This window comes from Ambystoma mexicanum, chromosome 7q (genome assembly GCF_040938575.1).
Source record: "Ambystoma mexicanum isolate Mex_15411 chromosome 7q, UKY_AmexF1_1, whole genome shotgun sequence".
NCBI classification, from domain to species: Eukaryota; Metazoa; Chordata; class Amphibia; order Caudata; family Ambystomatidae; genus Ambystoma; species Ambystoma mexicanum.
In genome coordinates, this window is record NC_090941.1 from 520,002,167 (window position 1) to 520,290,524 (window position 288,358).

General features: G+C 46.7%; 1 protein-coding gene across 2 annotated transcripts; it reads left to right on the forward strand.

Moving 5' to 3' along the window:
* Window positions 1-5,356: 5,356 nt before the first annotated feature.
* On the forward strand, window positions 5,357-149,909 carry LOC138527836 (purine nucleoside phosphorylase LACC1-like). Of its 2 annotated transcripts, none has more exons than XM_069639138.1 (6): window positions 5,357-5,548; window positions 37,684-38,285; window positions 98,770-98,951; window positions 99,869-100,034; window positions 133,192-133,417; window positions 148,980-149,909. In XM_069639138.1, exons 2-6 carry the CDS (start codon window positions 37,715-37,717, stop codon window positions 149,128-149,130), a joined length of 1,296 nt encoding a protein of 431 aa, XP_069495239.1. In that variant the 5' UTR covers window positions 5,357-5,548; window positions 37,684-37,714; the 3' UTR covers window positions 149,131-149,909. The 2 variants fall into 2 exon arrangements, with proteins under 2 accessions (XP_069495239.1, XP_069495240.1); XM_069639139.1 differs by lacking the exon at window positions 5,357-5,548 and adding an exon at window positions 5,806-5,955.
* The last annotated feature ends 138,449 nt before the right edge of the window (window positions 149,910-288,358 follow it).

The following is a 288,358-nucleotide window of genomic DNA, read 5'->3' on the forward strand; positions in this document are numbered from 1 at the left end:
TCGCTCCTTCTGTTCTGCGGACATCTTCGGCAGTGTCATTCCCATTCCGGCACACCGCTTCCTAAGGAAAAGGGAAAAGAACAGAAAAAAGGCATTAGTAAGCATTCAGCAAATCTTCGCTTATTTTTAAAGACTGTACGAGCTTCAAACGCTTACCTGAATCCCAGCCCCTCTGGGGGAACTCTATCTCCGGAACTTCTCATCCATCTGCAAGAGGGAAAAGACACTCCAGGTTAGCGTGGAAACATCTAGAGGCGCTGCATACAGCGCTAACTCACCGCATTTCTTCTTCATAACCGGCATCCATGCTGAAAACGTCGCGGCACCTAAAAGACACAGAAAAATAACTCAGTTCAATACAGATACGAAAGGGTCGCATCGCGCATCGCGCTCTCACTCACCTTCAACGCTACTCATCTCAGCAACACATGGCCATCCCCGGACGCCGGACATCATCTAAGGAAGGAAGGGAACGAAGTTAGAGAACTGTTCAAAAGACACATTATACTTACCTGTCGGACTCTTGCCAGTGGAGTAACTAGGCAGCAACGAGCTTGCATCAATCAACGCGCCCCTGCGCTGAAAGCAGGACGGAGAGCACACTTTCCAAGAAAACAAGGTGAGTTGTGGATCAAAGGGAAGGGTTGGACCCCAGGGAAGAAGGTGTTCAAGCACACAGAGACAATAGGGAGTTAAACTCTACCAATCCTGTGTTTCAGGCCCAGTCTCCAGTCGAGTAGATTCCAGGGAAGGATTTGAGGTCGTAAGAGGTCCGAACAGGCTGAGTGACGTCCCCGTGGATACCAGGTGAGCGTTACAATAACCTTATGGGTTCCGGTTCTACTTTCTGGAACGGCTACCGCCAGAAATCTAACTTGAAGCCTCAGACCGTTTGTCCGACCCATGTATCTCCTGACATTTCTGCCCATTTCTCTAAGTACTGAGCTGTTCTCCCCCCTACTAGTGGGGTCTCATCTGCTCGCTCGTGCGCGTGTGTCTCTGCCTTTTTGATCACCTGTGTCAGCTTGTTGCCCTCTGTTGTTTCATCTCTAGCCTCAACCCCTGCCCCTTTCTCTTGCTTGAAAGAAGGGGTTTGGTCGGCGTTCCTGTTGGTTTTTCCACTCTCCTCTATTGCTGGTGTAGGGCTTGAAGGATGAGAAACGGCTGGCAGAGCGGCCACTACCTCTGTCAGTCCTGGCAAAAACCTTGCTGCCGAACACCTGCCTGAGCGAGGCCTGCGCCTTGTCTATAGCTGCATAGGTGCTGGCGAATTTCGCCATCTCCTTAATAAAGGTGTCTCCAAATAACTTCCTTGTTGTTGGAGGTCGACTCCGCTGTGGCCAACTCCCCCATCTTTGGGTCAATCTTTACCAGGGTGGACTACCTTTGCTCTGTTGTAACTGCGTTGTTGGCATTGCCAAGCAGGCATATAGCCCTCTGAGCCAATCCTGCCAATATTTCTGGGTCCACCCTCTGTTCAGGCTGTTTGACCTCCCGCGCCATCTGTCAGATCTTGGTCACTGGCCCCAGAACATCCAGCAGCTTGTCCTGGCAGAATCTCCAGGACCTATCAATTCCTTTCCTGATGTTCCTGCCATAACGCACCATAAAGGACATGATTTTTCCGTCAATCTCAGGCGTCTCAGCCATGTTATCTGGGCCTGGGACATTCCGCCCTTACCTTGCTTCTGGCTTCCTTGAATAGGGCGCACCTTATCATCTTCTTTATGTGATTGCCAATCTTGGCTGGTGGCTCCCATTCTGCTGACCTGGGGTGAATAAGCGAGTCGGGGTCGAACACTTCCCCCATCTCCTCGTCACCCTTTCTTTTCCTTTTCTTTGCAGCCTTACGCCTTTCAGGAGGGCTTGAAGAGGCTGTGTCTGCTCCTTGTGAGCTATCTTCAGACGAGTCTGTGATGGAGTTTGCACCATGGTCCCTTCCTCCCCTACTAACACACTCTCCTCACCTGAGCTGCTGGAGTTGTCGGTATCTTGTAGGCGCCGCCGGGCAAGGTGGTCTCTCCCCTTCTTCAGATGGACATGCTTGTCACGGAGAGAAGCCACACGGACCGCTGGTAAACAGCTGTCCCGTGACTCCCCTTCCGGAATCAAGCCAGAATAAGGGAAAAACCCAAATCGGGAAAAACCCTTGGCGGAGTGTTGACTCTTTTCCAATCTGGATGACAAGACGGACCGCTGGCTGGAGGGCTATGTTGGAGATGCAATCAAAAAGGCAGGTAGCCAAGTAGAATATTCAAAAGAGCGGATGCGAAGGAGCCGCAGTCTTTGTAGGAAGTCGAACAGCCTTGCAAGTGGAGACGAGGCAATACATAGGCGGGTGTTGAATCCAAGGCGGGCTGACCAGGAGGAGGCAGAAGGAAAGTGGGGCGCATGGTCCCGGAGGATACAGAGGGAAAAATATGAGGAGGAAAATGAGAGAGAGAGAGAAAAGAGAGAAGTGGTGTCCGAAGGAACGAAACCGCCAAGAGAGCGGAAACAGAAGCGAACGGCTCAGGGCAGCGGTCGGGGAAAATAAGGAAAAAAAGGTGGGCTTCATATGAGATACGAACACAGGAGCACAAGGAACCTCTGACAGATCCGAAGAGGGAAGGCAGAGGTCAGGAGCGAGGAAACCCGGAACAGGAAACATCCAAGAGGGGTTGTAACGCAACGTCTAGCCGGGGGGAGGAGGATTAAATACTCCCAGCAGCGCTGCGCTACGTCAATGGAGCCGCATGCAAGAACACAGAGAAGGGACTAAAGCACCATACCTCTGCGTCGCCAACTCCAACGCGGAAGTATCCGCCAATCTCGGCTACTGCCGTGGCGGCGGATGACAGAATCATCCCATTCCTCCTCCATCTCTGTGTCCTCTGAAAAGGACTTGTCTTCCGTATATACGGTACCCCTCCTCTCCCAAGACCTCACTCTCTTTCTGCCACCCTTGATCCTGCGTGGCAAGTCCGGGGGGTTAGGTTGCTGCAGACCTTTTGGGTCTTTTTTCTTCCCCTATGCCCCTCGGGCAACACCTCTCAGAGCTTCCATCCCCTGTGAGAATGAAATGAGATCCTCCATCAAGCTCCCGCCCCCATACCTGTCCCCAGCATGCATTGCACTGCTCTGGCCTTATTGGCCGCAGACCACTCTCTGCTGGTGTGGGGTTCCTCGGCTTCACTGGAGCTATGCATCCTATTACTAGGTGGGTTATGTGCAGAAGTCCTGGGCCTACTCCCGTCTATTGATGCAGCTTAGTGGGTCTGGGTTTTTAATTATCAGGTTTTCTTGGGTCTGCGCCTGTTATGAGGGGTTCAGCACTCACAGTTTTCAGGCTGCTGCTCCTGTACCTGCTCCTAGCAGGTTCTTTACACAAGCTGTCTTCTGGTCACAATTTCCAATAGCCACCAGATGGCAGTATAGAGCAACGCTCTGTTGCTTATCTGTCAGCTTCACTCCAACAGCCGTAACGGCGATGCCGCGTTGCTGCAAGTCTAACGCTTTCCTAATGCCCAACCATTCAACACGACCTTCAACACTAACTACCACGATCACAGAGCGCTGCAACCCCTCCGGTCCCGTCGCGCTTCTGTGTCGTAGCTCTACACAGTGGGCCTCATCATGAGTTTGGCGGTAACCCTTAAATCTGGCGGTAGCGCTGTTACCGCCGGATTTAAGGGTCTGGCAAATCAGGGCTTTGGCGGATTTCTCCCCAGCTCTGAGCTGGGGGGAAATCCGCCAAAAATTTGCGCTCATACCGCCGGCGGGAAATCCGCCGGCGGTATAAGCGCGAAATTTCCCCATTGAGCCCAATGGGGAATGGGGCATTCCCGAATGGGCTCAATGGGGAATGGGGATTTCCAAATCTGCCAAACCAGTGATCCGGCACTAATAGCACCGGTGGGTTTGGCGGTAGGGCAGATAGCGCCAGCGCTAATAGCAGCGGCGTTACCGCCCAACTCGTGATAAGGCCCAGTGCCTCCTCTGTCTCTCCAACAGGGTTGTGCCGGCGGAGCTACGAAGCCCCGTCGCAGTCGCACCCCTAAATGCTTAACAATGCGGATATGCTCCGCCAAACTCTGCTTCACGCTGCGCGCATGCGTGTTGAGACAAATTGCTGTACACTAATTAGCAATACTATAATAACAAGACAATCACACTATTTGAAATTGAAACAAATTGCTGTACACTAATTAGCACTACTATAATAACAAGACATTCACACTATACCAACACTCATTATATGTAGAGTGAAAAGGCACTTACCTGGCTGCCCGAGCAGGTAGGACATGCAAGGCTAAAGGACTGTGTTGGATGGGATTGGTTAATGAGGACATGTGACTTGGAAGTTCATGGACCTAAAGAGACAAACTACACCCATGGAGTTATTTGTGAGAAATGTAGTTTTGATTGTGTGTTTATCTTTTATGTGTTACTTTGGTGAATAATTTTGTTATGCTGCTCGAGATTTCAGTAAAGGAAGAAAGCATAATCCGAGTCTCCTGTCTTGACATAGAATCTAAGGATGTTTGATCTTAAAATGCAGGTCTGTGACATAGGTCCGAACTCCTGGAGGGAGAGAGGGAGAGAGGGAGAGGGAGAGGGAGAGGGAGAGGGAGAGGGAGAGGGAGAGGGAGAGGGAGAGAGAGAGACAGACATAGCTCTCAACCATTTGTGTCGAGGCCCATTGAAATGAATGGGCATGCAGGAGGCTTGGCGGGTGAGTCAGCTGTTTAGAAGGCGGTGACACCCGCCAAAAGCGTGTGAGTTGAGAGCTATGGAGAGAGAGAGAGAGAGAGAGAGAGAGAGAGAGAGACAGAGAGAGAGAGAGAGAGAGAGAGAGATTACACATACATGCGAACATTCAGATGCACCTGGCAGGGAGATTTCCACAGGGAAATCGGGACCCATACATTTCCCCATAGAAATGCATTGGGGGTACAGTTACAGTTTTCCAAGATGTCCGCCCTAAAAAAATGCATCTCGTGGTCATATGGAAACGTAAGAACGGAGACTGTCGCTTTTTGATGATGACATTAAAGAACGCGAATGTATGAAAACAATAAGACTTGTTCAACAGCCTCATTTCGCATTACAATTAAAAGCGCAATGCACCTCTAAGTACGCTGCAGCTCGAGCACTCTTTAAGGACCAGTTTGGAGTAACATGTTGTGGTGGATGAGCCCATATTTTCCGAAAAATCAAAATGTGCAAATAATACATTGCACATTTGATAACCAACTATATATAATAATATGAGAACGCAGACAATTCAGACTTCTTTCTTTTTAGGCGACTTTATGTAGTCATGTGAAACAGGTTTACTGAACAATTGAATTTCCATGGCAACTCCATGATGGCTACCGCGGTTCTGTGCGGTATTAGGTGTTCGTCCGTCTTCGATGTCCATAGGACTATGTACTATGGGATTGTTTTCAGACTGGCTGGCCTGGCACTCTCTTGTCTTCTCCTTTCACGGTTCAGTGTTTGGTCCAGGCTGTACTTCACCGTGCTTTCGAATCGCTTCTGGTATTCTAGTGTCTCCTCGATAAAGGTAACGTCTGTGTCTATCTTCCCTCTGATTACAATGTAGTGCAATGAGTGCATGGTAATTGTTGAGTGGAGATAGTTAATAGACCAGCAGAGCATGATACGAGGTGTTTGATTTTTTTGAACGGGCATGGTGCATTGATTGGTTCACACAGACAAGAGCTCTTATGGAGGTGGAGTATGTTTGCGCTGTTGATTACGGCTCACATGGCTTTGAAGGCGGGGCGTGCCTTTAATTTTCAAATGTGAAACATTTGCAGCGTTTTTTTACATTTTTTATGAAGGAAAAATACCGAACGTGGCTTTGTGCTTGCACCAGCATATCTTCGCTGCTTGTGAGCTGAACAGGCGATGAAATCGCTTCTCTGGCGCAGAGCGCTCGTTTTGTGACCCGCATCCCAGTCTGTTCAGGTTCTTTGCAGAATGTGTGTCCAGTGCAGTACGGTTTAGAACTTTGATAGTGGAGGGGCAGGCACTAGGTGTACGTGTGTATGTCGTTGTGCAAGCCATCGCGCATTTACCAAACCAATAGCTTTGGCTTTTGCGTAGGCATTTTCCAGGTTCAATCGGGCATAAGATGGCAACAACTGGAAGCAGTGAGTGTGCCTTGGCACATGAATACCAGTGTCTGACAAATGCCCCTCCGATGCCTATACAGAAGCTACAAATGTTGGCTTTGTCATTGCTTGTTTTTAGCAGGACTTCAGTTCAAGGAACATGTACAAATTAACCATTGGCCCATTTTCAGTTGCAATTAACCTTTAACTCAGAAGACTGCTTATATAGCAGTCTCATAAAATCGAAGCCTTCACCGGAGTATGGAAAGTTATTGATGCTACATAGAAAAAATAATTGTAAAATGTTTTGTGTAATTTGTGACCACGGGCAGGCACTGTTTAGATATACAAAAGGAAGGCTGCACCCATCCTTTAGGCTTCCAGAACACCTCAGTATACCCACCAATCCTAAAAACACTGCAAAATGATGTGACCGTGTCTGTGCACCTTCCGTTTTGTTGGTTATAAAATAAAAATCAATGCTATATGACCTGCAACATCTCTGCCTACCCTGTACAAGGGTTCTTCTGGAATGTGCAACATGGTTAAAGATGTTTTTTCCTTTTGTCACATTGGCCTATTTGAAACTCATTTTGGTTATTGGGATTCAGCACAAACTCATTACTAGTGTCGAAGTATATTTGTTGGGCTTTCAGTTTAGCACACATAGGTTTATCCTGTTTCAGTCTGTCGTAGGCAGTACAGATAGGATATGGCTAGTAGCTCTATTTATGCCCCCCCCCTTATCTCTTAGATTAGGACAAGAATAAGCGGTTTGGTTCCATAAGGGGGTGTACAATTAGGAGCTAAAAAGTAAGCTATTCTTGTGTATCCATTTTAAAATGACTGCATATTTGAATTATGTTGTCATCACAGATTGTTTTTTTTCATTTTATTCTTTTTTTTCTAGTTTCATTTGTGATTCTAATACATTTTATTTATTCAATGAATGTGGTATATAAATTAATTTAATCAAGTCTGTAAGTGGACCAGCAGAGTTCCATTAAATAGTTAGGTAAACTGTTTTCCTTTATAGAATTATATGGTTTTTGAATTAACCTGTAGGGAACATTTGCTTGTGTTTGTAGGCAATGCTCTGATTACTTACTGGTAATCTTCATTACTCCTAGTCCTACTCTTCCTCGTCACATTACTTGCCTCATGATGCCCCTACCTCTGACACAGGACCTTTTTTTATTTCTTTGAATTCCTGTAACTCCTCCCCCACACCCACGTCACTCAGTTTCATATTACCAAGCCGTAGCATGGCACCTTCCCCGCAGGGAGGGTGAGGAGGGTCGTCAGTACTGTGATGAGGAAGAGTAGGACTATTAGTAATTCTGATTACCAGTAAGTAATCAGAGCATTAACTCCACGTCCACTCTTCTTAGTCCCAGTACTTACCTCATGAGGTATACCAAAGCAGCAACGGGGAAAAGGTCCCAATGAGACACAGAGCCAAAAACAGTGCAGAAAAACACACACCTTTTTTAATAACTCCAAATTCACATCCCCACAGACTAAACTCCAACCCCAAAGGAACCAAACCCTGAGTGAGAGACATTCAACCTATAGTGTAGCGGTTTCTTTGTGTGGGATCGCTATTGGATTGTGTAGTATTGTAGTTATCTATCTGCACTGTGTGCATACAGTGCTGCTAGCAGAATACAGCTATGTCACATAGAATGTTATGGGACCTAAGAGTTCCAAGAGCTTCAGTTGGGGACACAGGATGGGAGTACCTTACTGAAAGGATGTCATCTATGTATCTCCCTGCCTTTCTAACTAACTAGCCCTGTAACTAAGTAATAAACTTACTATTTATATATATATACTGGTCTCCTGGCTTTACCTGTATTCAGATGTCTTCTTATCATCCACGATATTACAAATGGCGACGAGGATGGGATTGACGGGTGTTTGCTGGTTCCAGTTGATGGATATATATTTGCCTGTTGATCCCAAGATAAAAGGACCCACTGAAGAGATCATGTTGTATCCTGACATTATGGAAATGCTAATGGGAGAGGTCTTTGATGAGCCCAGCAGTGATACAGCTCAGCGCCAGCTTCCATGTGAGATGACTTCATAAATCATCTGCTTCAAGGTATAAATCCTGCAAATATGTTAGCTAAGCAGCCAGCACGCAGTGTCTACCGAGGAAATGCTGATATCCGGTCAATAAGGTACTGTGAATGGTCGCTGTTTAAAGTGCGGTGCGCTAGCCAGTAATAAGCCTTTCAAATTACTGTGACCGAACTGGATCAATATATATATATATATATATATATATATATATATATATATCAGGTCAAGGCAATGCAGCGTTTTTGTGCAGCTGGTTAATTTCCTTTATGCGCGCGCTGCCCATGGATTGTACATTTTGGCCGTTCGTTGCCTGTTTGCTGTGTGCAGCGTTGTCCTATCTGTACTGATGTATTTGTGCCGGTATCCGCACAGCGTCGTGGATTCAAGTAAAATGATGACGTGGTCGAATCTCAGGGCTAGTTGGCAGAGCCAGGAACGTTACTGCGAAAGTGTTCCAAGCGCGGCGTTGTTCGCGGCATCACTATGAAAAAAAAAAAATGAAAACAATAGAGGAGAGGCCTTAGCTACGTGACCTGGCGTGATGACGTTTACAGGAAGCACCGTGTATGGCCACCGTTGTTTAAGCTTAAGAAACGTGAAGCTGGAGGTCTGTAGTATGAGGAAGCATTGTGGTCTTATATTAAATAACTGCATCAGCGGCGAATGGATGAAATCAACGTTAGAGAATGCATTTCATGGATGGGAAGTTTGAAGTTGGTTCCTACCGGCAGCAATATGAATCTTATGGATTAAAGCGCCCATCTGAGGAAATGGAATACTGTTCAAAACGTTCATCTATCATCCTGGCTAAGGAATGTTCGCTTACGTGCCTGACGATTGGATTTCGGGTACTGTTGTGTGTTTTCTGCAATGAGAACAGCGATTTGTCCGGATGTGGCGTGGAAAAAAAAAAAAAAAAAAAAAAAGGAAAATAAAAGTTCATTCATCACGTAGTTGCGGTGGATGCTACCGACGAGTGAATATGAGGTACTGTATTTTTGGGCTGCCGGCAGAGTCAACGAGCAATTTATGGACTTTCACTGCGCAATTGTGTTTAAATGAGCTTGCAAATTAGTGACTTAAGTGCTGGGTCTGGTTCTGTTTGAATGTTTGATATAAAGCAATTGAAATGTCGTTGGGCTAAGGAAATATTGTTTACTGGTGAAGCATTGTGCATTCATGTTTATAAGCAACTGTTTATTAAATTACTACTGTTTAGTGTCAATGCAAGCTGAAGTTGAAGCACTGCCATTAGGAGACGTTTTCTGCGCTGATTTGTTGAGTGCTGTGCCTAGCTGGGAAGGTGCAGAAATATTGGAGTGAGATTGAGATTAGTGTGTGCAACAATTTTAGAATGCAATGTTATTGAAATGCAAAATGTAGTATGGGAGTTTAAAACTGTGCAAGGTTAACATTTTCTGAGGATTTCCAGGATGGTGATGTTTGGCATCACCATGGACTTATAGGTACATATGGATTTTTAGGAAACTGCCATTGATGATTTTATGGAATTATATGTACCACTGATGGGAAATGATATTTGAAATGAGTTATTATGATAGTATGAAATGAGTTCTTTAGTGTAGAAAATGTAATTAAATGTATTTATGATATTTTGTTTTAGTTAAATGAAATGAGGTGTCATGAAGTGAAATGTCATGATATTATATTGTGTAAAGGGCATATATTAGGAGTTATGTAGTGGAGCCCGGATGTGGATTTTAGCATGCAATGGATGCTGGTTGGTGTCAGTTTATGAAATGGTGGCTGGACAGGGTAGTAGCGCACCCGTGTTTAGCTCTCGGTACGTTTAAGAGTAAGTGTGGTTAAATGTGTGTGTGTGTGTGTATATATATATATATATATATATATATATGAATATTAGCTGGTGCAGTGATTACTCATTGTATGATGGATGTATGAAGTACTTGGCCTATTAATCTGCGCATATTTTCTTTTGTGGATGCATTCTTATGGTGAAATAGACGCATGTGTGTGTGATGTATGAAGTGGAAGTTTTTTCCCAGGAATATTATATGTCAAGAAATATTTGGTTGCACATTAGGTTTGTGTTTGCAGATTTATAGATGGAAATATATATGTGCTGGTTTAATGAAATGTGCGTTGCACTAATGAGTTCTGTAGGATGTACTTTTATTAATGCAGACCTATTTATGCTGCTACATATTACTACGGACAATTTTATGTTGGCACGATTTGTCAGATGAAATGTGTTTGGCAATTTGCTAACTGATTGTGTATTTCTCAAATATGGGATTTTAATATAAACATACGAAGGTGTTGATAACAATTTTTGAGGATTTGCAGGGAAGCAGCTCTTAAGAAGCTTAAGCTGCTGGTAGGTTTGATCAAGTTGTGAAATGAAATGTTTGGAATAGTGAAACCCGTTTTGATTTATTAAGCCATGATGTCTAGAGTATGGGCTAATATATATATATATTTATTAATGACATAATGCAATATAATGCAATGTATTATGACACTGTATGTTCATAGGAGAGATAATGAAATGCGAGGTGTCATAATGGAATGTTAAGATATGATAGTGTGCATGGTTTAATGCGTATATATGATTTGAATGCAATGTAATATCACACTGTATGTTCATCAGGAGGTGTACTGATATACGACGTGTAATATTATTATGGTTTGGGCACAGTTTATTAGCTATGAATTAGAGCACAATGTTGTGAAATGCCCTATGACATGAATTTATGAAATGAAACATATTCAGGTGAAAGTACATGTGTGATGCCCAGATGAATTGATGACAGGGTGAAAGTACCTGTGTGATGTCCGGATGAATTTTATGATGGGAATTTCAGGGTTTCAAATTCTGGATTATATATATATTGTTATAACATATACCGATATTATTGTGAGTAATCCTAAAGGTAATCATGTATAAATTTAAATGCACAGTGGCACAGCATTGTTCTGGTGCCATGAAAAAATGTAATGCATTAAATTAATAGCACAGTGGCACAGCATCGTTCTGATGCCATGTAAAAGTGCAACATTAGTGGCACAGCATCGTTCTGTACCATGGAATTCATGATAGTGTAGTGGCACAGCATTGTTCTGGTGCCATGTAAAAGTGCAATAATAGTGGCACAGCATCGTTCTGTACCATGGAATACATGATATTATAAAGGCACAGTGGCACAGCATCGTTCTTATACCATGTAATAGTGCAACATTAGTGGCACAGCATCGTTCTGTACCATGGAATACATGATATTGTAAAGGCACAGTGGCACAGCATCGTTCTGGTGCCATGTAAAAGTGCAATAATAGTGGCACAGCATCGTTCTGTACCATGGAATACATGATATTATAAAGGCACAGTGGCACAGCATCGTTCTGATGCCATGTAAAAGTGCAACATTAGTGGCACAGCATCGTCTGGAATACATGATATTGAAATGGCACAGTGGCACAACATCGTTCTAGTGCCATGTAAAAGTGCAATAATAGTGGCACAGCATCGTTCTGTTGCCATGGAATACATAATTTGTGTCCGGTTGGAATTTGGAAGGTGTTTAAATGGACATGAATGTTGCGTATACGCATGCAACTTTTTGAAAATATACATTTGAAAGATCTATTTGCTCCTGGATTCAGATCTGACCGGGCTCTGTCAGTGTTCATTTTCTTCACGCGCTGTTCTTTCCCAGGTGCGTTGTGTTAATGTGATCTTTGTTTTGTGAGTTTTCTTTTCTGTCCTTTCCTACTTTTCAGTGTTTCTATGGCAGGGTGTGTATGTGAAATAACACTGGATGGCGCAAATGACAGGTGTTTCTGAGATGGATGGTGGTGATTGGTGTACTTGTTGGTTTGATTGTTAGTTACGTGAATGTGGATACGCTTCCTTGGTTGAGAATGTTGTATAGGTTTTACAGATGTGCAGGAGTGCGTAATTTTGATTGTCTCTGAATGCCTGGGTTGTGATATCTTGTTTGTATGTTCAATTGAAGAGAGGGAGATGTGTAGTATTGTAGTTATCTATCTGCACTGTGTGCATACAGTGCTGCTAGCAGAATACAGCTATGTCACATAGAATGTTATGGGACCTAAGAGTTCCAAGAGCTTCAGTTGGGGAAACAGGATGGGAGTACCTTACTGAAAGGATGTCATCTATGTATCTCCCTGCCTTTCTAACTAACTAGCCCTGTAACTAAGTAATAAACTTACTATTTATATATATACTGGTCTCCTGGCTTTACCTGTATTCAGATGTCTTCTTATCATCCACGATATTACAGATTGTGTGCGCTATTTACCACTCTTAAAACCTAAAAGAAAGGTCGGCAGCAAGTAATAATCTTCCCACAGGGCTTGTAGCATGTAAACAGAAAAGATTGTAGTTCAGGAGGATATCTTGCGCTCACACCATACACTTGATCTAAGTTTTACATTTTTACAAGTCCAACATCATTATTCATAAAGACACTCCAAGTTTTCCTTCAATATGAATGTTTTTTATTCTTCTAGAGAAAAACACAGCCGACACGTGTTTCGACCACCGGTCGTTCTCAAGGCTGTACAAAATTACACATTCATTCAATATATACATTTTTCAAAAACCATATCATATTGTGTCACATTTCAGGTCAGGATGATGGAAAATTCACGGCATAATCAAGAATTTCAAGCGGTGTTTAAATAAAAAAACATAAATTTAGGACCACAAATTAGTGTCTCAATCAAAATATCTCCGTTTGATCAACAAAAATAGACAGTTATTATCGGTATTCCACAATTAGATCCACTAATGTATTCATTATCAAATTAAATGAAACTAAGTCAGCATAAAAACAATTGGACTGCAATATATAAACTTCATGCATGGTTAGTAACTCCAAAATAAGAAACTTGTACTCAAACACCTTGTGAAGCCATTCCAACATGACCAAAATGTGAGCTGCCAAAATAAAGGTATAAGTGTCTTAAATCTTATTAGTGCTTTGTTAAACAGTGGTACTATAATCAGTGCTTACCCCATGTACACTCCCTATATCTCTTAAATTTGAGATCTCAAATGATCACACTTGATCTTATGTTGAAAATTCAGAGTTCCAATCCTATATAGAGAACACCTTGAATTATTATACTTCAGTATGTAGAACTGCAATGCCATAAACTATATTCATAAATGATTGGAAATGCTCACCCACCTGTACGGATGAGTCTATTGAGTCAAATGAGTATTGGAAATTCCCGTAGTCTTATAATTGTGAATTCTAGGCTCCAAAATTCAAAAATCGCCTACAAAAAACACAATGGGCTCAACTTAGTACAAGTATCTATGAGTCCGATCTCTTTTACTTCATTCACTTGCTCTGGTAATCTCAGTAATAGGCTCCAATCTGTACCATTATATCAAAAACATCACCTCCCTCAAACTATCTTTTTCCTTTATCAGTCAAAAAATATATATATGTAATGAGTTCATCTTGATCCTAGTATCAAAAAACATCACTTTCTTTAAACCACTTGTTGACACTATCACAATCGATCACTTTCCCCACAACAGTTAAATTGAGACACAATTAACAGACCCTTTCCCTCTCAAAATTGGCATTGGCTTATACATACCATTTACTGGGCTTGATCCCAATCTATGTTCATCTAGCTTCACAAAAGGGTGGGGTCCCACGCATTACTGCCTCCTTTTTAAATGCTAAATGCGAGCGAAAAAGCAGGCAACATCGGGTGGATGCCCCTTATAAATACAAGGACGGGAAGAACACCACCCCCTGAGCAACTTCCCCGCCAACACCTCCCTATCCAGGTGCCCAATAGAGTCCCGGCCCACTGAGAGCGAAGCATGGAAACCGCCAGGCCCTTGTCAAACCCATCCCGGAGGAATTGAAGGATAGCAGGGAGGTCAGAACGTAGGGGAGCGATCCCACAACAGTCCTGGAAACAGCTCCAATGCCTGCCGTAAGCCTTCAGAGTGGAGGGCCTAAGTGCATTCATTATGGACTCTACCACAGGACCAGAGAACCCCTGAGATATCAGCGTAGCCCACACAATAGCCACACTGCCCATTGCATCTGGCGGACCCCCAACCGCAGATCCCCTAGAAGGGGACAAGGCCACTTCGGAACCAGCCAAGGTTCCTGGGACCGAAGCTCCAACAGAGAGGGGAATCCACTCCGGCGGGGCCAGAACGGAGGCAAGAATAATACAGTCACCCTGGATACTCTGATGCGCTGAAACACCTGGTGCAGAAGGGAAATAGGTGGAAACGCATAGAGGAGACACTGAGACCACTGCACAGAGCGGGCGTCCACCACCCCACCCCCCGAACTCCCTTGGCCTGAAAACGAGAGCAGAAGAGGGGAACTTTCGCTGAGGCTGGAGATGCAAACCGGTCCAGAACAGGGGTCCCAAACCTGACACAGATCTCTGCAAAGACCTGGGGCGACGGGACCAGTTCCACAGAGGGGGGAAGCCGGCGGCTGAGAAGATCCTCTCGAACATTGTCCACCCCCCTGATATGTGAGGCCACCAGGGACACCAGATGTGATTTTTAAAAAAAAAAAAAAATTTATTTTATTTTTTTCTCATGCGCCTATCTGAGCTGCCAGGGCATTCGAGAAGCAGCTGGAACCTCCTTGATGGTTGACGTATGCCAAAGCTGTCGTATTGTCCGTCTGGACCAAAACTGCCCTGCCTACCACCAACCTCCTGAAGTGCACCAGTGCCCGGAGAATGGCACACAACTCTCGCCAATTGGATGTTCGATGGCTCTCCTCCGGATCCCACACCCCTGAGCAGAGAGGACCCCCAACATAGCCCCCCAACCCCTTCCGCTGGCGTCGGTAGTAAGTGTGGTCACAGGAGGAATGATCAGGGACACCCAGCCCGTAGATTTGGAACCCCCCAACCACCACTGCAGGGAGACCCGCAGCACTGGGGACACCGGAAACAAAGTCTCGAATGCTTGATACTTCGTGAGCCAGTGGGAGAGAAGGTAAGACACCAGGGGGCGTAAATGAAGATGGGCCCAGGGAACTAGAAACGCACAAGAAGCCATGTGCCCCTGCAACTTCAGCAACAGGCAAGCCGGGACATACTGCCTTCTGAAAACTCTGCCCAGAACAGCCAGCAAGGGATGGCCTCCAGGGACAGGAACACCCTCCCCATCCTGGTGCAAACCTGTGCACCAATGAAAACTAGATCCTGAGAAGCCTCCAGTTGAGACTTCTGCCACTTCACCAGGAAACCCCAGTCCTGCAATGCCTGGCAGACCAATCGGAGATGAGTCATGACAGTCTGCCGGCAGGACGCTTTGATCAACCAATTGTCGAGGTAGGGAAAATCTGAATGCTCCGCAGATGTAAATGCACCACCAGGGGAGCCACCAGCTTGGTGAACACTATGGGGGCTGATCGCAGTCCGAACGGGAGCTCTCTGAACTGAAAATGTTGGGATCCCACCGCAAAACGGAAGAACTTCATATGCCAGGGACGGAGAGCCACGTGGTAATCGGCATCCTGGAGATCCAGAGATGTCATCCAATTTCCCCCTTGAATAACATTGGAAGAATGTTCTGTAAAGTCTCTTTCTGGACGAAGAAGTTTAGGGCTTTGAGGTCCAGAATTAGACGATACTTCCCCAAAGGTTTGGGGACCAGGAACACCTTCGAGTAGAAACCGTGACCCTGAACAGGGAGAGGAATGGCCATGATTGCAGCCTTTAACACTAATTCGGAGAGAGCGGCGTCCATGGCCAACCTCTTGAACCGAGACTTGGGAACCACCGTCCGAACCATGCAATGCTGGACAAGAGGAGACAGGAAATGCACTTGATAACCCGTTTGCACTGTGTCCAGAACCCAGAAGTCGGACCACCACCTTTCCCATACTGGAAAAAACTGCCGGAGCCGCCCGCCCACCGGCAATTCCAAACCGCCAGGACTTAGTTGCTGGCCCAGGACGCGAAGAGCATGGAGGACCCCCCCATTACCTCCCCTCGCCATGCTTTCCTCTTGTATCTTGCCATCACCACCTTCACTGTTATTACTCCCCACCATCCCTGTTACATCAACATCTTCCTCCATGCACACATAAAAGTTCTTAACCTTGCGAACGCCCAAATCCACTCTTCCACCATTCTACTTATTTTCACTGGATCTGAAAACTTAGAACTGCTTTTACCAGGAGGCACAGCCTTCTTTATCCTACATGGTCGCCTGACTTGAACATCCTCTTGCTAAAATTCATCATGCCCAAGTTACTTTGAACTCTGCGTTCTTTATGTACCCACTTTTTCAGGTTGACCCTTGCAGAATTGAGCATAGACTGCCTGCCTCTCATGAACACAAATGGCGGCTTCTCTGAATCCTTACACAATGATGTCCTCGCACACCACAACTTCTCCTCAATCGCCGACCTTGCATCCCCATTGTTTCTCACTGCTTGCTCAACCACCTCCATCATGACCGTTTTACCTCTCCACCTTAACATATGTTTGTGTGTGGTAAAGCGCTGAAAACATTCATTCAATATCAACTTTGCGCGCATACCTCTTTGTTTCCACACTCCTGAACTGCACCACATTGGCACTCGCAATCCTCTTGGGGTAACCCTATCTTCTAAAAACCTGCATCTGAAACATTATCTCCTCACTTATGCTAACACCTCCGACCCACTTAGCCTCAACCCATCCAGAACAGGGGTCTACCATCACTATCGAAAATCTCTTCTTTCTATCCCCCCAATCTATTGTACGGTTCTACAATGTCAATGCCCAACTGTTCCCATGCTTCATCTGGTTTAGGCATTTCACTCCACTCAGCATTCTGAATCTTGCAACTCTTGTCCGTGTTCTGGCAAGGCCAACAATTTCACACAAATCTCTCCACCATTAGGTCCATGCCTAGCCATCAATATTTTGCTCTCAAGTTAGGCTTTTTCGTAGAGCCAGGATGAGGATGGCCTTGATGGGCCTTCTCCATCAAGTCCATCCTCAACTTCTCCGGCGGCACCAACTTGTCACCTCACTAGTACACCACACTCCATGAAATACTCCTCTCTATCCTCCCAATATCGCTTAACCTTCTCTTCCAGCGCACCTTTAGCTGGCCATGCTTTACTTGTAAATTCCTGCACTTTACTAAGTACTTGGTCTTAAACTCCTCCAACCACTCGTCTTTGTTAATCACTTCACCGACCACTGCTACTACTTCCTCTTTCAAGTGCTCTTTATCAACAACTTTATCTTTTATTTTTATTTTTTTAAAAAAAGATTTCTATTTTATAACACTCCAAACATTACAAACAATTAGGACTTCCGTGTTTGTTTCACAATGTTACATTACAAAACACTCTTCTGTCTCCCCCCCCCTTTAACTTGAGCCCCTGTGTCCATGTCATCAGCCTGTTCATCTTCAGGCGTGTCTGCTGCCATTATCTCTTCTGTGTCATCATCACTATGGTCGGCCTGGGAGGAACCCGCCATCGAGGCCACCAATTGTCTCCATGCTATTAGGGGTCCCACCTCCCGCCAGCCCCCCCCCCCCCCCGGCCCTGCTGACCGCTTCGTACCAGGCAGCCCTTTCTGCCTCTGCCCACTTCATGAGGTCCGTCCACCACATCTCTATTCTAGACCTATAGGCTGCTTTCCAGCACTTTGCAATCCTCCTTTTGGCCAGGATGTAGGCCAGGTCCTTCATTTTACTAATGTGCCTCAGGTTGTGTGGTCTGGGAAAGCCCCCAAGCATGCATGCCCAAGCTGACTCCACCTCCAGCCTGATCTCTCTTCCTGCCCAGCCTAATCTCTCTTCCTGCCAAGCGTATCTTCAGTTCTGTCCAAAACCTTCCCACCTCCGGGCAAACCCAAAACAAATGTAGCATCCCAGCCTACTCCTCCCCGCACCTAGGGCATTTCTGTATTGCCAGGCCACCAAACCTGGCAATTTTACTGGGGGTCAAATATGCTCTGAGTGACATATAATTTAATCTGCTGGAGCCTCGCATTTTGGGACACCTTATGATACCTTTGGGCTCTATCCCATTGCCCATCCGACATGGGTTCTCCCACCTCTTCTTCCCAATCTCGCCTCAGTTGGAGCAACTCCTTCCCCACCCTGGTCCCCAGTAGCTCATATATGCAGGGTATTTCATGCCCACCCTCCGAGATATCATACATCGTCTCGATGGTAGCATCAGGTTGTTCCGCAAGCACTACCGCAGGCCACCTTTCTCGCAATCGTTTGATTCTGGAATAGGTAATGTGTTGGCCCTTGTGCATTCCGGTGTCCTCCATTAGCCTCTGAAAGTCCAATGCCTCTCCCTCCTGCCATATGTCTCCAAGGGTAGCCAGGCCCATCGGTTCCCAGTATCAATGGACCCCTTTTATCATTAGGGAGTCCTCTCCGCATAGCGCCACTAGCGGCACCTGCATAGAGAATAGGGGTGTCATGGTATTAGTTTTATGACGGTACAATAACCTTCTTGCCAAATGACGGTATATCATGGTTATCGCGGTATAGCAGGTGGAGTTAGCTAATCTTAACAAATATTTTCTAAAAGGTCATACATTGTCAGATTTATCATCACAAACAAAACCAGGCACCCAGGGCCAGAATTGGGCTTTTCAACATACTTTCCACTGAAATGCCAACCCTTGCTTCCACCAAACTCAAACACACGTGTGGAGAGGAGGAGGGGCGGGAATAGCCCTGCTGCGACTGGCAAAGCAAACTGAATGGCTTTTGTTAAGTGGTCATTTAGGCTTTTAGCCCCCCCACTGGCTACTGGTGAAGATGAACATGTTGCCATTTTGATAACCTGCATACCACAGATCAATTGAGTCTGATGGTAGTATACGCTTGTGCGCATACACACGAACACGCACTCTCTCTTTATGTTACAGCCTTTAGTTTACTTGCGGGCCAAAAGGTGTTCAGTAATCACGGACATGTTACACCTTGGTATGGCAGCAGGGAATACCCACAGAGATGAGTAAATTTCGCAGTATGACTTATTATATTTAAATTCAACGATGGAACCAGGGAAATACCCCATTGTCATATGTTTAGAAAACTTTATCCATAATAAATATATAAACCTCAAAGCCGCCAACCCAAAGTAAACCCTTTTCCTTCTTGGCACTGTATTTATTCTTCCTATTGCTAACATATTGATTTTGTGTCAGGCACGTGTGGTTTATGGAATGGCATTTAAAAACTGCTCCAACTGAAACTACTTGGCAGACGGCACATCCAACAGTGCAAGACCAAGACTGCGCAGCACTTGCTTACTGCAGCCTTTCCAAATCAGATTGAAAAGCACACTTAACGGTATGAACGGTATAAACAATGTGACGGTTATTATTGTTCAATTAAGTGGTTCACGGTATCTTTAACAGTATACCGTAATACCGTTACATCCCTAATAGAGAACGGGGCTGGGTATCCCACAGTCTGCCATGCTCTATGCCACACTTCCCAGCCAAGCACCAGCAGCCTCGCCATTCCTAGTACCTTCGCTTTAGGTAACCACACTGTCTCTTTAAGGAAGTAGGGAGCAGGATCCTTGCATAAAAGCCTAGCTTCAGCCGTTTCTTCAGACAACCACCTGGCCACATATAGCAGCTGTCCCGCCAAGTAATACAACTCAAAATTCGGCAGGCTAATACCACCCCTGTCACACGAGTTTTGTAATTTCCAGAGGGCCACCCTATTCCTGGAGTTATGCCATATAAACCCGTGGAGCCTGGCAAAGAAGCTCTTGGGGATCACATACGGGATGTTTACAAAAAAGTCTAACAGTCTGGGCAGGACTACCATCTTGATCAGAGCCCCTCCCCATCATGGCTAGGGGTAGTCTGGACCAAAATCCCATGCTGTTTTTAATGCCTTCAACTGCCTTTTCCTTGTTGTGTTTGTGTTCTTCTCCTATCGTGTGGTAAATGTCAATGCCCAGGTATCGGAATGTCTCGGTTCGCCAGGGTATTGGCAGTACCGGTAGGCTCCTCGGTAGGGCACATTTATATCTCCCCAGGGGGAACATGCTGGATTTCTTGGGGTTCACTGCTATGCCCAAGAGGGTAGCGTATCGTTCCATCATCTCCAGGACATATTGTTGGTTCTCCTCTGGGAAGCGCAGATATAAAAGTATATCATCGGCATACAATAATATAAGATGCGAGCTTCCCGCAGTATGGATGCCTATCTCCCCATATTGTTGTCTGAGACATACTGCCAGTGGCTCCAACACAAGGATATATAGCATAGGCGACCAAGGGCAGCCCTGTCTAGTACCCCAGCTGAGTTGCCATTTATCTGAGATAGTAGCGCCTGTTTTGACCCTTGCGATTGGGGAACTATGTAACATTTTAACCCACCTTAGATGCCCCGGCCCCATTCCATATTCTCTGTCGCTAGCAACCAAGGCCATCTCACTGAGTCGAAGGCCTTAACCGCATCCAGCGAGACGATTGCCAATTCGCCCAGGGTCCCTCTGTTTGGTCAATAATGTGGTGAAGTCTCCTATGGTTGTCAGTTATATTCCTACCAGGGACGTAGCCTGTTTGGACGGGGTGTATCAGTCTGCCGATGACTCGCTTAAGCCTGTTTGCCAGCACTGCCGTGAGGATTTTGCTGTCCTGATTAAGCATTGATAGGGGTCTATATGACCCACAGTCTGTGCTTGGCTTACCTGGTTTTAACAGCGGGATGATCACCGCCTCCCGTAGGGACTCCGGCAGCCTACCGCGCTCAAACGCCTCATTAAGCATGGCCAGCAGCGGGGGGAGCAGCTCTTGTTTGTATGTTTTGTAGAATTTGCTGGGGAGCCCGTCCGACCCCAGAGCTTTGCATGTGGGCAGGTGCTGGATCACGGTCTCTAGTTCTTCTGAGGTGACTGGAGCGTCCAGGTCTGCCCGTTCCAGATCGTCTAAAGTGGGCAAGCCTATGTCTTCTAGTGTGTCCTGGATCTCTTGGTCCCTTTCTTCCCCTGTGTCCTCATAAAGACGTTTATAGTATCTAAGGAACTCTTCGTTTACTCCCTCTTGGGTATCCCAGATCTGGCCTCCGCCCCCCCCCTAATTTCCCTGATCACTGGTTGTGATGTTTCATTTTTATATAACCAGGCCAGCAATCTGCCCGGCTTGTCTCCCCCCCCACGCATGCTGCCTTTCGACTTATTTCTTATAATTCAACTTGCATAATATATCCCAATGCTCACTGCTGGCTTGATGTAGCAGTCTCATCCTTACCCCATCCTTTCGAGAGGTGCCCCCCTTACGTATTATGTCTTCCAACTCCCTCTCAGTTTCTTGCAACTCCCGTTCTATACCCCCCTGGAGCCCACTGGATTTTGATATGGCTACGCCCCGCACTACAACTTTGAATGCCTCCCATACGGTTCCCACAGATAGGACGCTTCCCGTGTTAATATCGAAGTACTCAGTGATCACCTCCCTCAGGTCCTCCTGAGTCCTGCAGGGCCTCAGCTCTGAGCTTCCACGTCGGGATTTGCGCTCTAGGGGGTTGGTGTCGCCACTCCAGGACCAAGGGGGAGTGGTCCGAAAGCACTCTGGCCTTATATTCCGCGCCCGTCATTTCTCCTACTAACTCAGCAGCAGCAAACACATAATCCAGCATTGTGTGCAGGTCATGTAGTGTGAGTACTGCCTGTCCACTGGGTGCAGCTGCCTCCAGACGTCTTCGAGTCCAAAATCTCTCATCAGGGCCTGTAACGCCTTTGCGGCCGGGGTGGGTTTGTCTAGTTGTCCATCTTAGGATTCAGTGTACAGTTAAAGTCCCCTCCCCACAGGATCGTGCCACCCAGTAGGGGGCTAATTTTGCCGTATAGAGTCCTAAAATAGACCGATGTATCTTGGTTAGGGGCGTATAAGTTTATAATGCTCACTTCTCGGTTTTCCAGCATCCCCCGCACTATCATTCTGCCTTCCGGGTCCTTCTGGATTGAATCAGTTGAAATGGTACATGCAGTGCCACCTATATGATAACTCCCCTTGTGTAAGCTGAGTATGTGGCTCCCGTAATGCTCCCTTTCCACTTTCTCTTGACCACCTCCAGTTTCTCCCTAGTAAGGTGGGTTTCCTGTAATAGTGCTATGTCAATCCTCATCCTTCTTGGGTACATCATTACTTTGTTACGCTTCAGGTAGCTATTGAGGCCCCTCACATTCCAGGTGACCACTCTAAGGCTACCCGACGCCATTTATGAAGTATCCCGCCTCCCCTCCCAGTTTCCCCTCCCGCCTGATATAACACACAATTTGGCTTGTTCCCTTCCCACTTCAACAAACTCCCCCTACCCCCCCTTTCCCAACTTTAAACCACTACACACAACCCCTTCCCTCCCCAACAAGTGCCCAGCTCCATCCCTGGATCTCGGGCTTCCCCGCGTTTGGTCCTGCCTCGGAATGCCGAGGCCAGGAACCCGGCAGGGTGTCACCGGACTAGCGGTGACCTAACCAAACTTCTCGTAGTGGGGATATGAGGGCAGGCTCTGTAAGGCTCCTGCGCTATTATCAAAGTTTCTCGATGCCAACGGATCATGCATACTTGTATGGCCCTAGCAACACCCGCCCATAGGCTATGTCTTATACTATATTCAAGTCCCATTGTCTTAGGCTGTGACACCCTAGGTGCCACAGACATCTGTTACTTATCTACTTCTTCTCCTGTCTGGATACCCGATTCTTGGGGGCAGCTCTGAATGTCCAGCCACCCCATAGCATCCTCCAGGGTTTCGAAAAACAAGGTTCTGTTCTTGTGGAACACCTTCAGTTTTGCCGGGTAGATCAGCATATACTTGTGGCCTGCTTCACGCAATCTTCTCTTCACTGCCCCAAAGTTCATGCGTCTGCGCTGCACCTGCAAGGTGTAATCCGGGTATGCGGTTATGTTTGCCGGCCCCCTTTGTATTGTTCCGCCCTTCCGAAAGTGTTCAAGAATGTTTTCGCAATCCCGATAGTTCAGGATCTTAGCGATCACCGGCTTAGGGGGGGGGGGGTCCCCGGCGGCAGCCTCCTCATCTGGGCCCTTTGCGCCCTTTCCACATCAAACCCCTGGGTTAACACTCAACACTCCACCGGTTATCTCCTGCAGCAGCATAGATTCAATGTACTCCGTGGGGTTGGGTCCCTCAGCTCCTTCCGGCAATCCAACGACACGGATATTATTCCTTCGGGCGCGTCCTTCTGCCGCCTCCGCCCTACTTTCCAGGTTCCCCACGTGTTGTACGAGGGCGTGAAGTTCCGATTTATAGGTTGCGCAGTCCGCTGTGTTCGGGGCCACCTCTTTTTTTCTAGGTTCCCCGTGCGTTCCGCCAGTGACCTGACATCTTGCCGGAGAATATTCACCTCCTCCTGCACCGCCCCGACTTTGAGCTCTAGTGCCGCTTTCAATTGGGTCATGGCTAGTCCCAGTTTGGTCTCCCAGGCCACTTTCAGATCGGCAATCGCAGCAAGGATCTCCTGGTTCATGCCCATAGTGGATGTGCCCCCTGTGGGGGTTTTGTCTTTGCTCCTGGTTCCTTCTCCACTCGGCGATCTGGCGTATTCGTCGAGCGTGGGTTTGCTTGCCCTTTGTTCTTAAACGTTTATTGGTCCTGTTGTGGCAGAGCAGTGCGGGCAAGCCACACCACTTGTGGCCCCCGGACTTAGTATAGTTTAGGCTGCTATTGGTGTTAGGGCGCAGCCGGGCCGGGCCGTGTCAGGGGCTTCCATAAGCTGCCTGTTTCGCCCCTTTAGTGGGCTGTGTACAGTGCCGCCTGCAACCTCACACCGCACCTCCACGCTCCGTGGGCCCTGGCGCCGACATCCCGACTTGGCAGGGTCTCATCCCATCCGCAAAGGTCCTCCTTTGCTGGCACACACGCCGGGCTCCACCTGTCCCGCCAGGACACGACGGGCTCGGTCTCTGCTGTGCCTTGCCTGCCACCTCTCCCTGCAACGCAGCGGTCAGTTTATATGGCCCTTTGTTCACCATCTGCCATTTTGTTCAGCCCCGACATTCGGGCTCCCCAAATCTTCCAGCATCCATTCCACGCCGCAGATCGGTCCCTCATTGCGCTGCATCCGTGCCCCTGATGTTCATGCTTCCGTAGGTGTGCAGCAGGCACATGTGGCAAAGGTGAAGCACGTTCATATCCAAGGATCAATGTTGGATCCGTGGGAGCCGTCCAAGAACGTGTCCACTCACTAACAACAACTTTATCTTTAATCGGTAACCAGAAAGAAAATCGGCACTTTATTCTTTACACCGGGTAGGTACCTCAGCACAAAATCGTACCCCCTGTAATCCTACACCCAGTCTTGCTAATCTTGTGGTAGCTTTGCATAATCCTTTCACTGTCAATAATTCCCCTAAGGGTTTGTGGTCTTTGCACACTGTATATCTGCTTTCCCCAAATATATTTGCAGAAATAATGTATGCCCCACGCACAAGCCAACAGCTCCCTTTCTATGACCATCTACTCTCCACCTCAGTAACGGCTCTTGAAGCATAACAAATCACCTTCCCATGTTTTTCTACAACTTGGGGAAAAACTGCTCCCAGTCCTACTCCACTGGCGTCGTCCTCTGTGAGTTTTGTTTCCCTACCAACAGCAAAACCACCTAGCTCTACAGAACCGCAGATTGTCTTTTATGACATTAAACGCTTGCACACATTTCTCATCCCACACAAAGCTACTGTTTTTCTTTAACAGTTTTTGACTCGGGTCTGTGATGCACACACATCTCACGCAAATTTGGTTTAGTACTCTCAAAAGTAAGGAAGGACCCAAGTTGGAGCTGGGAGAGTCGATCAAAGAGGAGAGGTCAGCTTGGCCAGGGCCTGATTGGTGATACCCAGGTTATCACAGAGTATATTGAGCAGAATTGCGTGGTTCATTGTGTCAAAGGCAGAAGAGAGATTGAGTAAGATGAGGACAGAGGGGAGATTAGAATCAAGGTGAGAGCAGTTCTTCACGGATGTTCAGGAGAGCCGTTTCCGTGCTTCTGGCAGCTATGAAGCCAGACTGATGGTCATGGAGACAGCCAACAGATTCAGAGTAAAGATTAAGCTGGGCTTTTCCAGAAGTTTGACCAAGAAAGGAGTGATGGAGATTGGACGGTAGTTAGCAGGGCAGGAACGGTCGGCAGAGGGTTTCTTAAGAAGAGGGTGCACAAGGAAGTGCTTCAGGGGGAGGGGGAAGACTCCAGTGGCGAAGGAATGGTTGCAGAAGTCAGCTAGAGCAGGAGCCTAGGTGTCAATGTGGTCCTTGATGATTTTGGAGGAACAGGGGTGAACCTGTTTCGACGAGACTTTCATAGATCGGACTTGTCTAGAAATCTTGTTTGAGGAGAAAAGGGAGGAGGATTAGGAGGAGGAGGAGGAGGATGATGATTATTATTATTCTCAGCAAATCGTCCTTGCTGTAGCAGCAGAAGTTATCTTTTGGCGTACGGATTCCTCTCTCTGTCTGCAGGATGGTCTTCTCGATACAGGATTAGCATCAATATTGTTAATCCCTTGGCGGTTCTCCAACTGGAATTGGTAAACTGAAAAAGCTGCTAGCCAGCGATGACCTGTGGCATCTAATTTGGCAGATTTGAGAATGTAAGTCCATGGATTGTCTGTTCGTACTGTGAAATGCGCTCTGTAAAGATAATCATGGAGTTTTTCAGTCCCCGCCCACTTAAGGGCCAGGACTTCCAACTTGTGTGTGGGATAGTGCATTTCAGAGGGACTAAGTTGACGACTGGCAAATGCCACAGGCCGAGTAATGCCATGATGTTCTTGATACAGCACTACAACCAATCTCTCACGGCTGGCCTTCACATGTGGTATAGTTTAGCATTATAAATGAACAATTAAAATAATTTCTTTGGGGAGGAAGGATAGCTCAGGGGCAATGCGTTTGTCTTGGAAGCATGACAACTTGGAGCAACACAGGTTTGAATCCTGATCCTGTGCTTAGGAACTACTTGCTGGTATGTGTTATAAATGAACAATATATAAATGGGGCAGCTGAGGATCGGCAAAGGCCAGGATGGGCGCTTCTGATAGTGTCTTTGGGCACACTCGGCACTCCACCGCTGCCCAAAAGTCTCTTTTGATAAAGGGATTCATCATTGGTTTTACTGCTGGGCTTTTTCTTCTGCGGTGCTGGATGGTCCTTGGTCAGGTCAGTCAGCGGCCAGGCTATATTCGCGTACCCTGGCACAAACCTTCTATAGTTGTTGCAGAACCCCAGGAAGCTCTGGATCTCTTGCAGGTTTTGTGGCTTTGGCCTTGTTCTGAGCACTTTCATTTTGGCAGGGTCCACGCTAACCCTTCCTGCCGATACCACATGGCCGATCTACTTTCACCCTGCTTCTACAAAATTGACATTTCTCCAAGGACACCTTCAACCCTTGCTGGCGAAGTCTATCTAAGACTTTTAAAAACTTTTGGTGCTTTTCATAAACGATGTTGTTGAGGTAAACCAGTACTTCTAGTAAGTTCTTATCACCCATAGTGCGTTCCATTAATCTCAGTAAAGTGGTTGGAGCTTCTAATATCCCTTGAGGCATCCGACTAAATTGATAAAAACCCAAGCGTGCAAATGAACGCAGTCTTCTTTTTGTCTTCTGGCAGCATTGGAATTTGGTAGTAGCCACTTCTCGGATCCAGCACAGAGGACCACTTGCTCCAGCCAAGGGCCTCATCTACTCTGGGCATGGTGTATTGGTCAGGGACCGTTCTACTGTTTAGTATACACAGCTGCACATCATGGTTCTTCTTCCGGGCTACCACTATAGGCATTGCATACGGACTTCTGGACTCTTGAATGATCCCTGCATGTAATAGTTCCTCGAGATACCGTTGTCTATGCTCCATGTCAGCAGGAGCCAATCTCCTCAACCTCTCTCGGAATGGAGTGTTCTCATTCAGTCTGATGTGGTGCTACACTCCATGTGCTTCACCCAGGTCCCAATCCATGGTGGAGAATACTTCGGCGCACAAAAGTAGCTGACTCCACAGATTATCTTTTTCCCGCTCGGACAATGTTGAGTCCCCAAGTTGACCTTCTGAGCATCAAAGGGTGGATTGACATTCTGGGAAACCTGCGCCTGAGCCACCGAGTCAGTGAGATTGAATTGTGCAATCTGCAGGCCCTCTGGAACATGTATGACTTTGTCTGTTTTGTTAGTGATAGGGACCTTGATGTTCTTCAGTCCTTGTCCATTGTCTGTTACTAGCATGCATTGCACCAACCTTCGCTCTCGGGAGCCTCCATCACCAACCTTCTGTAACTGTTGGAGGTTTACGTAGCCAGGCACCTTCCCAGTCTTTTCAGGTGGTATTTCTGATTGACCATGATAGGCAGTGGTCACGTCTCCCACTGTCCATTCAGGTCGACCACGCTTCTCCGTGCCCCTCGAGGTAGGCCTGTTGGAATGCTGGGTGCATCTTCAGTGTTCTGGCAAACGGTGGGCCTCCCATCTCCGCACATAGCTTGGCTAACATGCCAAACAATGCAGAGTTAGTGCCCATGACCAGCAGCAAATCAAATGCGGAACCTACCTGAGCCTTAGTTTGATTACCGATGGGTTTGAGTCCAGGATTCGGCATTGCTGTAGAGTTGTCAGTGCTGGTTGTGGTGGAGCTTACTCCTGCTATCGAGTTTCTAGCTGCTCCTCCTCTAGAGCGCCGAAACCTGACACCCTTAAACTGAGACTTTGAACCAAGCCACTGGTGTGGAAAGAAACAAACGAACCGAGAGAGATCTGCTGGGGCAAATCACAGGTTATGTCTGATTACTGCACAACCGTACACCATCAGTCATGCTCGTTAACTGCGTACTTGCAGCGCTGTATGAGGCGACCAAAAGAAGAAATACAGTGTGGCTCCCAAACTGATTACCATCACCCTAACACCATCTACTTGTAAAGGGGCCTGGTGGAGTTGTTTTTTTCTTTTTTCTTTTTTCTTTCACACTTTACATTCACCCTTATACTAGCTGTAATATGAATATAAACAGGTGGATCACTGTGCTCATGTGAAATAATGTAAAATACTTAAACGGACACCCCGCTGAGACTTTCCCCTTTACTACCTCTTCTTCCCACAAACACAGCGAACAAACACAAACCCGCTCTGGGTATCGTCGGCAGGACCATCAAACGACAGGCAGCAAAATCGCCCGCCTCTCTTCAGTTCTATACATGCTGCAACTCTGAGTGAGCTCAGTCCAGGCAGGCCTGAAAGACATGAGGGCCAACCTGCTGCCCCCCTCTCTCACGTCTCTTGCTCCTTCAAAACCGCAGGCTTTTTTTTTTCTTTTTCAAATTCAATTTAACATCAGAAGTGAACCAGGGGGTAGATGCATAGTTGAGCATACATGGTTACTTCATAAGAATATTGCATCCCGCCCAAGCAACATTTGAACAGCAAAATACAATGAAATACGCGTCCCCTTCTGACGGGTGAGCAGTGTAACTCCCATTCCCTCCCTCCCCAAGTCCTTGCTCGTAGCACTTCCAGGGCATGGTGATTGTTGCAATAAACTAAAATGGACGATGCGACGGTTATCTATGGTCGTTGTTGTTGTCCTGTGTTACAGGCTAGGTTTGTGACAGGCACGGGTATTAGGAGACGTAGTCTTTGGTTTTCATTCTTTGCTAGGGCCGGGTAGTCAAGGCTTTCAGTGACTAGGTGATGTCTGTAGCCGGCCCCGAGATGTAATGGCCTGTGAAGTCACTCCAGGTTTCCTCGTGTCTTGCGGCCTTGCCTTGGAGGGCCGCCGTTATTTTCTCCATTGTGTAAATATTCATGGCAATATTCAGCCAGTCCTTCTCATTTGGCAGTCGTGGGGATTTCCATTTGATAACTAGGCCTGCTCTAGCTGCCAGTAGCAGGGGGGGACACTAATCCTTTCGCCCGCACCAGTTCGTCATCTTCAAGACAAAAGAGCATCAGGAGGGGGGATGGTTCTCTTTCTATACCATCTAATTGCTTAATCCATCCTAGGACCTCTTGCCAATAAATGCGCACTTTGGGGCACTTCCACCACATGTGCCAATAGTCAGCGTCCATACCGCATTGTCGCCAGCATCTTGGGCTGGAGGTTTGAAACATTTTGGACAGTCTGTGCGGATCATACTGCCACCGGTGGAGTAGTTTCACGGCATGCAGTTTGTATTGGGTGGCAATTGATACCTTGGCCGGCGTTTCACAGATTCTGTCCCAGGCATGTTGATCGAATTCTCTGTCGAAATCTTTTTCCCATTTTCCTTTGAGGTGAAAGCTTGGAGGTTGGTCTTTGGCGATTAAGGCCTTGTACATGCGGGATATTAATCCCTTGGTCGTGTTGGTTGTGTCAAGGATTGTTTCGAAGGGTGTCAGTTCTCTGCGTGTGGTGGCCTTCCATTGTTCTCTCGATAACACCCTTTTCAATCGTAGGTATAGGAAGATCGGAATCTGGTGGATTTGGAGGGCTTCCTCTAATTCCGAGATTGGTATAAATTTCTCTTTTCTCCACAGTTGGCCAACTCTCTCTAATCCAGCATCAAACCAGGTTTGATATCTGGCATGTTTGGGGATTTTCTCGCGGATCCCGGGAGACCAGAGGTGGCTCAGGGGGGAGGGCCATGTTGTGACTCCAGTCATGCCCTTTCCCTTCCTCCAGATGTTCCACATAGTGCCCAATATCGGGTGGTCACGCAGGCGTCTTGTAAGCTTCGATCTAGGGACCCATAACCATTCTGCGAGGGTCACGTGGACCAGGTTATCATTGTCTAGCTGGACCCATTGAAGGTCCTTCCTGTCCCGTAGGTGTGGGACCAGGATTCTCAGTTGTTGCCTGATGGTACTTTTCTATATCGGGAAGGCCAACTCCTCCCAGTTCCTTTGGAAGTATCAGGATATCGTGCGGTATTCGGGGGTTTCTTTCCATCCCAGAGGAATGCCAGTATGGCTTTCTTGACCGACCTGTCTAAAGAAGTGTTCCGGGATTGTGATGCGGAGGACCTGGAATGGGTATAGGAAACGTGGAAGGGTCACCATCTTGATCGCGTTTAGGCGTCCCCTCCAGGAGATTGTAAGCGGCTTTGAGGGCGATGAGAAGTTGGGGGAAGTTTGCCTCGTAGAGCTGTGCCAGGTCTCTTGTTATGTTAATCCCAAGGTAGCGCAGTGTGGAGTACTCCATGGTCGGGCCCAGGTGTTCGAGCTCTATCTGTTGCTCTGGGGAGGACTCATGGAGTGGAAAGAGGATGGATTTGGTTCTATTGATTTTAAAGCCAGAGAGTGTTCCGTATTACTCTATGAAGTGGATCGCCCGTGGGATTGATGAGAGCGGGTTTAGTACATGGAGCAGGATGTCGTCAGCGTACAGGGCCAATTTATATTCTCTACCATTTACTCAGATTCCTTTCACGGCGGTGTCCGCTCGGGCGAGTGGTTCCAGGGACAGCGCAAAAAGTATCGCCGAAAGGGGGCAACCTTGTTTCGTTCCTCTAGTGAGCGGGAACCAGCGAGAAAACTGGGAGTTCACCATTACAGAAGCTTTCGGGGTCGTGTAGACAGCTTTAATTGCTCGTTGAAGGGTGGGGCCCAGGCCGATTTGCTTCACCGTGGCCTCTAGGAAGTGCCATTCGACTTATCAAACGCCTTCTCGGCATCAATTGATAACAATGCTGGCATATCCGGGGATGTTTCCGTCTCGTGTATTAGGTGGAGGGTCTTGCGTGTGGAGTCTGCACCTTGTCTACCAAGGATAAATCCAACCTGGTCATTATGGATTATCGAGGGCATGTGTGACTCTAGGCGTGCAGTGAGAATCCTTGTGTAAGTTTTGGCGTCAATGTCCAAAAGGGATATCGGTTGATATGAGGCACAGTGCTTAGGGTCCTTTCCTTCTTTGGGGGTGACTGTTATTAGTGCTTCTGAAAATGATTTGGGGGCCACACCGGAGTGAAGAATGTTGTTGAAGAGGTGAACCATGAATGGGAGTAAGGCGTTCTGAAAAGTCTTGCAGAATCCTGCTGTGTATCCATCGTTCCCGGGAGCTTTCCCGGCTGGGAGTCTTTTAATTGCGTCCTCTACTTCTTCCGCCGTGATGGGAGCGTCCATGGCTTGTGCGATGTCCGACGGGAGGGACGGCATGGATACTTTAGACAAATAGTCTGTGATCGCTTCTCCGTGTGGTGCAGCCTGCGAGGTGTAGTTTCTCGTAAAAATTTGCGAAAGTTTAGGGGATATTGGGCGGGCGATGGTCATGGGACGTTTCTTCATCGTATATAGTAGGCACCCAACGCTCGCGGTGCTGGCCGCGGAGTCTTGCAGCGAGTAGGGCCCCGGGCCTTATTTCCGTGTTCATAATGTTTCTGTTTCAGGCATTGGAGTTCGTGCACAATGTCCCCTGTTTCCAGTTACCGTAGTTCTTCTCTTTTGGCAGAGGCTTGTTCAATCTTATGTAATCTATCGGAAGTCACAGATTGGGCCATGCGGTCTAGTTGGGTGATTTCACTTCTGAGTTTACTTTCTATGAGTTGGCGTTCTCTTTTCTTCGCTGCTCCCTCCCTGATGAGAACTCCTCTCCAGGTGGCTTTGCCTGCCTCCCAAACTGTGTTTGTGGAGATGTCACCCGTGTTGTTTTGTTGGAAGTAATGGGTGATGTCTTGCTCCAGTTGTTCCCGGAAGATTGGATCCTTAAAGAGCGATTCATTACAACGCCATTTGGAGCTCTTCCGAGGGAGAGCCATTTGGTCAAGAATGACTGTTACCATATTATGGTCCGACCACGTAACCGGGGATATGCTGGATTCTATCATTGCTGTGGTGAGAGTATACATAATCGATCCTGGAGTACGTAGCGTGCGGTGTCAAATAAAAGGTGAAGCCTGTTCGAGTCGGGTTCATATGTCTCCATGCGTCTGTAAGATTGTAGACGTCCATCAGGTCTGCAACCCGCGAGCGGGCACCGCCAGATGGGAAGGTCGCGGAAGGATTGCCTGCTTGCCTATCCACCTCTGGATCCATCCAGGTGTTGAGGTCACCTCCTAGGATCACTTCACCCTCCGCTTCGGTCATAACCTTGGGGGTCGTTTGTTGGAGAAACTGGGATTGGCCAGTGTTGGGTGCATACACGGATGCAAGTGTGATAATGGTGTCTTGTATCTTGCCAACCAACACGATTGCTCTGCCGCTCACGTCTGACCAGGATCTCAAGAGATCAAATTGTATTGCCTTGTTGATCAAGATGCCCACTCCAGCTTTCTTCAGCGGGCCGGAGCCCCAATTCTCTGTGCATAGTTTGGGGTATAGGACCCTCAGTTCCTCCCCTTTGCAGTATCGGGTTTCTTGTAAGAAAAGTTCATCTAAGCTTGCTCTCTTGAATTCTCGGGATACCAGCGATCTCTTGGTGGGGGAGTTGAGACCCTTGACATTGAGTGTGCCAATTTTAAGAGTGCCGTGCCTGTCACATGATTCGTTACGACCGTTGACCATTGCTGAGTTCTGTAGGTTCGATATGCACGTCGCATCGTCTTTTGCGATTAGTTGCCGCAGTGGAAGTATATTGATGAGTGTTTCGAGCCATACAGGGCCTCGAAATTTCGTTCGTCCCACCCCACTCCCTCCCTTTTAGAGTATGTGTAATACCCATTGTTCTCAGTTCTAAGGTGTAGTTCTTTTCCGTGAAGAACTGAGTTCTGGTGTCGATGGCGTCCGTGTGGGACCAGGTGCACGCAGCCGGCCCACCCGCGAGGGTTGTAGCCACGCGACCCCCCCATCTTTCGTGTTACCAAACTAACATTTTGAGCCCCCTTTCCCCCCCCCCCATTTAAAGAAATCAACATCAACATCAATTACAATTTAACAAGCAACAACAACTGTTATGAAAAGGAAACTGTTAGGATACGTGCAGTTTCTCGGTTCATCGTCCACCAGCCAGTCATTCGTTATGGATCGAGTGGTGAGCTCATTGTGGGCAGGGTCTGGCTGCTATGAAGTATTGCACTATCGCAAGTTGCGGAATCTCTGACCCGTAGGTCCTGGATGGACCTCTCCAGGACGAGAGTTCAGTGCGTATTATCTAATTTATTGCTGTCCGGGGTATCATTAGGACGTTTGTATTTTCTGGATCCCTTGACTTTTTTCCTTTTCGGGCCCCGAGGCCCCATTTTCGCTCTGTCCTGTGATGATTCGTCATGTGATTCCTCTCGTGGGTCAGTGCCAAGGAGGTCTGAAATACAATCTCTAATTTCGTCCTCGGAACGGAGCGTTATCCGCCTGCTTCCATGCTCGAAGGTGAGGGAGAAAGGGTATCCCCACCTGTATCTCGTGCCTTGATCCTTGAGCCATTTTGTTAGGGGGCTGCAGAGGCGTCGTAAGGCTAGGGTAAGCGATGAGAGGTCCTGGAAGATGGTTATTTGAGCTCCTCCAAGAGTGAGGGTGTCACCTGACCTGGCCTTTGTAAGAATTCTTGCTCTGTCTTGATATCTATGAAATCTGGCCAGTACAGATCTCGGCCTCCTGACGGGCCGCCAGCTCTATGTATCCGTTCTATTGTGGGTTCATCAACATTCTCTTCAGTGACTAGGATCCTGATAATGTCGTGTATGGTTTGTTTGAGGTCTTCTGTTTCGCCCTCACGTTCCGGAATCCCAAAAAATCGCAGGTTGTTACGCCTTTCCCTGTTTTCCAAATCGTCAATTTTCAGTCGAATGTCCTCTCTCTTCTCTATGTTGAGCATTCCGAGATCCAGTTGGGTCTCCAACGCATCGATCGAAGCTTGATTATTTTCGACGCCTTCTAGTCTCTGCTCGATGCTATCAACCCTTTGGGTCATTTTGTCGATCTTGCCTCCTAGATTAGCCCCCATATTTCTGATTTCACTTAGGAGGGCGGCTATGTCTCCCTTAGTGGCGGCCGCTCCCGCCTCCGGGGTCTCCACCGACATTTTACAGTTGGTATCTGGGTCCGGATGTGGAGGAATGTAGGCGGATCTGGCAAGTCTGCTTTTGGTGCTCATATGATGTGTGGGTGCGAGGAGGCACACGCCCCTGGAGTGGGGGCCCTACCCTCTGCACCGAGGTTTCAAATCATTGCTGGCGTGGATTATAGGGGAATGTCTCGGGTGTCCCGTGAAGCCGAGGTATTCCGTTGGGAGGAGGCACACGCCCTGGGTTCAGGGGCCCTACCCTCTGGTCGTGTCACTCTCTCTTCGCGTTGGCTCTTGATCTTGGTTCTCTTGCGATGTCTGAGGCGTCGCAGCAGTTATATGGTTCAGCGGCTAGGTCCCGGCGAGGCTATGTCGGGGGAGGTTCAGGGGTGAACAGCCTGGGTCCCAGCGGGGGTTCGGAGGGAGCGTATACAGGAGGGCACACGCCCCAGGAGTGGGGGCCCAACCTTCTATATTGGCCTCAGTGCGGGGGGCGAGTTCTTTGCCAGAGTCGCTGGAGACCTGGTAGGGTGGTTCAGCCAGGTTGGTGGAGCCGTGCCCCAGGCACGACTATGCATCCAGAGGCGCCTGGTGTGGAGCACTTGGTTGGGGGGGGGGGGTAGACTCTGTATCCTATCCTTCAGGTGCAGCAAGGGCTTATGGCACCGTGCGTTGTCCTGGGGGGAGGGTCAGTATGTCCCCTGCGTTGCGGCGCGGGCTGCCCTCGTGGATTAATGGGTGGTATTGGGTCAGGTGGGCCATCCTGAGTCTGTGGCTGGTACACGTATGGGGACGTGGGGCTCAGTGGTGCCTGGGGGTGGGCCCAATTTGCCACAAATGACTCTTCCGTGGCGTGTCTTGGCGGCCGCCACACAGTGGTGGGCCGGTTCAACGGACCGTGGGGTCGTGACCATGGTGGATTACTGAGGTCCTCTAGTGGAGGGAGACGGTGGGGGCTAAGCTGCCCAAGCGACACCCGTGAATTCCACGTGGGGGGTGCGGCTGGCGACAGGGAGTCGGGCACGCTCCAAGTGAACAAGTTAGTCAGCAGGGGGAGGAGGAAGTCTCATCCCTGCGGGCTGCGTAACACTGCCCGCGGATGGTGTCAGGGCCGGGAGCGCCTCCACAGGGACGTGTCGCAGGGGCTGTGGGGAGGCCACACGGATTGCGGGGAGAGGGCACTCACCCAGATGGTCTTTCGCTTCGGTGCGTGCAGGGTCCGGGGCTGCACATATGCCTCGGTGCAGGGGATAGGAGTGCCCGCCTCGCGTTCAGGGCGCTCCCAGTCCACGGAGGCTTCAGGGCAAGGCGGGGAGGGAACAGCCGGTAAGGGGAGCCGCAGCACGGCTCGGCAACTCTACCGGAGAGTGATGGGCGGGGCCGGCCTTCCTGGGTCTCCCGCGGATGCAGTGCTCGTCCAGGACGCTGCGTCGAAGGCCCGGAGAGGGAGGCTCGGATCGGGGCGGTTTTCAGGGAAAGACCGCACCGATTCTCCCCGGGTTTTCGCTCAGTGGGTGTGGGCCGGGTTCATGAAACTTTGGCCGTCATTGTTGTGCGGGTTGGGGGGCCAAAAGTGGGGCCTCAAGGCACTTTTGGGGGTCTGAGAGACGGAGCTCACACGGAAGGGATCCGCGTCCGTGCGCCCGCTGGCGGCCGTTCCCGCAGGCTTTTTTTATCCGTCCCATGGGACCTTCGACCACTGTTGCCCTGCAGGGGAGGGCTCATAACTCCTGAGGTAAATACACCTCAGAAACATACTTGCTCCTCCATTTTGCAGGCCAGAAACAAAACCTGCAAGCAGAATTTGTTCAGCCTTTGTCAGCTTTTATTCCTCTCCTAGGGCGAATCTTTGGTGCTGTTTTTAGTTTTGGTTCCAGGATCTGCACTTCGAATGTCTATATTGTGGCTGAAACAATATGAAGCCTATATTATTATTCCTATGTTTGGAACTCCTATACGCTACGATCCCCAGAATAAATTTCAGTCAATTTTCCAATATAATATGGTTTCTTTATTTTGTATATTTCTTCATGTATTCATTTCATACATTTATACATCTGAACTATCCACATTGCATAATTCCATTGTGCACAGTTTTGTGCTTTATGGTTTACCATGTATTTGATTATAATATATTCGTTCCATAGTTTGTAATATCTTTTTGCACACAGCTTTTGTACTTTTTTCTTCTATTTTTAATATGAGAGTCTACTAATCTCCCAACAAGTGTTTCCCCACAGCTTTGGCTGTGGTTCCTCAGGGCAGCAAGGCAATTACCTTGTTGTAGGTGACAACCTTTGGAAAAGCAAGAAGATTCAACATTACCAAAATGCACCTCTAAAAGTGAATGACTAGCACAACATAAATACCTACAAAACCAAGAAACTGAAACAAGGAATCTCTCCTGACGAACCACAACCAAAGCTGTGGGGAAACACGTGTTGGATTAGTAGACTCTCATATTAAAAATGGAAGAAAAAATTACAAAAGCTGTGTGCAAAAAGATATACAAACTATGGAACTATATATATATGTGTATGAAATCAAATAAAATACAGGAAAACCATAAAGCACAAAACTGTGCACAATGGAATTATACAATGTGGATAGTACATATGTATGAAATGAATACATGAAGAAATATACATATACAAAATAAAGAAACCATGTTATATTGGAAAATTGACTGAAATGTATTCCGGGGATCGCACCGTATGAGTTCCAAACATAGGAATAATAAATACAGAAACAAAACCTGTTTGTGTACAAAATGGATGAACGGGTAATTTAATATTCTGTTCCGGTTTATATTTCTTTTCACATAAAGGGGGAATTAAAAATATAGAACATGTTTAGACCCACGCACACGGACTAATAACAGTGTTTCCTAGAGACCGGAAAGAACAAACGCACATTGTTTCTTCCACACAAAATATAAAGGCAGGAACATTTGAAAAGGAATATGCATAATGCTTTGGACTGTGTGCAGTCCACGCAAACTTTGGAATCGACACTGAGGCAACCTTGTGCATCCCATCTACGGGAGCCCAAAATTAAGGTGGCAAACTGAAAATGTATGGCGGGTTACACGTAAGAACTGATGTATGTAGGGTTCTTAGAACAGCCCAGCACCTGGTGACACTTGCCACATATGCCGCAAAGACAGACCCGAACTGCTGTTTGTGTCGCCCATTGACGGACTAGTGAATATTTGCCACAATGAGCACTGTTGTGGGAATCGTGCCAACACAGAAGCCTGCTTAAAGGCAACTCCACCCATGCCTGTAGGCCCGACCTTGTTCCTATCTTCCAGTGGAAAGATGCCAGTTAATTGTGTGTCCTTTGAGTTGATTGCAAGGGAAGAAGGCTCATTGGGATTGCTGCTATTGCCACTGTTGCTGACTAACTCGGGCAAAGTGCAAGAAAGCTGTTGAAGCCTCAGAGTGGGGGGGTAACGTGTTTGTTTCCAAATGTGTGTTTATAGTTGCCACCTGATGTTGGTTCTGTTTGGCGGGGGAGTTGTAATTTGAAGCATGTTTATGAACTAACACACACTTTCATTTGTACTTCCAGGTTTCCTTGTAGCTGCTACTGTTTCATAAACATGACCGAGGCGGTGTTGATTGATATGTTCAGCACCGAGAACAATGGGAGAAAGCACTCTATTGAGCCCCTTTTGCGCCGAGCAATGACCATTGTTGGAGAACAGTGCGCAGTTGAAGACCTTTCTGTTTACATTATGTACTGCCAGACTTTTGGGTGTGATACAAATGATGCCAGAGACAGTTTCCTGCATGCCCTCCGTTGCTTCCAGGGTCTGAAAAGAAGAATAGAGCTGGTCAGCAATGCGAGCGTTGCGGCCACTCTGTACACAATTAAACAGAAGCTTGACCAGAAAAACGCCAGCGTGGTAAAAATCATCTTACCATTGCAAAGAAAGGCTGCAATGCAGGTGTACGTAAACTCTCTGTTTACCGAGGTCTACACGATTGGGTTTGAGATCCTGTCGATGGACAGCGGGGATAATAATCTGCAGCCGTCTGTAGGGCAGCATTGTGAGTCGGACTCTCTCACGGGCCAGCAGCTGGACCTCATCAAGAGTGATATTCACATGCACCTGGGGAGTCTGCGTGCTAATGGGGAATTTACAATCCTGAAGTCTTCCTTAATACCGGGTAAGTCTGAGTGGTCTGGATACCTTTGCTCAACTTATTTTGCGCACCTACATTTTTGTTAATTAATCCATTGAGGTGTGGGGTGTACATGTTTGGCCCAATCTTCACCATTGCACCTGCTTACAAGGGAGAAGCCCTTCTTCTCAAGCACTACCCTTCTCCCCCCAAAAAGGTTCTGGCGGGAGATCTGAGTTTTCACCTAATGAAATTCAGTATACTGATGAGTTGTGTTTTTTGTCCTGGTTTTGTATCTTACTACCCAGAAGAACGGAATGCTGTTCTTCATGCTCGCTTTGTCATTTTTCTCAGTTCATTCTATCGACCTCCTGGTCAGATCACCTCTTTCTTCTCTGAGTTTGTAGACCTCTCCTCCTCCCTCTTGACCTCAATCACTCAACTCCTCCTTCTTGGTTACTTCAACATCTTTTTCCCTGTTCCTCGTCTGTACTCTTTCGTGAACTTTGCGATTCCCTCTCCCTTTCTACCCTCCCCTCTGGCCCGACTCACATTGCAGGGCACACGCTTGATGCTTTGATCTCCTCTGACCTCCCCCTCGCCATCCCTCTGACCACTCCTCTCTTCTGGAGCGATCGTTCCCTCCTCTCCTCCCATCTCACCCTCTCTACGCCCCAGGCCAAGCCAATCCCAACACTGCCACCTACCTTCCCGGACATCTGGCCCATGAAACGTGTCAGTTGAGGCTTTCGCAGCCACCTTCTCTTCTCCTCCTCCGGCTGACTCGCATCCTGACGCAGCCCTTTCCATGCTCTACTCTTCTATCTCTGATACTCTTGGTACTCTTTCCCCTGTCATGAGGATCTGCTTGAAGCCCAAAGCCAAGTGCAATTTTTGGTATGACTCTGACCTAGCTACCCATAAACGTAAGTGCAGGGCCACTGAGAGGAAATGCAGGGCTTCTTGGTCATCCTCTGACAAACTGGCTTGCCGTCTGCTCCAAAGGCAATACCGACACTCTGTCCATACTAAGAAGAGAGCCCACATCCAAGCCCGTGTCTCTGCAGCATCTAACAACTCAGGCGAACTCTTCAAAATCTGCAAGGAGCTGGCCAACCCTGCTGCAGTCTCTACCTCTCCTTTCGCCTCGCAGGCACTTTGCTTGGCCCTTGCCTCTCACTTCATTGCTAAAACCCAGGACATCCTGTCCACCCTCTCATCCCCTCCCCCTCTTCTTCTCACTTCTCCTTCTGCGAACTCTGGCCCTCCTGCAGTCCCCCACCGCCCAACCCTCTTTCTCTTACATTCCTCTTCCCCCCCCCCCAACAAGGTTTCTAGCCAAGTTTGATCTGTGAAAGCGTTTTCAAAACAGGTTCTCCCATGCTCTTTCAAAACCATCAAGGACCACATTGACACCCTTGCTCCCTCACCTTAGAAGCACTCTTTTGTGCACCCTCTTCTCAAGAAACCCAATGCTGACCCTTCTTGCCCAGTAAACTATCGCCTGATCTCCATCGCACCTTTTCTGGGCAAACTCCTGGAAAAGCTAGCCATCTCACATCTTAACCTCCACTCTGATTCTGTTGGTTGTCTCCATGACCATCAATCTGCCTTTAGAGCTGCTAGAAGCACGGAAACTGCTCTCCTAAACATCCGTGAAGACCTACTCTCCAACCTTGACTCTAACATCCCTTCTGTCCTCATCCTACTCGATCTCTCTTCTGCCTTCGACATGGGCAACCATACCATTCTGCTCAACCGTCTCTGTGACAACCTGGGTATCACTAATTGGGCTCTAGTCTGGCTGACTTCCTTCCTCTCTGATCGACCCTCCCAGGTCCAACTTGGGTCCCTCCTTTCCTCGATTTCCCTCTCTACCTGCGGTGTTCCCCAGGGGTCTAACCTCTCTCCCTGGCTTTTCAACCAATACCTGGCAACTCTTGGCCATCGTATTGCCTCTCTCTGCTCCAACTTTAAGTGCTATGCAGATGACACTCGACTCCTTTTTTAGGCTTCCCTCTGCCACCTCTTCTCCTTCTCTCATCTCTGACTGCCTGTCTGCTATTCAGGAGTGGTGCGCCTTAATGCCAGTAAGATGAAGATCCTCCTCATCGGCACACCTTCACCCTCCTTTCCTGTCACTCTCTGGCCGGCCTCCCTTGGCCGCCCTCCTACCCCACCTGCGGGGCTAAGAACCTTGGGGTCATTTTCGACTCAATGCTTTCCTTTTCTGCTCACTTATCTGATGCAGTGGCGTAGCACAAACTGCCCCCCCCCCCCGTGAGCCATGCTGAGGGCCCCCACACCCCCAACTCCACAACAAATCATGGGTTGTGCCACACTCTGGGCTGGCCTAGATTATCACGCTTGCACGATATGCATGAACGTACTGCTCAAGGGGTATGCCACACACTGTACTAGGAGATAGATATAAATGTGTTTTAATGCCATATACAGCACACTTTCTGAGAAAATTTGGCTAAAAAGCCAGCGTGTTTACAAATGTTTTGTAGGGTAACACTGATCCAATATATGGAAGTCACCAACTGTGCACAGGTACATGAATGCTTTGCTATTAGAAATGCCATGCCACATTGAAAACCTGTCCCACTGGCTGTACAATGTAGACCAGTGTAGACACGTAATAACATTACAGTAAAGCATGCCAGGCCAGGCCACATTAGGCATAACTAGACTGGTTGCACCAAAATGCCAGCTGAAACAATAACACTCATCAAGAAGAGAGCACACATTCAAGCCTGGGTCTCTGCGACCGATAACAACACAGCCAAACTCTTTAAAATCAGCAAGGAACTAGTCAATCCTGTTACCGTCTCTCCCTCTCCTGTTCCCTCCCAGGCCCTCTGTATGGCTCTGGCCTCTCACTTCTCATTAAAACTCAGGACATCCTTTCCCTCCTCTTCCTTTCCCTCTTCCTCTCTCGACCCCCTTTTGGCCATTTCTACCTCTCCTCCTTCTTTCTCCTCATTCTCAAGGACCATATTGACACTCTTGCTCCAACCTTGGCCGATTTCTGTAATCACTCCTTCGCCACTGGAATGTTCCCCTCTCCACTTAAGCACTCTCCTTGTGCACCCACTCCTCAAGAAGTCATCTGCCGATCCTACCTGCCCGGCAAACTATCGCCCAATCTCCATCACCACTTTCCTGGGCAAACTCTTGAAAAAGCTGGCCATCTCCCAGCTTGCTCTCCACACTGAATCTGTGGGTTGTGTCCATGACCATCAGAGGCACAGAAACTGCTCTCCTGAACACCTGTGAAGATCTGCTATCTAACCTTGATTCCAGCATTCCTTCTGTCCTAATCCTCCCTAATCTTTCCTCTACTTTCAACACAGTCAACCACGCCATCCTGATCAATCGACTACGTGAAAACCTATCACGGATCAGGCCCTGGAGTGGCTGACCTCCTTCCTCTTGGACTGCCCCTCCCAGGTCCAACTTGGTCCCTTTCTCTCCGCCACCTCTCTCTCTACTTGTGGCGTTCCCCAGGGCTCCATCCTCTCACCCTGGTTTTTCAACCTCTACTTGGCCCCTTTGGCCCACCTGAACTCTGCCTTCTGCTCTAACTTTCAGTGTTATGCAGATGACACTTGGCTTTCCTTCAGGCTCCTCTCTCGCTCATTCCTGACTGTCTATTTTCGATTCATGATTGGTGCGCCTCCAACAATCTCTACCATAATGCCAGCAAGACGGAGATCCTTCCCAATGGAACCCCTGTCCCTGCTTTCCCTCTCGTCGCCTACCTTGGGCCCTCTTCGTTTGCCTTCCTGCGAGGCAAAAAACCTTGGTGTCATCTTCAACTCCACTCATTCTCTTCTCACATCTCGAACGTCACCAAGAAGTCCCACTACCAGCAGCTCCTACTCAAAGGGACTCTTCCCTTTCTCGAATTTCCCCAGAAGCTCACTGTATCCAGAGCCCTGTTTCCTCTCTAGGCTGGGCTACCGCAACAACCTCTTTCTCAATCTGCCTTCCTCTGCCCTCTGCAACTAATCCAGAACAATACTGTGAGACGTATCCTTGGCCTCAAGCCCAGGGATCGTATCTCTCCAGCCATGAAATATCTCCACTGGCTCCCGGTGGCTGCAAGGATCAAGTTCAAGACCCTTTGCATTGTCCTCAAGGCTTTCTGGGATTCAAAATAGCTTCCTTCTCGAGCCCTTGCCCCCGCTGCCTCCAAATCGCTTCTCCAGGCAGAGAGTGGGAGGTAGATCTCTCTACTCTGCAGGTGTCTCCCTCTGGAATGGCCTCCCTGCCCCGCTCAAACTTGAGCGGACCACCTGATGCTCCGTAAGCAGGTCAAAACTTTCCTCTTCTCCTTTGCTTTCTCTCTCTCCCCTACTGACCTACCTGTCTGCTGTACTGACTGGTTGCTTGACTACCCTCGGAGTCTCACTGAGTCCAGGCTCTTTCTTGATCAGTCACCCTTGCACTGCCTCCGGGCCTTCCACACGCTTAGGGGCTGTAACTGTAACCATACAGTCCCTTGTTCTCCCTGCACTACCCAGAGCCGCGCTGCTCGTACTCAGAGCATTACTGCCCTGTTTTCCCCGCCCCTCTTCCTTGCACTCCCCACCACCCCTCCTCCCTTACCCATTGCATTTGTCATTCTCGCACTTAACTGAATGAGACAAGGCCTAGTAAGATAGCTTGTCTTGTCCTCGCTCTATCTTCCCTCCCTTGTCTTGTCATGCCTAGAAACACTTGTGTACAGGTGTGTTATAAATGACTTGTATCATATCATCATATTTTTATCACAGATGCCCAGAAAAATGTACCATGCCGCAGTAAGAAATGGCTAGACTGGCAGCTCCCAAAGGCCAGTCTGGCCATGCATTACACTTAGCAGGACTGCTTTATCAGAAATGCGCATTTAATAAAAAGTCATACTAAACTCAGGAATGACTAGACTGGCTGCACCAAAATGCTTCTCTGGTCACTAATACAACATTTCATGCCTGCTTAGCCTAGACATGGACAACCATTATGATTTATCGCACAATACCGCCCCCCACACATCCCCCTACCCCAACCTCCAAAATCAGCTCCTTGGCCGGCCAAGAATTACCTTCACGTCCCTCTCCCTTGTCCCAGAGCTTAGGTAAGTATTGGGACAAGGAAGAGTGGGACTATGAGTAATGACGATTACAGGTAGCTAAGTCAGTCATTACCTCCCATGTACCTCATCCCAGTACTTGTGTATGAGGCGGAACAGGAGACCACTCATTCTCACAGCTGTCCATAAGTGGGTGCTCATAACTTCAGAAATAATGTATTTCTTTTTGAAGTCACTCCGACTTCATAAATAAATTATTTCCGTTAAGGACTGAGTCATAACGGAAATAATTTCTTTATGAAGGCAGATTGACTTCAAAAATAAACTATATTTTTTTGAAGCAATAGGGCTCCTCCCACCCCATGGAGACCTGATGTCTCTAAAAAGTCTTTAACTTCCAACAGCACCTCCGCAGAGGTATTCTGCCTTTCCTCTCCTTCCCTGCCAGAAGCTCACTGTATCTCGAGCCCTGGTTCTCTCTAGGCTGGATTACTGCCACAGCCTCTTTCAAAATCTACCTGCTTCTACTCTCCGCCCTTTGCAACTCATCCAGAACAGGACTGCGAGACTTGTCCTGGGCCTCGAGCCTTGGGATCGTATCTCTCCAGCTTGAAATCTCTTAATTGGCTCCAGTGGCTACAAGGATTAAATTCAAGACCCTTTGCATTGTCCACAAGGCTTTCTGGGGCCTGGGTCCAAAATACCTTCAACTCTGCCTCCGCATTTACCTTCCCTTTCAAGCTCTTCGCTCCTGCTCCTCCAACTCCCTCAGGGTCAGTTGTTTTTCAAAGAAACGTGCTGGGGGGGGGGTAGATCTGTCTTCGGCCGGGCCTCTCTATGGAACAGCCTCCTTGCTCCTCTGAAACTTGAGGAGAACCGTCTTTGGTTCTGGAAGCACCCGAAGACCTTCCTCTTTGCTTCTGCTTTCTCTCCTCCTCTCCCCTGTTGATCTGTTCTGCTTGGGCATCGTGCACCTGGTTACCTTCTGATTTCGGGCACTTGCCCACCCTGCTACTCACCCGCATTTACACTTGTCAACCCTCGCACTTTGGGTCTGTATCTGTAACCCTACAGTACCCCCACCCCATCCCCCTTTTTCCTGCAATTTGGGTCTGTATCTGTTGCCCTACAGTCCCCCCCCCCCTTTTCCCTGCACTTATCAGACACCCCTTGCCTGTGCATTAAACCTAGCACTTGCAACTTGCTGGCTGCACTACCATTTGTTGTTGTTTTTCATTCCTATGGTCGCACTTTCCCCTCTCCCCTGCACATTCTCATTGTCAATGGGCCTAGTAAGATCATTGTTTTTGTTCTCCCTTGTTCCCCTCCCTAGCCTATTCGTGCTCTGAAACACCTGTATGAGCACGATACAAATACAATATGTATTTCACCCCTTTTTCTCAACTCATTCCCCTTTCTCCTTTTTGCCCTTATTTCCATTTTCTGCCCTCCTTTTCTCATGTCTTTTTCCAAGCATACCTCTGAAATCCCAAGTTTTTCTTTTAGTTTTTAAAATTTCTTTCCTACCAATCGTTTTTATCCTGTTCGCTGAACATATGGTATGGAACATTGTTATTCATAAAGTGCACACAATATGAAAAACAAACCGTCCCATGGCACTCCACCTGCCACCTTGACACAGAGCACAAAGTGGACAAAATGGCCCTTTTTAGTACTGTAATTTGACGCATCGTTGAATAAACCGCAAACCTGTTTCGGGGTGGGGAGGGGGGTAGTTTGTTTAAGATTGTGCAGCAAAAGTGGTATGTACACTTGCACCCAGAACTTGTTGGTCCTAGGGGTTGTAGGGGGGGTGGCTGAAGTAGGTGCCTGGTTTGGGTTTGGCTAGACTGGTACCGACCTCTGGTCTGGGGCTGTTCTAGAGAGACTTGCATCAGGACAGGGCAGATTACCCGATGGAACAGCCACGTGACTCCCCTCAGAAGTATGGACACCCTCCTAAGGCATATCGGGGGAACCCCCCCCCCCTCCAATCAGGGGTAGTCTTTCTCCGATGTGCGCTGTCACAAAGAACAGGCTCCAAGCAGGCACCTTTTCATAGTAGGAGCAACAAACAGTGCTACAGATAAGACTTGGAAGTGGGAGTATTTTACTCCCTGCTTTGTTAAAGTTGGGAGTAAATGGTTTTTAGGGAGTAAAAATGTATGTCCGATTTCCAGTAAAGGTATTTTATAAGCAAGTAAAAATTATGTTTTAACTGGAAAACTGAAATGTTTTGCAATCATTTTTTTCTTTGCATCTAGTTATTCATGTACATTAAAAGATGCATGTTTACTTCTTCTGATCAGGCAGTTATAACAATTTCTTCCTCTGGTACTACATGCACTACTGGTCCAAGCCTATCCATGAAGCTGTGTGGGTGAAGTCGGAGGGTGGGGGGGCACAGGTTTGTACGTGTCTGTTACCAGTTTTTTGCAAGTAGTTTCCTTTTTTTTTTTTAGGGGGTAAAAGTGTTCGATACTTTTTCGGCTGGCAACAAATGTAGGTGATAATTGTTCGGGCCACAAGTTGTGGGTCTGCAGAGCCCCAAGCTCCAATTCCCTACAGTATCTATCTCAGCTGTGAGGCCTGTCAGTGAATGGTCCGTGCATAGGCGTTTCAAGGGACACTGCTAAACTCTAGATGCTGGTACAGGACTCGTTAATCTCCCTCGGGCCAGGGGAGGAAGGCGCCATTGAGGATATTCCCTGATCACAGGAGAGGATTACCGGAAGATTGCTTGGGCAATACTGGTTTGTGTCAACGGCAGTCCTGCTGGTCTTCAATGCAGTCGTGAAGACTTGATCTCTAATCTTGACTCTTATCTTCCTTCTGTCCTCAATTTCCTCGTTCTATCCTCTGCTTTTGACACGGTCAAACATGCCACACTGCTCAATCGCCTCTGTGACAACCTGGGTATCACCGGTCAGGCTCTGGCCTGGTTGATCTCCTTTCTCACCGACCGACTGACCCTCCCAGGTCCAACTTAGGTCTTTCCTCTTATCTCTCTCTACTTGTGGTGTTCCCCAGGGGTCTAACCTTTCTCCCTGGCTTTTCAACCACTACCTGGCACCTCTTGCCCACCGCATTGCTCTAACTTTCAGTGTTATGCAGAGGACACCCAGCTCTCCTTCTGGCTCCCCTCAGCCACCTCTGCTCCTTCTCTCGTATCAGACTGTCTGGCCGCAATTCGGGAATGGTGTGCCGCCAATGATCGCTGCCTTAATGCCAGTAAGACTGAGAGCCTCCTCATCTAGACTCCTGCTCCCCTCTTTCCTTCCTCTCTCTTGCCGCCCACCCTCTCTTCCTGTTCCTTCCTGTGAGGTTAACAACATTGGTGTCATCCAGGCACATCTCGTCACATTCTGGCTTGCAGGCCAGTTTTGTACACTTGTGACGTCACTTTGCAGGCTCCTTCCCCAAAGCCTAACAGGGTTCATGATTGGCCCCTGAGTAGTAATTCCAGTATAGGTACCGTTTTTTGTTTGTTGTTGTTATAGAGGACAATATTAGTGGATGCTACTGGGTCAGGTGGTAGGCTTGGACCATCCCCGAAAGTTGCTACTTCGAAACTGTTACATTAGATGAGCCCTGTGATTGGTCAATAGCCCCCGCAGCCCAATGTCTGTTCCCAGCCTGCAAGGCACCTGTTCTCATTACATGTTTACTATGTGTCAGCAAGGTGCAACTATGTGTCTGTGGTTATATAATAGTGTGCAATACACTAATGCCATGAGAGCGTTCCATTCCCATCGTACACAGCAGCCTGAGAGTAGCAAGTACTGTCGCAAAGTAGCCGCTGTGGAATGGATGCTTTTTCCCAGCCTCTGAGCCTTGGCCCAATACCAATTTGTCCGAGTCACGTGGTAGGAGACCATCTCTTCGGCCCCAATTACTTCGAATTAGCTTGTATTTTGCAAGGAATATTCTTTGCAGCAGCCGGTGTCACCTTTTGTTCTTGTGTCTGGAATGTCACTCGCAACATTGTGGCCTTGGCTGCCGTTGCTCTTACCGTGGCTATTCTGCTTGTACAGCATCTTGCGGTTTGAGATTTCCTTGAGACGATCAAGGCCTACTGTTCCTAAGGCCTGCACGGCCCTCTAGCAAGTGTTCTCCATAGTGTCCATAGGTCAGTGTATGTCGTGGTTGACCAGGTCCCACGGGTGTTCCTGTTGTTCCCTAGTGTTAGTTGCATGTAAACATCTGCAAGCAGGCGCACACATTCTTCTTGCTTCTTGTGTTTTCTGCATTCCTGTAGCGAGCCCAAGTGGCAAAATAATAAATGTGTAGACAATATGTATATGTCGCTGTCCTCTAACTCGTAGGGCTGTACACGTGTGTTCTTCGTGTAGGTTGGTGTTTGTGTCCCGAATGTGCGGATTGCATGTGTGCTTCCTGTCTATCGCAGCTATGTTGTCGTGATGTCTCTAACGACTAGAGACATTGCTTTATGGTGCTTTTAGTCCAGTCTATTTATGCAGTTGTTCCAACTCTCTCTTGGGTCTCTTTATCCACTCTTGGCAGATTCCATCTGGCTGCTGGGTTGTATGGGTGGCTGTTGGGGTACCTTTCATGGTGGTGATCCATGGTGAGAGCAGTGGGGATTGGTGTAATCTCATACGACCGGCGGCCATGGTGGTGTTGGTACTTTGTCCAGTGGGGTGGTTTTTCGGGAGTGAAGGCAGTTCCGGATTTTCCCTCTTCACTATCAGCTGCACCTTCTCAGAGATATTCTGCCTTTTCTCACTTCCCCCCAGAAACACACTGTCTCCAGAGCGCTGGTCCTCTCTAGCTGGATTATAACAGCCTATTTCTAAATCTTCCTGTCTCAACTCTTCAATATTTACAACTTATCCAAAACAGGGCTGCAAGATTTGTCCTTGGCCTCAAGCCCAGGGATAGTATCTCTCCAGCTCAGCTCTGAAATCTCTTCACTGGCTCCTGTAGCTGCAAAGATCAAGTTAAAGACCCTTTGCATCGTCCACAAGCCTTTCTGGGGCCTTGGATCGCACTACCTCAAACTTTCTCTTCCTACATCTTCCTTCTCGAACTCTCCGCTCATCCACCTCCAACTCTCTGAGGGTCAGACTCCTCTGCAAGCAGATAGTGGGGGGCAGATCTCTTTCCTCTGCTGAGGCCTTCCCCTGGAACAGGTTCCCTGCTCTCTCAAACTTGAGCAGAACCACCTCCGGTTCCGGAAGCAACTCAAGACCTTCCTTTTCGCTTCTGCTTTCTTTCTTCCTCTCCCCTGCTGATGTCTCTGACTGCTCTGCACACTGGTCACCTGGCCACCCACTGAACTTTGGCCAAGACTCCTGCATGTCCAGTTGCCCTTGCACTGCCTCCAGGCTCCTCCATCACTTACGGTCTGTATCTGTAACCCTATAGTCCGAGCCACCCTCAGGCAGCACTTATTGAGTTACCTGCACTTCTCCCCTCCCCCCTGCACTTCTCCCCTCCCTCTTCCCTGCACTTGCGCAATATGAATGACACAAGGCCTACTAAGGTCGTTGTTTTGTCCTCCTGTTCCCCCTCCTTGTCTTGTCGCGCCTAGAAACACTTGTGTACAGGCGCGTTATAAATGACTTATCATATCACTACAATCTTCTTATTTTCCCTTTTGTCATATATTCTATTACCTTGTACCGCGTTTCCTCTTTTTCCATCGTTTTTTATTAAATTTCACAAAATCGTCTTTATATACCTGCTCTGCTTCATCCAAACATTGAACTATTACGTTTTTACCTTCAAATAAACTTCTAGTTTTGCATAGGGACAAGTGCATTAGGCATCCTGCTACCTCATAAGAAAACCTTGGGCGCTCCCACTACGTGTGGTTTGAGAGAGCAGACATAGCATGTGCCATTTACTCTCTCATCCCCTACGCATAATTTCATCGGACCACACATTTTCAGTTAATGAATTATGCTCTTCTTCAGTGGCATGCTGGAAGCCCTCCCCATTCATACTACATTTTCTCCTGTTGTTTTTTTCATTTATTTGTGTGCCACTTTTTTCTTTAAAAATCAAATAACATAAAAGTATTGATGCTACACTAAAAAATATTAACATGACGCTCCACAAAAACTGGAGTCTTTTTCTATGCTACACATTTTCCATCAATACATTCTTTTACTGTTTTTTTTTTTGTTGTAAATTCTAATGGCTATAAAACAAAGTGAAAGAAAGTTCAGAGATACTCCCCATTATGTTGTGCTTTGGGAGATGGTGCTCTTGTCTTTGCGAATGTCAGTCATATGGACCCATCCTCGCCGGCCTTCCAGCTTTACTGCAGTTGGTATTGAATATCTGTTTCAAAGCACTCGAGGAGGGTGGGAACAAGGGGAAAAACAGTCGCTCAGAGCCCTTGAATTTCTGAGATGTTGTCTGCACAGGCAGAATAAGTGCCTAAAAATACATTTAAGTTTGAATACAGTAAATGGGCTTGACGGTGAGTCTGCGGTGTTAGTAGTGCAGTTAAGGGGACTCGAAAAGGGGGAACAAACACGATCTTCAGGTGCGGTGCGTGCAAGTGCACAGACGGTCACGGGGAGGGGGGAGATAAGTGCACCAGGTTGGTCGAGACTGGGGTAGTGCAGAGCAAGCCTTTAGTTTAGTTTATTATTTGGAATGCGCTCCAGACCCGAGGGTATTCGGGCGCAAGGCACAAGGATATTCAAAGCTTGGTTACAACATGTAAAATACATTTGTGTGCAGGTGCCGATTGGTTACATGTGGGCACAATAAGGTTACGATATATACAGGCAGGTACATTGAGGCATACATAATTTTACAAAGCAGTTGATGTGGTTGGTGCATGCAGTGTAGAGCGAGGTGCCGGGCAAACTCGGCAAGGTATGTGCCTTGATGTCGTTATCTTTGAGCCAACTAGTGATGCTCTGGCGGAACTTGTGATAGGTTTGATCGATTCTTAGAGGGGATGGTAGCGAGTTCCATAGGAGTGCTGCCTTGACCTGGAAGCTGCTGCCTCCGATTTTGGCACGTTTGTATCTGGGGACCCAGAGGTAGTTGGTGTTGGCGAGTCTGGGGATTCTTGTGGTAGGCTTCAAAGTGAATCTGTCGGATAGGTAGCGGGGTGCTGCATTGTTTAAGCATTTGTGGGTGAGGGAGGCAGTTTTTAGTTTTATTTTATCGAGTGGAGAGCCAATTGTTGGCTCTTCTGGTGTTAGAGATATGTTCTCTCTTCGGGATTCCTAGGGCTGCTCTCAGCGCATTATTTAGTAGGAGTTGGATTTTTTTGATGGTTTGTTTATTGGCTCCTATGTATAGAGCGTTGAAGTAGTCCAGCCTGGATAAGATGAGGGCTCTGGCTATGGTGATGCAACTGTCCTGTGACAGGAAGGCGGAAGGCCTTGTCAGCTCTAATCAACTTGCATGTATATGCCGTGGCTGAGGCCAAGGCATTGACCTGCTTGCAGAAGGAGAGAGTGGAGTCCAGATAGAAACCCAGATTTTTAACCTCCTTGGCGACAGTAATGATATTGTCTGTTGAATGCTAAGTATTCGGGGCTGAGTTTTTTTTGAGAGTTCAGAGAGTGCCCAGGATGATGATCTCTGTTTTGTCATCATTCAGGCATAGACCGTGGGTGGCCATCCATGCCTGGATGATGAGATATATCCTGTTCACCAAGGCTAAATCCTTGTCGTAATCGCCTGAAAGCGGTAGGAGAATCTGTGCGTCATCTGCATAGTTAGTGTAAGTGACACCCAGTAGGTCCAGATTATTGAATAGGGGCTTGGTAAAGATATTGTAGATGGTGGGTGAGACGCAAGATCCCTGGGGCACTCCACAAGTTATGGGGATGGGGTTGGCTGCTGCCATGGGGGAGAAGACTCTTAGTCCTGTTGGTTAGGAATGATTGTAACCATGCTATGGCTTCTTTGGAGAAGTGAGCTGCCGAGTCCAGGTGGCTGCGTAGGGCCCTGTGGTTGACCAGGTCGAATGCAGCTGATAAGTCCAGGAAAAGGAGAGCTGATTTTCCTTCATCCCGGAGTTAATCTATCTGTGACTTGAGGTCTGAGGGCTGTTTCTGTCCCATGTTGGGGCCGGAAGCCCGATTGCCTAGTTCCTAGTAGAGAGTTGGTTTCCAAGTATTTTTGTATCTGGGAGTATGCCATTTTATCTAAGATCTTTAAGAGAAAAGGCACTGTAGTAATCACATGTAATTCACATGGTCATAACTAAAGCGCAGTGTGGGTTGGGTGTAGGGCCCTGAGGCAAGTGCGAAAGAGGACTGGCGGGGGTGCCGGGACCTGTGAGACTGAGGTACACCAGGCGGCCAGTCAGCAAGCTGAAGGAGTAGGTGGGAGAGCAGGAAAGAACAGAGAAAAGAACAGGGAGCTATTCCAGAAGGAGGCACCTGATGCGATCAGGATCTCCCTCCAAATGTCTGCTTGGAGAACCGGCTCACTCGCAGAAGGTTGGAGGTAGATGAGCGAAGGGCTCGTGAGGGACAGTATTTGCAGGGAGGTGGGTACCAGGAAGCCTTGTGAGCAATGCACAGGGTCTTGAATTTGATCCTTGCAGCCACAGGGAGCCAGTGAAGGAATTTCAGAACCGGAGATGCGGTCCCTGGGCTTGTGGCCACGGATAAGTCTTGCGGTTCAGTTTGGGATGAGTGGCAGAGCGCGCAGGACAGAAGGAAGGTTAAGGAAGGGGCTGTTGCAATAGTCCAACCTAACGAGAGCCAGGGCTCTGGAGACAGTGAGCCGCTGGAGGAAGTGAGAAACCTCGGAGGAGGTGTAGTTGACAGCTGATGTTTATGCTTTATCCCCAGGAGTGTTGTTAATCTCCTTTTTATTAAATCATTATCAAAGTGCTTCCCGTTATCAGAACGAATTTCATCTGGAATCCCCAACTCGGGAATACCTCTCACGAAATTTAGCTGCAGAGCAGACATCATTATGAACACAGGGACAGCCCCAAGCCAATGTGAGAATGGACACACAAATAAAAGCAGGTACTTGTAAGAAGTATCTCTCTTGCATATCAACATAGTAGATATGCAAGTGCCGGAAGGGGCCTTCCGGTCGCAGCAATGTTCCCTGTGCAACTCTCAATGTGTGACCTGGCAGAAATTTCTGGCAGGTGATGCAGTTATTTACGAACTCTGCAACATACTCATACAGATTTGTCCCAAACCAGTCTTTACCTATCGCTGCAGCCACATGCTCTTTTGATACGTGAGCAGGGTAGTGAAGGTGTTCCAGTGCCAATTGTAACAGTTTTCTCGGCATAACAACCTTTCCTGTGCTATCATGTCGCCATACCATGTCAGTTGGGGACAAACAACATCCTTGCCTCTTCCATAGATCTTTTTCAGTATCTGATGCTTTTCCCTGCAACTCGATTATCTGCAATTTTGGGGTTGCATAAAGCTTTCCTGCAATGCATCTTTTTCTTTGCTCACTTTTAATACTGCTATTAGAGGTATTTTTTCTTTTTTGCCAGGTAACAGCACACATGACCCCTCTGGCAGATATGCTGATCAAGGCATAAATTAGTTTTAAAAAATTGATTAGCAGAGTTTGCTAATTAAATCTTGTTTGATTAGCAATTTTGTACAAATATTTTTAATGTCACCAGAAGTTATTTGTACCCAAGACATGAAATGAGCAAAAATACAGCAGTTTTGCATACCACTGAAATAAGACATTAGTGAGCGGAGTCGGGCCTTGCAAAATCTTCAGCTAGACCTGCAGGTCAGGTAACTTAGTTTACCTATTCAACCTAAGAGAAATGCACTCTACCCAAAGGAAGGACAACAAATTTAAAATGTGATTTCTGTAAAACGGTGCATGTCACTACAAACCCACTTTATGTTCAGAACACTGCTGCCACCCAGAGGCCGCCATGCACAGTGAAACCTTTGACATTTTATTTGACATTTACTGCAAACAAAGTAAAAGTTAAATAGAAGTTTCAAACATCTCTTGCAAATGCTATTCGCCCTTCATAAAATCCACATGACTATGCGAGTGGGCGAAAAAGACTTTCCGAGCCTTGGATGAGTGTCTGTAAAATGTAGAAGGTTAGCTGCATGAAGGGACACACATACATAAGATAAAAAGGCTCTGAAAACAGTTTGGCCAGCTGTCTCCTGCAGGTTGCAATATATAATACAATCATCATAAAGCAAAGCGAGCTCAGGAGTCCAACTGCAGTGTTTGGTATTGCAGTAGATCGATGTACAGACTGGATGGAACTATTTATCACTACTTTGCATAAGCATCTAGTTTGCATAGTGTATTCGTTATGTAAGAGGCAAGAAAGACTTGGCAGATTGGATTGCATAGCAGGCAAAGAATTGAGCAAACTAGGTGGAATATTGTAGTTTGTGGTCATCTCACTTTCAGGCTACCTGGTATAAAGCAACAGGGTGATTAGATAGAATGTCAAGGAGTATGGGTTCGCTCATGGGAGCACCAGTTGCAAGATGTATTCAACCTGCAGTTTACAGAACTGGGTTTGCCATCAAAAGCATTTGATCATGTACCTTTTCAAATTCACTTGTCAATATGATGCATCGTCCCCAAAAAAATGAATTGTAGTTGACACTGACATTTAGAACACTAACCTAAACTTTACTGGAGATGATGCAGTGTTTTACAGTATCAATACTGTAATTGTGCATTATGTAACAACTTACATTTTAGGAATGGAATTGCAATATATAAAGTTGACACATAGTGGTCTTTGCCAGACAGGATATTGAAAGCTCAGTAAAAGTATCATCACGATTATTTCTGGTTTGCAATTATTTGAAAAAGAAATTCTTACCTAGCACTCCCACACATGCCTTTGGCACTAGTGGAGGAGATGATTTCTGCTGCACATTCTCTCCATTAGCACTTGTGAACAGGGAAAAAAAGATTGAAGAGAGCACCAAGGACAAGAGAGGAATGCAGGGCGAACTGTGATTTAATAGAGGGCAACTTCAATAGCTAACTTTGCTACACAAGTGCCCATTTCATTAGCAAACCTACAGAATTGCATAGCAAATTGCTATGCGACACTGCTTATTTTATGCCTTGGCTGCTTATTTTGGTGCTCTGTCTGCTCTTTTATTTCCTAGTGAGAAAATCTTGCTCTCCTGTATGGGCTTTGCACTTTATTAATGCTGACTCTACTGGGAGCGGTAACATTTCTAATAGTTTATTCAGTAATTCTGCATGCTGAATGGGATTGCCATCACTTCTTTTAAACCCTCTCCTTTCCCATCTTACTAACCCTGAGTGCACTGTGGAAGTGTCATAGTCCGAATCGGAGAAGATGTTCACTGCCTGGGCTTCTGACCGGTTTAGTGCTTCAATCAAGGCCACCAGCTCTGCTGTGCTGCTTGTACAGAGTAATGGTTTGGCAGTCTCGTCTGTGAGTACGCTATCAACTCCTCCCCTATGTGTACTCCTAGTCTATGCCCCACTACTGCGCAACCTGAATGCCTTGGCCCTGTGGACTGGTCAATGCTTGAACTTCTGTCAGTGAAAATCATGTGTGTCAGCCCTCCACCACCCCCTTCCAATCGCTTCCTCCTTAACCAGAGGGGTTACCTTCACTTCTGTCTATGCATGCTATGCAGTCATGTACATAATCCCCTTCCTCTGTTTTCTCTGCAATGAACTCTGCTGGGTTTATGGTCCTACATCTCACCACTTCTATGTCTGGGTATGTTAGTATTACCTCATACCCTGAAGATCTCTGCGTTGTCAATGTTGATTTTGTTTTCTCCAGTATTGCAAATAATGCATGTTCCATGTACAAAATTACTGGGCATCCCATAGTTCTTGTGTAAGCCTCATCAATTACAAATGCAGCAGCAAGTGCCTGCTCACATGGAAAATGTCACCGTATCACTGCATCCAGTGACCCACACTAATAAGCAAGTAGCTTGTGTCCCTGTCTCTTTTTCTGTGTCAATACTGCTGTCATTACTTTTCCGTCTGAATGTGGGAACAGGTGATACAAAAAAAAAGTACCTCCCATTTCAGCTGTCCATTATGTGTTTTTCTGTGCTTCTTTTAGTGCTTGCAAACATGGCCTGGTGTATGTGGAATAATCAAAAACCTATGCTCTCCAGTAAAAGCCCAAGTACTGCTGCATCTCTAACTGTTTTTGCTTGTGGGGTTTTGTGTATGGCCTCTACTCTTTCTGCTGTTATTTGTCTCCTGTCTGCTGACACAATCTGACCCAAGTACACAACCTCTTTTTGACAGCATTGTAATTTCTCTATCCACGTTGTATCCTTTGCCTGCTAGCAAAGTCAGCAGTGTCACCAAGTTCCTTCTGCACTCCTCTTCTGTTGGACTGCACACCGATAAGTCATCAACGTACTGTATTACTGTCCTTGCAACCTGCAAATTGCTCAAGTCCATTTGTATTACTCTGTTGAAGATGCTAGGCCCTTTGCAGTACCCCTGAGGCATTCTAGTATGTTCAAATTGGGCCTGCGATACATAAAAGCGGTGAGATACCTGGAGTCTGGATGTAGTGCAATGGAGAAAATGGCATTTTTTTAAGTCCAGTACTGTGAAATAGTGTTCCTCTGCGGTAATGTTGCAAAATATTGTTGCAGGGTTTGGGACCAATGGATATTCTGCCTCAATAATATTGTTCAGAGGGTGTATGTCCTGTGTAAAGCACCATGACCCTCCCTTTGCTTAATTGATCGGATAGGTAGCTGTGTTGCAAGGTTATAGGGCATGCAGTGTCTCGTACATGCCCTCATCTGCATCTAGAGAAAGTGGGTATTGCTTTACTCGTGACAATAGTGCTCCTTCCTTTAGCTTGATAAGTGCTGCCCTTTAAGTATTCCTACATCATGGGGTCCTGTTGTCCACAAGCTTCTGGGCACCTTTTCCAAATCTTCCTGCAAATACTGAGCCACCTTTTTGATCTGGGGCACTGTCCTTTCTTTATGTGTACTGGACAAGGTATGCTCAGTTCGTACACTACCTCTCCTTCATTCTTTTGTTGCAAGCAACTGCGTCGCTTACTCCTGTCGGTGTCAGTGTGGGATCAATACATAAAACTGAACGTCATTTCATCATGTTCTCATCCCATTAGTAGCAACCAGTATAATCGTGGCTTTCCTTACCACTACTTCTGCAGGTACAGTAGAGTGTATTGCTGAGCTAACGGAGGAACACTGGGGCTTGAACAAAAATGTCTTGGACAGCCGAAACACCCTTCAGTCCCTGGCAACCATCCCAACAAGACGTGCACCTCGTACAGAAACACCCCCATGTGTGTGGGTATCCCTCTCATTGTGCTATATGCAAAGTATGCCTGAATCGGTATTAACATCCGAGCTGGATACATTCCAGGTGTGGTGCACACCATCCCTTTCTCTGAAAATGAAATTGTGGTGTTTAATTTGCTGGGTAGGTCCCGCCCCAGAATGTTGATACAGGTAGTCTTTTGAATACAGTAATGGTGCTACAGTATGTTGTGTCCCTATTGTCAAGGGTAAATCTTTTGTCGGAGGAACTTTCAGAATTGTCTCGGAAAAGCCTTGTGTGTCCAAACCTTTGTTAGATAATGGAAATCTTTCTTCCTTTAAAAAAAAAGTTTGATTTTACAACATAATCCAAGCTTTTGCCACATATCTTCAAGATTTCACATTTATGTATTAAGACACATTCCCTTTCTTCTCTCCCAGGTCCCTCCCTAACCCCAACACAAAACCAGAACTCTAAACACAGCTCATATTTCTTTGGCACACTGTCCCACTGGTAATCAAAATCTTCCGGTGAAGTCTTCTTAATCACCCCTTTTTTTGAATGTTTACTTCAGCATCCATGTCTGATAAGCCTATCTTATCAAGGGGGTCTATCGTCAGTCGAGGTGAAACGCGCTTGCACTGGGCATTCCAGGTCATTCTATCATCTGAGCTTTCCCTTCTTCCCAGTTGGGGTTCATAACCCACTACAGCTTCCGCCATGGACCATCCTTTCAGGTCCTCCCACCACCTCTCTGTGTGGTGCTTCTTGACTTCCATGCCATTCATATTCTCCTATTTGCTAGTACCCAGGCCAGATCTATCAGATTATTCTCTGGCTTTACTTGTTTTTGGGCATGAGTACATCCCTAGGAGACATGTTTCTGGCAATCCATTTGTATCCTGTAATAGCCCCCTTCAAACTTGCTTTCATTTCCAGCCAGAACCCTCTGATCACTGGGCAGGACCAGAACATGTGCCCCATACCTGCATTTTCTGCTCCACGTCTGGCACCTTTTTTACTTCCACATCTGGAAAGCACAATACCAACTGCGGGGTCATGTATGCTCTATGGAGTGTGTAGTGTTGGGTTAGTTTTAGTCTGGCATTTATTTTACCTTTTTGGGGTATAGGATCACTTTGAACCACTCTCCTTCCTCAAGCTCCCTACTTATCTGATTCCCATGCTATTTTCCCTTTGAGTAGATCTTTGAGTAATGCCTCTGGCAATCCCCGGTACAGTCTAGATACCGCATGCCCACCCTCTGACACCTCATACAGCAATCCAAAAATCGAATCCTCTTCCCCCCCGACCCCCGGTCTGGGAAGTCTGGCCACCTTCTTTTAAAAAAATGTTTTTTTTAAATGCATGTAGTGATTTAGCATATGTTATGAACTGGCCCTTGTGTTTCTCGAATGTTTCCCTCAAATCATGAAATGTTAGTAGCTTGTTGATGGTGAAAAGATCTCCAACTGTTAAAACACCCTTGACTTCCCAGTACAGTATACTATGTTCTAAATGTTCTCCAATATCTCTGTATATGGCTGCCAGAGGAATCTGAGGTGGGTAGGGTTCTTTGTTTCAATACTGCCTTGGTTCTGGACCATATCTGTTTGCCTAACAGCAGGAGACGCAGAGGGTCCTCAATCCTTCTTTCTCTAAGCAGCAACAACTCCTTAAGGAGGAATGGTGCTGTACCTGGACCCATCAAGGTATGTTCGCTTGTTTGAGTCTGCTAACCACCCTGCCAAATGTTGAAACTGTCCTGCTAGATGGTAGAGTTCAAAGTGCGGGAGGCACAGCCCTCCCTCTGCGTATTCCCTACATAAGACGTTCAGAGCTACCCTTCTTCTACCCCCCCATATGCAGCTGCCTATCAACGAGGTAAGGTCCTGAAAGAAGGCCCTGGGTATGAGGTATGGGATGTTAACAAAGTGGTACAGCAGGTGAGGGAGGGACACCATTTTTAAAAGTGCTATTCTGCCCATCACTGAGACGGGCAGTGTTCCGCAGAATTGTATAGAGGCTTCTAACCCAGATTTCGCTCTTCAGTGTATTATATTTCTGTGGCTCTTGTGTCGTGGTAAATATCCACTCCTTGGTATTTGAAGGTGCGCACCTGCCATTGTAACCCCAGGCATGGGAGTCCCTTCTCCTCCACCGCCATCCATCCCACTAGTGGGAATGGGCAGGATGTTGTCTTGCTGATCTTGATCCCCCACAGTGCTGCAAAATTCTCCAACACCTTTAGATATAACTCAAGGTTTTCCTCTGGGTGTTTTTAAGTATAATAGCATATCATCTGCGTATAGGGATATCACATGTGGTACCCCATCTACATAGAGCCCAGTATCTTTGAATGTTTTCCTCATAAATATTGCTAGGGGTTCTAATGCCGGAATATACAGCAAGGGTGATAAGGGACAACCCTGTTTGGTGCCTATGTGTATTGGGAACTGTTCAGATATATATCTGCCAGTGCATACTCTCGCAGTAGTAACACACAAAGGGGAGTCCCCCAGATGAACCATTGACCAAATAGTTCCAAGACCCAGTCATTTCTACAACTGGGTCCTATTCCTTGGGTTATTAAATTACCTCAAAGAACAGTACACACAGAGAATGGTATTTTTGTTATAGTAAAAATTCCATCATTATTACGTAGGCCATAGGTCCTACGGTTTCAAAAAACCTTTTTTTTAAAAACAATTCGATCCGTTTGTAATTCTGTAGATTAATCAAAACATGAACCAGTATGAAAAATGCATGCATACACCAACATTTTTTTGAATTAATCAGTTGAAACTTAAGTGACGCAGTATACTACAAACTTGCTAACCCTATCTGTCAAGTGAATCACAGACATCTTCAATTAAACAGTGCCACTTGATTTGCATTCGAAGAATTGTTATTCATGACCAAAAACACATCGCTGGGTTGTGGGTTAGCAAGATAGTTTTTACCTGCGTTTCCTCGAATTGGACTAGTATACTGTGTCACTTAAGTTTCAACTGATTAATTCAAAAAAATGTTGCTGTGTATGCATTCATTTTTCATACTGGTTCATGTATTTGTTTTGATCTACATAATTACAAACGATCTAATTTTTTTTATTTTTTAAAAAAAGGTTTTTTTGTTACCGTAGGACCTATGGCCTACGTAATTATGGAATTTTTAATATAACAAACATACCATTCTCTGTGTGTACTGTTCTTTGAGGTAATTTAATAACCCAAGGAATAGAACCCAGTTGTAGAAATGACTGGGTCTTGGAACTATTTGGTCAATGGTTCATCTGGGGGACTCCCCTTTGTGTTAGTTTTGCTACTCATTTGTCCCCACGATGCCTTCTGAGTGCTTATCCCTTATGTGGCAATACTCTCGCAGTAGGCCAAGAGTAGAGTATTTAAACGCACCTCATAAGTTGTCCCCATGCCGAAGCTTCGTAGGGATGCAAACAGCCATTAAGTATTCTTCTATATGCCAACCTAGATCTTCTCTGAAGGGGCTGTCTCTTAGGGTTTCTGATCTCAATTTCCACGTGGGTATTGGGGCGGGGCGGTTGCTGAGTACCCACTTACTAGAGGTGAGCGACTAGGGGTGAGTGATCTGAGAGTTTTTTCTTCATAGTGTAAGTGACTTCAATCCAGCAATCCAACTTAGTCAATGCTTAGGATGGGATGCCCAATAGAAGCCCTTATTTATATATTTATGTCAAAGTTCGTTAAATCTGAATGATGAGCCATTATATAACACCCCTCTCTTTGAATCCCCCTGACCTCACTGAGCCAAGAAGTAGGTTTGTTTTGCAAATTAAAAGGTTTATTTGAATAATTAAACAATATATATACATATCGCACCTTTATGAATAAAATAATATTTGAATAGCACACTTAGGAATATGGACGGTAATCAACAATGGGTAATATTACAAAATTGACAATCTCTTTAATCACTTAGGAATATGAAGGATACTGTAGCAGAGAATACCTTATATGATTCAAGGAAATGCACTGATGGGAAAGAATGCAAAACAGAAATAACTTGATATGATTTCAATCAAAAGATAATGTGATCACTTTTTCCCCTGTGACTACTCCCTCCCCCCTATGCAATATGAAGAGATGCAAATGAGGGAACACAGGTTTCAGGAATACAATCAAGAATGCAGTTCAATTCCAGTTCCCCCCCCCCAGCAAGCTTGGAGAGACACAGGAATGATTGTAAAACACAGGTCAAAACGCTTTGGAATGTGATTGCAATGGATGGAAAAATATGCTAAATTGATTTTAATTCAATAAAGAAATTCAGGATGAGTGATGGTTACTTTAGATTGCTGGTTTTGACCTGAACCAATGATTCATGAATGATTATCAGATTGAAACGAAATTCAGCAGTGGAAAGCAAGAAGCAGCTATTGTTACAAGTGGTGAAATGGAGCTAAATTGCAATTCGCTGCATTTTTTCCACATGTGTAAATCGCGATTACGGAAAAACTATAATTAATTGGAATGTCTTAGCTTTAAAATGACAGTTAAATTTCGCTTCTAGGACGTGCGATTCAAAAGATACAGATGTTTTTGTGAAGGTGGATTTTCAGAAATAAAGTCAAGATTTCAGAATGACAGATGGCGCTTTACGAATCAACAGGATGAACACAGGATTCTATCATGCAGTTCTGGATAGGTTGAAATGAATGGAAGAGGATTACTTTAAACTAAGATTGGTTCTGTACAGTTCTAGACTAGATACTCCTAGTTTTGGAATAGAAATGGGCCTCGTCACCGATTTGGTCAGGTTTGGACTTCAGTCGCCACCAGACGGTCTTGGGCACTAGTTCTGCTCACAGCACGGCCTCTGGTCTGGGTCTGACGGTTCTGGATACAGCACTGCTCTCTCTGGGTCTGGATCTGGGTTCTAGCACAGAGTTCTTATCTAGAACAGCAAAACAGCTCAGCCAGGCTGTTGGATTGTGAGTTGCCTCTTGGAAGTTTAGGGGTTAGAATCAGGTTGCTACAGTTCCGAGGACTGGTGAGAAGGATGCAGCTTGTGAATTAGGCCTTTGCTTCAAAGTTCTGGATTCTGGAGCTTGGTTCTAGAGCCTGGTCTCTGAATCTATCTGGATTCTGAAGTCTTCCGGCAGAGTGCTTCGCAAGGAATCGGTTGAAGTGGAAAAGTGAGTGTGTCCTATCTGTCCTAAGCAGTCTCTTTTTATGTGTTTTCAAAGTGGGTGTGGAGGCTGATTCTACATTCCCAACCTTCTAAGGATTTGATAGGTTGGAGAATTTCCTGTCGCCGACTGGAGAAGGGAGTAGTGTCATCCTGTGTCATGTTTATGGCTTAAGGAAAGAACACTCCCCTTTGCTTTTAGTTAGAAAATCAATTTTTCCCAAAAACATATTTCCCAGATACACAGGTTGTTCATAATACATACACACATCACAAATTATTTAAGGTACATCTCTGTTCAAGTCCCATGTTCCTACGATCTTTGGTTCAGAAATGACAACTTATTCGCGATTTTGGTGGGTTTGCCAAGATTGGTTCTGCACCCAATTTTACACAGACATACACACCCTCTCTGAGCATATTACTGTACGTTTTTTACGTTTCTAGCATAAAGACTATCTACAATATTAATAAATCCCAGGGTTTGGTCTCAGAACATCACCCGGCGTCCAGCTTAGTCTTAAAGTGTGAGGGAATTTTTCATTGTCACAATCTCAAAGTTCTACATTTTTGTCAGCTTGTTAAAATATTTTAGACCCATTTTCCTTAAACATATATTTGGTGCAATGTTAAATCCACCTCCCAGTCTGGTCCGCCCCCAGAGCTGGGGGAGTCAGATGGTCACATGGCCTGCCTCTCCAAGAGCAGTTGTTGACAAGGCACACCCAAATTAGCATTTTCTATTCAGTTGAAAGACTTGATTGTCTCTTTCCTCTTGCCAGCAGGGGAAATCTCCTCCTCTCAACAGTTCTATTTAATATGTCCATGCGATATCCTCTCCTGTTGGTAGGAAGGCCAGGTGTGAAGGGTTCCCATGGACAGAAGGAAGCTTCTTTTGTCCAGGGGGGAGGTGTGGAATCTGTTTGATCCCAGTGTGGGAACACTTTTTAACTCTGCAACCAATGTCTACAAATTGTGTCTTCTTCCAATATAACCCACATTTTTAATACATACATTAAACAATTGCTTCCTTCAAGTCATTTCAGAATATAGTTTTACATCGTCTCTACCCCTTAGGCTTCTGATAGCCAGTATTTATTTGGCATAGTTTGGGTTCAGTTGTTCATTTTTACAAAGAATTGTTTTAAAACTTTGGCTTCTGGTAGTGGTGAGTACCGGTATTGCACCCATTTTTGACAGCTGTCTATCTTTAAAAGGGGATTTAGCTTGATAGCATGTGATTCTTGCTGACATTGTATTGATGTGGATTCTTGCAGTAGAATAATGTGTAACACCCAACAAGAAGGTTGGATCGTTTTGGCGATTTGTGAGCCAGGATTTTAGCAATTTTTGACAATCAAGAAACTGATTCCCACACAGCTCTGTGTTGCTTTTGGCAATCGGCATTGCTTTTTCCAAGTGGTTTCACGCTGCTTTGTGGATGGCCCAATGGTGGTTTTAGGCATTGATCTCCTGTGCTCACTAATATAGGCAAAAGTGGACGGCAGCCTATCTTTCAGATTTTTACTGCACATTTTTTTTGGATGGTTTTGAGCGAGCAGCATGCTTTCCAGTGGTCATTCTGATGTTTCTGCTGCCAGCAATGCACAGTACTGTTGCAGGGCTTGGATGAGTGTGTTAATACATCCCACAATAGGAGGTGTCCAAAAAGTCCTCCAGCTGTTCTGCCCCTGAGAGAATGTAATCTATTCTCGTATATTTTATGCACCCTCGAATAGAATGAGAATTCTTTTTTCGGTCCATGTACCCCTCTCCAGATCTCCTACAGCTCTAGGTCTTCTATCAGCGTTCTCAGGGCTCTGCTCGGGGGGGACGGTTGTTAAGGTTGTAAAGGCTCACTTCCCCGTAGTACCAAAAAACGTATAATAACTGACACATCCCAGTAGGGAATGAGACCAAGAGAACAGGTTGCAAGGTTAGCAAGTTTATATAGAATTGGCATCAAGAGAACTCTGATGCCTCGAGAGCGCTCTGGCAAACAATACACATACATGGGATTATAGCATCAATGAGGTCATTTACATAGGGTATAACACTAGTACATGATTGGCTGGGGAGCGATGTTGCATACTGTCCTGTAGGCGTTGCTTCTTCCTGATAGGCTGCCCAGTTGGCGGGCGGGTGAGCGTCACAAGGTCCAACTGCCTGTGTCCGGGTGGGGTGAGGGTTTGAATGATTTGGGTTGGGTTGGGTTGGGGTGAGGGTTGGGTTGTGGCGAGAGAGAGTTGACGCTAACTAAGCTGGCATGACAAACTACCACTAGACATATAATAAACAATAGTTTATTATACCTTTTGAGTAAATCTTGTAAACTCTAAATTTCCGACACGTGATTACATCATCTTTCATTGGGACTTTTATGAGGTACAGGACTGGGGGCAGGGGGTTCTTATCCTTCGTGATAACCTGGGTGGCTCTCGGCACATCAAGGCAAGTGGGGAGTATAATGACACATGTTAGTTTTAGGACACAATATACTGTGACAGGTCTGGATTTAATTTAGTGGGGGCACTTTGGGGTGTGCTGCACAGCAGGGTCACACTTCTGCTACATCAGGAGAATACCTTAAGAGGGCACAGGGTTGGTTTGGCAGTAATTTTCCAACAGCTGGGGTGAGAGGACAGGAGCAGGTTTGTGGAGAGGGATGAGCTACAAGTCATGGCTCAGGCCGGTTCACACACAGGACAGTGATCTCAGAGGAAGAGTGAGAAGGTACATTAAGTTGTTTGTTTCAATGATCCCTGGCGCATTCGTGAGAAAGGGTTTTGGGAATCTTCACACAGTAGAAGAAAAGGGGGGGGCCATGAGCGCGCTGTGCGCGATGCTGCAGAAAGGAGAGAAGCTTTTCGCAGTATCGGAGTGTAGCCTAGTCTAAAGATGGAGTTGAGGGCACACAAAATGGAAGCCAGGTGTATCCCGGCATAGCCCCACCTATGCTAATGTTAGCATAAAGGCAATGGAGGCATCCCCCGCTATTGCGCGAGCAAGTGGTCCATTTCATATAGAATGTACAGGGGGAGCCCAAACGGCCCTTCATTTCCCCCCTTTCGTTACATCTAAAGTAACGAAATAATCCTTACGATTATTTTCATTCTGATAGTACTCTGCTTCCTGCACTGCTTCATCCCATGCTGGGGTCCCTTTCATTGGCATCCAAGCCCTGCAGACACTTTGTAAACTCTGACCCCTTCTAGCATATTCATCAGGTGTGCATGTCGTGTATATTCCCCCATCTCCATCCAGGTCCACCCAGACCACTCTATACCATTGTAGGTCACGTGGCTCTTTGATTTTGGTATGATATACATTGTCCACCCTATCCCCAGGATAGCGATATATTGCTGTCATGCGATACTTAGGGGGACCAGACTCCCCAGTTTGGACCTGTGCATCTTTCATATTTTGTACCCTTGTCGATTTGCCCATTGTTACCACCATCATTGTTGAACTAGGCATTGATTCTGTACAACATCGACTTCCCACCTGGCACACACAGAAATAGCAGCAGGAAAACGATGAGTGGGACAAAAATGTTCAACACGCTGAACCACAATGGTATCCAGTTAAAGAGGTCATCAAACCAGTTGCTTGGCTCTATTCCTCCTTCCTTCCGCATTCTTTCCTCCAGGTTATGCACCGCCGAGATGACGTGGGAGAGGGTACCATTGTCCGCGTCTTCAGAATGTACGAATGTACAGCAGGCACTCCCGATTTTTCGGCAAACACTGCCATCCATTGCTATGAGGAGATCTAGGATGTACTGGTTCTGCATGGACATCAACCAGAGGGCACAGAGTTCCACCTTGATCACGTTAAATCTCTCTTCAGTGTCATTGGCCAATTGGATCAGCTCCCAGTGGACGATCTGTAGCCATTTGGTGTTTGTTTGTGCCTGAAGTCCTGGCACCAGAAGGGAGGCAAAGAATGTCTCGGAAAGAGTTTGTATTTATCCAGAATTTCAGCCAGGAGTTCTGATCATTTTTTGGAGATGTAATTGGATGACCTTCTTTTGCTGGACACGTCTTGCAGTTCATTTTCAGATAGAATGTCGTATGTGGAGGGTTCCTGCATTGTTGGACCAGTGCTGCCGATATGTCGGCCACATTTTCCCCCCTTGGATGTGGCTTTCTGGAATTACCATCAATGCCGAATGCAGTGAGTGTGGCCAGGGCGCACGTACCCCCTCCACGATAGCAGTAGATGCAGGTATGCTTGATTGCCACATACCCAGTAAGTGTCCATTAGTGCTGCTGTCCCTTTTTTTCGTATCTGGAATGATTGTTGTGTTGCATTGTTTGTTAGAACCCATCTGCACTTTCCCTTTGCCGTGAAAACAAAGTTCATGTGCAATTTCTTTCTGTGTTTTGATGGGTTTTTCAAGAGCTGTAACCCATGTGAGTTTTGTGATGTGTTGAAACCAGACCGGAGTGCATCTCTCTTTGACCCATTGAAAGTTCTCCTCAGTTTGGCCATGCAGTGCCTCTGCTCTACACGTGATTGTCTCGTCGTGCCATTTGTTTTCTGTGAACCGTGTCCCTTTGATAACAAAAAATGGTTCCTTGATGCAGATCACTACTTGCGGCTTAATCGTGCAGGTTTTTTCATTCTGCAGCATCTCTATTGTAACTGTGTGTGACTGGAAGGTGCTTTGAATCCTACACAATACTAGCTGAACCAAACAATGGGCGTCTGACATGGGTACCTCTTGGGGTATGAGGACTTTGGGTGTGCCTGAGGAATGAGGGAGCAAACGTAACAGCTCTCATTCGTTGCCTGTTTAGATGTTGCGCTCATGTCTGAGTACCATTTGTTAGACTGATCCGGGTGGCGGGGGTCTTCGATCTCGTCTAATCCCAGGCCATGTTATGCATCATAACCCTTCTGTCCCTCCCCCCTTTTTCGCCTCCTGCTCCCTCCTTGATCATTATGTAACATTTTTACTCTCTGGTACCCTTACAGGAAAAATGTTTCCCATGTTTCATCGTACTGTTTATTCGTATTTTGCCAGGACTGTTATACTAAAGCATTTTGGGTGGTTGGGGCATTGGGATTAAAGTGCATATCAGTGCCATGTGAGGTAGGTTCTTTGTTTGCGTATGTGCTTGTATATGGCAAGTCAGGTGTACCAAACAGGGAATAATAACCATCATACTCATTGGTTTCATTGTCGGTATCGTACCCCATAGCAGCATATGTAAAAACGGGGGTTTTGACAGTTCGGTTTTTATACAACGTTGTAAGGTTAGCAATCAGAGGTATCATGTGACCAAATGGTCTTAACTTCTGGCCCATATGAGGCTTGATCCTTCCTGTATCAGGTGTACCCCACTCCCCCCTCTTTCGTATACCCCACTATGAAAGTCGCACTCCAGTAGATACCAAGCAAAATAACATTACAGAAAACACTATTGCTACAAAGCACAAGCCACAGTCGTAATTGTAATACCTATTTACTCTATTATCTACTCTATCACTATCTAAAGTGGAGTCCTTGGTTGTGAGGGCCCTCCTCTCTGTCATATTCTTACTTGAAGGGGCGATCTAAAAGTGTTAAGTACACAAAACAGTATCTACACTTTTTCTTTTTCCATTAAATCACACATCAATCTTACATATTTTTGCACCCATAATTTTTTAGCAGTTGTGAAAAAATCTTTTAATAAACATCAATTCTTCTGACATTTTTTCCCTTTCTCATTGTTGTCCAAACATTTTTTTTCTATATTGGGGGATAGCAGCGTTTTTGCTCTGTTGCTGTTCACTCTGGGGTGTCGTACTGTTGTGCGCCCTTCTTGCATCAGAAAGGTGCACCCAGTATTTTAACCCCTTAACTTTCACAGCAGTGGGCGTTGAGTAAATTACTTTGTACGGACCATGGAATCGTGGGGAGTTCCATCTCCGAACGAAACTGCGTACGTTTACATTTTCTTCTGGCATTAGCTGTCCTATGGGACTGTCTTGTGCTGGTGGTGTTGTATCTGTCTCACTGTCTTTTGTAAAAGGGGGTGCTATCTGCCTTGCTGTACTTCGCACTGCACGTGTCAATTCTGTGAGGTATTCCTTAAATTCGTCCCATAGCACTGTGGCAGCCCTGTGAGCGTCTGAAGCTCTTCTCACTGGGGATAGTGGCGTGTGTATGCGCTGCCCCGTCACTATTTCATGCAGGCTCAAATGGTGGGTCTTACTTGGCTGTGTCCTGAGTTGGAACAGTGCTGGGGCAAGCAATACACCCAGTTATTCTTAAGCATGTGGCATAGTTTGGATAATTTACTCTTTAGTAGGCTGTTGATTTGTTTTTTTTTGTTCTACCACCCCGTTAGCTTGCAGGTGATAAATCGACCATAACGTATGTTTTACCCTAACAGAGTGGTCACTTCTTTGAAGAGGTCATTTACAAAATGCGTGCCGTGATCAGATCAGATCACATCACATATGCCCCATCTAGAGAATACTTCCCTTACCAAAAACTTTGCTGCGCACTTTGCATCCGGCTCGGCACAGGGTCCAGCTTCCACCCACTGTGAAAAGGGGCATACTATTACAATGAGGTATTTCGCTCTGTTATATCTTTCTCCCATATCGGTATAGCCTATGTGGAGTTCCCTGAAGAGCCCTACAGGGCGTAGCAGTGTTACTCGTAATGTTCTGAGTGTCATACCTGAACTGTCACACCTGAAAATGTGCATTCTATTAATTTCGACAAGTGCTCCTGTAAATTGGGGACAAACCACTCTTGTATATCTGCTGCAATATGTTGTTTTGTTACATGCGTTGGAAAATTTCATTGCTGAAACAGAATCTGTAACAATTCTAGGGGCATCACTACCTTTCCTGTCATTTATTGTCGCCATATTAAATCTGTGAGTGATTGTTTACGTCTTTTTTTCCATCATTCATGCTCTTCAGGGGGTGCACGTTTTTGTAACTCAATTATCTACAGTATGGGCGTGCAGTTGTACCCTTCATTTTACGTTTCTTGGGCGGGTGTTTTCACAATGCATTCTAGCAGTTGAGGGACATTAAAATATGCTGCTGCTTTCGCGTTTCCGAGCGAGATCACGTCCGTGTTGGTGGTGTGTGCCTGGCACTTTACCAGCGCCACTACTGATGGTTCTGCTAGTGCTTCAATCAACTCATTCAACAGAGCTGCGTGTTCTACAGGCGAGCCATCTGCTCTCCTGAACTCTCGTCTTCGCCATCCTGACAACCCGGAGTGTACTTTTGTTGTCACAAATGCTGAGTCCGAGTAAATTGTTACTGCGCATCCTTTGGCTGTATGCAATGCCTCAATTAAGGCTATTGGTTCTGCTGCTTGTGCTGAGTAGTGTGAAGGGAAGCATTTCTGCACTATTAATTCGTACTCTTCACCTTCTATTCTTACCACTGCTGCGCCATGTTTTTCTCCCGTTTTGAAATCAATTGATGCTGACCCATCCACGAAGTATATTTCCCCCCACACCACTTCGAGGGCTTTTTCCCCTTGCTTTTGGTATGTCATCTTCTTCCCCTTCATATGTGGCGCAATCATGTGTTTGCATTTCTTCTACTGTGGCAGGATTCACAGTTTTACATCCAACTACATGGACGTTTGGGCTGGATATTATGATCTTGTATGCTGTTGCTTTGTGTTGTGAGTGTCGATTTAGATCTTTCCAAAATGGCAAACAGTGAGTGTTCCGCATACAATGTCACAAAACAACCCATCAATATGGTGGCGCTTTTCTCCATGTCAAAGGCCGCTTCTGCTAGAGCTTGTTCATACGCAAAGTGGCCCTGCATCAATGAGTCTAATGTGCTGCTGTAGTAGGCCAATGGCTTGTGGCCTAACAATGTTTTTTTTTGTGTTAAAACTGCTGTCATCAATATTCCAAGAGGTAAAACTCCCGTTCATAGTCTGGGTTCACTAGAACTGGTGCGTGTGTGATGAGGTCTTTCCGTTTAAAATATTGTCATCATTTTTTAGTCCTTGCAGTAACGGGCGTGTGTAAGCTGCATAATCCAGTATCCATGCACGGCAATATTTACATATGCCAAGACATTTTTGCATGTCCTTTACTGTTTTGGGTATTACTGTGACGTATTGCTGCTGTTCTGGCTAGTATAATTCTTTTGCCTTCTTTTGAAATCAATTGTCCTAGATAGAACACTTCCGCTAGGCAGTATTGGAGTTTGCCTTTATCTACCTTGTACCCTTTTGTAGCTCTCAACAATGGGCAATGCTTTACTCTGGGTGGAATTGCACCTGGTTTTAATTTTATTTTTACGGGCCTGACCTCTTACAAGAAACCTACATTGTGTGGGCCTGTTGTCCATAATTCTGGCAACACCTTTTCCATATCCTCGTCGAATATAGTGGGTGGTGTACTGATGCTGGCCATGAGGGGGGCAATGGGGGGGGTTGTGTATTTCTCTGTGCTGAATCATTGTCACATGGTACACTTATTTCCATTATACTTTCCCCATCAGTATCATTGTCAATAAACAGCTCTTAATCAGTCACATCACGCAAAGCTATATTTGGGTCTATGCACAACACTGTTCTCCATTCGCATCCATGTGTGTCCAGTCCTATTAATGCGATACGTTTGCTTGAAACATGTACCCCTTCCAAATCAATAGAACATATTGTGCCGGGTACAACATCTGAGTTTACGATGGCGCGGAACACAAAATCAGATGGCACTCTCCATTCCTTCCGTGTTATCTCAGGTACCACTCTAGCAAGTACCCATATCCCATAAATGAACATGTCAATGTCTATGGGTACTCCTCTCACTGCAATTTCGTTTGTCATAGTGCTGATCATTAACATAGCTCTTACTGGACATACCCCTGGAGTGGAAGATACTATCCCTCTGACTGTAAAGGAGATGGTCATATTTAATTTACTTGGGAGATCCCTTCCGAGCAAATTTATGGGCGAGTCTTCATGATATAATAGCGGTGCTCGCTCTGTTCCCCCCCCGCCCCCAACCATTATGTCTAGATCTTTGGGTAAGGAACTTTCAAAATAGCCCCAGAAAACCCCAACGTTTCCACATTTTTTCCTGAAAGCAGGAACCGGCCTTCCATGAGGCACGATATTTCAGCTCCCGAATCCACCATGACAATGAACTGTGTGTTGCCTATCTCCGCGTCCACCAGTGGTTCCTCTTCTGCATGTAGGGTAGTTGGTAGGACGGGACACGCAAGTACTTTCTGTCGGCTGTCCTGATCTGGGTATGTCTCTGTTCCGGTTGTCCCCAACTACAGCTGTGCCTCGAAAAGGTGGCGGCGCGTCATTTGCAGTTGTTGCTAAGATATTAGTTTGTGCATTTCCCATGGTATTCAGACACGCTATTTGTGGTTGCATACTTTGCTGCTGGGGCTGCTACCTAGGTGGCATTTGTTGTGTTCTCTGCGGATATTCATTATAACATTGTTCGTGTTGCCCACTTCCACCCATTGGTAATCCATAGGGACTGCCTGGGTGGGTGTGGCCAAATTGCTGCTCATTTCCCATGGGAGGGGGCCCTTGGTGATATCCCATCGGTCTCATTCGACATTCTCTAGAATAATGTCCCCACCTCCCACAATTCCTACATGACCCTTGCGGTCCTCCCCCTCATTCCTTGTCCTCCAAACCCTCTATTTGCCATCCCCCAAATCCTCCTCTTTGCCCTCGGTACCCACCTCATCCTCTTGCGGGTCTGCCCTGCCATTGGGGTCCTTCGTACTGCTCCTCTCCTGCCCATTGCTCTTGTCCATTTGCGAACCAAGTTGCTGCCATCCTTGCTGTTGCATTTCCTGACGCATCCTCCCTGTCTTTCTGCGGGTAGGGATGAATTAAATGCCGCGGCCTTCACTAATTTATTCTGAACGAACTTTGCTTCGTCTGCCAACCTCCTGTGTGCTATCTCCTTTTCCCCCTCCCTTTGATCCTTCTACAATGATGTACTATTATGGTTTGGATTTCTGGCCAGCCTTTGGCTTCTATCCCAGCTATATTATCCAAGGCCTTCTGTACCTCTTTTGGGAGCACCGCTTAATTATAAAGTAGAACAGGGCGGTGGATTGTTCCCACGCCGTGCCTGTTTCTGATCGCAAGTCCTGCACCCGAAGGATGAACTGCACAGCCTCTTCCTCCTCTCCCATAGTGCATTGCATTACTAAATGTAAGTCTGGGATGTCTGGGAAGGTTCTCTGCAATGCATCCCACACTTGCGCCCTCACGTTGTTGAATGACGACCCATCATGGCAGTCAGTTTGTTACTCCCGGGAAACCGGCCTTCACCCACACCCTCTCTGCTTGATCTCCAACTGCGGACACTAATGAACTTTGTACATCCCCCTATAGCCAAGGGCACCCTTGCCGTGTTTTTAAAAAGCGTGTATCCACTTTCCCGCCCGAAAGTGGGGGTAGCCCGTTTCAACAAGTTATTTTTATCCATCTGTGCCCATGGTATATAGTGGGGCCTCCCTGCCCCCTTATGTATCAGAGGCATCTGTAGTTTGGCTTTGCTTCCTTTTTTACTTATCGTTACCTTTTTTGCTTTACTTAAGGACATGTTTCCCAACCTCTGCCTCAGTCTCCCTTGCCATCTCTGGAGCCCTCCCCATCCTCTGGGTCCTCCAGTAATGGAAGCGCTAAGCCTGCCGCTGCCGCTCCTCCTTCATATTCATCTAGATCACTCCAAACTTCATCTATCTCTCTATCTGACTCTCCACCTACTTGTCCCTCTCCTGCCTGGTCGTCTGTGGGTTCTGCTTGCACAATTCTTATTGGCTTGTCATTTAAATGGGAGAAACAATCTCCTGATTGCCGCTCATTCTCTGGCCCTTTAGGTATATTTCTTTGTGGCGGCGGGGAAGGTGTAGACCTTCCCGCTACTCTGGTTGGGGGCATTAGGTCGCCGGCTACACTGGGTGGTGCCTCCCCTCCCCCGGGCAACATCTGTCCTCTATCACACAGAGCCCTTAATTGTGTTAACTCCATCTGTGTACTGGCGAGTTGTCTTTCTAAATCCCCAGTAAGCCATGCTATATTTACCGGAGGGGCGCTGGTGGGCCCATATAGGCCTCTTGGGTCATAAGGTGGCATGGCTGTAGCAGCGGGGGTTGTCGGGGCGCATGGCGCAGGAACGTACATGGGATCACTGTATCCTGCAGCGGGCCTAGTTAATAATGGGTAAAGCCTGGTGAGGTCATTTTCCCCTGTTTTACTGTACTCTACTGCTGTACCTCCCCCTCCCCCGTCGGGGCGGTTGGCCCTTCTGAGGATGCGTCCTGGTTCGCGTCACTGCTCGGGGATATCCCTTCAGACATTCTCCATAAATCATTTCACGCCTGTTTTGCAGTTGTTTACCTCGATACTTTGCTAACAAGTGGGTTGTGACAAGGTCTAACACTCTTTTCTCAAAGGACCCTCCGTCCGGCCAAATTTGGGACGATCCCTCTCACTTATCTCTGTAAGCCACTGTTAATGGTACTTCTGTATTTTATCACTGTACAAGGGGAGGTGTTGACAAATATGAGCTAGCAGAGCATTTCCTCCCATGGCTCCCTGTCCCATTGTTTGGGCTTTCACTCCTCTACTTATCACACAATACAATTGAGAAGACACTTTTAGTTACTCTTATCAACACTTTTTGGCCCGCACCGGGCTAAGTCTCAAATCTTTTTTACTTTTTTCAGGAACCACAATACACGCTTTTCATCAAAACTTATTCCAAACACAACATAAATGCACACATGCTTTATCGACAGACCAACCCAATTAACTTCATCAACATTAAACATTTAACATGTACTACCTTCTGGTGTGAATTGCCCCTTTTAATTTTTTTTTTCATCCTAGTCTTTTTATTTCATAGTGTTATTTTTTCATTCACTCCCCGCTTCTGTGCCCCCTCAGGCTGCCCTCTAGAAGAATTCTGCTTGCATGGAAAAAGAATATTCTAAATACTACTACTCCAAACCTACTAAATGGGAGACTCCTACGTTTTTTCTTTATCTCCACTTATACCCATCTCTGGTTAAGACAATGCTACGTGGCGCCGCTTTCTACCCCCCCCCCCCCTTCGGAACTAGGATCCCGTATTCCTTTTATCTCTTCGTCCGCAATAACCAAATGGCCATATAAAGGATAGATAAGAAAAGCCTACACAGTCCCTAGGGTCACAATTTTAGTTCCCACTATTGTCACTATCTTTACACCAACTAGTTCACAATTTTTCCCCTCACTTGAGAATCTCGCAACCAGTACTCACGTGTCCGGGGTGGTCTGAGAGCCTCCGTTCACGGTCTATCCACAATCTGGGCCGTGGCCCGCCTCGGCGAGCAGTTGGGTATTTGCAAAGATGACAGGGACACTTGAAACCTTTCCTTTTTGTGCGCACACTGGTCGACCGAGGAGGCGATGGTTTTGCTGGGGCGTCCCGGATCTCGCCGCACGGCACAGGGGCCTCTCTCTCGGCACACCCTTCTCGATCACGTCGGGGGTCACCAGATGTAAAGGCTCACTCCCCGTAGTACCAAAAAACATATAACTGACACATCGCAGTAGGGAATGAGACCAAGAGAACAGGTTGCAAGGTTAGCAAGTTTATATAGAATTGGCATCCAGAGAACTCTGCTGCCTCGAGAGGGCTCTGGCAAACAATACACATACATGGGATTATAAAGTAAAATAGCGTAATCAATGAGGTAATTTACATAGGGTATAACACTAGTACATGATTGTCTGGGAGCAATGTTGCATACTGTCCTGTAGGCGCTGCTGCTTCCTGATGGGCTGCCCAGTTGGCGGGAGGGTGAGCGTCATGAGGTCCAGCTGCTGGGTCCAGGTGGGGTGAGGGTTAGGTCGTGGCGAGATAGAGTTGACACTAACTAAGCTGGCATGAAAAACTACCACTAGACATATAATAAACAACAATCGTTATTATACCTTTGAGTAAATCTTGTAAACCTATAAATTGCGTACATGTGATTACATCATCTTTCATTTGGACTTTTATGAGGTACACGGTTTAGGGGCCTTGTCCTTCGTGATAACCTGGGTGGCTCTCAGCACATCAAGGCAAGTGGGGAGTATAATGACACGTTAGTTTTAGGACACCATCTACTGTGACGGAGGTCTGGATTTAGTGGGGGCACTTTGGAGTGGGCTGCACAGCAGGGTCACACTTCTGGTACATCAAGAGAATACCTTAAGAGGGCACAGGGTTGGGTTGGCAGTAATTTTCCAACAGCAGGAGTGAGAGGGCAGGAGCAGGTTTGTGGAGATGGATGAGCTACAAGTCATGGCTCAGGCCGGTTCACACACAGGACATTGATCTCAGAGGAAGAGTGAGAAGATACATTAAGTTTGTTTCAGTTATCCCGGGCGCATTAGTGAGAAAGGGTTTTGGGAAACTTCAGACAGTGGAAGAAAAGGTGAGGGCCATGAGCGCGCCTCATTTTGGCAGATTTTCCTTCCTACGAAGATGCACTCGCCATTTTGCTGGCGGCTGTCTCCGTGTTGATTTCTACTGATCCCTCCTCTTCCCGATGGCCAATTCCACGGAAAAAAATTACGGTGAGCGCCGCTGCTGCTGCTAATATCATTGTGCAATTTTAGCGTTTCTGGAGTATTTGGCGCACAAACGTATCTAGTTTGGTAGGATCAGGTAGAGCGCTCACACACAAACGCGTCTAGCTCACATTGCAGCAAGCCACGCTCCGAAAATCCTTCTTCCTTAATGCATGATCTGGTTGCTCCAGTATCTATCTATAAGAAAGAAAATCCCCTCTGTCCTACCTGAACTGCTACCTCGTGGGTCTCGGTTACTACTAGAGCACGGCACACTCGCACTCCCGTGGAAACCCCTATTGGTGAAAGATGTTTACGGATGATGTAAAAGGATACCGTCCACCAGTGTATATTGGGGCATGGTATTCTGTCCCATTATTTTTACCACTTCTGGTATTTGTGTCTGCACTGATGCCTGAAGAATGCCCACTGTACCTTGAGTTCCTGCCATTTCTCCACCTTGTACCTGCACTTGTCCTTGGGTAGAAGTACCTTGTGTTTGTGTGGGCTGCACCTATAGTTGCTGTGGCATTACCTGCACCTGTTGAGGAGTCTGCTGCATGTACTGTTGTTGCCCTGCCTGTGCAATAAGTGGGCATGTCCATGCAAAGTGTCAGAAATTCCCACATGCGGAGCACTACTCCGAAACGTGGTGTCATTCCCCTGTATCCCATTTCCCCTTCCACGTGCAGAATATACGCTCCTAGTCCTGTATCCCATTCCCCTTCCACATGCATAATCTCCTCCCCCAGTCTGATGCTGTCCCATGTACCCATTTCCTCCGCCTGCCTGCATGACCCCTGGCTACTGCACATTTATGCATGCGGGGTTGTTGCTGCATCTGTGCCGTTCCCCACAGTTGGTTGGGTGGCACCTGAGCGTAACATGTTGACTGCATTACTGTGGCCACTGGAAACCCTCCTTGCTGAGGTTGTGGAACGACAACTGGCCCTGTGTGTACTGCTCCCTCCATATGTATTTTTGACAGTTTTTTTCTGAACTAATTTGTTTTCTGATTTTGTTGCATTATCGACTGTCTCCTTATCCTTCTTCTCCTTTCTTTTGCAATAGTGTACAGTTGGTTCTTGAATCTCACGCCACCCTTTTGTGTCAATTCCCACTATCTTTTCTGAGGAAGTCTGCACATCTGCGGGAAGCCGCTTCAGTAAGATGTGCTAAAAAAAAGGCTATTTTTTCATCCCATGACGGTTTATTTTCCAGTGTCCACATTTCTTGTATGGATTGTATGTATCCCGCAGGGTCCTCATCGGGCTTCATTTTACGGGCCATTGTGGAACCTATGTCTGCCGTATCTGGATACAGCTCAATTTGAGCAATCCAAACATCCTCAATGGTTATTAAAAGGTGCTCCATCATGTATATTGGAGCTTAGTTTTACCTGGCATATCCAGCCTGTTCCCATATTTTGTCACTTCTCTCCCCGACCAATACTGCCAATAAACGTTTTAGATTTCCTATGGTAATGGGATTCCTGCTGTCTCCTTTTCAAAAACATAATTCCACTTGCTTTACCCCGCCATTAATGAAGGTAAACTGAAATAAATTGTCCCTGTCCATGGTCTGCCATGGCATGTAATGAACCTCGACCCTCGCTTTCTGTAAAAGGGGCATCTGTGTGCAAGCTGTGCGTTTGTTGCCCTGATGTGGTCTCTTGGCTACCGCTATCCTCGTTTTCCTACTCCAAAGCCCATTTCCCCAGTCACCCAGTGACTTTTCTCTTTTCTCCTCTTCTCTCTCATTTCTTCTCCTTTCCCGTCTCCTGTCTGTCAAATTGTGCTTGTCTATTTCGTCATCCCCATGATCGCCGTCACCACTGTCTTCCAAGTCTGATCTGGTGTGCCGTGCCCTTCTTCTGCTGTATCAGTTTCACTGCTGTCAGAGTCCTGTCCCCAATTGTCTATTTTAAACTGTATGCGTCCTGCTGTCCACCCCTGTTTGCTTGTGTTCTTTTTCCTTTCTCCTCTATCTCCCTTTCCATTGCTTATTCTGCTTCCTTGAACACTCGTTTTGGATTAGTATACCCTGCATCTGGTTTCAATAATGGGTATATATCGTATATAGAGAGGGGGTGGTGCACTTCCCTGCTCCTCCTCCGCCTTCTCCCCTTTTTCCCCTCGTTTTCCTTTTCTTCGTACAATTTCCAAAGCTTTAGAAAATCCGGTCTCTTTCAGCTTTGCTCCTTTGTATGTAGCTGTCAAGTACGTTCCCTTCCGGGGCCATTCTTTATAACACTTTACCACTGTGTCATGTACCCGCTCAAAATGGTACTTTACTATTTTGTCACGATATTGGGGCAATTTTCTGCAAATGTGATTTAAATGGGGCATCTATGCAATAGGATGTCATTGTCCCCGCCTTAATCCTTTTTATTGAAATATTCTTCTCTCCCTTTTCCCTCCTTCCCCTTATTATTTTAAACTTACTCCTTCAAGCAGTCCCACTCACTCAATTTTTATACTTGCCACTACACCTGATCACCCTATTTTAATTTGCTCTGGACCTTTCCACAGGCCCCACCCTTTCACACATCGCACTCAATGCTTGCACACAATGGCCTTCTCCACAGACCTGCCTTGTTATATTGTACTAATACAGAAGTGGCCTTCTCCCCAGGCCCACCACCTTAACAATGATACCCTATGTTAGTACGTTAGAAAAAGCGGTTACTCCTCCTCTCCATCGACTGCATCATTTACTCGCACTACTCAACTCTGCAAATATTTACAAGTTGTTTTGGCTCTGGCTCTTCTGTTTTTTCCAAGCCTTATAAGACAAATAATAAAATAACGTTTCACAACACAAATCCAGACCGTTGCTACTTACAAAACATGTGCGCGCATGTCTCTCAAAATAATTATTTCCCCAAAGAAAATTCTGCAACTATACCAATTGCCTGTACTACGCGCAACATTCCGCCACTTACTATGCAACCCTCTGCCCTATTACAGATGTGCCACTGTCCACCTGCTCCCTATCGCAACGGCAGACCTAACATCTGACTACTACGGTCAATCGCCTTCCACCACTAATGAGGGTGTGTCCTATATACCATAAAAATAATCCCTCCCGCCCCTTGCGCGTTCGTGCGCAGGGACACTTGTGTATCGTTTTAGGAGATTCTTCACTTCTCGGAACTGCAGAGTCTCCCTTTAAAGGCCAGCACTTCGTCAGCGGGGAGGCAGGACCGGACCAGGTGGACCTTTAGGAACTCGGTGTCCACGGACCTCCTCGTACTAGAGGTCTTCATACTGGCCAACGGATACTGTCCCGCACTCTGCCGGAGCACAGCTGGATTTCCCACGCCTGGTTGATAGGCTGAGACCTTGTTGGGACCTCCAAAAATGGGGCTGGGGTGGAGTTGGGCGGGTGGGGGGGTTTGGGGCTGTCAAACGCCTCTAAATCTAGAAATTGTATGAAAAGTAATTAGTATTTGTGATTGACCGACATGAAAAAAATGTCCCTACACAAAGCTGATTGGTGTTCGCACTTTGAACCCTTATAGAAAAGCATACATTGTGTTCAATAATTGGGTCCACAAACCTTCTCGCACCGCCCTCAATTACACATGTGACGTCACAATCACCCCCATTTCCCACAGCACAAAGTTAATTCATTGAAACATTTGAGACGACCAGCGGAACTTTAATCAACTGCTCCATTAGAAAATTGTATTTTACAAGTGGTCTAGAATTAGAAGATGGTCATGCATTCATTGCTCGTTGACAGAACCTGCATAATCTAATCTATGACCTCGAAGAATAACAACCACTGTGTACTTCTGTTAGGTAAGATTTTCATGGCACTGATGCATCTTTCTGACCTGTGTAACCCCAGAACCTTTTGCTTTTACTGGTGGATTACTTTTCCTGATACCACTGTGTGGGAACCTTTTTCCACACTCACAGAATCTTTTACTCTTTTTATGGGTGTCATTTTTAAGACTCTACATAGTGTCTTTTAAAAGTTATCCTCTTTGACACCTCTTTGGCAAGAAGTGCCTATTGTTGCTGGGTTGCCCTAGGAGCTTCCCCTTTTAACTTTATCTGGTTAATCTTGTGAGAACTACAGTTCCCAAGTGTAGAAAGTATCTCTGTATCCCTTTTACATTTTATCAGGGGAGACCAGCAATCCCCACCTTATGTGGAGTGCTTGGGAGATACCACATACCCCATTCTCATTTTAAATATAACTTTTATGGTACAAGGGCAAACTTTAAGGAGTCCAAAACTCTGCAGTCCCCTGTCTCCCAGCCTGCGTGTGAGAATCCAGTTCAAACTGGGAGGCTGGGTGTTCTGAAAGGATTGCCAACCCCCTAAGTTTGAATGTTGCAGGGCTGTTTGATAGGCTGGGTTCCTGCATAAGTCTGATCCTGGAAGCTGAACAGGTAGTCGACCACAGGAACGGAAGAGGATGATGGAAAAGCAGCTGAGATAATTTCCAGCGACCGGAGAGCCTGCTGTGTAAAGGGAGCCTGCTTGTAGCTCTATCTTCCAATCGACCTTAAGACTCTGAAAACGACGACCCCGACTCAGAGCCTAGCGAAACCCACTAGACTCGAAGACCTGCATTTTGAGCCATCCGATTTCATGCTGCAACCTTGCGGGCCTGCAATACCCCAATACCCTGGGACCTCGAGCCGTTGTGTGGTGCAGTGTCTTCCGAATCTTGCTGAAACTTTGTGGGCATCCTGCTGGACCTCCAGAGATGTGAATCGAGTCCGATAAGTCCCATCACCAGAGTGCTGGACCTTGCAAATGACGAGAATACGACCAGTGATATTCTGTCTTCTGTGCTCCTGAAAAGGCACCAAATCCATACATCCGCGAAGAAACGCTTGCCTTCTGCGTCAATCCCTGATGAAAAAGCCCATCCAGGGCCTTGTCTTCAGCTCTCCTGACAAAGAATGCAGTGCCTTGGTTTTTGGATACAGTTCCTGATGATGTCCTGCTGCAAAATCGTCTTCTGTGCTGGTTTGGGTATTTACTTACCTAAGTCTCTTGCGATTCCTCTTGTGATTCCTGTGTAGTTTTGGGGGGTTTTCTGTGATTGTGAGGTCTCTCGTCCAGTTGACTCAGGCCCACCGCTGCAATACTCCTAGGGTGTCTTCTCTGAAGTCATTGGACCCTCAACTAACTCTAAAGTAAAATACTAACGTGAACAGTCTTCCTCTGGAACTTTGCCTGCAACTGAGCCCTATCTGACCCTGCCTACAGCTGGTTCCTAGACCAGTAGGGTCCCTCTTCTGCGAGAACTTGTGCACTAGAATTGGAAAGGGCTGGATACTTTAAGGGATCTGCCTTGAAAATTAAAATAAGTGTTGAAAAGTGTACTTACTTGTGAATGAGTTAGTGACTTTAAACTCTCAGAGTAAATCGATACAAAATATTATTATTACTTGTGTTCTGCCATTCTGAAATGTGTGTATATATAGGATTTACTTACCTTGAATAAGCTGTGTGCCGCCTTAAATAAGGATTCTCAATGTTTTACTTTCCTTAGAAACTGTCTCGCCATTCTAACAAAGTAGATACTCGCCTGTGAATTGGGTTCACCCTTCCCAAAAGTAATGCTGTTTTTTCACTTAATATTCCTGTTAGTATATTGTATGAGTCCCCCCAATTGGATCTTGCTTCCCCTGACTTGCTGTTAGCCTGTCCAGAAAAACTATAAGTCATACTTTCCTTTTAGGTTGCTGGTAGCTGTTTACAAAAGTGTAAAGAGGCTTAACTTTGCTTGCATAGCTGTGTGCCATCCAAAATGAAGTTAACAAATGATTGCTTCCCTTAGTCTGTGAACTGAAAAGCAACTGTAATTGAATTACACCCCAAGGTTCAACTCCCGTAGAATAACTGTTATCCTGAATCAGAGTTATAGGTTTTTACTGTTCCTAGAATAAGTGATCCACTATTCAGAAAAGTATATTGTTCAGGTAATTTACTATGTGATTTCTTGCTCATCGTCATGGTACAACTGTTAGGGTCTACTACCCTTGTATTACTGTAAGTAATCCAAAAGTATCTATTGGTTTTGACTTCCTTAGAACTACTGTTAGGTGTTTCAAATAAGGTTGTGTACTTTGGTCTGTGCACCTTCAAGCATAGTGTTGTGCTTTTAAAGTGTTATATATAATGTGATGGTACTTATTTCCCCCCAAGATTTATCTGGGCATACTTGTATTTAAATAAACAATGTATTTTTACAATACATAGTGTTTCTTTGGACCATTTGTATTACAATTTCTTTGTACTGATTCTACAGCCCTCTCCTAAGATACGCCTGGCTGCTCTGTCTACGCTACTGTGAACTCGGGTGGTACAGCCTTGTATTAAGAGTGGAGTCTTGTACTGTCTCGGTTGAATGTTTTACTAAGCCCTTAATTGGACTTCAGAAAAACTGTCCTAACAATTTCTTTCAGTACTGGCCTGGGATCACAGGGACTACATAATCGGCCACAGCTGCCTTTTCTGCACAAAAAAGCTAACATTTTCTGCAAAAGCAAGCTTTTAAGACCTATTTACCGCATTTTGTCCTAACACTAAATTTGATTATACTTTTTATACTTACCTGTGCTCCTGTATTTATGAATTAGTTTTATTATGGGTTTTATTACAGTAGCATCAGAACAGGGCCCCTCCCCTTTTACAGTGCTACACTCGTAGCTGATGTGTGCGTTCCTTCATACCGTGTTGAACTTGCATCTTTATTACACCTCTATGCCGAAAGGCTTACAGTTGGGAGAGCGGGAGGTGGGGGTTGTTAACATTTGAGCATTACATGTTAGACAGCTTTGAATGCTTTCCTATTTTTTTCTATAGGAGAAATGGACCCTAGCACAATATAGCCCCCTTTAAAGGCATTTAAGAGAATAACTCCACCATTGGTTAATCTGCTTTTCACTAAAGCAGTCAACCCCCAAGGTTGTGAAAACACTTACCCCCAGTGGCCCCTTGTACGTTCAGGGTTCTTTAACGCCAGATTAATTGCCATTATTAAAACTCAACAAAGAGGTGGAGCACCTTTTTATCTACTCGGGACTATCCCCAAAGCAAGAAGAGCAATACATTGTACGCTCTCAGGTGGAAGGTGGCCATCTCATCTGCCTACTGGGTGAAACAGCCAGCTGACTGATAGCAGAAGGCACAGTCCTTTAAAAAGGCAGGCGTGATTACGAGGCTCAGGTTTCAGGTCCGAAATGCAAGCAAAGCTGTTAGACATGCCCTTAGAAGATTCACAGCTTTGTGGGAAAGAAGTGTATGATGACTTGAAAAAGGAACACAGACATTAAAAGTCTTGGTTAACTTTCAAGCACACCACACACCAGCAAAGAGCAACATCAACAAACAGTAGGACTTTTGTCCTCAACATTTCAGAGTCAACATCTCAAGCCACGCACCCTCCTACTTCAGACAATTTGTATTCTGGCCAGTGTTCACAGCCAGTCACTTCAAGGGTTGAACACCAATAAAGACGTGGCAAAGAGCATAGTAGAGAGGAGCAGCCTCAGCCACAAAGCAATTTATTTTCAATATGGGTTCCCTCCCGTGTCTCCCCATGCATAGGAGGCAATAAGATCAGAAAAGTGGGGGGGTGTCCACAGTTTAAAAAAAAAAAACGATATTGCACAGTTCTTTCAGACACTGCGCGATCCTCCGCCAAAATGCAGAACACAACGTTCGATCATCTCCTGCTACTGCAAAAGGAAATTCAAAACTTGTTGAGAGGAGCCATCAAGGAGCTTCCTCGTCTCCAGATAAACAGGACTTTTTTGGTACATTTTCCAGTTCCCAAAAAAAGACCAGAAGAAAAGGACAGTTCTAGACTTCACAAGATAACAAATTGCTCAAATTGCAAGCATTCGGGATGACCATGCTCCAGGGGGTAATTCCACTACTAAAAAAAGGTGGTATTTTATGGTGACATTGGATATGAAAGATGCATTCAAGAAACCACACTTATTCACATACCTCAATACACAAAAAACTATTGGAGGATATCGACTCATGAAGGACCATGTAAAACTATACACGTAGGCTAGGGTTACAGGAATTCCCATGCAATGTCCTTTTATCAAGTGAGAAAACAAAGCCAAATGTAATGCCCTACACCAGCCACTGGATGCCCGTCAATGTATGGCGGTTGTTTCTAAACAGTTACAAGCCACAGGTAGATTATTATTGGGTAGGAAATGTCTTGTATATAATTAATTTATTTCCACCCTGCTAATTGAAGTTTCCTGTTGGCCCAAGGCCAGCTGCTTGCTCAAGTTTGGTGTAAATCCGTGAAGGTTTTTGATGTTTGAGAGCAACAATCCATAGGGGAGTTTAAAGTGAAAACCCCTCTGTGGCCACTCTGTCTCATGTGGATAACTTTTGTTTTTTTTTAAATCTCCTTCAACATCACCCCACAATTTAGCTACGTGGTGCAAGAAAATGGTTTGTTCAGAAAGGAATGTTTTCTAACATGATTGAGAATATAAGCGTGCTACCTAGCTTGGGAAAGCTTGACTGTCATGCTGCATATTAAAAAAGCACAACTTAAAAATGTACTCCACATTTGGCTGATATATCTCCATATCCAGTGAGTGTAACCATTTAGAATTAGCCGATCTTTGGATATAATGAAAAATAAAAATGATTATTTTTTCAAGTAAGCATATGTGGTATCACCGATATACTGTCCAGTACAGTTTTTCGCATCCAAGTGTCGCCAAGTGTGCTGTTTGGCTGTTAGGCTGAGAGGATGTGCAGGTGTGCCCAGGGTCTTATAATGCAATGAAGGAGGTCAAAAAGTCCTCTCAGGTAACAGGCCTATGGTCTCTATTGGAATGGGGAGTGATATGTGATAATAGTGTAACTGCTTCCCTGTTATTACTTCGGTTTTGCTGTTTGCAGTAATGAAAAGGAAAAATATAGACAGCAAACGCAATAGTGTAATGCTGAATAATAGTGTAAAAACTAGAAGAATGAGTATTGCGTATGCTGCTGCTCTTCCTCTCCCAGATTCCCCGTACACGGATGATGAGCTGGTGGAATGTGCACAAAATACCACCAAGTTCCCCTTTGATGATGAATGTGTAAATGATCTGCCGGTGTCCTCTCAATCACTTTTCAATGAGGAAAGAGGGCAGGGGGAGATACCCGGCGCTTGCAATAAGGCAAACCTAGGCTTATCCTTTATGGATACACCACCCATTTTTCTATCGGGAGAAATAACAATGTTAGGTCTATCAGAGCATTTAGATACCTCAACCCAGACCGCGACAAGCATGGGCGTAAACAAGTTGGCCACAGTAAGCACCGAAGCAAATTATAAGCCTTGCTTGGGTGACACTAATGAAAGGGGCATAGATAACTCTCAGTTGTATAAAGAAGTAAAAGCACAGACCAGAATCTTAAATGAAATTCTGCTTGCGCTAACTGCGTGGCCTGAGATGTTTGCTGAAAAGATGTCCAAATTTGGGTTACCTGTTGTAGGGGCGGTTGATAATACACAGAACCAATCCTCGACTAGGAACATAAAGGAAAAACAGAGGGAGGGTAATGAGACTGTACCAAATGGAAGCCTTAGTGAAAAACCTGATACGCAAAAGGAGACTAAGAAAGAGAGTAATCCATGGAGTACCAGGATTGGTTCAAGGGTGAAGGGCCGTTGTGATGTAGGTGCAGCTGATGGTACTGGTCCAGAGAGTCTATCTGAGGAGCTCTCTGTGCCGACTATACCTAATCCCCCCATTATAATTGATGTCGATCTCTCTTTACCTACTGCAGCGAATCCTGCCACCAAAGTTGCTGAGATATTTAATGTAAATATCTCTATAAAAAAAAAACTGAAAAAAATTAAGAGGAAGCAAGTGCAGGCACAGAAGGCTCTGAATGTATCATCACGTAAGTTCCTGCGTGAGCCCAATTCAAGAGAAGCGGAACCCTGCCCCAAAGAGGGCGATAATGCAATTATGGTTACTGAGTCCCCTATAAAGCAGCAAGCCGGCAATAACCACACTAAATATAATCTGACGAGTGAAAAAGAGCTTACCAGAAATGTTGACAAGCGGTCTAGTTACTACGATGCAGAAAATGATTTAGCGGAAGCTATGAAACATAAGGTAGTAACTGATAGAATTGACACTAATTTAAAGAATTTGGAAATGGGGATGCTGGACATATTCGATTTGTTTAAGAATCCCGACGCCCCTTTACGCATAAAGATTCCACAAAGAGAAGAAATAGGACAAGGTATGGATATATCTGTGGGAGCAGGGGACCGCATACAAGAAAGAGCAAAGGGGAAGGCAATAGTCCTAAATCGGGAGGACCCACCAAACATGGCAGAAAAGATAATTCCCAAGAGCAATGGTGATTTAAAGGAGTCATATGGCATGCCTGGGAGTACAAATATAAATACAGGGTGCGAGCTGGAAAACTCAAAGCACAGAATGCCACGCCAAAGCTGTTCTGACACTACGGGTTTGAAGTCTGATAAAAGCAATGAATCTGATTCTGCCGCATCAGGAAATTATTTAACTGAGGATTCTGTGCGGAAGATCATAAAGGATTTATTGAAAGAGAAGGATTTAGGGTTAATTAAACAGGCAAGTGTACTTTATGAAAAATCAAGGATTATATCAGAGAAGGACTTGCTGCAGAACGATATGGGATGTGTAGGAGGTGCACAGGCTGTAACTCTCAGACAAGGAGACTGGGAAAAAGCAAGACGCAGGGGGAAAGAGGGAGTGGTGGGCCCCGGTAAATGTCACTGATGTTAGGAGTGCTAAAGACAATAGGGAGGAAAAGAGCAACTACACAGGTGTTGGGAGGGATTACAATGATGTACTCCGACGCCCGCATTTTCCTGAGGTTCCCAGTCTTATTCTGTACTATGTCTTTGACGATCATTATTCGCCAAACCTCAAAAGACCTTATATATTAAGTCTGTTCAGTGACATCCCAGAATTGTCACTAATATCTTCTTCTGACATACAACTGGTGGACTATATCCATCCACAAAGGTATGACTTTGTGCGCTTGGTGATTCAATCGCCTCTGGTGCGTGAGCTGATTTTGAAGGAAGCGGGTTCACTGCAAAAGAGGGGATTTGACGCATATCATTTCCTAAAACAAGTGGTTGCGGAACCAGTAAATAGAAATGGACATGTGACACATAACATCTATTCAATGGATAAAAAGGATGACAATGATTATGGTTACAAGGACTCTATGTCCCTAGCAGAAATGAAGGAAATAAGAACCTTGGCAGTGTCTCTTAAAGACTCCCTTGAACAGCTGAAAAATATAGGGAAGCCACTATAGCGACGGAGACCCATATAAGCTGGTGTCGTGGAACTCCAGAGGGCACTCTCACTTAGCCCAGAATAAAAAAGTATGCCAAGCACTAGAAAACTTTGATTTTGTACTCATACAAGAATCTTGGGCATGTGGGCAATTGATATGGAATGGTTATGCCTAATACTGGCTTATCGTAACTCACAAGATATAGAAATACGATCAGTTAAACTTCTGTACACTTCTTGCATGGTGGCAACTTTTTATCTAAAAACATTAAATGGTAGGGTGGGTCTAATGGTAATAAATGTGTATTGGAACTGTGGGGAATATGAAGACCAAATGCTAGAGAAGATGCTAGAAGAAGTAAATGAGTTAATTGCGGAATGGCTTGTATGTGCCCCAGGCGGTTTTGTCATAATAGCAGGTGACATGAATGCAGATTGCAACTTATCTGGCATAGAAATGGCATGGCTTCTAGGAGAGAAGGGCTCCACCTCCTCACAAAAAGGAGACAAACGATATAGAGGAGCGCTTTGGCTTGATTCCATAAGAGCATGTGGATTGGAAATGGTGTTTAATGATAAGTGTACATGGCATGCACGGGGAGAGTCTTCCATTATTGACTATATTTTTGTGAGTGATAAATTGGTAAAGGACTCAGAAAATATGTTGGTACAGTTGAGGCCTGAAAGTGATCATGCAATGTTATCAATTAACCTGAACCTTGAGAAAAAAGATAAACAGAAATGCCTTTTGTGTCCCAATATATGTCAATGTGAGAGGAAATAGGATCAAATGGAACAACTGTAAGGTAAATAAATTCAATAATATGATGTGGCATGATTATGAGACAAGATCCATGGAACAAAAAATAGAAACATATTCCATTGAGGCGTTTGACGAGTTACTGGTCACAAATCTAGCTCTGATACAGAAACCAAACACAGGGCAAGTTATCAGTAAAAGGATTAGCAAGCATGTCTTCGATCTAGAGGTTAAGGAACATAGAGCTGTGTTATATAAGCAATTACGTGTTATCAAAAAACTAAACATGCCTCCCGTAATGAGAAAAGACCAAGAAAGAGTATGCCAACAAGCTTATAAGAACTGGAGGATATACCATCGCGCCCACATAGAGCAGAAAGATGCAGAAGCCATGATAAGCGCGATGAAGGAGACCAATTCTAGGAACTACTGGGCTCTTATCAATGGCACCGAAGTATCACAAGCACAACTAACTACGAATCCTATCAGTGAGTTAATATGGTGTAAATTTTTTGAGAAATTGTATGCTCCCTTGACTGAAAGTATAGTAGAAATTGAATGGAAGGAAGGCACTTGGGAATTAGATGTTTCAGTGGACAAAATAATGATAATGATTCAAAAATTAAAACCATCGGCCACGCCTGGTCCCAATAACCTAACAGGTAATATACTTAAACAGAGTTGCCAGCTTTGGGCCAGAATATTGCACTTTATATTTAGCTATGTTATCCAGTCCCAAACAATGCCTGCTTCGTGGAATCTTTCGTATGTTATACTTATATTCAAAAAAGGAAATAGGCAGTGTCTGAAGAATTACAGGCCAATATCCTTAATCAATATAGAGGCAAAGATATTTGCTGCCCTGATATTGGAAAATCTCCTAAAATGGATGGAGGAGAAAGAAATTCTAGACGCGAGGCAGTTTGGATTTAGGAAGAATTTAGGGACGGATGCTGGGGGTCTGCTAGTAGCATTGTTGCAAAGTTCATGGACCTAACGGCCGCATTTGACATGGTTGACAGACCGATACTATGGCAAAGGCTTATTGCCTTAGGAATTGAAAGCGGTCTGTTAGCCATGATCATTCACCTCTACACAAATACAGTCTTAAACGTTAGGCTAAATAATGAAGGACTGATGTCTAGAGAAATAAGTGCTAGAAATGGCTTGAAGCAAGGATGCTCTTTGGCGGCGATTTTGTTTAATCTCTATGTCTCAGGAGCCAATGCTAAACTAGAAGTTGTTGGGATGTTACCACCCAGGATCGGGGGGATTGTGGTGAATTGTGTTTCATATGCTGACGACTTCTTGTTAATGGATCGCTCAAAGATAGGGTTACAGAGGTTAATGGATGCTTTTTCGGCTTTCATTAAAGACTTAAAACTGAAAATTAATCCTACAAAAACTGTTGTAATAAATTTGGGGAAATGTAACAGTGTAAGCTCAAAGCCAGTGTGGTGTGTGGAAGGAACTAAGTTAAGATTGCAGAAAGCCGTAAAATATTTAGGATATACCTTTGCAAGTAACATGACGGCAGGCTTTGCAAAAAAATGCTTAGAATCTAAGGCGAAAGAGGCTGGAAATCAACTAAAAGCCATTGAAAGGAAGTTTGGTAAATTTACAATGAAGGGATGCAGAGATTTCTATATGTTAAAGGTTATACCGAGGTTAACACATGGCTTGGAATTCTATCCGATGAAACTGACTCCTATACTAAAAACTATAGAAGCATCAATTTGGAAAAAAGTATTATTCTTCATCCCAAAGTGTACACCACTAGAAGTCATAAGATATGAGTTCGGTCTCTGTTCACTAAAATGCATAATGGAATGTAAAAGAGTGATGTTGTACAGAAAATGCATTTTGGCTGGGCCTAATTCACTATATAAAATAATAAATGATGATGCAACGGAGAAATATATGACGGATTTAGAACTAGAAGTGAAGAATATTTTATTTAATCTTGGTGTCTCAATTAAGTGTCTCTTAGAGAAACCTACAAAGATCAAAACATTGATGAAAGCTTTTGATTGGGTGAATAACAACGTAGTGATTATGAATTCAAAGCTATACAATCAAGTAGTATCCATTTGGAAATGGCTACCTGAACTCGAACCATATTTAACAAAGTATCCGTCTAGGAAACTCCGAAACAGTGTAATGAGATTTAGGTTCAATGTTCTAAATACAAATGAAATCTGTCGCGCTAGAAAATTAAGCACTGTGTATAGGAATTCATGTAGATTCTGTGAAAACTCAGAGGCGGTTGAAACATTAGGTCACTTGCTGTTAGTATGCCCTATGTTGGCGAATGAAAGATTTGTTCACTTCTCCGAATTTGTATCTGATACATCACATGTATTTAGGGAACAACTGTGGTTTGAAATGCTGCATGGGACAAACACAGCACTGAAGTGCAAAGTGATAGATTTTTTAACAATAATCTGTAAAGTGACGTGACAAACCATCCGGCAAGTGCAAAGTTGGAGTTGGAATGGGGTGATGAAGTGCAAAACTGCTTGCTTTAAAGATTGTCAGAATATAAAGGTTGTAAGTGTCTTCTAAGTACGCCTAGTGAGGACCAAGGTTATATAGATGAATATGTTCTTAAACAAGGATATGAGATATATGATTTTAACTACGAAAATTATGTAATGTACTAGTTATTTAATGAGTTGCAAATTGCTGTTATACTGATTTGAAAGTCTGTTTTTACGAGTTTTATGAGTTTTGTATATTCATTGATTTGTAAAGGTTTGAATAAACCAAATACAATAAAAAAAAAAGATTTTTCTTTTCCCTTCCCTCCAACATAGAAATGGTGAACAATTGTTGAATGGCAAGTAACGCTTTAATAGATTTAATTTGTTCTCGCTCTCATTTTTCTTGCTTTCATTTTTTCACTCTCAATTCTGTTTCCGGCTATTTAGGTGCGTAGTTCTTTTATCTTTCTCTGTCTTTTCAATGTATTGATACATTGAATTTTTAAAGACAAACCCGTTTTATTCACACCATACCCTTTGGCGTGGTGTTCTAAAAAAAAAAAATGGAATTTAATTAAAACAAATGCTTTCTAACATGAGCATGTGATAAAGGGCTACCAAACGTGGGGAAGAATATTGTTGAAAATTGATTGGGTAAATGCATATTAAGAAACCATTTGCAATAGACTTACATTTTGTCTGCGAGAGTCTTGCATTCAGTGAGTGTGACCATGAAATTGTAACAAAACCAGTCTTTGTTTATTATGGAATATAAATAATAAATAATAAAAAGTAACAAACAGTGGTAGTGCAGCCAGCAAGTGGCAAGTGCTAGGTTTAAGGCAACAGACAGTGTGTCTGATAAGTACAGGAACAAAAAGGGATTGCCAAGGAGGCAGTGTGGTTGGGTGGTAGGGTGAGCAGGTACCTGGGCCCGAAAGACAGAGGGTAGCCAGGTGCACGATGCCGAGCCAGAACAGATCAGCAGGGGAGAAGAGGAGCGAAGGCAAAAGCAAAGAGGAAGGTCTTGAGATGCTTCTGGAACCAGAGATGGTTCTCCTCAAGTTTGAGTGGCAGGGAGGCTGTTCCAGAGGGAGGCCCCAGCCGAAAGACGAGGGATCTACGTCCAGCTCGTTTCTTTGAAAAACGACTGAATCTGAGGGAGTTAAAGGTGGGGGGGCGAAGAGCTCGGGAGGGAAGGTATTTGCAGAGGGACAGCTGAAGGTATTTTGGACCTTACCCCAGAAAGCCTTTTGGACAATGCAAAGGGTTTTCCCATCCCTCTAATGTCGAAAAATGTTTGACAAATGATGAATTGTAAATAACTCTTTAGAGTTTGGATAAAAAAGTGTATCAAATTGAATAATATGGCTACCGGTTTTGATTCTTTCATGGCTCAAAATTTGCCACTAGCCATTGACTAGTGATAATTTATTCTTGGTGAGTAAGAAACTGTGTGCTGTTTGTATATATAGAATTGAGGTGATGAGTGAATATTTATGGCTTGCTTGTAAATTGCCACTGGACATTTTGTCTCCTGCTTCTTTTACTTGAAATATGTATGGGAGGAAGACCTTTATTATCCAGTTCCTGATTGAATTTAGGTGGACGTATGTGCAGTGTATATATAACGAACACATGGGCGGAACGGAAACTTCTATGAGTGAAAATATTAATGTACCACTAGAAACGACACCATGTAAAATAAAGGTAAAACTACATGCCAAACACCCTTTTGTATGTGGACAATCTAGCCCACTTTGATCTGACTATATTTGTAAAGCATGAAAGTGCCATTTCTGGTCTCTTTGTGCTAGTTACCCGTGGTGAGCTGGTGAAAGAAGTTCACGCCAACTGTGTAGTTTCTATGAATGAGTACTTTTTTCTTTTCCTAAAGAAAACAGCTTTGCGTTTGTTATGATGCAGCTTAAGCTCATGCACAGTCTTTAGTAAATACTTTGGGGGACACGGAATGCATGAACTTTGGTCTTTCTCTACTTCAAATACAATTCAGAGAATTCTGTTTTCAAGCTTTCGTTCGCTGTCTTCATTTTACACTACTCTGCAGATTAGTCATGTGTTTCCATCCCTCAAAGGAGCTCTGGAGGATCTCCTGGGACAGTCACTGGTGACATATTACTCAGCTGATGCTCTCAACTGGATTCTCTGCTGTCTTACCTTTTGTAGGTTCCTGATCTCATACTTCCTCCGGCAACACAGATTCTGTGGTACAGTCTGCCATCTGGGTCCAGCCCAACCAAAGGTGGAGCATCACCTGAATAAGGGCGCACTCTGGGCCATTTCTCCTCCAGGCTTTTGCAATGAACACTTTCGTGCCACCTCTTCCATAGCTTGATTGGCCTGTGACAGGGTCAGATTAATGTCCCGGTCTCAGAATTATGTGCACTCCTTCTGACTTTGGGCAGGAGACTGAGAAACCAGAGGGTGTCTCACCCGCTAGTCCCTGGGGGGCGGGAGAGAGATCTTTCTCTCTTTCTCTCTTTCTCTCTTTCTCTCTTTCTCTCTTTCTCTCTTTCTCTCTTTCTCTCTTTCTCCGGTGGCCAGTGCACAGCCATTGCCTTTGGATCTAGACCCTGGGAGTAGACCAGTGCAGGAGAATCACCTGGAGGAGTCGGGGTGGGATAGTCAGATGGTGAGATGTGGTATTCCCCCCCACCTTTTTTTGTTAATCTATCCCTTCCTATTTTTTATGATTTTCTAAAGACCCTAATACCAGTTAGCTTTCCTCACACGAATAAAAGGCAACACCTAAAGACACTCTCTGAGCAAGGCAGAACACTAGTACAAGCGGAACTTTTGGGGCAAAGGCACACCTACTGGAGCAGAGCAGTGGGCCAAGGGACGAGAGCAGCGTGCCAAAAAGCCCAAGGCTTCCCTACTGGAGGTCGTTGCCTCTGACAGACCGGGAAAGACACGCAGAGAAGGCCAGATCCCACAAGTGAAGATTGCATTGTGTTTCTTGTGGGTGAACGGCAGAGTTGGCGTGGCGAGGCCAAGCCTGTGGTACTAACTTGACTTGGAAAATTGGACATCGCAAAACAAGATAGGAGAACACGCTGCCGTTGTGTTGGCAAGCGATCTGAGAGACCACTGTGTTTTAAAGTGAATGAAGTAGCAACATCGTATCACAAGTGAAGGCTGCACACGTGTGGATGAGACCTGTGAATGAACTTTAAAGTAAAATGCAGCTGCGAGATCAGCAATACCAAGTAACAGTGTTCCAGTGAAAGGAAGTAGCCCATTCGAAAGTCTCCGTGAAAGGTACATTGTTTGAAGCTAAAAGGCAAACAAACAGCACGAGTGGAAGTAAAATACTAAGGTTGAGTCAGTGTTCCTATGGTGGTCTCTAAAGAAAGCCACACAAATTCGAAAGACTTCGACATCCGAAGGTGGTCCAAGCCCGGCTGACGGAGACTCAAAGTATAATAAGCTTGAGGAAAGGAGCCTCCTTGCAACTTTGTGTTTAACTTAATCGTGAGAGGTCTGAGCCTGGCAGAGGGGGACCTACGAGAACTGTATGGTGAAAGATCTGAGCCCGGCAGAGTATGATTTTTGAACATTTTGGTTGAAACATTATTTTGGAAGTCGGAGAAAAAGACTTCACGTGGAAGGCCAGGTGGTCCTCAGCCCACGTATTATAACTTTGTATTGTTGTAAACCGAGCCAGTGTGTGTCATCCTGCCTACAAAGATTGCCCTTGGTCGTGAGGGTAGCCTAACGTGGGGAGGAGAGCTGGTTCAGCCACATTATCATTTGAGCACTGATTTTTCCTTTAGCATACATTTCTCCTTTTCAAACTTTTTGTACAAGAGATAGGGCAGGCATTGGGTTTTGTTAGGCCATTTGTCATTTGACTGACTCCACTAGGACTGTTTAATTAATCGTTTGATGGTCGAGACTACGTCCATCTTGGGTATAGGGCAAAATAGGAGTTTCTCTAACTCCAACATTTTCAATAAAGGTTTTACAAATTGTATCTATTGTGTCGGTGTCAATACTTGTGATACCATGCCTACCTTACAAGACCTACCAGGCCTTATGCTAAAGCCAATTTTGTCCTAGTGGTAGGATCAGGGTATTTGGGGAAGACTGTGGTGGTGGGCAGCAGGACCTGACACCCTCGAGTGCGTTTTATATAAGACTGCTGGTACAGCTGACACTTCTCCAATGCCCATCAGCTGCTCTTCTGGCAAGAGTTCTCTTTTTGTCTTTTTCAGAACTGCAACTAACAAAGTGCATCTGGGCGATAACCAAGAAAACCCGGAATGGAATCTAGCAAAAATTGAATATGCTAAGATAATTCCTTCCAAAATGATAGACACCGAACATCCAACCTAACAACCCCAGACAGACCCAAGGGAGTGGTGGGGCAGAAGAAAATGACAGAGTGAGAATGGACTGCAGGGGAGACACAGGAATCCTCCCAAACACAATTAGAAATGCTCTCCAGTTAATTAAGAATGTTGCAAGGAAAGCAATCGGCGTGAACATGTGGATGCCCCCTTGCAAATGGAGTTTTAAAAGGGAAAGGGGCTTGAAATATTCTTAAAGCCTTCCAGGGGGAAGTCCCAACCCGCAGAGGGATAACTTAGCTTGAGATTGGCTACAGGGATCATGTGGCCAGGGAGATCCTTGGGAGCTGGGCGGAGTGTTGAAAGGGGTTGAATGGCCAAACCCCTTGTGCAGCCCCGGTAAGCTACCCTAGCGAACCACGATACTGCCCTTGCCCCATCCAACACCCACAGACTACATGACCTCTCATGTTTCAGTGCTCACTCAGTCTCTCACGCTGCAGAAATCGCTGACCTCATCGCATACAACAACCTTGATGCCCTGTTCACTGCGCATACAACAACCTTGATGCCCTGTTCACTGAAACGTGGTTTACCCGATACCCTACACTTCCCCCGCTGTTGTCGACATCTTCCTACCCCCAAGGATACTTCATCCAGCATGCTGAGTTGCAAGGAAAGGCAGGCGGCAGAGTGGCAAACGTCCACAGGAGCGATTGGTTATGCTGCATTGTCACTCTTAAAGCTCATTTGAATCACTCGCCTGCCGGTTTGGTTCCCTTTATCGTACCAGGAATCAATCTCCTTCCACCTCATCTGCAGACCACTTCACATGAGTGACTCTTTCATTGCTGAAATCTCCAACTTACTCTCCTCTACCAACACATTCTAATGTCTTTCTCTGAGATTTTAATGTCCCTGAGTCAGAGGCCAAAAACCACGCTCGAAGCACACGTTTCAAACAGACCCGTTTCATGGACCTTATTCAATTGTGCTCTTCCCCCATGCACAACAAAGGCAAGACCCTAGACCTAATCTTCACTTTGTTCCCTCTTCATCGTCTGCGCAGATCCTATCCCACTTGACTAGCCTAACCACGCCGCCATCCCACTATCTGTCGCCCCCTCTACTACGGTCCACAAAGGTCAGGTAAACGTCCCCTTTCGCCACGCCACTCATTGATATGATATAATATTTATAACTCGCTTTCTAAGTGCGGACCCGGGATCGAACCTGTTGCTCTGTGTCGTCTTGTTTCCAAGGCGAGCGTGTTGCTGCTGAGCTTTCCTCCCGAGACATTCAAAACCTTCCCAGTCAATGAGTTAGAAGCAAACTTGCAGTTTTCCACCCCAACAGGGAAGGCCTCCGACCTCCTAGAATTATTAGACAACTTATAGCAGGAGCAAAGCCCTCTTTTAGGTAGTAAAGCATTTTATCAAACACTTACCCGAAACTGAGGCACCAGAAACTCAGGAAAAATGCTATGGAATCAACAAATTTGTATGGAAAAAATAAACCACATCCGAGAGACCATCGAATCAACCTCCCAGTGCCCTCTGCCCCCCTGGATCTAATTCTCTCTTCTCTTTGCTCCGGATCGCCTAAAAATGATCATCTCCCTCAAACCTACTTCTTACTCTGATGATAGCATCCCGGCCTCCTGCATTAAACAATTCACTTGCCCGGCACGCAGCGTTCTCATCAGCATCATTTAATGCTTCCCTCACAGAAGGGTTATTCCTGGACACCCTTAAAACTGGTCTCATGCAACCTCTTTTGAAAAAGAAACCACCCTAGATCTAGATGGCCTGGCCAACTATTGGCCCATTACGAACCACCCGTTAACTGGCAAAATCTTGAAAAAATGTCCCTATACAGCTACTCTCCAAAATCAAATAACTTCACCTCCTAAATGACTGTCGGACAGGGTTCTGCACCAAGTGTAGCATCGAGACCGGATGATGACCCCAAATCACAGAAAAGGGCAACTCGTGGCACCTTTTTTTTTTTCTCTTTGACCTCTTGGTTGCATTCAACACTGTCGACCACTGCATCCTCCTCTACCTCTTCGCCGAGAGGATGAGATCCTTTGACACTGTCCTGAACTGGTTTTCCTCCTACCTCTCGGGCAGACACTAGGCCATACAGATTAATTTGTTGCCTTCTAAGTGATTCCAGGTCTTCTGTGGAGTCCCCCATTCTCTCACCAAGATGTGTAACCTTTACATGGCGCCTCTGATCACTTGTGTAGCCACCCACCAATATGCGCACAATACATGGCAGTAAATGGCGCGCAGGACATCACTCTTCTCCACACTTACCTAGCCATCCCGTCCTGGATGTTGACTGCCTCATCCTCCGATTTGTCCTCATCGGTCTACTTGCTAAACAACAACTTGTCCAACAATGGTTCAATGGTATGTGCCTAGAATGATTTGTTCCACAACTCTCAAACTCTGGAAAATCCTTAGGCTTCACCTTTGACGGCAGCCTGTCCTTCCAGAAACACATAGCCAAGAAGGCCCAAAAAGCATGGCTCGGAATCTTCACCCTTTGCAAAATCAAACCCTTTACCTTGTTGCAGGGCTTCAGGACCATAGTGCATGCCCCTGCGATCTCGCACATTGATAGAAGAAATGTCCTCCTGAAGGGGCTTCCAGCTGCTCACTTGGCTCCCCTAAAAGCAGGCCACCGCGCTGCAGTTTGTCTTATTGCGGGTGCACGTAAATGCGGCCAAATCACCCCCATCCTATGCAAACTACATTGTCTTCCGCTCTAGGCCAGGATACTGTTCAAGACTGTGTGTATCCTCTACAAAGCAGTTACGAGTAGCACACTAGCGTACCTAGCAGCTAAGCTCCTGTGTCGCACTCCTCGCACAGCAAATCGACCAACCAGTTGGATCACAACTCGACCACAAAGAGACCCACAATCCTTTTCTTGTCATAGCACCCACCACTTAATTCCAGTGTGCGGCTCTGAATACCCCCACAATTCTCCCATTTCGCAAATCTCTCAAAACATGGCATTTTCAACAGCTGACCCAGGACTAATTCCAATGGATATATACCTAAGCACAGACATCAACTCGCAGTACTGCGCTACTGTTAAATCATACCAGCCCAAACGTTGGATACCCACACGCTGTACAGCACTCTGCTACTCTCGAGCTAGGTCTGTGCTTTAAACAATAAAATAATAAATGACCAAGGCGGTAGTGGGAGTAGTGGTGAGGGCGGAGTGAAGCAAGAGAAAAGAGGTAATTGTCATTACCTGTGCCAGGCGACACAGCTGCTCTTTCTGCTGGCTGAGTAGGACACTATCTATTTCGTACAAGCCCTCCTGTCCTATCTTTGACAGTGGAAACCTCTTGGTACTCCTAGTCACATAATGATGGCCACTTCTCTTCAACTACCCTTAAACTCCCCTCTTTTTACATTTTAGGAGGGGGGCATGGATGGTTGCTGCCACAGGGAATGGGGAGTGTATGGCTGCCTGTTGATGGATCTATGTCTATAGAATTGTGTTTCTTGTATAGGTGGGCATTTTGAGTTTATATGGGCGACTTTGCCCGGTTCTCTTTTTGTGCCTATTCTGTTGACTTGGTGGTTGGTGGGGAGGGGGGGTGCCTGGGAGAGGGGTGTGACAACAGTATGTAGGGGTCTGTGTACATGGAGATGTGATGGGAGTACCCAGGGCACGGATTGGAGGTTTGACCTTAAGATTTTTAAGGGTATAACTAAGGTTGACTCGCATTGACACTACTATGGTGGAGAGCTTGAGCAGTATAAAACATACTAATGTACCAATACATGACCTATAACTGCAGAACGTGACTAGAAGATGCCACTACCTGTCTTATTGTTATGGGGCATGTTGCAGCTAATCCTGATTTTTAAATTGTAGCACTTCAATTTTTTTGCGAACACCTGGATTATTATGCAAATTAATGGACATACTATTAGAATACCGTGCCTATTCTGACAGCATCATGGATGTTTGATGCCACTGGGGCCCGTTTCAGCACCACATTACAACGCTTGGTGGAGTCGCTGAGCATGATGCCACTTCCTACCACACGGTTTCAGCCCTCTCCCTGCTCTTGCACACCTTCACCTATGCATTCTAGTACGATTTGCCCATGGAAAATGACTTGGCTGGCAAATGCAGAGCATGCCTTTTTGGTAACCGCGTTTGAGGGGGAGGGGCAAGTGAAGGGAGCTGCATTACTGAGTTTATTGCAAAAGTAAATAAATGACCATTTCTCAGGTGTAGCAACATTGCAGGAAATCATTTTCCTAATTCATTGTGCTCAAGGTGCCTCTGCTCCTTTCTTTCTAATCCCATCTCCTCTCCACCCTTTCTTTAAGCTGTAGTGCCAGTGTGCATCTCATGCCGCACACCTCTGCCCGCCTTCTCCACACTTAACACATTTGAATGTGTGAACACAGAAATCTGTTCCAATATAAAACACAACTATCGCTATTTTCAGTAATTGCTTAATTGTTATGCTGGTTTGCATTGGGCTTTTGGAGTAAGTACGATTTTAAGGTTCCTTGTCTGAATGCTCTTGATTGGTGCTGTAATGTAACTGTTTTAATCAACAGACACAACATTCATACATGGATTCAGCACCAGGACAGGTGGGATTTCGTACCTTCCCAATCTCGAGTCTTTAAATTTATTCAGCAGCCCCAAACGGAAGGATCCAGAGGCGGTGGTTGCAGAAAATGTGCGTCGCTTGGCAAAGGCTGTGGGATTTAATCCGGAGAGGTTTCACCTTCTGAAGGTAAACGACGAGCGTTAAACCGTCTGTCCTGATCACATTTGCACAAGTTAAATCCATGAACTTAGTTTTTGATGATACTGATAGATAGCAATGCTTATTTTTTATGAGCTAAATTTCCTCTTTAGTATACACAGCACATATTCTGTCACGAGGCTTTGCCTTGGAGAGGTCCTTTTTTAGTCTCTCTTAAAATTTTAAAGTTTTTTTAAAATTTAGTTTTGCTACTAGGTGGCGCTCAAGCGCCACGTTTAAGGTGAAAATATTGCATTTGAGTACGGGTAGGTGGGTGATGACATGTGACGAGGAATGCACAGCTGGTGGGTGTTTGATTTACCACCCAGCCTATCCATTGCCATTCTAATTCCTATGGCATCCCTTTGGGATCGCTTTCAGATGGCTCTGTCAAGCATGAACATTAAGTCGGGAATCCCAGTATTATTTTGAGCAGTCTGCTGAGATCTAACAGCTTAATTACAGTGTAATAAAAAATTCTTAACCAAGTGTGTCCACGAAACCTTGATTTATTCTGCTCCTTGCACTGATGTCCTGTTAAAAACGAGCATTGACCAAGCCAACAATGTTGGCGTGTGTATAGGTACTGGGTAGGCATTTGCCAGGTACTGATAGGTCCTCAGGAAATTGCACCATTTTCCAGCTGTTGCCTTCTTACGGCCATGTACTACCGTTAAGGCAGCACCTGGCTATTGCCTATACCATGCCTACACAAAAGGTACAACTGTTGGCTGATATGTGGACCAGTTGATTATTTGCAAACAAGTGTATGGACAAGCAAGAGCTCTGGTCAGGTAACATCAGTGCTTATGTCCCACATCTTAAATTGATCACATGTTCATCAGTACAGTAATAGTTTGTTTTAGAATTGTATAACTGTTCCTTATTTTACCCTGCAACGATAGGCTGCTCATGGCAATGATGTTTGGATCATGGGAAAGACTGAACCTGACAGCTATGATGGGATAGTAGCCAATCAGAAAGGTGTCACTATAGCAGCTCCTGGCGCAGACTGCATACCTTTGCTTTTTTCCGATCCAGTTAAAAAAGCATACGGTGCTGCGCATTCAGGTAAAAATGATTTGTAACCCTCAAAATAGGAATTGTGGACCTGGAGTGTGGGGTGGGACAGCGCTTCTGCTTTCAGTTGAGTTAAATGTGTTTAATGTTTTCTGCGTTATTCTTCCAAATGATGTATTGTATTCCAAATGACCATTTTCACTAAAGCTATGAAAGCAATTTTGGGGCTTTGTTTAAAATATTGATGTCTTCGAAACTCTTCTGTAATCTTTTGGGAGCTGGACTGTCGTGTCAAGTTCTCAAGGTGAGCATGTAACACCACTCCACCCCCTAGAATACTCAAGTGGCACATGGCAACCAACACCTCTTCCTCTCCCTCAGGCCTGCAGACACCACCTCGTCATATATTGTAGTTGACTAGCCACAAAGTATACCTCAGAATTGGGCAGTCTGATGCCCCCTTTTTCATACTGGTTTTGAAGCTTCCACAACGCTATTCGATTCCTGGAATTATGCCATATGAACCCCCTACACATGCTTTGTACTTTGAAATTTGGCGAAAGTTAACCACTTTAGGATTCATTAAAAAAAAAAAGTGAGTACTTGTTTGCCTGTGTCCCAAATCTGCAATACTTTGGTTTGGAACAGATGCAAAGTACTACAGGAGAAAGTTACTTTATCGTTTTGTGAATGTATTTATTTTCTTTTTTTTTTTTTTGGTGCACTTCATTTTAGCCTTTCCGCATTTACAGTGTTTGGCTACTAACTGTGGCTAGTGGTCAAACATGACCATGAAAAGAGATTTTTTGCTTGTCCTTTGGCCATCTTGTCTTTTAGTCTTCTTCATGGCCTGAGAGGCCAGGAAAATCCTTATATGGACTTGTGCCTGGGAAAGCAGAGGCCTTTGGCGGGGCTACTGGAGGGCTATGTATGTTTGCTGCTAGGAAGTGAGCTAGGTCTGTCTGTGTCCGAGTGAAATTAATGTGTTTTGCTGCCAGTGGTCCTGAGTGGACGACTGCTGGGGTGTGTGTGGGGCAGATCGGTCATTGGTTAGTGGGGGCTGCTGCTCTTACCTGGCTTTTTGGATCAGAAGAGGACCTCTGCACCCACTCTGAAGAAATCCTGGAAGAAACTGAAGGAGCCAAGACTTCTGTTCAGCTAGAAGACCTACAAGGAGACCGTGGACCTGTAGGAAGAAAGCTTAGTGAACAACTTCTGCTGCTGCCCTGGTAGAGCCCTGTCCCTTGGAAGAACTCCAGCAGTCCTACGAAGGAGCTGTGACACCTGGAGTGGAGGGAATATCCATTCTTTACGTCGGCTGGAAGAGCGCATTCAGAAGTGCCCCAGGACCGCCCTGTGGCTGACCAGCTCTGAGTTTGGGCTACCGTGCTGCAGATGTCGTTCCGAGTTGCAGTTGCAGTGTGGGGGATCCTCGGCTTGTCCAACAAGACTTGCATCTACAAGATTTCATAGTCCTAACATTACGAGATAGGAGGGAAAGTCTGACCACGGCATGTGAATCCCTTTGCATCGCCAGGCATCGGTGGCCGTTGTCCAAAACTGCTTACTTGCATCCATTCCTGTCCTGAAAGGGGCCCTTCATTGAGTTTGGCTGCATTCCTCAACTGGGAGACTTTGCACCAACATTAGACACTGACCAAAGAGCTGCTCGAACCTGCAAACCCTGGGAATTCACAGCTGAGGCTGACGGCAGGAAAAGCAACCTTGGACCTTCTTCAATCGACCTGCCAAGTCCTGTGAAGAATTGGAGTGTGGGGGGTGAGTTGTAGCAATACTTACAACCCTTAGACTCCCTTTTAAAAGTTTGGTACCTTCCATTTTCCCAGCTTCACAAAACTGTATGGAACTTTGCTGAACTTTTTGGCACAAGGCCCCATACATTTTAAGGGTGGACTTCTGAATTTAGGATTGAATCTCTGTGGACTAGTAATGCTAATGCTCCAGCATTTGATCTTTCAGGCTGGGACACCTCGGTAACTTTAATATAGCAGTTTTCCTATGGAAAACTTCGACACTTTGAGTGTCCTAGCGATGTCATTATGGGTGCTTTGGCTGCACCAATAGGACGTTCAGTATAAATAGCCCTGCCCCTGCTGCTTCCCTTCAAATTTCAACCGTCTCCAAAATGTTGGGATCACCTTGTGTTCCCTCTTGAGAATAGTTTTTTCTCTTCTGATTTTTCCACGGCTTCATTGCTGCGGTGTGTTACAGGCCCATCATGTCCTCTGTGGGCCCGAAGAATCATTGTTCCGGCCATGCGAGACCTGCGGCCTTAAGAACGTGTATGAAGGGGACGGTCATGCGGTCTGTCTGTATTGCCTGTACCCCAATCACTCCGTGGAGAACTGGGAGATTTGCCAGGGGTTCTCCCAGAAGACACTCAAAGACCGTAACCAGCGGCTCATTTGCTGGCTGAACGAAGGGCCCTCTCTGGGATCGGATGTTGGATCAGCCCGCGGGGGAAGTCGTCCGCTTCTTCGGCGGAGAGGTCTCCGCCGCACTAGAGTGCGCAACCGGCAGAGCCGGTGCCGAAGAGACCACACTCGGGGGCAGACCCGGCTTCGGGTTTAGGAAAGGGCGGTAAGTCTACGGTGGCAAGGCTGGTGCAGACAGGCACTGAGTCCGGAGGCTTCGCTCCAGGCACCACAGCCTGAGAAGTCGAAGGATTCCAGTGGCCAGCTGGAGAAGCCTGAGGATCCATCGTGCAGGCCCTCATCTTCAGACAAGGAGAAGTTGCAATCACATTCGTCCTCATCGATGAAGTCGTCAGGACCGGTGTCATTCGCCATCAAGAAAAGAGTCTTCCAGATGCCGTTCCAGCTCCGCATCCAGCGGTCCTTTTCGCCAGCGAAGCCCAGACCGCCGAGTGGGGCTTTGATTCCGCGGACGACGAGCTTGTCGACGACGATGGGGGGGGGGGGGGAGAAAGGGCCCGATTCCTTCGTCCACCTTGCCAACGACTACCTCGGCTATGGCCTGGCTGGCGACCATGACGACTGCCTCGACGACGGTTGTTTCGGTGGGTGTGGGACTTCAGAGTTTCGCGGGTACGCTGGGGTCTGATGGACATCCATTGCCTTCCGGGAAGGTTCTGTGGCCGTCTGGGACTGGCTTTGCGCCCTTGCTACTGATGAAGATTCTACTGCAAGATCCCTCCACCTACGATTTGGCCTCAAGTCCGGAGGAGGAGCCTCATCCGTTCCTGGAGCCTTCGGTGTTGGGCATACGGCCGGTGGTTCATCTACGTCGGACGGCGTGGGGACTGTTCTCTTAAGTATTCGTTGGTAAATCCGCACTCCCTGCTCTGCATGCAAGTGCTCACTATGCTGCAGCCACTCCTCGGACAGTTGGGTGCCTGGCTCCCGGTGCCCCAACCCCTGATGGTGCCCCAACCCCTGATGGAGCCCTTGGGGCGGGAAGTTCCAGCCATTCCCCGACCGAATGATGTGGTGGTTACCTCTCACCAGGGTCCACCAATGCAGTCTCCCCAGGTTCGTCCTGCGGTTCCATCTCCTAGGGGATGTCCCCCCTCCTTGTAGGGATCAGCAAGAAGGGGAACTCGTGGAGTATGACCCTGATAGCGTCCCGCATGACACGCTCTCGACGGTGTCGTCCTCATCCAGGCGGTGGATCCCCCGAGCAGTCCAGCACAGCCCTGGCCTGACTCCGCAAGAGGAGAAATACAGCTTTTTATTCGATCATATGGGGAAAAAGACTGAAGGCTGTCTTCTCTATCCTCATCTTGGCCCACGTTTGGCGGGAAGGGCTTTGCACGATGCGGCATCCTTTCATGGAGCGTGCGGTCAAGGGCTGCTTGGAGAAAAAGTTTAAGGCGCCCGAGTCCACGCTGAGGTTGGTCGTGTCGGCGGCTGCCAGTAGGAAGGCACGTAGCTAGCATAAGTGTGCGACTCCCCCTGACAATGAGGGCCATAAACTGGATGCTTTTGGCAAGAAGGTGCCGACGGTGGGTGCGACGACGGTGAAGGCGGCCAACTTGTTGGCCATTATGGCGGGCTACGAAAGGGAAATGTGGCACAGGTTCGAGCCGTTGCTGGACCATCTGCCTGCGCAGCAGCGTAAGGAGGCGATGATCCTAGTTTGTGAGGGAAGGAAGCCTCCAATCATAGCATTAATAGTACGGTGGACTTGGCGGAGTGTGGGTTTAAACGGATAAATAATGGAGCTGTCCTCCGTCGGCAGGCAAGGTTGCGCTGTACTGATTAAGTGCAGCATAAGTGGTGGACACGCCCTGCGAGGGGGAGCAGCTGTTTGGGGAGAAAATTGACGAGTCTCTAAAAAATACGAAGGGGGATTCGGATACAGCGAGGTCCCTGGCAATGCTGCAGGGTAGGCGTTAGTTTCGCCCCTTTCGGGGAGCCTCGGGGAACGCCAGGTTTGCGGAATCGCGTCACACGGCCTACAGTCGCTGCAGCTATTCCTCTCAGGGGTTTCATCGATCTTAAGTCAGCTATGCGAGCAAAGGACTATCAGTCAGCGGAAGAGAGGTTCCGCCTCCTCCTCTACCAAAAACCGCCAGTCCAAACCTCCACAATGACTGGCACAAGGGCAGTTGACTTGGAGGGGAGTGGCTCAACATGACGGCGAGTGGCGTTTGATTACAATGGACAGATGGGTGCTGGATGCAGTGCAGTTTGGCCACTCATTTGAGTTCCGGCTTCTACCACTCCCTATTCCACCGGTGAAGGTCTCGCACCCGCCAGTCTTGAGGCAGGAGGTGCGCCTGATCCTGGAGAAAGGGTTTATAGAAAAGGTCCCGACGTCGGAAAGAGGACATGGAACCTACTCCCGGTTTTTCGTCATCAAAAAGCTGAATGGAAAGTGTGCCCCATTCTGGACCTGAGGCCGCTAAACAAACTTGTGAAACACCAAAAGTTCAGGATGCCAACGTTGCAGGAAGTTATTCGGGCGTTGCAGCCTGGGGTTCCTGGCGTCTGCAGTTCCTGGCGTCCTTGGATCTAGAAGATGCTTATTTCCACATCCCAATGCACCCCAAACATCGCAAGTTTCTACGGTTTGTGGTCGGCAATGAGCATTACCAGTTTCTGGTCCTCCCCTTTGGCCCCAAGTCTACTCCCAGGACGGTCACCAAGTGCCTGGCTCCTGTGGCAGGGAGGATCACCATGTGTATCCGTACCTGGGCGACTGGCTGGTCAGAGGGGCGACTAATCAGCGAACGTCGCAGTCTCTTCACACGGCTTTGATCCTGTTGCAACGTCTGGGCTTTGCGGTCAAATTCGCCAAATTTTGGCTGACCCGCTCCAGGGACTTGGTTTTTCTGGGGGCTCTTTTCCCTGCGCATCTCAATTTATTTATTCAGATTTATTTAGAGCACACATCAGCCCGGGGGCATCGTGGCGCTGTTACATGAGGACATACATAGTCTGGTTACCGTAGAAGGAAGGTGGTTACAACAAAGCAGTTTTCATTACAAGGCACGTTACCTATCAGACATATTTCGAAACAGACGTGTGCGAGCTGGTGTGGGTGAAGGAAGGAAGGATGGAGTTAGTTGAATAGAGTGGTTTTGAGAGATTTGCGAAAGGTACAGAGAGAGTTCTGCTCTGAGTGCGTTAGGGAGGGCATTCCAGAGCTTAGGAGCTATGTGTGGGAAGCCAATGCCGCCGGCTTTGGCTCTTTTTACAGTGGGTACTCGGAGTTGGTTGGCATGGTGGCTTCTTCTGGGACGGGTGGAAGAGTTCTTAGTTATAGTTTCAGATAGGTAGGGGGTTGCTGTATGATTGATGCACTTGTGTGTGAGAGTGAGGATTTTAAATTTGATTCTTTCATTAACTGGGAGCCAGTGGACAAGTCTTCTGGCCTGTGAAATATGTTCAGTTTTGGGAATGTGTAGTGCAGCGCGGAGGGCATTGTTTTGCACTATTTGGAGTCTGCTTAGGTTCTTTGACGATGTGCCTGCCAGGAGGGCGTTGCAGTAGTCCAATCTGGCTCCTATAGTAGCTCTGGCTATGGAGAGGCAGTTAGGCGAGGTGAGGTAGGGTTTTATGGCGTAGATGAGTTTGGTAGTCGGAGCAGAAGCTGAGGCGATGGCGCTGGTTTGTCTTGTCATTGAGAGTGTGGCGTCAATGTAGACTCCTAGGGTCTTGACGGCGGAGGAGACAGGTATGCTAATATTGTCGATGAACATGTGAGAATAGTTGGGGCTAAGTTTGGTTAGTGTTTCGTTGGGGGCTAGGATGATGATTTCGGTTTTGTCTCCGTTTAGGCAGAGACCATTGATAGCCATCCAGGTTTGGATGGTCGAGTAGATTTTGAGGAGGGCTTCTGAGTCTAGGTCGTAGTCTCCTGAGAGGGGGAAGAGAACTTGCGTGTCATCTGCGTAGTTTGTGTACGCTATGTTGAGGGAGTCCAGTAAGTCAAAGAGGGGTTTGGTGAATAGGTTGTAGAGGGTCGGAGCAGTGCAGGATCCTTGTGGGACACCACAGTTTATAGTGGTGGGGGGGGCGCTGTCCTGGTCCGAGTACACTTTAATGGCCCGAGTACACTTTAATGGCCCTACCTTAAAGGAAGGATGTGATCCAAGTGGTAGCCTTGTGAGAGAAGTGTGCAGCATTGAGGAGGTGAGATGTGAGAATGCTGTGGTCGACCAAGTCAAATGCTGCAGAGAGGTCGAGCAGAAGGAGGAGAGCAGGTTTGCCTGTGTCCATTATTTTGGTAATTTGATTTTTTAAATCTAGAAGGGCAGTTTCCGTCCCATGGCCTTTGCGGAAGCCTGATTGTCTTTTGCCTAGGATGGAGTTGGTTTCCAGGTAGTGTTGGATTTGATTGTGTGCGGCTTTGTCTAGGATTTTGAGGAGAAAGGGGACGGTGGTGATGGGGCGATAGTTGTTAGGGGAGGAAGGATCGAGAGAGGGTTTTTTCAGGAGCGGGCGGACCCAAGCTTCTTTTAGGCATTGTGGTACAGTTCCAGATGCGAAGGAGGCATTGATGAAGGCTGTAATGATGGGGGGGGGAGGGATTCTGAGCACTCTTTGATTAATGAAGGTGGGTGATTAATGAATCTGGTGAAGCCATAAGCTGGCGTCCATGGCAAGTACCTTGCTGCCAGGGACGTCGATTATGGTCCGGGTATTCATGTCTCTTCTAGGCTCCAAAGCATCCTGCATCCCACTAATTCCACATTGTTGGCTTTTCATGTGGCCAGTACAGGAGTTTCTCGCTTCGAGATGGTCACAGTTGGAACTTTTTGCTGACTGCATTGCTTGTACCTTCCTGTAACTGTAACGCAACTCTTTAACGAACTTACGCGCCCTTATGCCTCCGGGCCTGGTTGCGCTTTATAAATAAATACAAATACACAGGTTCTAGGTTCCTGTTCCGACAAGATTCTTATCTCCTGGGCGCTGGTCGACACCCTGCAATGGTGGGCGCTGGTCGACGCCCTGCAATGGTGGACCTGCTCCGACAACATAGTAAGGGGTATGCAGGGTGGCTCATCTGGACTCAAGGATGGGATGCAGTCTCATTCCCATGGATGGGGCTGTTCGCGTACGTGTTCCCTCCGTTTCCTCTGATCCAGATGGTGCGCAAGGTTCTGTGCAAGATGATCCTGGTATTTCCGTCCTGCCCCCGGCAGACCTGGTTCTCGGACCATCTTCACCTAGCAGTGGACGGCCCTCGTCATCTGGGGGTCCGAGCTGGATCTTCAGTCAAAGAACGAAGAAAAGGTGAGGCATCACGACCCAGACTCCCTCAGCCTTGCAGCGTGGCTCCTGACCATGCCGATTTTGGACACCTAAGCATTCCACAGGACTGTTGCTGCATCTTGGCGGCCGCAAGGGCGCCGTCTACCAACGGGTCTTATTGCCGAAAGTGGAAAAGGTTCTGTGCACGGCAGCCGAACGTGCAGCCATCGCAGGTTTCGCCTCCACAACTCCTGCAAAGAGGGGGTCTGGCGTTGTCCTCGATCAAGTTACATTTGGCTGCCGTCTCCAGGTTCACGAGGCAACGCAACGCTACACCGCTATTCAGTGACGGGCTGATTAAACATTTCTTCAAAGGCCTTTTCAGGACGTTCCCCTGAAGAAATGTTTTCTGGTGTGGAGTCTCAACTTGGTACTTTCGGCCCTCATGAAACCACCATTTGAACCTTTTTTCCTAAGGCGTCCACTCCGGCGGAGAAAGAGATACATTTCCTGGATGTCAAGAGGGCACAACAAGCCCGGCAAGCCATTGCAGTCAACCCCCAGGGCCCATTCTACGAGGTCCACGGCATCATCGGCTGCGCTGTGGGCCGGCATACCGCTCAGTGACATTTGCCAAGCAGCAACATGGGCGGAGCCACACACCTTCACCAGACTCTACTGTCTGGGACGTCAACATGGAGGATGTGCAGGTGGGGCGTGCAGTCCGCCAACGCCTGTTCCAATAAGGTAAGTGTGCGAGCTGGGCAAAAGTTGAGAACGATTGGGTTGGGGCGGGGGGATGGGAGTTGGTGTAGTGGAGGGAAGTTGGCCTACAGTTGGGCTGGTGGGAAAGTGGAAGGAGAGGAGGGGGAGACTGTCAGTGTGGAGAACAAAGATTTTGGATAATATCGCATCCTGGAATGTGAGAGGCCTGAACAGTTGCATAAAAAGGAACCGGGTGATGACATATTTGAGAAGGCAGAAAATGGACATAGCATTATTACAGGAAACTCACCTTATTAAAGAGAAACAGGACATGATAGCACGTAAATGGGGTGGAGTGACTGTGGGCTCAACATACTCTGCATATGCCAGAGGGGCTCCAATATGGGTCGCACCGTCGGTCCCATTCAAGCTCCTCCAGACTTATGTGGACATGGATGGCATGATGGTAATTATTAGGGGGTTAGTCGAGAGTAGAGAAAAGTGTTAACATGTATGTCCCAAACCAGGACACCGCAGCATATTTTGGAGCTCTGTATCCCAAAATTAGCCCATACAGGGATGGGGCGGATTTTAATTGCACTCTAGACCAGAGAATGGACAGATCACATAGCAAGTTAGCACATCCAGCCCCGGCGGCCAAAGCCCTGAACGCAATGCTGCACATGCTCAACTTATTGGATATATGGAGGAGAAGATACCCACAGGAGCGAGGGTACTCATTGCACGGCCTCGAAGAATTTATACACTAGATTAGATGATCTGTTTGCGGGGGAGGAAATGATGGACGGGGAGGAGGAATTCACACATGCGGACTATAAAGTTAGGGTCCTATCGGATCATGCCCCACTGGTTGTAACATGGCGAGTCCACTCGCCCCGAGCTAGGATACCTACCTGGAGATTGAGGGTCGAAGCACTGAAAGACGCAGGTTTTCAGGAGCGTTTGAGAACTGAGGTGAAGGAGTATTTTGAGAAAAATACTGGTAGCGTAGATTCGGCTGGTACGCTAAAAGAAGCCTTTAAGGTGGTGATTAGAGGGGCAGCCATAGCAAAGTCAAAAGGGTTGCAGTAGGTGGTAACATGGGAACTACAGGAGGCGGAGAAAAGGATAGAAACCATAATGCGAGAAGGAAATGGCTCACTGGAAAGAAGCTAAGAAGGTGTCCGACCTACAGCACGAGTGTGCAGTGCATTGGAATAGGTTAGGCAAATTGAGTTAATAAGAAATATGTTGAGAAACAACACGCAGAAGGAGACAAACAAAGTAGATTGTTAGCGTGGCTGAATAATAGCGAGACCAAAAGGCATCGGAGCGGTTGAGGGAAGAGGTGGGGAGCTATTTGAGACACAGGAAGGGGTGAACAAATGTTTTCATGACTACTATAAGCAACTAAAGTGTGAGGCTGTAGCTGTGGAAGAGATGAATATACAGGAGGTGCTGACTGAGATCACGCTTCCTAAGCTAAATGCTGAGGATAGAGATAGCCTGGAAGGTCCTATCATGTTAGAAGAACTGGAAAGTGTAATAAAAGAGCTACCAACCAGCAAAGTCCCAGGGGCGGACAGTCACCCCAGTGAACTTTACAAAGAATATAGAGCCGATGAAGCATTGCATAGGGGTAAATTGCCAGGGACTCTGAGAGAGTCGATAATTATCCTGCTCCTTAAACTGGGTAAGCAGGACATAGATTGTAGCACATACAGGCCACTGTCGCTGTTGAATCGAGACGGGAAAATTCTCACAGCAGTCATGGCAAAAAGGCTCAGGCTGGTCATCGGTAAATTTATACACCAGATCAGACGGGATATGTACCACATAGGAACATAACAAATAATTTACGGAGATTACACCATATAGTAGATAATACCCAGAGAGATGCACAAGAGGTGGCAGTGGTTTCATTAGACGCAGTTAAGGCATTTGACTCTGTCAGATGGCTGTGGCTGCTATCAGTACTGAAGGAATTCAGTATTGGGCCCAAGTACATTGAATGGGTGAGTCTTCTGTATAATGAGCCAATAGCAAGGGTTAAAACGGGCCGGGTGATTTCAGAGCAATGACCGCTAAATAAAGGTACGAGGCAAGGATGCCGGTGGTCCCTGATCTTTATTTTAGCACTGGAACCATTAGCGGCTTATTTACGGGAGGAATATGGGGAGGTGGGCATCGGCACCCCAGGGGGCGGAGACACTTGATCTCGCTATATGCGGATGACATGCTCCTGTATCTACAATGCCCAGAAGAGAATCTACTATATGTTTTAGAGGTGTTCGAACAGTAAGCATTGCTGTCTGGCATAACCATTAATCCCCTGAAATCGAGCCTGTTCCCTCTGGGAGTATATACCGGGAAACCAGTGCATGAGTTGTTGGTGCCACAGATTTAAGTGTGAGGTAGACCCGTTCAGATACTTGGAATAGATGTGTACCATGATGCTCAGATAGAACACATGAATAATAATACGGTTAAGGCAGTGAACAAGATTGAGAAATGCTTGACCACTTGCGAGAGGCTACCATTGTCCATGAGGGGGCTGGCAGCCTTGTTGAAGATGGTGGTGCTACCGAGAATGTTACATTACTTTGCAAATGTCCTGTTTGAATACCTCAGGCGTTCTTTAGGAAGTTGCAGAGTATATGCGGGGGCTTCATATGGCACAACTCCAGGCGTAGAGTAGCACTGTGGAAGCTTCAGAATCCGTGTGAACAGGGAGGCATAAGACTGCCCAATTTTGAGAGAGATTTTATAGCCAGCCAGCTGCAATTCATGGCCAAATGGTTGTCAGACGAACAAACACCGGAATCCAGGTTGCTACGCGCAGAATATTCCCTGTTCTTTTTGAAAAAAGTAATATGGCTGCCTGATTCATGCATGTTTAGAGGGAATCTACTGTTGGGGCTGGGGAGGTAAATATGGATTAGAGTTTGTCTCATGATGGGTAAGGTAACACCGTATTCCCCACAGATACCAAAAGTGGTGCTGGAGGGGGCTGATGAACAAGTCGGGTTAAATGTGCATAGATGGTGGGAGTAGCGACAGTAGGCGACATAGTTACAGATGGAGAGCCCAGGGAATTCAAAGAGCTTGTAAGTGACTGGAGTGCACGAAGGGCAACGCATTACGTATACTCGTCTGGTGAAAGAGTTTAGGCGTAAGTGGCCGAAGACTGAGATGCCCTTACAGGTAGACTAAAGGGTAGAAACATTTTAAAATGTGTCAGATGGGGGGGTGGGGGGGGCATGAAGTCTCGCGCATATATGAGCTGTTGATGTCTAAGGGAGGGGAGGACCTGGAGAAGACAAGGCTATCTTGGGAAGCAGACTTGGAAGAGCCAATGTTGGATGGGGGGGGTGGAGAAGGGCAATGGGGTACCACAAAAAGATGTTGAAGAATGCGCATTTACAACAAATCCAGTTATGTTACCCATAGGGCATACCTGGTCCCGAATACGATAGCCAAGTTCAACCCGACAAAGGTTCAGTCATGTCTGAAGTGTGGGGGGGTGAATGCAGATATGGTACACATGTTTTGGGCATGTATAGAGAGAAGTAGATTCTGGGGTGAAGCAGCCCAGTTGATGGCAATAGCAGACGTTACCCTAGATGTGGGATCCCCGAAGGTGTCTATTAGGGGGTTTCCCGAGACCGAAACAAGCCAAACAATTGAGCGAACTTAAAGACCTAGCATATATACTAGCAAAATGCAGAATAGCAATGGGTTTGAAGGCACAGAGCGGATCCGCTATGGGAAATTGCTGGAGGGACCTGCTAAAGTGGGCTGACGCAGAGTCCGTGGTATGGTAGGAAGCGAGGGGCAGAAACCCGGAACAAGAAGAGGGTGGATTGAAGGTGTGGAGGCAGCTGATAGCCGATCTGGTAAGAAACTACTCCCTACGAATCTGTTCCTTCCTTTTCAGGGGTTTGATATGTATTTTGGCCTACTCCAGTAATTGTATATATGTATCTAATGTTAGTGTTGTGTGATATTACCTGTTAGTAGTCATTTTTCACGGTTCCATGTAATAATGTCACCGCAAAAATTTCCCCTGACAAAAAAAGTTGCTGGTTTTTTGCAGCAACATTATAACATTGAACATGCGGTGGGGGCACCCCCGCAACCCCTGTTTCTTTTTTTTTTTTATTTTATTTTTTTTAAATGGGAGCAGGGGACATCCTTCACCATATGTCACCAATGGCTTTTCCCAGTGACATTCTGTATAGGGACATTATCGCCCAATACCTTGTTCACTGTTATTTAGCCATAAGTAAAGAAGTCAGTTAGTCAGTGTGTTCCTTGACTGCTTCACTCTATGTACTAATTGTGGGCGCCATACAAGCTCACCAACTCTTGAGACTTAGCCTAGACTACTCGCCTTGCTACCTTGAACTGGTTTGGCTCCAGCTCCCAGAGTTGTCCCTGTCACAGTGTAGGTTGCCCTTCTCGGTCTCACAGAGACATGGTTCTCGGCCAGCTCTGTCACAAGCTTTGACACTCTTTCTCCTTGATGGCTACAAGATGCTCTCCGCGTCCAGATCCAACCGTTCCGGAGGGGGTGTAGCCTTGATCTTTCCAGAGTAGATTCCTGCCTCTGTCATTCCTATGCAGGCCTACTCCTGTTTCGAATGCTTTGTCTACAGGCTCTTTCTCTCCTGGCCACTCTTACCATGGCTACTATCTATCGGCCACCTGGTCAGATCACCTTCTTCTGAGTGGGCGGACCTCTCCTCCTCCCTCCTAGCCTCGACCAGTCAACTCCTCCTCCACCTGGATGGTTCCTGTCCCTCCTCTGGACTCTTTTGCAACCTCTGCGACTGTCTCTTTCTATTATCCCCTCTGGCCCGATTCACTCTGCAGGGCACATTCTGGATGTTCTGCTCTCCTCAGACCTCCCCCTCTCTATCTCTCTCACCACTCCTCTCTCCTGGAGTGATCTCTTGCTCCTTTCCTCCCATCTCTCCCTCTCTACCCCTCAGGCCAAGCCAACTCGAGCACTGCCACCTACCTTCTCAGTCATCCGACCCATGAAGCATGTGTCAGTTGACGCTTTCGCCGCCAGTCCCCTCCACCCCCCATCCTCTGGCTGACTCACTTTCCATGCTCCACTCTTCTGATACTCTTGATGTTCTTGCCCCTGTCACGAGGATCCGCTTGAAGCCCCAAGCCAAGTGCAACTCCTGGTATGACTCTGACCTCGTCACCCTTAAGCGCAAGTGCAGAGTGGCGAAGAGGAAATGACTAGCTTCTTCGCATCCTCTGACAAACTGGCCTGCTGCCTGCTCCAAAGGCAATATGTCTGCACTACACCCACATCCAAGCATGCTTCTCTCCGGCATCTAACAACTCGGCCGAACACTTTAAAATCTGCAAGGAGCTGGCCAATCCTGCTGCAGTCTCTACCTCTCCTGTCCCCTCCCAGCCCCTCTGCATGGCCCTAGCTTCTCATTTCATCTCTAAATCCCAGGACATCCTGTCCATCCTCTCCTCCCCCTCCCTCTACTCTCTCCTCTACCTCCGGCCCCCCTGTGGCCACCTCTCCTCCCTCTTTCTCTTCCTTTCTTCTGTTCTCCCCTGGCAAGGTTTCTTGACCAGTCTGATCTATGAAAGTCTCATCAAAACAGGCTCTGGTCTTCCAAAACCCACTGACACCCTCGCTCCTGCCCTGGCTGACTTCTGCAACCACTCCTTTGCCACTGGAGCCTTCCCTTCCCCCCCTGAAGCACTCTTGTGCACCCTCTTAAGAAACCCTCAGCCGACCGCCCCCCAACCCGCTAAACTCCTGGAAAAGCTGGCCATCTCACCGCTTTATCTTCACACTGAATCTGTTGGTTGTCTCCATGACCATCAGTCTGGATTCAGAGCAGCCAGAAGCACGGAAACGGCTCTCCTGAACATCCGTGAAGACCTGCTCTCTAACCTTGATTCTAATCTCCCCTCTGTCCTCCTCTTACTCGATCTCTCTTCTGCCTTTGACACGGTCACCCATGCCATCCTGCTCAATCGTTTGTGATAACCTGGTATCACCGATCAGGCCCTGGCCTGGCTGTCCTCGTTCCTCTGACCTTCGCAGGTCCAACTTGGGTTCTTCCTTTTGTTACGCTCACCTGGCTCCCACAGGGGCGTCGCTCTGAACTGGACAGCTGCGGTCTCCACCAATGTGACGCGTAGTGCCGAGATGACGGACTGGACTGGCCCACCTAGCTTCGTTTGCTTGGCCCGTAGGAATATTCTTCTGCAAATGGAGAAGGGGAATTGACCACCCATGGAGTTAAGCGTTAACCCTCCCCCCCACTCCCGCTGTTCTCCCCACTGATCACCTTTGATGGCCCCTCTTATAGTCTCACCTGATGGTTTGGAAAGATGAGCTCTCCATCCTGCATTGAGCGCAGGGGCGCGTAGATAACCAGTTGCTTCACTGGCTCGAAGGAATTGGTGAGTTCCAGAACAATATTGACTCTGGGATTCCCGGCAAGACGCCTTAAGTATGTAGTTTGTAAGAGTTCAAATGTCTGACTTTCACTCTTGTCCGATTCCTTGCAGGTTGCCGCTTGACCCTAGCGAAGAGTTCCTCGTGGCAACCGGTAATATTCAGGTAAGGATTTGTATTATCCAACAATAATGTCAATATGTAACCTGTTGCTTTCTCCCTTATTCAGGCGCTGAGAGAAAGTATGAAGTCTCGGGGGAATAATGCCTCCGGCGGTAAAATCAGGTAAGTCTATTGTGGAGAGGAGGTTTCCCCTTGTTTGTCCCTTTGTTTCACCTTGCTGTCCTTTTGTTTCCCCTTAGGGGCCGGGGTTCGGCGAGGATGCAGTGGAAGCTGCGCCGACCCGTGAAGAGGAATGGTACCCCCGGTGGTAAAATCAGGTAAGTCTATGGGGGGTAACTAATAATGCCTCTGTGTATTCCCTTGGCTCACCTTGCTGTCCTTGTCTTCCCCTTAGGTGCCGGAGTGCGGCGGGATCATGCAGAAGGATGCGGTGGAATGTGAAGATGCTGCGAAGGCCGGTGAGTTCAGAGCGGCGCTGCAGCAGGCGAGGCGGCGCGCATAAAATCACTTCTTTCTTCCAGCTTGAAGGTGTGATGGATCGGGAATTCAGGTAAGGATCAAAGGTATTGCTCTTGTTCTAACCTTTTCTCCTTCTTTCTCCCTTTTTCTAGGAGCTCCAGACTCGAGGCGGGCGTGGCAGAAGACTGGATGCAGACTTGCAGGCACGGTGAGCGTTACGATGCTGGATGCAGAATAACGCAAAGCGTGTGCTGCTCTTCGGGCGTGGTTTAAATAGCCTCCAAAGTAGTCCCAGGTAAGTATTCCTCCCCAGCCCCACCCGAGTAAAAAAAATAGTCCCTAGGTAAAGTAGTCCCTTCCAAGCCTCTTTTTGCTTGGAGCTCTTGCAGCATGATCTGCATCAGGTGAGTTTGCAGCATGGTCTGCATCAGGTAAGTTTTAATCTATGAGCCTGGCGCCTATGGCAGCAGGACTGACTCTCCATATGAGCCTGGCGCATAGGCGCCAGGACTGCACCCAAATAGCCCCTAGCAGGGGTTGTTGGGCTTGCTTATAATAATTTGATGCCTGCTTCCGGGGTTGCTGGACTTGGTCTGGGTCCCCGGGGGTAGGCATCATGACACCTTTCCTCTCTCACTCTCTACCTGTGGTGTTCCCCAGGGGTATAACCTCTCTCCCTGGTTGTTAAACCAATACCTGGCACCTCTCGCCCTCTCATTGTCGCTCTCTGCTCCAACTTTCAGTGCTATGCGGGCACTCCGCTCGTTTTCAGGCTCCCCTCTGCCACCTAATCCTTCTCATCTCTGACTGCTATCCAGGAGTGGTGTGCCGCCAACAATCTCTGCCTTAATGCCAGTAAGACGGAGATTCTCCTCATCGGCACACCTGTACCCTCCTTTCTTGTCACTCCCTGGCCGGCCTCCCTTGGCGCTCTTCTGCTGCCACCTGTGAGGCTAAGAACCAACGGGTCATCTTCGACTTCACACTCCTTTTTTTCTCCTCACGTTTCTGATGTTGTTAAGAAGTCAAACTACCAACTGCACCTCCTCAGAGGTATTCTTCCTTTCCTCTCCTTCCCCCAGAAGCTCACCGTCTCCAGAGCACTGGTTCCCTCTAGGCTGGAATACTGCAACAACCCTTTCTAAATCTGCCTGCTTCTACTCTCCGCCCTCTGCAACTCATCCAGAACAGGACTGCGAGACTTGTCCTTGGCCTCAAGCCCAGGGATTGTATCTCTCAAGCACTGAAATCTCTGCATTGGCTCCCAGTTGCTGCAAAGAATAAGTTCAAGACCTTTTGCATTGCCCACAAGGCCTTCTGGGGCCTGGGTCCTCAATACCTCCAAATCTCTCTTCCTAAATACCTTCCTACTCGAGCTCTTCGCTCCTCCAGCTCCCTCAGGGTCAGTCGCTTCTCCAAGCAACGAGTTGGTGGTAGATCTTTCTTCGACTGTGCCTCCCTGCCTTTCTGAAACTTGAGGAGAACCAGCTCTAGTTCCGGAATCACCTCAAGACCTCCTCTTTGCTTCTGTCTTCCTCTCTCCTGCTGATTTCCTGTCTGATACTGCACTGGTCACCTGGCTACCCTATGATTTTGGGCCCAGGTCCCTGACTGCCCAGTTGCACACCAGCACTGCCTCCCGGAAATCCTTGAACTTGGGTCTGTATCTGTAACACTAATGTCCCCTTACCTGCACTTTTGGACACCTGCTGTCTGCACTTCTTGTTATTGTTTTGATCCCTTGTACAGCACTGCCCCCTGCCCTGCACTTGCACAATCTCAATGTCACTTGGCCTAGTAAGATCGTTTCTGTCCCAACTCTATTCCACCTTCCTTGCCTCGTCGCGCCTTGAAACACTTGTGTATAAGCGTGTTACAAATTTCATAATATATCATATACATCTGTCCACCAGAGTATAAAGAATCAGTCCTAACAAACTTTTGTCCATTTAGTCCCCTGATTTTGTCGGCCTCACCTTTTTTGTGTTCAAGTCCTGTTGAAGCATATCAACTCTTGGGTTCTAGGCTTGCACTCAACTTTGACTGATTGTTGCAGACGCTGGAAGCCATTCCCTCTTTGAGATACATTTTCCATTAAGGTGTTTTAGACCTAGTTGAAAAATGTCACTCTAAGGGCCTGATTCACAGAGCATTTTCCTATGGGATTTTGCCATTGCAAAACGCTTCTGTGAATCGGGCTGTAAATGTCTGTTGATCTGTGCCGCTGTCTGTGTTAATGACTTACCTTAACACTGTATTGCAGTCCTGGTATGGGTGACGCATAGCCACGTTGTGCTCTTCACTTCAGACATGGTTACTCTACTTTTTCCTCTTAGCATTTCACATTCCAATACTCTCATCTTTCTACAGACCATGGTGACCGCAACATGTTGATGCTATATGTGGTCTTTTCTCTTCCTCCAAATACAGCAGATTTGTAATAAGTTTAATTGATAAATCTATCAGTCAGCAATTCAGTCCTTGTATTGGACCGACATTTTTAGCTTTATATTGGTATGCGTTTACATTCTTTATTTCTTGTCCCTTTTTTTTAATTTCAAGCTTTGTTCGAGGTCAGCTCTTTGCTACCAGATCTGTGCTAATTTAACCTCTTTCATTAGTTTTACAGGCAGCAAATATGACATCTCAATCCCCCTCTCCATCTCTATTGTCCTGTTTACTATACTAGGCTTAGCCCAACAGCATGACGCAATGTTTTTCTTGATTTAAGACCAGCACAGTGATTATCGCCCTCCCCGCTTTCTCCCTCTAAACAAATTCAACCAGAAATTTGTTTCCGACAAGTCTTCCATTAAGAATAGTCTGTTTTCCCCCACCATTCCTTCCCAAAACGTTCTAATGCCGATTCTTTTAGTCCATTTTTCAAAGGCTACTGTATATGCTTTTTGGCCTCCCAATCTCTCACCCTGTAAAGCTTCAACCAGCAGGCACTTCATGCCCCGTTCGTTTAGAGAAGCGTGAGTAGCTAGGTTTGCACACGCTCACCCATCATTTCCATCGGTATCCTATTGCTCATATTCTACCTTCTGTGGCTAGGCTTGATATTTTGGTACTGGCTAGCAAGTCTAATGGCTTCCCTCACTCAAACCCATGGTAAATTCACACGATGCGATACCTAGATAAATATTGATCCTATTTGAATATTTTATGCAAATACTTACATAAGGGTGGCCTTTTTGATAAGTGAAAAATACAAGTAAGTGAACACATGAAATGCTGTTATAATTCACATTAATACACTTCTCTTGGCTGCATGCCGCCTTTCATTCGAAAGCACTGACGAGTCATCTAAAAATTAAAAATGGACATTACTCTCGAACAGATAAAGACTAAATAAAATTTTCTTAACGTGGTGCTTCGAGAATGTACTAACATTAATGCCCACCTCGGTTGTTTCGTCTGTAAGGAATTAAACTTCAAAACAGCCTAGGAATCATTCTTCACTTTTTGGGGCTTACACAAAAACCAAAAGGCAGGTGTGTATGTTCATCAGTGATTTCCATTTCCAACTCTGCTGTATCTGTGGATAGGCAGGGCATTCAGGACACAGCTCTGTTGCAGCTTTCTCTCTTCTTTTGCACTATTCTTTTCTCATATTTGTCTTCCTGCACCCCATCACATCTTCGGCAGCCCTCCATTCACTCTTTTCTACTTGTGCAGGTCTTCACCCCCTCTAGTGTAAATGCCTTTCTTTACACCCTCCTCCCCGGTTCTGCTCACCCCACTTCCTGTCCTTTCTCTTTCTGTCGGTCTTATTTTTGTCTTTTCCTCTCCTAGCTTGATCCTCTTCTCCCCACCCCTTGCACCCATTTCCTCCTGTGGCTTTTGATGTTAGTCCCCCTCCGCCCTGTGTTCTCATTCGTTTCATTCCCCTTTTTCTCTCCTTACAACTCTTGTAGGCAGCTATTCTCTTTAACCTGTTTTTTTCTCCTGCAGCCTCTTTTCTAACGTATTTCCCCCAATGTATCCCTGATGTACCTCTGCAATCCCCATCTCCCTCTTCTAATTCTGCTGTTTCCAATTCTCTGTCCGTTCTCACCTTTTAGATCCCTCTATGCAGCCCCTTTCAACTTCTGCAGACCTTCCATTTCTTTTCCCTTGTAGCCCTTCCTTCTCTCCCCTTGCAGCAGTACCTGATTTCTGTACTTCGTTCCTGCTCTCCTTTTTTTCTCCTTAACATCATAAGCTCCCCTTGGTGTATTCCTTAATTTATCACACCCTGCACGTCTCCCTTATCTCACCTCACTTGCTGAAGCCCTTCCTTTGTGTCTTTCTATCGGCAGTTTCTTCGCTATACCGCCTGAACGCCTGAAGCCCTCCTCTCCTTGCATTTATGACCTCCTTCATCCAGCCTGTTAGGTAAGAACTAGTGCAGTGCAACTAGTACGGGACTACACAAGACTTCTCCCTTGGGATTGGGTACCCCACCTTTTAATATAGGCCTGTACTACACAAGTTGGTAGTGACTTAGCAGCCAGGCTTATATTAAGTGGGGTAATGTGAGCTGTACAATGAAATCAGTAAATACAGGTATCAAAGTAAACACTTACACGCTTAAAGTTATATAATACATGATTTATTTATACACAAGGATATTTAAAGCATTCTTCAAAAAATTAGTTGTAACATTAATCCCAAATTTAGGATTCAATTCAAAAAGTGAACACAAAAGCAGGTGAGTAATTCATTCCTATGTTACATATGTTCCAGCTCCCAGGGGTGATGTCAGCTGAGGTGAGTATAGCATTTATATTTGTATCACCTTTGCAGTATTGAGTCCTTTAAGGAAGGAAAGGTTAGGGTTAGATCAGAACAAACTGATGGGCTATAAGAACAGTTAGATTCTCCCAAAGGAGCGCAGGCAGCTTATTATCCCAGTATTAAAGTGTTCACCATTTAAAACGTGTAAGGGAACAAGCACTGCCAATGCCAATAGGTTGGTTGAGCAGGAGGTCTTTAGGGAGCCAGGACAACCAAAGTCAATGGGCAAAGTCAAAGTTCTGATGCTCTTAGTAGAAAACATTTCTTAAATAGTCGGTGTTCAAAAGAGAAATCGCAGCAGCTCGAGGTGTCACCTTTTAGAAAGTACAAGCTGTAAGGCCAGTGCAGGTAAGTTCAGGTCAACTTGGTGTTTAAGTTTAAATGACACTCTCATAGGTAGGAAGCACACCAAATGGCAAAAGGATAAAATACCCAAAGCCCCACAGTACCCTTGAACTGAAGTTGTTGTTCCAGCTGGATGCCTTATGGATGCAGTGCAGCAGACCCTTGTTCCCGTTCCTTGGTCGTGGTGACAAAAGGGAGAACGGCTGGCAGGCTCCTGCGGCAGCACTCTTGAGAGGGACTCGTCAGCAATGGAGTTCCGTCAATCCAGCAGCTTTGTGGTTTTGATGCCTTTTTCTCAGCACCAAAGAAGAATTAACGGCTCTGGTTAGAAGTTCCTTGATCCTTCGGGCCTGGACTCTGGTGAGGGGCATCTGGATGCAGATTTCTTGCTTCTGTAGGATTCTCTAGAGGCCCACGAAGATCTGGCCGGATTCGCACTTCGGAAGACCATGTGCTCGAGGTAACCTGGGTATTAGGATTCTGCAGGCTTGGAAAGTCGCAGCAAGTCGGGTTGCACCAAATGTCTTGAGGCTAGTCGGTCCCACCAACCTAAGGGAGGAAGTCGTCCTTTAAAGATCTTCCCTGTCGATTTGAAAATGGGGTCAGCACAGCTGCAGGGCTTTACTGGGCACATCGCGGTCCAGGATGGTGCTGCTGGCGTCTTCTGCTTTGGATGGTGTCCTCCAGTGGTCGACTCTTCTTAGTCCCAAACACTTTGCTTTTTTATGCAAGTTATCATTCATTTACAGCTCTAGGCTACCAATCGCACAGAAGGGTGGCTGTCCTCCAGGACAGACAGCAGGCCAATTGGAACTGGTTTCACTCGGGCACACCTAGAGACAAAGGACAGGGATGTTTCGGGACCCTCCTTCACTTCATGCCTTTCCAGACACACTAGAGCCTGGATGGGCTTCAGGGCCGAAGCCTGCCAAAGCAAAACACACAAAGGACTCAAACCTGATGCAAAACGAGTAAAATCCCAACATGAAATGGCAAAAAAAGACGGGCAATTTTGTGCAAAATGGTCCCCCTTGGGTGCAGCACTGCAGCTGAGGTATCCTGCAGATGCATGTCACTAGGTTGGGGGTACCACTGCCACCAGCCATTCAAGTGAGTTAGTGTAACAAAATGTTACATGAGGAATGGGTTAAGGAGTTACTATGTAACCCCCCAGCACTTCACATAGGCTGGTGTGTGAAGATAAGTGAGACAGGGATAATCTTACTATTCTTGGGAACAGTAGTACACCCAAGAAAATGTTAAACATTAGGAGAAGTCCAAGTGGCTTCTCAGTGGCAATGCACAGAAGGTGCTGTGTGTCGCAAGGCAAAAGCAGATGCCTATGGAGTTTACCACACTCCATAAAACATTAAGAAACACAGAGTCATAGTTCGGAAACCAGATGAGTGAGTGAGAAAAAGGTCCCACTCACTCAGGAATAAAATTTAGTCATGAGTCCAACAGAAGAGCTGGGGGTCTCTAAGGTTAATGGGAATTGGCACAGAAACCGAAATTCTCCCTAACGCAGCCCTCCGACATGCCCATCTTACTTCCTACATTCTGCATACTATCAGTCACACTACATACTCTCCTCTCTTTGCCCTACCTCTTCCACAAACCACTCGCCTAGTTCGTTTTCATTCCTCCTCTCCTTCAGCCCCAGGCATGCCTTTTCTTATCCATTTTAGCTCCCTGTCTTCACTTCTCTTGGCCTCTCTACCTACCTCCTGCTATCCCATTCCATTCCCGTCTCACCTCCTGCATCCTATTTTCACTCTGCTTGTGCAATGTTTCATTCTTTTTTCTACCTCCCTTCCTGCCTTATGATATTCTGTTACCCTCCCGTCTCTCCTCTCCTGTAGACCCACTCTTCTCTCGCCTTACCTTCCCATCTCCCCCTCGCAGATGAACTGCATTCATCCAAATACTGGATGTGCCCCCATGGTTTAAAGTGAAACCAATGGAAGGGGAAAGCCGATGTGTGATGTGGACCCCACTGGGCACCCATTGTAAAATCGTATGAATTCAGACCATGTAATAAGCTGAGTGAGTAGTTGTCCGGGCCAAGATGTGCGTGTAACACCCTTAAACATGGACAATTTTGGAGTAGTGCAATCACATTTGTTCAAATGCATGTGTTTAACTTCACAAGCTGTCTGTGTGCTTCTGCAAGATTGAAAAGATTGATTTTAAAAGTCAAGAGTGCCCTGCTATTGCTAAAAGCAGACTTGTTGGGGGTCGGAGATGCCGAAAGTAAAAAGGGCTGTCATCCAAACTCTCGTTTAATTGTTTTTGCTCACTAGGTATGCGATTCCTCAGCTAGGGCGCACAGGACTTTCCAGGGGTAGCAGCTGCTACCCTAAATACAGGCCTAATCTGCCAGGTTAAAAAAGAAACACTTTGTATCCAAACGATGGTGCGAAACACTGACCGATCTCTAGTCCTCCATACATTGAAAACATTGTTGAGAAGGCAGTTGCCAACCATCGCTGTATTAACCAACATAGTCTGATTCATTACCAATCCGTGTTCAAACCAAAATGTAGCACTGAAACATCCACCATCTAGATCATTGGGTGTTGTCCGTTTTGTGGTGGAATTAGATGTTTGAGTCACAGAGGAAGTGGTTCTAGCGACTCCATGTACAGCTTAAAGATCACTGGGCAGAGTACTTAGTCTTGTGAGACTCTGCAGGTCAAGGGGGGGTGGTATAATCTGAAGTTGGCAAACTGGATGGCTTGGTTGGGGTCTGGGTCCGGACGATGCAAGCAAGTTGAGAATTGAGCTCGAGAATCTCATTTTGCTTGCGAGTAGGCTGTTTAGTCCGAGCTGGTGAATTGTGTCGAACGCAGTGGAGGGGGACCAGGAGGCTTGTGTTGCTTTTGTCATTACTGCTCACTCCCTACCTACCACTGGTTCTATGTTAATTTCTCCCCAGTTTTTTTTTTTGCTGCTTTTTTTTGCTGAAAAAAGGCTGGGGTTTTTTCTTATTATTGGGGGAGGGAGGTCCGCCAACCCCAACCCCTATTTTTTTTTTATTCCTTATAACTCACCCTACCCCGTATATGCCCCCCTCCATATTGTTCGTTTTTTTTTTGTCCCCCCCCCCCCCCCCCCCAACAACAAAAAACCCTCGGCAAAAAGTGCCACGAAAGAAATGACGGATGAATGTCGTACCCTAACACCACGAGGTCCGCAAGTCCACACTTTTTCTTGTAACGCAAGGTTATTCCATGGACCTTACAGCTTCGTCAAAATGATCTAATTTGCATTAACTTGACAGGGTGAAACTAAATATTTTTTACTTTTAGAAGGGTAGCAATTGAGTCATCTGCGCATTACCAAATGAGTTTAGAGAGTGACTGCTTTCTGCTGCTCACAAGAGACACTTTGCCTGGTTATTAGCATAATAAATGAGGGAAGGTTTGTGAAAAGGTTGCACTGGCCTGATTATCAAGACTAGCACTATGTAAATGTGATTTGAAAGCATTTATTAAACATGAACTTTTCTTGAACATGAAGTGAAAACTGCTATACTTGTGACAAAGTCTCGTGTTTTGCTACATGTGAACTTCATCAAGGCGTTATGGGTTAGAGTTAATTAGATGCATATACATAACAGTGAATTCACATCAATGGATTATTACTCGTTAGGCTTGTTAAAACGGAGGACAGATTGACCGCAATGGTGTTGGGTACGATTTTCATATCAATGATTCATCTTCCCAGAACTTTGTGCTTTGACTAGGTACCTATTTTATCTTGTCCCTAGGTGAAGGTGAAACCCCCCCCCCCCCAACCCCCACCACTTTCACCTAGTCTTTTACTCTTTTTATGGGTGACCTTTTTATGTCTCGCCATACTGTATGGTTGAATATAGTTTCCTACAACCTTTGGGCTTAGGCTGGGTTGACCCTACGGGCTCCCCTGTTGATTTCTCTTTCATGTACTTGGGTAAACTACAGTTCTCCAGTAGTAAAGAGGGATTTGTAGCCCTCTTTACATTTTATACAGTACGCCAGCACACCCCACCTTATGTGGAGTGCTGGGGGGCTACAATGTGTATCCCCCTGTCTTACCTGGTGAAAGTGTTGTTACAATTGCGAGTTTTACATGAATGGCTGGTGGCAGTGGTTTTACCTTTATGACATGCAGGCCGATTCATGTAATTCCTCTCAAAAGTGTCGCACGCGACTGGCGCACAGCGTGCCCGTGCGAATGTCTGCGCCAGCCGCGTGCGATAAAATCAATTTCCGCGCACAGCGTATTCATGGATTCTCACCTCCAAAAGCAGACGTGGCGCAGCGACCCTGCAGCAGTGCCAGTTACGCCCCCAAGAACGCCCTCGCGCAAGGAAAAGCCATCAAGATCGCAAAACCATCGCAAAGGGCTGCGCCAACCCTGTACCAGTTTACCGGACTGGCAAACAGCAAACGCAAAGCGGGGAACGCGTATTACGGGTGTCGGGAACACGCGTGCGCGAGAAGTTTCACACGCGATCTGGCCTGGGGGAGCGTGTGCATGTATTTCAGGGGTGCGCGAGAAGTATTACACGCGAATGGCCTGGCCGCGTGTATCTCAGGGGTGCGCGAGAAGTTCCATACGCGATTTGCCTGGCCGCGTGTATCTCAGGGGTGCGCGCGAAGTTCCACACGCGATTGGCCTGGCCGCGTGTATCTCAGGGGTGCGCGAGAAGTTCCATACGCGATTGGCCTGGGCGCGTGTATCTCAGGGGTGCGCGCGAAGTTCCACACGCGATTGGCCTGGGCGCGTGTATTTCAGGGGTGCGCGGGAAGTTCCACACGTGAATTGCACGTGTGGGTCCTCCCAGGTGTTCCCTCTACACCCTCCACAGCCCCTGCAGGTGGCTCACACCACAGGGGCCTACCCTGCACATGTCCTGCAGGCACCCCATCCACCATGGCCATGCCCCCCAGCCAACCCACATGTCAACTTGCACTACTGCCCACCAACGCATGTCCCCCTGCACCCCCAGCCACCAGGGGCACCCTCCACCAGGCCCCCACCCATGTCTCCCACCCCCAGCACTGTGGGGCACCTGCCATCAGGCCCCCACCCATGTCCAACTCATGTTCCCCCCCACAGCACTGTGGGGCACCTGCCAGCAGGCCCCCACCCATGTCCAACTCATGTTCCCCACCCCACCCCCCAGCACTGTGGGGCACCTGCCAGCAGGCCCCCACCCATATCCAACTCATGTCACCCACCCCCCAGCACTGTGGGGCATCTGCCAGCAGGCCCCCACCCATGTCCAACTCATGTTCCCCACCCCCCAGCAGTGCAGGGGCACCCTCCACCAGGCCCTCGCCCATGTCCCATTCATGCCCCCCTGCACCTGGGTCCCAACAATCCCCAATCATGTCCGTAATGGCCATCCTCCCCTGCCAAAAGGCCCAACCAACTATCACATCCACCCACATATCAAAGGCAAATACATGTTACACACCCAATGTAAATAATGCAAATGAACACATGTCTGTCACACACAATGGCTGCAAGTGAATGTTAAAACGCCCAACATGACATGCATGAAAGCAATGAGATGATATGACACATTGAAGGATGAAAATAAAAATGTATTGAAAATCAACTTGAATGGAAATGAAATGAGAAAAACCACAAAGCAAAACAACCAAAAGAAGATGAATGTCCATGAAAAAAATCAAAAACACACAGCACAATCAAAATGAATGGTGTCCAAAGTCACAGTCAGAAAAGTAATCCAAGTGTAAATGATAAACAAAAACCATTGCTCCATGGCGATGAAAAAAATCCAAAAAATAAAAAAATCCATTGAAGAACTATTTACAAGATAATCCCGGGTCCATGAGCCCAACCAAATGAAACCTAACTATGAGAACTAACTAAAAACTGAACTATATACAAAAATGTGGCGCATTGTCCAATCGCAACCAAATAAAAAAAAAAAATTAAAGGAAACCTAACACTAACTATATAACTATATACAAAGGCGGCGGGCAAGTCCAGCAGCTCACTCCGTGGTGTTCCGGGCCAGGGCATCATCGAACTCCTGTTGGATGTCCCGGAGGCGGTCCTGTTCCATGGCCCCGAGGGTCCGCAGGGACGACGCCATCTCCTCCTCCAACCCCCTGCGGATTGCCTCGAGGCACTCGGCCCGCCTCAGGGCCCTCCGCATGGAGTTCTCCGCCCTGACCATTGTGAGCCGCGCCTCTTCCGCCCGCCGCCGCTCCGCACCTATATGCTGGCCCAACCGCTGCCACACGGAAGACACTTCCCGTCCTGGGTCCTCCTGCCCTCCGGCCGATGCCTGCCCCTCCGATGTTGATGGCCCCGAGCCATGATGCCTTCCACGTTGCTGCCTCCGACGCCACTGCCTCTGCCAGCACGACGGCATCCAGGCTGATGGAATCTACCGACGCCGTCGTGCACGTGCCCTGCCTGATGATGCCGGCACATCCTCCATCTGCTGGGGTACAGTTGCTGTGGTGTCCACCCCTGCTGGACCTCTCGCTCCCGACTGTGGCAGGGATGGGATCCCCACCGAGCTGGCTGCATTGGTCAGGGCAGGTCCACAGGGGGCCCTGGTGGCATCTGGGCCAGAAGACGGCAAGGAGAACGACTGGTGTAGTCTCCACAGAGGAGGAGAGGGCCGCCAGATTGGCCGACACAAGCAGGAAACCCCCGAACATGGACGATCCCAATTGGGCCACGTCGGCACGGTGCTCTTCGTGATGACGTGCGTGCTCCTCCTGGGAAGCATGCACGGCATCACGAATCACAGCCGTGCGCATCGCGACCCCAATCAGGACCTTCTCCATACGGCCAGGGGTCCCCTCGTCCGCAGGTGGAGGGGAGTCAGATGACATGGACATCCCCTCTACTTGCGGACGGGCCTGGGACGGGGCATCCCTGCTGGTGCATGGTGGTGCACCCACAAGGTCAGGGACAGCGACATGCACAGGCCCCTCCACGGTTACCTGTGCTGCCTCCTGCCCCTGCCCCTGGACTGCACCACTTGCACCAGCAGGGATGCCCCCACCAGGCCCCATGTGCGCCTCAGTGGCGGCCTCCTCCTCTGTGGAAACCACCAACCTGGATGGCTCCTCACTGTCTTCCGCCGTAGCAGGCCCCTGTGGGGGCTCACCCACCCCTTCCGCTGCAGCCGTGGGGGCATCCCCGCCGCCTTGCTCCACAGCGCCGTCTCCGCCCTCTTCTTCACTAGCCGCTGCGTAGAGGGAGACATAGAACACAAGCATCAGGGTACTGTACAATGGTCCCCTAGACAGGAAGCAATAGCAGATGAGTGCCACTGTCAAAGTACACTTCCATCATGTCCCTCCACAACACATGTCAGTCCAGGCAAAACACACAGTGACAGTCATGGTGCATGCCATGGACATTTCCATACATGTCCAATGGACTCTCGAAACATACAATGTAATGGAACTCACATGCATCATGGGTCATGCCTATCACATGCACACACTTCACCTCAGTCACATCCATCTGGCCCCGTACACCCCAATCACAGTGGATACAAGGATGACTAGGCTGCATCAGTGAATCTGTAAATTGTCAGACATGTGTCATGCATCCATGGCATTCACAAGTCAGACACGCAGGTCAGGCACACAGACATGGATACCATATATGTACCTGGCATCAGCACCCATCCCTCACCCCCACCCATGTCCAGGAACAGAGACTGCCATGCTCTCATGTGTACAATCTACATAGGGCTCCCCATGTCGCATTTAAACACATGCAACAACCGTGCGGTTCACACATTACTGGTCGCACATGCATTACCATGATGTCCCTGCACACATACATGTGTACATGGCCTATGTCACACATACAGGCAACTATCAGACAACCAGCACACTGCAACATGCCCTGTCTCTCACAGCAATGCTTGGCCACTTACCGCTCAACTCCAGACGGCTCTCCTCTCAAGGACCTGGGCGTGGAGCGCTGGGTGTACGCGTTCCAGGACCCTCATCTGGATGGAACTCATGTGGCCCCGGCCCCCCTCCACGAGGCGCCGGGCCTTTATGAGGGTCCTGGACCTAAAGTCCTCCCAGCGCTTCTTGACCTTCTGGATGGTGCGGGTTGCCACCCCCTCCGCGTTGATGGCAACCACACAGTCGGCCCAGATCCTCTCCCGTCCTTCCTTGTTGGCGCGGGACGATCCGAAGAGGGCATCATACTGCCCCAGGACTTGCTCCACCAGGACACCAACTTCGGTGGCAGTGAAGCTGGTGCCCCTCTGCCCCTCTGGCCGGGGGTTGCCACTGGTGCCAGATGTTGATGTGCCCGACATGGCAACCCCAGGGGCAGGGGTGGGTGGGCAATTGGGTCTTGGGGCTGGGCTGTGGAGCGATGTTATCCGAGTCGGGAGTCTTCTGTTCCAGCAGGGGTGGACACAGCAACTGGACCCCTGCAGATGGCTGATGTGGAGGCACCAAATGGCAGGGCACGGTGACAGCAGGCAGGCAGGCAGCAGCAGATGGCACGTGGGAGGCTGCTCGGGGCACTGGGGGGCAGTAATTCGGCCTTCTGGGCAGGAGCGTGGTCTTCCGTGTGTTTTCGCGTGGCCAGCTTGATACGGAGTGATTTGGCACGTGAAAATCCTGCACGTCAGCGTGAAATTCGAGGAAAGGCCCTTAGCGCGTAAGCGCGTCAGCACGCGTACGCGATTTAATTGGACCAAAGGCCCTTACAGCGTAAGCGCGTCTGTGACGTTTCGCGCACAGGCGTTGCCCTGGCAGGGCTTGGAGATCCCGCGTGCCTTTACACTGCTCTGTACGTGCTTTTCGTGCCGTGCGTGTGTTTTCCATCCGTTGGGGTTCACACGCTATTACTTCACAGCGGGTGTTGGCTACGCGTTCTTCTACACGCAAGGCAGACGGTGAGTGGTACCCCGCTCCGCCCCCAGGCCCGATCGCGTGTGAAAACACCCGCGAGCCCCTGAAATACACGCGCCCAGGCCAATCGCGTGTGGAACTTCTCGCGCACCTCTGAAATACACGCACACGCTCCCCCAGGCCCAATCGCGTGTAAAACTTTGCGTGCACCCCGGAAATACCCGCACGCAGCCCAATCGCGTGTGAAACTTCTTGCGCACCTCTGAAATACACGCACACGCTCCCCCAGGCCCGATCGCGTGTGGGCCTTCTCGCGCGTGTGGGCCTTTGGCGCCCTTTTTTTTCCTGCGCAGGGACGCTACCGCCGTGTGGCGGACATGTATGGGCCTGTGCGCGTCTTTGGCCGTGCGCTGTTTTTCCCTATTCGATTCCATGAATACGTGTTGTAGGCGAGCGTGTGGGCGTTCTCCGCACTTGCCTCCTGTACTTCCCCCGTGACGCCCACATTTTCACGAGTTGTTCCCCATTCTCCGTGTGACGCCCCGTGTTACGCCTACTTTTGTTATGTGCGCCGCGCTATGTGCGAAATCGCTGTGGCCTTATCGCACGGCGTTCGATGACCTGTGCGCCAGCGTGCGCCGCGCACTTTTTCAGCGCACATCCCACATTTTGCGCGTGCACGGACTTCCATGAATAGATGTGCGATGTTTTCTGTGCGATAATCGCACTTGCACTGCGATAATCGCACTTGCACTGCGATTCTCGCTATTTCACTGCGAATCGCACGTTTTCGCACGCGTGCGCTGTTTTTTCGGCGCACGTTGATTCCATGAATCGGCCTATTAGTCTTTATTACTCGTAGACTGTTAATTCATCCTCGTTGATGCACGGAAGGGCCACCATTTTTCTAAAATGGTTGCCTCCTTTTTTGTGCCATTTCTTGTGTGCTTGCTGTTTGTCTTCCCTTGCCATTCTAAGAAGGAACAACCTAGGTGGCAGTTTTGTCTTCGGCAGGAATCCTGTGGATTCCCCGCCCAGGCTCCAGAGTGTTTGTTTTATTGATTTATAAAGCGCACCACACCCTGGGGTATCTGGGCACATTACAAGACAGTTTTGATGCATAGAGTTACATACATATAATCATAGCATGAGCAGATTAATACAAGGATAAAACTGTGAAGTAATAACAGTTACAGATAATTTACAGAGTCAGCCAAGTAAAGCGACATATACTTCCAAATAGAACATGTGCAGGAAGCAAGGGAGGAGTCCAAAACTCCACAGCCCTTTGTCTTACACCTTGACTGAAAAGGAACAACTCCCAGTGGGGGGCTGGCTGTCCTGATTGGTCAGCCAGACTGCCCCTTGCTGTAAAATGTGGAGAGAGAATGCAGAGGTTGTGATGTAGTTCCTGATAAAAACTCAGAACCTGGAAGCTCCTGACAAGTTGACCACTGGAGCTGAAACCAAAGAGAAAGAGAAAGAAACGAAGGCCATAGCGATTTTCAGTGACCAGGGAGCCTACTGTGTAACCAGAGCCTGCTATAACACTTCCTTCCAATCAACCTGGGGATCCCAAAATGGACGACCCCCCCGCCCCCCCCCCCCGATCCAGATCCCAGTGATATCCACTAGGTTCAAGAGGACTTGCAGTTTGAGCCATCCCACGTTGTGCTGTGACCTTGCGGGGCTGCAATACCCTGGGACCTAAAGCCATTGTGCTGTGCATAGTCTTCCAAATTCTGAAAATTGGGTGGCATCCTGCTGGACCTCCAAAGAGACGATTTGAGTCCTAAAAGTCCCCTCATCAGAGTGCTGGACCTTGCAAACGACGATAATCTGACTAGCGATATTCACTCTTCTGGTTCCTGAAAAGGGCGCCAAAACCAGAGCCGCATTCAGCCATGAAGAAACTCTTGCCTCAAGCCTTCTCTGTTGATCCCTGCTCAAAATCCCTTCAGAAGTTCTGTCTTCCGTCTTCTTGACAAAGGAATCCATCAACCAGGTTTTTGGCTGCAGATCCTGAAGTCTTCCTGCTGCAACTCTTCTGCGCTGAGGTGCTGTTGGCTGGGGTACTGCTGGAATCCTCCTAGGGTGTCTTCTCAGATGTCCCTAGACCCTAACTAACTTTAAAGTGAACTACTTAGTTTGAACAGTCTTCCCCAGGAACTCTGACCTTTGCCTGCAACAGAACCCTATTTCACCCTGCCTACAGCTGGCACCTAGACCACTATGGCCCCTCTTCTGCCGCTCGGTGAACTTATGCAATAGAATAGAGAAGAACTAGATAAGTAAATGATTCTGTCTTGAAAAGAATAACAATTGTTTGAAAAGTACTTGCTTGTGAAAGAGTTTGTGGATAACTAACTCTCTGAGCAGTTACAAAACATCTTACTTACCTTGAATGTGTGTTGTGCCATTCTTAAAAGTGTATATATGAGGTTAATTACTAACCTGTGAATTGGGTATGCCTCTTTCCCAAAAGTAATGCTGTTGGCTTCACTATTTCTTTTCGAGAATAGGTGTATAAGTTACCCAACTGGGTCTTGCTTCCCCTAACTTTCTGTGTTGCCTGTTTAGAATAAGTCTGCCTTAGGTTTTACCTACCTAGAATGACATTAAGTCATTCTTAAAGTGTAACATTGGGTTTGGCTTTCCCTGGTCTGTTTCATACAGATGCTAAAACAGTCTTAGGTCTATACACACCTTCAAGTTGCTGGTAGCTCCTTTAAAAAAAGTATATAGGTTTTACTTACCTTGAGGTAGCTGTGTGCTATCCTAAAATAAGTTAGTTATTGCTTACCTCAGTCTGTGTTGCACTGATCTGAAAAGCAACTGTAATAGTATATTACATTTCTGCCTAGAATAGGCGTAGCTGACCTTGGTCTGCCTGGTGCAATCCTAAATGAGTGTAAAGAGTTCTTGCTTATCTTAGACAGTGTTCCACTGAGCTGAAAAGCAACTGTAAGTGTAAATTACACCAACATAGTCTTATTCACCTAGAATAACTGTTATCCTCAAAGTAGTTATAGGTATATACTGTTCCTTGAATCTGTGTTCCACTAATCTGAAAAGTATCCTGGTAACAGGGTTGGTTGATTGTGATTTCTTTGCTGAGCGTCACAGCATAACCGACGGGGTCTACTACCCTTTATTACAGAAAGTAATCTAAAAGTAACTAATGGTTTTTACTCCCCATGAATAGGTGTGCCCTATACTAAATGTGTAAATTAATGTCTGACTTGCCTAGAAATACCGTTGGTGTTCAAAACAAGGTCTATGCTTTGGTCTGCACTTTAAAGCATTGTGTTTTTATAATTGTGGTTATATTAGTGATGTTACTAATTGACCCAAGATTTACCTTGGTCTACTTGTATTTAAATAAACCCTTTATTTTTACAGTACATAGTGTTTCAATGTTTCTTTGGACCATATGTGTACTACAATTTCTTTGTACTGATTCTACAGCCCTTTCGCCCTCCTAAGATAAGCCTGGCTGCTCTGTCTACGCTACCATGAACTCTGGTCGTACAGCCTTATATTAAAAGTGGAGTCTTGTATTGTCTCAATTGAATGGTTTTACCAAGCCCCTAGTTGGACTTCAGAAAAACTGTTCCAACACCTGGAAGAATTTCCTGATTTTGTTATTCTGGCGAGAGATCGATAATTGAAATTTAGGGAATACATGTGACCTGTACATAGAAGGTACCGGAAGATTAATCCATCTGTGAAACATGCTGTTTGATCTGGTCTAGTAATAGTTAATTTTGACGCACAGTTTTGTTTTATTCCAGGATGGAAAGGCACTCTTCTTGGAGTTGCAATGGCAACAGTAAATGCAATGGTGTCAGAGTTTGGGTGCAGCAAGAAGGATGTTCTCATAGCGTTGGGTCCTTCTATTGGGCCATGCTGCTTTACTCTGTCTCAGGAAGAAGCCATTGCATTCCATACAATTGATCCAAAATGTGTTCAGCGCTTTGAGTCACCTACTCCTTCAATTGACTTACGAAAAGCAACAAGGTAAGTGTTTTAGGGACTGGGTTTTTTTTCCCCTTCGGCCCTGTCGCTTGTAAGTGGAAAGGAGGTGTTTGAAGCCCCCTAGAAGAGTGTAACTGGGGAGGATAGACATGCCTCGTAGCCAATTGTTGTTTTAATGATGCATAATTGGGAACAGGCCACAACACGTGGTCACTCCACTGGCTATTGAGTTATAATTCACTCTTGGAGGGTAATAACGATGTGCTGTGTGAATTTTGGAAACTGCCCTTCACAGATGGGGATAAATAACTATTATGGCTGGTTAGTAGCTTACAACTTGACCTTTTGCTCCCTGATTAGTGTTTGTCAAGGTGCAAAGATAGGTAGAGTACAGAGTTTAAATGGCGAATGCTAACATTGTAGTTCCAATAAAGCAGAAGGATGGAGTTTGAAAGTGCTGTGTAAAAACACATTTAAGAAAACAAAAATGAATCTACTCAATTTAGCCCTGCATGGTGTCAAAACTCTAATATTATGCTGTATTCTAACCCCTCACTAGTAACATGGTCTTCAAAATGTTTTAAGGGGCAAAACCTGCTTACAAAATGTGTTTTTACATTAATAAAAGTCACAGAGAAAGCAATTCATTGTTGGCATAATTTGCCATTGATAACGTAGCAGAGGACATGGGTCCTTTACAATGGGGTGAGAGAATGTGACTTGAAGACCAGATGTTGGAGGGGATGGTGGAATCATAAACCAGGGATCAAGACAGGATGACATAGGAACAGAGTGGTGGAGAAAAAGCTCAATTAAGGATGGAGGGGTTGATTGAAAAGTGCTGTAGGGTTGTCTATGAAGAGTAGGGATAGAGGACAACTGGGTGATGCAGGAGTGCTGAATAACTGGTTATTCGGAAAGGAGACCTTTTGAGGTACAGTTTACATAGTGGTAGAGTTGGACTACCATGGAGAGGGGGAGGGTTCCAGAGGAGAGAAAGATGGCAGACACAAATGGGAAGCCCAGGGGGCTTGAGTTGTGGAAAGAAGGTGAGTGAAGGGTGATCATAACGAGTAAGAGAGTGAAATGAGCAGAGAGGTAGGGCTGGGTGAGTCCATGGATAGTTTTGAAGATAAGTTTATACTTGGTCCTTTATTTCATAGATGACAGACAATCTGGCAAGGGGAAGAGGAGGTAGAGCTTAAGCGAGAAAGATTGAAAAGGGTGCGGTCTGCGAAGTTGAGGACTTTGACCAGAGGTGAAAAAGCATAGTTAGGTATGCCATGGAAGAGATTGCCACAGTAGTCCGATCTAGAAAGAACTAATTAGGTTATTGGCTGTTTAACAGTATTGAAAGGAAGACTGACAGATTTTACTGCTATTGAGGGGGTTGAGTCTGGCTGCAGTAGCGGATTTGGAGATGAAGAGCGAGAAGTTGTGTGACGGATCGGAGATCACACCAAGGTTACGAGCAGAAGCAGAGTAAGGAAAGTAGTCCGGAGATAAACGAAGAGGAGGGGGAGAGGAAGAGATAACCTGTTTGGCTGCTAAATAGACAACTTCAGTCTTAGTGGAGTTGAGCTTGAGCGAGTAAGGCACAATCCAATATTTGATGGCGGAGGGACAGTTTGACATTTTTGACAACCGCTCATCGGATAAGGAGTGAAAGGAGAAGATTGGACTGTCAGCGAAGAGATGATAGGACTCTGATCTCCTCTAAACCGTAAGAGGAGATTAGGACGCCAAGAGCTGAAGTATAGATAGTGAAGAGCAGTGGACCAAGGACAGACAAAATGGCAGTGGACCAAGGACAGACAATATGTTAGAAGCAATTCAGTTGATTGAATAGATTTTATAACATTGCATGTTTTTGTGAATATAACACAAATGGTACACCGAATACGCACTGTTGGGTCAATAGTTTGTGCTACATGATTTCCATAAACATTTGTTACTATGTACTTGGCTTTCTCCTTAATATATTTTCATATATTTACTTTTCCTTACTTATTGCCAATCTAGTTTCTCTATTGTTAAAAATCCCAACTTTTCAGCTGGTAGCTTGTCTTCTGCCCAACATGTCTATACACTCTTCTTGTTTTTGTACCTACAAATGGACCATTCATGTATAAATGTATACTATTTGTTTTATTGTACTATGCATATCGGCCAACAATTATTTACCTTACCGTAGATGTTGCACCAGCCTGTGGTCGACTAGCTTGGTGCTTCTGAGGAGAGTTCTGTGAAATGTTCTGGCATCTTTCCTTAGTTTTCTCAGATTGCTGACTAGAGAAATGTCAATGAACCCTATAGTTCGAGGCCATTTTATTTGTGTCGGGGTGGGGAGGGGCAGTCTTTATCTTTAACATTATCACTATGCAAACAAAACTCTGTTCACTATTCTTGTGTGATTATCTATACTTGGTTGATATTATCCACTTTATTAAGTATGCTGATTCTCCAAAAAAGGTTATAAAAAGCATCTTTTGATTTACTAGATTGTAATGCCTGTTTAGAATTTTTTTCAAACAAAACTTGGTTATTGATTTGCCACAGTCCTATTTGCACCTTTTAGGTAAAACAATGCCTTTCGAGGGGATTGGGTCCTCCGACGTATTCCATATCTATGACAGTAATCACCACAGCTGTGCTGCTTCGGAACATTTTCTGCGTCCTGCGTCGATGTCGATACGCTGTCCTCGAGGGCCTCCGTCGAGCTGACGTCTCCGGATGTCATAAGCTCGACGCCCGTAGCCTCAGTTCCGTTTTTTCCGCGAACGTGTTTGCTTCGGAGATCTCGGCGCGCCTCGGTTCTTCTGAGTTCTCTTCTTTCGGTTCTTCGAACATGTTCGTTGTGAAGTTTCCATGATGTCTTCGTCGTCTTCCACCCCGCAGCCGGGTTTTAAGAAGTGTCGGGACTGCGGGTCCAAGATGTCATTGACTGATTTGCACGACGCATGTCTCTGGTGCCTCGGGGAGGACTACGACACGAATGACTGTGTAGACTGCCGGTCACTTACATCGAAGGCCTTGCGGGAGCCTAAGAAGAAGCTTTCTGTAGGTAAGGAGGCCAAGCCCCGGAAGTCAGGATCCACTGGGCTTTCGACTGACGATTCGAGGGCCGACTCTCCGCATCGTTGGCATAAGTCCGGGGGGAGGGTGTCTCGGTCCAGGAGTAGGTCCCGCCATTCTACTGCCTTTTCGAGACTCTCACGGAAGCCCTGGCATTGGTCGCCTTCCTCGTCCGAGGACTCTGCCCGTTGGTGGGTAGCTTGTCCCAGCAAGCATTCCACTCCTGCAGAATGGGATTGATTTCGGCAGGAGATGTTGGCGATTTTTCAGCCGCAGGGCTCCGGTTCGTCCGCTCCATCGAAAGACGCCGGCCGTGACCGTGCTACAGACGCCACTCTCGTTGCCTTTGGGCTCGAGCGGTCGTCGCGATCACCGGGCACCTTCGAGGCAGACAAGGATGGTCGCTCTAGACATGACCGTTACAGGTCCTGGTCCTCGACGCCCTTGAGACAGTCTGAGCCTGTGAGGTCTTCGAAGAAGACATCGGCGCTGAGGTCGTCAGGACTCTCTCGAGGCTCAGCCTCCGAGGAAGCCGTTGACGTCATCGGCGCCCAGGCTGTCGAAGGACACGCTCGGGGCTCTGCCCTCGAGGACTGTGTCGAAGCGGTCAACGCCGATTCCATCTACGCCTTTTGCGGCTGCTTTGTCGGAGGTACACCATGGCACGGTAGAACCCTCTAGAAAGGCTCTGGCCAAGGCTAAAAATGTCTGTCCCTTTTTCTGTGCCCTCATTCCAGCCTCTGGATTATATTTCTGAGGTGGATGAAAGGTCTGAGGAAGGTATGGTTCCTGAGGAGGTACCTGACGAGATTTTGTCTGGTCATAGCCAGATTTAAGACCTGCGTCAGTCGTTGCACGACACCAGTGGTCTGGACACCTCTCTGGAGGTGGAGTTCTTTAGGCCGAGCCTGGCACCCATGACGAGTCCTTGTACCGGCGCCTTATGTCAAGGGTTACGGAATACTTGTGGTCGGCGCCACTAGTGGATTTTCTGCACGATGACCTGACGAATAGCCCCGACCAAGGTCCACCAACTGACCCGGTACTGCCATTCCATATGGCCTTGCAGAGGAGGGTGGCAGCAGCTTGGACTGCTCCGGAGAGCCTCCCGGCAGTGAGCAAGTCTTTGCCGCGAAAATACCGCCCAGCCAGTAGCGACGCCTGCTTCTTGACCACGCACCACACTCCAGAGAGTTTGCTGGTGCAGGCAGCTACGGCCCCAGCAAAGCAGGCGTCGTACCCTACCATCCCTCCTGATAGGGATGACAAGCGGTTTGATGGCTGGGCGAAGAAAGTGTTTTCTTCGGGGGGTATGGCTTTACAGGCAGCCAACTCCGTGTGTGCCTTGTCACGTTTCACGCACTCTCTGTGGAACTGTATTTCGTTAGCGGCTGAACATATTCCCGAAGGGGAGGAACGGGATGGTTGTCTTGCTATTGTACAGGATGGCAAGGATGCCATGTGTGAGTCTGTTCAGTCGGGTCTGGACATGGCAGATTGTGTCAGCCGGTCCATGGCGGCGAGCACCGTAATATGCAGGTTTGTGTGGTTGCGGAAGTCGGGGTTTGCTCCGGATGTGCAAGCCCAGCTCCTCAACATGCCCTTTGATGGTGAACATCTTTTTGGCAGCAAGGCTGACGAGAGCCTTGAGAGGTTGCAGACCTCCAAAGCTGCAGCGAAGTCGTTGAGCGCTGCAGTTTGCCAACCTCCGCCTTTTCGTCCTAGGGGACAGCAATGGAGGGGAGGTTCCTTTCGATATTACTCATCCTTTGGTAAATCGAGAGGAGCTGCAAGTCAAAGGGGCCACCGTAGGAGTACTAGAGGTGGAAATTGGGGTACTCGAGGTGCCAAAGCTGCTCGGGCAGTTGCCTCTTTGCCCTCAGGCACTGCCGCTTCAGCTCAGACATGAGGCCATGTCCCGCCGGTTGGGGGAAGGCTGGCGCAGCATCTTGTAGAGTGGCGTGCCATTACTTCAGATGTGTGGGTTCGAGAGATAATAGCCCACGGCTACTGTCTTCCTTTCCGGCAGAGGCCTCGCAACAATCCACCAGGGAATCTCTCTTTGAAGAGTCCGGATCTGCTCCTTGCACGGGAAATACAATCCCTGCTGGAGAAAGGTGCTATAGAACTGGTGCCTGTAGCGGAGAGGAACAAGGGATGGTATTCCCCTGATTTCAAAGAAAGACTGGGGATTGAGACCCATCATGGACTTGCGCGGTTTGAACAAGTTCCTCAGGAAGGACAAGTTCAATATGGTTACTCTTTCTCAAGTCCTCCAGGCCCTTCAACTTCAGGACTGGTTGGTGACGCTCGACCTCAAGGACGCTTAATTTCATGTGCCGATCCATCCCAAGCACAAGCAGTACCTGAGGTTTGCGGTTGGCGACTCGCACTTTCAGTTTCGGGTCCTGCCGTTCGGATTGACCTCCGCCCGAGGGTCTTCACCAAGCTCATGGTGGTGGTGGCAGCGTATCTCGGAAAGGGGGGGATTCACGTCTACACCTACCTGGAAGATTGGTTGATCAGGGCGCGCTCTCCCGAGAAGGTCCTGGATCATCTGTCCATCACCTGCCACTCCCTTCACATGCTGGGCTTCTCCCTCAAGTTAAAGAAGTCCCACTTGACGCCAACTCAGTGGCTCCAGTATATCGGAGCAGTGCTCAACACGTCGCTGGGGCAGTGTTTTCCTCCCCAGGTGAGGGCTCATCACATTCAGCAGATGGTGCACAAGTTTCAACATGCCCAGAGTCTCCCAGCGTTCGAGTTATTGAGACTGCTCGGCCTCATGGCATCCTGCATTCTTCTGGTGCCAGAGGCCAGGTTGTGGATGAGATCTCTGCAATGGGCCCTCAAGATGCAGTGGTCACAGTCCTCAGGCAGGATGTGGGACCCCCTTCTGTGGTGGGCCGTCAATCGCAATCTGTTGAGGGGGGCTCCATTTTGGCTACCCTGGCCGGAGGTGACGATCGTGACGGACGCATCCCTCACGGGATGGGGGAGCTCATGCCAACGAGTTCAGTCAGCGGTAGTTGGTCTCCATCGGAGTCCAGACTCATATCAATCTGTTGGAGCTGAGGGCCATCAGGCTTGCCCTGAAGGCTTTTCTGCCGACTGTGCGAGGAAAGAATGTCCTGATTCTGACGGACAACACGTTGGCCATGCACTACCTCAACAAAATGCAGGGGGCTGGGTCACTTCCTCTGTGCAGGAAGGCGATGCAGCTCTGGTTCTGGGCCATCCAGCAGGAAATTTCGATCTCGGCAGTTCATCTGGCCGGAGACGAAAAGGAGACGGCGGACGCTCTGAGCAGGCAGAGCGCGATCTCTCACGAGTGGGAGCTGGCTCAGGAGATTCTCCTGGAGATCTTTGCCGTTTGGGGGAACCCTCAACTGGATCTCTTCGTCTCCAGTGTCAACCGGAAGTGTGAAAAGTTCTGCTCGTGGGGATTTCCTCCAAGAGGAGCCTTAGGAGACGCATTCGTGGTGGAGTGGTCCTTCCCACTGTTGTACGCGTTTCCTCCAGTCCCCATCATCCCGCAACTGCTGCAGAGGTTACGGAGGTTTGGTTCCCAGATGATCCTCGTTGCTCCAGCATGGTCCCGGAGAACGTGGTACCCGGACCTTCTCGACTTGTCCATCTGCCCTCCATGTCGTCTTCCCTACCGAGACGATCTGCTCTCACGGGAGGGGGGTGATCAGGTTCTCCATCCAGAGGTCGGATCCCTCAACCTTCACGCTTTGCTTCTGAAAGGTTGAGTTATAAGTATTGGGACCTTCCTGAAGACGTGATGGAGGTGTTGCTTTCGGCCAGGCGGCCTGCAACTAAGTCCCTGTACCGTTGCTGTTGGAGAAAGTTCTGCGACTGGTGCAAGGTTAAGAATGTGGATCCTTTTTCATGTGACATTCCTGTGGCTTTTTTTGCTTTCGTTAGCCCACAAGGGCCTGCAAGTGGGTACCATTAAAGGTTACCTGGCGGCGCTGTCCATATTTAAGCACTCGTCCGAGTGTTCTTATTTCAAAATTCCTTTAATTTTTCAGTTTCTCAAAGGGCTCACTAATGTGTTTCCGCCATCACCTTTCCAGCTGCCTGGTTGGGATTTGAACCTTGTTCTAAAATTCCTAATGAGTGCTCCATTTGAGCCTTTACATTCTTGTCCTTTGAGACTGTTAACCCTTAAAACTGTTTTTTTTAGTTGCGGTCACTTCCGCTCGCAGAGTGAGTGAGTTGCAGGCACTTTCAGTTAAGCCACCCTTCACTGTGTTTCATAAGGACAGGGTTGTCCTTGGAGTTCGTCCTTCCTTTCTTCCGAAAGTTGTCTCGGAATTTCATTTAAGCCAGAAGGTCGTTCTTCCGGCGTTCTATCCTCCTCCGCATCCTGGTAAGGAAGAGGAGAGGCTCCATAGGTTGGATCCTAGGAGAGCTTTAAGTTTCTACATTTCACGCATGTCCCGGGTCAGAGTGGACGATCAGCTCTTTATAGGTTACGCTGGAAGGCGTTTGGGACAAGCTGTTACTAAGCAGACTTTGTCTAGATGGATTATCTTGGCAATTTCTGAATGTTACCGCTTGGCGGGTAAGGACCCTCATTCTACTAGGGTATGGCTGCCTCTACTGCCCTGCAGAGGGGCGTTCCTATTCGAAACATCTGTGAAGCAGCCACTTGGTCTTCGGTACATACTTTTGTACGACAATACTCCCTAGATTCCATCCATGGGCAGGATCTGGCCTTTGGCAAGGCAGTCCTTTACTCTGCAATTTGATTGGACATTCTAAATTTCTATATTCTAAATTTCTATATTCTAAATTCTTTTTCCCTCCTCCATACGTTGGTACTGCTTTGGGAGTCTGTCATAGATATGGAATACGTCGGAGGACCCAATCCCCTCGAAGAACAAGTTATTACCTGGTAACATTCTTTCGACGGGATGGTCTGACGACATATTCCATATCGCTCCCTCCCTACCTGCCCCGCTACAGAATTTCTTATGCGATTGCAGCTTACGTTTCCGCAAGGCTTTCTGTGGTCCTACTGGCAGTAGTTTGGTGTCACACGTTCTGGGGGAAAAAACTACAACTAAGGCTACGGGCGTCGTGCGTCCTACTTATAACATCCGCTGACGTCGGGTTGACGGAGGCCCTCGAGGACAGCGTATCGCAGTCATCAACGCAGGACGCAGATGCCGAAAGTTTTCCGAAGCAGCACAGCTGTGGTGATTACGGTCATAGATATGGAATATGTCGTTGGACCATCCCATCGAAAGAACGTTACCAGGTAAGAGAGTAACTTGTTCTTTGTCACCTTTTCTTTCTGCTGGCTAATGTCTGCAATCACCTTGTCAGATCTTTATTTTTTAAAATATGTAAAGTGCGTTAGTTAATCATGTGTTATGAATGTGAAGCTGTTTTAAGAATGTAATAGTCTCCTTACCAGCTTTACTGTGTGTTACCCCGAGCAGAGCCTTTTTGTTTCAAGCCAGTATGCCCTATGGCCTTCAAAAGATCTAAGGCCATTATAGTAATGCTGCCATTTACAATATGGGGCTATTTGAGGAACCTCAAGTTTCTGGCCCCCTTGGATGCTTGCCACAATATTGTCTAACCCGAAGTCTCTCCTTCCACTCATGTTATACCTTCGGAACAGGTGCGCTTTCCACCTTGTCACTTATTATTCCTGGCTCGTATTACACACTGTAGATGATTACGTCATCTTGTGTTAGCTCTGATGCAAAATATAGTTGGAGGCCTTTCCTTATCAATTAACACGGGATTGTCTTTCCAGTTGTGGACTAAACCTGCAAAAGTACTTCATCTCTTTCCCTGTGAGTACCGGGTTGTATACGAACACATGCTTTACATGCCTCTGACTTGGCATCATGCTAAGAACGTAAGCCTCTTTTTCATATGATCTTTTCTTTATTGCTTTTCATTCTAATGAATTGGCAAATGGCCTTGAGGATTTTAAATTAGTTAAGATTCTTGTCCTTCTACCTCATAACCATCTGGTAACCAAGTTTTGGAATTATCAAATGTTGGTTCCTCTGAGGATTTTGTGGATCTCAGTTCTGGTTTGACATGTAAGTGTTGATCAGGTTGCAGTGAATCAATGTGATCAGCTGGCATTCCCATTCAGATGCAGCTTGTGGCTCTGTTAGTCTTATCCTCTGGGTTTGCCATCTCCTTTGTGTTATTGTGTTTAGCTGGCCCAGTGGTTGTGGGTGACTCCTTCACTGGCATGGCGTTTCTTGTTGAATGGTTCTAGTAGATTACATATTGGGTCCACATGTTATTTTGGCCTGTAGTTGCTTGTCTGGACTAACTTACTATCTTGAACTCTTTCATACACAAGGTGTGCACCTTCTACCCATTACCTCTTTGTGGTTGCTTGAGAGGAGCACATGTTCAAACTTAGTGATGCCTGTCCTTTATAATGAATTCTGTGAGGAATCAAAAGTAAGACTTGGGCACAGCAGTGGCATGTTTCTTAATAAAGATTTTGTTAAATAATATAAGGGATGTAAAAAGGCCTCTGTCCCTAATGCTAAGAGGGGTTTCCCTGCCTGAAGGAATATAATTGGTGGCCATGTCAGAATGTCCCCAAAGCGAAATGTCTGTCTGTGTTCAAGAAAACCTAGGATAGCTTCTTCTTTAAAGCATCATATGTCTTGTGATTTCACTCAACAAAAAAAGTCCACAGTACTTCTGGTGTCATAAAAGTGATGCAAAATAATATTCCAATACAGTGATAGTTAATGTTCAAAGGGATATGGCGTCCTCCAAAACCCCAGCTTCCTGTTTAGCAAGTCACGTCAAGAAAATAATCCACTTTTCTTGGCATTGTTTGTTCTTTTCCTTTCATAAGCCAGAAACAATTCTTATTTCCAGGGGTATTCTGTTCTTCCCGCGGTCATTGTTTTCCTTTCTGTGACAGTCTTGGTTTACTCTCCTGGCTGTTTTATTTTGCAAACCACTGGGACGAGGAAGAGCAATGTTCTTAATCTTGAATATTCCAGGTCTGTCTTTGTTAGTGCTGCTTTCTCAATAGGCTGTGTTCACGCTCCTGCCCAGCACTACCTATAGCTAATCGTCTGATCAGGGACTTGTATATTTGCCAGGTCCTGTCCTTCCAAGCCTTTCTACCTGGGAAAGTTATAATTTCTCCGATTTGTCGCCTCGCTTCGATTAGCTCCGTAGTTGTGGGAGCTCTGCGGCTCTGCAGTCTACCTTCACACCGGTGTCCGCACCACCGAATTTAAACTCTCGCGGGGAACGCCGTCCGTTCTTTCCTGCCCGTCTCTTGTTTAAAGAGTGGTACGGGCTGCTGACAAAACATGGAGTTAGGTGTCCAAGGGAGGTGTGCTGCATCAGCGCTCTTTCACGTCGTCGGCTTCTCGGTTCGGCCCCCTGCTCCTAATGACAAGCCTCTGTAGTTCAGTCTTTCAGCCCTTGCTGCTGATAAATAAATGTGGTGTGCCTGGCTGTCTCTTGCGGGCGTATCGGTACGCCACTGTGCTGCAATCGGGTAATTGTTTCCTCCACTCCAGTGTATTTTTTTTTGGGAACGGGCCACCTATTGCCATATCAGCCTTCCACTTGTTTAAGGGGATTTCTACGATCCCAAGTTCCCCTCATGTCCCTTTTTTCCTTGTCGTACTCGAGTCCCTCTGTAGCCCACTTCGGCTCCAACTCTGATAACTTCTCCAGTTCCTACTGCTACTTGAGCTTCTCTCGTCAGTTTCTTTAGTGTCCTTCTGCTTTCACCGCTATTCCACTACTACTGCTGCTTCTACCTCTGCTTCTGTTTTGTCTTTTTTCCCCTTTTTTATCTTTAGTCTGTTTCCATGTAACAAGACAACTAGACCGTAGAAGGATATTCTCCTGTTTTATTCCTTACCACCTCACATGGCCTCCTCATCTGTTGTTTCAGCATTGCTCCCCATGAGAGCTTCCCTAACCAACCTCATTACAGTAATGCCCTTATCAGTAACCCTCACCAGTTTATTATGATAAGAATGGGTAAGAGTTCATAGCCATGTCCCATTTCCCTCATATAAGAAGCGTTTTGACCATCCAGAAAGAGGGCGAGATTGTCAGATTCGTCAGTTACTGGCCCTTTTCTGCTGTTATCTGGAGATGCTTATTTGCAGCGGTAGGAGGGAGCATCCGTTCCACCTGGATGGGGTGAGTGTTCCAGGTCTAGCGCATGCGTGCACCAGTTGGGGCCCTTTTTGTGAGTGGAACTTTAATCTCCTCCTACTCTTTCCAATCATAGTGTCTCCTTCTGGGTAGTTCGCCTCTAGCCTCTATTGTGCTGTGAGGTGGGTGTGTCGGTAGGTGGTATGGGATGTATACTCTAGATATTTGGGCCTTACGGTTTGTTGCAATCTCTTAAAGTATGCACACTTCTGGTGATGTTGATTGGCAATGTTGATATCTTTGTTTACCTAATGATTTTACATTGAATAAAGGTATTTTGACGGACTGAAGGGTGATGCATAGATCTGTTGTCTTTTAGTGATTTCAATGGTTCTTTGATAGATACCTTCTCATCTGGTGGTCCTTGCTTGTGCCGGTCATTTTGATACTGACCTTTTATACGGGGCAGTCTGGTTTCAAGTAATTACGACCAGGTCTGTGCTCAGTATGCTCTTGGAATGTTTGCAGTGTGATTCTTGAGTCCCAAAATTAGGCAGAACCCCAGGTAGTAAGATCTCGGATGGCGGAGAGTAGAAATACGGTGGGCAAGAATTAGGATTCATATATTGGGTAGCAAATAAAAATGGGGGGCATATAGTGGGGCATAAATTAAATCTGACACCAGGGAGCAGTTATACCGGGGGACAAAAATTAATACAGTAGGGCAGCATTTGATCTAGGTTGCCAGTGAGCAGAAAGCAGTGGGGTAACAATTTTCTTTAGATTTATAATCATTCGGTAGCAATGAATACATATATTTTTTTTAAAACGCAGATATTACAAGATAAAAGTCAATCATCAAGTAATTCGTAAAGTTAAATATTCAGATAGGTCAAAGTCAAGACGTGTAAAAATTAATAGTTTGGTATCTGGTAATTGGTAACCTGCCATGTGCTTCAAGTGCTTTGATCAATTTGCGTCTGCTTAACCATGCTTGATGGGTAATCTTGCTACGTACTAAACCACATTCAAGTTTGAGCTTGATTTACAAAGTGACATAGCGTGTATTGTACAGTGAATGCAATAAGCAATCCGTAATGGGGTGAAGTAGCTAGACCGCAGGGCTCTCAGCCTAACACATAAAAACATAAAGTGGATTACTGTCTCTTCTTGAGCCCCGCCAATCAAACCACTACTAGGAGCAAGATCCTTCTGTAAGGGGTTTCTGCCTTTGATTCTATGGGAAAGGGTGAGCAGCAACTTGTAGGAGACCTGAATATGGGATACTTAAACCTCACATGTGCAAATGAACGCCCAGGGGGATGATTGCTGAACTCTCATAGGAGAGCCTATGGCAGCACCATTTCCTATGCCGACTGCCCTGAGGGATAATTTGCCCTCCCCTATAGCCCGGTCAACCCTGATGACTGACCGGGGTACTTGTACCCCTGGTTAAATAAATAGATGCAGCCTTATTTCAGTTGCTAAGCTTGATCAGCTATTTATATATTTTCATATAATAAACCAGTTGTCCTCACATTTGCATCTTTACAACATTGAGCCCTTAGTGTGGGGCGCTCTCAATTCATGCATGACGTGAACCAATGCTTAATTGACCTCATAATGAATACATAAATAGCATCATTGCTGTCACCTGGGCAGAGGGCTGTTTGGAGGGCAGTATTTCATAAATAATCATCAATTTGATAATCTGGTTGGCTGGGTGCCAGTTTATTCACATTTGACAAATAATTAAATGGCATCACCTTGGTACTCTGGGTGGATGGGGGTTGGGCGCAGATTCATTTACATTGGACAAATAAATAATTAAATAGCATCACTTTGGTACTCTGGATAGGAGTGCTGGCCTCTCATTGCCTTTGTGTTCACTTAAACCCTTGCAATATTCCAACTCCCCCCCCTAGTAGCTGCAGACTACCAACAGGCACACGACACATATGACACAAAAGGGTAACAAATCCGACTAAGCGGGGCAAATACCCCATCTTTACCCCTTAACTGGGGCTGTAGGGATGTTGGAAGAAAAAAAACAGTACCATTAACACCCCAAACTCCCCCTCTATTATGATGTAAGAGGCAGGTAAACATATGGTCCCTCGGCTTGTCTCGCCCACATATAACACCAGGGCTAAGTATAAACCCGCCACCAGTCACGTCTCTATGGCTGCGCAGGCAAACTCGGGCTCCCCGAGAGACTGTGCACAATGGCGGGAAAGGGGCTTTTGGAGAAATGGGCTATGTCCAGTCACGCCTTCCCCTGATCGGGGGGAAAGAGGGAGAAAAGAACACAAGGTGGGAGCGACCCCACAGACAAACCCAGGGCCAACATGGCCTCTGGTGAAAAGACACTGTTGCCAAGAGGGTCTGTGATGCCCTCTACCGATCCTAGGGCCTTCCTTCGGGTCTCCTGAAGGAGCGTCCAACGCTAGTCTGAGGTAATATCCCCTCTGCAGCCTCTCTGTGAGACGAGACGAACTGTCAGTTTACTGTGCTCTACTCTGACTAGATTAGCCCGGCACGGTACAGGCCTGTGTGTGAACAAACCACTCAGCAAAATATAAGGAGGCTCAAAGTGCAACTTCTCCGTTCCCCTCTTCACACTTTCCCACTCCTACATCAGTGCTCCGGTCTGACTAGCGTGAAATGGAACCGGAACTCTGTCCCTCGCAGCAGTGCCGGTGCATGCGCCCACGCACCAGCTGAATCTCCCGCTCAGCTCTCTCCCGGCTCGCAGTCCCAACCCTGAAGGGAGAGTGAGGCACCGGCCTGGAGAGACAGACGGCCTATGAGGACGCCCAACACGGATTACAGCAACACCGTCCTGCGCATCTCTCACAGTTACTCTTCACTGCCCGGTCTCTCGTCCCTCCTGCTTTTATGCCATCCGGGGACCTTCCACCAGCTTTGACCAGCAGGGGAGCCCCTGCTTGACCCGAGTTGAAAGTACCTCACACATACGGCTGCTCCCCCTCCAGGTGGAGCGTACCATTAGTCCTACGCAAACAAATCCCATGGGGAATTTGCTCAGCGCGACGTACTTATCAATACAAACATGCCAACTTTACTGCGTGTGTACAAATACAATGGACAGTGTCCCGAATGTTGGAAAAACATGGGGGTGGCGAGGGAAGAACCGCACAAACAGGGCACCCACACATGAACATGGCCAAACTAGGGGACCTGGCCCCCAGTATAATCCCCAGTATAATTCAGCACTGAACTCATGCTGGCCGCTCTTTTTTTCGGACAGACCTCTGGGTAAATACGGGTTTACACTTCCATGAAGAAGTAATCTTGCCTATCGTTTATCAGTTCATGCGGAATTCAAAATAAAGTGCTTGTGCATATAAAGGAGTGACTCCGTCCAAATATTTCTCATAACCAAAGTCGTCTTTGTTGAGCAGATATTGTGGACCCAATGATGACCTTAAGCAAGCATTTTCCATATGCCTGCTTAATAACATAGGGTGATAATTGATATAGCGGGGACAATAGTTGGCCCACCATACTCTGCTTTCTGGTAATTCTGGGTTGTCAATCAATCAGTCCAGGGTACCAGTGGTCACACGTTCATTGGGGCAGCAAATGATCTAGACCTCCACTGAGCAGAAATAAAGTGGGTACCGGTAAATGCAGTAGAGCAGCAAATCTATAAAGTTAAGTGCGCACCAATTCGTGTAGTAAAACCTTTCGTACAGATGGTTAGCCATTTAATCTTGAACAGCAGGAAGAGCTCATACAGCATGACGGTTAATTTAGGCAGGTCGGATTGGGAACCAGAAGTGGCGATGGTTTTTCTAAGTGGCCCTATAATCACATATACTGGAAGCTTTGTAACAAATTCGTTACTTTTTCTCAATCAAAAGGGCCATGGTGTATTGTCCCACTGGGAAATCGCCAGAGTTCCCAGTAGGCCAGTTAACTATGGAATCTAGGGTGCTAGGGAGTGGTGATGCAGCAACAATTAATCTAGGCAGGGCAATAGCCCTGTGGGTCACAATCTGAAACACCAAAAAAATGAGCACCTAATCTGTGACATCAAAGAGCAATATCAATGTTCTTGTAATGTGCAATGTGTCAAGGGCACCAGGGAACAGGAAAACAGTGAGCCATCTCTTTAGGTCATGGGGGCCTGGAATAGAATATACAAGAATACATAGTCCACCTATTAATCTCATCTCATGGTTTAATTGGTTGCTTTATTTAAAATGCTCCAGCATGCCTTAGGTTTTTTTATTCCCCAATGTTTCTTTTTTTTACTGCAATGTAGAAAAGGCATTCTCATGAAACCTAAAGTGATTCTAATTGATCATGTTGATACTGTTTATTTCAATAGCATGAAATACTAGATAACGAAGCTTTTTTTACATTTCAGAATTCTTCTAGAACGTGGTGGAATTCCGGGTGAAAACATTCAGGATCACCTCACACTCTGTACCTCATGCCACCCGGATCTGTTTTTCTCCCACCACCGGGATGGTCCCAATTTTGGAACCCAGATTGGCTTCATCTCTGTCCGAAATTAAATTGCACCTTTTGCCTTCGAGTTGTTCCTGTGGGAGTATAAGGAGCAATGTTGTCTGCGGCTCCTGCAGCTCAAACAAAGAGCTTGAGCACTTTGTAACAGTGGGGGCAGAGGCGGCCTTGGAAGTGCTCTAATGTAAGAAATGTTTTGGAAAATAAAACCCAACTCCCAGGCAGTCACGAGGAAGCTACAAGTGGTTTAATTCTGAATAGGGCAAACCAATGGGTTTTGCGGCTCCTTTATGTTTAACAAGTGTTAAAGCGGAATCTCGCTGGCTTTTGCTTAACTATTTTTAGACGGTTACTGTCAATATACTGAGTGATCTTTTTTTCCTTCATTTTGAGGCTGCATGCATAACATGCATTTTTGCTTACATGTTTAATGTATTTTGTCACTGTGAACCACAGACGTGAAACAAAATGTGCACCTTATTCAGTAGCGCACAATATTAAATTAACTCTTTACAAGCCTTTATGTAAGGTCTGTATGGGATTTGTGACACATACGGTTTAGTTTTACTTTAACTGTAAATTAAATACTTGGTCGTTTTATTGACAATTTGTACTTTTTTAATGTGGTAATGGCTCCACATCCTCTATAAAAGAATTATTGATATTGCAACCAACTAAATCGACAAAGTAGCAAAGTAAAATAATGGTTTAGATTCCAAATGTTCTCATAGCAGACCTGGAAAGGTTGAGATAATTATATAAATCAAATTGATGCAAATACTGTGCTATTTATCTGTATACATTTTGATGATTAAATGACTCAAATCAAGATTGTCTGACTCATTTGTTTACTTTTACTTGCAAGAGTCTTGGATAAGCAGATTTGTGCCCCAGCAATGACGGCTAGCAGAACTTCCATTTCTGCAGGCAGCTTGTTGGTTAATTTTCTGTTCCATTTAAAATTAAAAATTAATTCGAGCAAGGATTACGGGCAGATAGAGGATATCCTGGAAGGGGATGTGTTGGGTTTGGGGGGGAAATGAAGGCGTTTACTTCCCCTTTTAACGTTTTCCAAATTGTGCTTTTACTGTATGGAATTGGTGACTTGATCATTATCCAATACAACATGTGTTCCTCCAGGATTTGTCATTATCGCACTTACTAGCATCACTTATTTCTTCCACATTGATGGCTTTAACACTGCCGCTGACACACAGATGCTGTGTAATGTGAACAACCACGTGCCACCATATCTTGAAGCAATCTACTAGATGTTCAAAAACTATTGTTGGCACATGATTGGGTACTTCAGCCAATGGGAATGCTTGGTTTACAGGCTCCCAACTCAACACTCCCATTTCTTATCTGTTCTTAATCTCAAAAAAAGTACATAAAGCTCACCCCGCTCCCACTTTTTACTCCTTCATATTACCATGGAAATAGAGAGGGGCTCATGTTTGAGCTCCTTTTTAGTTGGGCTATTGGGTGGCGCTGAACGCACTACCTTTAAGCTGAAACAATTGTCATTTAAAATAAGAGCTTTAACATAAGTGCTTTGAATATGGGCTTTGAGTGATGGTCTGTAATGCTTTTCCAATGGAGATATTTGAGGAGGGATACACAGGTTATTGAATCCCTCCCAAAACCACAGTTAGGTTATTGAATCCCTCCCATGCTAATCCCACCCATTCCTGCCCATCTCGGAACTCTTTGAGCTCTTGCATGGAGGCAGCCATCTTGGATAACTGTCTCTAAGGAAGCTCTCTGGAAACAAGCCAAAACTATCGCCCATCTTTGGATGGGAAAGATACCATGCATCTTCCAAATAAAAATGATACATTGAATCATGTGAGTATAATCGTTTTTAAACTAGCTTAAGTAATTTGCATTTTGTGAGCTTGATTCCACATTTGATTTCAGTATTGATTATAATCGTATGTGTTGCATTTTTTTTATCGTAGCCATTACCTCAATAAAGATGAAGTAAAAATCCAATACCACTATATAGTCCATCCCACATATTAAAGGCTATTACTTCAGTATTCTAGCAGCAAGAGTGTATGCCCTGCATTTCTCATTGAGCCGTTGGCCTTTTTCCCGTGCGACCCTGAAATTGGATGGTCTTAGTCGCCTTTTTTTTTTTTTCTTTTTTCTAAGCCTTACTCCACGGTACGAATATACACCTGCTTTGCAATGGCAGCGTTTCTCCTTGTGCAATGCACGAATGTTACTGAAGCAGTGGCATGGACACTTGAAGGTCTTTAGTTTTCTGTCGCATCGCAGAAAGTCATTCACATGGATTACCAAAATAACTGCTATACCTTTCGACAGGCCTGCCTAAGCGTGACGGATGGTACCACTTCCTGGCTTTCCCTTTTGTAGGTGTTTATGAAATATTTGTCACTCTGTTTAGATGTGCATTCCCATTATCGGTGCAGATTTTCAGCATGTATGGCATTCTTTTAGGAGCACTGTAGAAGACTGCCGTTTTATGGACCCATTGCTGCCGCTTTTCCAAGTCTTGTGTGACAAACAAAATGAACTGTCCTGAATTCCGTAGCTCCTGTAGACGGAAGCATTGATTGAGGCAGTTTCTTTTACGGAGTCGTTGGACATCCAGCCCATAAAGGTAACTGCCGGGTTAAGGTAGCTGGAGCTAAACATTTGAATAACTTCACATTAAGGACTTTTCTACACAAAGCCAACGCATTAAACTTTATGAGCATTACCAAAATAGAAGGCATGTTTTCAGTTGTGGGCCTACTCGTAACCAGTGGCGTTGCTAGGGAGGGGTCTGGGGGGGGGGGCATGCCCACCCTCTGAAATCCTGTCCCCTCCTACCTAAGGCAAGCAGTGACCTTGTTCTCTGTTTGCAGTGTTATTTGTGGTTTTTGTGGCACTCAAGCAAATGTCTGCATATCACACAGCAAATGCTCTCCTTTTGTCTCAAAGCTTGCAGTGATCTTGGTATGCATTCTGGCATCTGTATGAACATGAGCACAAGCCACTTCTCAGGTGTTCTGCCTGGCTTCCTTCTGCACAGCGACCTCCATAATGTGCATAGCGGTGCAAGCCCCCATTGGGCCCGCTCCCCTTTCCAGGGGTTTGGAGGGTGAGGGGGGGGGGGAGTCAGACAACCGTCATAACCATTACTACGTAAATAATACACAGACAATTGTTGTACATTTGGAAACAAAAGGTCACATTTATTGGAGCATGCACAATACGGGGGCAGTCCCAGCACTAAACAACATCATGGTTCACGACCAGGGCAATGTCAGAGTTCTGAATGTTCACGCTGTCCCCTTGCCGCACACAGCTTAGAAAGGCAGCAGACCTACGCTCCTGATCGTCTTGCATGCAGTACTTCTTCCTCAGGCCAGTGAACGTTGTTGGTGAGGAATCTCGACTGTCCCTAAGGTACTCCGTGCCCATCGTCTGAATTTGGCTCGAGTGCGGCCATCGGTAAACCGCCCACGGTTGAAACCGCTGCATCACACTCCTCCCCGGCTAGGACTGCCCCGAACTCAGCCTGTGACAGAAATTGGATAATTAATACATGGTAAAGGAAAACCAGCATAAACAGCACCTATAAACGTACACCTCAATCTGTCGAAACGGAATTACATATTCTCCATCTTGAACCAATTGATATCTCTGCGGTTAACATTTCCACATACAATGATTTTGAAAGCATTAACATGTTACATCTGGCGCTGGCAGTAACACCCATAATCAAAAATACCTAGTCACTTACAACCTCGTGATCCGATCAATGGCTATACATACTTTTTTAAGACCAATGTGCTGTCCAGGCCCAGTGAAACTAACTAATCTCTAGCCCCTCTGGGACCCATGCCTGTTTCCAAGGTAGCCAGAAAGGTGAGGGTGGGTGGGACTTCAGGCGGTGGGCCGGAAAGAGGCTGCGCTGCCAGTCCCCCTGCCTTATATACTGTCCCCAGGCACCGGTTGTGCGGGCCCTGGGGCGGCCCCTTCCTCCCGGGAGAGAAGGTGTGGGGGGTTCCCTGTAAAGGGGAGCAGGTGGCCAGAGGGGCGGCACACTATGCGGGCTGTCCCTCTATGCAGGCTGTCCCTCTAGCGCCCCCGGGGGGGGAGGGCGGGAGAGGAGTCAGACAACCGACCATAAACATGACTACCCAATTAATACACAGATAATTGTACATTTAAAAAGTCATATTTATTGGAGCATACACAATAGGGGGGCAGTCCCAGCCCTAAACGACGCTGTCCCCTTGCCGCCCACGGCTTTAGCAAGGTAGCAGACATACGCTTCAGATTGTACTGCACTTAGTACTTCTTCCTTAGACTTCTAAGGTGGCCCATAAGCAGGGCAATGCAATGTTCTGAATGTTCACGCAGTCACCTTGCCGCACATGGCTTAGCAAGGCAGCGGACATATGCTCCAGATTGTCTTGCATGCAGTACTTCTTCCTCGGGCCACTGAATGTTGTTGGTGAGGAATCTCAACTGTCCCTAAGGGACTTGGTGGCCATCGTCTGAATTTGGCTCGAGTGCGTCCATCGGGAAACCGCCCGTGGTTGAAACCGCTGCGTCACACTCCTCCCCGACTAGGACTGCCCCGAACTCGGGCACGCTTTGGGGGTGCCCCCCCAATGCTTTCACGCAACGCTTCTGATTTACCATTGCTCCAGCCGCAGCCGGCCTTCCGAGGGAACGCAGCATGACTGAGGGGGTAACTGGTCTTTCCCTTTATCTGATACAAGCACCCAGTCTGGCACCAATTGGGAAGGGGGTCAAATGTAGGCAGGCGTGTCTTACGACTCCCGGGCCCTCAACCTTTGTAACTTTCTCAATCTCCCTGTTGGGCCTGCGCCAGGACTTCTCCAGGCCAACATGAGACATTGTCCCAAGCCCTTTCAATCTGGCCACCACCGCTTTACCCGGCGATGTCAGTGCCAGGTGATTACTGCGCCAGTGCACGCAGGCCTAATTGAGTCTGGGCCCCTAGTCGCCCCCCCAACCCTCACCCCTCCCCAAGTGGCCGAGATAATTACCACCCCCAATGTACTAGACTCACTGGGCGCGGGCCACTTTCTGCTCCAACCCAATTACTGCAACCCAGGAGCACAAGTGGATTTACTCACACCTTACGCTTGCCTTCTAAATTCCTCCTCCACTTCCGTATCCCCCAGTCTATAGAACTGATGTCTCCTTTGGTTGTAGGCAGGAGGGGCTCAAACTCTCCTGGGCCCACCTAGATTGATCATTAAGGGTGTCTGTCTCTTCACATGTATGTGAATGTTAGTGAACTACTAAATCAAGATCTATTGGTAACATTCCCCAGGACAAAGTGGTTTTCCGCACACATTACGCTTGTCCCTTAACTTATCTCCAAGTTTAATGACATATAGTTCCTGTTGTCTCCTTTGGCCATAACCTGCTTTCACTTAGTTGCCTTTCTAAATCAGTACCGGCACTCTAAATGCCCTAAAACCTGCAGGTGCCCCATGACTACCTAGTCAGTGCTGCCATTGAAGGCCTGTGTGCCCCCCTCCCCCAAACGGGTTGCAATGTACCGTCCTGTTGGTCGAGGCCCTCCAATTGTACACAAACCATAATTTCAATCATAAGTGTACTTGTGCCATACTCCGGTTATGCCGTGGCATTCACCCTGAGGCCATGTCACACAGCTTGCCCAACCTCACAGGGTCAAAGTGCCGTGTTACTGGCCAGACATTCAAGTTGTTCCTAACCACAATTGCAACTCACCAGTGCATGTATGCCATCACCCAGTCTTAACGCAAGAATGTACCATGTTTGAGTGTCCCACATCTTACCATTTCAAAATTGTCTTGAGGCTCATCATGGTGCGTTCCTGGCCCAACCATTAACTTGCACCCAAACAATAATTGAACATTTTAAAGTTGCTCATGTCACCATCCAGTTTTACCCTGTGCATGCCATTGTGGGAGGTCCCACCGCTTACCAAAGCTTTTCGGAGGTCCCTGAGCTGTTACTGGACAGACCGTTTCTGTTGTACATACAGAAAAATGTGCACTTCACGTGCATTTATGCCAAGCTCCAGTCCTACCACCGGCATGTCAGTTGTGAGGGAGCCCACAGCTTACCAGACCTTTTGGGATCATTATGCTGCATTGCTGGTAACACTCCTGGGACCAGACTGAGGCGACTGTATTTTCTTCGTATCCTATGATCACACCTGCACAAATCTGTTATTCGTAAATCTGCAGAATAGTGTCCTCCAGCTGGCAACTTCGAGCCCCCCCCCCCCACCCCAGTGGATCCCTACATCCATCGACGTTAGTTACCCAAGGCCAAACCAGCTGCTGGTGAATGGACCGCTGAGTAGGAACCACAACGCTGCTGCCAAGCCATCTCAGTTTATTAAAACTTGACAGTGAATCTGCCCGTGATCATAGTCGCCGTGAAATTGCTGTGGTGTTGATTCATACCTACAAATCTGTTCTACCTTATAACCTCCTATATGCAGGTACGTCTACCACACTGGCCTGAAACAAAGAAGGGGGTGAACCAGGCTACCCCTCCCTTAGGTGTCAACAAGGTGGGAGGACCTATCCAAAAATGGACTAGTAAATCATTTATACTAGTTGTACAGAGTCACACTCAATTTTTAAGCATAAAAAACAAATTTTAATAAAGGAACATATTAAACATTCGTCAAAAAGGGCAGTGCAATTGTTACCCCAAAAAGAGAAAGCAAAAAGACATGTCTTCGAACTGGCAGAACAAATGCTGACTAACACAAGTGATTTCACATGAAACAGAGAAAACGGTGTGCAATACTAGACATGTAACATTTTTTCACTGATGGGATGATTTCACATAAAGAAAGATAATTAATGTGCAGTACTAAGTGTGTAGCACGTGTTCACTGTCCTGCCAGCCCTATTCCTGCATACTAGGTGCAGGCAATTGGAAGGTATTAAATGCAAGATAACCACACTCTATTACCTTTGTGTTTTGCATTTATGCCTTTTTGGTTTTTATTGCCCTCCTTGATTAATTCATGGGCACCGGGTAAACAATTTTCGTGAATCCCTATGCTTCAACATTGAACCAAAGAGCAATAATGCTATACCAGGCAACTGCCACAGGCTCTAGTTGTGCCCCAAACTGTCTCTGACTTAAATTGAAAATGGTGCACAATTGTATCTACCCATTCCTTTCCCTTTATGACCCAGTACCAATAGCAACCATTGCGATGAAATAAGCTGTCCCTCGTGTATTTCAGAATCGGTACTCTGCAACCTTGGTCGAACTCTGAACAAACAATATGTAAACGCATCTTGGTTCATTGTGGCCATGAGCCTAAAGGCCTTTAAGGGCATTCTCTGCCTGTCGCCGACCTGTCTAATAAACTCTAACCTTGCAAATATCAACATCCTTCCTATACTTTTTGACCAGTTCTAATAGCACCCCCCCTAACGCCATCGCCCTCCTCAATCGCACTGCATGTGCCCAACGTTTCAAATGGGTTATTGTAAGCCTAGCACTAGTATTAACCATAACAAGCTATGCCAAGCTGCGCCCCAACTCAACTGAATAAAGGTCCATCCATGCAAATCTGATGCAAATTGTTCATTTTCTGAAGATATCTGATCTGACCCAGTGGTTGGGAATTGGGTACTTAATCAGCAGACAATGACTACACCTTGAGTGTCCAGCAGCTCCTCTTTTACCCGCTTTATACACAGCCATCCTTACCCTCATTTGAGCTCATTACCTGTACGTGACTGGCTTGCCTAATCCTCTTTTCTCCACTTAATGGCATCCTTGAACCTTTATTTGCACATAAAACAATTTGTTATAACCACAAAGCAGAACGTAAGGCGTTCTGTTGTCACCCTTTTGAGACTCTTATGCTTGTCTCGAAACCTTTGCCCTGTGGATACATAGCTACCCAGTAAAATCAGTAGTCGCCTAAATCATTAATCAGCCATCCTCCTGCAAACTTAAGGGAACTCGAAGTAGGTGGAATTGGAACACGCCAGTCTGGACCATCCACTTCCAAAGTAATGCCTCCTGCACAACCCATTCAGTACCTCAAGTAACTATCCTGCACTACTTCTATCTATGGAGCCAGAAGACCAAGAAACCTGACATTTCCATGCCATGCAGAGCTACTAGCCAGCTGTTCCTAAACCGTACAGTAAAACATTCTTTCAGACAAGGATGCAGACCTGAAAAGCAACCTCAAAGACGAAGACCAAAATCTGTATAAACATAAAATTAATCCAGCAAGTTGATGAATGTCATATTTGTATAATGCATCCTACTGAAGATCTGGTCGAGCCCCCACTGCTTCCTCCTGACCATCCACTAGCCAGGACATCGGACGGGAGCCTCACAACTGGCCTGTAAGCATAACTGCATCGTTGCTTCAAACACCTCATGAAATGTATGCAGTAATGGATGCTCTCCTCCCTAATACTGGTCCCACTTCATTACTCTCTGCACTTTGTTAATGGCACATGCTCCCATTATTTTTAATATAAACAAACTATTTCCATCTGTGTTTTATTAATCTCATTGAACAAAACAAGCCAGCATATTACCCATCAACCCTCCTCCTAACTACTAGGTACTCCCGTTTTAAAGCTCAAAGGCATGCTCTGCCTTCTGGTGAATTGCATTCTGGTGATTGTCTCTCTATTCAAGAAGGGGGAGCATATTTGTGTCAATCCAACTTGTAATCCTGTCACCTAGCTGCTCAGTGGCATCCAACTGGGGGCAACTGTGTAATAACTTTCTGTTTAAAGCTTATTCATACCCCTTTGCTGCCTGACATGCACGTATATTGACTGGTAATTCTATTTCTAACTGGCTTCCGGGCGAACAAGTTGGCCTTGCTCGAACCTCAGTGCAGTGCATTATGCCCACACATTTCCCTCCAAGACACTGAACTGCGGCCAACAAAGTTAACCAGCCTTTTTATAACTCGTGCGTGAGCAAAGCCCACCAAGGCACACGAAAGGTGAGGGGGATGTAAAGAGCTACTACTTCCATAGTCCTTATCCGTCCCTTATGCAATTCACCGGATTATGATATGATATGGTATTTGTAACGCGCCTATACACAAGTGTTTCAAGGCGCGACGAGGCAGGGAGGGAGGGAAACAAGGGGAAGACAGACAAACGATCCTACTAGGCCAGGTGTCATTCAGATCGCGCAAGTGCAGAGGTAAGGGGAAAAGGAGGAAGTGCAGGGGGAGGAGGTGGGGGGGAAGTGCAGTACAAGGTAAGTAGCGTTAAAAAAAAAAAAAATAATAATAATAATAATAATGAATAATAAATAATAAATAAAAAGGGCCGGCTGGTGGCAAGTGCGAGGTAAGTGCAGAGCAAGTGCTGGGAAGGGGGCTGTAGGGATACAGTGACAGTCCCACAGTGCAGGGGGAGCCAGGGAGGCAGTGCAAGTGGAGAGTGGCTGGGCCCTGGACCGAGGTTGCTGAGCGTGGTCCAGATGCAGGTTTAGTGCTGAATTCAGTGGGGAGTTAAGCAGGATTAGCAGGGGAGAGGGAGAGAGAAGGCAGAAGCGAAGAGGAAGGTTTTGAGGTGCTTCCGGAACCGGAGATGGTTCTCCTCAAGTTTCAGGGAGGCAGGAAGGCTGTTCCAGAGGGAGGCCCCTGCTGCGGAGAGAGATCTACCCCCAGCTCGTTGCTTCGAGAAGCGGCTGACCATGAGGGAGTTGGAGACGGATGAGCGAAGGGCTCGTGAAGGAAGATATTTAGGAAGAGAGAGTTGAAGGTATTTAGGTCCCAGGCCCCAGAAGGCCTTGTGGACAATGCAGAGGGTTTTGAACTTAATCCTCGCAGCCACTGGGAGCCAGTGAAGAGATTTCAGTCCTGGAGAGATACGGTCCCTGGGCTTGAGGCCAAGGACAAGTCTCGCAGTTCTGTTCTGGATAAGTTGCAGAGGGCGGAGAGTGGAGGCAGGCAGATTAAGATAGAGGCTGTTACAGTAGTCCAGCCTAGAGAGAACCAGGGCTCGCGAGACAGTGAGCTTCTGGGGGTTGAAGGTATTTAGGTCCCAGGCCCCAGAAGGGGCATTTATGCACATTTATGCGGCATGATGCCAATAATTTAGGAGTCATAATATGGTACGTTATGTACGTGCAAGGCATCCAACCCAGGGGATATGCAGGCACCCACCTCTCAAAGCCCATAGTTTTTGGGCTGTGTATAAGCATTACTGGCAAGTAAATACCAAAACAACACTCCTGGCAACTGCCTTTCCTGTGTCTGTGTTGCACCATGTCATCTTGCTTCCATGCCAAGCGCCTGTCCCTTGCGCTGTCCTTATTCCCCCGTAAACATTAAACCGCAACACATTGCCGTAGCTGAACTAGTGCGCTTCCCAAAACCTGTGCTCTAAGCCTAACAAAGCGGCTACAGCGGTCAACCCATTGTCCTGAAACACCAGAACCCTGCACAGACGTCACACCGTAGTTTCCAATGGCAATGGCCCAGAGGCCGAACCGGACATGCCCCAATGCATCTCGGTGGCCGCGCAGCCAGACATCACCTGGCAAACTTGTGGGGGTTTACGAGCAAAGCTCCAAGGCTAAACCTAAGCACTCTCATTTAATCCAACTAACACAGGAGCGCATTACTGCATTTTCCTACAATTATAAATACGAAACGGAAGTGCAGCATGGAGGCCATTGTACCCCCACAAGCATTTGCCAACACATTCTCAAACTTGCTGAAGAACAATCGTTGCAGTTAGACACACTGGCACGGTCATATCCGCCATTACCCATAGGACAACTCGTGGCAGTCCACGGGGCCGGGGGAAAAGAAAACTAGGATCCCTTCAAAAAGCACAGAAAATGAGACATGCGGCTAGGATGCCCTGCACACTCAGCTGTATAAATCCCAGATCACTAATTAAATTGCAGCCACGCATGACCAACATATAATTCACCTTTAAAAACCTGGTGCAGCACTAAACGGACTGTGCGGCACGGCGGCCATGAACAAACCACGGAGCCGGGGGGAACAGAAACGAGGATCCTTTCACAAAGCACCTAAAATTAAGCATGCAGCCCGGATGCCCTGCACACCCCGCCGTACAATTTGCAGTATATCACCAATTAAAATTGTGGCACGGCAGCCACGAACAATCAAACGTGTAATTAATTCTATAACCAAAAAAGTGCAACTGACCGGGTTTAAAACACACTGACTTGCCAAGGTGCCTCACTGCGCTCGCCAATGAGTTGCACATTCTTTAAGTTACTCGCCTAACCATGCATGAGCTGCCCCTGCCCAAGATCAAAACCTGCTCGAGGCCGCTGCCCCCGGATCCGACAAGCCATCCCCCGGCAGTCATACCAACATAAAGCTATGAACCCTAGTGTAGCACAACGCACAAAATAAAAACGTGCTTGGAATCCCTTCACAACCGACTGAAATGCCTTGTGCGGCGCATGGGCCCACATAAGTCCTTGCCAGCAAATCCAAGTTCATTGTGGAATTCATTTCAGTAGCTATATAGTTCATCAGGAATGTTTTTCATTTCAGTAACTCGATTACAACACGTTGAAACTAAACAAACATATTGGTCCTCTCAAGGCGTAATTGGTGCCAATGCACGTGTTTTCATGAACATCAATTTTAGTGCCTCCTTATTTTTAAACCAGGTGAATATAAAAAAGGCAGCATGGCGTCTTTACTGGCCCATTTTACACGCCTCCTGCATTATTTAAACAACATATAGAATACAAGTTTCGGCAAAGGCAAACTGCCCACAGCAGGTGAAAAACACAGCGTCTCGGGGCAAATTGGGAAATATATAAAACGTACATTAGCGGTTGCACAGTTACACCTGCTGCTTGCAGGTGTCAGCACTTTGGTTTATTTTTTTTTTAGAAACTTTAAATATTTCAGTATGTACAATTTTATAAGCATTCAGAAGAATAAACTAATTCCAAAATAACAATTCATAGTATGCAAACTGTACATATTTACAAAAAATGCCCCCCACCCACAACTGGGGTTCACATTAATCACCAATTAGTAATCAGTACATAGTGAGGAATTTCCCCCAAATTTTCTCAAATAAAGAAAGCTTCCTATTCCTCCGAACAATCACCCTTTCCATTTCCGCTAAACCATTTATTTCCTCAATCCACACTTCACTTCTCAAGATGATCCTTTTACCCACCATCGCACCTTGATAGATCCATTTCTTCTGACTCATTGAAAGATCCTCCAAAAGAAAGTCGCAACCAAGTATTAGAGTTTTAAAATCAAAGGCTATTTTTTCATCTAATACTGCATCACAAATCCTACCAAATTCAAACCAAAAACCCTGTACTCTGGCACATGTCCAAAGCATATGTTCAAAAGTACCGGTATCATGAACGGTATATGGTCATTTTTTCGAATGCATTTCTTCTATCTCAAACATTATTTAAAACATTTTGTCGAAAAAAATGTTTAGAATGTATTTTTTATTTAATGTTTTTATTTTTGGGTTTGAAAGTTAAAGTGTTTAAAAAAAAAAAAACAAGGGTGTTTGGGGCGGACCCCCCCCCGCCCCCCCATTTAAAAAAAAAAAAAAAAAAAGACATTCAAAATATTTTTTTTTCGGCTAAATGTTTCCGACATAATGGCATTCGAAAAAATGGCATTTGAAAAAGTCACTATAAACCATCATGAACACATGACCAGCAATCAGAGCTATCAATCATACCTCGACAGAATAGCCTTTCAGGAGTCCAGTAGACCCTATTGATTATTTTAATCTGTCGGGACCTTTCTACCAAACTTAAGGAACACAACCTCGTGTTTGCACACATTCGCAACCAGTGATCATCATCAATATCAGTCCCTATCCTTACAATCCACTCCTCTTTTATCATTGCCTTCAAATTATCCTGCTATCAAACCATAAACTTGACTCACCTGACCATCCTCACCCACTCCATGTTTCTTCCGCAATCTGTCCACATTCAGACTTTTCTCCATCAATATTACCTACAGCTTTTCGAAGTTTACGGTAATTACTTAGAGTGAAATCTGAAATATGAAATTTAGATTGTAACCCTTTAGCAGTCAACCAACTTCCATTCTCAAAGAGGTCATTCAACCATCGAACGCCCGCCAGGAACCATTCGGACCAAAACAGGGTCTTCCCATCACACTTAACACCAGGGTTCAACCAAATTGAGGCGTAGGGATCTCTCAAAGCATCATACCCCAAACAAGCATTCAGATTCAGTCATGAATTGTACAGGCATTTAGTTAGTGGGTCGTTTACACCGGTTATTTTTTGTACCGTCAACAAAGCTCTAGGCTGCAAAGGACCAAAATGACTACTCTCAGCACACAGCCATTCACCCGGATTTGGTTCCAAAAATTCCAATAAAGTCCATGACATAAAAGCCAAATGGTATGATCTATAACTAGGTACACCTAGTCCACTCCTTTCCAGGGGCAATTGTAATTTACATAGCTTTAACCTTGGTTGCTTATGGTCCCACAAAAAGCCTTGAGTAAGCCTATCCAATTCTTTCCAGAAATACTTCCCAATATCTAATGGAATCGTACTAAGTACGTAATTAATCCTGGGCGTGGAGACCATTTTCAGCGCATTAACTTTACCCCATAAGGACCAATGCAGAGCGCTCCATCTCTCTAAATCCAACTTATATGCAGTACAAACCATATTCAAGTTTTCTGTCACGTAATCACTTATATCTGGTAAAATCCATAGTCCCAAATATAGTAGCTTTCTTGCGCACCATGTAAAGCTCCATTGTGTAATGAAATTCTTATCACAGGACGGTACCAACGGAAGAACTTCTGACTTGGACCAATTTATTTTATAACCTGAGAGGTAACCAAAGGTTGACAAAATCTCCTTTTCTTTTTTTTCTAAACTGAAGTGCTGACACCTGCAACCAGCTGGTGTAACCGTGCAGTGCGTGTTGCCTGATGGCTCTGTACTCTGAAACAGGAAGAGGGCTGGCCCCTGGACTCCTCATGCTGGCTATTTACTCGGAAAGAAAATAGGCGCTGGGCAGTCCAGCCATCCTCCTGCTTCAGAGTACAGCGCCTGCGGTAAAGCATTGCACCACTTGGCTCTTTGAATGAAAAGGCTGCCTGCCGGGTGTGAACTGGGGCACACTGGTGTCGCACCTTTGGTGCGCCCAGCCCCTTCTTTTGTTTAAAAGGAGTGGCTGGGCGCCTGAAAGGTAATGATGCCAGTGCGCCCCAGCTCTCTTTTAGCAGCCCCCACCCCTTAGGCGAGCGCTCTTGATAGGGGGCGTGGCCTAAGAACACCTGCACTTGGGCCACACCCCTTAATGAGAGCCCTCCTCGATTTCTAATCCCACTTAAAGCACTGATCACTGTGCAAGCTTTCCCATACCCAGTGAAGACGGCATTGCAGCATTGGCATACGTCACCCTGCAAGATTCCCCAGTGATGCCAGTTATAGTACACAGACTTCACCGAAGTGCAAGCTTCCCCGGTGCCCCATGATGACAGCATTAATTCCCCCGAAAGCTTGCCCAGTGATGCCAGTACTCTGGCTTGCATCACCTTGCAAGCTTCCCCTCTGCTCAGTGATTCTAGTTTAAGGGTAGCGATATGCATCACATTGCGAGCTTCCTTAGTGCCCCATGGCAGGATCCATCACCCTGAAAGCTTCCCCAGTGATGCCAGTTTTAGTACACAGACTTGCATAACCCTTGCAAGTTTTGCCAGTGTCCAGTAATGCCAGTTATTGTAAACCAACTTGCATCATATGTTGCACATAGATACATGCATAGCCAATGCGTTGCACACAATAGATTTGAGGGTAGGAGGGTACACCTAGACAAATTTGAGAGTAGGTAATGTATCACACGTAGACGAATTATGAAGGTAATCAATGTGTTGCACTTGGAAGAATTTGAAGGTTAGTGAATGTATTGCACATAGAAGAAAATTTGCAAACCCGCATTTTTTCCTTGTCAAAGGGTCTGGGGCTTTCCCTAATCAATAATAGGCTTACCTTGAACAGGGATTTCCTTGTCCGTGCCACGACCAGTTCATATGTCGCAACTGAGACCAGCATGTCCTAACCAGCATGTCCTAATTGACCCCTTACTTTTTCCACCATTGAGTACAGTGTGGGGTTCCCACAGCCATGCGTCACAGCCAAACATTGCTGTGTCTTCATAGTTCACATGCTACTGCTGCAATAAAATGTCTAACCAGCTTGCCTTCTGCCACTCAATTTATAAGCACTCTGCCTGTCCTTCACTGAGGTCCTGCTAAAAACGAGCATTATGCAAAGCCAGCATTTTTGGCATGTGGATAAGGTTTAAGCTTTTGCCAGGCACTGCTATTAGATGCCCAGATACTCCACAAAAGCCCAACCTCATTGTCATTGCCAATGCTTCCATGGTGGCCATCTTGTTTAGACTAGTATTTCTTTGTTTGAATAGAATTGCCTGTAAGAGTGTTTTGTTGAAAGCAAAACACTAGCATTAGTACTCGGATGTTTTTCTAGGGAGCTAATGTTGATAAACCCCACTGGAGGCAGGCTGTACCAGCTAATTGCCACCGCAAAAACAGTTAATCTTTCATCAAAACACAATTTCACAAACGTATAGAAGGTCCCAATAATATATTTTTTTTTTTTTTTGATGTTTTAGTTTAGTGGTAAACTTTTACATCATTGTGTATCTTGTACGAGAGTGGAGAGGATGTAAAAAAGGGCTTTACAATTTTCTTCGCTTGAGGTCAAGAATGTTAGTCAGGAAAAGAACAACTGTGAATATGTATTTGTTGATGTTTCCGCTGAGGATAGTATTCCATCTTTCCTCTGTGTTCATTTGTTGTGAGGCCAGATCGAAATGGGAACCAAATTGCGTGCGTTGAGCTGCCAGCACCGGACACTCCATGACTAGGTGGAATATGGTCTCCGGTATGGTTTCAATTTCGCAGAAGCGGCAGTAGTTCTTTGTTTTAGGGATCCGGTTTGTTGTGGCTAAGTAGCAGTTTGTCGGCAGGATATTCAATCTAATTCTCAGAAATGTTGCTCTGATCACTGGGTCAGGAAATAATCGCAGGTATGGTTGTGGTTCATTTAGTTTTCTGTTGTCCTTGTTACAGTGTAGCGTCCGTTTATAGGAATTTTTCTGTTTAATGGTTTGGATCCAGTCATTTTGCAAGAGTTTGGCTTTGGCGTATTGGGGACGCTTCGTTAAAAGTTCTTGAGATATTTCTTCTTGTTCCATTTCCTTGGTAATAGATTTTTTCCATTTTGATAGAACTGTGTTATTTAAGCTCGCTGGTTTAGTTTTGAGAATTTGGATTGCCGGTGTCTTATCATCGGACAGAAGTTTGCGATAGATGTCCAGACGTTTCCATCGTACCATGGAGCCGATAGATTGAGTTGCGAGTTCGTACCTTATTCGTGGCATAGGGTACGATTTCGGTAAGGATAGGATCTTGCGCCAGAATATGGACTCAAATTTCATCCAGTTTACTTCTTGTGCGTTCAACATTGTTTCAGAGCCATAAGTTATTATTGGGATGTATTTTTGCCTGTAGTACGCAATTATCGGTTTAAATGAAAACTTTCCAAATTTTCTGTGTAGGATGCAGCCTTGGCGTGCCAATGCTTGCGCCTTCTGTTCAGTTTTGTCCAACCATTCTGCTTCTGTATTTGATTGGTTGATCGTGATACCAAGGTACTTGAATGTTGTCACATTTTCCAACTTGTTTCCATTGATGTTGAAGGTAGGTTGATGTTTTGCTTTAAATTGTGGTTTCGTCAGTTGCATAGATTTTGTTTTAGTGATATTGATTGTGAGATCATTTTGGGTCATATAGTTGCTCAGGGCTGTGAGTGAAAGTTGCAGGCCAGATGGAGTTTTGTCCATTAAGACGATATCGTCTGCGTATGCCATTATGGAGACAGGGGTTGAATTGATTTTTGGGGGGTTTACTTTATTGTTTTCCAGATGGTGTTCAATATCTGATGTATAGAGGTTATAAAGAGTCGCTGCTAGGGGACATCCTTGCTTTAGTCCGTTAAATGTTGGAATTGCTTCAGTGGTTAATCCTTGTTTTGTGAGCCTGACTTTGATTGAAGTGTCTGAGTAGAGTAATTTGATGGGCTCAAGAATATTCGGAGGGCAGTTCCATGCCTTAAGCTTCGCCCATAGTTTTTGTCGAGATATCGCGTCGAAGGCCATCTTTAAATCGATGAACGCGGCGTATATCTTTGTCTTGCTGTTAATCGCTTCATGTTTAATGAGATGGAGTAGAAGGAGATTGATGTTCGTTCCAAGATTAGGAGTGAATCCAGTTTGTCGTGTTGAGAATCTGCCGGTCAAGGTAGCCCAGGCAGTAAGTTGTTTTAATAGGACTGATGCAAAGAGTTTCCCTAAAGGGTCCAGTAAGGCGATGGGGCTAAAGTTTTGTGGATTGTCGCGTGAGCCTTGCTTGTGTATAGGGACTATTGTTGCCGTTTTCCAGGTAGTAGGAATTTGATTGTGTAAGTTTATAATGTCAATTATCTTGTGCAGGAAGCTTGCCCATGCCGAGGGGTCTTGTTTGAGCATGGCATTCGAGAGTCCGTCAGGGCCCGGAGCTCTTGAGGTGTTAAGTCGGTTGATCATGGATAGAAGATCTTCATATGAGATAGGTACTGACCATTTTGTGTTATCTTTAGTTTCCTCTTGTTTAGCTGAGCCAGGAAGAGCTGCGTAGATGTTTGAAAAATGACTGACCCATGTCTCCTTTGTTACATTGGCTGTTAGCTTTTGTTGTTTTTGATGATTTTCATTCAAGAGATTCCAGAGTTCTTTGGTATTATTTGTCCGATATGCTTTCAATATTGTTTCTGCGTCTGTTTGTAGTAATATTGCCTTTTGAGATTTTTTTCCAGTTGTTGTAGGTTTGTTTTAGTTTAGCAATCTGACTGATTTTTTCAGGTTGTCTATTTTTCTTGAGCTGTCTTATCCGTTTCGCTAGCTCCTTTTTTTTTTGCTGCTATTTCCTCATTGTAGCTGTGTAGATGAGTTTTATGTGGGCGATTTCCGACTGTTTGCTGGAACGGGAGCAGAATCCATTCATAATTCAATTTTTCCAGGTCTGCTTTTTGCGAGGTTGATAGTTTCTTTGGAAGCGATGGTAGTGCTGTTTGTGGAATGCGGAGTCTTGATGATGTACCATCCAGTTCAAGTAAAGGTTGAGCCAGAGATGCTTCTTCTTGTCTGGTACAATATGACTGAACTGTTAGCTTGTTGTGATCACTGTCGTCGCAAACTATGGTTTGAGCAATGTCGACCGAATCTTGCAGAGTTTGAGAGAGAAAAATATAGTCGATAATTGCTACAGAGGAGGCTCTACTCCATGTTGGCATAAAGGGCGTAGAGTTGTTTTTTGCATGATTTAGCAGGCTGAGATCTCGAATATGGATTTCTTTCATCCATCTTGACGCTTTAGCCGATAGGTGTTCAGGTGATCGTGGAGTACCGGTTTGTGTGATGAGATTGATGTTTAGGTCTCCACAGAGTATTGGTTCTAAGTTTCGATGAGTGTCAGCTAGTTTGTCGACTGTGATGAATACAGCGTCAATGAATTTGTTAGTTGTGATGGCTGCAGGGTTCCAGTAAAGATTCAGTATGGCGATTGTTGTTTCATCGTTATCTTTTTGGTCTTGATGGGTCTTTGTTGTTATTATGGTCATCTGAATCCAAGGGTTTATGTTTTCGGTGGTCAGTACCCGCCAATAGGGATTTATTTTGATTAGGGTAAGGAGACCTGATGCTGGCCTTCCCTGTTTTTTTTTGATGGCAGGATTTAGAAATGCAAGGAAACCGTCGCATGCTGGTGTATCAGTGATCCAGGTCTCTTGTAGGCATATAATTTGAAAGTTCTCAAGGTCAGCTGATGGCTGGGTGTATAAATGAAGATTCCCTCTTGAGTTCCATGAACAAAGTGACCATGTAAAATTTGTGTTGGTTAATTGTTATGAATATGAGTAAACTGAGCTTCTTGAAGAGATGGTTTCTGTAGTTGAAGACTCTAGATCGTATATCCTTTGGAAGGGTCGATCCCGATTTTCCCATTGTTCTGCTCTTTTATCTCTGATCGTTTTTTCGTTATTAACGTGATGATTGTTTGTGCGAGCGGGCCTATGGTTTCTTGCTGAGTGTTTCTTTGTTGTTGTGGTGGCCCAGCACTTGAATCCAAGGTTGAGAAATTGGGCGCCTTTTGATGCAATCAGTTCCTGGTCATCCTGATTCGAGATTTCAGCGACAATTTTGTCTAGGTACTTATGATCTTTGAAGCTGATTAAGTCAATCTCAGTTGTTGTTATATGTTGTAGTTGAGGTATTGCTCCTAACAGGCGGAGAATGTTTGTTCTGTTCAGTATAAGGGGTTCTTTTCTGTTTATTCGGTTTTCAATATGGATTTCATAGATTTGACTTTGTTGTAATGGGTTTATAAACGTAAGCAAATTGCAGTCAGATGTGGTTGCTGTGTGTGAGGTGCAAGAATTATCCATGACTTGATCATAGTATTCCACTGATAAGGAGCCATCGCTAACAGACGATGTGATTGGATTTTCCTGTAGTGAACTTTCTGAGATATCTTCGTATGGTAGTCTTGTCTGCTGGTCTCGGTTACTATTATATTCATCAATTATTATGTAACTTGAGGATGTTACATGTTGTATATCTGGAGGCGTATCGTTTGGTACATGATCTTCGTGAGTTGTGCAGTTTAGTAGGTCATCCTCTTGCGAAGCGGAGTCTGATGTGAATTGAGGGCATAGGGGTGGTGTTCCGTTCTGTAACTGCTTAGCAGTAGCATTGATCGTGCCTGCTGATTTCTTCTCAGCGGTTCTTGCCTGGGTAGTTTCCAACAGGTCCACTGTTCTTGATTGTGGGATTAGTTCAGTGGGTCTGATTGCTCTGAGAAACGCTCTAGATCCTGTTTGTCGTTTTTTGATAGCTTTTGGCTGTGTTGATTTTACAGCATTAATTTCTTTTTGTTTCGAGAAGATCTTATATTGTTCGGTCTTATTCTCTTTTTGATGGCCGTCGCCTTGTGTCTCTGGGTGTAGAGTTGCAACAGACGCGGTACTCTGTTGGTTAGTGTTTACACCAGGTTTTTGTAGTTGTGCGGTACTTGTCTGAGGTTTTCATTGTCTGAGTTGTCTGAGGTTTTCATTTGATTGTTGAACTAGTGTTTGGTTGTTTCTTGTATCCACCAATTGGTTTTGTTGTTGTTCCCGCTGTGCTTTAAGAAGGGTTAGTAGTTCGGAGTTTAAGTTTGTTTTTTCCTGTCGATCGCTTCTAGCCATATCTGCTAGTCGTTGTTGCCAGCGAATTGATTGCTCCGCTTCTGAGTTCAGTCGGACTTCTATTGTATTAATGAAATTCTCGATGTAAATCTGCTTTGAATGAATCATGGCTAACAAAGTTGCTTGGTCCTTTATGTTATCCTTCATTGATTCTTGGATCTTAATGAAAGGTATCATTGTTTGCGAGAGCACTGCTATCAACGTGTTTTGCAGGTCGAGCATCGTGGTTGGAATCCTGGGGATGATGTTTTCATCCTGTTCGTTATGCTCAGGTGGTGGGATTGGAGGTTTGGTTTCTGAAACATATGCTGCCTGTTTTGGCTGCTCATTTTTGTTGAAAGTGTCAGGCGTGTAGAATGATTCATCTGTATCATAGTTAAAGTGGTTGGGAAATTTCTGGTTTCCTGGTTGGAGCTTCTCGTGTTCTTTTTTAATTATTCTGTTTCCAAGTTCTTGTAATAGACAAGGCGTTGAGGTCAGCTGCGAGTTTTGGGTTCCTATGGTTGTGCCGAATATTTCCTTTCGTTTGTCGAGATTTTGCATGATGGATTCGATTTCTGTTATATCCATTGATAATCTTTTTGCCTTGGTTATAGTTTGTTTGTTGGTGTTTTCAGACACTTGTGGATATTTGCTTGAATTGTGAGTTTGCAGCCATGCAAGCTTAGCTAGTCTTGCTTTCTCCTTTTTCGCTTGTTGAGTTGCATTTGTTTGTGATTTACGTGATGTTGTAGAGATCCATTGTTCATCTAGTTGCAAGTTAAAAGGTTCGTGAGGTCCATTTCCGTTGAGAGGTTCATGTGGTCCAATTCCGATGGGGGTTAGATCTGAATGGACTGTGGTAATAGCCTGTGCCTCGTCTGTTCTTGGATTGGGCTCTCTTGTGTATTCCTTTCCTTGAAGCGCATATTGAGTGTCTTTGTTTGCTTGTTGTCCTTTTGTTGTGGAACTTGGAGCCTCTTGGCTTTTCTTTTCATCATCGGAAGCTTGCGTATATTCTATGGTGGACTGATGATTAGAGGCAGCGTTCGTGGTAAGTGTGCGTGGTTCTTTGTTGTGCGTCTGGCGTTGGGGAGCCATAGGCAGTTCATGGTGTCGGTCGCCAGTTGACGCTTGAGGTGATTTATTTAGTTCCTCAGATTGGCCGTGTCTTAAGCTCATGTTCAAAGGATCATGTGTTTCGTTTAGCTGCTCAACGCGATTTTTTCTTAGTTCTTTTTCATCGAAATGTTCTTCATCGGTTTGGTTTGTGTTTTCCATGGGCGGACTGATGTTCGTTCTTAGCGCTTTTCTGGCATTTTCTGCACTGTCAGGTGTTTTTTTTTCAGGCGCTATGTTTTCATTTACTGAAGTTTCAGGCATATTTGACGATCCTGGGTAGTGTGATGTATTATAGATGGGCTCTGACAGGGCTGGTTCGTCAGAGATTTTAGGTTCAGTTAAGTAGGTTTCCTTTAGGGGTTTGATTGGGACGGTTTCTGCTTGGGCCGCGCTTGACCCTTCATCATAATTGTTGTCAGAGTCGTGAGTAGAATATTCTGGTGTCAGCGCGCTGTGATGAAGATGTGCTTTTGGGTTGATTTGTGCTCGAGGGGTTGGATAAGCGTTTGTTTGGGTTGTTGTAGCAGTTTCTGCTTCAAACAGGTCATCTTCAATAGGGTGATGTTCGGTATCATGAGTGGTATTCTGTATCTGATGGTTCCGTGTGAGTTTTGCTGGCTGGACTCTCAAAAGTGAATGTTCTAGCGTCAGCTGTGATGCGTCGAGGACAGACAAGGCTGCTGTGCTTAATTTGGTTCTTAGTCTTGTTTTTGGCCGCACAGCTGGTTGTTGCTTAGGTCTAGTTGATGTCATTTCTTCTTTTAGTAAGTGACCCGCGAGAGGAATGAAATTCTGTGTTGGGGGTAGCAGAGTTGCTAGCAGGACGTAAGAAGTATACTGCCTGGTTCTGGGTGAATGATACAGTTGTCTTCGCGGGATGCCTGTGAAATGTTAATTTAAGGTTGAAGGGACAATGCAGGATCCAAGGAACACTCCTTTCGGTCTCCTGTAAATGAAAGGTTTGAAGGAGGGCAGTTAGATCAGGCTTGCACGGTTGGAATGCAAGGAGTTTGCTTTTCTGGTCTCCCGGGTTAGGAGTTCTTTCAGAGAGGTTTTGTCTCCGTTGATGATGCTACTGGGTAGAGGGTCCAGGGGACTAGTCCTTTCGGTCTCCTTTTTGACTATCGTGGGATAGTAGTCTATCAGTCACTCAGCAGTACTTGCTGATTCCAGGGGAAGATGAGCTCCGTTGATGTTGGAGCCAGCCACAGGATTCGGGAGTCAAAGCTCTTCTGGTCTCTTGTGGATGAGTTGGTTGACGTAAAGCTAGTATCCACTGGATCCAAGGGACAAGCCCTTTCGGTCTCCAGTGGAGGTAATTGAAGCTGGCGATTGCAATCGTATTGAGAGTGTTCTTGCAAGCTCTTGTTAGTTATGGTTACTTCCGGCTAGTGTTGTTCGCCACAAGATCCAAGGGTCAGGCCCTTTCGGTCTCTTGTGGAGCGATAGACTGTGAGTCTCGGGATGGAGCCTTTGTTAGTTGGTAGTGTTATTCACCACAAGATCCAAGGGTCTAGCCCATACGGTCTCTTGCGGGGTGAGAGGTTGAGGATCCCGAGATGGCGTCTCCGTTGATTAGTAGTGTTGTTCACCACAAGATCTAGGGGACTGGCACTATCAGTCTCTTGTGGGGTAAAAGTTTGAGAATTCCGGAAGGGTAGCTCCGTTAGTAAGAGTATGGATGAGGATCGGTTGGCAGAAGAGGGTTAAAAGAGGTAGAGGTCTTTCGATCCTTACGCTGTGAGTTCTACCAGAAGAGACTATAGAGTACTTAAGGGTGCTCTTGAAGTTTCGCTTGCATCAGGTATCCTGGAAATCCTGAACTCAGTGGCGTCGGTAGTGCTAATTCTCAGGTTCACTGAGCTATTGGGTGAACGGGGAAGCTGAGAAGAAGTTTTCGTCGTCAGCCAGAGGAGAAGGAGTTTGGACAACGGCGGGGCAACCTGGTTCTAACTTCAGTAGAATCGCTATGTGGCTGTGTAAGCGGAGTCTCAGAAGGCTTAGGAGACTGCGATAAGTGCAGCAGAGGCTTGGTTCGTGCAGCGGTGCGACATAGGAACGTGGGTCAACAAAAGGTGTAGATGGCAGTCGGGCGGGCGGCCCGAGGGGGGGAGAGGGGGGAGGGCGGAGAGCCCAGCGGGTGCGGGGGGGGGGAACAGGAGAGCGAGAACGGGGACGGAGGTGAAAGGTGGAAGGACGAGTGGCGACAGCAAAGGATTTCAAGAAGAATGGCGAAACCGCCAAGGGAAAGGTTAGGGAGCTGACGAAAGTGAGAGCAGGGGGGGGGTTTCTTACTTGTACGAACAGACAAGTGAGTAGGGTGAAGGTGTGGGTTAAGTACAGGTTACCTCGGCTTAGGGAGCAGTCCAGAGGATCCTTCAGAGGTGGAAGGTAGGCGCCGCGGAGCCCGCAGAGCCCAAAGACCAAAAGACTCTGCAGCAGACTCCGCGGCCGCTCCGTGGCTTGCTGGGTAATTTGAGTCCTCGTAGAATAGAGCTAGAAAGAGGACAGAGGGTATGTCCACCCTGACTGGAGACTGGATACTGGAGTAAACGCTGTAGAGTCTCTGCCCAACACTGTCCAAAAGACTCTGCAGCAGACTCCGCGGCCGCTCCGCGGCTTGCTGGGTAATTTGAGTCCTCGTAGAATAGAGCTAGAAAGAGGACAGAGGGTATGTCCACCCTGACTGGAGACTGGATACTGGAGTAAACGCTGTAGAGTCTCTGCCCAACACTGTCCAAAAGACTCTGCAGCAGACTCCGCGGCCGCTCCGCGGCTTGCTGCGTAATTTGAGTCCTCGTAGAATAGAGCTAGAAAGAGGACAGAGGGTATGTCCACCCTGACTGGAGACTGGATACTGGAGTAAACGCTGTAGAGTCTCTGCCCAACACTGTCCAAAAGACTCTGCAGCAGACTCCGCCCCAATAATATAACTGAAGTGAATGTGTAGTCTTTACATATTTGCCTTCTACAACTATCCACATCAGTGTTTACTCCTCTGCAGCTGTGAGCCAAAGCCTAAAAAGGTAAAGTTGACCAGTAGACTGTACAGAGATTCTCCATCTGTTCTCTTTCAACGGCAGTTAAATGGAGCAATTTCCTAGTTTGCATAGAAGTCACTTTACATAGTCAGGCTTTAGACCGCAGAGTAATCCCTCTAACTTGGTGAAATGGCACTTTACATGGTCAGTGTTTAGACAGCAGATCTATTTCCCTAAACTGCACATACTGCATTGAGCATGGCTATGCCCTAGACGGTAGAGCTGACCATTTAAAGCACAGATAATGGAGCCCCTGGTAGTCTTGCATGTCAACATCGTTTGTATTGTTTATTTGTAGAGCACACCGGGCCGTTAGGCAACTGGGCGCTTGTGAAAATCTTATGTTAAAGTTACATAAATCTTTCACATTTCTTATGTTACAATTACAAAAAATATCTTATATTTACATACAGGGTATCGGTTACAATTGAGGTTATGTTTGTATTAACAAAGAGAAACAGCTAGAGGCAGCATTAAGCGATGGAGACCAGTCATTCAAAGTAAAAGCGTCAGCAGTCGTTAATGAGTAGCCAGAGTTTAACATTGGTTTTAAACAGTAATCCGGGATAGAGCTCCATAGTTGAGCTGCCAATGCTGGGAAACGTGAGCCTCCAGTTCTTTTCAGATTGAAGTTAGGGATTCTGATACTGTTGGTTTGGGTCTTTCTGATGGGGCGTTCGGATGTATGCTTAGTGAATTTCTCTGTGATGTATGCGGGTGCTTTATTATTGAGACAGTTGTGTGTAATGTTCAGGGTTTTAAGTTTGATTCGGTCATTGATGGCCAACCAGTTGGCGGCGGCTCTTTGATCAGATATGTGTTGTCCTTTAGGAATGCCTAGTGCTGTTTTAAGGGCGTTTAATAAGGCAGAAAATGTCAATACATCCAAAAGGAACTCACATGGCCAAAACATATCTTTACATAGTTGTAACTATCTTCAAAACTAGGCAAACACCATGTTTTGACACTCTGTCTGAAATCTTGCCAAATTGTCAGTGCAATATTAAAGTGCAGATCAGTTAACCCCTCCTTAATCCAAAAAGGCAGACATTTCTCATCTCACCTTTCTTTTGAAGTGCAAATAGCTGTTAGTGGGTGAGTAGGTACATTCCTTGCTCCAAGAGAATGTGTGCGGGCTGCTCACAACATAAACATATTTTGCATATGACTTTCTTCAATTTATATGGCACTTTTGCCAATGCGTAGTACAAATATTGTTAAAAAGACCATATTGATTGACCTAAAGCTTATTAAAGAAAGAAGACAAAAGATGCATTTAGAGAATAGTTTGGACTACTGCAGAGACACTCCTTGGAAATACATGTAGGGAATTCCAATATTTGGGAGCAAGCAGTGGGAATAGAACTGATTGGGCACAAAAATGGCTAGGAACAGTAAATGGAATAGAAATCAAAATTCTGTGAACTGAAAGGAACACCGACAAGAGTGGAGAGATGAGGAGGTAGACCATGTTTACACCTATGCACAATTCATAGGAAATTAAAAAGACGGAGTCCAAAGAGCCAGAAAACGGACCTCAACTAAGGCTACTACTTTCAGAAGAGGAAAATGATGGCTAAGAGGGTGGAAAAAATAGAGGGTGGGGAAAGGAGAGCAGGAATAGTTGAGGTTGGGAAAAAGTGCACTTCCGTTTTGGAGGAATTAAAGAAAAGTGAGGGGCCATCCAAAATTGAATGGCAAGAAGGCATATAGAAAGGGTAGAGTTTCTGAAAAAGGAGGGGAAACTGATTCATCAGCAGAAGTTTCTATCCATATTCAGCCAAGATGGACATTTACACTAAGGCACAGAAGTTGCAAACCAGAGTCTACACTAAAACCACAGACAGAAATAGCCTGCTACTAGCAACTAGTTTCCACTCTCGAAAGAACTAATGACAGTGTATCACTGAGCCAATTCCTTCGCTACAGAAGAAACATCTCTGAATCTACTGAATATGAATGCCAGTCCTCACTACTGCAGATGAAATTCAGAGCAAGAGGCTACAACCCCACCCTCATCTCAAAGGTTGCAGAGAAAGTAAGAGCTATAGACAGACAATATTAAAACCAAAGCCTCCGAAATTGGGAGAACCCTTAGTCTATGTGACTACACACTCGACCTAAAGTGGGAGAATTAAGAGGACAATCCAAAAGAACTGGTCTATGCTGCAAATGGACCCCCAACTACAGTAACTATTCCAGCAACCACCTACCTTTGCATATAGACACAACAAAGCATTGTGTAACAGCTTGTTTAAAGCAGAATTCCTGATAGTAGAAACAAGAACAAACGCATACAAGGGAACAATACCATGCCAGAATTGTCAGCATTGTGGCAACATAATAACCGGGAACAGCATTACACACCCACATTTGGGGAAACCAATTTGGTTGAAACATTCATGTACCTGTGATTCCACCAATGTCATTGATGGATTCAAATGCCCATGTGGCTATTACGACGTGGGCATGACCACGAGAAAGGCTAAAACAAGATGGACGGAGCATAAATCCAACATCCAGACCACAAAATGGGAAATCCCCTGTAGCCATGCACTTTGTCGAGGCAAGACATACTGTAGCCCAATTTAAGGTATGGCCCAGAAAGTCGGTAGTATTTAGTACACATTTATACAGTTGAATGTACCTTTTATACTATTCCTTACACTGAGTAACCTTATTTATAACCCCTTAGGTGTCTACAAGCTAAATAATACAACCTGTAGGAACATATAGCTCACTTTCCCTGAAGATGTATCATTAGGAATCCAAAACGCGTTGGCAACATAGTAGTCTAAAAGGAGCTATTGTGGATTTATTGAAGAATGAGTGGGATATGATCACACAACTTGTGTGAATGTTGTGAACACAAGTTTTCAATAGTTGAAACTCATTATGTTTTGATATGCCTTTTAATATCTGGATGCACATTTGAACAAACTGTGTCAATTTACATTGTGGTTCTATTCATAGAACCCTGTTTCTTTTCAACCCAATTGTATGTAGCATTGGTACTTCTCTAATTTTGATGAGATAAAGTTTTTACTTTTTGTTTACAACAGATGTACTATTGTTTGTGAATTATTCTGATACGTCAGATTATTCATTGATGTTTGTACAGGTCCAACGACCCTTGTTTACTGAATTTCGCTATAAAAATAAATACATTTGTAGACTGTTATTAAATGCAAGTATATACCATATTGGTCTGTGTAGGGGCCTCCCCCCACTTTGGGGGACCCAAACCACAGACCACTCGATTCTACTAAGGAGTGCATAATAGGGCTACCGCATGGCTACATCTGGTTTCGTTTTGCATAGTTTTTTGTCCCAAGCGGCCTTGAGACATTCTCCCTTCTGCACCTGAAATTATCTTAACAAATACTCAATTGTTTTTTTCTGAACTCTGTTTAACATTATATGTACTATGTTTACAAGGTAGTGCCTCCATTTCCCCCTACACATTCCTGGCCAATCTGGCCCCATCTTCCCTGCCCAGGAGCAGTAACATTCGGGCAATTTAAAAAAAAAAAGAAAAAACAAAGGGGATAAGCCCTGTCTCTTTTCTCTGTTGCGGGTCGCTGTAGATTGCTTGGAAAGAACAAAAACCACATGTATTGATCCTTCTAGAAACCGGTTGATCAAAATGTTTCATTGTAGCTTTAATTTCCACTTCCTGAATGGAACAAAACTACCAGAATGCCAGTAATTTGAAACTACTACTTACTTTTCAGGGCTTATAGATGCACAATATATAGCATGTGATGAGGTGACCTGCCAGTATTCATTGTTCATCACAGACTTGCTTATTATCCATGCAGTTTAGAAAATTAGCATTTCCACAAAAGGGTGTAGCCCATCTAAGATGGCAGCTCATTAGTTAGACTCTGCCGTTGGGAGGATGAATCCTTTTTAAATGTGCAACCATGCTGATCCACAGTGATTGAGGAGAACAAAGCCCCAGTTCTCCGCAGTGGTTTAGAGTCCAGCCTGTGTCCACTAGAAGAGGACAGACAGTCTAGCCGTTGTGAGGGGGAGACACTGCCGAGTTGCATTGATTGAGGAATGGGTAAGAAAGTCTGAATAATAGACGGTCTGGAATAAAGTCATACCCTGCACAAATGCTGTAGGTACACTGATCCCTGTACAGCACACCATATTAAAGATGGCTTGATGTGGAGTATCTGCCTGAAGCCCCGATGTGGTGGAAAAAATCATTCAATTTTCTTCATACAAGAGCATTGAAATACAAAATGTGCTAAAGTGATTATCTCATTGGGCATATTGCAACAAAATCTGCTCTAGAATCTTTACATAAATAATTTGTGGACATACTATTTGAATTATTCATACTGTGCCGATATTGCAGTTGTGAGACCTTGTGATTTTAAATTATGCTGAGGAGACGCCTGCAGGGGTTCCTAATTGTATTGTCCATTTTGCACCTTCTCTTAAGGAATTAATGTCTTAATGATACCAGAAACCTGAGCTGTGAATGACACGTTACCAGATGGATGTGTGTCCTATTTTATCCCTGCAGTGAAAAAACAGAGGCAGGAAATCTGGTGGGTTGACAATCTGTATCTCTATTAATTCAGACTTGGCCTTTGCACTACATGATCTAAATTCAAGGAATATTCGGGCAGTGTTCTTCCACCTTGAAACATGGTGGTATCCTTTGTTTGGTCTATATTTTTAATTGGATTGATACTGGTAACACAGATGACTCCCAAAGTCAATTTAATATATGAATATGACTTTTTCAAAGCAAATTTGAGGGCAATGATGTAGTGCTGTTAATTTGGGGTGATTTCTACCCTCTCCTCATTCCCTACCTCCAGGGATGTCATTTCACCAAAATGCCAGGGGTAGCGGAAGTGACATCACATGACCATTGACCCCCTGATGACATCACAGGAAGTGATGTCATTTGACCCACCCCGAAGTGATATCGCAGGAAGCTATGGAACACGACTTTTCACGCGTTGACAAAACAGGGAGTGACATCACAAAGCATTGTACACTACGAAAAATATGGTTACGATATCACTATGTGATGTACATTTCATACAAGAATGGATGGCCATATGTATCATTAAGATCAGTGTGTATAGGCCCATGTTACCAAATTACTGTGAATGCAAGCAGACGCCCATGACCAAATGATAATGATGTGTTATTATATAGCACTTAAGCCTAAGCGCTTTATATAGAAAAAATATACACCCAATTTCACCCAACCTGTGTTGGTACTCATTTATCAACCTCAGAAGGATGAAAGGCTGAGGTGAGGCATTTAAGAGCAGACTAAATCAGTGACTGACCCCCTGAAGTGTGCCTGAAATAACCCTTTAATGAGTCTAGCAATTATTGTACAAAATTCAAGAAAGACACATTTTGTATTCCTATTCTTTCTTATTTAGGGCCAGTGCTGAAAGTGTTAGACTTCTGGCACTCCTGTTCTTTTTCTTTTTTTTAATTAATTTTTTTAAGGGGCCTGAAAAAGAAAGCTAGCCACTCCAGAAGTAAAGAGCCACATGTTGCTGGCCACAGCCCAAGAGGCTGACCACAAAAGTGATGGGTGGAAGGTTTCTAATGAATCTAAACCACTGGCAATTGCTCTGGGCAACCTTCCACACCACCGTTTTTTAGCCCGTCTGCGCCATTGCAAAAGGGGACCAGCCATGTGCAAATCAGTCAGCAGCTGCCGCCACCGAAGGTAGCAGCCCAGCCCGAACTGCTAGGCCAGGTCCCCTCTGCACAGAAAACCAAGCAACCCCAGACATGTTTCGGCCTTGTTGGACCTCCTCAGTGAGGTGCAGCCTGGTTCCCTGTGGCGCAGCGAGCAAGGGACCCACGTCTGGGCATACCCTCTCTCACAAGGAGAAACAAACTGACCACAAAAGTGATGGGTGGAAGGTTTCGAATGAATCTAAACCAAGAGGCTGCATTACCAAAAAAAAACAAATATATATATATATATATATATATATATATATATAGTTTGCAAAGGTAGCGGGCGCCCCTCTCTCGACAGAACAAGGCCTGATAACCTGTTCAGTGGTTATTAACCACTTGAGAGTTTGCAGCCACTGCTTTTACTCACTGTGCCTTTCACAGATGGGAAATATCCATTTGCATATCAGTCTTTGTCCTGCCCAGGGGCAGTCCAGCACCGAAATGCAATGGCAATTCCAACCTGAACGAGAGTACCACCAGCAACCCCATACACGTGTTTCACCCTTGTTGGGGATCATCAGTGAGGTGAAGCTGATGCCTCTCTAAGCACAGTGAGAGGGAGACCACGTCTGGTTGCCCCCAGGAGACCTAGGGTTACCAATCCCAGGTTCCTTGAAATTTAGTTTGCAAAGGTAGCGGGCGCCCCTCTCTCGACAGAACAAGGCCTGATAACCTGTTCAGTGGTTATTAACCACTTGAGAGTTCGCAGCCACTGCTTTTACTCACTGTGCCTTTCACAGATGGGAAATATCCATTTGCATATCAGTCTTTGTCCTGCCCAGGGGCAGTCCAGCACCGAAATGCAATGGCAATTCCAACCTGAACGAGAGTACCACCAGCAACCTCATACACGTGTTTCACCCTTGTTGGGGATCATCAGTGAGGTGAAGCTGATGCCTCTCTAAGCACAGTGAGAGGGAGACCACGTCTGGTTGCCCCCAGGAGACCTAGGGTTACCAATCCAGTCAAGACCTAAATGATGATGTTGCTCTTACCTTATACCTTGGTCGAGATTTTGACCTCCTTTCCATTCGTAATTGCACGCTCCATTGTTATGGCCTTTTAATGCATATGAGGCGTATGCGTGTGTCGGTCACGTGGAAAGGGGTTGTCATGACTACTAGAATGGCCTCTAAGCAGACTACTCTGAGATTGGCCTTGCAAGATGTGTGAAGTCAGTCTATGATACATTTGCGGGACATTGGGCACAAATGGTGCATTTTTCGATTTCATGGAGGGGTTCATTAGTAATCTGTTAGCAAGTTTTTTTTAATAAAAATTACCTTGTGCAAATATGTTGGTGAGGAGCTGTAATCAGTGTTACGTGTGTGGGGTACTGCTTACCCCCCAGCACTATTGTTTGGTAAAACAGTGAGTAGGGCTGGGTTTTGATGGTCAGAATGCCGTTTTTAAGCCCTGTGTTCGTGCTGTAGATAATAGTATGAATGTATCTGCTTACAAATAGCAATGTGCGTCTGTGGTCCTCATGATTGGTGCCTGCAGTGTTGGTGCTTCCCTGGATGTGCTTAAAAGGATATGTCAGTTCCTGGTTGACTGCATTCATCATGCTTGCTTATGGTAATGCAAGTAAGCCCATTATTGTTCGTATAGTTAGATTTTAGTCTATATGTTGTGATCATCGTTGTTTGGTAATGTGGCTTAACGGGTCCCTGCACTGGTGGGCATGATTTTCTTAATACTTATGCTGGTTTTGTATGTTTATGGGATTAGATGTGAGTAAGCAGATATTTATTTTCAGAGAAACACTCCATATTCATTGTCTGTGTTCAAACCCTAGAAAGTGCTTCCCAATTTACATACAAGTCGTGCCTCTGTAGGTCTGAGGGGTTTTTCCCGGTCTCCTCTGCCAGTGGATGGTTGGGTATGGTCTACTGCGAGGAATCTTTCTTGTTGGATTCTTGGTGGTGTTCGGTCCAGTGCTGGGACAGGGGGAATCTTCTGTCTTTGTTTAAGGAGCTCAGGTGCTCTCTAATCCTTGTTCCGAGTTCTCTGATGGTACTACCAACACAATACTTTCCGAAGACACAAAGGATTACATATATTATGAATATGCATTTGCAGTACATGAATTGGTCAACAAACATTTCAGGTACTTTGTCAAATGTCAGTCGGTTGGTGTTATCAAGAGCATAAGGACACATTGAGCAACTGCCACATTTGTGAAAGCCTGCGATTTGTCTGAGCGTCAGCCAGTTTCCTGCTGGTTTAGTAGCTGCCATAAAGCTCAGACATAGTTTATTGTGCACAGTGGGGGGCTTTTTTTAAACTACTGTTGGTTTGTTCCCAATGAATGGTTTTAGACGGTCATCGATTAATAGTAGGTGCCAATGTTTATTAAGTATTTTGTAGATTTGGGAACTATTGCTGCTGTATTGTAGTATGAATCTGATTCTGTCCTGTTTTTATGGCCCGTTAGCTTGTTTTAAGAAAAGCTGTTCTCTCGGTTTTGTATTGGCCTTTTTGGTGGTTTCCATAATGTCCTTGTTCGAGTAGCCATGTTGTTTAAATCTGTTGGTGACTGTCTTGATCTCAGCCTCTGTTGTGTTTGTTTCTCTACAGATACTTCTTGCTCTTATTATAACCAATTGTAGATTTGATAACTTAAGATGGCTAACAACTTATCGAAGAAGGATGAGGTGGGATCAGCCCATAGAGGAGGAAATCATATCGAAGATATGAGATGGGCACTGAAGCTATCTCTACATGCATGCATGAAGCAATGAATATGAATCGCCCACTAGCATCAAAGAATATGCTGTAAAAAGCATAGTAATGGCAAACCAGAATCGCAAAGAAGCCAATGCAAGAAATAAGTTGTTTACTGCAGAAGTTGAGAAATACCCTACAATTGCTACTCATGCTATCAACCTGTAGTCAGTGCAAACTAATGTGAGGGTACTGTACAAGCCAAAATGTAAGTAAGCTAAGATCCAAGAATGGAAAGATGCATCCGGTGAGGTAGAGTTGGCAGCAGAAGCACACATCACAAGAATATCTTTGGAGTTAGTAGCCTATGGCCATAAAGCACTTGTGAGAATACAATCAAGTTAAACATTCATCCCTCATAGTGGATCAATAATTTTAAGAAAGTCTATACGTCGAAGCAAGTTGGGTCTGAGAGACCTAAGATTCCTCCACAAGGGGCTGTCAGTAAAGGGTATGAAGTCACTAATTCCATAGGTTTTAAACCAATTAAGACAGAGGGGGTTAAACCAGCAATTTGCTTGTAGAGAACATTTAAAAGACTGGTTCTGGATCTGATTCAAATTGATCTTTTAAAAAAAAAATAGTGAAACGTGGATCGTCATTCTAATGGCCATTTGTAATGAAATGGCCATGCGACACACTTACCCTTCATCATGGCATATTACTATCATAGCCCCAGTATGTTAAAAGGCCAATTTCCCTGGGAGAATGTTCATGAATATCTATGGGAAGGTGATCCAGTACAGTATAATAGTGAGTTGGGACAAATGAGCTCCTGGCACCAATCTAGTATAGCTTTAGTGTTGGTCCGAGGACTCAAGACCAAATATTACATATTGACTTGATCTTGGCCAAATCTACTTTTATTAGAAGGTAGTGCGTCTGTCATTGACCTCTGAACAGTCTTCGATTGAGCTAATCAAATGAGGCTCTGGGAGATCTTGAGGGACATGGCTCTTATGTAGTATATTACATTTACTAATGGGGCACCTCCATGATAAATCTGCATGTATATGTTATGGCAGTTTGCGGAAAGGGGGAATCTGCACTGAAATGTTAAAGATGGATTGTGAAGTTCAGCAGGACTGCGTTCTTGCCCGAGTACTTTTTAACCACTACATCAATTCTCTTACTGAGCTGCAAAGGAAACTGCAATGGATGTTCCAATTGTTTTGGGAATTTGGTATCTTGTATGGGATATACAGATGGCACATTGCTGATTATTAGAACACCAAATGCACTTCAATTGTTGATAGCCTATGCGCATTATGTGGCTGATAGTGGATTTAAAATGAACCCATCCAATCAGTGACCTTGGTGGTGGGCCTCGCATCTAAAGAACAGGAGGCAGAAGATTTAACCTAGTGGAAGACTGGCTCCTCAGCGTGGAGCAGAGTGACTATTTGAAAGTGAGGTTGGGAGTCCCCTTAGTGTTAACTACAACCTGGTTAGACAATCGTTAAAACTGGCTCCATTTGCGAATGCTATTTTCGGATTTGGCAAGCACTCCAAAATTCAGTTATTAAAAAATGATATTAAGAGTTCATAATGCAAAAGCCAACTTTCTGGCTCTCTATGGAGAAGGGATATGTTGCATAGACAATTGTGCAACCTTACAAGTGATAGAATGCAAGTTCATTAAAAGACTGGAACACTGTTGGCACTGGCGTGGAGCATTGTTATGGCTCAACATGTGGGTCAATAATTGGTCAGGCTGACTCGCAGCCTCCTCAGGGGTCCGAGTATTTACACTGATTACTATAGGATGCGATGGATTAGCTCAGTAAAATAAGCATTCTTTCTGACTAAAATAGTCTATCTTTTTACTGTTCCACCCGCATTGTGTAAGTCTGTACAATTCAAGATAAAAAACGAATTTGATGCAGCTGTTTAAAAACGTTTGCAACCAATCCAAAAGGGCAAAACAAAGCAATCTTAATAACATACATTTATGAACCGAGCAAATACTCTTGCGGGCGACTTGACAGGCACGCCCACTGCATCTATTCAATATTGGCTACTGAGGGTTGAGATTCAACATAGTAACTTAAAAAGAAAGAAAAAACATCATTGGCCGAGTGGCTGCCACCCCCGTACTGCCAGGGAAGGAAGGAACGTTGTGGGGAGAGGGATTCCAGGTCAGGTAACGCCCTGACAAGGGCCAATGAGATTGCATGTTACAATCTCATTATCCCTCACTGGGTACTAATAGGCGGTAGAAACGTTACTGCATTTCTCTATATGTTGTCCACTGTATGATTACTACAAATGCTAAAAAAGTCAGGAGTCCACCATTGCAAAATGGCATTTATGTACTTGCTATCAGTTCCAGAACCTCGTATAGGCTGGGGCCTTAATGTTTATTTAAAACTGGCATTTAAGATACGGAAATTACGAACTTGAATAAAATGGTACAATCTAATATGATCTGCGGCAGGTTTTGACATTAATTACAATGAACTAGTGTTGATTATCTTGATCTACACCCGAGACTAACTAAAACGTGTTTATGATTTGTGTTAGATCGTCATATAGAGTGCTCTGGTGTGTTTATTGAACGCGATAACTGGTTAAAAATATACATTAGTGTGGCTTAACTATGTGAAGTGCCTGCCACCTCAGAGAGTGCTGTAAGATCTAGCTTTGGATGGAGTTTGTACAGTGCTATTAGGCTAAGAATTGCACTTAGTATATAGATTTCACTATAGCGATGAATGAGCACCAGCTATTCTAAGGTTTTTAATGTGTCATGTTGCTCTTTTTATTGTATTTATATTTAATTTCTGTGTACTTTGATGGATTTTATTATAACTATTTGAATAAAGAATGACCGGAAATCGCTTGAGGCGGTCTATTTTCTGACATCATCTTGTGCAGAAATGGCAATGGTGATACCTCATTGTTATTTAGTTGGATGCCTTCGATGAGACACCAGAAGGGTTTCATTAAGTTTGAAGATCAACGTTGGGGAAAAGATCTACAACAGTGGATTTAAAAAGGGTACATTTGACTGTGACCAAGAAACAGATTAACTGGACTATTTGTTTATTGAATTTATAATTCTTTTCACAAATGAATACAGTAGAAAATAGTTTAACTTAATGGAAAGATGATGTGCAAGATGACGCTTAAAAGAAGAGATCTTAGAGATTAAGATAGGTGCTTCCAGTGTTTTAGAGGGAAAGCGAAAGGAGTGACAACAGGATTGGGCACACAAAGGTTTAGCAATGGCATGAAGAAATTGAGAGTGAGAGCGAGGTCTGTAAAGTGGTTTGTGTGGTGGGTGATATAGATCACCCAAACCTGGATGCATTTAAATACAATGGAAAGAAAATGAAAAAAACAATTGTTACACAAAAGAAAGGCAAAGAGAGGGACACAAATTTTTATCGAGTCACTAGGGGATGGACAAAAAGGACACCGATGGAAGAATTGGATACTGGTGGGTTGGAGGGGGGATGCTGATAGGCACGCAGGCCAATCAAAAGAACAGAGATCCAGGCGAGAGAAACCTAGAGAAGATGTAAGACGTTTACAGGCTCTAAATGAAAGAACATAATATGCTTAACATAGGTTGAAAAGATAGAAATGACAGGAGCGGGCAACATTAGAGATATTTGAGGCAAAGGAAAGAGACGGATTAAAGAGAACATCAAGGTTGCATGCGGGGAGAGAAAAAGGCAATTGGAAAGGAGCGAAACAGAGTAAAGCAGAAGTAGTGAGAGGCAGGATGGCTGAGGCAGGGTAAAGATAACCTCAATTTTGGTGGCATTCAAGCAGAGAGAGTTCAGTCATCCAGGACTGAATAGCAAGTAGACTAGTCGAAAGAATAGACTAGTCGGAGAAAGAGGAAAAAAGATCTGTGAATGATCCGTATACAAGTGAGCTGAGGGATTTAATGATAATGATGTGTTTATTTATATATCACCTTAATCCAAAGCGCTTTACAGAGCACATATTCACATACAATATCACACAACCGAAATTGGTACTCATTTATGGACCTCTGAAGGAAGAAAGGCTGAGTTGCCCTTACCGGGATTATGGCCTGCAGATCACGATCAGATCGCAGCAGCAAGCTCTCAACCTCCTGAGCTATTTTACCGGCTTTAAGGAGCCAGCTTAGCTCAGGACACATGAGGAATTGAAGTAAGAGCTAAAAGCAGAAGGGTCCACTATAAAAGGAGAAGAGTAAAAAGCCCAATTCAGAGCCTTGCGTTAAACCAAATTGAAGTGAAAGAAGAGAACATGATTTACCAGTCCATGAGGTGGAGTAAGTGCAGCCAGAGAGATGAGAGTGAAATTATTGAACAGTATGCGAAAAAATCTATAAAGGAAAGGGATGAGTGAAGTCTAGAGTGATCAACAATATTAAAAGAAATGGAAAGATCAAGAAGAAGAATGGAAGAAACTTTAGAGTGAGTACCAGGCAGTAAAGAGTCAGTGGGCCTCATTACGTGTCTGGCGGTAACTCTGCCGGTGATGCCGCCAGACCCAAAAAAAAATTACCGGCATCTAGCTTGCTGGTAACACTGCGGTATTACAACCCCTGCGGCTGGCAAGTCAGGCACCAGTAATTCTGTCAATCCCCATTGCCATAGAGTCCCACAGGACTCTATGGGAATGGGGAACACGGAAGCACCGGCACCGTTAACGGTGCCAGTGCTTCCGTTACGGTCTGCTTACGATGACCGCTGTGTCCGGCAGGGTCAGACCTGCCAGACTCCGGCAAGCAGACCTGTAGTATGCCGGTAAGCTTTCCGGCATACATTGTTTCCAGACCGGCATGCTTGTAATGAGGCCAAGTGAGTTGTAAGAACCAGTTTCAGTGGAATGGCATGGTTGGAAACTGACTAGATCTTGTGAGTGCTAATTCCATTGGTATGGATCCTGCTTGCAATGAATAATATGGCAGAAGGAAGTGGGAAGGCCAGCATGTTTAACATGCCCCTAATTCTCATTAAAAGACATAAGCCACAAACAAATTCACTGTACTGGCACAGTCTATCCTGGGTAGAGACTATCCCATCCTCTGTTTACCTACAAGGGGGTAGGGCCTGGGGAGGGGGTGGTCGTCTAAATCCTAAGAGGAATCAAGGGTGGCTCTGTGATTTGTTAGGGAATGTGTGCTATCATCTGACCCTTCGCAGAATATTGTTCTACACAGTCATGAGATCCTTCAATATTATGGAATTTAGTATGAAAGTGAGGATCCTTAAAGATAGATGTGAGCTGCAGTGTGGTACCAAACACTGATATATACTTTAAAGTGAGTAGTGTATGGCAAACGCACAGAATTAAATTAAGTTCTTTCCTCGATAAACTAAAAGTGGATTTGGAAAGGACCACCAGTGCAGATTGATCCACCCACAACGAATTGTGTCCTTCGAATCCACTGGCTCCTAAAGTCAACACCAGGCCAGTGCAACATAATATACAAGATGGAAAGCCTAGCTTACTGAATGGAGGATAGCACAGGGGCAACGTGTTGGTCTTGCAAACAAGACCATGCTTAGAAACCGAACTTGGGTTTTAAGCGCGTTCTAAAAAAACAATTACAAAAAAGAAATTACCAAGGTAGTTCACAAGTATAAGATGGACACTGCACAACAGTAGTCAGAAATGGGGTCGCTCATGGCAGATTTTTAAGAAGATCAATAATTGCATTGACACTTCAAACTAGAACATCCTAGAATTGATGCAACATTTTAAGGTAATTGATATAAGGGTTTCCCAAAAAGTTGAAAAGATTGAAGTAATAAGAGGCACATTATTATAGTAAAAGACAACTATATGTTGTCAAAAGACATGGGTAATATAGAGAAATGCAGCACCTCTTCTCCAAGTTCAAAGCTTGATGATCAATAAACTCTCCCCAGGTGCAATAACCTCAGGGTGCTCTGCCTGCAGGACCTTGAGCAGGGACAAGACCTGATTTCAATCCAAAATGATTTACTCTGAAATACTCTCAAAATTGCTGATAGATATTTATCTTATTGGTATTTCACAAAGGTCATTAAACATGGAATCCGTACAAATGTACGGAAAAGAAACGAACGGGAGAAAATGCCGAAAATGGCATTTGAAAAAAACAACAAAAGGAAAACATTTCGATCAAGGGCACCAAGGGTTGTGGGGGTATCCCCTGCTCCCCTTGATTGACATTTGGGGACTTCGAGGGTTGCACGGGTGTCCCCCGTTTCCCTAAAAAGAAAAGCGAGGCCACGTGAAGTTATAAACAAAAAAAAACAGTAGGGGTAGGAGCCGAATATGGCATGTGTCATATTCCAGTGACACGTGCCACTGCATGTCACCACTACAAATGACACGTGCCACTGGCAGGTGTCACATGCCATGTCCCAAAAAAGGTTTCACGTGTCACAATAAGCCTCTCTCTTTTGTGAAAAAATGTGTTGGTTAGATCTTCCTTTACTCTTTTCTTTTTTCTTATTATGATATGTTTTTATTTAAAAACTGTAAATGTTTGTTTTTATTGTTTGTTAATACATTGTGTATGAAATGTGTTAAGTCAAATTTTGGCTAATGCACTTTAAATAAATTTAAAAAAAAGTAAGCCTGTCTCTTCGTTTTTCAAATTATAATCCTCCTTTTTAAAAATAAAAATACGAAGCGCCAATTATAATCCTTCTTTAAAAATAAAATTGAAAGGCTTCATGGTGGATTCGAACTCAAGACCTCATGCTTTCTGGGCCTAGCGCCATTAAGCACTACACCACTATGTCTCACGTCATGTAGATGTCAAATTCTATCTCTAATGTGAACTGTCGCATAGGATAGAAACAATTTACTGAAAGTATTTGCATCTTGTGCTTTTCTTGCATAATACTACATTTTTAAAACAGTTCAATCCAAAACCTATTACTGTGTAATGCTTTAAATGTCAAACATGTATTGTGTACATGTTTTCCAAAACAGTATGGACACAATTAAAGTATGTGTTTGTACATTAATTCATGCATTTCACACTTGACTGTACTAACTGTGATAAATACAGTACAACCATATCCTACTGATGATATTTATAACTTATATATCGGAGTATATGCATGATCATGAAAACATCATTTACAAATGTTGCAAAATCTTCCGATTTAGGGCCCAATTCATAAACAGAGCAGAAGCAGAGCAAGTGGATTTTCCGAGGCATCGGTAGCCATGGCGCAATGAACACCAAGCAGCGCCAGTAATGCCCCAACACACCCCCTTGCGCAGGCAAAAGCCAGTGAAATGCCCAATACGGCACAAGGCCCGCGCCATCCGTGACCCAGCACACAGCCCCTAATCGTGAACGCATGAAAAATCAGAGCGTAACCCATCTGCGCCCCAGCCAAATCGCGTACCCTGCTTGCACCAGCCAAATCGCGTGGGAAGGCCCGCGCGTACCCCATCCGCACCTCATTGAACTCATACGCCGCCCGTACTAGCCAAATCGCATGGGAAGGGCCGTGCGTACCCCGTCTGCAACCCAGCAAAATCATGTACCCCACTCGCATTGGCAAAATCGCGTGGAAAGGCCTGCGCGTACCCCGTCCATGCCCCAGCCAAATCGCGTACCCCGCTCGCACCGGCCAAATCACGTGGGAAGGCCCACGTGCACCCCGTGATACATGCACAACTCCCCTGGAAGCAAACGCCTCCTCACGGGACTGCCAGACCCCAACAGTGGACCATACCCTGCAGGCAGCCCACACCACATGGCCCCCCATCACCTGTGACCACACCCTGTAGGCAGCCCACACCATATGGGATCTCCACCATCACCCGTGACCATACCCTGCAGGCAACCCCCACCACATGGGGCCCCCACCATCACCTGTGAACATACCCTGCAGGCAGCCCACACCACATGGGGCCCCCACCATCACCTTTGAAAATACCCCGCAGGCAGCCCACACCACATGGGACCACCACCACCACCATCACCTGTGAACATACCCCACAGGCAGCCCACACCACATGACCGCCCCATCACCCGTGACCATACCCCGCAGGCAGGCCCCGCCTCATGTCCCCACCCACCACCAGTGACGGCAACCTGCAGGCAGGCCCGCCACATGTCCCCACCCCCCACCAGTGATGGCAACCTGCAGGCAGGCCCCGCCTCATGTCCCCAACCCCGCATCAGAGACAGCAACCTGCAGGCAGGCCCCGCCACATGTCCTCACCTGTGACGGCAACCTGCAGGCAGGCCCTGCCTCATGTCCCCAGCCCCCCACCAGTGACGGCAACCTGCAGGCAGGCCCCGCCACATGTCCCCGGCCCCCACCCCAAAACACATTAGACCAACATACAATCACGCAGCACATGCCAACTAAAATGCCACCACACGCTGCATTCCCCTGGTGCACCTCAACACCCATCCATTGGTCATGTGCATCCTAACATCACACATGCATGCATGTGCACACACATGAACAACATTGGTGAACAGCAGAGACACACAAATGAGTCATGGAGGAGTGAAACATGCACTAAACCATTGAGACCAGATACCACTTCGATTTCAATGTCAAAAAATTATATTAAAATACATGATGTATTTAAGTCACACACAGTAAAAACAACAAATTGAACATGGATGAACCAAATCAAAAACCAAAAGAAAGTGAAAACCAAAATCAATGTGATGTAAAAAATTGAAAGAGTCAAAAATGTGGTCCTTGTCCATTAACGTATGTGCAAATGAAATCACGTATCATGTGAAAACCATTCCTTCATGGTTAAAAAAACTATTCAAATTAAAATCCAAATATTTACAAAGATCCAGGGTCAATGGTCCCAAAACATGTAGAAAATCCTAAAACTACAAATCAAAAATAACTATATACAAGATGTGGGGCAAAGTCCAGGAACTCCAAATAAAAAGAAAAACAAAAGAAACCTACTCCTAAAGAACTTTATACAAAGGCAGCGGGCTAGTCCATCTCCTCACCATGCTCTCTCATAGTCTCCGCCAGGGCATCATCGAACACTGTGTCTACTTAAAGTAGGCGTGCCTCGGCTTCCCTCTCGAGGGCTTGCAGGGACTCCTCCATGCTCCTCTCGAACTCCCTGCTAGTCTCCTCGAGGACCTCTGCCACCTCTCTGCCCGATGCAGTGAATTCTCCGCCCTGGCCATGGTGAGGTGCGCCTCCTGTGCCCGCTGCCACTCTGCCCAGATTTGCTGGCCCAAACACTCCAACACAGAAGACATCCTTATCGTAAGATCCACATTTGCCTCCTGCCCGATGGCCCATACCTTCCCCTCTGATGATGAACGCCCGAGTTCTGTTGCATCCTACCCTGAGCCTGCTGCTGCCAAAATGCCTGGTGCCTGCGCCACAAGGACAGCCTCCGGGATGACACCACCCAGGGCCGTTGCGCACGTGCCCTGCTGCTTGGTGCCTGCCCTTCCTCCATTGCCATAGCTCCTGTCGCTGCAGTGACCACCTCTGCTGATCCTCCTTCGACTCCCGACTGTGGCAGGGATGTGATCTCCACCAGACGGGCTGCCGGGGTTGGGACAGGAACACAGGAGGCCCTGGTGGTATCTGGGGCAGAAGACGGTAGAGAGGACGACTGACGCACAGAGGAGGAAAAGGAGGAGGGGGGGTTGCAGCAGTGGCCAGCACACGTACCAGATTCGTGATCAGGAACTGAGCTAGCCAGTTAATGAGGCAACAGACCTCATCTTGATGATGTGCAAGCCCCCGATTGGAAGCCTGCACATTACGAATGCTGGCTGTACGCCTCGCAATACCGGCTAGCAACGGTTCCACCCTGTCGCGAATTGCTTCATCCGCAGGTAGTGGAAGATCCATTTGTGTGGATGCATCCGCCACATGTGGATGGGTCCGGCCTGAGACATGCCCGCAGGTGCATACTGGTGCAGTCGCAGTTCCAGGGACAAGATCATTCACAGGCCTCTCCACGGTGACCTGCACTGTTTCCGGCCCCTGATCCTGGACTGCACCAGTCACACCTACCTCATCACCCCTGCCAGGCCCCATGGGCTGGGCTGTTGTGGCCTCCTCCTCCTCCACCACCACCACCAACCTGGATGACTCCCCACTGTCTTCTGCATCGGACTGCCCGTGTGGGCTCACCTGTCCCTCCCACTGCCGAGGTGCCCACAACCAACTTCACCCTCTTGGGCCTCCCCTCAGCAGCTGCAGCCGTTGTCGTGGGCACAGCACCAGTCTCCTCGCTACCGGAAGATAACGGTACCTGGGAGGAGGACGGGGCCCTGCGTCTGTGCCTGGTGGAGGCATCCCCGTTGCGGTGCTCCACAGCACCTTCTCCGCCCTCTTCTTCCATCGTTGCTGTGGATAGGGAAACATAGAACACAAACATCAGGCTACTGAACATATGTGGGTATGTGTGTTTGTCACAATGCAAATGTACATCAGTGGCACTGTCAAAGGTCACAACCATCATCACCCTCCAATACACACAGGGAAGTGCCATTCACACACATGTCTGTCATTCACAACAGACATTCACATCCATGGACAAGGCACTGACACAAGATCATAATTGTGTATTCAGATCACACACATCATGGGACATATACATCTCATTCACACACATCACCTGACAGCTCTGAACAGGCCATGGAGCTATCACGTCACAGTGCACTCAAGGGCAAATTGGTAGCGGGAGGCAATCACAAATCAAGAACTCAAGTAACATACGTGCAGAGTATTGGGCAGTCACACACACTCACTACTCAGACACACGCTCATGTACACCATGCATGTCCATGATGGTGACATAAGCACTCATGTGTCACACCTCTCGCATGCCCCAGACCAGACACAGGTATGGAAACATGTGCGCATCGTTACATGCCGGTGCGCTTCACGCATTGCAACACAGACACCATCGATTTGGGACACGCTTGAATGGACTCACATGCAGCACTGTCGGGGACATGCACACAGACATCTGTACAGGATGCATGCCAGACATAAGGCCAAGGTGCACACTCCAGCGACACGTCAACATGCACATGCACTATGGTGGACAAGAACACATGAACACTTACCAGTCGACTCCAGACAGAGCACCAACTCCAAGACCTGGGGGTACAGCGCTGGGTAGAAGTGCTCCAGGACCCTCATCACGTCGGTGGTGAACTGGCCCCGGTGCCTCGCTCGATCATCAACTGCCTTGAGGAGGTGTTGAACCTTGTTGTGGGTCCTGGACTTGAAGTCTTCCCAGAGCTTGTGGACATGATGGGAGTCGCAGGGTGCCACTCCCTCCACGTTGATAGCACCCACGATGTCCCCCCCCAGATCTTCTTCCGTCCTTCATTGTCTACTTGTGATGGGCCGTGGAAGAGGGCATCATGATGCCCCAGGACTTGCTCCACCAGGATGTCAACTTCCCTGGGTGAGAAGCTGACAGCCCTCTGCCTCTCTGCCGGGTGGTTGCCACTTGCCTCAGATGGTGTGGTCTCAGACATGGCAACACCTGAGGCAGGTGTGGGTGGGCAAGGTGGTCCTGGGGTTGGGCAGTGGAGTGGTGGTATGGCAGTCAGGAGTCTTCAGGATCAGCAGAGGTGGTCACAACAACAGGATCACTGGCAATGGCTGATGAGCAGGCACCAAACTGCAGGGCATGTGGGCAGCAGGCACACAGAGTGGGCTAGCAGTAGCAGATGGCTCGTAGGAGGCAGTTCGGGAAGTTGGAGGCAGGTAAATAGCCTTGTAGGCAGGAGCGTGGGTTTTCTGTGTTTTGCGTGGCTGGCTGGAAACAGAGTGACTCTGCACGTGCGGAAACAGCGCGTTGGCGTGTAATCAGAGGAAAGGCCCTAAGCGCGTAAGTTATGAGACACTCACTGGATGTTGGGCGTTGCCGTTCAGTATCGGGTTAAAGGTCTGCGTAGGACAACAGTGCACTGTATGTGCTTTTCGTGGGGACAGACGTGTGAACTTCATATATTTGTGGGTTCACACGTGAATAGTTCACTACTATGGCAGTGCGTACTTCTTGTTTTGGGACGAAGTTGCCCATGCGCGTTTTTTTTTTTTCTTTTCATTGTACGAGACAGAAGGTGAGTCGTGCATGTGTTTTTCCCACTGAGGTTGCCCCTTTGTGTCGCGTACCCCATTTTTGAGTTCATAGTAGCCTACATGTTCCTCGCGTATGCATTTTTTGTGTTGCTGGGTGACACAGCATATTGCAGGATGTTTTTTACACACACGTGGGCTACCAAGCAGTCACGTACACGTTGATTTTTGTTTTTGTGGTGCCTGGGCGTTGCACGACCCATTATTTTTTCACCAGGGGTCACATAGTCTTTCTGGAGCACAGTGGTACGTTTTCCATCACGTACCCTGCCCCCTCACTCCAATTGCCCAGGACAATTGTTGACTGCACCTCCCATTGCGCTAGTCCATCAGTGCCATGACTGGGAGGGCAACAAGTGGGAAGGGAGCCAAAGGTGGGCGACTTGGCCAGGGTGGCCAAGCTGGCCAAGGGGGGGCGACGTGGCCAGGGTGGTCCACGTGGGCAAGGTGTTCAGGACCATGCAGGGAGAACAATGCCCCCCTCCCAACCGGGGCAGGGAGATGCAGCAGCTTCTGACGTACCCAGCACCTGTGGTCCCGGACAAGCAGTGCCATCTGCTGTCCAGAGCAGCCAGGGTGTGGAAGCTGCAGTGGCAGTTGCGGCTACCACTACCCAGGCTCAGGGTTAGCCAGCCTGGACTGTAGTGGTCCCGGCACAGGGACAGGGTGACTCAATGGCTGATTTCCATGTCCCGAAGGCCAAGACACGTGAGGTGCAAGTTCCAGGCACCGGCACCCGGGGATCTGGAGCAGCGGTGTCATCTGCTGTTCACACCGGCCAGGGTCTGAAAGCTGCAGGGGCAGCTGTAGCAACTGGCACCCTGGCTCAGGGTCACCCAGCCAGGACTGGATTGGTCCCGGCCCAGTGTGACTCAGGGGCCAAGTCCCTTGTCACTAAGGCCAAGACACGTGTGGCGCAGAAGCTGACCTTCTGTATTTACATTGGTGGCTGATTCCATAGGCCCGTCCACCTGTACTCCAGCCCCCACTGACCAGAGCGGTACAAGCCACTCAGGGTGTGCACCACCTCACAAGAAGCGGAAGGATGCTCCAGCGGTACACGCTAAGACCCCAGACACGGCGCAGGAGTCCCACACGTCGAGAAAGAGGAGTTTCTGTGATGAACTGGACATGCTCATGGACTACATGTTGGAACATGGCTGTGACATGCTAGTGCAGGCACAGAGCACACATACACCTGCTCAGCGTATGACCCACTGGGAGTGCCTCGCGGACCATATTAATGCCGTGGGTTATGAGAGGCGCACAGCTGGTGATGTTGTGAAGCGTTGGAATGACCTCCGACACCGAGCAAAAGACAAGCTGGCTGCAAAGTTTGTCTCTACTTTGGTGACTGGAAGTGGGTCACCACCAGAGGACGATGAACTCTCACTGGACATGAGGAGATCACTAGTGATTTCATTGCAGTGGAGCAGATCTCAGGCGTGGGAGACCTGCCAATGTATGAGGGAATTGTCATGATGCATGCTCCCAAACATCTGAAGCTGGCGGGCCTTCCCCAGTCACTGACACCCATAAGGGCTTATAAAGCCCCAAAGGGTTGCCCAAGGACTTCCTGGACTCAGTCCTGGCGCTGTTGGCACCAGGCTCATAATTTTCCATCTGGCGGTGCACTGCATGGGACTACATACAGCCCAGCCTTATGGGCTGAGCCATCCAGCCTATGCTGGGTGTGGCCGAGGGACTACTTTACCTGAGATTGCAGGAAGAGGCTGAAGGGACTATTTTATTGGAACTACTTACAAGGCTATTTAAGCCACACCCTACAGACAGAACACGCTTCGCATTATTCTGCACTCCTGCAGCGTAATGCTCACCGTGTCTGCTTGGCTCCAGTACCCGAACTCCAGCAGCCACGGCCGTTCTGGAATCTCGATCCATCGGCACCTGAGAAGAGAAGAAAGGAACGGGAATGAATACAGCAGTTGAGGCCTTACCTGAAGGATTCCATCTGAGCGGCCGCTCCTTCAGCTGCTCTTCGGCTTGTCGCACCTGCAGAGAAGAAAGCATCAGCAAGTACAGCCGATACTCACCCAAAGACCGCTTCCATCTGGGATTCCTCTGAAGCGGTTCTTCCGCTCGCCGCTCCGGAGCCGCGCTGCACCTGCATAGCAGAAAAGAAAAGAAGACAGCAGGTTAGTCGTAAAGAAACCATTATTAGAGACTTTCGGCGCCACGCACAAGCGCTATACTCGCGCGCAGGAAATCTGCTCAGCGTTGTAGGACGAGCAAAACCTTCATTTGAAAACTGCTCAAGACCGCGCCTGAAATAAAAATGAAAACAAGGTCAACACTTGGGTAATAAAGACATTAAGCAACTATTCCAAGCATCTATTGGCATAGAGACTTACCTGCTGAGTCAAGCTATTCAAGACTCCGCTACAGCCCCATAGGATCAGTGAAGGAACTCGATCCATGGAAAGACTGTCATATTGCACCCCTGCAAGAGATTGTAGGGCCGAGAGTCCACCATTAATAAACCCAAGGTGAGGCTGAAGCGGAGAGGGGGCATTAGGAGGTTACGGGAGGTGGGACCCAAACCCGCTCCTCACGGCTGTTAACATCCTATTTCGACCTTTTAGGCAAACGCTTCCTGGGAAGTGACAGTGAGAGAGAAGTCGCATGCAAGCCTCTCTATCCAGCCCCGTGTAACGCCAGTGCAGTCATCATTCCTGCAGCTTCGAGCGACGCCCCCGTGGAGACCAGGTGAGCGTGACAGGAATGTCCACTGAGTGGTGATGCGTGTGTTTGCAGGCCATGTGTATGTTGCTTGGGTGATGTGTTATGATTGTCTGCCAGTTCAGGCTACATTGTCATGACTGCCATGTGTGACCCATGTGATGTTGGACTGATACGTGCTTGTTGTCATGCAGACTGCATACAAACCATGCGCTGCACACAGAGGCAATCCTCATCACCACACCTGCTCCCTCCTTCCATGACGCTCTGTCCAGCCTCTCTTGGCCCTATTCTTGCTCCAACCTGTGGTTGCGGATAGCCTGTGATGATCTTCCACTCAACAGTCGCCTTCTATCGTCACATGACTGACGTATCTGTGAGGTCACCCTGCAAGTTACTCCTCCTGAGAGGCATTCTTCCTTTCATCGCCATCCCCCAGCAGCTCACTGTCTCCAGAGGGCTGGTAATTCCTATGGTGCACTACTGCAACAGGCTTTACCAGGATTTCTGTGATTCTACACTCTTCCCTCTGCAATTCTGCCAGTCCTGGACTGTATGAAAAGTCCTTTAGGCTTGGTGCAAGGTATCTCTCTAGGACTGTGATGATGGCACAGGCTCACAGTGGTTATGAGTGTTCATTCCTGAACCCTGTGCATTCTTAGCAAGTCCCTATGGACCTGGGCCAGCAATTCCTTCAACTCCACCTCCAGTATTTACTTCATTATCCTGGTCTTTGATCACCCCTTTCTTACTCCCTCAGGGTCAGTTGCTCCTCATGGAAATTAGTTTGTGGTTCACATCTGTGTTGAGCTGGGGCCTCCCTCTGGTACAACCTCCCTGCCTTTATGTAACTGGAGGTGTAGCTTCTCCGGGTCTGCAGGCACTTATGATGCTTCCTCATGTGTTCTGCTTTCTGTCCTCCTCTCCCCTGCTGTAGTCCCAGATGACTGAGAGAATGCACTTGCCACCTGCCCACACTGTCTGCTACGACACGGTCCTCTGAGCAACCATTTTAGCCCATGCACTGCCTCCCAGCCACCCCACGCCCTTGGGGGTGGGGTTTACTGTATCCCTACAACCCACTACCAACACTTTACACATGATGACTGCACTTACCCTTACAGTGCCATCAGGCCATGACATTGACATTACTGGATCTGTGTTTTTATTCATAGTTGATGCCGTACCCATGTACTGCACTGCACCCACACACTTCTAAACACTGTTATCCCCTTCAATATGCCTATTCACTTGCGTGATGTCAATGTTACCTAGCATTATTGAATCCGTATTCCTGCCCTCACTGTATTACAACATCCTAGCGTTGTTGCACCCTGTGACACATGTTTTCTAATAGTGAATTCCATGAAATGTCATCTGACATGCATTGTACATGGCTCATGGTTATTAGTATTCAACTTCCATCTGAGGCTGGTTGACAATTCTGGCATGGCTATGCTATGTGCCAATTGTGTATTGGCATCAGTCATGTTTGTGGAAGGACTATGCCCGTCACATGCTTCTGTGTGATGCAGGTGCTATGCAGTATTTGTGTTATTTTGCCCTTTGATACACATCCATGTCTGCTTTCAGGCTCCCCTTCCCTTTCATTGACACTGCGTGCGTGCCTGACTGTGTCATGTGTGACATGGCAGGTTCATGTGTTGGCTGACAACATTGTAATACCTAGGTGTGTGGCCATGCTATTAACATTTGTATTCATGTTTTTTTTTAACTTGTGCAGGTGATGAGGCACTGGATGCATTGGAGGAGGATGTGGTGTGGTAGCCCATGAGAATCCATTGGTGCTACAGACCATCCTGGCCAGGGGTGTCTGAGTACACCTGTGAAGAATCCTAAACCTCTGGTGCTGAAATGGACATGAAACCCTCATTGCTGTCGCAGGTGAGTGATTCTACTGTGGATGCTGTTCAGAGTTTGTTTGGAGCACACCACGACTGAATTGCAGCCAGACAGTCCGGTATTAGTGAGGAAGAGGGAGAAGTGGAGGGTAGCCTGAAGGAGAGCTGTTTCTCATCCGTGTAACACTGAACGTTGGAGGTGAAGGTGGCTATCATACGGGGCAGGAGGGCCATGTACCCATTGAAAATCCAGGGGGGTAGGTCAGATCCCTGGGGGAAAACGCAAGTAGAGTGAGTGATAGGGGAGAGGAAAGACCCCAGTTCCACCTGGGATGGGCTGTCGGAGTGAAAGGTTAGCCATGCCAGGGCCTGATCAGTGATGACCAGGGTATCACAGAGACGTGCAATGAATGTGTTGTGGTTCACCGTATCGAAGGCAGAGGAGAGGTCAAGTAGAATGAGGACAGAGGGAGAATTAGAACCAAGATTTGAGAGCATATCTTCCCGGGTGTTCAGAAGAGCAGTTTCCATGCCTCTGGATGGTCTAAAACCAGACTGGTGGTTGTGGAAGGAGTCAACAGATTCAGTGCGGAGGGTAAGCTGGGAAATAGCAAACTTCTCCAGGAGTTTGCCCAGGAAAGGAGTGATAGAGATCAGGCGATAGTTTTCCAGGAGAGGATGCACAAGGGAGTGCTTAAGAGCAGTGGTGGGGAAAACTCCAGTGGCGAAGGAGAGGTTGCAGAGGTCAGCCAAGGCTGGAGAGAGAGAGTGTCAATGTTGTCCTTGATGAATTTGGAGGGACAGGGGTCCGTCCACCTGTTTGGAGGAGGCTTTCATAGACCAGACTTGTCTAGTTACCTCCTCAGGTGTGACAGGGGAGACAGAAGTGAAAAGAAGGGGAGGGGTTGAGGTGGCCAAGAGTGGTTGCTACATGAGGTGGTGAGGAAGCGAGGGAGGATAGGATATCCACTGTTTTTCAGGTGAGTGTGCAGCCAGGGCTGAGCAAATTGCCTGGGTGGGAGCAATGGTCGAGGAGGCTGCGGTAGGGTTGGCTAATTCCTTGCAGACTTTGAAAAGTGTTTCCGTGTTATTGGATACCGCAGAGATGCGGGATTGAATGAAGACTCTTTTCTGGGAGCAGATGCAGAGTCTATACTGCCTTTGGAGGAGGCGGCAGGCCAGTTTGTCAGAGGGTGTGCCAGAGGAATCCCATTTACATTTGGCTGCCCGGCACTTGTGTTTAACAGAAGCTGATTTGGAGTCATACCAAGAGTTGCACTTTTTGGTAGGCTTCAGTCGTACCCTCATGACGGAGGCAAGAATATAAAGGGCCTGATTCATGGATTATTTGCGCCAAAAAACGGGATTTGTGCGCCATTCTGCCCGCAAATCCCCATTAGTTAAACAGGGATTTGCAGGCAGAATGGTGCACAAATCCCGTTTTTTTTGGCGCAAATAATCCATGAATCCGCCTGAAAGAGTATTGGAAACAGAGAGGTTAAAGTTTGAGAGGGCTGTGGCAGGGTGTGGGAGTCAGTCGCAGGAGTGGAATGAGCGTAATAGGTGGAGGCAAAGGCAGCTACTGAGACTCTTTTCATGGGTCGGGTGACCTTGTAGACGGGAGGCAGTGCCAAGCTTACCTATGCAAGGGGAGAAGAGCGCTTTAAGTGAGAAGAGAGGAGAAAATGATCAGTCCAGGAGAGAGAAGTAGTGAGAGGGATAGATAGAGAAATGTCAGTTGAGAAGAGAGCATCCAAGGTGTGGCCAGCATTGTTCATTGGGCCAGATGGTATGATGGAAAGAAAGGGAGAGTCGCAAAGGTTGCATAAAGGTCTTAAGGAATCAGGTGAGTCGAGATGGATGTTGGGATCACCCAGTCGGAGGAGATGAGAAGAGGAGAGAGGAGGCCAGGTCAGCCCATTACGAAAGGAAGAGGGAGGGCTGACCATGTGGCTGATAGAACGTGGCCAGCAGGAGTGAAGAGCTAGGAGAGAGGCAGAGCCTGCATACCAGTCACTCAAAGGATGAGTAGGCCTGAGTGGGAATGACAGACACAGGGATACTCTCAGGAAAGATCAATGCTACTCCCCCAACTGGTCTGTTTGGTCTAGGAAGAGAGAGTATTGTGTAGCCTTCTGGGAGAAGTGTATCCAAACTTGTGACAGAGCAATCCTTGAACCAGGTTTCAGTGATGGCAAGAACATCACAATCCAGGGGTTCAAGGAGGTTGCAGATGTCAGAGGAGTGTTTGACAGCTGAGCGAGTGCTTACCATGGCAATGTGGAGCAGATTGCAATCAGTGAAAGACTTACAGGGGGAGTGGGCCCCCTTAAGTGACGATAGTGCCTGAGAGACAGAGGTAGAAGAGGGCAGAGGAGCCAAGACTGGTAAGGGAGCCGGGGCCATAATGGGTGAGGAGGGAGCCAGTGCGGGAGGCACCACAGGGGGCAAGGGAGCCCCAGATACAGTGTTGGTGTGTGACTGCTTCATCCAAGAGGAGAAGGCAGATGGGGTTGTCAATGTGTGGGTGGTGGCAAGAAAGCCATGGCAAGGGTATAAGGGTGGTAAGGAGGTGACCAGGGAGCCAAGGTGGGCACAGCTGGCATGGGAGCCAGGGCAGCTGAAGGAGCTGGTGCAGAAGGCAGAGGGAGGTTGATAAAGCGGGGGAGGAGCCTATCAAAGAGTAGAAAGTTTGGGTTGAGGACCCTGGACCATGATGGTACCATTGCAGTAGACATTGATGAGGACCCTGGAGGTGGAGAGGGCAAGAACGACCTCCCAGCGGGTGCCACAATTGATGGGCGAAGAAGAGAAAGGAGAGAGAAGAGCAATCCTATAGAGAGTCTATAGGACGGGTGAGAGAACGACATAGAGTATGTCTGCGAGAGTCTCTCTGGCAGAGGCAATGACGTAGGTGCCTGCAATTGGAAGGCCTGGGTTAGAGCTCAGTATGTCCTTCTTGAGGTTCTTCCTTAAAGACTTAGTAAGGGGTGAAGGATAAGAGATAGAGAAGCAATTTGAGAAGATAGGAGAGATAGATAGCGCCATAGCAAACTGCAGAGAGTGAGGTACACTTAACCAGGCTGAAGCCACAGAGGCGCAGCGAGAGCAGAAGGTAGAGAAGGTAGAGAGAGGGGGGGGGAGACGAGGAACAAGAATGGGAGAAAAACAATGGGAGCTGAGGGAGGTAATATGCACAGAAAAATAGTGAACACGCAGAGGAAGGGGAGGTAGCGGGTGTAGGGCTGAGGGCAATAACAGCACAGAGGGACAATGAGACTGAGAAAGGGTGAGGGAACCGGTGGCAGACTAGACAGAGTACAGAGGGGTGCACTTGTTAACAAATTCTCATGAAAAGCAGGTTATTCACAAAGCTAAAAACGCATGTAAACAGGAGCAGGACAATCAAGATGGGCACACAGCTGAAAACGAATTTAAATAGCAGCAGGACAATCAAAGTGACATATATTTTAGAGGAGTCATCGATCTGACCATGCTAACTAGAGCTTTCGCCTCAACTTCCACTGCCTTCGATGTCAACGCCCGAACACCTGGATAACCTAGCAGGTAGTCAGTCCATGGGGTTGCCAGCCACTGCATCGAAATGGACAGTGACCATGTAAGTAATCTGACAGTTGCAGTTAAGAGCTCTAAAGGGAGTGTTGTGCGAAGAAATGACCCTTGGAAAATTCGCAGTAGGGGTTTTGGGTCCATCACGATCAAGATAGGATGATGAAAAATGTAAAGGTGGACATGACCACACCACAACAGACCAAGGAACACCTCACACTATATTTGTGAATGTCGAATTTCTGTTTGTATCAATGCTTTGGGAGCCCAGACTCTCTGCACCCCCTATTCCAGGGTAAAGGGCCTTCCCTCTTTCCTTATGTAGCGCCTGAAATGTCTGGCCGGTTTAATATACCAGGGTACCCCAGGCTCCATCTAGCCCATGTGTCTCTGGAAATATTGTTTTTAACTAAACCCTGTCATGCTTTTCTTCTATTCTTTGACCCACTGCTGAGATGCCACACACTAACATGTAAAATGTCACTCGGAAGCAATGGGCCTCACAAAAGGAACGACTTATCAAAATGCAACACATCACACACATCTATGACTCCAAGAAATCAACAGCCTACAGAAGGACAAACATATGATACATAGATTTTAAGACCAAGCTATATTTCACATGGGCCTGCAGTATAAGAATATTGTTACTCTCTTGCCAACTTGCTGCCATTTCTTCCATAAAGCTGTGGCCCTGAGGACAGTTGTCCATTTCATGCATGCCTTTGAAGGACAATAGAGGTCGGGCAGAGTGTGAGACATATGAGCCACAGTGACATTCAGAGGGACCAGTCTGTTGGGAAGTGTTTGGATTTTCCTCGGGCTGAAGCTTAAGGAAAGTAGACATTAAGACGAAGTATTACATCCATGAAGCCTATCCCTTGACGTTGACCGGGGTCCGCAGCACCGACCTGGTAGTGATGAACTTTCACATTAAATCAATAAGAGAAATGCAAAGTCCTCTCCTTTCCTGATGTAAAATTAAAAAACGAAAGGTCTGGCTTAGAAACCCTAAACTGTGCTTCATATGAGACTGCAGGATGTGGTTTCTAATCAAATTTAGAAGCAAAGCAAGAATATGTCCTGTCAGACACTACAGTCATGTTTGTGTGCCAGAATATGCATGTCAGACCATCACATGGGCTGTGTAGCCTCTCGCACACCACCTGTGCTGAAATTACACACATGATAATCTTATCTATCCCATTTATCCCTCTTTATCCAAAGTTGCCACTGTGATCAGCTGGATATTCAGCAGTCGAGGAGTACAGGACACAGATTGGCCCCAGTCAGACCAGCATATGCTGTTGCTGTGTTCAGCAGTGTGTTACTTACTTCAACCCAGTGTTGCCACAAACGAAAGGGACTGTCTGAGGCACAGCTGAAGATCTTTGCAGATGTAGAAAGAAAATCCTGCTCAAATACGAGAGTGCAGGTGTCTGTCTCCTTTTGCTAGAGACTCCCACGATTTTAGGGAGACTTGGCAGCTCTGTTGACAGAGAAATGTAGGGGGCACTCCATGACACGATATGGAATACATTGCCAGAAAAAAGGGACTAGCCAGAAATGCTGTCTGATGGTAAACTCAGAGGCAGTTAGTACTGTGGTAGAGTCCAGATTTTCCATACTTTCAGGAAAGTCATGATTCTATTAAAATCAACAAACGAATGAGCAAGGTCAGGTCGATCTCTGCTGAAGAGTAACCACTGCTACACCCTGAGTGGGTAACCCCTTGTGTGGGTGGTCACAGAATTCTCATGAAACTGTTCTGCACAAAAGGGTTTTATTTTGAAGTGCAGTGGTGTAGTAATACACTGGTATTTTTCAAAAACATAGGACATTCACATTTGTGGACATTCAAAGTGTAGTACCTAAGTACGAATGATCAAGTAGTCAATATTTGAGACCTCCACTTGTACAATTTGTTCATTCTCTATAGGTTCCTTGGGAAGGAAGCTTAGAGAATTCAGTGGAATCATAGACGGGTAGAGGGCCCATAGAGTGTGGGCACAATCAAGAGTTGAACAACAGTTTCATGAGAATTCTGTGACCACCCACACAAGGGGTTACCCACTCGGGGTGTAGCAGTGGTTACTCTTCAGCAGAGATCAACCTGACCTTGCTCATTCGTTTGTTGATATTATTGTACCGACCTGGGCAGAGCAAGGCAGTAACCAGGTACCCTTCTGAATACTATGATTCTATTAAAGACACAGAGGCTTGTACTATGCGTACTTTTCTTTATTAAAACTCAAGCAGCAATCTTAAAAAAGAAAACTAACATTACACAAAAATCAAATAATTATTTATTTCTGTGACAATGTAGTCTTTGCAGTTTGAAACTATATTGTCCTCAGGCATGACACTTGTCCTAGTCCATGAATCACAACGTTATGGTCCTATCAGCTCACAATTTCTCATCCCCAATTCCTCTTTCTTTTTCACTGTCTCGTTGTAGCTTCCTAATGAATGACTCCATCTCGAACAGGGTATAACGAAGAATAAAACATGCAATGAACCACTTCCAAATCCAGCAGGGCCCCGCCCGGTGCTGTCTGCCTGTTTAGTGACCACACCTGCTGTCAGGTTCCCTTGGAGGTTCAGCAGATTCCTTCTTAGATAAGTTACTGTAAAATGACTGACAAATGCAATTTATGACATATGATTGATGGAAAATTGATCAGTTAGTTAAAATAACTTTTAAACAGAAGAGGTGATTGAGCAAACATAAGACTGTCAAGTAAAGTTTAGTCTTTAATGGAAAGTCAATACTATGATGCTTCAAAGGGTCCCTCATTTTCTACAGGAGCAGAGATAGTGCCCCAGCTTTGAGTCTGTGATAAACCGCAGGAACTCCATTACCTGCTGTGGCCTGGTCTCCGATTTCTCCCAATTGATGAGAAATCCCAGCTTCTCTAGGAGACCCGTCATTTGGTCCATTTGCTTTGGCAGCCGCATCAGATCCTGCGCCATGAGACAAATGTCCTCGATGTATAAAATCAGTCTCACTCCTGAGTAGCTTTGTGAAGCACCACACTGCTGAAGTTAGTCCGAAAAGCGAGACACATAAACTCCCACCTTTGCCATCAGCAGAGGAATTCTAAAAATTGCTGGTTCATCTCAGGAATGGGTGCTGCTAGATAGGCATCCCTCAAATCCAGTGCCCTTTCTGCAAAATGTCCCCGAAGAGATGGATTTCCTCCATCTTGCAGTGTCGGTAAACGAGAAAGGTGTTAAATTGTCTGAGATTATCACCGGCCTGACCTTTTGCTTCTGTTTCACCAGTAAGACATTGCTGCGCTGGCCTTATCGCCATTTTCTTTAGAAACTCTCCTACTTCCTTGTCCACGAGGCTTTGTTCCTCCTCTGTGTTAGGAAGGATTCTGAAAATGTGCTAATTTCCCTTACCTTTTGAGACCCCCAGAAACTTTGCTGGATTTCTAGGATTTGATATTTCTACCTGGGAAGAGTGTGAGCCTTTTTTCTCCTCACTCTTTCATGTATTTTGATGTGTGTTTTACTTTTGTGTTCTTTGGTTATGGTGTTTCTGTGTGTCACACAACACCTTCCGTGCAGTGGCACAGGGGTGTCTTTCAGACTCCCCAAGGTTTAAACACTTTCTCTGGGACTGACTACCGTCTCCCAGAGCATATAAAGTTCTGGGAGAATTCTGTTGGTTGTAGTTAACTGAAACCCTTTTCCCTACCTATGAATGCATTTGGGCTGCATTTGTTATAACCTTGTCTTTTTACCCGTTTTTAAAGTAACTGAAGTGCCATTTTGCTCCCAATTCAGGGGAGCGGAACTAGTTCAGTAACTTATTGGTTGTGTATTGTAATGTATTAGTGTATGATATTAAGCTGATTTTGCTAGTATAATGTTTTCTAATTGACTGTGTAAATAAATGTATATTCTTTTACCAAGAAATCTTGAGTGTTTGTTTGAACCACTGTATTTGTTGGTCCCTTTGTGTAATTTGTTCTACTGCTCACTTAAACTCTTGAGATAAGTCTGGCTGCTCAGCCAATGCTACCACTTAACTGTGTAGTACAGGCTTGTACCAAAGGTAAAATTGTACTGACACTTGTAGTCTTAATTGCATGTAGTGTTCCCAAAGGGTACTGCATATGATTCTGCCTAACACTCTGAAATTGCAAAAGGTTGCTGCAGTTTCATTTGTCTGTGCTCTTTAAAAATTACAGTCAACTCCCCTGCACAGTCTCTATGAATCAAGAGTCCACGGTAAGCTCCTCCCAAGCGCTTAGGTGCATCGCTAGCCTACCACCAATCGCGGAAATTGCATTGCTTGCTGCTGCACTGTGTGCATACGACTGTACTCTAACCTGCTGCTGCAGTGCCAGCCCCGACGCCTGCCTCTTCCATGGGAGCGGAAGGAAGGATTCAGCCTTCTGTCTTCCTGCTGTCACCAGCTGTTTCCTCTATAGGGCCTCTGGCCTCCTCAGCGGCTGGCAGAGACGCCTCTGCCGCCCTGGTGGTTACACAGGGCACAAACACTCTTTTTAACGATGTCTGACCTTTGTCCAGAGCAGCAAAGGTGCTAACAAATCTGGACATGTTTGACAAAACTTTCTCCAAACAAAAGCCTTTTAGCTGCTGCAGTGGCTTCAGAGGATGCCAACTTCCTAAGTTTCAGGTCGATCTTTACTAAAATCAATCGTCTGCACTCCGCTGCTATCGTACAGTTGGTATTAATTATTAAACAAACTGCTCTTTGTGCCCAATTAGCCAGAATATGCACATCCATAGGCAGGGCCTCGTTGGTCTCTTCCACCATTTTAATGATCTTGGCTAATGGACATATGGAATCAGGGAGCGTGTACTGGCATGCTATCCATGAGCGGTCAATGCCCTTTTCAGGTCCTTGGTGTGCTTCACCATGAATGAGTCCACCTACAGAGTGTCCGTTACTTTATCTGGCAGAGAAGGTCTGGGATATTGTGCCTTCAATTAGACTCTCACCTCCTTATTTAGAGGCGCACACAGTTGCTTGCTCAAGTACATTTTGGCCTTAAGTGGAGGCTTCCCCTCCAAGGATCTCGGGTGGAGTAGCAGGTCTGGATGAAAGGGGTTGACCAGGGAACTATCTCTGCATTTCTAAACGCTTTTATTGTGCCTTTTGCATGGTTCTCCTTCCTGAGGAGTGGCCACGCTCACAGAAGGGAGAACTCTCAGTGCTGCTGGAATCCCATTCAGTGCCCTCTTGGTCTTTCTGTGGGCTAAGGGGTATGGATAGCTCTCAACCATTTGTTTTGCAAAGGCGGGTGAAATCACCAGACTTTGTTTTTGGCAGGTGAGACGCCAATTTGAATGAATGGGCGCGCAGGAGGCTTGGCGGGTGAGTCCGCCCTTTAGAGTTGAGAGCTATGGGTATTGTCCCTTCCATCATGCTTTTCCCTTAGCACCCCACTATTTTGTGTCCTTAGCATGATTTGGACAGTGGTTTGCCAATGGTCTTGTGTTCCCCTGCCATTGTCTCTTGCAGGCTGTGGGCCTCACAGTTGTCAGCCCTTGCGAAAAGGCGACCCAGCCCAGGAGAAAGTCCAGTTTATAGGATAACGGCCCTACCCCTGCCCATGCTGCTTTCTCCATCTGCTGTCCCTGAGAGGTGTCCTGCAGAATGTTTGAAGGCCCTTCTCTGCTTTACTTGCTGTCAGAGGATTCTACTTCTACCCAGGCCATATTGTGTAATGCACAGGAGACAGACAGCTAGCAGCCGCAAGGTGACACACAGACTTTTTATTATAAAATTTGATTTATAACATCTCACAATGGTTGTGAGGCTATTTCTTCACTTGTTTAATGTCTTTGAAGTCATTTAAACTGCACAGTTTACATCAGCTAGTCCCGAGATTAGTGGCATGCTGGAGTTCCAAGTGCTTTCAACCATTCAATTACTGTAAGTTATTAAACATAAGGCAAGAGCCTAAGAGGTGAGATGCCTGAAGTCACTTTGAAGCAATGAAAAAACGGATTTAGAGCAGATATAAAGAAATATGTAGGTGGCATGCCATGTTAGAATTGACACTAAAAAGGGGCTGGCAGGCCCTGATGTCACAAATGTCCCATCTGTACCGTTGGTGCAATGGTAGAACCTCTGACTACATTCCATGAGGTTGTGAGCTCAAGAGAGCTGTCTCGATTTAATAGAGTTTTTAATTTTTTAAAAATTTGATTTATATCATCTCACAATGGTTGTGAGGCTTTATATTCACTTGTTTAATGTCTTTGAAGTCATTTAAACAGTATGTTTGCCATCAACTAGTCCCGAGATTGGTGACATGCTGCGGCATGATAAGTGCTTAAACTATGCATTTGCTGAAAGTGTTTTAATATAAAACAATCCCACAATGATTGAGAGGGTATTTTTCACTTTTTTAATGTGTTTGAAATCCCTTAAACTGTACATTTTACATCAGCCAGTCCAGAGATTGGTGGCATGCTGTGGCACGCTGCGGCATCTTGTGGCATGTGCCACATGTCACATTCGGCTCCTACCCCTTCTCAAAAAAAGGAAAGGACCCTGCTGCGCCTGTTCCCTTCCATTTGTGTGAAAGGAGCGAGCGTTGCAGGCGGATTTCGCAGGCTACGGCACACTTTGCTGTGCCACCAGAAGGTGAGTAAGGGGCTCAGGGGTGGGGAGTGGGTGTTCCGAAATGTCTGTGGGAGACAAAACCGAAAGTTATTTTTAAAAAAAAAAAACTTTTTTTTTTCTTCTCCCTTTCGGCTTCGATCTTTTCTCAGTAATCCATTAAACACTACATACCCTCATGACCTAAACATTGCAACTAACAATTGGGTCATCAATCCATCATAGATCACTGCCACCCCCCCCCCCTCATTTAGCATACAAAATGTGTTCATCCATTTCTCCACCTATCTGCATCTTAGACAGTATTGATTGCGTGCTCAGCCACAACTAAATAGCATTGTCCGTGCGTAATAGACCCTATGTAAGATCTTCAATTGCACCAGGCATAATTTGGATGAGACAGCTGCCTGATTGGGGGCTTATGAGTGCCTCGGCCCACTCTTCTGACTCAAGGGGTCTTATATCAGCCTCCCATTTTGTCATGAGATGTAGCTTTTGAGAAGTAAATGACACTATGCCTTGATATAAAGTAGAGGTGTCATTGGTCTCGATTTTATTGGGTAGGAGGTTCATCCCTAAAGGGGAGTAGTGAGGGGTGTTGTCGAAGTCCCTTATGTGGCATTGCAGGGCGTGAGCGAGTTGTATGTATGGTAAAATTCAGACACAGGCAAGTTGAATTTGGTTTGAAGGTCTTGGAATGAAAGCGGGTACCCCTCTTACAATATCACCCAAAACCAGTATATATTTCCAGATCCACAGTATGGGTGTGCCAATCTATATTTCTGAGAGTTCTGCATTGCGCCAAAGCGGTTGAGAGTGTGCTTCTACCCTCCCATCCATTTCCTTACTTCTCTCCTAACCTTGACAACTTGTCTTGTGGTTACAGGAAGTGAATACATCACTTTCCTATCCTATACTAGTGAGGTACCACCCATCCATGCACATTCCGCCTTTATGTGGGGGAGTTGGGGGTCGCCATGCATCAATTCATTGGCTGTCACCAGTTGACCCACCCAATAGTATGTCCTAAGATTAGGCAATCCTATCCCGCCCTGAGTTCTGCAAAATAGGGGTATTTTGTAGGACTGATGGATACGTTTTTCTAAAGTTCAACTGGTGTGGTACTTCATAAGACTTATCTCTTGGTATTAGGGACCCATCCTTTAATATAAGCCTGTACTACACAAGTCAGTAGAGTGGCTGAGCAGCCAGGCTTATTTTAGAAGGGGTACTGTGAGTAGTGCACTGACATCAGTACACACAAGGATCCAAGTAAACACTTACTTAGTTATATTAAAATATTTATTTACATATACATAAAGCAAATCAATCCAACTAAAAAGGCAGCAACTAGAAATAACATTCAATGGTCGGTAATAGCACTTATATATGTATCACCTTTGCACATTGAGGGAAGGAAAGTTTGCGTTAGATAGAACACACTTTAGCAACTGTTACAATAGTCTTTTCTCCCAGAGGGATGTAGGTAGTCTGTTTCCTAGCAGAAAAAAGTGTTATACAATTTAAAACCTATGGACGAACCAGCACTGCCACTGGCCCAAGCCAGGAAGTGCGGAAAATGCCACAAGGTAATTAAACCCCAAACCCCACAGTGCCTTAACGATGAAGATTTTCCAGCTGGTTTCCTTCCTGATGCAGTGAAGCAGACCCTGTTTCCTGCTCCTTGGTCGTGGTGACGAAAGGGAGGACCTTTGGCAGGCTTCTGTGGCATCACTCTGGAGAGGGACTCGGCAGCAATGGCTTCAACTCACTTCAGCGGCTCTTTGTGATTTTGGCGCCTTTTTCTCGGCACCAAGGAGGAACAGATATGCCTGATTGGATTTTCCTCAGTCAACCGGTCCTGAACTGTAGTGAGGGGACTTTTGATGAAGAATTCCTGCTTCTGTAGAAGCCCACAGATGCCTGCAAAGTTTCAGCCAGATTCGCACTTCGGAAGATGATTCACTCGATGGTCCAGGTACCCCAGGTATTGGAATATTGTAGCACAGGAAGGTCGCAGCAAGTCGGGGTTGAGCTAAAATGAAGCAGGTCTCGAGGCTGGTTACTTCCACTAGCCTAAGAGAGAGAGGAAGTCATCCTTGACAGATCTTTCCTTGATGTGAAAACAGGGTTAGCACAGCTGCAAGGCTTCACCAGTGTTTTCGCACTGTCCTCGAAGATGCTGCTGGTGTCTCTGCTCCTCCTCTCCATCGGATGTCTTGTCCCAGTGGTCGACTCTGTCTGTAGTCTCAAAATCCTCACCTTTTATGCAGAATTTAATTAATTCCCAGTCATGCATCTGTCAATCACCTGGGGGGTGGCTGTCCTCCAGGACAGCCAGCCGCCCAGTTAGAACTGGTTTCAGCCAGGCATTCCCACAGACAAAGGACAGCAAAGTTTCAGACTCCTCCCTCACTTCCTCCCTTCCCAGACACACTGGAGCCTGGGTGGGCTTGGTAAAGTAAAAGCCCACAAGGAACTGACAAATGAAAAATTGTGAAAAAATAAGACAGGCCATTTAGGAAAAATTGTAACCAATGGTGCTGTACTGCAGCTGAGGAATTGGCCTGCTAATACCCTGGACAAAAGGTAGTAATAAGTAGCCACTGCCACCAGCCATTTAAGTCAGTCAGTGTAACAAAAAGTTACATGAGTCGTGGGATAAGGAGTTACGAGGAGCACCCGACATAGGGTGGTGTGTGCTAAAGCTACAAAAGAAAAGGTAAGACAAAACTCATCCTACTATTCTTGCAACTGTAGTTCTCACAAGAAAAGGCATTTAAACCTTAAGAGGACTTCTCAGTTGCGCTGCTCAGAGGGTGGTGTGTGTCACTAAGCAAAAAGCAGATGCCAATGGAATTTACCAGACTACATAAAACAGTAGAATCAGAAAAGTAATTGTCAGAGAAAATACACGAGTGTTAGAAAGTCCCACTCACTCAGGAGTTGAAACATGAAAAAGTCCAGAATCCAGCAAAAGAGCTGGGGGTCTCTAAGGTTGAAGGGAATTAGCAGAGAACTGAAAATGTTCCCTAACAAGGACGTACACTTATCAGGGAAGCATCATCTTGTACAATGTGGCCTTACCCAGCATCATCAGCAATGATTTCCAATCTTTAACATCTTGCGGGAAACGGGTAGTTATTGGTTCCAGGTTGTGTTTAATAAACAGCCTCTGGCCCCATACACGCGTATTCCCAAGTATTTAAATGTATCTTGGGCTATGTGGTATTTGCAATTTGTACTGAAAAAAGTGTGGATTTATGGCAATTCACCATAATCCTGCCGTGTAATCCGTACTCTTGGAGCATCCAAGTCACCCTCGGACATGAACGAGCGGGATCTCCCAGGAAGATGAGGTCGTCATCGGCACATAGTGCCATTCTGTCCACGTGTCCTGTGGGCCACACAAAACAGCACCATTCTGAGTCACATCTCAGCGAGATTGCCAAAGGTTCAATGGCGTGGGTGAATAATAACAGAGAAAGGGGACATCCTTGTCTAGTCCCTCTCTCCAAAGGGAACTGTTTGGAGGATGTTCCATTCACACCCACCTCTGCCCCTGGTTTCTCATACAGCAATTTAATCCATCGTATAATTTCCAATGCGTTCCATCACTTTCCATGGGAACGCCCATAGCACTGAATCAAACACTTTCTCGTAGTTGACTGAGATGATTGAAAGTGGGCCCTGAATGAGGGGGGCTCGATCCACTACCATGTGGAGCCACCTTATATTCATCCCAGTAGATCTGTTGGGCAAAAAATGCACTGATCGAGATGAATTAACAAGAAATAACCTGTAAAATCTGTTTGGCCAAAACCGTGGCCAGGATATTAGCTTCTCCATTAATGAGCGAAATGGGCCTATACAAAGAGCATTTGGTATGGGGTTTATCCTTCTTAGAGATTACCACAATAGCTCGTTGAACGTCTGGGGGTAATTCACCCATTTCTTTGCCTTTCAGAAAAGGGTCAAGTAATGGTTTCAAGATTGTATTACCTAGCTTCTTCCATACATCCACTGGGAATCTGTTCGGACCTGGAGATTTCCTGGGTTGAACATCAGAGATCACCTGGGCAATTTCATCTTTTTTAATGTCCCCGGTCCAGCTCAATTTGTTGCTGTGCCATGATTCGAGGAAACGGAAGATCATTCAGAATGTGTAACCATCATATGATTTTAATGCTTGGTAGATTTCCAGTGGGTTGTAGATGATCTGACTGGCTTCCTCTGCAAGCCTCAAGTTTGAGGGATTGATCTCATCTGCCACCACCCTCGCAGCCCCTTCCAGTTGGAGTAGTGGAATAGAGCTCTCCAATGCTGAATGTTATCTCTTCTTGCTAGTGGCATTGGGTCTCTCTTCCAGAGTCCCAGGGTAATCCCAGAGGTTTTGCAAGTGAATATTGCCAGCAAAATGGGTGTCAGCCAAGATTGAATTCTGAAGTTTGTCCGCGTGGGAGTTATACCCTTTGTTTTCCTCAGTGGGTTTGTGTACAAATGCTCTGAGAGAACCCTCACCATTCTTTGGGAGTTGTCTTAACTTTCATTGGTTCTCAGTTTCCCTTGTGCTCTCTTCAGACCTCACTTTTGGGTTTTCCTGATTGATTGACAGGAAGGCAATGGCAGACCTGGGGCTTAACGCTCTGTGGAAGTATTGGGATAGCCTATAGATCTGCTGCAAATGAGTCGGCCTCTTGTTCTTCTTCAAATCACTTACCTACAATCACTGGGTTTCAGCGGACTAGGGAATCGGAACATCTGCTTTTTCAGTTAATAGCTTTGGTATGGTGTTCTGTAAACCAAATAATCTTGCAGTCCAAACAAGCAATGGCGTCCCCTTGGTTTATATGCAGGGGTCGGGCCAAAACATTTAGCAATAGCACCACCGTGTTCTCGAGATGTTCAGTGGGAGCCAAAGCGCAGATAATCTTGATCATTGATACAAAGTGGGTGTAGTGGGTGGAACATGATTCCACAGCATCCAGACAGAATCTACATCTCCATGTGCATGTCTGTTTCAAGCAGCCCTGGATCATTTCTGAAACCCAATAGTTATAGGATGAAAAAATGTCATAGGCTTGACTCCCAATGGAGCAGCAGACAGGTTTCCGCACTTCTGGAATCAAGCCGGTTAACTGCTTGTCTGGTATCCATTGGGTTACTCATCCGTTTGGCTCAAGCGACCCAAACGACCCAACAGCCTGAATTTGCATCATCACAAAGTAATTAGTAGCCACACCTTGAATGCTGTAACGCATTCCGAGACAACACAGGGCAGATAGAATTTAAATTTCTTGTGAAAATTACAGTTCGTGCCAAAAGAGGTCACCTCCCGGCTGAGATTTGATTGTACAGTACTCTCATTCCTGGGGTCGTTGAGCATCCCCAGGATCCCCACACTACTTTCTTGCATCCTGCACCCAAAAGTTTGGGATGCCTGTTTCTTGCCCATGATTTTGCAGGGACCTTTCTCTGCCAAGTCCAAATGTTCCAAGTGCACCTGCACACCAGGCCATTGCAGCGAGCAGTCTCAGGCACTCCCTTCCTTCATCCCTTTTGTTTGATCTTACCTCCTGCTCCTCCTGTCTCCACAATGCTCCTCCTCACCCTCTTCTGCCTCCTCTGTTGTCCCTCCTTCAACTTTTGGCCACCTCTCTCAACCTGCAATCTCCATCTCTTGACTGCTCTGCCCTGCCAAACTCCCCTTGACTGTGCCTGTGGAAACTGGGGTGACAGTGTTATTTGTCCTATGTATATCCATTTAGTTGTGTTTGGAGGAGACTTTGTGCCCTGTGGTAAGTAAAGGTAGTTTCCCTTCTCTGGGCTTTCCTTTCAGCATAGGAACTAGGCAGAGACTCCTTTGTGAGTCTGGTCTTTACACAGAGATAGACTGTGCTTTTCTCTGCTCTTCAAAGGGAATGAGAAAGGGGTGTGAGTTTCCCAGAACTGTCCTTTCTTGGATGAAGGAGGTGCTTCTGTGGAGTAATTAAGCTTTCCCTGTTGTATACCTTCCCTGGAATCCATAGTTGAGCTTTCCGGATCCATTCTGAGTTTTCCCTCTGTGACAGAGAGGACTTCTGGGAGATGCAGTCATTCACTGTCTGGTCTTTCAGAATTCCCTTGATGACTTGCCCTTGTGATATGTTTATCAGGGTTCTACCTGGCTTTGTGATCCTGCCTAGGATTTCCCATAGTCTTGCTCCTCCCGAATACCTAGTTGACTCCCACAGAACCATTCTGGATTTTATTTCAGATGAATAGGAGACATTTGGGACACAGCGGTCTTGAATGTTGGTATTTTCCAGATGACTTTGTCTAGTGATAAGGTTTTTTAACTATTACAACTGGCTTTGAGGACCTGGGGATGTTACCAGGTCCATTTGATGCCAACTGTGAGGCCACTCCATCAGTGTGAAAGCAAAATTAGCAACCTATGCAGCTGGAAGTATCCCAAAATGTTTTGAGGCACTGGGTAAGGATTTGGCAGAATGGAGGATTTCTACAATCTCATGGTTTGGATGCATGCAAGTAATTAAAATATTCTCACTCATGTTCTAATTTTTACAGAACACACCATGTCGAAGCTTATCTAAAAAACAGAGAAGCACTTATTATTCTTACGATTTTTGTCTACAAACAATGTGAATAAGTAACAGTGATATAGAATACTAGATTCTAACAGAAGCTACTCATGAACCATCAGGCAGATTGAAATGCACTTCTCAGAAATGGGAACTCCAACACTTGCTATTCGATCCCTTGGGATAGCCAGTGATGGATCGATCTCCTCTCAGATCAAAATTAAATGCATCAGATATGCATCTTGAATGATCCAAACAGATGACCTGAAAAGGCGGTGCATTCTTGGTTCCTTGAAACTGCAACCTTCTTTGTAAATGTTCATTGATTCCTAAAATGTACTAAATTGTTAAACCCTCTCCAGAATTATTTTATTTGCAGTATAATTCAAATTGCTCTGTATTAAGCCTGATCATTTTGATCCTCATACCCCAAGTAGAGGTTGCAATCTCCTTACCTGATACTTCCAAATTACCTGGATCTTCTATCCAACAGGACAGTAATCCCTTCCCCCTGTTGCTTTTCCTAGAGGCAAGGTTCCCAAGAAGCTGACTTTAAATCACTAAAACCTTCCTCTTGAAAGCCCGATGTCAATCCAGGTGGCAAGGAAGCAGCTTACTTGTTCACAATATAAAGTGGGCTATATTCACGAAAGGAGATAAAAGTCCCTCAAATCGACATTGAATAAGGGGTTGCCGTTAATTTCTGGTCTTCCTTGGACAGAGTTCTGATTGACACCTGTAGGACATATTTGGCAGGATATTGGAGATTACAAACGTTCTGAGAGTGATGGTTTCTCATCTGCTGGCCCAACAGTTAAATATCTTGCAGAGTTACTTTCTTGAACATATAGTGTACGTGTTAATGGCACACACACATTTTGAAGCAATTACTATTGTGGGCATCAGGCTGATTACCTGATAGACGGATGTTCTAGTAGCTTTCACCATTGGCAGAATAATAAGCAGGTTACAAGCTCTTTAAGCATTTGAATCCTACCCTGCTTTTCAAAGGAATACATGTAATACTGTGAACTCCTCCTTTTTTGTGTCATAAAATATTGTCAGATTTAAATTTTAATTGAAAATGTGTCTTCTAACTTTTAAAAAAAAATGTTTATTTATAAATCAGCGCACAGGTGACATGTACATTAACATTTGCTTGCAGCCCCCCGAGATGCATATAAATTGACATTTCCCTTGTCCCTGCCTCGTTATCCCCAGATGGGTTTTGTCTCCCAGTCTCACTGGGCCGGGTCAGGCGATGAATACTCGCTGGTTAAGAGGAGGGCTCTCGCAAGTAAGCGTGGCTTATAGGTCAGGGCTGGATAGTTCTGGTCATAGTCTAACAGTGGTGCTCAAATGTTCATAAAACAATGGAGAAGGCCCGCTTTGGCTGCTGTGACCTTTTCGGCTATTAGTATGTCCCAAATTTGTACCCACCAGACGGTCATCAGGGGGCCTTCCGCTGACTTCCAGGTGCATGCCACAGTGAATTTGGCCGCCATTAGGAGTTGGGTTATCAGCGCTGGCTTCCTTCCTGTTCTTGGGTAAGAGCCTGGGATCGGGATCCCCAGGCGGACATGCTTGGGGGCCAGCGGTATTGTCACTTGGGTAATATCCTTTATTGCGGCAAGGCATTGGGACCAGAACTCCCTTACCTTAGAGCATGTCCACCACATGTGGAGATAGGATCCTGGGAGGCCGCAGAGGCGCCAGCAGTGTGGGTCCAAAGCCTGCTGGAAGTGGTGAAGGTGGAGCGGTGGGGGTAAGTGCCAGCGCAGAAGCAGTTTGTGGGCGTATTCCTGATTAGTGATGCAGGGGGAGGCCGTGCGCGTTCTTGACCAGATATCCATCCAGGTTTGTCCTCTATAATGTGACCCAGGTCCGCCTCCCATTGGGTCATATAGGAGGGCTTAATGCGGAAGGGGACTGTTAGGATGTGCAGTGTTTCCAATGTTTACCTGTTAAACCATGAGTGTATAATATTTCCTTCACTATGTCTATTGTCACTTAGATACTATAGAACATAGAACTGCATCTTATGTAGCAGGGTTCCAAGGAGAGCCAGTGAAGAAGCAGGGCCTTAGTGGGAAGATTGTACTCCTCCTGCTGGGGGTCGTTTTATGTCATCAACTTACAAATAAAAGGTTCTTTACCTTTAAACTACTGGTTATGTGAAAGCCTCCCTTTGTACATAACATTTGGCGACGAGGATTTTGACTGGGACCCCGAGGACGACCCCCAGCGCCTTTTCTACAGATCTAGTGTGCTGGCTGTGGAGCGGAGCCAGCCTGACTTGCCTGAGGGAGGGCCTTTTTCAGTGGATTATTGACGGCCTGACATCCAGTGTGTGGCATCCACCGGAGGGACATTGCTAGCGCCAGAGGAAAACCCCTGGAGTCTCCGTGGTCCGTGGGAGCTGGAATTGGACCCCTGCAATTTTGTTGAACTTGTGGAGACTGGGCTGGCAAAGACACGGCTTTGGCACTTTTATAATTGGATTTTGGGTTGTGTGTTTTCCGAGCGGCCATTGGACACCCTGGGCCCACGCTGAGCAAGGTTGAGAAAGGAGTCGCCGCCGATGACCCTGGTGAGGCGCTCCAGGGTGAGTAGATAACCAAGCAGCTATCTTTTAATTAGTGTCACCTACCTGTGTGGGTGTGAGCTCTTTTGGTTAAACCAGAATTGCAAGCTTGTTATTCTATTCTGCAACTTTGAGACATGGCAAATGTGCCTGCTCCTGTGTTTTTTCTGGCAGTGCCAGGTGAACCCAGGGTTAGATGGGAAGACTGGAAGGAAGGATTCAGCAAATATGCCTTAGCAGTGTTTGGTGCCAACTAATCCAATGAGCGCAAGGAGGCATTGCTATTTCACTGTTTGGGTACTGCAGGCCAAGAGGTCTTAAAGAGATTGCCGGAGCCTTCTGACATTTTGGATGCTGGTCCATATGAAAGGACATTAGCCAAACTGGACAGGCATTTTAGAGTGGAGGAGAACATTATATTGGAAAGATATAAATTTGCCACGAGAGAGCAGAAGAATGGGGAAAGTATCGAGGATTTTGTCACGGTTTTAAGGGGCTTAGCAGTGAAATGCAAATTCACTCACTGTCAGGATGAGCACTTGAGAGACCAGCTAATGATTAAATGTTCCAATGACAGTATTAGGAAAGAACTATGGAAAGAGAGGAACCCCACTTTGGATCGAGCAATTGAGATAGCGAAAATGGTGGAACACACAGATAAGTGCATTGAAGTTCTTCAATCGGATACTGTGAACAATGGTAAACCCAAGTTGGATGAGAGTCAGGGTTCAGTGCTGAAGGTGTCAAAGGTTGTTCAGAGGCAGAGTACGTGGAATCCAAGACGCGCCTCGCAGAATGCTAAAAGGAGCGAAGAGAACAGACCGGCAACTGGCAGAGGATGGCGTCAATGGGTTCCTGCAAAAGATAGCAGAGGGATTCCCAAAGACATGAATTCTTTCAAGATGGTTAGGGATTCAGGACAATCCAGAGGTTTTCCAGGGAGACGATGCTTTAGATGTGGAAGCTTGTCGCATATAGCCTCGGATAAGGATTGCGTTGCTATTCATATCATATGCAATGAGTGTGGTGTGAGAGGGCACATTGCCCGATGTTGTAGAAATTTTAATGCTGGGTCAAATCAAGTGCATGAAATAAGTGCAAGTTATGAAGATGAGTCATATTGTGAGGATGGCAGAGAAGTGGTATTTACAGTGAATGCTGTCAATGGCAGAGTGAAAACGCAGAAACCTTATGCTGAGGTTGTAATTCGAGGTGTACCAGTACGCATGCTAATGGATAGTGGTGCTGACTACACCTTGATAAGTGTGGAAGAACAAATTCGATAGTTGTACTCTGTGGGAAAATACTGTTAAAGCAAATGCTTATGGAGATGTTCCCATAGATATTATAGGTTGCTTTGATGCTGAATTACAGTTTAAGGACAGGAAGGCCAAAGGTTATGTGTATGTTACCAACAGAGGGGGTGAATTGTTGTCATGGAGTGATCAAGCTGAATTGAAGATAAGGCTTGAGGCAAGTCATCCCGAGCAGGTAATGTCTGTTGCGGGAGGAGAGCCCACAGAGATACAAACCACGTTATCTGGGAAATTGGGGTGTCTTAAGGGCTTTGTACATGTAATTCGCCTAAAGAAAGGAGCTGTACCTAAGATTGCAAAACTGCGAACTATTCCTCTTGCTCTTAGAGGAGATGTAGAGGAAGAACTCAAGAGAATGGAAAGAGATGGTGTCATTGAAAAGATAGAAGCATCTGAATGGGTCAGTCCTATAGTTGTAGTCAGAAAAGGCAATGGGTCTTTGAGGCTCTGTATAGATCTTAGACATCTAAACAGCATGGTTGTGGCAGACAGGTTTCCTCCATCAAATAGATGATTTGATGGTGGGAGTAGCTGGGTCAAAAGTGTTCTCCATACTAGATCTTAAATCGGCCTACCATCAGGTTGAATTGCACCCTAATTCCAGGGATCTCACCGCCTTCATCACCCCGATTGGATTGTTCAGGTGTGTTCGCATGCCATTTGGTTTGGTCTCAGCCGCAAGTGTGTTTCAGAGTATTATGCATAAATTACTTGGGGGTGAAAAAGGGGTGATGTGTTATCAGGATGATGTTCTTGTATGTGGGAGCGATGAGAAGGAGCATGATGTTCGTTTGAAAAGAGTTTTGGATATTTTGAAGGAGGCAGGCCTCACCGTTGCCTTGGAAAAATGTACTTTTAAAGCCAACAAAGTGGTGTACCTGGGTCATGAGATCACTGGGGAAGGGGTTAGACCCAAGGAGGAGGCTATTGAGGCCATAAAAAGAATGGAGGAGCCTAAGTGTAAAGGGGACATACTATCATTTTTGGGACTGGTGGAGTTTTACGGCAAATTTGTCAAGGGGTTAGCAGAAATGTCGAGGAATATGAGATTTCTCACTCGCAAGGGAGTCATTTTTAAATGGTGTGACCGGTGCAAGAAAGAATTTTTGATGATAAAAGAGGCTATTGTCAATGCTCCCATTTTGAAAATATTTGAGGAAAGTAAACCCACATTGCTTTTTGTTGATGCCAGTGATTATGGTGTTGGGGCTGTTCTGATGCAGGAGGATCAGACAGGTTTACAGACTGTGGCTTTTGCGTCCAGGTCTTTGAAGGGCCCAGAATCTAGATATTCAGTTATTGAGAAGGAGGCTCTAGCATGCGTTTGGGGTGTCGAGAAATTTAAAAGATTCTTGTGGGGGAGGAGTTTCACCATTTGCACTGACCATAAACCCTTGGTTGGAATTTTTACGAAAGGTGGTTTGGAGGGAGTGTCAAGACGCATTATGAAATGGGTCACGGCATTGCAAGGGTTACAGTATACCATGCTCCACGTAAAGGGGGAGGTTAATGTGGTTGCAGACGCCTTGTCTAGATCTGTCCAGAGGGAAATTTCTGACGATAGTGACTTTACAAGTTCAGAGGAGAGTGCAGAAATATTCGAGGTGCATGAAACATTAAAGAAAAGTGAGTGGGATGTGTCTTGCACGGAGGATGTTGTATATCAAGGAGTACTTACTCTGGTTGAAGAAGGTAAAATTAAGAGCCACAGGGGCGAGATGAATGGTTTTGCCAAAGTGAGGGAGGAGCTATGGATTCAGGATGGTTATTTATACAAGGGTCACCAGATGGTTGTGCCAGTCGGTATGAGGAAGTCTGTTTTGGAGTTGGCCCATGTTGGGCATTTAGGTCTGGCCAGGACGAAGGGACTTGTGAGGTCTGAATTTTGGTGGCCTGGGATCGACAAGGACATAGAGGAACAAGTCAAAGACTGTGTGGAATGTACTGAGGGAAACAAAGGCTTGAAAGTGCAAAAAGTTCCCATGGTAGTGAGGGAGTCCCCGCGTGTCCCTTGGGACGAAATTGCGTTGGATCTCCTCGGTCCATTTAATATTGGTGGTGGCAGAGATAGCTACCTATTAGTAGTCATGGATTTATTATCAAAATGGCCGGAGGTATGTGTACTCAAGGACATATCCAGTAGTAGTATAATCAGATTTTTGGAACAACTGTTTTGGAGAGAAGGGTTTCCAAGAAAGTGTTTGTCTGACAATGGGACCCAACTTGTTTCCAGAGAGTTTAAAGAATTCTTAGAGAATCATGGGATTGAGCAGGTGAATACTTCTTTATATCATCCCCAGAGTAATGGGTGTGTGGAACGATTTAATAGGACTCTGATGGAGGCTATTAGGATAGCGGTGGCTACTGGAGGAGATTGGGTGAGAACAGTGATGGAACGCACATTCCAGTATAGGCTAACCACCCATAGTGTCACAGGCGTGAGTCCATTTGAGATCTTGAGAGGAAGAAAACCAAATACTCATTTATGTCCAGGTTGGATGGGCAAATCAAAAATGGTGGATGTGGATCTAGAGAGTGTAAAAAGGAGAATTTTTGAAGCTGGAGTTAGATCCAAGGAGAGGTATGATCAGAAGAATTGTTGTAGGGAACTCAAGGTCAAAGAGGGTGATTGGATTAAAGTCAAGCTCCCCACCAAAGTTCGTAAAGGAGCCTCGTTGTTTTCTGAACCCAAGCAAGTTGTGAAAGACTTGGGTTCGTCAGTGTTGGTCAAAGGAGGAGCTATTTGGAATAAGGAAAGGGTGGCTTTTCCGTTTCAATGTTAATTTGTCTTCAGTTAGTTGGAGACAGGGACTTTCTTGTGACTCTACCTAATCAACCACTAGATGTCCTATATCTATGCTCTTGATTTGTGCCAGGACTTGCAGCGCATCCAATGTTTTACCTGTTAAACCACGAGTGTATAATATTTGTTTTACAGGTTTCAATTTCAGTTGTTCAATATTTGTTTTACAGGTTTCAATTTTAGTGGGTCCTCACCCACACAGTTACTTGTTATGTTTAAGGAGGAGAGGTGTTAGGATGTGCAGTGTTTCCAATGTTTACCTGTTAAACCATGAGTGTATAATATTTCCTTCACTATGTCTATTGTCACTTAGATACTATAGAACATAGAACTGCATCTTATGTAGCAGGGTTCCAAGGAGAGCCAGTGAAGAAGCAGGGCCTTAGTGGGAAGATTGTACTCCTCCTGCTGGGGGTCGTTTTATGTCATCAACTTACAAATAAAAGGTTCTTTACCTTTAAACTACTGGTTATGTGAAAGCCTCCCTTTGTACATAACAGGGACCTCATGCAGTAGTTTATAAAGGGCCGAGATCTTTCCTCGGGCTGCAAGGTCATTTACTTTGTGCTCTAGTGGGGCGGGGGCTCGTGTTGCTGCAACTCGGGTCTGAGGTTGGAAACACCAGTGCCTCAATTGGGCGTAGGTGAACCAGTCTGTTTCCGCAAGTTGGAAGGTTATTTTGCATTGTTCGAAGGTGCGAGGGGCGTCCTCTTCGAAGAGCTGCCCCAGCGATTCGAGACCTCCCGCCACCCAATTCTTGAAGTTCTTTGGGCAGGAGCCCGGGGAGAAAGCAGGGTTAGAAAGATTGGGGAGAATGTACTCTGGTCCCCTGGGATACCTTTGTGTCTGCGGGCCCAATCCCAGGCCCTTATTGATTGTTTAGTGGAGGTCAGCATGCTTGGCCAAGATCGGCACAGTGCAGAGGGAATAAACGGGAGAAAACGGACGGGGAGAGAGAGACGGGATTGTTCGATCTACACCCATTTCGGGCACCCCAAAGTGATTCCCCATGCTTGAGAGTGGGCCAGTTGTGCTGCTATTTGATATTTGCGGAGATCTGGAACCCCTAATCCTCCCAATTTCGCATTGCCCATCATGGTTCTTCGGAGGATATGTGCTTTCTTGCCCCCTCCAGATAAATTCAATCATTTTCCTTTGAAGCCACTGCAGTTGGGGGAGCGGGATTGAGGCGGGTAGGGAAGAGCAGGCGTAAAGGAACTGTGGGAGGAGGTTCATTTTGCATGCCATAATGCGGCCTAAGAGGGAGATCTCTTGCGACAGCCAGCAGTTGAGGTCCTTTTCCATTTCCTCGAAGAGGGGGGGGAAAGTTTGTCTGTTACACTTTTGCTGGATGGGCAGAGATCTGGACCCCAAGTATGGGATAGATTTGATGCTCCATTGGAATGGGCTTTGCTTCTCTAGGGCTTCTCTTTTGCCTGGGCCCAGTCCCACCCCTAGGGCCACTGATTTTCCAAAATTGATGGCAAAACCCACTACTCTCCTAAAACTTTGAATTTCGGCCAGGGCCGCCTTCATGGAAGCCTCAATGTCAGTGATGGTCAGCAACACATCGTCTGCGTAAAGAGCAATCTTATGTTGGTCGGGGCCTGTCCGCGGGCCTATGATCGGAGCGTTTCGGCGGATGCGTTGGGCCAGGGGTTCCATGGCCAAAGCGAAGAGTAGGGGGGGACAAAGGGCACCCTTGTCTCGTTCCACATGTAAGAGGGATCGAGTCTGACAAGAGGCCATTGACTCTCAACCAGGTATTGGGGGATTGATAATTAGCTAGGACCATTTTCTGGAAAGTTGGGCCAAAGCTGAAGGTCTCGAGGGTGAGGCGTAGATAAGTCCAATCCACTTTGTCAAAGGCTTTGGTTGCATCCAGGGCCAGCAGGGCGAGTTGTTGCGCTTCCCGATTGGCGACCTCTATTGGGTCTAGTGCTCTGCGGATGTTGTCTCTCGTCGACCTGTGGGTTATGAATTGTCTTCTAACTTTTGTTCTAGAGCCTTCTTCTGAGTCAGCGAGGGTCTAACATAATTTTTTAACTTAATAGTTTTTTAATGTTCCATCAGAATAAATAAAAATCCTTAAGAACATTGGACTGTGATGATTCACTTTTCTATGAGGCCAGGGAGCGGAGGCTGCTACCCAATAGTCCCCCTAGGGCAGTGGTCTTCAAACTGGGGGGCTGGACCCCCCCTAGTCGTGCCAGAAGCATGTCCAGCGGAGACAGACTCTTTAAAAAGGATACAGATAACCCTTATTAACATAAAAAAGGATTAAGGTGACTTATTTTCATGTTAGCAGTAGGCATCCTTTGAGCCCTGTGAGGGGGGACCCCTAGTTGGGGGGGCCCAAAAACAATATATTTACTCAAGGGGGCTGCCCGGTATGAATACCCTGCCTTAGGGGACTATCGGGTAGGAGGGAGGATCATGTGGGAGGATCTCATGGGGAGGGACTCCCCCGCCCCCCAGGGAAAAGGATGGCCATCTTGGGTATAGCCCTTATGAGAGCATCAGACCCCAACACGCACACTAGCCTCTCCTCCTTCTGCTAACCTCTTTGTAGACAGTAAACCTATGTACTGTTGTAAAGCAGACTACCTCAAGGTTCTGGAAAGTACTAGAATGAAGAACATCAGGAACATAGTTAATTCAAGCACTGGGATGAGGTGGAACACAGGAACAATGAAGAGCAATATCAAGAAGGGATTACAGCGGTATAGACTTGTGGTTTCTCTTACGCCATAAAACCAAAGAAGAACTGCCTATCAGGGAGACAGCCAACCAAGACAGACCATGAAGCCTAGGTAGTACGAAGGAGATGTGGAGAAGGCCAGGACGGAGCAGAGAGTAGTTAACTCCCGGAGTCAAGGGGACAACAGGATTCCTTTGCCCAGATGGTGACAGGAGGCTGGCAGATGGTGACGCGAGCACAAGAGGCATCATCCCTACCGTCGGTCCAAGGGTCTCGCAGGAGATTGGCATGGTGAAGGCACTGAGACACGGTGATGCCCGTGCAGCACACAGAGTAGGGGATAGACCCCAGGGAAAACTGTCTGCACATGCTGGGAACAGGCAAGGTAACGGGAGAGGTGGTGGGGACCAGTAGGGGCTGGAAGGTACAGAAGTCAAAAACCCTGTACAGTTATAAAGAGCAGGACTATCTGCCTCGAGTTAGTACTTGGCAAGCTAGGCAGCCAAGGGGACATAAAGAGAAGGGGAGAGAAGCCAGGGTCAGGGACCCAAACCAAGAGAGTGATGAGTGATCTTCCTCGTGGCAGTACTTGGCAGGGAAGTGAACCACGTGGGTCCAATCAAAGAAGAAGAGAAGCCAGGGTTGCGGCCCCTCATAGCACTCAGAGTTGGGTGTTGTAAGTGTGAATCCTAATGAAGAGAAGACCTGGGGAATGGAGTCATTCCCCCTGGTGGGAGAGATTGTTTTTTATAAACCAGGAGAAGGGAGTCATTCTCCTGGTAACTCAGACCAGGAGAAAGGTCCAAAAGTCCTGGGGAAGGGAATACTTCCCCCTGGTTTTTCTTAGACCGAGATCAAACACCAGGAGATGGGAGACATTCTCCTGGGACCAGGACAGTACTCCTTTATTATTTAGTTTCTAATGTAAGGCAAAGAAGTAAGGCTTTCTTGACACAGGATGGTTGGCACTTTTACATTAACACACTTCCTGGCAGTCACCTTGGATCTTTAGTTGAGGCTGGGAAACCCCTCTTAGGAATAGGGAAAGATAGGTTTTCTCTTCAATTATTATTAAATAATACGGAAGTACAGGAAGTACGCTGTTTGCTGTAGAACGCTGAGGAGACTGAAAGCTGTTTGTGTAATTCCTACGGCGCTACTGATCGAATGACGGGAGGACGTCTTTTTGTGAAACATGGACGTTGCCTGACCCATCTCTGCAAGGATTGGTTACTTGATTTAAACTCCGCCCCCCGCCCCCCCCCACTTTTGGTTTGAAATACCGTGTCCCCAGCGCACCCGCGCGCGCACACGGAAGTACGGGAAGTATGCTGTTTGCTGTAGAACGCTGAGGAGACTGAAAGCTGTTCGTGTAATTCCTACGGCGCTACTGATCAAATGACGAGAGGACGTCTTTTTGTGAAACACGGACGTTGCCTGACCCATGTAAATATTAGGGGTCACTAATGGGACACTGATTGTGTACCGTCCATGTTTAGTTATGTGTATGTGGTAATACACCTTTCCTTTCCTTTTCCTTATTTTCAGCTCTGTAAGGATTGGTTACTTGATTTAAACTCCGCCCCCCGCTCCCGCCCACTTTTGGTTTGAAATACCGTGTCCCCAGCGCACCCGCGCGCGCACACGGAAGTACGGGAAGTACGCTGTTTGCTGTTTGCTGCTTTGTGCAGCGTGCAGTTGGCTACATAGCTTCACTTATTTAGCTTGCTTCCGTGTGACATTCTGAGCATTAAAATTGGCGGTGGCGATAAAGGTACTGTACATAATATATAGAAGGCACGGTGAATATAATAATAAAAAAAAACTATAGTCTGGAGACGCGTGTGCTACCACTCCCGGTTTCCTCGGATTCAGATGAAGACCTAATGGCATGTGCTCAAAAACGTATCATAAAAAATCAATGTTGAAAGGAGGGATGATGATATTCCGGATTCCTCACAGTCCCTGTTTAATGAGGAAAGGAGACCTGAAATAGGTTATGGGAAGGATATGGGGATGCCTGATGCAAATAAACTGAAAAACTTGGAGTAGGGTTTTTCCTTTATGAATACCCCCCACGATATTTTCGTCAGGTGAAATAACGTTGATGGGGATATCTGAGCATTTTGATGCTTCAACACAAATTTCCCGTATCTTAGGTGGCCCTGCTAATCCAGACATAGCCTTAGGGGAGCATAGTAGGAAAGCATGTTCATGTCCTGATTTCGAAATGTGCACAGGAGAAAGTCTGCTAGTAAAGGAGGTTAAATCACAGACAAGAATCCTAAATGAGATCTTGCTTGCTTTGACCGCCTGGCCTGAAATGCTCATAGAAAATATTGCAAAGTTGATCCCACCAGGCAATGTGGAAAATGTCAATGGGAGAACGCAAAATCCCACTGATGCGCCTCTGGATGAACCACATTTTGTTGTTGCTAATCATGCTGTCACTCCTAGGACTGATTCAGAGGGGCAGGAGCTTAGTGTCATTGTACTATCAGACACCCAGGGCCCCGGTACCAATACTGAGGACTTACTAATCCCGACTGCGGCCAATGCTCCTATTAAGGTAGCAGAAATATTCAACATAAAGATATCTAAAAAAAAAATGAAAAATAGGCGAAAACAGGCACAAGCTCAAAAGGAATTGAATCTATCCTCCCGTAAGTTTTTAAGAAATCCTAACTTGCGAGACGTTGTACATGTGAGTCCAGTTACTGATGGAGTATCACTGACTAAGGATGTTAATTCAGAAATGATGCATGGGGGGAATGGGGAAATATTGGTGGTTGAAGCTTCGGCTGAACAGTGTTCTAGTGAGCAAGCAAAGGCGTCACCTACATTAACGATAGCCACTGACAGTTCCAATGAGCCGAATCAGCACGGCTATTCAGATGCTGTAACTAAGCTGTCAGATGCCTTAAAAAATAAAAGTCACTGACAGAATTGATACTAGCCTAAAAAACCTAGAACTGGGCATCTTATATATATATATGTGACCTATTTAAGAATCCTGATGCTCCGCTCTGTATAGAGATACCACCAAGGGATGGGAATGGACGATGTGTGCCCAGCTGATTTGGTTGGGCCATGTCAGACAGTAAATAAACCTGAGGCGACAAAGGTACGAGTCCAAGAAAGCATGGGGGAAAAGAACTATATCCATGGTTTAAGCTTGAATGTTATGACTGGTGAGCCGAAGTCCTCAAATGGTGGGATGTTGGCTAGGAAAGAAATCTACCAGAGTATTCCGGTTAGCTCTGAGGTACCACCTAATTACCAGCCTATGACAATTAGTAACCCCACTACAACTAAAGAGTCTGCCATTACTGGCAACTTACTCACAGATGATTTTGAGAACAATAATTAAGGACATACTCATGCAGAAAGCTGGAAGATTGCCCGAGACAAAAAGCCCTATACTTGGATCTAGTAACATTTCTGTTGATAATATCATTCCTGAAGCAGAGAAAAGCTCTTGCTTAAGGTCAAATCTGGAAACCAGTGGGCAAGCAGAGTCTAATGTGACGAATAAGAATGCAGTGAGTGAAGGGCGGAATCCTCAGCATGCTCCTCCTGAGGGTAGGTATTTTGACAACTCATATGAAAAGAAGGGCAAGGGGATAGCCCTGAATGGTGGCCCTGACGAACATCTGCGTCAACCACATTGTCCAAATGATCCAAGTCTGATCTTGTACTATGTTTTTGACGACGGACATTCTCCCATCTTGAACAGATCATATATTTTGAGTCTGTTTCAGGATATACCCGAATTATCACTTATATCCTCATCTGATTTACAATTGGTGGGTTACATACACCCATATAGGTTTGACTTTGTAAGATTGGTGATTGTGTCTCCTCTAGTTCGGTCTTTGATATTAAAGGAAGCAGGCTCTCTGCAGAAGAGGGGCTTTGACACTTATGAGTATCAAGAGCAAAAAGCAACCAGGGTTGAAAGTATCCTGGAGCATGCACCTCTAAACGCTTCCCAAATGCTAAAGGGAGGGGTCTCTGGTCAGGGGCCTGCTAATGTGATGTCTATAAATTAAATGAGGGAATGGAGAACTTTGGCGTTGTCTCTCAGAGACTCCTTGGATCAACTGAAGAATATGGGCAGGCCCCTTTAGCTATGATGTTTTATTCAAATTTGTCACATGGAACTCTAGAGGGTATTCGCACCTAGCCCTAAACAAGAAAGTATGTAAATCTTTAGAGAATTTTGATTTTGTGTTGATACAAGAATCATGGGCATGTGGCCTTTTGCTGTGGGATGGTTATGTGGTTCTATGTATGCTTGGTACTTGCGGTCCAAGAGGCCGCCCTAAGGGTGGTCTGGCACTTGCATTTCGCAATAATCAAGATATTTCATTGTTAAGCGAGAAACACTTATATACATCCTGTTTAGTTGCTACTTTTCAGATCACAACCATGTATCGTAATGCTCATTTAATGGTGATAAACATATACTGGAATAATGCTGACTATGATAGAATGTTGGAAAAGTTAATTGATGACTTGAACACATTGATAGAAGAGTGGGTATTTACCACTCCGGATGGTTATATTATTCTGGCAGGTGATATGAATGCAGATTGTAATCTATCAAGCAGCGATATATATTGGAGCTTAACGACTATAAGGAACACCAATCTGAAAATAGGCAACAAACGTTATAGAGGAGCACTGTGGTGTAACTTCGCCAAATCGTGGGGCTTGTCACAGATGTGCAACCAACCTGGAAAGCCAGGGGAGAAACCTCTATCATTGATTACATTTTCGCAAGTGAATATCTTATTGTGAGTGATATGCTGGTGCAACCCAATGAGGCGAGTGATCACGCTATGTTATCAATTGATCTGAATTTAACAAAGCAAACGAATCACAGAAAGGTCTATTGTGCACAAACGATTGTCAATGTGAGGGGCACCAGAGTTAAATGGAACACTGTAAAAATAGACAAATTTAACAACCGGATGTTACTTGATTTTGAGAAAAGATCTTATGAATCAAAAAAAGATACCTACTCGGTGGGCGCATTTGGTGGCTTACTGGGAACTATGATATCTGGGTATTTGCAGCCACCTTCGGAAGTAGCCTCTAGGAAATCAATTCATAAACACGTCTTTGATCTTGATGTTAAGCGGCAGAGAGCTCAGTTGAATAAGGATCTGCGAGCTATAAAAAGATTGCATTTGCCATCTGGTAATCTAATGGAACAGTGTCGCTTGAGGCGTCAGGCCTATAAGAACTGGAGGATTCATCACCACGCTTCTTTAACACAGAAGGACGGTGAAGCAATACTCTGAGCAATGAAGGAATCTAATTCTAGAAATTACTGGGCTCTTATCAATAGCACAGAGGCTTCACAAATACAACTGAACATCAATCCCATTAGTGAATTAGTGTGGTGTAACTACTTTGAGAATTTATATGCGCCCTCCAGTTGCGAGGAGTCTTCTATAGGATGGAAATTTGATAAATGGGTTTTGGATGGATCTGTGGAAAAAATACTAATTATGATTAAGAAAATGAAAGCTTCCGCCACTCCTGGCCCAAATAATTTGTCCTCTGTGATGCTAAAACAAAATGGTTTTTTGTGGGCAAGAATACTTCATTTTATTTTTAGAGATGTGATTGAAATGCAGACTATGCCGGACTCTTGGAAAGTTTCGCATGTTTTACTGATATATAAGAAAGGGAATCGACAGAGTCCGATGAATTATAGACCCATTTCATTGATTAACATTGAAACTAAAATATTTTCTTCCATGATTCTGGAACATTTGTTAAAATGGATGGAAGATAATGAAATCCTTGATGTACGGCAAATTGGGTTCAGGAAAGTTATGGGGACTGATGCAAGGGGATTATTAGTTTCTATCCTTCAAAGTCAAGCATCAAAGTTTCTGCATGTCCCTTTATATGCTGCTTCAATGGATCTTTCTACAGCCTTCGACATGGTGGATAGACCTTTACTATGGCAAAGGCTTGCTGCTCTAAACATCGAGAGAGGTTTACTTGCTATGATTGTTCACCTATACTCTAATACTGTTTTGAGGGTCAGATTAAACCAGGAGGGCTTGATGTCTAAGGAGATAAGGTTGAGGAATGGTCTCAAACAGGGTTGCGCCCGGGCGACGATCTTATTTAATTTGTATGTGTCTGGAGCAAATGCAGTATTTGAATCCTCTGGCTTGCTATCTCCCAAGGTTGGACGAAGTGTAATCAACTGGGTTGCCTATGCTGATGATTTTTTGCTTTTTGATCGATCTAAAATAGGACTGCAGAGGCTTATTGATAGGTTTTCAAGGTTCATATTAGAATTGAAATTGAAAATCAATCCACAGAAAACAATTGTGATAAATCTGGGTGGTATTAATAAGAAATGCTCCAATCCTGTGTGGTTTGTGGAAGGAACTGCAATACGATTGCAAAATGCATTTAGGTATTTGGGCTATTCCTTTTCAAGTACTATGACAAAAAGTTTTATGATGAAATGCCTGGAGTATAAAGCAAGTCAAGCTGGAAAACAAATGAGAGTAATTGAAAGCAAATTTGGCAAATTCTCTATGTCGGCCTGTAGGGACTTTTATACAATGAAGGTCATCCCAAGATTGACCTATGGTCTAGAATTCTACCCTGACAAACTTACACCATATTTGAAAACCATTGAATCTCTAATTTGGAAAAAATTACTATTTTTTTTTGTTCCAAAATGTATACCAATCAAACTCATAAGGTATGAGTTTGGTCTTAACTCTTTGAAAAGTAGTATGGAATGCAAAAAAACAATGTTATATAGAAAGTGTATTTTTGCAGGATCGAATTCGATTTATCATATATTTAATAGCGATTTAACTGAAAAACACATGCAGAATCTAAAAATAGAGGTAGAAAATATTCTGTGTAATATTGGAGTCACAATGAAATGTATCATAGAGAGACCAGCTAAGATCAAAATACTGATTAAAGCGTTTGACTGGGTAGCTAACAATACAGTGATCATGAATTCTAAATTGTATTGGCAAGCCTTATCTGTGTGGAAATGGTTCCCGGTACTTGAGTCTTATCTTGCAAAATATCCATCTCGTAAATTACGTAATAGTATTATGCGGTTCAGGTTCAACGTGATGAATACCAATGAAATTAGTTCGATAAGGAAATTAATTCCTGAAAATAGGAAGATTTGTAGATTCTGTATGAATAAGGAGACCATTGAAACACTGTTACATCTTTTGTTAGTCTGTCCCTTGTTGAGTAATGAAAGGCTTGCTTACTTTTCAGATTTCGTTGATGATACTTCATGTGTTTCTAGAGAGAAAATATGGTTTGAAATGCTCCATGGGTATGACATGTCGTTAAAGATCAGAGTTATAGCATTTTTAACGATTATCTGCAAAGTGTCTTGATAGGATTTATATATTGTATGATATTGCTTGAATGATACTGGGTGTATTATGAATACAAAGTGTATAAAGAACTTTTTCTATTATAAACCGAAAAATTGAAATGAAAAAGATATATGGTCGATGTAAATAGAAAATGATTTTTAGCCTTATTCTTATTGTGATGACGTATTTATGATATATGAGATAAGGAAAATTTATAATGAATTCAATAATGTATGAGCATATTTATCAAAAAGAAAAAGAATCGTGCTCGAATGTAATAATGAATGTGTATACTTGTATCATAAATGTGAAGAATTGTGTTTTAATGCTTTTAAGTTTTATCATTGGTATTTTGTAAAGGTTTTTGTAAACCAATATACAATAAAATAAAAAAAAATAAAAAAATTATTAAATGAAACCCTTTAGCCCCAAACATGCCACCTTTTGTGTCAGATTCCTTCTTCTGCACCCTTACAGTACATAACAGTATAATCCCAGTATCCATGACTTGGAAAGCCTATATAGATTGATGGTTGCTTCTTCTGTTTGTGAATATTTTAAGATTTGTGGAAATTCACGTCTTCAAGGACTTGAGGCAGATAAGCTAAGAGCTGAGCCTGTATCTTTAGCTTTCCAAAAACATATTCCTCTGAACACCATTTAAAGAAACATGGACTACTCCCCATGCATTCTGTAAACACTACACAAATATTTGTAGATCAAGTCGGTTCTACAGAAAATATTTAGTAAGAATTGATAGCTTAAACTTCAACTGTTCTACATATTAATACTGTGATGTGGTTCTTCCCAAGAGAATAAGGTACGGAGGAGCTATACATAAGAAAAAGTAAGTTACTCACTATAATGACTAATGTTATCTTTGTCTTGTGTTTCCATTTCACCCTACACGCCTCTTGACTTGCCCTCTGTCAAAGAGATGAAGAACTGAGAAAATGAAGACAACTCTTGATGGAGGTGGGCCTGGGTGGGTTTAAGGGTCTTCATGGATGTGTGTTAGTTTTCCTTTTCTTTTTTCACAATGTGCAATAAGTGTGCTCCTGCCCCGGCAACAAGGGCACTAAGGTAAGGGGGGGGAAGAGGACTACGGGAATATTAGTCACTATGGTGAGAAACATTTATTGTGTTCAGAAAAGTCTAAAAAACAAATGATGGATGTTGAGCCCTTGCAGGAATTCTGATAAAGCATGTTTCTCCTTGCAAACCACTTTTGTTAAACTTTATTTTGAAGAGCGTGCATATTGAAGTCTGTCTGGATTTCGAAAATAAGCTCTTTTTTAATTTTTTCCTCATTGGTGTCATAGTCCTATGGCCACCATTAACTTTAGACTGGTGGCTTGAAATAATTTTTGTTGGTGTTGCTTATTACATCTGAAGGATTTAAAGATTTTAGTCTTTTCTTTTGTAAACACAATACCATGTTTCAGAAGGAAGTGGTTGGTCTTAGAACTCATTCTTCATTCTTTCTAAAAGTTATGCCAGATTTCCACATGTTTCAGTAAATGTTCATGCTATCTTTTGTCTCAACTCCTCTTTCAAGGCAAAAATAGCCCTGCATCATAAACTTGACATCTGCAAATCCCTACAGTTCAAATGGTATTGCATAAAAGCCATCAAGGCCTCCAAATGACAGTGTGTTACTTTGATTCTGACAAACAAGGCTTTAAGACCTGAATTGCTCACTGGGTGGTTGCTTGTATTGGGAAAAAGCTTGAATACCACCTCTGGATGGTATCCATAGCTATGCAGTCAGGACCAAGCTGACTTTGTTAGCTGTGACGATCCTTCAGATGTCGTCACTTCTCCCCAGGGGAGAATTTCTTCCCATGAGGCTAGGGAGGAGAGGCTGCTAACCAATAGTCCCCGTAGGGGTGTTAACATCTGGGAAGATCTCATGGGCAGGGAATCTGCTCCTGGGGATAAGGACGCGATTGGGCACAGTCCCTTTAAACCCCAACCTGATAGGCTAACGATAGAATCTGAACATTATGGGTCTAAGCTCATGTCTAAAACCATGGTTACTCTGAAACATCAATCTACCCTGATGGATTAGGTACTGAGGCGAGGAAGCTCCCGAGAACACTACAAGCAATTGGGAAAAACACCAGAAATGATGGAGTCAATGAAATGAACGTTACGTCAGGGCGGACCCTACTCTATCGGGACCTCTGGAACAAATGCAGACGGAAGGGTACCGGGAAAGATACTGGAGAGAGGACCGGAGAGAAGAAGAGGGGCAAAGAGGGAGAGTGAGTCAAGGCTGAAGAGACCGACTTGTGGATAAGAACGGAAACCGAGGAGGAGGCCGAGGTCGAGAGAGTGAGAAAGAACAAAAAGGGTTTAGCAATCGAGGCCAAGACTATCGCTGAAGGAAGAACAGGCACGGAATGAGAGAGGGGTGTGGAGGGTGTGATTCAGGAGAATGCACAAGGATGCTCAGCAGGCCGCTCTGGTGTTGGGAGGAGAAGTAGAGGCAGAGACTGGCACATGCGTTCTGTAAGAAGACAGAACGCCAAACGTTATCAGGATTATACTTGGTGTCTTTAAAATGAAAATAAAATTGCAACCAAGAACGAGAGGCCTTTTTCCCTGGCGAGACAAATTCCTCAGATGAGTAGAAAGCATCTCCCCAGAGGGCCGGTGAAGGGCCCAACAGAAACACTGAGTGTACGGTGGTGGCGTGACCTGTAGTGGGTGGACCACTTCCCTAGACTTGCTACAGAGAAGGGAGAACAAGCCTGGGAAAGCTATAGAGTGCTGGTGGCACCCGGGCCTATATGAGAAGGACAGTTGAAGCCACTATCGATATTGGAGACGCAACCAGCGAGAGGCTCCAAGAATTGGAGCACCACAACAGAAGGCTGATGGCATCATCCGAAATCCTACCAGCCATTTGAAGCATCCTAGCCCCAATAAATATAACGGGAGTTACTGAAAGCCTGTGAGGGAGTGGGCAAGCTGTTTAAGAAACTCTTTAGTCATTCCATGAAACTTAAGGCAACAAGGGAGAACAGTGAATAGTATGAACTGAGAACACATGCCTCTGCAATTAAGAAGATACATTGTCCATGAACCTGAGACCCCAACTCTGTGAAACTCCATAAATGAGGGTTATCTTATCGAGCTTGAAAGTACAACAGGAGGGCCTAAAAGGGTTAGAGGCCAGGGGATAGTGTATGCTCTTCTTCTCTATCCAAAACATCGAATAGCTAGGGAAACTCCTGCCAAAGGAGAGAATCACTGTACACACCTCAAACTCGTCCCAGGCTGGTCCATTGAGCAAAACCCCAATCATCCTCTGTCCACACCACTGTTAAACATTTCTGATTGATCATCACCAGATCCTATCAAGAGTCCTGTCTTTTTCAGCTTGTGACCCTAACCCTGCCTTCTGAAAGACCTTTGTGCTTAAAAAGCCAGAAAAATAGAAAACCCTTTGAGACTGTAAACTATAAAGAAACTGAGAAAATTGTGAACCAATTTTTCATACAGTTCCAAGTCTAGTTCTCGCACCTAGAACCACTTGTGTACAGGTGTGTTATAAATGCCACATCATATCCTATCAGATCATGGGCATGTGGTTTTGGCGAGTTGGAAGGTATTTAGGATGGGGGAGCAGGATGGCGGACAGCTTCATTGTCCCAGTGGGGTTGATCGAAATTTGTTAAAAACCTAGAGATTGTGAAAACTTCCATAAGGGAGCAACAAATCTTATTAAGAAAGACATTGGGAAACCAGCTAGGAGAAGGGAGTCATTCTCCTAGCCCCACAAGAACTTTGTTATTATCTACTTTCTATTAGAGTTACGGAGAACCCAGAAGTTTGGTGGAACCTTGATATTGAATAACCTGGGAGGCGTCTGGACGTTTTACACCCATGAGAAGGGAGTCATTCCAAACAGTGGCTGTGCTTTATGGTGTTTTGTTGTAGTGACAGGGATAGATTAGGAGCCTTTGTGACCGGGACGGTGCCTTTTTGTTTTGACTCACAGACTTCCTGACGAGCACTTGAGTTTCTTTAGTTTAGGTCGGGAAACACCCTTAGAGTAAGGGATAGATACGTTTGGTTTTCATTTAATTAGAGTTTATAGCTACCACTATTTCACCACCTGTTCAGTCTCTTCATTCCTTGTCACCACATAGCTCTTAAATCCCATGATCCATTGAATATTGGGTAGAGCAACTTCACATTCTGTGAACTACTCCCTGCATGCTCTGTAAACTCTGTGCACTGGATGTCAGCTTCACATCAATGACCTGTTGACCATATTCCTCTGAACAATATTTTCAGATTTAATTGGGTTGTCAGTTTGCTGCCAACCCCCCCTCCCTTTGAATTCTTATTCCCAAGAGTCCTTTAAGACGAGGTAGCAATACTCAGAGGTGAATGGGGATGCAAGACTTACTCAAACATCAATAATCAAAACGACTCAAGAAGTTGGCAAAACACTTTCTGTTTTATTATCAATTATCTAAAACAGGGAGTACAACGGGCATCCAACGAGGCCACACCGCATGATCTCTCAGTGTACCTTTAGAAAAACAATACTCTTATACTAAAAACTCATCATTACTGACGTCATGATACGTGGAAAACTGCTAAAACTTATGATCCCTGTGATTGGCTTTCTGTGAACGTCCAATTATATGTTCTATATAGCCAAGAGTTATGATTCGGTATCCTAAGTCAGGTGGACATTCTAAGCCCACCCCACTAACTAGTCATAGTCGTCACTAAATACACGACCATTAATTGGTTCTTCAAACTACAGGGTTCCTCATTAAAATCATCTGAGCCCTTTCTGGTGCGACTTTCTTTCCTTTGTGCGAAATAAGCTGTCCTATATATAGCACTTCTTCTTGACAATACTGCAGTTTCTCTTTGTCCACCTTGTATCCTTTCTCTGCAAGAATAATCATCATCTGAACTGAATCTAGTCTACACTCTTCTTCTGATGTACTGCAAATCAGAATGTCATCTACGTATTGCAACACAACACTTGGCAAAACTACATTGCTCAAATCCATCTGCAAAACTCTTAAAAATCGATGGAGATTCACAGTACCCTTGGGGCAACCTTGTGCTTTTTAGCTTCTGTTGTCTGAACATAAATGAATGAGATCTTGTGAGTCTTTGTGCAACGGGATTGAAAAAACTAATTTTTCAAGTCAATCACTGTGAAATACTGCGCCTCAACTGGGATATTACACAAAATTGTCGCAGGATTTGGGACTAAACTCTGCTTTTACAATCTGGTTAATCGGCCTCAAGACCTGAATTAAACACCATGACCCCCCTTACTTTTTTTGACAGGGTACACTGCAGTATTGCATGATGACTCTGACATCACCAAAATGCTCTGGTCCATCATAGCAGTTATGGTCTTAAAAATCTCCTCATCTGCCTCTCAAGACATAGGCTACTGTCTCACTCGGGGCAAAATTTCTTCTGGCTTAAGCTTAATCATAACCTCTCCCACCTCCTTCAAGAGTGCTACATCATAAGGACCCATTGTCCTCAAGGAAGTTGGTACCTTTGCCATGTCCTAATCAAAATATGCAGGACGTTGTCGCATAATCACAATTTGCTGTGGAATCTCCCTTCTTTCTGTTCTGATCCAGTATGTAATGCTTATTTCAAACACTGTCTCGTCATCTGACGGATCGTCTTTAAACATATCTTCGTCAGTGACGTCAGTTAATCTGTATCCTTCCTCATTAGCAATCACTGTTCTCCATGGCCAGCCCTCATCATCGAATCCTTCAAGCATGGCCACTTCTCCTTGCACTATGGCTGCCTGTAATTCTAAAGGAAATATCTGCCCTGCTTCCTCATCCATAGGTATCTGTGGCCTGAACAAAAACTCATTAGGTATTCTCATTACCTTACCCACTAGTCCAGGTAGCCAGGTTAACAAGATTGGCACTCCATAATAAAAAACTTCAGGCTCTAGTGGCTTAGCATGTACAGCTATCTGTCCTGTGAATGCGAGAATACATTTACTCACATTTAAATAGTGTATTCCTGGTGTCGAACACACTATGCCTTCATCAGTGAAAGAAATTGTCATGTTTAACTTCATTATTAAATCTCGACCCAATATATTGACTGGCTTCTGTTTTGAATATAATAATGTAACAGACATATCACACTCTCCGATCAAAACCGGCAATTTTTCAGTAAAAGGAACTTGGCTTGTAGCTCCTGTTAAACCTTGAGCATTCATGGCATTTGCTGACATTAAAAACGTTCCCTCTCGTATACACGAGCGAGTTGCTCCTGTGTCTACTAAAAACGAAAAAGATGAGCTTCCTATTGTGATGTCAACCCTAGGTTCCTCATTAGGATCCGGCGTCACAGATGGTACCAACACATTGAGTCCTACAGTGAGCTGTCCTATTGTGGGTACATGCTGATCCCTGTACCTGTGAAAGGATTCCTGCGCTCGACGGTAACACTTCCTTCCCTTGGAGTGAGCAGTTGCCCTGTATTTGTACTCTGCTGTACTTGCATGGGTGCATTCTGCGATTGCCCTTGCGGCAGACCCAATGGTGCTTGCTGCAACTGCGCACTATGCTGTGCTCGCAGCAATTGCGTTTGATACACTGTTTGATCTTTCGCAGAGCCATCTCTGTCTTGTGGGCTATAGGCTGGAGGACAAACTGCCCCCTCTCTCAGAAGATGTCCATTCTGCACATATCCTTGGTTCCCACATGTTTGTGCTATATGCCCTACCATTCCGCATGTCCAGCATACAGGAGTAAATCGCCTAACCTGCCCATCCTGCATGCTTTGGTTATTAATCTGGTTATTTTGAAAGTGTCCCTGATTATTCTGAAAGCCCCCTCTCCCATGGAAGCCTCCCCTTCCTCTGGGCATAAATTCACTTCCTCCTTGTTCTGGCTGTTGTTGATTATTCACCTGCGACATACCTGACGTTGGCAGTACTCATGGCCCTTCTCCACTTGTCAGCATGGCCCCTTCAACAGCATACTTAGATAGCTTTTTCTGCACAAGTTTGGCTTCCTCGACTTTCCTAGCATCCTCCTTATTCCTATTCTTTTCTTGCAATAATCGGCAATGTTGCGCAATGGTCAGCTGTACCTCTGGCCATGGCTTTGCTTCCATACCCACTAGCTTCTTGAGCTGTCTGCACTTGTTCAGGTAATCCTTGACAAATGATATGATAGAATACCAGTATAAACCCATTCCTCTTGAAATTTCTGAATGTATGCAAGCAGATCTTCCCCTTCCTTCATTTAACGTGCCATTATAGCTCCCATACCTGATGTGTTTGGATACTGTGCTCTAATCGCTTTCCAGACTGCTGCTCTACAATTATTCAATGTTGCGCCATCATGTGCTGTGTTCTGTGCAGGGACTCCTGCATATCCTGCTCGCAACCAAATGTCGTCAGTTCTCTCCCCAAGAATAGCTGCTAGAAGACCTTTAATGTCACCTATAGCCAGTGTGTTCCCTCCCGCCATGTTTTCTAATTCATATATCCATTTTCCAGCACCCGATGTTAAGCTAGGTAACACCTTAAATTATCCTTATCCATCTGCGGCCATGGAATATATTGCAGTCTAGCCCCTCCCTTTTCTAGCAAGGGAAATTGCAAAAATTCCAACATCGCATTCAGCTTCCATTGTTTGCCTATTCAGAGTAGGGACAACGGTTCCTGATCTCTTCCTCCCCGGTAATGGCCTTAGTCTGTTTACGTATGGTGGCGATTCTCCCCGCACACTCTGGGATCGCCGCTTGGGTCGAGCTACGCGAACCACTGTATCTGGTGTCTTTTAATTTGGGTAGGTCCAAGTCTGACCATCTAACCTCTTTGTCTGTTAATAAACATTCCCCAAACCCACATGCACCGGCTCTTTCTTTCCCAGGGAAGGGTTCCCCCTCTTCGTCTGACATTTCCTGTCCCTAACTCGTGTGACTGTCTCCTTTCTCATCCCTATTCAAGTTTAACCTGTTTAAGGACAGAGCTCGATGTTCAGAGCCAAACGTACTTCCCTCTTTTTCATGTATCTGGGAAATCTAAAATTGATCATTTTTCCCCTTGATTCTCAGTTCACTTTTCGTTTTCATTTTGTGATCTGCCTTTGTGATTCAATCCCCAATGGTTTCTTCCTCAAACTCTTCTTCTAGACTTACCCTAGAGGGGCCTGGCATCGGCTCTTGTAACGGGAAGAATTCTTCTATGTCTTCCTATGCCACTACTGGATTTGGATTCCCCAACTCCCTTTCAATGCGATCAATATCGCAGGCGCTCTGCCTCCTTTTTCATTCTATTTCTTCATCACATGTCCTTCGGTTCCCAGCCTCATCTCTGATGATTTCTTCCTCCTGTATCTTCATCTCTCTTCTCTTGTTTGCCCTTCGTATTTCATCATGCTTTCTCCTCTGCATTCTTTTTTCTCTTAACTTCTCTTCCTCCTCTTAGTCTTTTTATTCACCCTGTCTCGCTCTTCGAGTGCTCGCTGCTTGTTGTCATACCTTCTTTGTTCTTCCGCCCTTTATTCCTTTCTCAGCTGTTCTTCTTGTTACAGCTGTTCTCGTCTTTCTCTATCCTTGCGTCATTAGCTATTCCTCCTTTAATCGTTTCCCTCGTTCCCTGTCTTTTTCATCTTGTTCGTCCTGATCTTCCTTTTGCTGCACCTCCCCAATGCTCGCTCCATTGAGTTTGAGCAGAATCTGGCCTCCCATCCACGCATTTTGTATGAGCACTATCTCATCAGTTTTGTCTTTTTATCCTTTCCATCTCTTAATTTCTCTTTCTATATCCAGGGTCATGCCGGACCGTTCACCTCTCTTTTTCCCGTGGGACTACAGAGATCATATCCTTTTCTGGAGCTTTCTCCGAACCTTCATCACTGCTATAAGCAGGCGGTTCATAACTTGGGTTACTATATCCTGCCTCTGGATACACTCTATCTACTGCACTATCACCTTGTTTTTCAGGCGCGGCGGGGGGAGCAGAAGGCTCCTCACCCCCCTCTTTGCACTGGTTAAGCATCCAGTCTTCAGGAGGCGGTTCTTCTCGTCCCTCCTAGTACATCTTCCAAAGCTCTAAACTTGCTAACCTTTTTTCTAGCTTTTTGCCTGTGTATGTTGCATGTATATACGTGGTCATATGCTGCAACATCGCTTTTTGTCAGCAGTCCCCCTTGTGACCATGGCATGAACATTTTATTTGCCGTGCCTTTAACCCAATCTGCACTGTATTGCCTAAGTTTAGGTGCATGTTTCGGTAACTGCTTACACATATGCATGAGCAGAGTTACGTCCGCCATAGGGACAAAAAAATAACCTTGTTCATCGATATATACTACGTTTTTCACAAACAATTTACACCACAAACAATCCTTCAATATGAGTGTGCACCAATCGTCGCAGCTCAAAATCTCTAGATTCTGTCTTTTTCACTTCTCTTATTTAATCAACAATTTTCAACATAAAAATGAACTACTTTTCCCTTCGAACCACAATCCTGTGCCGCCTTGTCACTTTTCAACACTTTTACTTTGACTATATAACATATACATAACATAAACCACAAACATTGCCCGGCCCACATAAACTTCCTTGCCGACGCTCCTCAGGGCTTTAACTGCTCCTAAAATACTACTGATAGTGTAAAATATCTTCTTTAGAGCAGGCATGTCTGTCCCTTTCCTATATATTTCTGAGAGATTTTAAGGTATCTTCTTCTGACGCTCCTGAGTGCAGGCTTTCTGGGCTAACTTATGGAACGCTCATCATCTATACAACTCTAATTCAATACATCTCATTTCTTATTTACACACCCAACCAACCCTCCATTACTCTTTTCTCACTGTTAGTTTCCCCATGCATGCACTTTGCCACGTTCCCTCAATATACTCACTATTCGTTGTTTGACTTCCGAACCTCGGGATCGCTGCCTCCGTAATCGGCAGATCCAGCCTACCATCCGCTCAGCTTCCCGTAGACACTTGGAGGGGTTTCCGTAGTAACAAGAAAATCCTGTCCTACCTTGCGCTTGCAAGCGTTGTTCTTTAAATTAACCAATATCTACAGGGAGCTTTACGTTCTTTCAGCTAAATGGCAGAGGATGTTCGATATTGCCGGGACCCCAAAGCTTATTTATTCGATGGGCCTTTAACAATCACCTGTGCTACCAAAATGAACTTGTATTCCCAAGAGTCCTTTAAGACGAGCTAGCAATACTCCAAGGTGAATGGGGACGCGAGACTTACTCGAACATCAATAATGAAAATGACTCAAGGAGTTGGCAAAACACTGTTTTATTATCAATTATCTAAAACAGGGAGTACAACAGGCATCCAACAACGCCACACTGCATGATCTCTGTGTACTTTTAGAAAAACAACACTCTTATACTAAAAACTTGTCATTACTGACGTCTTGATACGTGGCAAACTGCTAAAATTTATTATCCCCCGTAATTGGCTTTCTGTGAATGGTCAAGTACATATTCTATATAGCCAACAGTTATGATTGGGTATCTTAAGTCAGGTGGACATTCTAAGCCCACCCCACTAACTAGTCATAGTCACTAAATACACAACGATCAATTGGTTCTTCAAGTATAGGGTTCCTCATTATATGACCCTCTGCGATTGGTTTAGCACCCCTTCTCCCTTCTAGAATGTTACTCATGCTAGCAGCATACAGGCTACCATGACGGGTGCATGAAAGCTCAGCGTGATCATGTCTCCCCTTCACTTAACCCCCTATCTATCAACACGTCTAACGTGTCGGCCAATTAACTTTTGAACTTGGCCTTGGAGTCGTGGACTTTGTCTGGGAACTGCAGGGAGTACAGCTTCTCTGTACCTCCTTAGTTTCGGTACAGCTTGACCCAGGCTATTTCAATTTCACCCACGTGACTAGGACACAACTCTTTTTGAGCTTTTTGCTGTATTAAACATTATTTGATGGTGAACTTTAGAAGCCTTCAATGTTTTTTCATATTAGTTCAAACAGAAGCGTATTCTATTCTCATGTTCGTGGCAGACAGTCTTTAATTCCATCACGGCTTTATCTTCTTGATCTTAAGCCAACCTCAATCTTCAACAACTTGCCTCGCCATCAGTAATTTCCAACTGCGCCATGAAATCTGCAAGCCTTTTCTTGCTTCTTAAAGTTTATAAACCTGCAAAAGTGCGTTTTACAGGATCATCCAAGTTCAGCTGTTCCTATGTATATACATTGGCGCACCGCTGCAATCTTATTCACTACGTAGCAAGCCTTCATGAATACCTTTTCCTACTTGCATTTCCTGCATCTGCACACGTGTAAACTGACTAATGTATTTTTTCATTGTTTGTGTAGCATGAGCAGATGCATCTTGAGCCCAAGATGTTGCCCATCTTTACCTTCCTTTCTCAAGTTCTTGGAGAATATTTACATTACTACTCTTCATTCATCCTTAGGACACATCAGCTCCTCATTTCTTATGACGTCATCAGGTTCCTTTTTCTGTTTAGATACACATTTCTACTGGTACTTCATCCAAAAGAATACTATGTCTCTGGTTATTTAGGTATGGCTTCCTCAATGGGTACCTTGCCTCGAACGTCTTCTGTGATATTGGCACTCTTACTGGGACTGCACATGTCATCTGTGGCTCCCAGCATATAGGTAGGATAGGGGCAGAGTTTAGGGTGAGGATGTCGGATCGCACCTCTACACCTTTATCAGAAATACCTTCTGAATAATTGTTTTGATGTCGAGTACAACCTATTTCTTGGAATATTGGACCACTCAACATTTTCACTAAATCTGAAAGAGAATGCCTTGCCCAGAGGACATGCCCAACAAAGGGAGTGTGCAGAATGTTGATCCTGTGTGCACATGCATGGGTAAGGTATGGACAAAAATAAATCTTATTCTCCTTGTATTTGGTGCAAGTTGATGATTTGGCTCACCTGGACTAGATTGTATCTCAGGAAGATGAATCTATTGAAGTGACTAGGTCTCCCTCCCATTTTGACATGTAGTAGTGCATAGTTGGTCTAGGTTATGTGCCAAGTGTATGCAGAATTGATATATACGTTCTGCTTCTGTGGAACACCTATGAATAAATCTTCAAATTTACTAGAGTGTCTGCCACTTCTTTTCTTGTCAAGTGACTAAGTGATCCAGCGTCTGATTAGGATGTATCTGAAGCATTCAGGCTTGGTGAGTTGAAAAGCATTTTGGCACTGTTTGAAAAGTAAAGTGGATAACCCCGACCATAGAGCTTGCCCCGACTCCCCAATCCAGCCAATTATTTAGGTTTAAATTGAGAGCCATTGTGTTGAGGTGACAAGCTAGGGTGAGAGGGGAGAGAAAGGAGGGGATTTCCCATTTTATTTGCAGGTTATTCCAGTAAACGGAGGGTCATTTTGGTTGATCCTGTGTCTTGGATCACTTTGTTAGGAGGAGAGACAAAATTTTTTTTTTTTTTTTTAGGGGACTGCCCATTACCTGTTCCATCAGTCACCAATTTTTTTTTGGAGCATTTTTTCATCCAATCGAAACCTGCGGAATGCTGAGCAGCATCTAGGTATCACGCAAAGTTGGGGATACCCAAGCTAATTTTTGCTAGGGATGCCCTTAAAGTACTATTTAAGACTCTAGGAACTATGTTGGGCCAAATTAAATTAGTGCTTCTTTTCATCTATATCAAGTGAGGTTTCATTGTCTGTAGTTATCCCTGATACCAATCGAAAGTTTTATAAGACATTTTCGACCGTCCCTGGTTCATTGCTGCGGTTCTACGTGATTACTGTGCTGCTGAAAATGTAAAATCGGAACATTCTGAATTCGAAAAACAGCAGCACGCAGTAATCATGTTGCTCACCCAAGCCCGCCACCCCTTTCCCCCCCAATACTATGTGCAGCGCACTTACCTTATTTCCTGCGGCCCTCTACCTGCAACGTCCGTTCTCTCTCCCAATTCTGGGCCGTAACTTTTGCTGCAGGGTCCTTTTTTCTCATTTTTTTTTCTTTGTTTACTTTATTTCCACCTCCATCCCCTCCCTGCTCTCCATGTTATGGAAGAGGGGGACACCCACAAACTCATTATGCTGAATAAAGGGAGCAGGGGACTTTTTCTGGCATTTCCCATTGCAGCAGCAACATTCTGCTCTATTTCCTAGTTGAGTTGCCCCTTTGAAAAGTTCCTGCTTTTTGGATCGGCATTGTGTGCTCGTTTCCTGGTGTCATATTCCCTTTCCTGAAGAAAACTTCAGTGGGCCCACTGTTACCATGTCATTTTAGTACTATTACTATCTTTCTTTGGTTTTCAATCGAATTAAGATGGTAGTAGTGACCCAGCTACTATCCTATCATCACTGTCCTTCTCCCATTCAGTCAGGCTGACACTCAGCTCATAGAATAGAGGCAGCTCTTCTGTTATATAGGCATTGCAGTCTACTAGTCATGCTTGACCTGTCCAGCGCATTTGATACAATCAATTAGGATCCCCTTTTTGAGATTCTGTTGGCTGTTGTTGATCCTGCTATTTGGACTAGACTTCTGATTTTTTCCAAATCCCTTTAAACAGACTGATCCCAAAGAGTCTGTATGGGCTCTTTCTCGCTCCACCCCCAATGGGTGGTCCTCTTGGGGGGTGGGGGGGGGGGGTGTTCCCACTTCCTCCACTTCCTCCACTTCTTTTCAACATATATCTGGGGTGTTATTTCATCTTTTAAAATAACTGCTAATCATGACACAGTCCTATGAAGAGGGCACTCTGGTATATTTCAAGGTCACCGGGAGGGAGTGGGATTTTCATACCCTTATGGCCTATCTAAATATCATCCAAACTTGGACTAGAGTACGTCATCTTCAGTTGACTGGTTGGAAAACTGAGATTATACTCTTCCGATTGGAAATGGAAGAAACCTCTTCAGAATATCCAGGTTCCTCCTCCGTTTGGTCACTTATTGTCTTTAAGTTCCAAGGTAAAACATCTGGCAGACATATTTTGACTTAACTATGCCTCTCAAACCACAGATTCATCCCGTGGTTAGTAATTATTTCTTTCAACTAAAATGTCTAAAAGAAAGTAATACCACAGTTGTCCTTATACCACCAGACCACTGTGGACAGAGCTGCATTAAATTTCTCTCTCAATTACTCTCTGTATGCCGGCCTCCCCTCTTGTTCTGTAGACAAATTGCAGAGGGATCAGGATGCTGCCGTCTCACTCATCCATGATCTCTGTCGTAGGGCGATCACATTTCTGTAGGTTTTTATTTGTATATCTTTTTATTGAGTTTATAAGAAAATTAAAAAAATAATATAAACGAAGCCGCCTGTATTACAATTATCAGCATTGAATCCATCAGCAGGGTATTCTTAGTGAGTTCATCTAGGTAATAGTCATTTATGCCGATGAAGGAAATCCACTCCAACAATATATCTATATTTACTTGCGTATGCATCTCTATGAAGTCATACCCACCATCCCTTGACAAATGAGCAGCAGATTCCATCCTGGCCCCAGTTAATTTACAAACCATACCCATTTAGGCTGGACTCAATCACCTTCATTACAATGTCCAATCAACATGTGCAATGTGTTTGCCTGTAGTGGATGGGGAGCATATATTAAAGAGGCCCCATTCACTCCATTTTGGCACAGAGCTCCCCTATGAGTAGAAGGAAAGAGCCGCTGGTGTCCCTCTCGACATTGCTAATAGACTAAGGTGAGGATTTCTCAAACAGTGTGATCACCCCCAGAGTGCCCCATGCATAGCCTGCATGATGCATCCTAGAGTAGTTGGACCGGGGAACAAATTTATACTCTTCCCCATTGTAGGTAGGTCTTATGAAGAAACACCAACTCTTGATTCGCATTATTCAAATATCTAAGCACCACGAATAGAGTGGGAATAGCGTTTTTGAGCAATTTCCGTGTCGTTCGCCGTTTATTCTTCTTTGTTACCCAAGATGTTGTGTACATGTCCAAGGAAAAGTGCTGGCTGCAGATGCAGTATCGATCATGCCTCTTGTCCTGTAAGACTTGTTGGACTCTACTTTCCAGCTCATCCAGTGGATATCCGCAATGTCTGACCCATTCTCTTATTCGATCAACAGTTTTCGGGAATACATGCATTGTAGTGCCTTCAGATTTCGCATGGGTCTTCGAAGGGCAACCGCTAATCGAACAGGCAGGCATTGTTGATAAATCTGAAAAGTAAATATCGACATTATTATACAATCTTCAAGAATAAAGATTTGATACAAAAGTAAATGAATCATACAATGATCAATGCAAGGTTTGTTTTGGTCGCAGGAACTATACCAGTTCATTATGTGCGGCTTAGTATTTGCATAAGTTGCAGAAATGTATAAATGATGTGACTAAAAACTGAACATGTGACTCATCCCTTGGATGGTCTGTATTGCACGAGAAGGAAACATGCTTACATCATAGACTGGACCCCCAAAGGATGCAATTCGATGACAATTAACACAGATGAAAATAAATAGATCTATTGATAGCATAGCAATGGAAATTCAAGTCAATAGCAATGAGACCAATGAACATAGCACTATTGGGTACTCTACTCGCAAATGGATAGAAATGTAAAAATCTGCGAAATATGACCAGGATACATGGCCTTACCTTGACCAACAAACAGTTGGATTCAGCAAGCAGATCAGTATGTTGCGGGAGAATAGGTGGATGGCCACAGGTAGCGCACTGATGGGTATGCTCGAAGCGGTCACAGAAGTTCACGGATAGCACGACGACAAGCAGATTAGCATAGATCTCAGTGGTTCCCAGGTAGCACGTTCAGGAGTTGACTTGCAAAGCACAAAGATGTTCTCATGAGACATATCGAGTGGTTTTAAAAGTATTAGAAACTGGGGTGTGTTTGTGAATGAATGACGTATGTATGTCGTGGTATTAGGGAGGCGGAGTGCTTGAAGGGGAGGCCTGCATGGAGACACGGGGTCTGAGGAGGCCATGTGACCGATGGCCCCTTGGCGTGGGACACCTTTTGAAGTGTACATGTAGTTTGGCACCTTGGCCGTTTGCGCCCGTCACAGCCCCCCATGCCAGCGCGCATCCACCGGCGCGAACCGCATTTGATACAGGGGGGTGGGATGGATGGCCCTGGGGCGTGCAGATAAGGCACAGGAAGACTGCTGAATGGAGACACACTTATGTGGATTGCAGGGGGGTGGCCTGCCTCAGGGGAGGCCTGCCTGGAGACACAGGGTCTGAGGAGGCCATGTGACCGATGGCCCCTTGGCGTGGGACACCTTTTGAAGTGTACATGTAGTTTGGCACCTTGGCCTTTCGCGCCCCTGACAGCCCCCCATGCCAGCGCTCATCCACTGGCGCGAACCGCCTTTATATCAATATGTAGTTTATCGCCTTTATATCAATGATAGTATATCGTTGCTTATCAATAACAAATGCCACATACCGGAGATTCTTGTGAGCACAGACCCACACGTCAACCGGTGTATTATAGTGGTCAAGACCCTCAGGCCTGTATAATCCAATGGTAATTGTTAGTATAGATATATGTGTGACTTTTATAGAGACATAACCTACTGAAAGACTTTGAACAAGTGTTATTTAGTGCATGCATTATCGAGAATATGTTATGTTAGCTTAGATAGATAGTGACCACCCTGCTTCACAGCGACCAGACCTTCACCCATTCGGAGCACAGATGCCTGACGTCCATCCTTGAATGGAGACACACTTGATTCATTTAAAAAATCGAAACAAACGTTGTTAAAATATATGTGGTTTTATTTTGTATCTTATTTTCATGACACAAAAATACAAGACTTTAAAGATTATACAGGTCAGGTTGCAGCACAGCGAGAGAAAATCCCCTGTACCTACCGCTGTCACTCGGGAAAGTTTCTCTAATGGCACGAACGGCACAGGCGGGTATCACTCTTCGAACGCGGTGTCCAAGCCTCCCGTGGAGTCACCATGTAAAGGAACGATAGGCCACCAGCCTGTACCACCTGTGAAAAGGAATGAAACAAACTTTTTAAATGACCAAGATAAGTTTAATAAACGTTTGTTGTCAATGACAATTCTTGTAACTAATGGCATTCTGCACGGACAAATGCTATCTAGACAATGCACACTATTGAACGACTTACATGCGTTACAATGATATGTAGATGTAATTTTGTATATAGTAGAAGAACATGAAATAGGAGTGGCATGACAAGCAGAGTATACTTACTCGTTACTCGGATTACGAGGACGAACAGTTGCGCGAAGTTCGTGCATAAGCACCATCATTATTCTCAACACGGCCCGTGTGAGGCAGGCTGCCCTGAAGTCTGGCAGCTCGGTGATGCATTGCGGTCGTGGCTCGCCTTCCGAAATGTAGGCCAGGCATCCCGAGTTTTCTCTGCAGCAGCAGTTCTCGTCCTCAGTTGGCATTAGCTCGCACCGATTGCATGTGCACCAGGTGGAGACGCCGTCCATTCGACTAGGCCCAGGCTCTTCATCTGTTGATTCGTCCTGCCAACTGCCGTCCGAATCCCATCGTTTTCGCGTGCTTCCCTTTCCAGTAGTTCCTCCTCGGTATACTCGGGCTCGTACATGTAGGGCATTATTGTAGCCATTGTGTGGTAAACAGAGTAAAATAATTTACCGAGATGGTACAGGTGTTCACACGGGCTACAAGCGGCGAAGGTAGCTGACCAGAGCACTGAAACGAGCCACAGAATACTCAAAGTAACACAGAGAGAGGAATGGAATCGAAAATCTGCTGCTGTGTGTTGTGAAACGGTCTGTTTATACTTATTGAGGAAAGAGGCGTCCTGCCATTTCCATGGCGACACATCATTAGCTGAAGCGCAGCGAATGTTGACACGAGACGTGCTTTGGCGTTGGGAAATGGGCGGTACGAGTCTGCTGATGACAGGCTCAGGGGCGGGGGAATTGATTTAGTGCCGCAAAAGCAGGTCAGCCATGGCGATGGGGGAAAAGATAGGATTATCAGAAAATGGCGGCTCCCTGGTGCTTGTTTTCGCGTGCGTTTAATGGACGAAAACTCGGGTAAGGTCCATAGGAAAGTTTTCTAAAATCGTGCCACTTAGGCTTAAAAAAACATGGCCGACCCGTAGGGACAATACATTTTTTTACTAGACCATGCCTTTAACGCAGGGGCATTAAAACTGCTATCTTTCATGATATCTGTTGTAAGCCGCATTGAACTCCCCCACCACATTGCAAGTCTGATTTGCCATTACCCTCTGCTTATAAACCTTGGAACATCTTAGTTTGTCAACATTAAAACACCCCACCCCATACGCCTCCGGAACCTGAAGTATCTGTCACCCACCTAACACCATTAAACCCCAACAGGTGTTTTCAACTTTGGAGAAAGCACAACCATAACACTAGTTTACTTATCGCATTGGACCATGACCTTACTTATTCCGATCATGAATCATCTGTCCAACTCTGGTGGTTCTGTGTTTGTCCACCAGTTAATGAGTACCCATGGACCCCTGTATCTATTAGATCCGCCCATTTATCTGGGCCTACTTGTTCGTGTCAGCATGGCCATCTGTCTCTCCAAATGTTGACGGTTCGACTTCTGGCAAGTTGTATTTTCGGGTTTGCTCTTGGTCTTTGATTTTCATGTGTTGTGGATGCCACAAGGTTTATATCAATCCAGTTCCAAGCAACTTGTGGTTTCTTAGAGAATTGTGGCTTGCCCTTGTGGAAAATATTTACCTTTGCTGGAAAAACAGAGCATACTTGATGTCTCAGGCTTGTAGCCTCTTTGCGTTTGCCGCAAATGATTGCCTCACTTTCTGCACCCACCGTGTAAAGTCCAGGAAAACATTGACTTGGTTCCTGTTAATTATGCGAGGACCCTTTCTTCTTGCGACTTGTAGAATAGTGTCTTGTTCCAGATCATTAAGAAGCTTTGCCACTATGGCACAAAGGGGGGGGGGGACCCTGGCGGTGGAGGCTGCACCTGTACCCAATGTGCCCTTTCCAGAGAGACTCATTGAGGGGCCTACTGTTCTGTCGGGTACTCCCACTATGCGCATGTTGCTTCTTCTGGCCCTGCTCTCGGCGTCCTCAGCCCTCTTCCAAAGAGTTGGTCTAGTAAAGCACATCCGAGAGCTGGTGTTTCAGGAAGTGAATGATGTCGGAGTCCAAAACTCACGGCTCCACCCCGCTCCGTCTCAAGATCACTTTGGCAATATCTAGATGAAGTAGCGCCACATCCACACTGATTATGGTTTCAAGTGATGATCTCGAGCTGTGCGTTTCTGAAGTTTGATGGCCATTACAGGGTCATTGAATAAGTTCAAATTAAGTTCTAAGGTAAAAAATCTGAGAGAAATGTTTTACTTTACCTCTTAAACCACAGATTCATCCTGTCGTTAGTAATTGGTTCTTTTGACTAAAATGTCTAAAGAAAGTAATGCCACAGTTGTACTTATACCACCAGACCAAAGTGGTCAGAGCTGCAGTAAACTCCTGTCTCAATTATGAAAACTCTCTGGCTGCTGGTCTCCCATCTTGTTCCATAGACAAATTGCAGAGGGTGCAGAATGCACCCATCTGACTCATCCATGATCTCCATCATAGGACGATCACATTTCTGAAGTTTGATGGTCATTACATTGGCTGGTGGTCTTTGGCAGGGTTCAAATTAAGTTGGCCAGCCTTGTCTTTAAATGGCTCCATAACTAGTTTCTGGATCCTCTGAGTAACAGTCTAACTCGGTACATATCATCTTACCCATTAAGAAGTTCCTCTTGATTGCTTTTATGCTCTCTATATTTTAAACAGTCATCTGTCAGAGGACACCTCTGTGATTCAAGCAGCCAAGACATGGAACACACTGCCTACTCAAATTCAAAAACCTTCTTTCACTTACCTACTTTAGGAAATGGGTAAAAACATTGTATTTCCACTAGTAACTACATTTCCAGCTACCAGAGACCTTTTAGATTTTGGCACTCTATATAAATAATCTTAACCAATACATCGATCAATCAGTGGTTTTGAAGTTTTTAATAGAATTGTAAATGGGAAAGTCTGAAAGGCATAGGGGAGGTATTTCTGTCTTTGCTAATTTATCAAGGTCCCAAAAGAGCGCAAACAATCCATAAGATATTATGTCTGCGTATGATATGATTTTCTCTGATGAGAAAGAAGTTAGAGTTGTGTCTTCATTTTTGTCCCACTTTTAGAAGTATTAAGGACTTTCAATGTAAGGTTAGTCAGGGACTGTCAATTTGAAACCTGGCATAGCTCCTCATGTTTTCTGATTCTGTTGGGAAGGATCGATTCCAAATTTTTCATGTGATGGTTCTATGGATAGTCCCTCCATGTGATCGTTCAGTCCTATTTTCTTCTGCCAAAGGTTTGATTGAGAGAGTTCCTGATCAGTTACTTTGGGTGAGATCAAATATCTGTTTTGCGTAACCTGGTCACAGATCTGAGATTCGATCCAAAAAGATCCCTGAATAATCTGAGAGTGTGAAGGATTGCCATGCGACTGGGATTTAACAGCCCTAGCTTTTCTGATTTGTATCAATGATAAAATGATGCAGATAATCAATCTCAGAAAGGGTAGTCTGCTAAGGAGACCCCTTTTTAATTAAACTCCATGAAAAAAGTATTGTATTCACCTATGCATTATTGCTTGGGTATCCTGAGCTGCAGCCACTACTCTACAGTGGCAGAGAGCTGGTTCAGAGTTCACAGGTGCACTGTTTGGCAGCTGCTGTGACAGCCAAGTCACTGCAGGGCTGAGGTTGCATTTAAGTCTACACCTCTTTTCCAAAACTATCAGTGAGGGTAAACTACCAACCTGATGACAGGATTGTCAGGAAATATATGCCTTACCTAGGTTTTGGTATGGTGGTTGGTAGTTCACATAATTACGAAAGCCACATCTGATTTGCAGTGTTGGGGTGGTCAGGAAAGTTCCCAATGATGAAGACGGGTTCATGTTGCAAGCGCCATATTTGTGACTGCAGTGCTGCAAAGTTGGTGCAATGTTACATTTGTATCTACTGTAGTTAAATGTGAATGGGATGTATATAATGTGTTAACTTGTGGTGCGGTGAGATTCGGGTTAGTTTGACTCTACAGAGTCCTCTAGCTCCTCCCTGGACGACTGTACAATAAACTTGTTTCACGTACAAATGTGCACTTGTTCCTTAAACGGTGGGCCTTCTTTGGGTTAAGGTGATTATGGGCCCATCCATGCAGTAGGATACTAGTATTGTCCCTGTGAACTCAGACCAAGCTATGAGAAGCTATGTGGATGGACCAAAAGGCAGGATGCATGCCTCTGTTGACTCTCTGGGAGGAAAGGTAACTTCTTCCCTTGCCAGACTTAGGATCTTAGAGTTGGAGACTTCCTGGCTTCAAACAACTAGTAACATAACACCCTGCCTCCCACAAGGGGGCTGCACACCAGGGAGCCTTTGATGTTGCAGGCTGTGAAAGAGGTGGAGGTAGGACAGTTAGGGAGCACATATGGGTTTCAGGAAGGATTCCTCCAATTTACTTTTCTCCCCTTCCTGTACCCTTTTCTTCCTGTGGAACAAGGCACTCTGGGTATGACATCAGATGTGATATGATTTAATATGATAGATTATTTATAATGTGCTTAATACTCAGAGGTTTCTAAGCGCAGACCCGGGGATCAAACCTGTGTTGCTTTGTGTCGTCTTGCTTCCAAGGCAAGCACGTTGCTGCCGAGCTATCCTCCCGGGACTTGGGTCACTTGCCTCAAGGATGGGGATAGGACCCCTTAAAGCAGGCTTGCTTTCATCGAATCCCTTGTGGCCATTTATATAGGAAAGAGGACTCCCCTCCTTTGATTCATTTCTGGACTTGAAGAATTCATTTGGACCTCTTTTGGGAGAGTTTCTCTTCCAAAGCCTGCAGCCATTGAGGTGAAGGAGTGCTCCAAGGTGGAGCCAAGCTCTGCTCCCTTCCCACTCCCAGGGCACATTGGGGTTGACTCTTGCTGAGAACCACTCTGCTAGCAAAGTTTACTAGGCTGGGACATGTGAGTAAGGCATGGTATTGAAGTAAGACACACAAGTGACCACAGTCCAAGGGTGTTTATTGAACTTTAACAAAGGTGTGAAACACGCCGATCTAATCCTAAATCTACAGATGGGAGAAAGCTACGACCATTAAATAATAATTCAGTCCGAGTGGAGTCTCTTCAAAATAAAAGGGCCTATACTAAAAAACCTATTGCCAATCCTTACCGCTAAGTACAAATAGTGTGGGGGTAATGTTCATGAAAAAAGAAAGAAGTGTTCACAAAATGATAGGTCAGGATGTTTAGGCCGTTGGCCTCCCTTCCCCACGTTTTCAGCATGGGACAAGGCAGTTCACTCGAGCATAGCACACTCGAGCTTCTTCGGCACGAGGACACAGTTCCATTACCAACATCAGGGCCTTCTGTGCCCAAGTCTCTTAAGTTCTCAAAGGTATCTTGATTCACAGGGCCTGATGTTCCAAAACAAAGTTCCTTTACTAGTAATCGAGTTGGGTGGTTCAGGCTTCACGCTGGATCCCCCTCTGCTTGGCTCAGATCCTCCTCTCCAATGCCTATAGAATATCTTTTTTGGGGTGACTCACGGTTCACCCTGGATACCACTCAGCCGGGCTCAGATCCCTTTTACATAATTAGTCTCCCTCAGCTGGGTTCAGACAAATTGCAGTTCGTATTGGATATTGAAGACTTTCGAATGTGCTCAGGGTTTAGTTTGACCCGTTGCAGGACCACTTCAATTTTATAGTTCAGAATTTTACACTCTTGTTTCGATACCTACCAGAGACCTCCGAATGAGCACCCACGTGGTGCTGGACCGCTCTGCGTATTGTATCTATCTTGGATTCAAAAGTTCAGTTACTTCTTGGATGTTCAATTATATTCACATCACTCATCACGTACACCTCACACTGTTCTGTGCAGATTTCTTCATACAATGTTGCTGCTTGCAACCTTGGTTCTTACACAGACCGATCTGCTATCAGTCTTCCCGACTCACCAGCACTGCTGACTTTACTGGCACTGCTTTGGTTTAGGAGCCAAGGACAGTACCACAGCGCCAATCGCTCCTCCCCGACTTGTCTATCAGTGTGGGACGACCCCGGGTATCCTCGACACACAATGCACCTTTCTTCAGTGTTAATTCCTGGTCTTTTGTTTTTTATTCTTGAGTGTTCGTGAAAGTAGCAGTTCTTCTCTGAAGAGGTCAAGGGTACTTCCCTCCTTGCAACCCCCTCTGGTCTTGCCGTCTTTCTCCTCATATTAAACTGCCATCTTGGAATTGCTGCTTTCTCGTGTATTTTGCCCTGCTCAGAGTGTGATTTTGTGATCTGCCTTTTATCCGTGTGGGGGAGTGCGATGGAAGTCAGGTGTGTGTAATTATCAGTAATTGCCTGACTCTTGTGTTGCGACATGTCAGGTATACGGCTTGGGTGTTAGTCCGTTTTCCCTCACAGTGAGCTGTCAATGAGAAAGTGTTCATGATGGGAAATGGGGCGGGGGTTTGAGTTCCTAGGTATCCTACCTGGTAGGATGGGGAAAAGGTAATACAGGGAAGGGGATACAGTGTCTCGCCATCCGGCATCCCACTCCCTGAAGACCCCCCCCTATCCAGGTGATCCTCCCGCACTGGTCCACTGCCAGGAACTGGATCCAAAAGCGATGGCCATGTCCTGGCCACCTGGATGACAGATCCTTGGGGACTAGCGGGTGAGACACCTTCTGGTTTCTCACAGACAGCAGAGACTGAAAGGGCTCGCCTTGTCCTGGAGCCCCTGCAGTGGGTCTCACAGCATGCTGAGAGCCAGAACAGCCAGAACACCCCCCTGTTTTTGCCATTTAAAATAATTTGATCCACCTTTGAACACTCTTTGATGCCTTCAAACAAACGGGCCATGCCAGTTCTGCATTTGGCACGCCCTCAAACTTCAAACCACCCCTGTTTGCATACGATGAACTGGCTCAAAGCTAACAGAGCTTGAAAATTGGTCAGCTCAAGCATCAATACACTGTGCAGACTCCTTTGTACCGATCATGCCATACAAAATAAGGATTGACCCACTAGGACTTTGCATCGCAGCTTGTTTCGGATTGCTGTGTCACTCATCGTCCCAAACCAGTGGCATACTTGCCAGCCCTACAGATTTAGGCAGTAGGCTACTGCTTTATAAGCAATCCTACCGCCTACAGATTTGGGTGACATATCCTACTGCCTTGCACATATTTTCACCAAAGATATCCTTTTGACTATCTTGCATTTCTTGCCTGTTTCCACCTGGACAAAGTATCCAAAGTGTGTATACATACCTGCTCTGCATTTTCTGTTTTATTTTACAGGGGGAAAGCTTTTATAATTTTTTTTATTTTTATGATTGATTTGTTTAATTAAAGTACATATATTGTTTTATAGAAATTACTTGGATATTCTTTTATTTTGGAACTGTTGTTCTATTGCTCTTGCTACTGTCTCACATTCACACCCCTTCTAAGAGGTATAGCCTTCCAAGGCACCACATTACTACAAAAGGCAAAGGAGGATGCCAAGAGGTTGTGCCTGTTTTACGTTTGATTGTGGATCACTGTTGGCTTTTTAGAGGTGTGAGGGCTCAGTAGATGGTCTTGCCACCACTCAACCTTGTATTCCTGCAGAGCAGAAGACATTTTGTAACAGTGAGGATGTCTCATTTAGCTTCTTAAGACTTATGAATGACAGCAGAATAATTTTGCAGCCATTTATACCTACATTACATGTCACGGACTTTATAACAGTATCCAACACACGATGCACCCTTTGTCACAATGCAAGACACTGTGTGGGACACAAGAGCATTTCTTTTTTCCTCCCCATCTCCTTCAGGCCGAAAGAGAATGTAACAGCACCTCTACACTCTCAATGATGTGGCGCAAGACAGAAACCATACTGCTCGTGCACAAGGAACAGCAGGGTGTCATATCGTGATATGCTGTGCCTATGCTTGTACGATCTTCATGGGCACATCATTTGTACCATAATTTAGGGGTTTAAGGTTTGTTCTCTTACAAGGGAGCAGCCTTGAAATCATCAAGTTTGAATCTCACATTTCATTTCCTTTTTATGTAATGCCCTAAAAGGGCCTACAATTACAACACTTTTTGATTGAACAGTGTGGTTCAAACAAGATATCAGTTATTAACTGTACTGTTTGTTTTATTTATTTCAAGAAGGATTAAGTCCCATGGCTTGGTAGTTGACATGTGTCCACAAACAATGCAACACTTTTAATTACTAGAACAATTAAAACACATTAATGTATCATGCTGTTTGGGGCAAATTATTGTATTACTTTCATTTAAACCATATTGGTATTCTTTCACCATAATGCCAGTTGTTTTTGTATACAAGAAATTAGCCTCAAAGCCTGGTGAGTGTTAGGGAGAATGTTCAGTTCCTGTGCTAATTCCCTTTAACCAGAGAGACCCCCAGCACATTTGCTGGTCTATGGAGAGGGACGAGAATCCAACTGGCGAAATTCGTTCTTCATCTGGCTGCTGAAAATGGCAACAAAACCACAGAAATCCATCCGCAAAGAAACCCTTAATATAGGCCTGTACTACATAAGTCGATAGAGTGATTGAGCAGCCAGGCTCATCTTAGGAGGGAGTTATGTGAGCTGTAGAGCAGTACAAAGAAATCAGTATATTCATAGAACCAAGAAAATGCTTATGCACTTAGTTATATTAAAATGTGTTTGTTTATGTATACCCAGGGCACATTAACAAATCAAAAATGCAGAAACTAACAATAAGATTTAAGTAGAAAAGGAATCAAATTATAGAAGGAATAATAATGCAGGTGAATAACATTTCATATACTTTTCATATCCAGCACACAGAGTGACTGTCAGTTAAGGTCAGTAAAAGCACTTATAAGTATCACCTTTGCAAAATTGGGTATGGAGGAAATAAAGGTGAGACAGAACACATCTAGCAACTGTTAATAACAAGTACACTCTCCAGGGGATGTAGGCAGTCTCTTTCCTAACTATAAAAGTGTTCTCAATTAAAGTCTATGGAGGACCCCGCATTGCCAAAGCCAGTAGGATTAAGAAGATGGACCTTGGAGAAACCAGTACAGCCAAAGTCAAATGGAGAGTTCCAGTTCTGATGAGGAGCTTCAGAGGACAAGTTAGTTAACCTGTCAGTGGTCAGTGGAGAAACCACAGGAACTCAAGAGGAGCCTCCCTGATAGCAAACAGGTTGTAAACCCTGCACAGTGGATTTGAGGTCAACTCTCAATTGAAGAAAAAAGCCCTTTGAAAGCAAGGAAGCACTGAAAATGGCACAAAGTACGTACAACCGAAGCCCCACAGTACCTTAAGAGTGAAGATGAAAATGTAGCTGGTCCTCTTCTAGGTGCAGCGATGCAGAACCTGATTCCTGCTCCTTGGTCGTGGTGACGATAAGGAGGGGGGGACTTGAGCGGACTTCTGCGGCTGCACTCCCAATGACATGGATTAATGTGTTGACATCCTGTAGAGTACCCACTGCTGACTCTGGCCTCTTATAATGTGTTTGCACCTTTTCAGATGAATGATTTCTGCCTACCTAGGACCAAAAGACTAATTCCCCCTGATTAAGTCACTAACCATTGATGGCTGTACTCAACACGGTAGTGTATGAAACAATTAAACTGCAGATGTTTGTGTGACTTGTGTACCCCCCACCCTTCTTTCTCATCCCTTTAAATGACTCAATTTTGAAGACAAACATACATTTATTATTTGTGCATTGCAACACAAGAGCTACTTGACCTGATGTACTCTCCGCTTTCCTGGTACTGCACAGTGCCTAAAATAATTGGCCCAGAGAACAGTACCACAGAGATGGAGCATTTTAGGCACTGGATGTTCCATTAAAGAAAACTAGCAATGGCTCGTAGCTCATAATTTCCATAATGTGGTTTGCCATTTACTAGCAATCCAGGTGGAAAGCTCAACGTGGATAATTAGGCATCAGAACGAGTAATTGCTGTGTGTTATTGCATGGTAAAGAGGTAAACTGATGCTCTCGTGTGTGGCATTCGCTATTTTGTGTGGGTTTTGCATGGTTGTGAACACTACAGTAACTTTGTCTTTCCTATGTGGTGGCACCTTTAGGTCATGTGTGAGATCATTGACTCCTTGAATAAGGAGGAGGTTGAAAAACAAACTGTCCCAGCTTCAATCCCTGTCCCTCTTCCCAGTATTCAATTTACGAACCGAGTAATCCTACCATGATCGGTCGAGCTTTGGACTACAAATGGAGAACTGTCACTGTCTGAATTTACAGTTCCGGTCTGATGGGGGTGGTAAAACATAACTTTTGTTCTGTGATTATGTAAAGTATTTATCTTCAGTACAGTAAGATTGTGCTGTTTTTGAGAAGCTGAGGGTCCTGGACTGGTGCACTGAGGGGATAAAAAGCAGGCTACCTTGTGTGCGTTGTTGTCCTAGTCTGTTTATGTACAGAACAGCAATTCTGCATTATTGAAATATTGAAGGTTTTGATTTAATAGGGTAATTATAATGCACTTAATATCTAGCGGTTTCTAAGCACGGACCCGAGGCGAGCACTTTGCCGCTGAGCTATCCTCCTATCACCTATGATCTGTGGTGTGAATATGGGCAAGTCGGAGAAGCATGCAAGAGAGATCATTTAAAACCCGCTGTTTACTGCCAAAATATCCATTGTGTAGAATGGTTCAGAATGATGGTGCTTCTCAAGACAAGAAACAGATCTCCAAAACTGCAGCTGAAGCACCTTGTGAAAGCCCACGTCTATAGGGCATGGCCAAGAATAGCCTCAGCCCGATGATCATCTTTGAAGGGATGATGAACGTATCCTTCTTAAGCTGATGGTCTATGTGTCACTTGAAGAACAATAATACAATGGACCTCAGCAAGTGAGATTGGAGACTCTCTTATACAGACAACTTCAATGTTGCTAATATCACAAGATATATTTATTTTCTTATACATAGTTTAGCAATTTTTGTTCATACATCATATTTCTTACTTGGTAACTGATTCAACATCCACACATGTAGTCCACCATTCTCATCACTCTTCAATCATACACTCATAAATGTACATGTTACACTCTAAAGGCTATTCAAGAACCCTACAACATTCATATATTAAACAATTTCCTTGCACCTATATCCACTCTCAATGGGTGTTCAAGAAAAGCAACAATAAATCAAATAGCAATCTGCTTATTCAATGATATCAACATATGTTTCGGTCATCAAGTAGAGGCTATTGATTGAGCCGCAATGTTGGGTGACCTTCTTCAGGATGTGGGTAGGTTGTTGATAAAACCTGCCCCCAGTGTATCATCTCGTGGGAGATGTCATCTAGCATGTATCGCCAAACAGCAATAGTGAGGTAGTGTCAGCACTGGAATTTATCCTCAGCCCTCCTGAAGGTTAATTAACAGTGGCCTGATCACGTAGTCAGGTAGGACCCTTTGAGTCAAAATGCACCATAAATCAGTCCCTTCATTGGGCAGGGACTCCTCCTGAATTAAGACTAGATATAAACTCAATTGAAATGGTATGGGCACCCCTCAAGGGAAACGTGAAGCAAGTGTATGTACCTATGAGCTGGGCTGAGCTCATTTCTCGTATTAAACCGTTGTGCTTTGAGGTGCTGTCACAAGACATCTGCTGCACGGTTTGAGGTTCTTTTACAAGACGTTTGCTGCAGGACAATTGCCAATGCTAGAACGATCCTACTAGTGGTCGTTTAAAGGAACGAGGCAGCAAGGACTATGTAATTCTGTGGCATCAGAATGTCTATCTCACTTTCTACCTGAAAATAGCCATTTTGGGGAACCACGTGATTATGTTTTAATACATGTTCATTGAATTTGTCTAGTTTTCTTTATGCCTGCAATGTTGATTTAATAAAAGTGTGTATGCACAGATGCAATGGGCTCTTCCTCCTTGACCAGCTACTTGACCTGTGAAGTCAACTCCCCATACTGATTTTGGACAGTCTCTGATAATAGGCGCACATTGTCTCTTAGGAGACCTTTCGGGCTGCGCAGGCCACTCTAAGTTGTCTGCAAGCATGGGGTGCAGAGGCAGCCGTGTAGGCTAGCACTGATACGTCTTTCAAGCAGAGGTCTTGGTGTTAAAGAAAAGATTCATATGGTCCTCATTCCAGGTTTTGCAGTACAGTAATAACGTGCTGGTAGCACTGTGTACAGGCACTATTACCAGATCAGCCCATTCCGAGTCATGTTGCCAGTAACATCACACCCTGTGCTACCAGTGCTGGAAACGCAGACATCGGTAGTAGTGCCCCCCCCCCCCCCACCCCCTCACACACCTGCTGGAAACACTGGCAACACAGAGCCTCCGGCACATTTCGAACATGGACATTCCAGTACTACCAACATAAAAATGCGGGTAGTACTGGAAAATCCATGCCGAAAACACTGGCCCCCTGGAGCAAGCGGTAATGGTCCAAGGTGGGGCTAAATTGGCCACAGGTGCTCCCAACACAGCCAGGAACACTAGAAAAGGCCCACACCCCGAACACTCCACCAACAAATTCATGCTGCCTCTCTCTGTGGTAGCAATGGGCATGGAGGCGCAGCACGCTGCAGTGCAGCTGAAGGAGAAGGAGAAGGATCATCATCGGCATCTGGACAGCCATTCCACGGCTGTTGAAGCTGGTGTCAGTCCTGCACTTCCTAGCCACAGGCATGTTTCAGCACTCGATGGGCCAGCTGCATATCCTATCACAGCCTGCCTTCTCCAGAGTGCTGGCGTAGGTACTGGAGTCCCTCCTGCATCACGTGGGCCAGCACATCACCCTCCCAACCATCCTGGCACAGGTAAATGCCACCAGGGCCCACTTCTATGCACTTGCAGGCATGACAAACATGCTTGTGGCATCGTGTAGTAAACTCTTATAAAGATGACAGGAGGCTGTCGGGTAGCTTGATGTCCTTTATTAACTGGGCGACATCTGCTGCAAACATATGCACATAAACGTGCCAAAACAACCAGGCAACGTGCCTGTTAACAGCTGCAGGGCTGGGGGGCTGGGGTGCCTTGTGGTGCAGGCCCCAAGCCCAAATCTCAGAGGAGCCGTCCGGACGCGTCCTGATGCGTCCTCTGCCGCTCCCGTGATGAGCGCGGCGCACGCGGGGGCGGTCTTGGTGCGGGCGCGAGATCTCGCGAGAGTGGGGCTCTCGCGATATCTCTACACACCTCCCCTGGGTAATGCAAAGGAAGTTCATTGCAAGACATAGTCTTTGTATCTCACCGGTCTTCTGTGCTCTCTACTGGGTTGGCCACCATCTCCGGTGCGAACTTCCGTCTGCTCCTGTTCTGGTTCAGACCTAGGTGTTTCCGGTTCCATCTCTGTTTCTTCCCTCTCTCTGTCGTCCCTCTCTGGCTCGCGTTCTTCCCTTCGCTCATAGTCTAATCCTCCTTCCGCATGTGATCTCTCCGGGGTCCTCGCTCTTTCTTGTCTCTTCTGATAAAGGGGTACTCTTTCCAGATTCCACGTGCGCCCATCTTCGGTGCGAACATGGTTGGTTCCCCTGTGACTCACTTTGATGGGTCTGCTGAACCGCGAGCCTGTGATTTGATCTTTTTTTTGGCAATCTTATTTTGACCCAATCTCCCCTTCCCATGTCTGACGCTTGCTTGGTTCTTCTTCTTCGGTCACTCCATGTTTTCATGCGTGCCTTGCTGTTTTCAATTCTCCACACCACCTCTGACATGTCAACTGCTTCATCCTCTCTTACTTTGGACAGCCATGGGGGTATGAGCGTGGAGGCTGCACTCCTCCCTCTCAACATTCGAAACGGGGATATTTGCGTGATCCCGTTGGGAGTGAGCCTGTGGGCCGCTATGGCCTCCTTGGTTGTTTTCAGTGGGTCCATTCCAGAGGCTGTGGCTAGTTGGATGGCCCCTTTGATGAACCTGTTGGCTCTCTCTACAAGCCCATTGGCTTGGGGATGATACAAAGCCGCTTTCTTTTGGCCTATATGGTGCTTTCTCAGGAATTGTTCCATGTCCCGTGATATAAGTTGTACCCCATTGTCCGTCACTACCTCCTTGGGGAGGCCTTCCCTTTGAAAAATTTCAGTGAGGACTTCGATTACTGTCGCGGTGGTGATGTTCGGGACGAACTCCGCCTCGACCCACTTGGATAGGTAATCTACCAGCACTATGCCGTACCGATGTTCTGGCGCCATCGCTTCCAGGGGTCCTATAAAGTCTATGCCCACTTTTGACCACACCGCTTGTGGTACTTCTGTGGGAATTAGGGGTGCCTGTCTGACTTTTAATCTTTTGTCGCTATTGAGGCACTCATGACACCGCTCTATCATGGTGCGAATCTCTTGGTCCATGGAAGGCCACCAGTAGGCCTCTCTGACTCTGCGACGGGTCATCGTGTTTCCCAGGTGACCCGCATGGGCTCTGCAGAGAATGGTTCTCCTCATGCCTACGGGTGGGATTATCTGGTCCGTTTTCATTATTATTCCGTCCGTTTCAGATATCTCCTCGGCCACCTTCCAATAGGGTCTCATGGCTTCTGGCATTGCTTTTTCATCGGGCCACCCTTCCTTGATCCAGTCTCGGATTTTTGCCATGGTCGGGTCTTTTCCGTCTTCTTCCAACCAGTGTTTTTCACTGAGTTCCAGGTAATCAGGTGCTTTTATATCGGTGATGGATGCCACGATGCACTCCCCTTGTAGAAACGTGGTGGCCTTGTCTTTGCCCTCTGGCAGTCTCGACATGCAGCTTGCCTGCGAGTTCTTCCATCCTGAGATGTGCTGCACTTCAAACGTGTACTCCTGCAGTTTTGCTGCAATGCGTGCCAATCTGGGTGTAGACACTTTTGTGCCTCCCGGGCTGAGCATGTGGATGAGGGGTTTATGGTCTGTCACCAATTTGAATTTCGTGCCCCACACATATGTTCTGAAATGTTCTACCGCCCATGCACATGCCAACATTTCCTTTTCTATGGTGGAGTAGTTCTGTTCCGCCGAGGACAAAGCCTTCGAGGCAAAGGCTACCACATGTTCCGTGTCTCCTTTCTTCTGCGTTAGAACGGCTCCTAGTCCATACGCACTGGCATCCCTGGTGATGACTGTCTCCCACTCTGGGTTAAATGGCTGTAAACACGGCACTTCCATGATGTGCCGTTTTATACTTTCGACCGCCTTCTTTTGGGGTTCTTGCCACAAGAATTCCGAACCTTTTTTGAGGAGGTCACGGAGTGGTGCCACGGTTTCTGAGAACTTGGGGATAAATTTGGCGTAATACTCCGCCAGTCCGAGAAATGATCTTACTTCATCTTTGCTGGTGGGTTCCGGTGCTTTAATTATGGCATGCATCAAGTTTTGTTTGGGACTAATCCCTTTTTCTGAGATTTTGTATCCCAAGTACTCGACTTCTTTCGCTTTGAATACGCATTTTTCATGGCGTAGTCTCACACCTGCTTCTTGCAGCTTGGTCAGGACAGTTCTCAGTGTGGCATCGTGTGTCTGTTCATCCCCTGCGTACACGAGGATGTCATCCTGAAAATAGGCAACATTTCTGACCTTCCGTAGCAGGACGTCCATCATGCGTTGGAAAGCTGATGCCGCTGACGATAAACCGAATGGCATCTTGGTGAACTGATAGGTGCCAAACGGTGTGATGAATGCTGTGAGAGGTTTCGACTCTTCGTGCAATTGTATTTGGTGGTATGCGTTTCTCATATCCAATTTTGAGAATATTCTGGCTTCTTTCATCATCAGAATGAGTTTGTTTATGCTCGGTAGTGGGTAGTTGTCGGTGATGACTTCTAAGTTTAAACTGCGAAGGTCAATGCACACTCTCAGCTCTTGTGAGTTGGGCTTCTTTATGAGTACGACCGGGCTCAGCCATTCCGACGCTTCAATTTCTTCAATGACTCCCTCCACTCTCATTTTGTCCAATTGATTCCTGAGCGTGTCTCTTGCGGTTGCTGGTACTGGCCTCACTCGACGCTTGACTGGGACGGCACTCTTCTTGAGCATTATTTTATGGACAAAGCCCTTGATGTGTCCCGGCTCCTCCGAGAAAAGTTTTGGATAGTCACTCTTGTCAATGGGCCCGCTCCTCGCGCCGACAGACAGTACCTGGTCTTCTGTGCTGGGGTCCAGTTTGATTTTCAGCTTGTCTTGGTCGTCCCATCCCAGCACTGCTGGGCCTTCATGACTGAAGTAGACTCTGGTGATGGTTTCTCTTCCCTTAAACTCCACTTTTCCATTGATATATCCCAGTAGTTCGACTGACGCCCCACCGAAACTGTGGGTTTGTGTCGTGTAGTGAGAACTTGGACCTTTTCTTTTCCCACCATTTCTTTGTAGGTTCGTAGGGGTATGATGGTGAGGTCCGACCCGGAGTCCGCCATGACTTTTGTTTCTAGGCCGTCGATTTTGATTATACAATGGGGCTTTTCTTTTCTCGCCCTTGTGCTGTTTACCATAATGACGGTGGGTCTCCCCTCCTCTTCTGAGGACGATTCTCTCTCGATGTTGCGATCTGTGTTTACGCTGGTAACTTTCTTGTTCCTCCATCGACACACAATCGAAAAATGGCCAATGCGTTTGCAGATGGAGCACTCTTTATCTCTGGCTGGGCACTCCCTGTCGAACGCCAGGTGTTTCGTGCTGGTGCACCTGTGGCATTTCAGGGGTTCTTTCTTGCCCCCTCTCCCCTCTCTCGGGTCTGGTGCCTGTCTTTCCTTTCTCGAGTGAAATGCAACCGCTTGAATTTCGGTGGAACTCTGAGCTCCTGTGAGTTCTCTTCGTCTTCCCGCTGTTTCTTCGACTGCTCTGGCAATTTCAATCGCTTTCTCTAGCTGTAACTCTTTCTCCACTATGAATTTATCTTGAACTTTCCTGCTGTTTGTGTGGACTATCAACATATCGCAGATGAGGCTCTCAGCATTGTTGCCAAAACTGCACAGCGCCGCCAGTTCCCGCCGCTTGGTGACGTAATCGTCAACGGGTTCTGAGATTTCTTGTTTGCGGCTGTAAAAACGTATTCTGTGCAACACCGTGTTTTCTTTGCTGGAAAATCTCTTTACGATTCTCCTTACTGCCTCCTTAAAGACATCATCGTTGTCACCCGCCACCGGAATCGGGGTGAGACTCTCAAACACCCTCTGCCCTTCCACTCCCAGGGCGTTAAGTAACATAGCCCTGCGCTGTGCCGCTGAAAATCCTGCCCCTCCCAGTGCCTCCACATACGTCGTGAATAAGGGTTGCCATTGCGGCCACGGGATGGCAGGTCTACCTGGAGTTTGCAGGAAGGGCGGTGGTGGCGTCGCTCCTTGCATGTTCTCACGTGGGTTGTAGTGGTGATCCTCGTCGCCAATTTATGTAGTAAACTCTTATAAAGATGACAGGAGGCTGTCGGGTAGCTTGATGTCCTTTATTAACTGGGCGACATCTGCTGCAAACATATGCACATAAACGTGCCAAAACAACCAGGCAACGTGCCTGTTAACAGCTGCAGGGCTGGGGGGCTGGAGGGCTGGGGTGCCTTGTGGTGCAGGCCCCAAGCCCAAATCTCGGAGGAGCCGTCCGGACGCGTCCTGATGCGTCCTCTGCCGCTCCCGTAATGCGCACGGCGCGTGCGGGGGCGGTCTTGGTGCAGGCGCGAGATCTCGCGAGAGTGGGGCTCTCGCGATATCTCTACACATTGGCCTGCACAGATGTTGAGCTGGTGCCCTCACATGCCACAGAGGAGGTGTACAGTAACAGGAAGCAGTACCATTCCCTCAACGTACAGATGACCTGTGACGCCAACCTCACCATCACGCACTGCTGCACCCGGTTCCCAGGGTCAGCCCACGATTGCATGGTTCTGCAGAACAGCACCCTGCCAGCATACATGGTGTGGCACAGCAGACAAAGGACCTGGATACGCAGAGGGCAGAGGCGAGGAAAGTTGTCTATTTCACGTCTGGGCAGTATGACATCAGTAATGATGAAACTGTTTTCAAGGATACTGTTCCTGTGTAAGTTGCTCCCTGATCAAGTCCCTGAATCATTTAAAAAAGAAAAATGAATGGGAACATTTTAAAATGTGATTAGAATAAAAGAAAAACTTAAGTGGGCCGTAAAGCACTTGCTCGTTGCCTAAAGGGAATTGCTAGAATAGCAGATTTGTGCATATGTGATGGCGGTGGTCAAGAGCGCTGATTAATTCGAGCAAGATCCTTAGCTGGATTCAAGATGTAAAAACTGGAGATTTAGGGGGTAATTCATAGAATCCAGCGCACAAGTAGCGCACACGGCTGGCGCACAGTGTGCGTGTCCGATAGTCTGCGCCAGCCGCGTGCGCCAAAATCCATTTCCGTGTACAGCGTATTCATGGGTTTTAACATCCATAACCAGCCGTGGCGCAGAGTGGCGCAGCGACCCTGCAGCAGCGCCAGTTACGCCCCCAACCACTCCCAGTGCGCCATGCACAGCGCACAAATCCTGTACATGGCGTACAGGCCAGTGGACCAGCATACAGCCCCCCAACCACGAAAAACGCCTGTTAAACTCCCCGCGCCCCCCTCCGAATACATGTACACCCCTGCGCGGGGAGAATCACACGTGATTGGGCCTGTGCGAGCGGGGTACGTGTATTACTGGGGTTCGCGGGGAGTTTCACACGCGATTGGCCCTGTGCGAGCGGGGTACGTGTATTACTGGGGTTCGCGGGGAGTTTCACACGCGATTGGCCCTGTGCGAGCGGGGTACATGTATCACTGGGGTTGGCGGGGAGTTTCACACGCGATTGGCCCTGTGCGAGTGAGGTACGTGTATTACTGGGGTTCGCGGGAGTTTCACACGCGATTGGCCCTGTGCGAGCGGGGTACATGTATCACTGGGGTTGGCGGGGAGTTTCACACGCGATTGGCCCTGTGCGAGTGAGGTACGTGTATTACTGGGGTTCGCGGGGAGTTTCACACGCGATTGGCCCTTTGTGAGCGGGGTACGTGTATTACTGGGGTTCGTGGGGAGTTTCACATGCGATTGGCTCTGTGCGAGCGGGGTATGTGTATCAATGGGGTTCGTGGGGAGTTTCACACGCGATTGGCCCTGTGCGAGCGGGGTATGTGTATCAATGGGGTTCGTGGGGAGTTTCACACGCGATTGGCCCTAAAGTTCGTGGGGAGTTTCACATGCGACTGGCCCTGTGCGAGTGGGGTACGTGTATCACTGGGGTTTGCGGGAGGTTTTTCACGTGATTGGCCCTGTGCGAGCGGGGTACGTGTATCACTGGGGTTCGCGGGGAGATAAACACGCAATTGGCCCTGTGCGAGTGGGGTACATGTATTACTGGGGTTTGCAGGGAGTTTCACACGCGATTGGCCCTGTGCGCGGGGTACGTGTATTACTGGGGTCTGCTGGGAGTTTCACATGCGATTGGCCCTGTGCGAGCGGGGTACGTGTATTACTGGGGTTTGCGGGGAGTTTCACACGCGATTGGCCCTGTGCAAGTGGGGTACGTGCATTACTGAGGTTCGGGGGAATTTCACACGCGATTTCGCTGTCAGAGCGGGGTACATGTATCCAGTGGGGTGCGCGGGGAGTCCCACACGTGAATTGGCAGTGTGGGTCCTCCCAGGTGTGCCCTCTACCCCCTCCACAGCCCCTGCAGGCAGCCTACACCACAGGGGACTACCCTGCACCCCTGGTCATGTCCCGCACGCAGCCCATCCACCATGGGCATGCCCCCCAGCCAGCCCACATGTCACCTTGCATTAGTGATCACCAACTCATGTCCCCCAGGACCCCCACCAAGCCAGCAGTGAGCTCAGGCCCTGACTCATGTCCCCCAGCACCCCCACCCACCCAGCATTGATGGGCACCTGCCAGCAGACCCCGACTCATGTCCCCCAGCACCCACACCCCCCAGCAGTGAGGCTCAGGCCCCAACTCATGTCCCCCCAGCACCCCCACCCACCCAGCAGTGAGGCTCAAGCCCTGACTCATGTCCCCGAGCACCCCCACCCACCCAGCAGTGAGGGGCACCTGCCAGCAGGCCCCGACTCATGTCCCCCAGCACCCCCACCCCCCAGCAGTGAGGCTCAGGCCCCGACTCATGTCCCCCAGAACCCCGACCCACCCAGCAGTGAGGGGCGCCTGCCAGCAGGCCCCGACTCATGTCCCCCCAACACGTCATCATGATCCACAATCATGGGCCTCATGGCCTCCCAAATCCCACCGCACGCCACCCCTGTGCTAAGACCCAACCAAGTATCCCATCCACCCCACATTGAAATGCCCATTACATGATACAACCCAAATGGCAAGAATGTACATCAACACATGTCTGTCACACACACACAATGGGTGCTGGTGATTGTGAAAACCTACACCGTGACATGCAGGAAACCAATGAGAGAATACTACACATCAAAGTAATAAACCAAAATGTATTGAACACAAAAAGAATGTAATCAAATGAAAACATGAATAAAATGTTTGAAAAAAAGATGAAATGCAGCATGTCCAAAACACAAAAAGAAAAACATGAAGTCTGAATCCAAATAAATCGAAATGAAAATGTGTCCAAAATCTCCGGCCACCAAATCAAATCCAAAGGAAACGGAAACAGTAAAATCCATTGCTCCATGGTGAGAAAAATAATAATAGATAAATCTACTGTTCAACTATGTACAAAGAAGTAATCCAGGGTCCATGAGCCCAACGAATGAAATGAAACCTAGCAAAAAAACTACCTAATAAAGAACTATAAACAAAAAGGCGGGGCATAGTCCAAGCGTCCCAAATGAATGAAAAAGATAAAGGAAACCTTAAACTACAAACTATATACAATGGCGGCGGGCTAGTCCGACGGCTCACTTCTCGATTTCCCGGGCCAGGGCATCACCGAACTCATGCTCGAAGTCCTGGAGGCGGCCCTCTTCCATGGCCTGAGGGTTCACAGGGACGATGACATGTTGACCTCCAACTCCCTGCGAATTGCCTCGAGGCACTCGGCCCGCCTCAGTGCCCTCCGCATGGAGTTCTCCGCCCTGACCATTGTGAGCCGTGCCTCTTCCGCCCGCCGCAGCTCCGCACCTATGGCCTGGCCCAACCGCTGCCAAACGGAAGACACTTCCAATCCTGGGTTCTCCTGCCCTCTGGCCAATGCCTGCCCCTCAGATGTTGAAGGCCCCTAGCCATTATGGCTCCCACCTTGTTGCTGCTGCTGCTGTGCCTTTGCCCTGGTTCTTGCTGCCTGCACGTCCTCCTCCGGCTGGGGTGCAGTTGTTGTTGAGGTGGCCACCCCTGCTGGACGTCTGACTCCTGACTGTGGTAGGGATGTGTCCTCCACCAGCCTGGCCGCAGGGTCAGAGGCAGCTCCACAGGGTACCCAGGTGATACATGGGTGGGGAGATGGCATGGAGGACGACTGGCGCATAGGGGATTCAGGTGAGGAGGGGGTCGGAACAAGGTCCAACATATGGAGGAATCCAGCCCTGGTGACCCGTCCCAGTAGGTCAACGCGGTCAACGAGGCATCTGAGATGACGTGCAGTGTTTTCACAAAAACACTGCAGGTCACCTCGCATGCCCCGTTGACTCAAGGCCATCCCAGACAGGACAGGCTCAACCCGGTCCCGGATTGCCACGTCGGCAGGGAGAGCAAGGCCAGTTGTTGTGTGCGCATCCCCTCCCTGAAAACGGGTCTGGACGTAGGCATCCCTGCTGGTGCAGGATGATGCAGTCACAGGATCGGGGACAGGATTACACACAGGCACCTCCGTGGGGGCCTGTGCTGCCTCCTGTCCCTGCCCCTGCACTGCACCACTAGCACCAGTGGTATCCCCACCTCCAGACCCGGTGTGTGTCCCTTCCACGGCCTCCTCCTCCACCAAACCCCCACCAACCTGGATGACTCCATGCCAACTTCCTCCATCGGACCCTGTGGGGTCTCAGCTGCCCCTTCTGCTGCTGAGGAGTCCACCTATTGACCTCCGCCTCTTGGACATATCCTCGGCAGCTGCGGCCTGGGAGGCGGCACCAGGCTCCTCACTCCCCGACGAGATGACAACCTGGGAGGGGAGCCGGGCCTTGCGTCTCCGGCTGGTGATGCGATCCCTGCCGCTTTGCTCCACAGCACCCTCTCCGCCCTCTTCATCAGTTGACGCTGCAGACAGGGAGAGATAGAACACAGGCATCAGGGCACTGTACAATGGACTGATACACACATGACAGTTGCACATGAGTGGCAGTGTAAAACTACAGACATGCCATCACACTCCCCAACACACATGTCATTTCAACTCACACACATGAGCAAATCCACAGGAATATTGCACCAGGCAGCACCATCCATACACAAACAACAGCACAAGCAGCCGAAGGTGAGCCTGACGTCACATGAAACACAGGGAGTGCACAACACATGCACACATGCCACCAGACTGACATGCATCTGTACATCTCCACCACTGCAGTGGTAATGTCACCATCCATGTCACATCTGGCAACCAGCCTCCTACATGTCAGTGTCACATGCATCCATGTTGCATCACAGTTGCACACTTGTCAAATACACACACATGCACATGCACACAGTGCAGATACATGCAGCAGGAACCACCATCCATGTGTGACACCACAACCATGCCAACGTACATACACAGAAATTCAAACATGTGTGCTCCCACACCTGCATTTGGCCAGCATGCTTAGCAACACATACACCATCGATGTGTCTCACACATGAGAGGACTCACATGTGGTAGCCTCACGCCCCTGTACATACACATCCATACATGGCCCTACAAAAACACATGTGCAACCTGCACACTACTGGCACACCACAACACGCACAGCGTCCAATCAGTATGCATGTACACTTACCGCTCGACTCCAGACGGGTCTGCCTCTCAAGGACCTGGATGTGGAGCGCTGGGCGTCTGCATTCCAGGACCCTCATTTGGTGGTCGGACAGGTGGCCCCGGCGCCCCTCTGCATCCGCTGCCTTTAAGAGGCGCCGAGCCTTGTCCAGGGTCCTGGACCTGTAGTCCTCCCAGCGCTTCCGGACATGTTTGATGTCGCGGACTGCCACCCCCTCCTCGTTGATGGCAGTCAAGATGTCCATCCAGATCCTGGTCCGTCCTTCATTGTCGGCGCGCAAACTTCCAAAGAGGGCATCATACTGCCCCAGGACTTGCTCCACCAGGAAACCAACTTCCCTGGCACTGAAGCTGGTGGCCCTCTGCCTCTCTGGCTGGGGGTTGCCAGTGGTGCCAGATGGTGTTGTGCCCGACATGGCAACCCCAGAGACAGGTGTGGGTGGGCAACTGGGTCCTGGGGCTGGGCTGTGGAGTGATGGTATCCCAGTCAGGAGTCTTCAGTTCCAGCAGGGGTGGTCACAGCAACTGCACCCCTGGCTGAGGTGCAGGCACCAAATAGCAGGGCACGTGGGCAGCAGGCAGGCAGCAGCAAATGGCAGGTGGGAGCTTGCTCGGGGCTTGGGGGGGGGCATTAATTCGGCCTTCTGGGCAGGAGCATGGTCTTCCGTTTGTTGTTGCGTGGTCAGCTTGATATGGAGTGATTTGGCACGTGAAAAAATTGCACGTCAGCATGTAATTCGAGGAAAGGCCCTGAGCGCGTAAGCGTGTCTGTGACGTAGTGCGCACGGGCGTTTCCCTCGTGATGTGGGCATAGTGGTTCAGCGCGCGCATGAAAAAACTTCACGTCCACATGTGAATGCGTGTAATCCGAGGAAAGGGGCTGCGCGTGTAAGTGACGTAATGCGCACGGGCGTTTCCCTCAGCATGGGTTAAAGGTGAGCGGGGCCAGCAGTTCGCTGTACGTGCCTTTCGTGGAGACCGACGTGTGTTGCTACTTCGTGTTGTTTCGCGCGCCATCACAACTTCACAGCGGATCAAGGACGTATCTCTTCTTTTGGCGGGGTATTGGCTACCTGTGTTTTTCATTATCACGCTAATCAGACGGTGAGTCGCACATGCTATTTTTCCCACTGCGGGTGCCCCTGTGTATCGCACCCGTTTTTGAGGTCATATTAGCCTGCGTGTCCCACGCGTACGCGTTTTTCGTGTTACTGGGTGCCATCGTGTACTGCGTGAGGTTAATTCCACACACGTAGGCTGCAGGGTTGCGTGCACGGTTTTACTGCAGTTTTGGGGTGCCTGAGCATTCCGTGACCCGTCACTACATCACCGGGGTCACATACAGCCTTGCAGGTGCACGGGGGCTAACATCTTGCATCCCACCCCCTTCACCCCAATTGCCCAGGACAATTGGGGTGTACACCTCCCATTGGCACTCCTCTATCTGTGCCGGCATTACTCCATCTGTGCCATGGTTGGTAGGCCACCAAAGTTGAGGGGCGCCTCAGCTGGGCGTCCTCCTCGTGGCGGGTGTGGTCAGAGACGTGGCTGGGGTGACCAGGGAGTAGTGGGACTCCAGGGTGTCCAGGGTGGCCGCAGAGGGGGAAGAGGCAGGGGGCGCCACTTGAGCACAATGTTGTGCCATGTGTCGGTGCAGTCATGCCACCACCCCCTGTGGTTCCGGGAGATGCAGCTTCCGTTTCATTGACTGCCACGGGCCCAAAGGTAGTGGTAGCTGCAGGTGCAGCTGTGGACACCACCACCCAGGCTCAGGGTCTGCCAGCACAGGCTGCATTGGCACTTGAAGAGTCCTTGGAAGATTTCCAACAGGCCAGGAGGGAAACCGTAGGTGCACGCAGGGCTGTCCTGACCAAGACACGTGTCCCTGGGGCAGTAATGTCATCTGCTGCCCCGAACAGCCGGGTGTTGGCAAGTGCAGGGGCAGATGCAGCTAACACCCCGGTTGTGAGTCTGCCAACCAGGACAGTCGCGGTCAATGACCCTGCAACAGCAGATGTTGCTGCGCAGGGTCCATTAGAGGGCACCCAACTACCACTGACGCAAGTCAGGCCTTTGGTCGTCCCTCCACCTGCCACTCCCTTGGCTCAATCCACCGGTGCCACTGGCCATACTGATCAGGGTGGCATTTGCCAGCCAGGGTCTGCGCCACAATCCAAGGGGAGGAAGGTTGCACCTGCAGCACAGGCTGGGACCCCACACACAGCCACAACCTCCTGCCTGTCGAGGAAGAAGCCTTTCTGCAGCCAGGAACTGGACTTCCTCGTGGACTACGTGCGGGACCACAGCCGTGACATGCTAGTGGGTCCTAATTGTCAGACTACGGCTGCCCACCGTGATACCCACTGGAAGCAAGTTGCGGAACATGTGAGTGCATTCGGCCATGAGGTGTGCACGGCGCAAGAGTGCAAAAAGCGTTGGAATGACCTCAAACGCAGCGCTAAGGCTAAGCGTGCCTCAAATTACAACTTGACTCTGGTGACTGGCAGTGGGCCTGCACCTGAGGAGTAAGACCTCACTCCGGATGAGTCACTCGTTGTGGAGTTCATACCATCTGAATCGGTCGAAGGAGTGGGGGAGATGCCGGACTTTGATGCCCAGTCCAGTGAGTGTTGCTGCATGTTTGTTGAGGACATGTGTGTTTTACTTGTGTGATGTGTTGTGCATGACTGCCACTACATGTCACGTGTACATGGTTCTGATGTGCAAGTAATGCAATGCTTCCCTGATGCATGGCTGCTCTGCTGGATGGTGGACATGTGGAGCGGACGGGGACTGTCCGCATCACCACTATTGCACCCTACTCACATGCTGGTCACCAGGATGCCCCATGTTCCAGCTCACTGGCCCTTCTGCATGTAGCATGGGGTGACCTTCCTCTCAGACCAGGGACTATGTCATAGCATGACTGACGTGCATGTGTCCTCTGCCTGCATGTGGGTACTCCATGTAGGCATGCTCCCTTGCCCCTCCACCCACCGCTCTGCACCCCAATTCCACCTTTGCACTGGTCTGCTTCAATTTTGCTGTTGAGTACTTCCCTGTTCATGCGTCCTGTATACATGCTAATTTCCAGCGGGCAATCTGCCAGACCATTGCTGTGTGGTACATCCTTTGTACTTGATGCAGGGTGTCTCACTTGGACTGTGCAGAGGTCAGAAGCCCCGCAGGGACATGAGTGCCAATTCATGCTCCATGTGTATTCCACGCATGCTCCTATGTGTCCTTGACTGGATGATCATTGTAGTATGAGTCCAGGGTGACCTACATTGCATGGCATTTCATCAGCCTTCCCATGTCCACTGTGGCTCAGTCCTGCGTCGCACACATGTTTAGGGTGTGAAAGTCTGTGTGGGTCACAGGCCTCAGCCTGTTTAATGGCCAATGACTCTGTCCAACTGGTGTAGTGTCGTCTTCACATGTGGGTGTACTCCAGAGGTTTCATCATGTGTCCTGCTTACTGTCCCATCATCATTTGCTGTGTTGTCACTTGACTCACATGATGCAGTTGATGCTAGTCAACACTGTCTGTCAATACACAGGTCTATAGTCAGCCTTTTGATGCCATGCTAGGCATCCCTGCATTTGCACTTGGGGGGAAGGGTGTTTTGCTTGTAGCCATGCTACCCATAGAATGCACATTTCACGTAATGCCTGAAGTTGACCTTGCACTGCCTTCACATTTTCTGACACACATCATGAAGTACTTCTACATGTAGATAGTGAGTAACATAACCATTTTCTGCACTGCATCGACCCACTTCTGTGAAAACTGACACCTTTCTACATGCCTAATCACAGAAGCAATGTCAAGTTGACCCAGCATGCATGGCAGGTTCTATTTTTTGTGTGACCTGTCTGCTTCATGTGTTTGGTGTCTGTGTGATGCCTGTGTGTGTTGTGTGCTTCTAACATGTGTAGTGAACTTTTTTCTCTCTACTTTTCAGATGATGACGCAATGGAGCCAGAGGATGGTGTTGTCATGCCAGGCACAGGGTTTTTATCACTACAGCAACCCGGCACAAGTGGGGGTAGTGGGGTGGTAGGCCACGAACACCCACATGTGCTACAGTTCATCTTGTCTCTGGCTGGCAATGAGTCCAGCCCTGATAAACACTCTGACGTCCATGTCGAGTTGGATGTGCATCAGGTCCATATGTCAGGGGGGAGTGATTCTGATGTGGGCACTCCTCTGTCCGTGACACCTGCACTGAGGGGTCAGACAGTGTTGGAACCTCCGCCCGGGACACAGGGTCACCCTCCACACCAGTCACTGATGTGCCTGGGACATCACGTCGACGGGGGCATGTAGTCGTGCAGCCGCGGGCGGTGCCAACACAACGAGGACACCCGGTCCTTGGGTCCCGCAGGGGTCAAGCCCAGCAACGTGGTCGCCACGCGCAACCGCAGTATACTGAGTTGGAGCAAGACATGACTGCCAATTCTGAACGGCAGAGGGCAGCAATGGTGAACATCGCTGAGAGCATGGAGCGTGTGGCCCAATCCGTGCTCCTCCCTGCTAGGCAGGTGCTTCTCCAGCAGCAGGCAGCACGGTCCACGGCCCGCTCGCTCAGGCTGGGCATGGCGGCCTCAGACAGGGCACGCCAGGCTAAAATGTTGTCTCTGCGTAAAGCAATTGCTGCTCACGCAGAGGCACACATGGAGGCCCTGAGGCAGGAGTATGCCTCCCTCAGAGCCACTCTGGGTGTCCTTATGATGTCCCAGAGGGAGCGGGCAGAGGAGAGGTTTCCGCAGCTTGAGCGTACCATCTCGGCTGAGCTACATGCTTGCCGGGAGATGCAGCAGTTGTCCAGCCAGGCCTTGCAGGAGGAACTCTGTGTTACACGTGCTACCTTGCAAGAGGAAGCACATGTATCACAGGCGGTTCTGCATGCAGACCTACGTGTCATCGCCACACAGAACCAGGCTCACCCGTCCGGTAGACTTGCTGCCGATGAGGGGCAAGCTGCGGCTAGGCATGGTCAGGCTCCTGTGTCACGTCCTCCTTTCCAGGAAGAGCCAGACTCGGACGACAATGTATCTCCCACATAGGTCGGGCTGTGCAGGCGTTGAGCCCATGGAGTTTTTTTTTTCCTCAACATCATCGCATGTGGGTTTTGAGCAGCACCCTGCACCCACCTCCCTCCTGGTTGCCTCCCCCCCCGGGTCGTATGTGGCAATTTTTTATTTTTCTTTTAGTTTAGTTAGTTTAGTTTCAATTTGATAGTTAGTTTAATTAGGTAATGTAGGTTTTTCATAGTTAGTGTAATTAGTTAATATAGTTTAAAATTGCTTGTCTATTGTGCTTTCATGTGACGGTGTGGTGCTTTGTGGCTTTTGAAAGCATCCACTGTCTGTTCCAGCTGGGCCCTTCAAGCTTGTCTTGTGTATGTGTTTGCAGCTTGGGGTCCTGACTCACATATGCCACTCCTGCTTCCCTTATCCATGGGCTCGCAAGGATGGTTCGGTGTAACAGCCTATCACACAAGGGCTTTGGACTGTCATATCTGTGGCATGTCTGCTGCTGTCCAACTTGTGTTAACACCCTTAGTGGGTATTATAGGGGTGTTATTGACCACTGTTCTTCTTTCGCTAGATGGGGGGTTTCATGATTCATGGGTACATTAATTGCTATGCATTGTGTAGTATGTTTCTTATCTTTACTGTACATGTGCTTGTTGCAATTCATGTCGTAGATAGTGTGTACCACACTTTGCCTGTGAAAGACGCACTGATGGTGTGATTTCTGATGTACGTCTCTGACATGGTCCAGTCATGAAATGCCTGAAGAGACACACACAGATGACACGGTGTGTCAGCAGTGTGTTTCGTGTTGTTCGCTGGAGAGGACGTCATTCCCTGCCTTCTTTGTTGCCATAGGAGTGAACTAACTTTGGACTATCTCCACACGCAGTCCTCTTTCTATTTCCACCAACCGGAACCCGCGTTCCATAAACACACCGCGCAGGCGCGGTGTGTCAGCAGTGTGTTTTGTGTTTGGTGGTGGAGTGGTGCTGTGGAGCGCCTCTGGACTCACTGCTAAGACTTTGGTAAGTTCCCAAAAGCCCAAGAACTTGGAAATCTGACTTTGGAACTCTGGCAGCCTTATACAGCCTTATACTGGTTCATTGCTCTTGGATACAGCATTTGTTTACCCCCTGCGTTTTGGGACCAGTAGCACTTTTTAAGACTTCTTAGCAATTGGACATTTCTTGGGCTTTGTGTTTTCACAATGCTGAATGCGTTTTGAGGGAGGCCTGCTCTGTGTCTTCCCATCTTTGTTTGTGGGTGTTGGGAGAAGCTGAGCAATGGCTGTCACGCGTGTGTTTGTCCAGCACGCACTGGCCCTAAGCTATGCCTAAGTGGAACTTGTCAAGTTGGAGTTTTGATATTATGTGCCTGTAACTCTGTTCTAAAAGTGCCAGTCCTTAATTCATCTATAAGGCGTCTTTGGGCGTTGTTCTTTTGAACCTCTGTGGAGAATTCGCTGTGATCTGTGGCTGTTTGTAAAGGGTGACTGTGGGCTGTAGGCCTTTGAACCCTTCTTTTTTGGGTACCTTGATTTAAAAGCTTCCATTAAGCAATCCTCAGGGTAATGCGTGCATGAGGTTTCTTTTACAGAGGGCAAGTGTGTATACTGCTTTTTGTGCACTCCTATTCTTAGCCAGAGGGTGACTGCGGGCCTTGTGCCTTTGAACCCTCGGCATTTAGGATAAGGTGCAGCTGGTAACGTGGAAATCTGCCCTCGCCAGCCCACTTGGAGCTTCGAGTATTCCCAGTTGTCAGGTGAATGCGGGCTTTAGGCCTTTGAACCTGTCAGGGGTTGGCTCTGCTTGTGAAATTGTTTCACGTTTGATCACTGGCTGGCTGTTAGTGTTCCCCGCTGCCAGGTGACTGGGGGCTTTAGGCCCTTGAACCTGCCAGAGACGGGCTCTCTAGGCAAGTCTGTGGGGTTTGAAATGTGGCTCACTTGAACTACACACAGCATAGGAGGCTTTAGTGACCCTTCTTGCCCTGTTAACTCCAGGGCTAATATACACAGTCTCCGCCAGCCGCGTGCGCCAAAATCCATTTCCGTGCACAGCGTATTCATGGATTTTAACATCCATAACCAGCCGTGGTGCAGAGTGGCGCAGCGACCCTGCAGCAGCGCCAGTTACACCTCTAACCCCTCCTCGTGCGCCATGCACAGAGCACAAATCCTGTACATGGTGTACAGGCCAGTGGACCAGCATACAGCCCCCCAACCACGAAAACGCCTGTTAAACTCCCCGCGTCCCCCTCCGAATACATGTACACCCCTGCGCGGGGAGAATCACACACGATTGGGCCTGTGCGAGCGGGGTACGTGTATTATTGGGGTTTGCGGGGAGTTTCACATGCCATTGGCCCTGTGCGTGCGGGGTACGTGTATAACTGGGGTTCGCGGGGAGTTTCACACACGATTGGCCCTGTGTGAGCGGGGTACATGTATTACTGGGGTTCGCGGGGTATTTCACTCGCGATTGGCCCTGTGCGAGCGGGGTATGTGTATTACTGGGGTTCGCAGGGAGTTTCACACGCGATTGGCCCTGTGCGAGCGGGGTACATGTATCACTGGGGTTCGCAGGGAGTTTCACACGCGATTGGCCCTGTGCGAGCGGGGTACGTGTATTACTGGGGTTCGCGGGGAGTTTCACACGCGATTGGCCCTGTGCGAGCGGGGTATGTGTATTACTGGGGTTAGCAGGGAGTTTCACACGCGATTGGCCCTGTGCGAGCGGGGTACATGTATCACTGGGGTTCGCAGGGAGTTTCACACGCGATTGGCCCTGTGCGAGTGGGGTACGTATATTACTGGGGTTCGCGGGGAGTTTCACACGCGATTGGCCCTGTGCGAGCGGGGTATGTGTATTACTGGGGTTTGCTGGGAGTTTCACACGCGATTGGCCCTGTGCGAGTGGGGTACGTATATTACTGTGGTTCGCGGGGAGTTTCACACACGATTGGCCCTGTGCAAGCGGGGTACAACTTATCACTGGGGTTCGCAGGGAGTTTCAAAGGCGATTGTTTGTTTGTTTGTTTGTATGTTTATTTATTGTGCGCACCAAACCCTGAGGTAGCAGGGCGCATAAGACAAGAAGACTTACAGCTTGGTTACAGAAGTTACAGATATACAGAGCATGGTACAAACAGTTTTCTTGGCTCCACAGGGTGAAGTTAAGGCAGTAAAGTGCATGTGCAAAACGGTGTGCAGAAAGCCGGTCATCATATAGCTGACATTTTACATGGTAGCAAATCTATATAAGTACAGTACATGCAGAGGATATGTGGGCGAATGCGGGTTACATAGCATTCTCGGTGAGCCATTTTATTGTGTTCTTTCTGAATTTGTTGAACGTTTGGTCGGATCTAAGAGCATGAGGTAGGGAGTTCCAAAGTTGAGCTGCCCTCAACTTTGGATTGGCCCTGTGCGAGCGGGGTACGTGTATTACTGGGGTTCGCGGGGAGTTTCACACGCAATTGGCCCTGTGCGAGCAGGCTACGTGTATCACTGGGGTTTGCGGGGAGTTTCACACACGATTGGCCCTGTGCGAGCGGGGTACGTGTATCACTGGGGTTCGTGGGGAGTTTCACACGCGATTTGCCCTTTGCGAGTAGGGTACTTGTGTCAATGGGGTTCGCGGGGAGTTTCACACCCAATTGGCCCTGTGCGAGCGGGGTACGTGTATTACTGGTGTTTGCGGGTAATTTCACACGCGTTTGGCCCTGTGCGAGCGGGGTACGTGTATTACTGGGGTTCGTGGGGAGTTTCACATGCGATTGGCCCTGTGCGAGCGGGGAAAGTGTATCACTGGGGTTCGCGGGGAGTTTCACACGCGATTGGCCCTGTGCGAGCGGGGTACGTGTATCACTGTGGTTTGTGGGGAGTTTCACACGCGATTGGCCCTGTGCGAGTGGGGTACGTGTATCACTGGGGTTCGTGGGGAGTTTATCACATGATTGGCCCTGTGCGAGCGGGGTACGTGTATTACTGGGGTTCGCAGGGAGGTAAACACGCGATTGGCCCTGTGCGAGCGGGGTACGTGTATTACTGGGGTTCGCGGGGAGTTTCACACGCGATTGGCCTTGTGCGAGCGGGGTACGTGTATTACTGGGGTTTGCTGGGAGTTTTACACGCGATTGGCCCTGTGCGAGCGGGGTACGTGTATTACTGGGGTTCGCGGGGAGTTTCACATGCGATTGGCCCTGTGCGAGCGGGGTACGTGTATTACTGGGGTTCGGGGGAATTTCACATGCGATTTCGCTGTCAGAGCGGGGTACGTGTATCCAGTGGGGTGCGCGGAGAGTCCCACACGTGAATTGGCAGTGTGGGTCCTCTCAGGTGTGCCCTCTACCCCCTCCACGGCCCCTACAGGCAGCCCACACCACAGGGGACTACCCTGCACCCCTGGTCATGTCCTGCACGCAGCCCATCCACCATGGGCATGCCCCCCAGCCAGCCCACATGTCACCTTGCATTAGTGATCACCAACTCATGTCCCCCAGTACCCCCACCCAGCCAGCAGTGAGGCTCAGGCCCTGACTCATGTCCCCCAGCACTCCCACCCACCCAGCATTGACGGGCACCTGCCAGCAGGCCCCGACTCATGTGCCCCAGCACCCCCACCCACCAGCAGTGAGGCTCAGGCCCCGACTCATGTCCCCCAGCACCCCCACCACCCCCACCCACCCAGCAGTGAGGCTCAGGCCCTGACTCATGTCCCCGAGCACCCCCACCCACCCAGCACTGAGGGGCACCTTGTAGCAGGCCCTGACTCATGTCCCCCAGCACCACCACCCCCCAGCAGTGAGGCTCAGGCCCCGACTCATGTCCCCCAGCACCCCCACCCACCCACCAGTGAGGGGCACCTGCCAGCAGGCCCCGACTCATGTCCCCCCAACACGTCATCATAAATCCACAATCATGGGCCTTATGGCCTCCCAAATCCCACTGCACGCCACCCCTGTGCAAAGACCCAACCAAGTATCCCATCCACCCCACATTGAAATGCCCATTACATGATACAACCCAAATGGCAAGTATGTACATCAACACATGTCTGTCACACACACACACAATGGGTGCTGGTGATTGTGAAAACCTACACCGTGACATGCAGGAAACCAATGAGAGAATACCACACATCAAAGTAATAAACCAAAATGTATTGAACACAAAAAGAATGTAATCAAATGAAAACATGAATAAAATGTTTGAAAAAAAGATGAAATGCAGCATGTCCAAAACACAAAAAGAAAAACATGAAGTCTGAATCCAAATAAATCGAAATGAAAATGTGTCCAAAGTCTCCGGCCACCAAATCAAATCCAAAGGAAACGAAAACAGTAAAATCCATTGCTCCATAGTGAGAAAAATAATAATAGATAAATCTACTGTTCAACTATGTACAAAGAAGTAATCCAGGGTCCATGAGCCCAACGAATGAAATGAAACCTAGCGAAAAAACCGACCTAATAAAGAACTATATACAAAAAGGCGGGGCATAGTCCAAGCGTCCCAAATTAATGAAAAAGATATGGGAAACCTAAAACTACAAACTATATACAATGGCGGCGGGCTAGTCCGATGGCTCACTTCTCGATTTCCCGGGCCAGGGCATCATCGAACTCCTGCTCGATGTCCTGGAAGTGGTCCTCTTCCATGGCCCCGAGGGTTCGCAGGGACGATGACATGTTGACCTCCCTCCGAATTGCCTTGAGGCACTCGGCCCGCCTCAGTGCCCTCTGCATGGAGTTCTCCGCCCTGACCATTGTGAGCCGTGCCTCTTCCGCCCGCCGCAGCTCCGCACCTGTGGCCTGGCCCATCCGCTGCCACACGGAAGACACTTCCAATCCTGGGTTCTCCTGCCCTCTGGCCAATGCCTGCCCCTCAGATGTTGAAGCCCCCCGAGCCATCATGGCTCCCACCTTGTTGCTGCTGTGCCTGTGCCCTGGCTCTTGCTGCCTGCACGTCCTCCTCCGGATGGGGTGCAGTTGTTGAGGTGGCCACCCCTGCTGGACGTCTGACTCCCGACTGTTGCAGGGATGTGTCCTCCACCAGCCTGGCCGCAGGGTCAGAGGCAGCTCCACAGGGTACCCAGGTGATACATGGGTGGGAAGATGGCATGGAGGACGACTGGCGCATAGGGGGTTCAGGTGAGGAGGGGGTCGGAACAAGGTCCAGCATACGGAGGAATCCAGCCCTGGTGATCCGTCCCAGTAGGTCAACGCAGTCAATGAGGCATCTGAGATGACGTGCAGTGTCTTCACGAAAACACTGCAGGTCACCTCGCATGCCCCGTTGACTCAACGCCATCCCAGACAGGACATGCTCAACCCGGTCCCGGATTGCCACATCGGCAGGGAGAGGAACGCCAGTTGTTGTGCGCTCATCCCCTCCCTGAAAAGGGGTCTGGACGTAGGCATCCCTGCTGGTGCAGGATGATGCAGTCACAGGATCGGGGACAGGATTACACACGGGCACCTCCGTGGCGGCCTGTGCTGCCTCCTGTCCCTGCCCCTGCACTGCACCACTAGCACCAGTGGAATCCCCACCTCCAGACCCCGTGTGTGTCCCTTCCACGGCCTCCTCCTCCACCAAACCCCCACCAACCTGGATGACTCCATGCCATCTTCCTCCATCGGACCTTGTGGGGTCTCAGCTGCCCCTTCTGCTGCCGAGGAGTCCACCTCTGACCTCCGCCTCTTGGACATACCCTCGGCAGCTGCGGCCTGGGACGCGGCACCAGACTCCTCACTCCCCGACGAGATGACAACCTGGGAGGGGAGCCTGGCCTTGCGTCTCCGGCTGGTGGTGCGATCACTTCCACTTTGCTCCACAGCACCCTCTCCGCCCTCTTCGTCAGTTGACGCTGCAGACAGGGAGAGATAGAACACAGGCATCAGAGCACTGTACAATGGACTGATACACACATGACAGTTGCACATGAGTGGCAGTGTAAAACTACAGGCATGCCATCACACTCCCCAACACACATGTCATTTCAACTCACACACATGAGCAAATCCACAGGAATATTGCACCAGGCAGCACCATCCATGCACAAACAGCACGAGCAGCCGAAGGTGAGCCTGACGTCACATGAAACACAGGGAGTGCACAACACATGCACACATGCCACCAGACTGACATGCATCTGTACATCTCCACCACTGCAGTGGTAATGTCACCATCCATGTCCCATCTGGCAATCAGCCTCCTACATATCAGTGTCACATGCATCCATGTTGCATCACAGTTGCACACTTGTCAAATACACACACATGCACATGCACACAGTGCAGATACATGCAGCAGGAACCACCATCCATGTGTGACACCACAACCATGCCAACGTACATACACAGAAATTCAAACATGTGTGCTCCCACACCTGCATTTGGCCAGCATGCTTAGCAACACATACACCATCGATGTGTCTCACACATGAGAGGACTCACATGTGGTAGCCTCACGCCCCTGTACATACACATCCATACATGGCCCTACAAAAACACATGTGCAACCTGCACACTACTGGCACACCACAACACGCACAGCGTCCAATCAGTATGCATGTACACTTACCGCTCGACTCCAGACGGGTCTGCCTCTCAAGGACCTGGATGTGGAGCGCTGGGCGTCTGCGTTCCAGGACCCTCATTTGGTGGTCGGACAGGTGGCCCCGGCGCCCCTCTGCATCCGCTGCCTTTAAGAGGCGCCGAGCCTTGTCCAGGGTCCTGGACCTGTAGTCCTCCCAGCGCTTCCGGACATGTTTGATGTCGCGGACTGCCACCCCCTCCTCGTTGATGGCATTCACAATGTCCATCCAGATCCTGGTCCGTCCTTCATTGTCGGCGCGCAAACTTCCAAAGAGGGCATCATACTGCCCCAGGACTTGCTCCACCAGGACACCAACTTCCCTGCAACTGAAGCTGGTGGCCCTCTGCCTCTCTGGCTGGGGGTTGCCAGTGGTGCCAGATGGTGTTGTGCCCGACATGGCAACCCCAGAGACAGGTGTAGGTGGGCAACTGGGTCCTGGGGCTGGGCTGTGGAGCGATGGTATCCCAGTCAGGAGTCTTCAGTTCCAGCAGGGGTGGTCACAGCAACTGCACCCCTGGCTGACGTGCAGGCACCAAATAGCAGGGCACGTGGGCAGCAGGCAGGCAGGCAGTAGCAAATGGCAGGTGGGAGCTTGCTCAGGGCTCTGGGGGGCATTAATTCGGCCTTCTGGGCAGGAGCGTGGTCTTCCATGTGTTGTTGCATGGCCAGCTTGATAAGGAGTGATTTGGCACGTGAAAAAATTGCACGTCAGCGTGTAATTCGAGGACAGGCCCTTAGCGCGTAAGCGTGTCTGTGACGTAGCGCGCACGGGCGTTTCCCTCGTGACGTGGGCCTACTGGTTCAGCATGCGCGTGAAAAAACTGCACGTCCGCGTGTGAATGCGTGTAATCCGAGGAAAGGGGCTACACGTGTAAGTGATGCGACGCGCATGGGCGTTTCCCTCAGCACGGGTTAAAGGTGAGCGGGGCCAGCAGTTTGCTGTACGTGCCTTTCTTGCAGACCGACGTGTGTTGCTACTTCATGTTGTTTCGCGCGCCATCACAACTTCACAGCGGATCAAGGACGTATCTCTTCTTTTGGCGGGGTATTGGCTACGCATGTTTTTCATTATCACGCTAGTCAGACGGTGAGTCGCACACGCTATTTTTCCCACTGCGGGTGCCCCTGTGTATCGCACCCGTTTTTGAGGTCATAGTAGCCTGCATGTCCCACGCGTACATGTTTTTCATGTTACTGGGTGCCACCGCGTACTGCGGGAGGTTAATTCCACACACGTAGGCTGCAGGGTTGCGTGCATGGTTTTACTGCAGTTTTGGGGTGCCTGAGCATTGCGTGACCTGTCACTACATCACCGGGGTCACATACAGCCTTGCAGGTGCACGGGGGTTGTTAACATCTTGCATCCCACCCCCTTCACCCCAATTGCCCAGCGCAATTGTGGTGTACATCTCCCATTGGCACTCCTCCATCTGTGCCGGCACTACTCCATCTGTGCCATGGTTGGTAGGCCACCAAAGGTGAGGGCCGCCTCAGCTGGGCGTCCTCCTCGTGGCGGGCATGGTCAGGGATGTGGCTGGGGTGACCAGGGAGTAGTGGGACTCCAGGGTGTCCAGGGTGGCCGCAGAGGGCGAAGAGGCAGGGGTGGACCACTTGAGCACGATGTTGTGCCATGTGTCGGTGAAGTCATGCCACCACCCCCTGTGGTTCCGGGAGATGCAGCTTCTTCATCTGGCACTGGCGCCCGTGTGACCCGGCAGTCTGTTTCATCGACTGCCATGGGCTCAAGGGTAGTGGTAGCTGCAGGTGCAGCTGTGGACACCACCACCCAGGCTCAGGGTCTGCCAGCGCAGGCTCCGTTGGCACTTGAAGAGTCCTTGGAAGATTTCCAACAGGCCCGGAAGAAACCGTAGGTGCACGCAGGGCTGCCCTGACCAAGACACGTGTCCTTGGGTTAGTAATGTAATCTTCTGCCCCGAACAGCCGGGTGTTGGCAAGTGCAGGGGCAGATGCAGCTAACACCCCGGTTGTGAGTCTGCCAACCAGGACAGTCGCGGTCAATGACCCTGCCATGGCGGATGTTGCTGTGCAGGGTCCATTAGAGGGCACCCAGCTACCACTGATGCAAGTCAGGCCTTTGGTCATCCCTCCACCTGCCACTCCCTTGGCTCAATCCACCGGTGCCACTGGCCATACTGATCAGGGCGGCATTTGCTAGCCAGGGTCTGCGCCACAATCCAAGAGGAGGAAGGTTGCACCTGCAGCACAGGCTGGGACCCCACACACAGCCACGACCTCCTGCATGTCGAGGAAGAAGCCTTTCTGCAACCAGGAACTGGACTTCCTCGTGGACTACATGCGGGACCACAGCCGTGACATGCTAGTGGGTCCTAATTGTCAGACTACGGCTGCGCACCGTGATACCCACTGGAAGCAAGTTGCGGAACATGTGAGTGCATTCGGCCATGAGGTGCGCACGGCGCAAGAGTGCAAAAAGCGTTGGAATGACCTCAAATGCAGCGCTAAGGCTAAGCGTGCCTCAAATTACAACTTGACTCTGGTGACTGGCAGTGGGCCTGCACCTGAGGAGGAAGACCTCAGTCCGCATGAGTCACTCGTTGCGGAGTTCATACCATCTGAATTGGTCGAAGGAGTGGGAGAGATGCCGGACTTTGATGCCCAGTCCAGTGAGTGTTGCTGCATGTTTGTTGAGGACATGTGTGTTTTACTTGTGTGATGTGTTGTGCATGACTGCCACTACATGTCCCGTGTACATGGTTCTGATGTGCAAGTAATGCAATGCTTCCCTGATGCATGGCTGCTCTGCTGGATGGTGGACATGTGGAGCGGACGGGGACTGTCCGCATCACCACTATTGCACCCTACTCACATGCTGGTCACCAGGATGCCCCATGTTCCAGCCCACTGGCCCTTCTGCATGTAGCATGGGGTGACCTTCCTCTCAGACCAGGGACTATGTCATAGCATGACTGACGTGCATGTGTACTCTGCCTGCATGCGGGTACTCCATGTAGGCATGCTCCCTTGTCACTCCACCCACCGCTCTGCACCCCAATTCCACCTTTGCACTGGTCTGCTTCAATTTTGCCGTTGAGTACTTCCCTGTTCATGCGTCCTGTTTACATGCTAATTTCCAGCGGCCAATCTGCCAGACATATGCTGTGTGGTACATCCTTTGTACTTGATGCAGGGTGTCTCACTTGGACTGTGCAGAAGTCAGAAGCCCCGCAGGGACATGACTGCCAATTCATGCTTCATGTGTATTTCACACATGCCCCTATGTGTCCTTGACTGGATGATCATTGTAGTACGAGTCCAGGGTGACCTCCATTGCATGGCATTTCATCAGCCTTCCTATGTCCACTGTGGCTCAGTCCTGCGTCGCACACATGTTTAGGGTGTGACAGTCTGTGTGGGTCTGTTTAATGGCCAATGACTCTGTCCAACTGGTGTAGTGTCTTCTTCACATGTGGGTGTACTCCAGAGGTTTCGACATGTGTCCTGCTTACTGTCCCATCATCATTTGCTGTGTTGTCACTTGACTCACATGA

Bases quoted from the DNA above. Each gene is read 5' to 3' on its own strand.
- LOC138527836 (XM_069639138.1), top strand. From the start codon at position 37,715: ATGACCGAGGCGGTGTTGATTGATATGTTCAGCACCGAGAACAATGGG. The intron at 38,286-98,769 runs GTAAGTCTGAGT...TTTAATCAACAG, and splicing joins GAAGTCTTCCTTAATACCGG to ACACAACATTCATACATGGA. The intron at 100,035-133,191 runs GTAAAAATGATT...GTTTTATTCCAG, and splicing joins ATACGGTGCTGCGCATTCAG to GATGGAAAGGCACTCTTCTT.